General features: G+C 41.8%; 1 protein-coding gene across 4 annotated transcripts; it reads right to left on the bottom strand.

Annotated features, from left to right (window-relative positions):
- Window positions 1-141625: 141625 nt before the first annotated feature.
- LOC126262602 (uncharacterized) lies at window positions 141626-274562 on the bottom strand. 4 transcript variants are annotated; one of them, XM_049959350.1, is made up of 5 exons: window positions 274355-274562; window positions 243010-243276; window positions 227428-227674; window positions 166145-166299; window positions 141626-144955 (listed from the first exon to the last, which is right to left on the bottom strand). In XM_049959350.1, the coding sequence occupies exons 3-5, from the start codon at window positions 227662-227664 to the stop codon at window positions 144784-144786; spliced, it is 564 nt and encodes a 187-aa protein (XP_049815307.1). In that variant the 5' UTR covers window positions 227665-227674; window positions 243010-243276; window positions 274355-274562; the 3' UTR covers window positions 141626-144783. The 4 variants fall into 4 exon arrangements, with proteins under 4 accessions (XP_049815307.1, XP_049815306.1, XP_049815308.1 ...); XM_049959349.1 differs by lacking the exon at window positions 243010-243276 and having other exon boundaries at window positions 274355-274561; XM_049959351.1 differs by lacking the exons at window positions 243010-243276; window positions 274355-274562 and adding an exon at window positions 273969-274199.
- Window positions 274563-288358: the final 13796 nt, after the last annotated feature.

Genomic DNA, 288358 nt, shown 5'->3' with positions numbered 1-288358 from the left:
GTAGATACATACTCCGCAAATTTGAAATGGGCATGATTCCTCGGGGAGCCTCTGTAAGGATATTTTTAAACGAGAAAGTTCAGCTCGTTGTGCACACGCAATGCAATTACGAATGTACTGCGCAACATTCTGCTTTCTGGTTTGCCACCAAAATCGCTCTGCTACGCGTCTTTCGGTTGTCCGCTGTCCACCATGTCCTGCAAGGATATGATCGTCGGCCTCTGCCATTATTTCTTGTCTAAGGTGTTGGGAACAATGCGCGGTCCAAGTTTTGTATTACGGCATAATACACCATCTTCAAAGCAAAATTGTTTTCGAGTTGCGTATTTTTTGCATTCTGTATCCTTATCTTGTGCCTTTCTCCCGTCCTCAGTATCTCGGCCTATTGCTTCCAAAAGTGCTATTTTCCGACTTAGGCAGTCTGCATTCGTGTGTTTTTTACCTGGTTTATGGATAACTTCGAAATCCATTTCGGAAAGACATAGGGCCCAACCGGTGAGACGACTAGATGGATCCTTTAACCCAAGCAACCATTTTAAAGCTGCTTGGTCTGTAATAACCTTGAATTTCCTACCATACAAGTAGCATTTGAAGTATTTGATGCCATAAATAACACTTAACAATTCTTTCTCCATTGTGGAACAATTTCTTTCTGCCATTGTTAGTTGTCTCGAAGCATAGGCTGTGGAGTGTCCCGCACCATCAATATTCTGACGCAAAACAACTCCTTCTGAATGACCATTTGCGCCACAGGATAAAATAAATTCTTTATTATAATCTGGGTAGGCTAATACTGGATTGATTCACAATCTTCAGACCAAAGAAATTGTGCACCCTTTTTCAATAATTGGGTTAAGGGTCGGGCAGTTTCAGTAAAATTTTGAACATATTTTCGGTAATACGATGCGAGACCAATGAAACTTTGTACTTTCTTAACGCGTTGTGGTGTTGGGAAGTCCTTAACTGCCGAAATTAATCGAGGATCTGTTTTAATTCCTTTTTCACTTATGACATGCCCTAGGTATGTAACCTCTGTCAATGCAAAACTACATTTTTCCATATTTAATGTTAATTTAGCTTCTCTAAGTCTCTGAAAAACGTTACGCAGATGCACAGCATGTTCATTAATGTCTTTGGAGAATACAATAATATCGTCTAGATATACACAACATTGCTGAGTTTTGAGTCCTCGCAATACTCCATCGAGTGGTCTTTGAAAAGTTGCTGGTGCGTTTTTCAAACCGAAAGGCATTCTTTTAAATTGCCAGTGGCCTCCAGAGGTATAAAATGCCTCAGGTGCAACTTCCAATTGATGATATCCGCTACGTAAATCGATTGTTGAAAAGTATTTACTGTTACCCAAACTGTCAATGATATCTGTAATGTTTGGAAGAAGATAAACATCTGAGATAGTTTGTTTGTTAAGGTGTCTGTAGTCACAACAAAGTCTATGTCGTTTCGTACCGTCGGGAGACTTCTTTGGAATAATTACAATATTTGAATTATAAGGCGAATCAGAATATTCTATAATTCCATCTTTTAGATGCTGTTCTAAAAATTCATCCAGTACTGGCTGTAAGTGATGTGGAACTCTATAAGGCTTCCTATAAACTGGGGGGGGGGGGGGGGGGGGGCGCTATTTCCTGTTGGGGTCCTATGCTGTGTGATATCTGTTGCTGGCAGTGGACCTTCTCCATTAAATAAATCTTGGAACTCAACTAAAACTGCTTCTATCGTGTCTCTATCATTTCCTTTCAAATGCTCGGTCTTCTGGCGTAATGCGGTTTTACAGGCGTCTGGTTTCTGACCATCAGTAATGTCTGACCAAATGAAATCTTCTTGTTCAAAAGTATTGACTGTAGCTACTAATATTCCCTTATGCAACTCTTTGTCCTCCACTCCGAAATTGTCAATATGTACCAGTACTTCTCTTTCTCCCTCAATGTCTTGAACCCGTACAACACTTCTACGTACAAAACAATGTGATGCATCTAATTCCTCATTGTCCTCTAATGGCTCTATTAGACACATTGTATCTGTAGGTACCTCGGGGTCAACGGTCATCCAGAAAAGTTTTCCTGAGACAAATGGTATCTTATCCCACGAATCAACCTTCAAGGACGTTGCACGCAGTGTAGTTGATTTCGCCTTCTGGTTGGGGAAATCTTGCAGCAGCGGGCCCTTTGCAGCGGTGTCACCTAGCTGAAACACTATTGCGCTAAGTTCTACAGTTCGCAGGCTGAGGTCGATTTTAGCGTGATGTTTATTCAGGAAATCCAGCCCTAGGATCGCATCGTACCCGTCAGTTACCTTTGTTACCACTTCTACATCTTCTTGAAATTGTACACCGTGAATATAGAAAATCAATGATGTACATCCTAATGACTTCACTGTAACTCCTCCTACCCCACTCAGTCTATACCTTGGAGGGTCATATGTCTTTTGTACAATGCATTCATTACTTACTATTTATACGTTTGCGCCTGTATCCACCAGTATCCTTGCCTCTTTATCCTGTGTGGTAGCAGATAACCAGCATTCCGCCATTCCGCCTTCACATTCGCCTTAGTGGCATGAAATTTTATTGGGAACGCCTGGCGGCGGCTCCGACATTCCCGTTTGAGTTTAACTGATTTCTATTTCCAAAAACTTTCTTAGACCTGCATTCCTTGAATGTGTGACATATTCTTTGACAATTAGTACATTGAGGTTGTCTGCAGTTTTTTGCTATATGTCCCTGTCGATCGCACCTAAAACATTGTACTCCTGCTGAAAATACATTTCACTTCTCATCATATCTGGTGGCAATGTCTATTTCTTCGAAAGCCGTCGCCACAGATACAGCTTCCGCTAAATTTTTAGGGAACTCTGCCCTGACACGACACGACGGGACGTTTCAGGAGGTAACCCACGTAAAAATGTGGCCAGAGCTCTATCTTCTGCTTCTTGTAAAATAACTTTACTTGCTTCATCACTAGTTGTCAACTGATAGGTGTTAATATTAACTTTTCTAATCCTATCTACAAAGCTTTCTAACGACTCGTTTTGCCTTTGAGTGATAGTGTTTAATTTTTCCCTATAAAATCTACAGCTGTTCTGTTTATGAAAACGTTTAAGTAATCCTTTCTTCAGTTCCTCAAATATGGGAGCATTCCGTAATTCTTCATGATATAATTCGTGTGCTTTAGCCTCTCCTATCAATCTTAACCTTGTCATTTGTAAGAGGTGTTCATCTGACCATGATCCTTACTTTGCAGCTACTACTAAATCATCAAAAAAGCCTGTTATGTCCTCGCCAGGTTTACCTGAAAAAGGAGTTACCAAGGCTGCTGCTGAGGAATCTAGGGTAGGAGGGATTGAACCGGTTTGCCTAACCTCACATAACTGTTTAAATAATGCATTATTATCATTTGTAAGCTGTGCTATTTGATTAACTAAGATCTGAATAGCTTCCTCAGTAGAAACCGCTTGTGGAGCTGACTCTGACTTTGTACGATTTCGTGTCATCATTTTACAAACTATTAGTTACACAATCTTACTACACTGAATTTAAAAGATGTTTAAATATTTTCGACAAACTCTTAAAATTATGAGAGAGAATACACTTCTAAATAGAGAAAATGTTACGATTGCTATGCAAACCTCTATCCTCCCACACATTAAACAATACTAACTGTGGACCTTTAGTGACTGTCATTCACACCTCATATTGAGCCAAGGGTTTTTTCTCTGACACCAAATGTAACTGGGTGACCTCTGTTGATGTTAGTCATTTCTCAGGATGAGCATTACTGCGAAGGGAATTTGATTCTAAAGCATTATGTCAGGGTGAAAAACACTAAATAAATTACTTTTTCTCTCTTAACAACATGTGGGCAGGGTGGGTTCTTCCTTGGCTTGGGTATGAGGTAGAACGAAACAGCATTTTTACATAAGATAACTTTTATTGAAAGATTTGTACAATGGTTTCCTTACTGGATTGTTCTGGCTGGGAGAGTGGCAGCTGTGTCGTTTGCGAAGCCTTCTGCTTGCTTGAGCGGCGGCGTCTGATTACACGTGGCGGTGTGTATCTCGTGTCGCTGTTTCGCCCAGTTGACTGGAGACTCGCATCGTGAGGTGGCCCGTTTAATTATTGAGAACGAAGTCGTGAATCGGAAGGTGATATCTTGGATGTGGCGTCCCAGTGTTTCTCTTCTTTATGCGGCCGCGTGTGTTGTGCATCGGTCAGCGGAGTGGCGCGGCGGGGGAAGGCCAGTGTCCCGGACTCGAACAAGGGACTCCAGCTTGCCAGTCTTCGGGTGTCAGATCTTCATCACCAGCTCACAGGTGACTGCTGATGTGAGGCCGTCTCCTTCCCATCCTCACGAGTCACCCGGGTACGTAAAAATCAGTCTTCAAATACCTTCTAACTTCTGTCTTCTGGCAGCGAGGCTGCTGCTTGCTATTCCATTACAGCGGCGGACTTGGTGCTTCTGTGTACGATGTAGTCTCTTCCTGCATGACGGTCTTCAGCACCGACTGAACTGTACTAGAACTCAACTCGAACCGAAATTGAACTGAACTACTACTGTCGGGCCCACTGCGTCTCGCGTATTTATTTACTTCAGTTCACTGGAGGTGAACGACTTCACGGTCATTGCCTCTTCTGTCACGTTGAAAAGCTTCTCAAAGAATCTTCTTAACGTCGGTCATTGGCTCTTGGAATGTAGGCGAGGGCCTTTGATCACATGTAACAATTGAGAAACACGTTAGCCGGCCATTGCCTCTTCTGTCACGTTGAAAAGCTACTCAAAGAATCTTCTTAACGTCGGTCATTGGCTCTTGAAATATGATACGACATATTGTTCACAATCGGACGAACCAGACTTCCATCTTTGTGTATCTTAACTTGTGATGTAAGCCGGGAAAGTTTGACAGTCATCATTTTAAGCGATTTCTTTTCATAATCGTTAAGAAGAAACTGGGAGCTGTCAATCTTTCGCAGCAAATTAGTCTGAAACTTATCAGTTGGGTCTTTGTGAATTTCTATAATATCGTTTTCTGCAAAAAAATTCTTCTGTTTTTCTAATGTATTATCACTCCACCAGCGGTCTTGTCGAAAGAGTGCAGAAGAGCGGATACAGTTTTGGGGTATCATCTTATGCTCGGGATGGGAAACTGCCACGGATATTGTCAACATCAGTAATGATCAACGATAAGAGGATCCTGAAGACAGTAAAAATCACAGCATTACAGACGTACACAGCATATCCACAGCGGACGCTGTCTTCTAAAATAACATTGTGACCACTTCATTTGCAAGAACAATAAAAATTGGGCAAGCGCGAGTTGGACACGTGTACTGAGGGTATCGTACAGACTTAACTATGTACTTGGATAACTCGTGCATGCCGAGAATCGAGAATCTCGATGATTTTTGCCTGTTACCGATATCGATACTGGCAAGGTATCGGTCCTAGTAATTACAAGACTGTACAAAAATCTCTACAGCAGTTCCTAAGTCTAGCCCGTACAAAAAGAAGTGTACAGGGGAGTCCGGGCGAGGTGGCGCAGCAGTGAGCACACTGGACTCGCATTCGGGAGGACGACGGTTCAAAGCCGCGTCCGGCCATCCTGATTTAGGTTTTCCGTGATGTCCCTAAATCGTTTCAGGCAAATGCCGGGATGGTTCCTTTGGAAGGGCACGGGCGATTTCCTTCCCCATCCTTCCCTAATCCGAGCTTGTGCTCCGTCTCCTATGACCCGCCGGCCGCGGTGGCCGTGCGGTTCTGGCGCTGCAGTCCGGAACCGCGGGACTGCTACGGTCGCAGGTTTGAATCCTGCCTCGGGCATGGGTGTGTGTGATGTCCTTAGGTTAGTTAGGTTTAAGTAGTTCTAAGTTCTAGGGGACTTATGACCTAAGATGTTGAGTCCCATAGTGCTCAGAGCCATTTGAACCATTTTTTTCCTATGACCCCGTTGTCGACGGGACGTTAAACTCTAATCTCCTCCCTCCCTTCACGAGCATAGGAGAGAAGATTTAATGAAATACATTTATTTATTTACTAAAACATGTCTTCAATTTAAATCTGATGTTTGCGTGCAGTAATATTTTTCTGTTATGCATTTGACGTATGATGAATGCAATGTGAACTTCACTGGCAAAAAATTATTTTTTATTTGGTATAACTATTTCCGGTTTTTTGTCCTTTAATTGTACTGTGGATCTATTTCTCTTCAAATTTCATGTTTCTAGTTCAACAGAACCACTCTACACGTTTTGATGAGTGAGTTTGCGAGTATCAAAATGTGTCATACAAATGGTCATATCTGTTGATTGATTTCACTTAGATGTTTAATTCGCACAGATAAGGCAGACAGACACAGAGACGTACAACAAAACGATCCTATAAGAGCTCCGTTTTTACCAGCTGAGGTACGGAATCCTGCAAAGTAGCACATCTTGAATTATTTCAGTGTTTACAACGGTGTGTGTGCTTTCAGAATAGGTCTACGAAACATATCCCGTCCCCCTCTACGATACAACGTTTTCGTTCTTTGACCATGCATAAATGGCAACCTAGAACGAGTATGAACTCTAGGGCTACCAATCAGATGAGGGCCCAATACCTATTAGTCATTAGACTTTGCAGGGACTCCCAAATGGGAAATGGTTTCCAACTAACAGAACAAGGTTCTCTGGACACATACGCTAGTAAGGCTATGTCCATTGTAATAGCATCACGAAGTCACGACCGAATCACAAACGCAGAAAACACCCATAACTCCAAATGAAAATTCGCAGGTGAACCGACCATAACTGCTAAGTGGCCGGACATACCTACTACACATTTGCAAAGTACAGGAACTCCCGATGAAGTACCCACGAAAAAACGCAGACCATGCAAGTACGGACGACAAGTCACTCGAAGTAGTAGCGTCGAATACGCCTCTGGGCGCACATAATTTTGAAGAAATTGGGCCCCTTGTGGAATTCCGTGTACGCTCGCCAGACGAAATATGTATCACTCCCTCAAATGAACACAGTGACTGCTTTGAAGCGCTGTGGAAGATGTACAAGTGCTAGCAGGTAGGTCTCTGCCGCTGACTTAAATTATGGCAGTGATGTGATGCGTACTGTGCCAATCGCTTGTATAGAACAAGGCAGTAAGACGGCTCGATGTGTAGACGCGACAGAAATCGTCCAAAATCGTTCTGAATGCGTTCTCAGAAAATTATTTTGTAGAACTAGTTCAGGAGACCACTCGAAGTGAAAATGGTTGCGAAAACATACTTGATCTCTTAGCATTAAATAATCCTGAGCAAATAAGGAGCACCATGACGGACACAGGGATTAGTGACCAGAAGGTTGTTGTAGCGAGACTGAACACGGTAATATCCAAATCCACCAAAAATAAATGCAAAGTACATATATTTAAAAAAGCAGAAAAAATTCGCTTGATGACTTGGTAACAGACGGTCTCCACTCTTTCCAATCGGAATATGTGAGCATAGATCAGCTGTGGTTTAAATTAAAACAAGTAGTATCGACGGTGTTGTGTTGGCTTCTGTAAAAGTCTACTCGCAGAACGCAGGCTATCGTCTTCCTATTACTCACAAGGGATACTCCTCATAGCAACCCCCCCCCCCCCACACCCCTCTCGGATTTAGTGGTAAGAGGGCCTAGCGGACAGCTCGTCGAAAACTGAACGCAGACAAGCACGACAATAGAAATAAAGTGCGCCGGACTGTGAAAGAAAAGCAAAATAGAAACAGTGAATGGTTGAACAACAAGAAGTGAAAGACACTTAGAAGTAGCGTCGTGGATACGCCCTTAGACTTTCACGCCGGCGAACCGTGTTCAAACCTCTCTCGTGCCATTATTTTCGCTGTTCGCTTTATTCAAATTTGTCTCTGTGCCACGGTGTCCGCAGCTCGTGGTCGTGCGGTAGCGTTCTCGCTTCCCACGCCCGGGTTCCCGGGTTCCCGGGTTCGATTCCCTGCGGGGTCAGGGATTTTCTCTGCCTCGTGATGACTGGGTGTCGTGTGATGTCCTTAGGTTAGTTAGGTTTAAGTAGTTCTAAGTTGTAGGGGACTGATGACCATAGATGTTAAGTCCCATAGTGCTCAGAGCCATTTATTTTGTGTCACGGTGTAACGTCCGTTTGCAACAGCGAGGTGTGAGGAAGGGACCTATAATGACAGTTGATTCTGCACAACTACTCTATTAGCAGCCGAAAGGAAATGGCTTTCGAATGGGAACCGCAAACGTTTGATCACAAAGCGACAGTTCAACCGAATCCTCCATCGAAAAACACGTCTGGTGTGTTACACACGACATTAGTGACAGTACGTGTGTCACATGATAGGAATGTCTTATCGACGCTCCTAATTTGTACGACTAGTGAGTGAGTGAGTTATGCCTCCTTGCGCGATGTAGGTGTCCGTAGAAATGTGAATGTGATCACTCCCAAGGAAATGATGAAAACATAATAGTTTGTCACATAAGCTGCAACAAATGAACGCAACAGTTTCACATTCACACTGTTTCTCTGCGCTCTGTCTCTATATATGTTTTCAACATTTTTGAAGTTGCGTTCCGTTTTTGAAATCTTCACTCTTGAATTCCTTTTGTGCAACATAGTTCATACCCATTCATTTGTCACAAGTGGTTCAAATGGCTCTGAGCATTATGGGACTTAACTTCTGAGGTCATCAGTCCCCTAGAACTTAGAACTACTTAAACATAACTAACCTAAGGACATCACACACACCCATGCCCGAGGCAGGATTCGAACCTGCGACCGTAGCAGTCGCGCGGTTCCAGACTGTAACGCCTAGAACCGCTCGGCCACCCCGGCCGGCATTTATTTGTCGTTTTCATTTCTGTGAGACGAATATATCTCGCCTGCTCTCACTACTCATCACGTTTACTTGCTACGGTAACGTATTCTTACCACAAGACACATGTTCCATAATCAATGTCTGGTATGACAACCGCCAAGACTACAGAAAAAGAACAAACATTTCAATAACTGATGAGCAGTTGTGAAACGAAAATGAGACACGAGGGAGTTTCGAAACGAGCTCGTACACCTTATTGTCCAACAAACGTGACCACTTAACCACGACTACACGGCCGTTCATCGGCCCTCAATATTACACTTTCTAAGTTTGGACTGTTCAACCTTTTTATTTTGCTTTTTTTTTCACTGTTCAGTACACCTTCTCCCTGTTTTCATCTGTGTTCAGTTTTTTACGGCTGTCCACTGGGCCATCTAACCACTCAATCTGAGAGGGGTGCGATGGGGAGTTTCCCTTGTCAGTATTGATGTTCTCGAAGACTGCGACCGAAATGGGGCCGACCGCCGGCCGGGGTGGCCAGGCGGTTCTAGGCGCTATATAGTCTGGAACCGCGCGACCGCTACTGTCGCAGGTTCGAATCCTGCCTCGGGCATGGATGTGTGTGATGTCCTTCGGTTAGTTAGGTTTCAGTAGTTGTAAGTCTAGGGGACTGATGACCTCATAAGTTAAGTCCCATAGTGCTCAGAGCCATTTGAACCATTTTGGGGCCGAGCAACGATGGGCGGCTGGCTAAGTCAGCGTTCACAGGGGCGCTGAATAGTAACAGTATTACCTTGAACTCATTATTGGTTTTAAGCCACAACCCTTAAATCGTCATATTTACATTGCTACAAACCTTCACTACATCAACTTCGCATATTTTGTGCTTCTGCTATTACTTCACATGAAATCCCTGGGGACATACACAGTAAGTTAACTGTCATTATTGCTTACCAAAACAGCTTAAAATCCTTCAGCTATTCCTATCTTTTTCATTATTATGTTTTTGAGACAGAATTACTGTGTCAATTTTTTCTCGGGTTGTAGTTACTTGTACAGCCATGAACACTATGAAGTACTCCAGATGGTGACAAAATCCTAGCCTCTAGATCAGAGGTGTTCAAACTGGGGGGCGCGCCCCCCTGGGGGGGGGGGGGCGTGATGATGTTGCAAGGGGGGCGCGGGTGGAGTTAGCGGTATAAACCTAATATTTCTTTTTAATATCGATATTTCAATAAAAATGAATGTGCAGGTATTAATGATAGATTATGGTGCTAAATGCAATCGTTTGGCGTCCCACTTCCCGCAATCCTATCTCAATAACCTATCCTAGAACATACAGCTTTTGAAGATCACGTTTAGAATGTCACGTATAGAATGACACACACAGAAATTCTCAAAATTACGAAGGCGATATGCGTTAATTCTAATATATCAGATTTGTAAACAACTTACTTCTGACAACTGGAAAAAAGAAAAGTCAGGTATTAACTATTCCGTACATTTGTACACATGAACTGAACGTAATCATGTCATAACTTTTAGCCGTAGTAGGCTATGTTCATCAGAGTAATAATCACTTATACTGCGTAACTGCAAAAGTGCCGTTTTATTACCCTGTCAACCCGCGGATACCCATGTGATGCGATTACAGTGACTTTAATAGACTGTATACGCTTCAAATGAACGGGCGGGTTCGTAATTTGGACGCCAGGGTTATGCCCTTTGTCACCAGAAAAATGTGCACGACGTGAATGCGAAACTAGTACAAGTGTTTGTTCTGAGCAGAGTACTTCATACAGAAGTACGCTGGCTCTCAAAAGGAAATATGCAAGGAAGATTATTTGAACTTCGAGACGAAGTGATGCAGTTTTTTGGAAAACAACAAACAAACTGAATTGTATGTCGAATTTAGAAAGCCCGGTGCTCATGTTGCATTGGCTTATCTGTCAGATATTTTCGAATCTTTAAACACATTGAATTTGAAATTACAAGGTGGAGAGTCAAACATAATTTTTCATCGGGATGCCATCAAAGCGTAAAATTTTAGCCTGCAATTATTCCTGCTTTCCCAGATTGTTTGGAATCCTGGAAGAAGCCCGATTTCAAAACGATTTTAAGGATACTGATACTAAGAGTAAAATATCAAAGCATTTGCAGCACCTCACTGACGAATTAGAACGATACTTCCCTAACAGTTGTGATGATAAAATTTATTATAGGTTAGCGGCGGATCCATTTCACGTTGACGTGGATGTGTTGCCAGACAGACTACAGGGGGAAGTCTTAGAAATTAAAAATGATTCTGCTGCGAAGTATGACTTTGAGAAGATGGATAAGCCTTTATTTTGGGTGAAATATCTTACGGTGTATCCCAGCACAGCAGAACAAGCACTGAAACTGTATTTACCATTTTCAAGCACTTATTTGTGCGAAAGAGCATTTTCAGCGGTAGTGGCGATAAAAAATAAGCTTAGAAGCAAACTCAGTATTGCCAATGATTTACGTTGCGCAGTTTGTACTACTCAGCCAAGAATTCAAAATCTTGTAAAAAATATGCAAGCTCATCCTTCACATTGATTTATTTGTTTGTTTCTTGCCATATGTGTGTGGAAATAATATTTTTATAATAAATACGTCACATTATAAGAGAACTTGTTATTTTCCTACTAACTATCCTTACATGTAGGTAATACTGTAAAATTATAAAAAATTATTTCGAAGAAACAATATAAAAGAAACCTAGTGAATCTGATTTAAATATAAATACTGCGTGTGATCCTTATGGATTCTGATGTTACGTGTGGTATGTTATTTCAACTAATAATAGTATTTCTTCTGCATGAAGACACAGCGAAAGTTTATCCTAGATATGGCAAGCGAAGAGTAGTCCTAAGATCGTATACGGGTGAAGAAATGGTGTGCATCAAGGGAATGTAATCAAGGTAAAGAAGTTGTTTTATTCATATTTTTTAAAGTTCTGTGTAGTCTGCAAAATTATTTCGTAAAACTTATTTTTTATTTATTGTCTGGTTCTGGGAACTGGGCCTTTGTCGCCGTTCGGTAACTGTCGTCGTTGACATAAATGCCAACCTATGCGCAATGACAATGGGGAGCGCTATAGGCGTACAAATCAGTGATGTTCGTTAACACCGTGACTGAGTGACTATTTTTGATAATGAGTGAAAGTAATAAGCTACACTCAACTTAAAATAATGGCCCGCATCCACTAATCTGCAAACGTCGCAAATATTTTTCCTTGTTTACAAAGGACTTTCTTTACTTTCGGAGTGGCTTATAATCACAAGACTAGACTGATGACGTAATAACTGCGACTCGATACATTAACAGCCCACCATGTTACATGACGTCACCATCACAAATTTTTCAATAGTTTCTTGATAATTAATAAAAATCTCTATTTTTTTTTGGGGGGGGGGGGCACGGAAGTTTTCTTTTCGGCAGAAGGGGGGCGTGCCAAACAAAAGTTTGGGAACCTCTGCTCTAGATGATCCAGATGAACATGCTACGCAGTCTGACTCATATCATACTCCCCATAAATCTACCAAATAACTATTACTTTTGGTGAAATAGGTATTATTACACTTGGCCATTATCGGAAACACGCGGCAACGTTGCATGAAGCAAGTACAGTGGTGGCTGAGGAAAACTCATCACACTGTCAATGCCTCCAGGTCAATTGTGCATATACTGTCAATACTGACTGACCTCTGACTCACGACAATCCGACCAAAAGGCAAATTTTTTTGGGTGGCTGGACTTCCTGGGTGGGCTCGGAGAGGTCCACGAGTCCCTTTGAGGTGGAGATCGAGGCAATGTGAGCTGTGGGTTGATTTCATTTTACTTTATTTAATGTTTTGTTGTGGCGCTTCCATGGTGGATCGAGGTACCTGAATGCGGTGCCAGTGTGCAGGGCGACTGCCCCAATGTAGTCCAACTGTCTTGTTGAAGGCCTCAGTGCGTCTACTTTGCTCATAAGTTGGCGTGTGTGGTAGATGATAAATACCGGGACAGTCAGCATGTGGAGTTCCTGCTACAAATCGTGGACGCTGTCCCACCTGGGTGCCCAAAGGCTGAGCCAAAGGCATCGATTTCGTAAAACCTGCAGTAGTTTTATATTGGATGCTCAGGCTGCCCCCAGTCGGAGCAACCATACAACATGGCTAGAATAACTGTGGCTTTAAAGAGGCTGAGTTTTGTAGAAACGTCCATATGGATGCTGGCCAAGAGTGGAAAAAGTTGGTTGGTCAATCCAAGGATTTCGTTCTCTTCTCACTCAGGTGGAGTTTGCAGAGGAACTTGTTGTCGAAATGAACACCGAGGTACTTGAGGTAGTGTGTCCAGGCGATTTCCGTTCTGCTCAACCCTAGCCAGTCCCGAAGGTCGGGTCTGCCTTACGTAAACATTACGGCCTTCGTTTTTTTCGGCGTTGAGTTGAATGAGGTGGCCATCCGCCCGGTAGGCCAAGAGGTCGAGTTGGCTCTGTATTCTGTTGATGGTGGCGGTAGTTTGACTATACTGGTGAGCAGGCCTTCATCGTCAGCGAACTGTGCAAGCCAAAGCGCCCTTCTTCCCAGATGTAATAATATTGTGGTCGGCTAATAACTCGTGTGAACTACGATGTTTGTAAACTTGCTGTTTGTTCCCAGTATATCGTGATTTACGAAGGGTGTGGTTAGGGTGGAACATGAGAGCACAGCTCAGATGTTAGAGAAACTAATAGTATTATATCTACTTTCCTGTTCTAAAAAATATTTGGCTGTTCCTTTCCGTATTTCGCACAATTTCCGAGGGTAACATTAGGTAGGAATTTTAAGAGCACAGTTTAAATTGCTGAGAGTGAGACGGTTAGCGATCATGACTATAATGTTGTGTCATCATCATCATCATCATTTAAGACTGATTATGCCTTTCAGCGTTCAGTCTGGAGCATAGCCCCCCTTATTAAATTCCTCCATGATCCCCTATTCAGTGCTAACATTGGTGCCTCTTCTGATGTTAAACCTATTACTTCAAAATCATTCTTAACCGAATCCTTGGTCTGCCCCGACTCCTCCTACCCTCTACTGCTGAACCCATGAGTCTCTTGAGTAACCTTGCTTCTCCCATGCGTGTAACATGACCCCACCATCTAAGCCTGTTCGCCCTGACGGCTACATCTAGAGTGTTCATTCCCAGTTTTTCTTTGATTTCCTCATTGTGGACACCCTCCTGCCATTGTTCCCATCTACTAGTACCTGCAATCATCCTAGCTACTTTCATATCCGTAACCTCACCCTTGTTGATAAGGTGACCTGAATCCACCCAGCTTTCGCTCCCATACAACAAAGTTGGTCGAAAGATTGAACGGTGCACAGATAACTTAGTCTTGGTACTGACTTCCTTCTTGCAGAAGAGAGTAGATCGTAGCTGAGCGCTCACTGCATTAGCTTTGCTACACCTCACTTCCAGTTGTTTCACTATGTTGCCATCCTGTGAGAATATGCATCCTAAGTACTTGAAACCGTCCACCTGTTCTAACTTTGTCCCTCCTATTTGGCACTCAATCCGTTTATATTTCTTTCCCACTGACATTACTTTCGTTTTGGAGATGCTAATCTTCATACCATAGTCCTTACATTTCTGATCTAGCTCTGAAATGTTACTTTGCAAACTTTCAATCGAATCTGCCATCACAACTAAGTCATCCGCATATGCAAGACTGCTTATTTTGTGTTCACATATCTTAATCTCACCCAGCCAATCTATTGTTTTCAACATATGATCCATAAATAATATGAACAACAGTGGAGACATGTTGCAGCCTTGTCTTACCCCTGAAACTACTCTGAACCATGAACTCAATTTACTGTCAACTCTAACTGCTGCCTGACTATCCATGTAAAGACCTTTAATTGCTTGCAAAAGTTTGCCTCCTATTCCATAATCTCGTAGAACAGACAATATCTTCCTCCTAGGAACCCGGTCATATGCCTTTTCTAGATCTATAAAGCATAGATACAATTCCCTGTTCCACTCATAACACTTCTCCATTATTTGCCGTAAGCTAAAGATCTGGTCCTGACAACCTCTAAGAGGCCTAAACCCACACTGATTTTCATCCAGTTGGTCCTCAACTAATACTCGCACTTTCCTTTCAACAATACCTGAGAAGATTTTACCCACAACGTTGATTAAAGAGATACCTTTGTAGTTGTTACAATCTTTTCTGTTTCCATGTTTAAAGATTGGTGTGATTACTGCTTTTGTCCAGTCTGATGGAACCTGTCCCGACTCCCAGGCCATTTCAGTTATCCTGTGTAGCCATTTAAGACCTGACATTCCACTGTATTTGATGAGTTCTGACTTAATTTCATCCACCCCAGCTGCTTTATTGCACTGCAGTCTATTGACCATTTTCTCCACTTCCTCAAATGTGATCCTATTTCCATCATCATTCCTATTCCTATCCCATTCTACCTCGAAATCTGAAACATTACTGATCGCATTTTCACCTACATTGAGCAACTCTTCAAAATATTCCCTCCATCTGCTCAAGGCATCCACAGGATTCACCAGCAGTTTTCCTGACCTGTCCAAAGTACTTGTCATTTCCTTCTTACCTCCCTTTCGAAGACTGCTAATTACACTCCAGAATGGTTTTCCAGCAGTTTGACCCATAGTCTCCAACCTGTTTCCAAAGTCTTCCCAAGATTTCTTCTTGGATGCTGCAATTATCTGTTTGGCTTTGTTTCTTTCTTCAACATAACTTTCTCTGTCTACCTGAGTTCTAGTATGTAGCCATTTTTTATAGGCCTTCTTTTTCCTTTTACAGGCTGCCTTGACTGTGTCATTCCACCAAGCTGATTGCTTCATCCTACTTTTACACACTACTGTTCCAAGACATTCTTTAGCTACTTCTAGTACTGTGTCGCTGTACCTTGTCCATTCCTTTTCCAATGACTGTAATTGACTACATTCAACTAACTGGTACCTTTCTGGGATCGCTGTTATGTACTTGTGTCTGATTTCCTTATCCTGAAGTTTCTCCACTCTTATCCTCCTACATATGGACCTGACCTCCTGCACTTTCGGCCTCACAATCCCAATTTCACTGCAGATTAAATAATGATCAGTGTCATCAAAGAATCCCCTGAATACACGTGTGTCCCTCACAGCCTTGCTGAATTCCTGATCTGTTATTATATAGTCAATGACAGATCTGGTTCCCCTGCCTTCCCAAGTATACCGGTGAATGTTCTTATGTTTAAAAAAGGAGTTTGTGATTACTAAGCCCATACTGGCACAGAAATCCATTAGTTGTTTCCCGTTCCTGTTGGCCTCCATATCCTCTCCAAATTTACCCATAACCTTTTCATACCCTTCTGTTCGATTTCCAATCCTGGCGTTAAAATCACCCATGAGCAGAACACTGTCCTTTTCCTTTACTGTAACAACTACATCACTGAGTGCCTCATAAAAACTAACCATCTTATCTTGATCTGTCCCTTCACAATTCGAATATACTGAAACAATCCTAATTTTCTTGCTAGACACTGTCAAATCTATCCACATCAGTCGTTCGTTTACATACCTTATTGCAACTACGCTGGGTTCCATTTCTTTCCTGATGTAAAGCCCTACACCCCATGGTGCTATTCCTGCTTTGACTCCTGACAGGTAGACCTTGTATTCTCCCACTTCCTCTTCTTTCTCACCCCTTACCCGAATGTCACTAACAGCTAAAACGTCCAGCCCCATCTTACTTGCAGCCTCTGCCAGCTCTACCTTCTTCCCAGAGTAGCCCCCATTGATATTAATAGCTCCCCATCTCATTACCATTTGTTTGCCAAGTCGTATCTTAGGAGTCCCTGGTTTGTCAGTTAGAGGTGGGACTCCGTCACCTCCAAAGATCCGAGGCATTTTGCTCTGATTGTTGCCAGCATCATATTTAAAGTACCAGGGAAGCAGGTTGCTAGCCTTACTTGCCCCGAGTCCCATTGGGTTTTACTCCTAACGGCTGAGGGACTAACCGGTGGATTTGGTAGTCTTTGCCGTATGAGCACAAAGGTGACCACGCCTCACAATATGTCCGGGATGCCCAGCCTTGTTCCAAAGTAACTGGTATCCCGACTGTCGGGACCACTTACTTGTGTCTTACAATTATTTGGCTGATTTTGTAATGTGGCACGTTTATTGAGGAATAGGCCAGGCAGGAACCTAAGTGCATTGTTCAAATGGCTGCGTGTGAAACTAGTGGTTATTACGCGACATTCACAGTAACTCTCATTTCAAAATTACGACACCGGCTGACTTAAGTTTTTAACACTTTAACAGAGCGGTTACAGATCGCTTCCTTTGTGCTATGTAGGTAGAGCGTAAGGTGTGACTCCTACCTGGCTTCGACTCGTGCTGTAAATGTTCTGTTTTGTAAGGTCATACATGCTCATCGTGTTTGAAATTTGCATTGTAAAGTATGCGGGAATGTACTGCTATGGTGGAATATTTTTTTACTTCTTTTGGAGAGAGATTTATTTCAGTTGATAGTTTTCAGTTTTGTTTTGTTACTTTTATTTGGAGGGGTATGTTCTTGTCTGTTTATTCTGGGTGAATTGGCGAGTTCCATTTATCGATCTTTTGGTTGCTGTGGATTGATCGTAGGTTTATTAACCTTTTTTAAAAATTCTATCCCCTCTAGAAATCCTCTTATCCCCGCGGATATCCCGCAAATATTTTTGAATGTTTTTTTAAGTTTGTTTATGAGCAAACAATCTACGTTGTCGTCGCCATCTTAAAGAAAGTAATCGGTCTGTTATTAAATGTTATGTGCTTCTCTTGGCAACTAAGATAAAGGATCGCCTTGACGCGTAATACGACGTCATTGGTCAAAGCAGACGGGCGGAATCGGATGTTACTGTACTCCCTGAGCAAAAGTGGTAATTAATGAGTTAAGACTCATCGAGTGCCATGAGCACTGTATACTAGAGGGCGTCAAATGTCGATTACGGCTTAGCTCCTGTGTAGTTTACGGTTATATTACACTGAGCTAATGAGTAAGTGTCGAGCTTACTGGGACTACTTTGTTATCCTTGGATGCAGATAATTGTGTAACCTCTCTACTCTTGTAAGTGGTTATCGATAGCGTCAATGATTTTGCAGTTAAACTTACTTCGCAAATTTTGGAAAAATGATCATGTGGGTTCGAAGTGCTTGTGTTCGCATACCATTAGGACAATAGTTTCCTTTTTTAATTTTTCTCAAATCAAATTCTTACTCAAATAAAGAAAAGAAGTAGGAAATGTTTGGGACTGACGTCCATCGATGGAGAGGTAATGACACAAGGAGCTCGCACTGGGGAGGAAAAACGCAAGAGTTTTATTGCGAAGGAACCATCCATGCGTTGTCCTTGATCTGTCTATAGAAATCATCGAAAACCTACATCTTGATGGTCGAAAAGCAACTCTAACTACCGTCAACTATAATGCGAGTTCCGTGTGTTACCACAACGCCTCCTTGTTCCAAAATGATACCCTTAGTCCGAATACTTATTGAATCGGCAACTGCGGTTTCAGGTGGCACTGGCCACGGTATCGCAGTCACAGTGTTTGGAAGCCAAACGGTCCTCTCCAGAGGTCACGTTCACAGCGGTGCCCCCACACATGCAGCGTCTGTCGTGGCGGCTCTGAAGAGCTGCACGGGCTGAAGTGCGGACCCTCCGTGGTGTGCGGGAAGGCGATTGGGGTGACCTGCGGCAAATTTAAATCTCAAATTTAGAAACGTCATTTGTTGTGGTCGGTTAATATGGCACATGTAAAGTAAACCTCGAAATTATCGTAAGACCCCAGGGTAATATAGGGTCGATTGCTATATCGATTTTGTTCAGACTGTATAATAGACGCAAAGCACAGTTATTAGTTTAGAGCTATTGTAAGAATTATAAGATGCTTCGTAGTAATGGTCCAGTAAATGTACGGCGCAATGTGAGGGAGATTCAACAGTGACAGCAGAGGTGAAAGCTTCCCAGTCTGCCTTCTTTAAAGCCTATCTTGGTAGACGTCCGGGAGATTGGCGCTGGGGGTGTGACAGGAAGATGGGAAAGTGGCCACTACCACACAAGTCATCTGTCCACTGTCTCTAGTGAACAGATGGGAGAAGTCTTGGGCTGCAGAGGGATAAATCAATGGCCGAGTAAGTGCAATGAGCCACAGTGAAATGTGTGGGAGCCCCAGTATTTAAGAGACAAAGGTCGAGTTGAGAGAAAAAAGTTTCGACATCTGTAAATATCCCAAAAGTATGAAAGGTTTAGGGAGTTGATGAATCCGTGCAGCCCATGTGTTCAGGGGTACTGCACCACATGGAGGAAGATATACGTTACAGACAGTTATTTCCTGACAGCCACAGCTTCAAGAGGAGTTTGAAGGGGCACAGGTTCATTGCATACTGAGTTAAGTACATAGATACAAACGCCACCTGACACTATTATAATCACTATAGTTCTTGTAATATCCCTTATAGCTGTAGAGGGCAGGGGTCCTAATTGCCAGAACCAGGTTTCCTGGGGGGCAATGCAGAAAGCAGGTGTAAAGCTTAACAACTGCTGTAGCCAGCCAGGTGGTTGAAAAAACCACAGCAATTCCACTGGAGGATGATGTTATCGTGAGGGGGAAGGCATGAAGAACGCAAGGAGGCCAGTTACCCCTCAGGGTCACCTGCTGCCACCGATTGAGTATTTGTATCCATTCCTATTGTGTATGAGGCATCAGTGAGATCCAGGTCCTCAGGGGACACTAAGATCTCCACCTCATCTTCAGGTGCAGAATTGGTGGGGAGCGGTGTGGTTGGGGGCACCGGAGGGTCCTTTATTTTATTTTAGCAGACTTCTTTGTTTGCTTGCCCTCTCGCTTCTCTTTAGGGGCTTGCTGGGAGGGCTTCTCCAAGGTAGCTTCAGGCATGGAGGAAGACCGTGAAGCTCTTCGTCCAGCAGCTTTTGGCTCCTTTAGCCACTGGCGAGTGTCTGCTGTGGCATTAGTGGAGACCTTGGGAGAGAGAGTCCCAAGGGACCCCTTCCGCATGAGAGGAGCTGGAGGAATGTGTTGCTTCTCCAGCTGATGGGAGGGGACTGATGTCCCCTGCATTTGGGAGCAACGGAACGAGATTTTCCCCCTACCACCAAGGGGGCAGATGTATTCTGGAAGCCTGGAGAGCCCACTGTTCGTGGCACAGAGTGTGGTATGACTGGTACTTGTGACGGCGATGGTAATGTAGCTGCAACATACGTGGATGTCAATGGAAGTGGGTGTAATTGTTCAAATTTACATTTAGCCTCTTGGTAAGTCAATCGGTCCAGGGTCTTGTACTCCATGATTTTCCGCTCCTTTTTGAATACTGTGCAGTCTGGCGAGCAGGAGTGCTGCTCTCCACAGTTGATACAAGTGGGAGGAGGCGCACATGGAGTATCTGGATGCAGTGCACGTCCGCAGTATCGACATGTGGCGATGGAAGCGCAGCGGGATGATATGTGCCTGAATTTCCAGCACTTAAAGGGCCAAATAGGGGGAGGGACGTATGGTTTAACGTCACAGTGGTAAACCATCACCTAGACCTTTTAAGCCTTTTCAGGCAAATGAATCACCCTCAAAGACCAAGATGAGGGCACCGGTAGCAGCCCTGTTGTCTTTGGGTCCCCTGTAAACGCGCCAGATGAAATGAACACCCCGCCATTCTAGATTGGCGCGGAGATCGTCGTCAGACTGCAAGAGAAGGTCACGATGGAAAATAATCCCCTGGACCATGTTGAGGCTTTTATGGGGAGTGACGGAAACAGGAATATCACCCAGCCAGTCACAAGCGAGTAACGCCCAGGATTGGGCTGGGGATGCTGTTTGAATCAAGACTGCACCGCTTCTCACCTTGGACAGCACTGTCACTTCCCCAAACTTATCCTCAAGATGTTCAACAAAAAACTGGAGCTTCATAGGCAGTAAGGAGTTCCCATTCATTCTGCTAAAGACTAAATACTGAGGCGAATATGGATCTCTTCTTTCTGTAGCCCTATGTTCCTCCCTTGGTGTAGCGAGGGAGGGAAACGATTTAGGGTCATATCTGTCAGCATTGTACTCGATCTTGCCCTTCTTAGAGACTGCTGGCGCCGTACAGTCACCAGCAAGGGATGACTTCGTCCGCTTCATTGCGGGTCATCCGCCCTGATGCCATCCACTCCAATCTGGGGCTCTTCCCATGGGCGCCACCAAGCCACAACAAAGGCCACCTGGCATGATGGCCGTTGCCGGGATTCCTGATGCCCCAGGAAGACAGGCATCTACTCCTTGGCATACATGGGGAGTTTACAGCTCAGACATCAGCAGTGCGATCCCTGTGATGTCAGGGGACTACCACCAAATAGTTACATGACGGCCGCACAACGGACTGGCTACCGTGCGGGATATTGGACGCTGAGAAATCCAATATTGTCATGGGGCGAAATAGGACAGGAGACAACGGAAGAAGATAACATACCCCGGAAAGTGTCCTCGCCCAAATAGTTGAATTGCAGGTGGAGATGCAAAACCATGACAAGAGGTTCGGGAGATTAGTAGATACGTCACTGTCCTGAAGTTGGTTCTACGCATAAGGAAACTGAGAGAGTTGTGAGTATTGGTATTCGTTCCCATACTAGAAGCGTAGAATTTCTTAAAACACATTTTGCTAATGTTCAGTTGAAATTCGGAGGGCTTTCTGGATAATTATATGACAGCAAAATAGACATTGATAGGGCATCAGAGAACGGAACCAAATGACAAAAAATAAAAGTGTTGGACGCTGAACGTGCAACTGTACGAAAAACTCGATAACTGTTTTATCAGCAGGAGGAGATAAGGGAAAACGTTTTCTGAAACGCACTCGGTACTGCGAAAGTGTACACAACATATTGTACTGCTGATACTCGAGTTGAAGTAGACTCTACCAATAACAGAGCAAAAAACTGTACTCTTGCAACAGGAATAAGTAGATTTGCTCACACATTCACAACTGTTATAGAAGAAGAGCAGAATAGCGATTTAGACAGAGATCCCTCTAACTCACTATGTTCCACACACTGTCCCCAATTAGGTGTTGTGTTCATCAGAAACTCAAAACCATATTGCATGTTTTTCAAGCCTTAAATTATCGTATAAAACTTGTGCACAGCGTTTCGTATTCTGATTACTATCCGTGATTCAGTATAAAAAAATTTAGAGTTCGACCATAGAAATTCGTAGGCTTGGCGATACACCCAGACTGATAGCATTTAAGTGATACTGAAAACGCACAGTTGTAGTTTCGGACAAGTAACTCCTCCTGTTCTATAGGGAGTCATGACGTGGTCATGAAACGATAAATTCACTTTGATGGATAAAATTATTCTTTTCTGCACTGAACGAATTTATACTCACCATAGCAATATACGAGGGTAAGTCAATTGTTATCCGCAATTTAGTTTTATTTTAGTTTATTTTGGTAGTACTGTCGTTTTACATTGATGACGCATGCTTTGTTCATTTGTTGTTATATCTTTGCAATTTTCAAGCTGCTAGGTTAGTTTCGTTATCGCTGCCGTGCTGTTAATCGTGGCTGCTCCGCTGTCTATTTGCACCAAAGAAGAGCAACGTTCAGTGATCCGTTTTTTGTGGTCGGAAGGCGTATCAGGGGCCGAAATTCATCGAAAACTTTCGGTACAGTGTGGGAACAGTGTTCTGCCACAACGGAGAGTCCACGAATGGACGGAAAAATTCCGAAATGGTCGCACAAGTGTTACGCACGATGAAGGAGCCGGACGACTGTTTACCGCCACAAATGAAGAAACCATCGAGCCTTCACGTGAAACGATTCTCTTAGACAGACGATTAACTATTGACAAATTGGCACGTCGTCTTCAAATTAGTCACGGTTCTGCCTAGAAAAGCATCCACAACAGACGTGGGTTTCATAAAGTTTGTGCAGTATGGGTCCAAAACAACTCACACAGTTGCATAAACAAACGCGCTTAGGCGTCTGCAAAAACATTTGGATCGCTATGATAACGAAGGGGACAACTTCTTACAAGGGAACCTTCCCACCGCACCCCCCTCAGATTTAGTTATAAGTTGGCACAGTGGGTAGGCCTTGAAACACTGAACACAGATCAATCGAGAAAACAGGAAGAAGTTGTGTGGAACTATGAAAAAAATAAGCAAAATATGCAAACCGAGTAGTCCATGCGCAAGATAAGCAACATCAAGGGTAGTGCGACTGCAGTAGTGCCGTGGTCTCGTGGTTAGCGTGAGCAGCTCTGGAACGAGAGGTCCTTGGTTCAAGTCTTCCCACGAGTGATAAGTTTAATTTTTTATTTTCAGACAATTATCAAAGTTCAGGCACACACACATAATCAACTTCGCTCTCCAAAATTCCAGGACATGTTCAGATTTGCTTGGACATATGCGGGATTTGACGGTCTATACACGGAAAAATTTGAAAACGTTAAAAACATGTTTTGACAGAGCACAGGAAAAACTGTGCGGCTGTGAAACTGTTGCATTCATTTGCTGCTGTTTATGTGACAAACTCTTATGTTTTCATCACTTTTTTGGGAGTGATTATCACATCCACAAGAAAACCTAAATCGGGCAAGGTAGAAGAATCTTTTTACCCATTCGCCAAGTGTACAAGTTAGGTGGGTCGACAACATATTCCTGTCACGTGACGCACATGCCGTCACCAGTGTTGTATAGAATATATCAGACTGTTTTCATGTGGAGGAATCGGTTGACCTATGACCTTGCGATCTGATGTTTTCGGTTCCCATTGGAGAGGCACGTCCTTTCGTCTACTAATCGCACGGTTTTGCGGTGCGGTCGCAAAACATAGACACTAAACTTATTACAGTGAACAGAGACTTCAATGAACGAACGGACAGATCATAACTTTGGGAAAATAAAGAAAGTAAAATTTTCAGTCGAGGGCTGACTTGAACCAAGGACCTTTCGTTTCACAGCTGCTCACGCTAACCACGGGACCACGGCGCTTCTGAGCACACACTTTCCTTTATATTGAGTATCTTGCGCATGGACTACTCAGTTTGTATATTTTGTTTATTTTTTTCATAGTTCCACACAACTTCTTCCTGTTTTCTCGATTGATCTGTGTTCAGTTTTTCAAGGCCTATCCACTGTGCCAACTTATATCTAAATCTGAGGGGGGTGCGATGGGGAGGTTCCCTTGTTAGAGAGGATTATTGCTGGTTACGAAACATGGATCCATCATTACGAGCCGGAGAGTAAACGGCAGAGTATGGAATGGAAATATCCAAATTTGCCGAGCAAGGAAAAGTTCAAGACCTAAGCGTCCGCAGGAAAACTGATGCTTACGGTTTTTTGGGACCTACAAGGTCCAGTACTGGAACATTATGGGGAAAGTGGCACAACAATAAACAGTGTGCGTTACAGTGTGAGATGCTTACTGCCAGGCAATTCGAAACAAACGCCGAGGATTGCTGTCAAACGACGTTGTGTTGTTGCACGACAATGCCCGTCCGCATACCGCTGCCCACACTGCTGAAACGCTCCAGAAACTCAAATCATCCTCCATATAGTCCCGATCTAGCCCCTTCTGACTAACACTTGTTTGGTCCACTCAAACAGGCATTAAGGGGCCGTCGATTTGCCTCGGACGAAGCAGTGAAAGAAGCGGTGCATTACTGGCTCGCAGCTCAACCGAGAATCTTCTTTTATGAGGGCATCAAGAAGTTTGTACAACGGTGGACCAAGTGCGTTGAAACGCAAGGAGAGTATGTCGAAAGATAATGTTCTTGCAAGTTACCTATTTGATTACAATAACATTTTATAGCTACTTTGCGGATAATAATTGACTTACCCTCGTAGTATTTCTCCTCTCCTTGCAGCGTCGAGAGTGAACTGAGTCTCCTGTTAAAAAAGAAGTTATTAGTTTTATGATATCTAACATGTGGAATAATTCGAAATCTGTACTATCTTGATAAGTACATCTGTACGAAGTGCTACATTTATCACGAATTTTGCATGATACAGTTATCGATATTAAGTGTACAGTTAATTATTTTAATATTCAAGTAACATTACTGGTCAGTCCAAGTCTCGTCAACCAGTAATAGTAACAAATAACTAACATACCATGAAGTCTAAAGCTGTCTCGGTGAGATTACTTAATGATGTGCTTCCGGGGGTTTCGTCGAATTGTTGCTATTTTATGCAAACTATTTTAACGCTCAACTGAGCTATCTTTTTCAGATGGTGCGACGTTTGCTGACTGGTTGGAGTCCAAGAAATGAGTGCACATAACAGCAAACTTGTATCACTTGAAGGAGAAAGCTGGGATGGTCGACGAAGATTTGTGCATAGAATGGAGACAAACAATCCTGAAAAACATTCGGAAGCATTAATGAGTATCTCTTTCTGAAGTGAGTGATAACATGGCCACAAAACGAGAAATACCATTTTGGAACCAAATTCTATTTTTCTTTACAGTGATCGAATTTACACTCATACTTACTCTACCTCTCACTGCAGCCCTTTGTGTACTAACTCCATAGGGATCGCGTCGAGGTTGAACAAACTCTCCTGTTGGAAAAGAACTTATTAGTTTTATGACACCCAACAGGGAGAGTACTTCAAAAGTTGTGTTAGTCCTACAATTTGCAAGTGTTATGAAGTGTTACATTTATCATAAATTTTGCAGAGTACAGAATCGGTACTAAGTATATTGCCCATGTTTCTAATCTCCAGGTAACAACGCAAGGCAGTCCATGTCTCAGCAACTAGTAATACTAACAAATAACTAATATCCCATGAACTCTCACATTTTCGTTTCACAGCTGGTTAATGGTTTGTTTCCGAGATTTATACCGAGCTTTTGTTATTATTTTATGCATAATGCTTCAATGACAGACAAAGTCAACTTCTTCAGGTTCTGCGACGTTTCCTGACTATTTGTGGAATCCACGCAAAAGCAGAACTGGCAGTACTTGAAGAAGATGGTTGGGACGGTCGTCGAAGTATTATGCACAGAATGGAAACAACAACCGTGCAAAACACCCGGAAGCAGAACAATAAGTAGTATCATCTTCTGAGGTGAGTCATAATGTGATCACAGAACGAGAAACACTCTTTCAAACCAAAATCTATTGTTCTCTACAGTGACCGAATTTTCACTCAACGAGGCAACAAGGCTTTATTGCTCTTCCTGCAGACGTCTGCGCAGTAACTCGACAAAAAACGCGTCAAGGGTGAACTGACGCTCCTGTTGAAAAATAAGTTATTACTTCAATTACATCCGTCATGTGGAGTAATTCAGAAGGTGTGTCTAGTTCCTAAAATGTAGAAGTGTTATGAAGTGTTACACATATCGCGAGCTTTGAATGCTGGATATAACGATAATTAGAAGACACTGAGTAACTGTAATATCCAAGTAGCACCACTGTTCTGGCCACGTTTGAAAACATCTCAATGATTTTAGGTATGCCAACGTCTGATCATGTGAGAGAGGACAAGTTACTCTCTCACCTCTTTTTCGCATGCCAAAATTATTAAACATTTCGTTACAACCTGACACACCTCGAGCGAGACTCTAGAAAGTTAACAGCCTGAGCAGACATTGATGGAGCTAGGTAGGGCGCTAAAAGCATAAGGTATTTTTATGATTCTTAGCTTGTAGAAATGGCATGTTGGGAGTTGAAAGCAACTGGCGGCGAGCCCATCCTATAGTAAATCTTCACAGACAGGTCCACAGCCGTACAGGGCAGACAGGGCAGCCCCTCGTCGAGACAGGTCTCCAGCAGAACAATGCCACACTACCTGCCGTGGCGCCAGTGGAAGCCTGGGCTGGGGCGACGGTCTAAAGGAACGTGTCTACATAGTGTAGTCGTAAGCCGGGCACTGTGTGCAGAGCCATGCATAGTAAAAATTCACCTGTTTTTGCGTTCACTGATAGTGCAAATAGGCCAGTAAACCACTTCCATCGGTCGCCTTGGTTGTGTATGAAACCCCAGCATCTGAGAAAGGTTTAGCCGGCCGTTGTAGCCGAGCGGTTCTGGGGGCTTCAGTCTGGAACCGCGTGACTGCTACGGTTGCAGGTTCGAATCCTGCCTCGGGCATGGATGTGTTTGATGTCCTTATGTTAGTTAGGTTTAAGTAGTTCTAAGTTCTAGGAGAGTGATGACCTCAGATATTAAGTAACATAGTGCTCAGAGCCATTTGAACCATTTGAGAAACGTTTAGAAATAGAATCTTTATTACACTCATAGCTAGGACTAACAAGCTCCAAGCCACAGGCGACTTGGATAAAAATCAGTGAGATTGTAACTGTTCGCTTTTTGCTGTGGAAAGAGACATGAGCCGGCCGAAGTGGCAGTGCGGTTAAAGGCGCTGCAGTCTGGAACCGCAAGACCGCTACGGTCGCAGGTTCGAATCCTGCCTCGGGCATGGATGTTTGTGATGTCCCTAGGTTAGTTAGGTTTAACTAGTTCTAAGTTCTAGGGGACTAATGACCTCAGCAGTTGAGTCCCATAGTGCTCAGAGCCATTTGAACCAAAGAGACATGACTTTGGAAAAAAATCATTCCTTCCCCCTCTGCAAAAACTTAAAAAAGGCCAGTAATTGGCTGTTTCTTTTTTTCAGAGATGGAGATTTATTAACTCTTGTCCTTGTTCGACATGAGTTTGTGCTGTCGTGTGGGAGGGGAGATTTAGCGCCTCTGGAGCCCTGTGATGGACTCAAGATGGGGTGAAGACGGTGTCGTTTGTGCATTTTGTGGGGAAACGGATTTTTTTTTTCCTGGAGAGGTGCATAGCTCTCGGGTGCAGGACTTCGGTCTGGTAAGCACTTCTGGTCGAAGCTCTGGCCTGTGTGGTTGGTACTTGGGACCTGTCCTGAGACTTACTTCACTTGCGAGTAGTTTAGACTGGGGAGCCTGTGGTGAAGTTCTTACCGTACCGACAGTGTGACTTCAAACGTCTCGGACTACTGGTTTGCTGAGGGCACACTTATTAGTTTTTGGGTTACCAGTCTTGACGTTTGCTATCCTTGTGCGCTCTGACATATAAGTTAGCCAAATTGTTCCTTGGTACGGCCAGCAAACGCGTGTGTCACACACTGAAATCTACTGTGATTTCAGGGCTCTGGTAGAGAGTAAATTGCAATCCGTCTGCCTGATCGCTAGACCGTGGGATTTTTGCATTTCTTTCGTGGCCACGATCGATTCACAGGTACTGCCTCCACGTCTCACCTCCCCTGCACACATTTCGCCAGCTGCAAGTTACATCGCCACACGAAGCAAACGGGGTAGCGTACTGCCACTCCGGCATTGTCAGGGCGTACAGATCTCAATCGCCATTTGCTCTCAGCTGCACCTATGTAGAGAAACTTACAGTTGATTTGATCAAAGTCTGCTCAGCATCAGATCAATTCAGATTACGTAATCCGCATTTTTTATGGCCAGAGTACTTGACTCACTCCACTAGTTAAACTGTCTCTGCCACCCAGGATCCTTGTCCAGCGTAGTCTTAAATCACCTATTAGTTGTTTACGGTATTCAATCAATAACTTGTTTAGTGCAATTTATGTCTGTTTTGGGAAAATAAATATTGTTAGTACACTAAATTTTGCCTACATTCTCAACCATTTAAACAGTCCTTACCAGGGTACCTTTCACATATCTCAATTCACAATCTACATTTTACAGTTTTAAGTTTTGATAGGTTACTACCATCATCAGCCGAACAAAGCATTCACCTGGAAGGAGAGAGGACTACAGTCGAACTACTTGAGGCACCGCACCGCTACCACCGTGTGTCTGCGTGTATTTTCTATGGAAAGGATAGTGAGTGGGTCTATAACATATCTAACAGTTCCAATTTCTTTGTTATCTGCCTCTGAAGCAAAACAATAGAGCTTCGGACTCTTAAATTCAAGTATACAGATCCTTTGGACATCACATATTCGCCCCGAGCAGCTGATACCTGGTAGATGGTCTAGAATGTCGTCTTCAATCAGTCGCTCGTGTTGCTCACATATTAAGTGAAGCTCTGCTGTTACAAAATGTTTCAGGGGAAGCCTCTACACTTTAAATGGGACATTTCCATTTTCAAGTCTCCTCCGTATCATTATTATAGTTCGGGCACTCTCTTAACTAATGCCACATACAACTTCCCGGCATGATAAAACTCTACGTCTTAGGTCGGTGTTAAATTTAAAGCCCCTCAGTGGCGTTGAAACAACCATTTAATCGGCATTCGGGCTAGACTGTCAACATTATCTGGTGCGACAAGTATGGATATAATTTGTTAATAATATGGTGGAGTGGAACTAGGGCCTGTGGGATCTGTGGAAAAGAGCAAGCAGATCATGCAGCCAAGGAGACTTGTGGAGAACACAACGTGACACAATGTGCCATTATCCTGCAGGTCAGGCAGACATACGACTGCAGGAGAAGTTGTGACTGGCCAACCATCCGGCCAAGTCCTACCTCATATCGGTCACTATGACGCAATCAAGTCACCCTGGCTCCCATATGAATAGGACACAGTTCTAACTAGTGGTTTCATACTATGGTAAGACAACCACTAGATCTGCTATGCCTGTGGAATACAAATACTGATATGCCATGTTTTACGTCCACTTTATGTTTTGATCAGAAGGCATAAAGTCGAATGTGTTTGTGTTTTTGTGTGCGTGCGTGTGTGTTTGTGTGCGTGCGTGTGTGTTTGTGTGCGTGCGTGTGTGTTTGTGTGCGTGCGTGTGCGTTTGTGTGCGTGCGTGTGCGTTTGTGTGCGTGCGTGTGTTTGTGTGTGCGAGTGTAATAAGGGTTTTAGAGACTTTAAAAAAAAAATTGTCGAATTTCTATTGTTTAACTCTTCTAACCACACTCGTTTCATAAACGTAATGCCTTTCTTGCAACGAAACAAACATATAGCTGTCATAATCATCACTTGAGGAGAGGTTTGACTTGTCACATAGGATGTTCATAACGAACCAGATATGCATTTACAGTAAAACGTGGCCGTGTCTAATATGCTATGTACAATCAGGTAGCTCTCAAACCTGTTTCGTATATTACGTCATCAGTAATGCAACATGGCGTGGCTCACCTGCAAAATACCTCGAACAGCGACGAAGCTCTTCTCCAGTCGCTGATCTTCATCCTTCTACCCTCCCATATACTGGCAGAATAACTTCCTCATGCGTCGGAACATTGCTACAACGATAACGAGAAGCGTGTTGGATTATGAGCAGGCCATCTCCATGAGTAAATCCTGCAGCGAAGTCTCCCAAGTTGATAGCAATAAGAACCTCGAACTGTGACGCCATGTATGTAAACTTAGTTTTTGTAGTAAAAATAGCTGTCAGTGTTATGAACGACCTGTAAAATCCGGCTCGATGAAATGTCGTTCTTTACTTGAATAAGGTTATCCATTTGTGATTAGTGAAGAATTCATTATTTCAATTCTTTGTTAATAATTCCTAATAGATGAGTCATAATAAGAGCAGTTCTTCGAGGTCAGGCAAAGGCATTTCACTACGTGGTACATTTATTCTGCAAAAAATAATTTCGTTTTGACAGCAATTATTTGAAGCCTTCACTGTTACCCTGAAAATTAATAAGAGATACATTACAACACTACAATAGTTTGACACATACACCGAGTTCAGTTGATACAACTTCACATTTGGTACATCACAGCATGATTTTCTGACTGATTGCGGTTCGCTTGATATGGTGTTCTGAGGCAGAAGCGATAATTTGATCTGTGTGCACTTATGTCAACGTGCTGGTGGGGGCATAAAGGAAAGTAATATACGCCATAATGTGGTGCCTTAAATTCAAAATCTCTACTCAGTGTCTGACGAGATTACGATTTTTACTGCTACCCATTGTCTGAGTCCGTGTATTCTCTCTGGGCTGCACTGTCTCTTCTTTGTGTGAGTCATCACCAACGTTAAGTAAACCTAGAAGTACACATTACCGCCATCTGAGCTAAACAATAGCACGCACAATGTAATAGACACCATATTTTTCGACTGAAAAATACCCAATGATATCTAAATGAAGAAAACATCCGAATAGTTTATAAACACCCAACGAATTTACATGCTCCAAGATACTAATTCAATTTCCTTACACAACAGGAAAAGAAAACACTTTTGCTACGGTGCTATGTCGACTCAATTCGACTCTACACAGTTGGAACCAATTTCCAACGTATCTTGCTCTTCACAGGCAGCAAAATATTACAGCAGCACGACCCAACGATGACACAGACTGTATGTAAGGGTAATCTAAGGCGAGAGAGATGGGAGACGCCGTTGTCTTCGTGAGACTAAGGAGAAGAGATGATTCTAGAACATGAACACTGTCTAAACCTCAGAAAAGAGGTCTGTCTTTACATGTCAATCACTTAACTTTGAAACTGCATGGCAGATTGAAACAGTGGGTTGCAATGTGAATGAACTCTGTATTTTCCTTTTCATATGTAATCCTACTACAAATTATGTTTTGCGAAGTCACATCACACTCCGTTGCAACGCTTAAATTTCCTAGTACATCTCCATTACACACAGTCATTTAAAAGCTTTTACGATATTTTAACTCCAAATGATAAATAAATCGGTGACAATTAAATCAATGGCTAATACTTCTTATGGGTACAGTGCATCTTGTCTCTGAAACTGGGCGTTCGCTTCTTTCAAAGCTTTTAAAATTCCCTAGGACTTTAAACTGTTTCATTATCTGTCTCGAAACACAAAATCCAACACTATAATACTGGAATCAAAGCTGAAGCTTCTTTTACTGAATAAGACAGAGAACGTATTCGTATCGATGCCTCAAGTACTCGAAAGAATACGGAAGTAATTGCTAGGAAACAGAAAACTACGCTTCGGGCAAAATGGTGTTATTGTTGACATTGCCCAAGATCTACAATACACAGCAAAGCCAGTAGGTACTAATCAACCACGACGTTATTGCATCTGTTCGTTAGCGAAAACACATGGTGATGTTGCAGTAAACAAGTACAGTGTTGGCTTATCACACTGTCAATGCTTTCACGTCAGCTGGGCAAATTTAATCAACCCCGATTACGCGCTGAATCATCATCCGACCGAAGCATTCTCATCCCCAGGTGCAATAATGTTGTGGTTGACTAATACAGAGCTCTTCACTGTTTAGAAACGTCGATAGCAATGGTTAAACGAACACTACAATGAAACTGTAATTAATTTAAGTGAATGTACGACGAAATAACCATGTCTTGCAAATGGACGATATCCTACAGTATCTAAATGATGAAAACACCCGAATAACTAATAAACTCCTAATGGATTTAACAGCTAACGATACTCCAAAATATTAATTCAGTTTCCTTAAGCATACGAGAATACACTATGTGATTACAATGCCAGCTTGTTCAACATGATCCTACACAGATAGCGAAACCCTTGTCATTGTGAAACCCCGCTTTTAATTTGAAAGCTCAAACGTTATTCTAACTGCAAATGATTGTATATGAAAAATAAATAGATAACAGTTGGGTCAATGGCTCATACCTCCTGCTGGTGATTTCACCTCCACCTCGTATCTGAATCTGGGCGTTCGGTTCGTTCAGAACTTTTAAAGCTCTCCAGGAACTTTAAAATGTTTCGTTAGTTGTACACTACAATACTTAAATCAAGACTGGCGCTTCTTTTACTCAATAAAACCGAAAACGTATTAGTATCGATACTTGATGCACTCGAGAGAATACGGAAGTAATTGCTAGGCAACGGAGCACGACGCTTCAGGCAACATAGCATTGTTGTTGGCATGGCCTTAGGTCGACTTTAAGCAACAGAGCTGGTAACTAAAGAAAGACCTCTTCACTGTCTAGCAACGTCGATGGCAATGCTTAAACGAACACTCCAGTAAAATTGTAAATGATTTAAATGTATGAACGACGAAGAAATTATGTTTTGGGATTGAAAGATGTCCCGTAGCATCTAAATGATGAAAACACTTGAACCTATATAAATAAAAATGCAGTTGTTCATTTGTTCAAAACCGTGTATATTCGAAAGTTCGTGACCGACTGCGTTGAAATACTGAATTCTAATATAGACATGGTTTATGTACCTACACATATGTACCTATTCCAGTCCAATGTTGTGACAAAATTTTAAAGAATTCGGTCAAAAACTTCCGCAGATTTGCGACTAGGGACATTTAGATAAGTACAGATATAGATCTTCGCATCCTCAGAATCTCAAATCTGCGGAAGATCTTCACGGCCTGCTTTGAAATTTTGACACAAAATTGCATTCGATTACTCATGTGGATTTATACAGTACACCTACTGAAACGCCATCTAATATGCACGTAATATACAGATGTAGTAAAAGTAGATACGATATAAAAATGTAAATGTTGGTTTGTTCAAAAACGTTAATCTACAAAAGCTCTAGACCAATTACTTTGAAATTTTGACACAACGTTGGATTCTAATACAGTCGTGTTTTAATACACAATATACAATATGTAATATATGTGCATGTATCTTCCTGAGATTTTTTGTAACAACGTTTCCCTAGTATCAAATTTAAATAAATGTATGTATTACCTATATTTAAACAACAGGCAAATAAAAATACGCGTGTGTACCGATGGAACGTTGAGTCTAAATTTCTAGGCAATCGGTCAACAACTTTCGGAGATTTGCTAGTAGGAACATCTACATTTTCTATAAAAATACAAACTTCTTCACGGACTGCTTTGAAACTTTGGCACAACGTTGCATTCGAGTACTCAGGTGTTTTTATATATCTACTGGAGCTCCATCTGGTGTATACGTAATATACACTCCTGGAAACTGAAATAAGAACAACGTGAATTCATTGTCCCAGGAAGGGGAAACTTTATTGACACATTCCTGGGGTCAGATACATCACATGATCACACTGACAGAACCACAGGCACATAGACACAGGCAACAGAGCATGCACAATGTCGGCACTAGTACAGTGTATATCCACCTTTCGCAGCAATGCAGGCTGCTATTCTCCCATGGAGACGATCGTAGAGATGCTGGATGTAGTCCTGTGGAACGGCTTGCCATGCCATTTCCACCTGGCGCCTCAGTTGGACCAGCGTTCGTGCCGGACGTGCAGACCGCGTGAGACGACGCTTCATCCAGTCCCAAACATGCTCAATGGGGGACAGATCCGGAGATCTTGCTGGCCAGGGTAGTTGACTTACACCTTCTAGAGCACGTTGGGTGGCACGGGATACATGCGGACGTGCATTGTCCTGTTGGAACAGCAAGTTCCCTTGCCGGTCTAGGAATGGTAGAACGATGGGTTCGATGACGGTTTGGATGTACCGTGCACTATTCAGTGTCCCCTCGACGATCACCAGTGGTGTACGGCCAGTGTAGGAGATCGCTCCCCACACCATGATGCCGGGTGTTGGCCCTGTGTGCCTCGGTCGTATGCAGTCCTGATTGTGGCGCTCACCTGCACGGCGCCAAACACGCATACGACCATCATTGGCACCAAGGCAGAAGCGACTCTCATCGCTGAAGACGACACGTCTCCATTCGTCCCTCCATTCACGCCTGTCGCGACACCACTGGAGGCGGGCTGCACGATGTTGGGGCGTGAGCGGAAGACGGCCTAACGGTGTGCGGGACCGTAGCCCAGCTTCATGGAGACGGTTGCGAATGGTCCTCGCTGATACCCCAGGAGCAACAGTGTCCCTAATTTGCTGGGAAGTGGCGGTGCGGTCCCCTACGGCACTGCGTAGGATCCTACGGTCTTGGCGTGCATCCGTGCGTCGCTGCGGTCCGGTCCCAGGTCGACGGGCACGTGCACCTTCCGCCGACCACTGGCGACAACATCGATGTACTGTGGAGACCTCACGCCCCACGTGTTGAGCAATTCGGCGGTACGTCCACCCGGCCTCCCGCATGCCCACTATACGCCCTCGCTCAAAGTCCGTCAACTGCACATACGGTTCACGTCCACGCTGTCGCGGCATGCTACCAGTGTTAAAGACTGCGATGGAGCTCCGTATGCCACGGCAAACTGGCTGACACTGACGGCGTCGGTGCACAAATGCTGCGCAGCTAGCGCCATTCGACGGCCAACACCGCGGTTCCTCGTGTGTCCGCTGTGCCGTGCGTGTGATCATTGCTTGTACAGCCCTCTCGCAGTGTCCGGAGCAAGTATGGTGGGTCTGACACACCGGTGTCAATGTGTTCTTTTTTCCATTTCCAGGAGTGTATATGTGATAAAATGGGAAACGTCATAAACACGTAAATATTGGTTTGTTCAGAATCGTTAATATTCGAAAATTCTTTGGTTCAAAAAATGGTTCAAATGGCTCTGAGCACTATGCGACTCAACTTCTGAGGTCATCAGTCGCCTAGAACTTAGAACTAATTAAACCTAACTAACCTAAGGACATCACACACATCCATGCCCGAGGCAGGATTCGAACCTGCGACCGTAGCGGTCACGCGGTTCCAGACTGAAGCGCCTTTAACCGCACGGCCACACCGGCCGGCGAAAATTCTTTATCGAATTCTTTGAAATTTTGACACAAGGTTCCACGAGTATACATACATGTTTTTATTTATCTACTTTTTAAATGTATTTAATACGCAAATTTTCACAAATGTAGTAGTAGAGAAACGTTACAAAGTATATAGCAGTGAAACGTTGTTAGCAAACAACAAAGTTGTATTTATGGGTTAATGGTTTATGATTAGAATACTACCACAGAATCTAAATTTGCAATTACAATAAAAAAGGGCTGAAGGTCAGAGTGAGGTGTGAAGAAGATGCAGGGGGGAGGAAATGGACATAGAAAAAGAGAAGGAAGAGGTGGACAGAAGCAGGGGAGAGAAGGAGATTAGGTCGTCTATCCAATCCCTATACGCACTACAAACGTGTGCTTCCTCTTTTCTTTCTTTTGCATTTTAGCGTACTGAGCCACAACAAAGCGTGGCTGAGTATTGGTAATAGCTAATTAACTCTCAACGCATTTAACAGCCAATGATACTCAAAAATATTAATTCAGTTTCCTTAAGCAGCCTCCTCGGCTCAAAATGATGCTGCGCAGCTGGCACCGGTTTCCAAAGTGTGTTCTTCTACACAGATGGAAGAAAATTTCATCGGCACAAACCTACAGTGAACACAGACGGTATGCATGTGTAACAGAAACATGAAAAAGACAGGCAACACCGTTGTGATTGTGAAACTATGCAATTAATTTACAATCTCATACGATGTTCTAATTGCAAATGATTACATATGATAAATATATAGGTGACAGTTAAGTCAATGCCTCATACTCCTTGCGGGTACAATGCACCTCGTCTCTGAAGTTGGGCGTTTGCTTCCTTCAAAGCTTTTGAACTTGAATCAAAGCTGGAGCTGCTTTAACTCAGTAACACGAAGAACGTATTGGTATCGATAAATCAGGTACTCGGAAGAATACGGAAGTAATTTCTAGGCAACGGATCATGAAGCTTCAGGCAACATAGTATTGTTGTTAGGACGTCCTGAGACCGACTTTAACAGCAAAGCTAGTAACTGAAGAGCACTTCACTGTTTAGCAACGTCAATAGCAATGCTTAAACGAACACTTCAGTAAAATTGTAAATAATTTAAATGTATGTACGAGGAAATAAACATGATTTGCGACTGAAAAATATCCAGCAATATTTAAATAATGAAAACTCAGACAGTATGTAAGTGTAACCGACAAGCAGCAAAGCTCGGCAACACCGTTGTCATTGTGAAATCAAGCCATTAAAAAACGGCATCATAAATTAAAGCAATGTCTTCTTTAGCGTGGAGTACTGTTATAACTACACGTTCTGAAGGTCAAGTGAATTATCAGATTCCAATTTTGTATTTTCTCTATATTTTCGTTCCGTTTATACCAGATGAATTTGAGCGTCCAAGTTTTCGATCTCTTCATTGCTCTGGAATGATCTCATCTTCATTAACCCTTTCAGATTCGAAGTATTAAAAATCAAATAATTTGAATTTTATTGTTTTATTAGGTTATTAGAGATACATTAAGACATAACAATGTGAAAAACAAGTGTACATTCATTAACTGAACACATGTGGGGTGATTTCAAGCAGAGCCAATAAGCATGAGATGTCATTACGTTTGGTGGTGAGGTAAAATGCAGTTCTTTTCTGCTGTTACGCATAGCGCTACTGGACAGAAAGCACACTTCCATCCGCTTCTGTGAGGTTCCTTTTTTGTATGTTTTCCAACTGGAACAACAGATTTACATTTTTTTGCTAATGGTTCTTTGCTCTCACTCTTTGAAATAATGCAAGACAACACAAATTTTTTCGTTCGATAATCAAGATTACCGTCTTCAGCTGTCACGTCATATCCACTTTCAGTGCTACAGTCGGCATCAGAAAAAATCCCTTCCAAAAGGCACGCCAGGATTTCCTCTTCCTTTTCCTGCGAGAGGACGTCGTGTGAAAATGGAAATACCGCAACCTGTCCCAGGTACTCATGTTGCTCTTTGAGCCGTAGTGGTTTCGAAAGGAAATACATAACTTTAATTATTATCGCAATACACAGAGTATAAATTTAAAAAAAAGTGTTGTGTACCTAATCCAAGGCCAAAACATGCCTTATAGACAACAGTGCACCGTATACAAAAATGGCTCCTACGTTTGCTAACTGCTAAGATTCGAAACATGTGAAGTAGTTCAAAGCTGCAGCCGCTCAAGGGCAGCATGTATTGGGAACATAAAGGGTGGCTGCATATGTAGTTACTGTGCGTATTCCACGAAATGACAAGATACAAGGTGGCTTCAAAAGGAACTACATCGTCTGAAAGGGTTAACTTCTTTTGTCCCCGCCGCAAACCCCCTCATATCCGCGATTGCCCTTTAATTTTCTGTGCTCACTGAAAAACTTTTCGTGGTTTTCACGTTTGTTTATGAACATATGTGTTGTCATCGACATCTTGAAGAATGTCATCGGTCTGAACGCTATTGTCTTGACGTGTAATATGACACCATTGGTCAAAGCAGACAGCTGGAATCACACCTTACTCTGTTCCCAATTTCGGAACGGGCTCAGACGAAGTCTGCGATACCACACCACAAAAAAGAAATAAAAAAAAGAAATTACAGACACAAATATGTCTACAATAAGCCAAAAATAAAAATAGAGAAATAGCATAACTGGAATAGAAATTTTTCCCTTGACCGACATAGCACAAACGAAAGCAGAGATACCAGAGACAGCTTCATAAAGCAACGACATAATTCATCACAAACGAATTCTTCCAAAATGAAGCAATCGAATGCGTAAAAAAAAAAAACACACATGGTTAATCGCAACGTATGCTGAACCTATGTAAGTCAAACTAAAAAAACAATAACACATACCTCACCTCCATTCCTCGAACAATAAAAGCAGAGAAAAAGGAAAATTACACAAACAAATACCTTTAAAATAAAATTTCTTGGCAGATTAAAACTATGTGCCGGACCGAGACTCGAACTCGGGACCTTTGCCTTTCGCGGGCAAGTGCTCTACCATCTGAGCTACCCAAGTACGACTCACGCAAGCTCTTCTGCGAACCTTGCAGGAGCTTCTGTAAAGTTTGGAAGGTAGGAGACGAGGTACTGGCGGAAGTAAAGCTGTGAGGACTGGGCGTGAGTCGTGCTTGGGTAGCTCAGATGGTAGAGCACTTGCCCGCGAAAGGCAAAGGTCCCGAGTTCGAGTCTCGGTCCGGCACACAGTTTTAATCTGCCAGGAAGTTTCATATCAGCGCACACTCCGCTGCAGAGTGAAAATCCCATTCTGGACCTTTAAAATAAACCGAGAAATAATCTCACAAATGGGATAATTCGCTTGTCCCTGTAAGTCAAACTGAGACAATAATACCAGAAGTTCCAACGGAGATGAATGTCGTGTAACCGAAAAAAAAGACTAAACAGGTAACAATGCAATACACAAGCAATTAGAATCGAATATTTCGCTTGACCTATATAGCTCAAATGAATACAGAGCTACCGGACACACCTCCACAAAGCAACAAAAAAAATCGAATAATACGAGGGTGGTTTGCAAAAGTTCTCGGAACGGAATAGAAAAATAGTACTTACATAATCGAAACTTTTTTATTTTTCCAATGTAGTCTCCTTGTAGATTAATGCACTTGGTCCATTGATGTTATAGTGCCTTTACCCCATCTCGAAAAAATGAGTTTCCTCCATGCCTGAAAAATAGTTGTCAACTACGGCTATCAATTCTTCGTTTGAAGTGAATCTTCGTCCACCAATAAATTTTCAGTTTTGGGAAGAGATGGAAGTCTGACGGAGCCATATCAGTTGAATAAGGTGGATGTGACAACAGTTCACACCGTAGTTCGTGTAGTTCTGTCATGGCGGCGGCACATGTGTGCGGGCGCGCGTTAAGAGTTGCGGCACCCATTTTGCAGCTAATTTTTTCATTTCTAATTTTTCAAAAAAAATGGCTCTGAGCACTATGGGACTCAACTGCTGAGGTCATTAGTCCCCTAGAACTTAGAACTAGTTAAACCTAACCAACCTAAGGACATAACAAACATCCATGCCCGAGGCAGGATTCGAACCTGCGACCGTAGCGGTCTTGCGGTTCCAGACTGCAGCGCCTTTAACCGCACGGCCACTTCGGCCGGCTCTAATTTTTCAGTTAAAATGAGACATACCTTTCCAGTTGACATTTGGTTAGCGTGAGCAATTTCGCGCACCTTCAATCGGCGATCCCCCCATGACCATTATGTGCACTTTTGCAATGATTTCTGGAGTAGTGCCGGCCGCAGTGGCCGAGCGGTTAAAGGCGCTACAGTCTGGAACCGCACCACCGCTACGGTCGCAGGTTCGAATCCTGCCTCGGGCATGGATGTGTGTGCTGTCCTTAGGTTAGTTAGGTTTAAGTAGTTCTAACTTCTAGGGGACTTACGACCACAGCAGTTGCGTCCCATAGTGCTCAGAGCCATTTGAACCATTTTTTCTGGAGTAGTGACACATCTTAGCCGACCATTGCGCGGATCATCATCTAAGCTCTCCCGACCAAATTTAAATTCATTTGTCCACTTTGATATAGTTGAAAATGAAGGAGCAGAGTCCCCCAGTGTATTCTGGAAGTCGGCTTGAATGTCCTTTGCTTTCATACCTTTCTTTACAAAGTACTCAGTCACTGCTCGAATCTCGATTTTTTCCATCTTCGCAAATCACTACGCGTGAACAACAACAGAGCCACGTCACCACCACAGATCTTTTCCAAGAGCACTGACGTGACCGTTTACAGGCAAGAGTCCAATGAATATCCCGTGAACAACTCGTTGCGCTAGCGCTGACCTCTCGTGGTGATCCCGAGAACTTTTTAAACTACCCTCGTAATATTCTCAAATTCATCCAAACAAAAGAAAATGAAGATATAAAAAATAACTCAGAAAGATAATCGCAACGTACGCTAGACCTATATATTTCATTCGAAGACAGAGACGAGAGGTACCTCCCTCCCGCTACAACAACGAAAATGCCACATATAACAGAAATTGCACGAAGGAGTATCTCTAAAATAAACAGAAGAAAAAGTGCACAATTGCAGTCGCATTCTTCATTTGCATATATAGCTCGGACGAAAATACGGATACCATACACCTCCCAAATTAACAAATTAATCGGAAAAACACAGATTCCTTCATATAAACAAAGAAATGCATATAAAAATTAACAACTGAGTATTCATTAAGACAAAAGTAAGCGGTATATACCAAAGACTCTGTCCCACTTAACTAAATCATTATTACAAACCTTATCTCGAAAGAAACACATCCACTACAAAAAGCGACTAACCACTAACAACAACTTGGCGTGTAATATTTCATATACGCATCGCCTCAACGAAAACATATTTGAAAAAGAAAATGGAAGAAAAACAAAATTATGAATAGCATTACAATTCATTTCATTCACGCCCATTCGAGCAATGCACTTACGTTTTTATCTAAGCTTGCGAGGTGCCGGGGCTAGTAGTGTATTTATCACTAAATTCTACTAGAATCCACATGTGTAAATCATGCTCTAAGCCCCCCCTATTCTAACTCCGACTTTTGCTGTTGCACAAGGATAAAACAAATACGCGAACTGACTCTAATCAACCCTGCTAGTGGAGTAGAAGAGAGTTTGGCACCTGCAATAATTTAATTTGATAAATAAGTTAAATAAACAAAGGTTTCATTAGCATAGTGAGGAATGATAGGGTTGCTCTATTGATTAACAGAAAGAAAGTTCTGTCCAAAATAACAATATGATTTATTAAGATTAAACGCAGAATAGTAAAAGAGACACAGGAAATATAAAACATCAAATTGGCTAAAATTGGAGATTCATACAAACACAGTAAAGGTGAAGTTGTCCCTAACTTAGATCGTGAGGTTTAAGACGAAGTGGTATGTGGAGCCAATTCCTTTCCACTCAAATCTCAAGAGAGACACACAGCTAACCCAATAGTAATTGCTGCTACTCGAAACTGAACAAAGTTAGAAAAAAGGATGAACAGGCGCGCTCTGCTGAGCTCTGATTATCACCTAGGAAAATCCCTATCTGCCGGTGCTGCGGACGTACATTACCAACAGTCTTCTTATCTCCCAGAACACGATCTGGCGTACCGCAGGCGAGGGCTGATTGCTCCGACGTCCTCGACCGAAAGGCGACTGCCGACTACTCAGAGCACCCGTACAGGCCGAACACCGAACATTCCCGCCCCCACGACAGTGGCCGTGGTTACGTTCCAATCAGCAACTCGAAAACCGGCGGAAATTCCACTCCATTGCCGGAGCACTACCTTTCCACCAATGGAGATACTTGGCGCCAATTTCTGTGCTGATTTTGCAGAAAGTGCGGGAATTTTCCCGCCGCAACTGCGTGGGTACACAAGTCATTCCCACGCCTCGCTGGTAGCCCGCCAGAAAGTGTTTTCGCAAAGTTTCTCTGAAGTAACGGAACCTCTAGCCCAGCCGCTACTTCACACCCCAGCGGGCGTGTCTCTTGACAATGTCGGCGTCTGAAAAGCATTCACTCGACTGCCTCACACACGTCGGCTTAACTCTCTCCCGTTCCACAGAGCCCGCCTGTCACCGGCCCACCCGGGTGACGAGAGACGCTGCGTGGGAAGTACGCGTGTTAAGGAAAAGCAAACCTTCCACCGCATGCAACTAGAGAGGAGAATCGTAAGATAGAAATATGAGAGGGGGCTCATGCCACCTCTCATTGCCCCTACGCCATTTTAGATTGTAATTGGTGAGCGGTTGGCTCACTTAGGAGCAAGGTAGTGAGTCAATCGCCCAAGAACAATCTTACAAAGTGACTCCACATACCGCACTCTATAAAAAAGATCATTGCAACTGAAAAATGCAACTCATAGAGGGAGGATTATTTATGATGTAGCCAACTTCACCTTCTTAATATGTAACACTAACACTCACATCACACATCCATACCCAGGGAGCCCCTTCCAAACACCGATTCACGCAGACATTCACGCTCTAAACATGGCCCGGGCATCTGAGCCAAATATGGAGCAGTTTATTCTTTACAATCAGAGTTGGAGTGCTCCGCAATTAAATGCCCAAGATGTTACAACAATTTTAATCATTAAACTAACCTGACCTCACTCACACATGATAATATTTAAGTTAACAATCTCTTTGTGAGTTTTCAGAATCTAGTTACAACCTCCGATTCATTCTGTCTCCCTGCAGCAAGAATAGCCTTTACAAAATGTTCCCTGAACTGATGGTCCATTCACAATGACAGTGGTGGTATCTGCTTCAGTTTATGGGGACTTCAGGCACACTGTTAGCATACACACAACAATAAACACAAAATACAAAAAAACATGATGTGGAGAACAATACAGTAATCTGTAATAAGAATTACAGTGTAAAACACAAACGCATACAAGGTATAACATACATTACAGAAACAACATAAGAGAAAGAAATTTAAGAAGAAACAAAAAAAAACAAGGTTCATGGGGCATCAAATTGTGCGTGCACATTGCACAAAGTTCACGACTGTGCTGAGAATGAGGCACTAAATCACATTGTTAGAAATATCCGTGGCACTTCACTGATTCCACTGTACTGACATCACCTAAGGCTAAACGTCGGTTGTAGTTGCTACGTTGTGGCAACAGCAATAGGGAGTTCTGGAGTGTCTGCAGTACGCTGTTGAGATTGTAGTCAGACCCACGCATATGATCACGGCCGTATGGTAGGAAGACACAGTGATAGGCTCTCCTCACGTCGATTAATTGTCTCTGAGGTCTACTCGTTGGGATACATCACTAGTCTAGGTCTCTTCTCTCGCTGGACAGAACTTTATGTTTCCCAATATTGCAGTTCGACGAGGGATGATGGCACGTGGAGTGACTCCACAAGTGTGTGAGGTCATCCATACAGGATCGAACTAGGAGCGACTATTGTTAAAAACTGCTCTCTAATAGAGAGGAGAAGTAAGACATGAGACCATACATTTGTTAGTGTGGCACGATACTGCTTTGTGTATGCAGATCGGCCAATGCTAGTGAGTTGTAAAAACCCAAACAGGTGAGTATAGAGCGTCCCTTTCTGTCCTGAGGCACATGAGGCGCAGGTTCTGACACGATATGTGATGTTCTTCGTGTACTCACGACAACGTGGTCTGCCGCAGGGAATCCCTCCAAGCGGCTGCCGCGTCCGGAGAGCTAGCAGGCTGTCGCGTGTCAGGGTCAACGGCCAGCCCCACTTTCGCTTGTGGCGGGGCAAGGGTCCCGTGTAATCCCTCAGGTAGGCAGCCGGGTGACTGTCAGCGTGTAGGACGGGACGCTCGCCCTCTAGCAGGTAGCCGAAGACCTCTTGTTTTTGCGCTGGCTGGCCTCTGCATTGCCACGTTCCTCGTCATCTGTACAATTCTTACAAAAGTCTTATGCCTAACTTTTTCCCATGACCTTCTATGTTATAATAAATTTACATAATGAAACATTGATGGTCTGTCATTTCAGACACTCTTATTTTACTTTTATAGTTATTAATCTATGGCAATCATTATAACATCTAATCTAGACATGGAAATAATTTATTTTGATATATGTGTAGAGACCGATCTCAGTATGTACATGGTGTGTGATAACTGATGCTTTGTAATGGATGAACAACTAAATGTGCGGGCCCGCACTAATATTACTATTAATTATATAGATCGACAGTAGACATGCTTCAAGAATTAACTACCATATCCCAACGATCTACATTCTACGTCTTTTAATTAAATTATGTTGTTATGCAGGTCTAAGTTTTACTGTGCTATAAAGAACATGCAACTACGCTACTTTCGCTCGCCCGTCGTCCCTCCATCTCGGGTCTGTGGTTTGGTGACCTGAAAAATAGCAACTCAACAGGCGCGCGCCACACTTGTGGTAGAAAACCCCCACAATATTAATCTAGTTATTGTTAAATCCTACAGTTTAACTTATCCTAGTATCGTACTTTCCCTTTTATTTATTTATTTATTTATTTTATTTTATTTATTTATTTATTTATTTATTTATTTTTTTATTTACCTTATACAATACCCTTACATAGTTCCTGTTACGCTGAGATGTCTTGCTGCTCGCCGCTATTGACGACAGTGATGTGCGCGCCGTACGACATGACCTCCGAGTTTTCATTACGCCTCACTGAAACTCCAGAGACTGGGTTAGCCATGGCTATACACGACAATAAATTTATAGTTGCAACTTCCTTCTCTATGTGAAGCGGTTTTCGCGATCGAAGTACACCTTTCCAGAAGCAATGTAATATGACCAAGCCAGGACTGGTTCCTGTTGAGGATTCAGACACCCAACACACGCCAGCTACACAGTATGTCACGAATATCCAAGTACAATTCCTTGGTGATTCATCTGTGACAAAAACGAGCAGCACGCTAAATCCCCAACCAGCACATTAGCATGGTAGGCTTTTATGCCCTCATTTCTCTCGTCTAGGGCACCATTAGAGTCAAATGCTCACAGGTTCACCCCGACTTGCAAGACAACGATACCGGCGCAGCTCTGCAAAAACTATACTGCCCATATTCACCCTCGAAATCACGCAATATACCACAATCGTGCAGTGCACTGACGCGTGCCTGCAAGCATTGGTATGAACGTCTCACGAACTGGTTGTGGCCGCTATGGAGCGTATCACGACCTCTCAGAACGCTTCTAAGAGCACGTTCTTGTATGCGCCCGTTTGTGCGACGTCTCGTCACTCATCCTTATCCCTTAACATGGACACCAGATAGGAAAGGACAAAAACATTGCTCATGAAAAGGTAGTGTCTCCTACTCCATCGACATTGGAGATCGCAAACATAAACAAAAAGAGGATAGCAGCAGTAAATTCTTATGCAAGACAACGCAGCGTGTTAATACTTTAGCAGTCTTAATCTATTAATGTAACGATTATTGTTCCCCGAACAAAGGTTCATATATTTGCCTATTCTACTATGTACATTTCTTACACTACTACTATTCTACGAACTCCTTTATGTGAGATATGTGGTGGAGTCCTATGGACTTCTTTCCTTTCAGCGTCTCCAATTCATAAGCATTGTGGTGAGCTTCTCTCCTTATACGGTACGGGCCGTTGTAAACAGAATAGAATTTTTGGCATTTCATTTTTTGTTTGTTCGAAAGTCGGAAAGACTTAACGAGCACCTTTTGTCCAACTTGGAAGTGTCGTAGACGAGCTCCCCTGTCGGCACGTCTCTTCCTGACCTCTGCTGCAGCCCGTATCCTCTTGAGAGCCAAATCCACTATGGCTTGGTGCTGCGTTCGCGCCCTTGGTGGGAAGTTTACGACCTTGGTTATCAAGTCCTTAGGAATCCAGTTTTTTTAGTACTGTAATGGGTGCCAATTTTGTTATCCCATGGGGTGCCTCATTGATCACCTCCTGGAAGTCTTTAAGGAAAACGTCCCATGTCGTGTGCTGTTTGTTACAGTACAACCGGCACAAGTTTCCGAGTTCTTTAATAACCCGTTCTGCAGCATTCGAGCTCGGATGGTGTGAAGATATAAAAATGGGATCAATTTTACATCGACGCAACGTCTCCTTCCATGTTTTTGACTTAAACTGTGGCCCGTTATCAGAAATGATTCTACTCACATGACCAACCTGTGGTAGGAAATCCCGGATGAGGGCTCGTGATACAGTTCGTCCTGTCGCCCTCTTCAGTGGCGTAAAGGTAACGTATTTGGACGTTAGTTCAACAAACACTAATACGTAAGTATATCCTCTTCTTGTTCTTGGCAAAGGTCCCATCAAATCTGTTGCTGCTAATTGTCTTAATTTGGTCGGTACGATTGGGTATAATGGTGCCTGCATGCTCACAGTGGTGTGCTTAGCCTTTTGGCAGTCTTTACACACCGACAGTACCCTCCGAATTCGACGCTCCATGTTTCGAAAGTAACACATGGTCCTTAGCTTGAGATTGCACTTGCGTGGTCCGAAGTGTCCATAGCTAAGGTGAGTATGCCATATAACCTTGTTTATTAGGTGTTCAGGGATGCATACCCCCCATTCAGTGTCATTGGTATAATTTCGGTGGAAAATTATGCCTTTACGCAAGAGGTAGAACTGCCTGATGGTGGCGTGTCTTCTGTCTATCCATTTCTGCTTCAATAACACTAGGGCAGGGTCCTTGTCTTGCTCCTTCTTGATGTCCTGCATACTACAGGTAATAAAATTCTCAAAGGCTACTTTCTGCATATAGTAAAGGCAGTAGTGATTTTCCTCTAGATCTTCTTCCATGTTGTGCTCAAATCCGATCGGTGACCGTGATAAGGCGTCTGCAATAATGTTCTGACTGCCGGGGATATATTCTATCGAAAAGTTGTACTGCTGTAGATATGATGCCCACCTAATGAGCCGCCTGTGATTAAGCTTTGCAGTCATCAAGAACTCGAGTGCCTTGTGGTCTGTGTAGACTTTCGTCTGGCGACCAAACAGAAGGTATCTGAATTTTTCAAACGCCCATACAATAGCCAGCGCCTCTAACTCGGTTACTGAGTAATTCCTCTCGCTCTTGGCTAGTACTCTGCTAGCAAACGCAATTGTCTTCCACACCCTGTTTCCTTCATGTACATAGTCTTGGAACACCATGACACCCAGACCGGAGTATGAACTGTCCGTTACTATGCAAAGCTCTTCAGCTAAATTAGGGTGTGATAGGATGGGTGCTTGTAATAATGCGAATTTTAATGTTTTCCATTCGGATTCGGCCGCCTCATCCCATTCCCAAGGAATCTTCTTTCCTGTAAGTTGATGCAACCGAGGACTGCTCTGAGTTTTGACATGTATAAAGCGGTTGTAAAAATTTATGATCCCCAAGAACCCCCTTAACTGCTTCTTTGTCGTAGGAATGGGAAACTTTTCAATCGCTTCGATCTTTTCGGGATTTGGCGCAATGCCCTCACCCGTGATGATATGTCCTAGAAATTTCACAGAGGACGTCCCAAAATTCGATTTTTCGATATTGATAGTCACACCGTATTCCTTGAATGTCGCTAGGAGTTCACCGAGGACCGCATTGTGCTCTCCCCAAGATTTCTCCGCGATCAGCAAATCGTCCACATAGCTGGTGACATGACGTTTCAAATTATCGCTTAGTATGCCATCCAGCCCCCGAATGAATGCGGCAGATGAAACGTTCAAACCAAATGGTAGACGACGAAACCGGTAACATCTTCCAAATGCTAAAAAGGCTGTGTACTGTCTGCAATTTGGATGGAGCTCGATCTGCCAGAAACTCGATTTTAGATCAACTGATGAGAAGATTGATATTCCATGGAAGTTTTGTAAGAGTTCCTCTAATCGTTCCGGTCTGTCTGTTTCGGGTTCTATTATGGTATTAATTTGTCGCGAGTCCAAGACTAAACGAATACTACCATCTGCCTTCTCGACTACTCTTAACGGGTTATTATAGGCTGAAGCCGTAGGTTCTATTATTCCTTCACTCAGCATTCGCGTAATTTCAGCTGCTACTTTCTGTCGATATGCCAAGGGGATTGGATAGGGTGGCACACGAAACTGGTTGTGCGGACGTACACGAAATTCATATTGGAAGTTCTTTATTGATCCTGTCTTGGGAAGGAAGACCTCCGCATGTTCTACTAGTAATTTATGAAGTTCTTTGCGGTGTTCGCCCCTTATATTCTTTATTGCTTCCACTTTTTCTCCTATTTTCTCCTTTATTTCTCCCATTATTCCGACTTCATTCTCATCCGTGTCCTCTCCCCTATCCGCAACGTCGTCCTGTTCTTCCTTTCTGTCTTTCAGACACGCATAGTTTATCCGAACACAGTTAGACGGTAGTTGAGCTGGGATCAGCTGATCGTCGAACTTAATGTGGACGGGATTCCCTTTCCTCAAAACCACTTCACCTCGTCCTAGATCAACTATCGCTTCATGTTCATTTAGGAAGTCCGTTCCTATTATCATGTCGATCGCCAGATTTGGCACGATCCAGAAGTTAGACTCTATTTTGTGTCCTTGGCAGGAGAATTCCAGTCTTGTTTGTTGGGTGACCTCCGTACATTTACCCGCTAATGCCCCTTTTATTTTGGTTTTCTTAACCGATAGGACAGGCCAGTCCATCTCCTGAGAGCACCTCTTGTATGCTGCCTCAGATATTGCTGTTATGTAGCTTCCACTATCTATTATCGCATTCAGACTCTTTTCAGCTATTGCTACTGTGATAAGAGGCTGCCGATCATGTCGAGGAGTTGCTTTATGTTCCTCGAGCAGGATTTCTGATAAATCTTCGTAATGTATCATCCGTAGTTGGCCAGGTCCGAGATTACGTGCGAAATTCCGGCGGCCTGTGTTCGCACTAGTCTGGCGTCAATCCCTAGTTAGGCTCCCCCTCCTCTGACGTGCATTAGGATTTGCGGGTCTGGTTTCAATCTCCTGGTTCCACCGTTGTCCTTGGTTTCGCTCTCTCCAATTACGGTCGCTTTGCCGTTCGTTATTCCTTCTATCCCAGATTCCTTGTCTAGATTGACCCTGCTCCCTGACGTTCTGGTTTCCGTGTCTTTGGTTTCCATAACCTTGAATAGCGTAACCTTGACTTCCGTAACCCTGGTTTCCTAACTGACCAGTGCGATTATGCAATCTGCTGTCGTCTTCTGTTCCTGGCCGGTGGTATTTGTTACTTTGCCCCTTCTTCCTGTCCTTTGCGTCTTGTTTATCAAAGACTACTTCGAGTTCGCGCAATAGAATCTTGAATGCTTCTATGTCAGCTCCACACTTGCCGACAAGTGTCTGTTGGTACCTAACTGGCAATTTGGAAAAGCAAAATTTAATGATTTCTCCGTTACTATATGGACTATCTAAAAATTGATTCTTCTTGAGTAAATCATCAAGAAATTTGGTTGCGCTCCTATGCCCGGACACTTCCAGTTCAGGACAAAATATTATTTCCTCTTTAATCCTATCTTGCGTTTCCTTTGACCAGTAGGTCCGCAGGAATGCACCAACAAATTCCTGATAAGTCCGACACGTCACTGCCACACCCCGCATCTTTTCCGCGGCTTGGCCTTCGATGTGTCCACACATGAATTCTAATTTTGCCTGGGTTGGCCATGATGCCGGTAATGAATTTGTAAACTGCATCACCCAGCTCTTCGGATGCATCGACCCTCCATTTTCTTTGAACTTCTGGAATTTCAGTATCGACAGGAAGTGATTGTGATCAAAATCCTGTCTGATCCTCGCACTGGTGTTGTCATTCGTTTCCGATACTTGCACGTCTGCTGAGTGTCCTGTTCTATCTTGCTGATAACTGTGATGTGCAACCTCTGTATCACAGTGGAAGTGGCACTCAGAATTCACTCTCCTAAGTGGGCTATAATTATTGGAGCTATTACTTGCTGTTTCTGCGTGTGCATTGTTAGTTCCGCACTCTGTCACTGGGCTAGAGCACGGCGGGCTTTTCCTCGGAGACACAATTCTGTGTACTCCATCATGGGTATCCGAACGCGCAGTGCTCGTGTGCCCGTTTTGCTCTAGTTTTGCTATCCGACTCTCTACTTCTTCCATTCGTTTCGTGGAGTTCGCAACCGCGATATTACCTTGAGTTTTTAAGAATGCTAGGGATTTTGAGTGGGATTGTGTTGTACGTCGCAAGCGCCCTGCGAGTTTAGAAGTTGCTTCCGCGACTTTCATTGCCCCTGTTGCTGCAGTTTTGGCAAGGCCTGCTACTTTTTGTGCTACCGTTGACATTTGTTTTGCTTCTCCACATTCTTTCTTTATTGTTAATAATTCCCCACGAATTTCCCCTATATGCGAAATTATTGCCTCCGTGTCCTTCTTACGCTGTTCGTCAGCTTCTTCCTTCTCCTTCTTACGTTGTTTCTCCTCTTCTTCCTTCTCCCTCTTACGCTGTTCGTCAGCTTCTTCCTGCTTCTTACGCTGTTCGTCAGCTTCTTCTTTCATTGATCGTAGGAAGCTCAGTATTGGGTTTACGTCATCTTCTTGATCCTCTTCAAACATGGGCGATGTAACTCTGGACACCTGGGCGCTAGAGCTCTGACGTGACCGAGCTGGCCTCTGTCTGCACTCGTTCGTTTGACTATAAACTTCTGCTACCGTCTCGACCTGTGTGCCTGTCTCTGTTTCATCCTCTACTTCACTATCATAATCACGGCCGCAACGCTGCTCTGAGATCGCGTCCAAATCACCTTCCTCATCAATGCCCCTGGCGTCCTGTCCTGCTAAAAATGTGCCCATCTCATCTCCGAACCTATTCCCGTCAGTAAACTGCCCCTTATCCATTATGCTATCCTCTTTTGTTTTAGCTTCGCCCGATAATAGTCGTGCCTTACTTCTCGTTATCATTCATAAAAACAAATTCATCTAAAATGCACAATAAAATTAATCTACTCCATATATTTTTTTACACATAAACATAAAATTTCAACAACGCTGTTCCAACGCTGTAATCACAAACACAATTTGATGTGGTACAGAAACCGCACACAAATCCGACAAAGTGCGATGCGGTACAGACACCACATCAGCGAAACACAAAAAAAACAATGAACAAAAAATATATACACTGAAAACAAAAACTGTAGTCATGCGCCGCTACTTAAAACTAAACGCGGAACTACCAAAAAAAACTTGGGTATTAATCATTAAAAAAAATAGAGAGAAAAAAAATTGAATGTTCCTACTAAGAATCCTGTTTGTTTATCAGAGATTCACAGGAAAGATCCGAGGCCAAGGGTCGCCATATTATGCGAGGTGCCGGGGCTAGTAGTGTATTTATCACTAAATTCTACTAGAATCCACATGTGTAAATCATGCTCTAAGCCCCCCCTATTCTAACTCCGACTTTTGCTGTTGCACAAGGATAAAACAAATACGCGAACTGACTCTAATCAACCCTGCTAGTGGAGTAGAAGAGAGTTTGGCACCTGCAATAATTTAATTTGATAAATAAGTTAAATAAACAAAGGTTTCATTAGCATAGTGAGGAATGATAGGGTTGCTCTATTGATTAACAGAAAGAAAGTTCTGTCCAAAATAACAATATGATTTATTAAGATTAAACGCAGAATAGTAAAAGAGACACAGGAAATATAAAACATCAAATTGGCTAAAATTGGAGATTCATACAAACACAGTAAAGGTGAAGTTGTCCCTAACTTAGATCGTGAGGTTTAAGACGAAGTGGTATGTGGAGCCAATTCCTTTCCACTCAAATCTCAAGAGAGACACACAGCTAACCCAATAGTAATTGCTGCTACTCGAAACTGAACAAAGTTAGAAAAAAGGATGAACAGGCGCGCTCTGCTGAGCTCTGATTATCACCTAGGAAAATCCCTATCTGCCGGTGCTGCGGACGTACATTACCAACAGTCTTCTTATCTCCCAGAACACGATCTGGCGTACCGCAGGCGAGGGCTGATTGCTCCGACGTCCTCGACCGAAAGGCGACTGCCGACTACTCAGAGCACCCGTACAGGCCGAACACCGAACATTCCCGCCCCCACGACAGTGGCCGTGGTTACGTTCCAATCAGCAACTCGAAAACCGGCGGAAATTCCACTCCATTGCCGGAGCACTACCTTTCCACCAATGGAGATACTTGGCGCCAATTTCTGTGCTGATTTTGCAGAAAGTGCGGGAATTTTCCCGCCGCAACTGCGTGGGTACACAAGTCATTCCCACGCCTCGCTGGTAGCCCGCCAGAAAGTGTTTTCGCAAAGTTTCTCTGAAGTAACGGAACCTCTAGCCCAGCCGCTACTTCACACCCCAGCGGGCGTGTCTCTTGACAATGTCGGCGTCTGAAAAGCATTCACTCGACTGCCTCACACACGTCGGCTTAACTCTCTCCCGTTCCACAGAGCCCGCCTGTCACCGGCCCACCCGGGTGACGAGAGACGCTGCGTGGGAAGTACGCGTGTTAAGGAAAAGCAAACCTTCCACCGCATGCAACTAGAGAGGAGAATCGTAAGATAGAAATATGAGAGGGGGCTCATGCCACCTCTCAAGCTCACCCTGAAAAACCTGCCACATTAAAAAAATATCCAAATAATTGTAAAAAACGTTATATTTTTAATTACTAATCGTTTCACTCGCAGCAAAAAGTCATAAATCACACGAGAAAATAAGATAAGCACAGATAACATATACTAACAGTCCTCGTTCGGCTCTCCTGGAGATGACTGGCAGTTGTCCACCGGAAATATCGTGCAATGAAGTTTACGACGACCGGCTGCAAGTCCGAAAACCTTTTGAACAGGTGATTCGCCGGGGAAATTACAAATTTGACATATACTAACAGTCGCTTACATATTTCGCCACGTAAGTAATGACGTCATGCAGCACGTCGTTGGTCAAAGCGCATCGGTGAAATCGGACGTTGCTCTTAAATCCCGAAATCACATCACACTCCACTGTACGCATCAGTTTGTCAATACTTCTCCGCTACATAAAGTTATTTAACATGTTGACTGCCAAATAGCCGGCGGCGCCAACGGCAGAGACAGATTCGTCTCATCACTAAGGGGCGGCAGTCAACATGTTAAAAGCTTATATGATATTTTAACTCCAAATGATTGTATATGACAAATAAACAGGTGACCGTTAAGTCAATGACTCATACCTCTTCCGGGTACAGTGCACCTCGGCTCTGAAGCTGGACTTTCGCTTCAATCAAAGTTGTTAAAGCTCCCCAGTAACTTAAAACGTTTCGTTACTTGTACTCGAAACACAAAAATCAACATTACTGTACTTCAATTAAACTGTAGCTTCTTTTATTGAGTTACAACAGAGAACGTAGTCATATCGATACCTGATGTACTCGAGAGAATACGGAAGTAATTGCTAGGTAACGGAACGTGACGCTTGAGGCACGATAGTATTGTTGTTAGCATGGCCTTAGATCGACGTTAAACATCAAAGTCAGTTAACGACGAGCTTTTCACTGTTTAGCAACGTCGATAACTATGGTTAAACGAGAAATGCAATAAAATTTGAAATAAGCTAAATAAATGTTGCAGCTTTTCGGAATAGGACATCGAAGCGTAACGATGTTAACAGTTCTGCTTATCGCACGCTCCTTCCTTCGGCATATCCTCTTTTATGGAACATAATTACGTCACTTTGGCAATTACTAATAATTCCTTACCATCACTGCTGTTGTAATCACACTACTTCCTCTCTGTTTTCCGTGTATTACGACGCTGATATCTTCGTCTCTACAAACTGGCACTGTCATGCAGTCACGCAGGAATGTTGAGGAACCATATCTCATAATAATGACATCCATTTTTTAAGCTTTGCTTTTTGAAAGTCCTAACATGAACAATAGGGCTGACGACTTCATATTAAGGGTATATTTCAGTTGAGGCCGGGTTATGGGTGAGTAGAATCTGGTAGTGACCACCTAAATTTTAGAACACAACTTCCACATCTACGTCTACATATCTATACGTTATAGTAGAGTAGCATCACTTTAATATTTGTTTTGTCATTTTACGGCATTTATAGCAATGGAGTTTGGCGTTAGGGGTATTTTTTTGATGGCTCATTGTGCTTGCAAAGCGTAAGAAATCGAATTTCGTAGCGATTGCGATAAACACGTACTTTTATGAGCTATACGGACTATTTAGGTGCGGCAATACTGAATTTGTGCTTGCAAAGTGTGAGCATCTCAGAATATGGTAAGTCCTTTTATTTATTTCCCGGGATATCGACTCTGTCATGTGTTTGGAAATGTAACATTTCTCACTGGTTATCATCTTTGATCGCGTATTTACAATCAGTCCATGTCCATCTGCAGTTTAAGTGATATGTGGTAATAAAAGCACCTTACTCCTTCCTTCCCTTAGAATAAAGTTGTCTTGTGCATGTGTCTGTAGTGCATGTGTCTAGTTGTTTATAGATTTTATTTTTGCAAGCCATAATATCCGGAAAGCAACTGCACAGATTGAATACACGCTTTACGTATTTAGATACAACTGCAAAATGAACATCGGACTTTTCGCGCTGCTGATGTATTTTTAGAATACTGTGAGCAATATCATAGAAAAAATAAAGTTTATAGCCGGCCGAAGTGGCCGTGCGGTTAAAGGCGCTGCAGTCTGGAACCGCAAGACCGCTACGGTCGCAGGTTCGAATCCTGCCTCGGGCATGGATGTTTGTGATGTCCTTAGGTTAGTTAGGTTTAACTAGTTCTAAGTTCTAGGGGACTAATGACCTCAGCAGTTGAGTCCCATAGTGCTCAGAGCCATTTTTTTTTAAAGTTTATAAATCTTTTAGGGAGCCTTTTGACACCAAACTGCTGTTACTTATATAGCCTTCGGTGACCAGAGTCATTTCCAATATTTCTACACGCATCACAAAAAGTTTTGCATCACGTCGGTTCCGAGAGTTCCAGAACCTGTACAGAAGACTGGAATAGAGATCATCATAAACATCATTTCCGCCCTTTTTATTGCTCATGCAAACCACACACTGCATGTTGTACAACCATACAGTGAGACCTTCAGAGGTATTCACAAGATGTGCATGATGGGAGCGCGAATTGTCCTCCAAAGACGAATGCCTCGCCAATATTCTGCCGATATGGTTGCACTATCGGTCGGAAGATGGCTTTCACGTATCGTACAGCCGTTACGGGGCCTTCCATGATCACCAGCGGCGTACGTCGCCCCCACATTTTGCCACCAGAAAACAGCAGGGAACCTCCTCCTTGCTGCACTCGCTGGACAGTGTGTCTAAGGCGTTCAGCCTGACCGGGTTGCCTCCAAACACTTCTCCGAAGATTGTCTGGTTGAAGGCATATGCGACACATCGGTGAAGAGAACGTGATGCCAATCCTGAGCGGTTCATTCGGCATGTTGTTGGGCCCATCTGTACTGTGCTGCATGGTATCGTGGTGGCAAAGATGGACATCAAAAGAATCGTGCAGCCTATTGCGCACAGTTTGAGTTGTAACACGGCGTCCTGTGGCTGCACGAAAAGCATCATTCAACATGGCGGCGTTGCTGCCAGGGTTCCTCCGAGCCATAATCCGTAGGTAGCGGTCATCCACTGCAGTAGTAACCCTTGGACGGCCAAAATGAAGCATGTCATTGACAGTTCCTGTCTCTCTGTATCTCCTCCATCTCCGAACAACATCGCTTTGGTTCACTCCGAGATGTCTGGACACTTCCCTTGTTGAGAACTCTTCCTGGCACAAAGTGACAATGCGGACGCGATCGATCCGCGGTATTGACCGTCGTAACTCCTTCCTGGTGAAATGACTGGAACTGATCGGCTGTCGGACCCCTCCGTCTAATAGGCGCTGTTCATTTATGGTTGTTTACATCTTTGGGCGGGCTTAGGGACATCTCTGAACAGTCAAAGGGACTGTGTCTGTGATACAATATTCACAGTCAACGTCTATCTACAGGAGTTCTGGCAACTGGGGTGATGCAAAACATTTTTTTGCTGTTTGTATAACTGAAAGTCAGTAGGGCGGTTTATCTTTTTTCTAGTGAATAACATGATGCCCTAACTTTGTCCTTTCTAAATGGTGGGTGACAATAATTTAGATACGGAAATATTCGACAGTGTGTTGAAACTTATCTCAAAAGTAGGCCCAATTAGTTACATTCAGTCGGTTTATTTGGCTGCCCAGCGCAATATTTTTAGCTAACGAATGCTTTCCTGCAGTTATAAGCCTGGTCAGGTTATTTCTACGAGGTCGAATTATTAGTCCCACAGACTCAAGTGTCAGTTGTTATTAGGTATTGAAATATAGCGTTTGGGTACATGCTTTAGAAATCTGGGCACTAATTTGATTAATATTTGTACATGTGGAAATTAACTCGCACATTCTTTTAAACTGCAGACGTATTTTTGCAATATTGTGACGTCACATTAATTTATGTGAGCCCTGCAGCGTTTTTTCATGTATTAACCTCAACGAGCAATGTAGACAGCGCACTTTTCGTATTGCTGACGTATCTTGCAGACTTTTAGAATTTCTTCAACATCTTAGATGAAGAAAATAATTAATTTACGACTTTATTGCGTTTTTTTTTAACTGTGCGGCATTCTACCGGTGGCAAAAGAAGTTGCAGTACAAAGGTTTGGCACTGCTCGATTTTATAGTGCTGCCATCAGCTGGTGGCAGTAAGACAGGAGCAAACAGGATGTGAAACAGGAATTTCTTTACACTACTGGCCATTAAAATTGCTACACCAAGAAGAAATGCAGATGATAAAGGGGTATTCATTGGACAAATATACACTCCTGGAAATTGAAATAAGAACACCGTGAATTCATTGTCAAAGGAAGGGGAAACTTTATTGACACATTCCTGGGATCAGATACATCACATGATCACACTGACAGAACCACAGGCACATAGACACAGGCAACAGAGCATGCACAATGTCGGCACTAGTACAGTGTATATCCACCTTTCGCAGCAATGCAGGCTGCTATTCTCCCATGGAGACGATCGTAGAGATGCTGGATGTAGTCCTGTGGAACGGCTTGCCATGCCATTTCCACCTGGCGCCTCAGTTGGACCAGCGTTCGTGCCGGACGTGCAGACCGCGTGAGACGACGCTTCATCCAGTCCCAAACATGCTCAATGGGGGACAGATCCGGAGATCTTGCTGGCCAGGGTAGTTGACTTACACCTTCTAGAGCACGTTGGGTGGCACGGGATACATGCGGACGTGCATTGTCCTGTTGGAACAGCAAGTTCCCTTGCCGGTCTAGGAATGGTAGAACGATGGGTTCGATGACGGTTTGGATGTACCGTGCACTATTCAGTGTCCCCTCGACGATCACCAGTGGTGTACGGCCAGTGTAGGAGATCGCTCCCCACACCATGATGCCGGGTGTTGGCCCTGTGTGCCTCGGTCGTATGCAGTCCTGATTGTGGCGCTCACCTGCACGGTGCCAAACACGCATACGACCATCATTGGCACCAAGGCAGAAGCGACTCTCATCGCTGAAGACGACACGTCTCCATTCGTCCCTCCATTCACGCCTGTCGCGACACCACTGGAGGCGGGCTGCACGATGTTGGGGCGTGAGCGGAAGACGGCCTAACGGTGGTCGGGACCGTAGCCCAGCTTCATGGAGACGGTTGCGAATGGTCCTCGCCGATACCCCAGGAGCAACAGTGTCCCTAATTTGCTGGGAAGTGGCGGTGCGGTCCCCTACGGCACTGCGTAGGATCCTACGGTCTTGGCGTGCATCCGTGCGTCGCTGCGGTCCGGTCCCAGGTCGACGGGCACGTGCACCTTCCGCCGACCACTGGCGACAACATCGATGTACTGTGGAGACCTCACGCCCCACGTGTTGAGCAATTCGGCGGTACGTCCACCCGGCCTCCCGCATGCCCACTATACGCCCTCGCTCAAAGTCCGTCAACTGCACATACGGTTCACGTCCACGCTGTTGCGGCATGCTACCAGTGTTAAAGACTGCGATGGAGCTCCGTATGCCACGGCAAACTGGCTGACACTGACGGCGGCGGTGCACAAATGCTGCGCAGCTAGCGCCATTCGACGGCCAACACCGCGGTTCCTGGTGTGTCCGCTGTGCCGTGCGTGTGATCATTGCTTGTACAGCCCTCTCGCAGTGTCCGGAGCAAGTATGGTGGGTCTGACACACCGGTGTCAATGTGTTCTTTTTTCCATTTCCAGGAGTGTATTATACTAGAATTGACATGACATTACATTTTCACGCAATTTGGGTACATATATCCAGAGAAATCAGTACCCACAACAACCACCTCTGGCCGTAATAACGGCCTTGATACGCCTGGGCATTGAGTCAAACAGAGCTTGTAGGGCGTGTACAGGTACAGCTGCCCATGCAGCTTCAACACTATACCATAGTTCAGCAAGAGTGGTGACTGGTGTACCGTGACGAGCCAGTTGCTCGGCCACCATTGACCAGACGTTTTCAATTGGTGAGAGATCTGGAGAATGTGCTTGCCAGGGCAGCAGTCGAACATTTTCTGTATCCAGAAAGGCCCATACAGGACCTGCAACATGCGGTCGTGCATTATTCTGCTGAAATGTAGGGTTTCGAAGGGATCGAATGGAGGGTAGAGCCACGGGTCGTAACACATCTGAAATGTGACGTCCACTGTTCAAAGTGCCGTCAATGCGAACAAGAGATGACCGAGACGTGTAACCAATGGCACCCCATACCATCACGCCGGCTGAGGCGATACGCCAGTATTGCGATAACGAATACACGCTTCCAATGAGCGTTCACCGCGATGTCGCCAAACACGGATGCGAACATCATGATGCTGTAAACAAAACCTGGATTCATCCGAATAAATGACGTTTTGCCATTCGTGCACCCAGGTTCGTCGTTGAGTACACCATCGCAGGCGCTCCTGTCTGTGATGCAGCGTCAGAGGTACCCGCAGCCATGGTCTCCGAGCTGATAGTCCATGATGCTGCAAACGTCGTCGAACTGTTCGTGCAGATGGTTGTTGTCTTGCAAACGTCCCCATCTCTTGACTCAGAGATCGAGACGTGGCTGCACGATCCGTTACAGCCATGCTGATAAGACGCCTGACATCTCGACTGCTAGTGATACGAGGTCGTTGGGATCCAGCACGGCGTTCCGTATTACCCACCTGAACCCACCGCTTCCATATTCTACTAACAGTCATTGGATCTCGACCATGCAAGCAGCAATGTCGCGATACGGTAAACCGCAATCGCGATAGCCTACAATCCGACCTTTATCAAAGTGGGAAACGTGATGGTACGAATTTCTCTTCCTTGCACGAGGCATCACAACAAAGTTTCACCAGGCAACGCCGGTCAACTGCTGCTTGTGCGCGAGAAATCGGTTGGAAACTTTCCTCATGTCAGCACGTTGTAGGTGTCGCCACCGGCGCCAACCTTGTGTGGCTGCTCTTGAAAGCTAATTATTTGCATATCACAACATCTTCTTCCTGTCGGTTAAATTTCGCGTCTTTAGCACGTCATCTTCCTGGTGTAGCAATTTTAATGGCCAGTAATGTATTTACGTTTCAGAGTTTGTGGTATAGTACTTAAGGTAAAGCTCATTTTCAACAAATATGAATTCCTAATTCGTTATCTATATTTTATAAGGAAATGTTCGTTTTAAATTATTTATAGAGCGATATACTATCTACCCATTCCAGTATTCCATGGGGAATGATATATCCAGTGATTAAAAAAGTATGAACAGATTTCAGTTTTTTATTACAAACTATAAAAAACAGAAATGCATTGGACATGTCATTGCGTAGAGGAAGATTCAAAGCTTTGACACAGATGCACAGTCGTTTGTTTGTAGCAACATGGTGACTACACCACAAGAAAAATCATGTTGTGTGTTGGAATATGCGCAAAGTCAATCCATTGTTCAAGTACAACGTGCATTCCGTCATCGATTCAGCAAGAGGCTGCATCTGAACAAGCAGGTTTATGACTGGCGTACAAAATCCGTGGACACTGATTAGCATTGGTCAGCCATGCAAGTCTGATAAAAATGTTATGCATATTCAAGGTGCGCTCGCAAGAAGCCATCAGAAGCCCACAAGAAGACAAGCCAGAAATTTTAACTTCCTCAAACGACAATGTGGCACGTGCTGATATGACGCCTACAGACGTATGAAGCCTTTGCAGTTACTGCCGGAATTGCATCTCGGCAACCGTAACAGAACGTACGAATTTTGAATTCAAATTCTCCACCATATGGCAGAGGACATTTTTCTGAACGACTCATGTTTCCTCACGAATGGATGTTGCATCTATCGGGTAAGATAAACCGCTATAATGTGAGAATTTGGGGGTCACAAAATCCTGGCATCGTTGTCAAACATGAGACGCGCCGAAACCGAATGTGTTTCTTGCTGTTCCTGTTCGCAAAGTTTATGGGCTTTTCTTTTTTGAGGAGGAAATTGTGACAGGAATGACATAACTGGACATGTTGTAAAATTGGTTTTTTCCTCAATTTCACAAATAGTTCAGTGATTTCATTAACATGGATGAAGGCGCCATGTCTCACTTTCACCTTGAGGTGAGGTGTTATCTTACCAGCACCATCCCACAATTTTTGATTAGCAGAGGTGGACAGCAACATCTTTGTCACTAATTTTGGGCTCCCACGCCACCAGATCTCACACATTGCGATTTTTTTATGTAAGGATACGTAATACACTCTTTGTCCTACCTATGGCAGCTACTGTTCAAGAGCTGACAAATCGGATTGTTGAAGCTGTCGATTCAATGAACAGGAACCTGTTGATTCGTGTGTGTAATGAAATGGACTACCATTTCGATGTTTATCGAGCAAGCCATGGTGCTCATTGTGAGTTTATTGTATGGTGTTTATTGTATGGGCCGGCCGGATGGCCGAGCGGTTCTAGGCGATACAGTCTGGAACCGCGCGACCGCTATGGTCGCAGGTTCGAATCCTGCCTCGGGCATGGATGTGTGTGTTGTCCTTAGGTTAGTTAGGTTTAAGTAGTTTTAAGTTCTAGGGGACTGATGACCTTAGAAGTTAAGTCCCATAGTGCTCAGAGCGATTTGAACCATTTTTATTGTATGGTGTGTTTGAACTTTCCCCTAACCAGTGACATGCAAAATGCAATTATGTATTTTATAGTTTGTCTGCAATAAAAAATTAAAACCATTTCGTTCTTTTTGAATCACACTAAATAGCCTCAAATGAAATTTACCAACGTGACTAGTGAGCCAGCCATTAAACAAATTTTTGGGAGTGAGTAATGTAAACGTAGCGGAAATAATTTTCGAAAATTCAAATATTTTATCGTTTTTGGCCTCCGAGCAGGAACGCGGGAGTGCGTGTGTTGTGTGGTGGGTAGTGGGGGGGGGGGGGGGGGGGGGGCGGGTTCCATGCTGGGCAGCACATGCAAACTTACACGCTATTGGCTGCAGATCAGGGGCGGTCTTGGGGGTGGGAGGACCTCCCCTCCCCTCCTGCACTATACTTCGTTTCGCAAGAATTCGCACTTGTTCACTTGCAAGTTTAAATTGTGGATTCTGTCTCTGTCAGCAGGACATTGTGTTCCTCTAAGGAGAAGGCAAATATTACGACGTCATCCAAGTACAGGAACAATTAATTAGTCGCCTTGTAACCCTGTGAAAACGCAATTCATCAATCTCTGAAACGTACTTGGAGCTGTTTTAAGACCCATGGGCAACCCTGAGCTTTCTCTGGAAGAGTCTTCTCTTTCCTGTGCCGTGCAACTGTGGTAGCAAGTCCCTAACTTCTAATACCTAACTGCATTGTGCGGAGCTCACATTATGGCTCCATCTTCATTCCGATCCATTCATCGTGGATCCATAGCCTTCCAGTGGCGTAAGAGTTTACAACTCCATTTTCCCTGGAAAAGTCTCGGCCCAGACAAATAGATGATCCACATGTTCCTCAATTTCGTGGAAGCAATGCCTCACATGGTTCAAATGGCTCTGAGCACTATGGGACCTACATCTGAGGTCATTAGTCCCCTAGAACTTAGAACTACTTAAACCTAACTAACCTAAGAACATCACACACATCCATGCCCGAGACAGGATTCGAACCTGCGACCGTAGCAGTCACGCGGTTCCAGACTGAAGCGCCTAGAACCGCTCGGCCACTGCGGCCAGCTGCCTCACCTGCATTCTGCTTCCTGTTCATAATATGAGGGTTACAGCTCTCCAAATTTAAATACGTTTGGCTGGAATATACTTTCCGCCATTTCTCAAACTAGGTCTCTGAACTAGGTTTTATCTGTGCTCTACTATCCATAGGAAACATCAGGCGACTGTTAGTGTCTTCCTGACACTACGATTCTACATGCTCATTTTTGTTTTCCCTGTCGACTTAATATCTTTTCAGGCAAGGCATAAGGCGGCTGCTTTCTTACGCCCTTACTTAGTTTTCCTAGCTTTTACTTTTACTATGCGCTAATTCTAAGCATGGCGAGTGCTCTCTGGGCAGTCTTTTTCTTCTTCTTCTTGCGTTACGGCCTCTGTAGGACCACGGGTAGCCTCTTCGTCATTCTGTCCATACTCATCCTAAGTACATGTCCAGAAAACCCTGCCCTTTTGAGTCTCATTTCCCCGGATATTGTTCTCATGTTCCAGTACAATTCTTCCCTAGGTCTTCGCATTCACCTCTATCCACCTCTTTTGGGACCTAGTATTTTTCTCTCTTCTTTCTCTAGTTGTTCTGCCCCATTTCTTCCTAGTGTCAGCTGCATATAATATTGCATTCCTCACAGTTGCCTTGTAGTGGCTTATCTTTGCCTCTGTGGATATATCCTTTTTATTGTATATCTCTCTCGTCATGCAGAAGGCTGATCTCATCTTCTTTATCCTCTCTGTTATTCCCTCCTTGCTCCTATTCCTTCCTGTTATAAATTCTCGCAGGTATTTAAATTGTCCACCATTTGCACAGTACCTTCCGCTGTCTCCCAGTCTGCAGTGGTATTTAATGTCTTTGTCTTGTTATAGGCGATCCTCAGTCTCACCTTTCTGGCTACGTTACGTAAGTTGTCGAGTTGTGTCTTTGCGTCTTCTTCCGTCTCACTATTGCTATGCCGTCTGCAAAGGCTGGGCAGTCCACCTGAGCCTTGTTGTCCTTTTTGTCCCCCACATGGGTCTTTGGTCTTCCCATTTCCTCGTTTATTGCTCTCCACTGCCCGATCACTTCGTCCAGTGCTATACTGAACAACAATGGTGACAATCCATCTCTCTGTTTAACACCAGTCTTGATCTCAAATTCTTCCTACAGTGCTCCTCTGAATCTCACCCTTACTTTTGTGTCTGTCAGAATTTCTTTTATGAGTTCTTGTGTAGTTCCATCAAGTCCTCTGTTCTTCAGGGTCCTAACAAGAGTCTGTCTGTCGATGGAGTCATATGCCTTTGTGAAGTCCACGAAGGTTATTACTGTTTTTTTGTTTTTTAAGGCCCGATGTTCTATCAGTTGCTTCAGGATAAGTATCTGTTTAGACAACCTTTTACCTTCCTGAATCCCGCTTGGTAGTCGCCAACTGTACTTTCTACCTGTTCTTCTACTCTCTTGAGCATTCTCTTTCATTATGATCAGTTCCTTTGCATTTACAGCATGTTATGAACTTCAGCTGCACACATGGGTCTATGTGACATGGAAAATTACATTGTGAGCACCTCACTGCTCATGATCAGTCTGATTCCCTGCTGTTTAATCATAAACCGACCCTACCTTTCATATTCTTTTATCAGTGCGACAATCTCGCGTGACATTGCCTGTCTTCCCATGCATATAGCACTTTGTGGTCTTCTTTTCATTCTGCAGCATCCGTCCACTACCTCAGGCGATCATCTTTTTGCCTGAGGCTATAGCGCTCTACTCTGTTAAGAGCGATCTCTTTAGCCTCAGCTAATATTACCTGCTCACCATGCATTCATACTGTGGTCCTTATCCTGTCGTCATAAATGGCTTGTAATTACACAGCTTGGCATAATTTCCAAATGAGTGTAAGATGCCTCTCAACTTTGATTCTCATATGCTGATAGTTTCCATGAAGTGGTGCTGGACTGTGTCCAATCTTCAGCTCCACTGTGCTTCACTTTCCCAACATTGCTACTGACTTGCAAACATCTGACAAGCATAGTAATCGAGTGCCCTTTTGTTGGAACAGTTTTCTAATAATATCGCGCACATGTCCCAGCAAGTAGTGCTTAGGTCTCTAACCAACAACGTGCTATGTGCTGAGCACACTGTCTTAGTTTTAATAGAATTTCAAAAGGATATTATGCTATCTTGGGTCAGTAAGTTCAAATACGATATCACAGTTGTCAAAAAACACATTTACAGTGCTCTTAGTACCATCAGACGATTGCAGTATTAATTTCAGAATATCTGACAAACTAATGAATTGCCTAGTGAATGGCTCATGCATGTCAATACCAGCACTTGAAACATTCTCTCTGACATGTGATATGACAGCCGTATTTTTAAATTACCACAGGAACTCTTACTGCTGCTGCTGTTGCTGTGCGCTGTTGGCTACGAAGCATTGCCCTCGCGCTGTCGTCCATAGTTGCCGCTGCTGCTGCTACTATGTGTGCCTTCCAGTGCCTCACGCCATTGTCCGTGACACTGTGCCTCATTCGTGCCGCCACCACTGCTACCTACTCTCGCACCACGTGCGACCCGTGCCACTGTCTGTTGCCACTGGTGCCGCTGCACTGCCTCTGCGCCATCTGTGGCTGCACGCTGCTGGCCGTGGCGCCTGCACCATTGTCTTTGACTTCGCACCACTTTCAACAACTGTTGATCACTCTGCACAGCTTCTGCACCCCGTGACCTCGTGCTGCTGTTGCAGACACTGGCCACCATCTGAAATTTCTGCCTCAACACTGGGCACGGTCTCCCTCTGCTGTTGTGGCTTCACCACCTCTGGCCGCCTTCTGCGTTGATTGCGCTATCCCCAGGTGCTGTCTGCCTCCTGCGCTGGTCCCAGTCTCTCCATCTGTCTTCTCCAGGTGCCGTCTACTCCTTGGCACTAAATAGGGATTGTTTTCTTTTCCTCAAGAGACCTTTTGCTTTCTCTTCATCGCTCTGCTGCTCTCCTGCATATGGTTATTCAAGTAATGCAAAATGGATATCAAAGCTGCTCCATCGTTTTACGTGATGTCAGGTTGAGCAGGTTCGACATTCCAAGATGGGTGGTTTATTCCTATGACTCATGGCCACACAACTGCATGCTATTCCATGCCCAACTAAACAACCCCACAACTGGCTCCACAAAATGTGTAATGTCACGTCCAGCAAGCGCTCTGGACGCCTAATGATATAGGAGATTAAAGAGGGTCTATCCATTTAGCTAATGTTGACATGTATAAGTAATATATTGAAGGACTTATGGAACTCGCTAAGGAAATGTACAGACAAAAGGTAAGCTTTAAATAACTATAATAATGGTTTACAGGTTGGCCAGAAATGTTACATATACTAAAAAGGTATCATGTGAGCTCACATGGGGAAGCCATGAGATGCAGCAGTGAATTGACAATGACCATATATGGTCACACACAAGACACCACTCATTGGTGGCCAGGAGTGCCAATGTGGAAGGGGCAGCATAGCCTGCCATACAACGTAAATGCAGAGGCGGTAGCACCTGAAAGAGAGTTCAGCTCAGACATCTGTGTAAGTCAGGCCTGGGGTCTGGACTTGTAGTATTCGCTCTCACTTTGATCGGATTACTTAGCTCTTAGCTGTGTACCTCCCTCCAAGGAAAATTGACAATGGGGAATAGCGTGCTTACATTTGTCATTCATTCACTTTTCGCTCATGTGAGCATTAAAGATTATGGTATAGGCATGTTGTTACTCGTCGCGACTCTGTAGTACCAGAGGAATACGCGCATATTGTGGGGACTACCTTCACCATAGCAAAAATGTATGCCAACTGCTAGTCGAAACTACCTAATGCATAGAACGAGTCAAATAGATGTTGCTCGTGTACAGGTGAAAAATGTTGACCACATTCCTTCTGAAACGTGCATGTTTCGAGGGTGGGACATTTCTTTGGCACTACGTTTCCCTTCACGTTAATGTATTCTTCGCCTTTCGGTCGCTTTTCTTTTCGAATGTTGCGTGCCCACAGGTGTGCATTCCTGACCCGTTTTCTTCCTCGTTGCGGTGCAATTACGGTACCAGTACTACGATCCCCCTCCGATACGTCCATGGTTGACGTAGTGGGTGTGGTATCCTTCGATGTACCGGGTAGATTGGGGTCTGCTAACACGACCAGTAACTCATCCGCTGTACCACTTACAGGATGGCTCAATCGGCCAGGTGCACTTTCCACGTCTGAGGCATCAGTAGTAGTGTCCAATCCAAATAGGTCTGAAATGGAAATGTTCCTTATTTGCACGAGTGTCCATATCAAATCATATGAGTCCAACAAGAGAACATAACACCATCCTTACCTCGCAATGCGGCTTCGACATCGTCACCAGGACTACTGCACATGTCGTTCTGTAGTACACGCACGCTATTGACCGTTCAGCGGTGTCGACCACAATACTGTGAGTCTATACTGCAGCTGTGTCCTCCGCCGGCCGTCATATACTGTATGACGTACGGTACGCTGACCCACCGACCTACTCGCTATGCATACATGGAGCAATAGTGGCCTATGTGGCATAGGCCACTATTGCGCCCCGTTTCGGATGGCACTGCACGGCACATAAACACATCTAACGCTGCCACATTGTCCATGGTGTTCGAATACATGTCCAGCGATTGTAGGACGTAATGGTAGGGCATAAAGTGATGTTCTGTGTATCTCATTTTCTCCAAAAATGTAGGTTAGGCCAATACTGCGTTGATAGCCTCATATCATTATTATAAAATTACGGTAAAAAGCCCTCAAATACGAAAATGAGTGCAAAAGATTGGTTTTTCCCAGCGTACAAATGATTTGACTTCAAATAATGCACTGTGTAAAGAATGATTTTGCCTATTGACATGGTCATATTGTTGAGTAACCTAACAAAACAAGATTCGAGACAAAAATGCTGCATCATGATTGTTGCTTGTTCCTTGACATGACTAGTTATGAATTCACTGCCTGCAAGACCTGGCCAAATGTCTTGCATGACGAAGAATTCAATGCTTTGTAATATGAAGACATGACTAATTATGAAGCATATTCTTGTTCCATCTGGTAGTGACACACTTCTACTTTTAATTAGTCACTCATTTTCGAATTTTTTTTTACTTGACCAGTGTTATACTAGATGCCTCATTTATGGAATATTTATAATTTCATTAATAACTTGTGCATTTTCTTCCAGTGCAGTCTAGGCAATTTCAGTTCGTAAATTTACCCACTGAAATTTACTAAATTTAATAAAACTAGTTCTCCACAACTCTAAGTATTGGATACTAGAGTGATAAAAATTGTCCTCTGTTGAGAAGAATTTTTGTTCCTGAACATCATTAGCGTTTAGCAGCACATTCCAGATCACTGTTATTTACACATTTTACTTTTTTAAAAAAAGTCCCACACTTGCTGAACCAGTAGCATTGGTAGCACTCCTATGATTAGCTGTTTTCACATACTCTGTAATATCACCATTTCCTTTACTTGAAACAGAAAGTTCTCCAGTGCACAGTGAGCATTAAACACTTTAGTTGTTATTGTCATTAAATAATTTCAAATATTTGTATCCTCTTGCAGATTAGCATTAAACAGACATTGCTAAACAAAGAGACAAGTTAGCGAATAGAGATCAGTTACTTCACACACGAAAATAATAAACACGTTGCGTCTGTTGTGTTGCCAAATGGCCACCAGTAATTGAAAAGTTGTGGCGGAACTGGTAGTCACGCCTCCCTCTCAAGTCAGCACTTGTTCTAAGGGCGGTTGAGAGGCGCGGCCATTAGAGAATGTTTAAGAATGCGACGTGGAACATATAGTTCTAAAATTGAAAGAAATCCTCGCCATTTATAGAATTCTCAGACCCCAAAATTTAATGGATTCCTTTTAGTACTCATGTGAATGACCTCATGCTTTTCTTTATTTAGCGTCAATTGCCACTTTTCGCACCATGCAGCTATCTTCTCTAAATCATTTTGCTGTTGGTTTCGATCTTCTGATGACTTTACTAGATGGTAAATGATGATATCATCTGCAAACAATCTAAGATGGCTGCCCAGATGATCTCCTAAGTCGTTTATAGAGATTAGGAACAGAAGAGGGCCTATAATACTTCTTTGGGGAACTTCTGATGTCACTTCTGTTTTATTCAATAACTTTCCATCACTTACTACAAACTGTGATCTTTACAACTTTACGATCAAGCCCCTGTCTAATTAGACTCCGTTTCCACCCAAGGCCTACGTTAACAAGAAACAATACTACCTCAGCACGTTACACATTCCAATTTACTGTACACTCGTACAGGAGGTTTTCCACATACCATCCTCACATTTAGAGGCAATACTGCACCCGTGTCTGCAGTGAGTTAGAAATTCTTTCAAAACATCCCTGCATCTTCTCGTAAATCTTGGCGAGGCAGTACAGTTAGCTGCCTCAGTTCTTCAACTGTAACAACGAAAATGCTGCACAATTCACTTTGAAGACGATGTCAGGCAGAATGATCCAGAAAATCAAGGTTAGGTGACCTCAGAGACCAAGATATAGGCAGTCCATCTTGGATCATTTTGGCAAGTTAGATGTCTTTTCACATTAGCAGTACAAAATGTCTGAGCCCCATCAAGCGTATACTACATCCCCAATTCGCCGGCGAGATTACGGCACTGGCAGAACCAATTAAGTTTTGTAATGTAAAGACCACAGAGAATTAAGTGGTACCAAGAACCAAGAGGCAAGTACGTGCCTTTTGGGCCTAGTTAACTTCTCAGCAGTTTCATAAAAGAGACAGTCACGACTGTGACTTGTGTTGAACGACAGGCAAGAGCATGGCATTGAGTTGGACGAATATCGAGCAGGAAGAGTTTGAACACGTTAAAGAAGTGTTGTGAGGGCTCCAATTCTGTTCCGTCCAGATCTGAGCAAAGAATTCTGCATGTCCACAGACACATTTCGTAAAGGTCTCTCTTCAAAGAGGTGGAAGAAGACGGTGTAATGCATAAACAGACAATAGTGTTTGGTTGTCGCGTCTTCAATAAAGCCGAGAGAAACTACTAAGTGACCAAATTAGAGTCTCTGGCAGTTGTCTGGGGGTTCACCAAATTTAAATATCTTTTAGCGGGAAGAATGATCAAGCTATTCAGTGACCATAAAGCTTTTGAATTTCTTAAGAGTGCAAAATTGACATATGGACGACTCCATCATAGGGCTCTACACCGCCAAGAATTTAGATTTAGATGCGTTGCCCAGAGTACCCCCTGGATTAACCCGAAAGAGGACAATAATCAGTTGAAGGAGGCAAGTTTCGATATTCTGCACATGAAAAAGCTTAGCATTTGATAGGTTTGTAAGGGTCACTATTGCTGATGTCAGGAAAGAACAAGATAACGATCCCATCATGCACGATGTCAAATTGAAATTATGTGAAGGTGATGCAGCCAACATCAGACAGTGTAACCTGCTTAGAAGTAACGTACTGTTCAGTTGGATCAATCACGACGAAAACAATTGGTTGGTGTACGTGCGCAAGACGAGTTTGTTAACAAGTTCGTGTGGTACAGCCACTTCAGTAAGGCACATTTTGGACCATGCAAGTGTTTCCACAAACTTAAGAGTCCATGTGTTTTAACAATATGCTAAGATGGATTAGGAAGGTGTTGAACACATGTGTACCCTGTGAAATGGCAAAATCCACGACCGTAGCTCACGTATCCGATATTGCCAAATGATTTGCGTGGCACCGCTGCCTTGGATCTTTTCAGCCATGTCCCATGTTCGTGTAGAGGTCATCAATATACGAGGGTTGCCCAGAAAGTTAAGTTCCGATCGGTCGCGAAATAGAAACCACTGGGAAAATCTGGTAAAGCTTTGCACAGATGTATTGGGTAGTGTCTCTAGTATGCCCGTCGATCGTCTTGCGTCGCTCTTTTCAGTTTTGAGTGAACAGTGAACACGTAAAGATGTGCGGTGAATAGCGTCTCCCGCCAAGTATGAGGGCCTGGTTAGAGACTTCGCCTGTGTCATGCAGCCCACATAACACAACTGTCGAGCAGTTCCTTCTTCATGGCAATTCTCAGTTGGACACTGCAGGGGCAATGAAGACGCTCCTGCAGCGTTTCGAATGAGAAGTGTTTGATCGCCCACAATACAGTCTGTAATTGGCTCCCCCTGAGTCTTATCTCTGCTCACAAGAACCGCTGGCTATGAAGACAACATTTTTCCACAGACAACGAGCTGTAGACCATTTCAAATAACTGGCCAAAAGCACAGGCGGCTGCTTTCTACGACGAGGATATTGGAAAGTTGATACAACACTACAACAACACTCGAAGTTGCAGCAGCGACTATGTAGAGAAGTAGATGGAAGGTGTACTTAACTGTTTCAAATAAAACGTTTTTGGTTTTCATTGTGGTTTCCATTTCGCGACCGATCGGAACTTACTTTCGGGACAATCCTCGTATTTTGGTTACTATCGAGCAAACTTCAAAGTTTGTGACTCTCAACCCGCAGAGATATACCACTGGAAGAACAATGAACAGGGCTGTTGAGAGGCATTTTCTGCATTTAGTTGGATGAGTAAAAAGAATTCTAACTGACAATGGATCCTAGGTCTGCTCTCGAATCTGGAGCGGTTTCATGATGTGCAAGAGGGTATGAACAACTTGCATCTAATGCCATCACTCAGCATTGAACCACATTGAGAAGATTATGAGGGTAATTGTGAAATCATGTCGTTTCTATTACCACAACTGATTTCCAAGATATTAATAATCTGCCTCATGAAGTGACAGGTTAGTACCGAAACTTGGACCGGCTGAAATCTGCAGTCCACCGCCACCAACTAAATAATGGAGATAGTAGGTTACCCACCTGTTCGAAGTAAATGTCATCATGAAATACTGAAGTTGGCTCTGGATTGAATCACAGAAAAGGCTAGGAAATGCAAAGAAAATCAGAAAGGCAGCATAATAGAAATCCAACTCTTAGTAGAGAATAAAGTTCTACTGAAGATGAGAAAGAGATCGCACAAGTGCAAGTTTGTAAGCCATTAATTCCTTTACATCTAGTGTAGGTTGTACAGAGTGAACAAAGTAATACATTACAACACTGCAGAGATAAAGACCCTCAGGAGTCGTAAATCAAAAGGTCGGCGACATATCTTGCACCTCAAAACATTAATTGAATAGGCAGCATTAAAGACCTGATAACCAGTCTCACAACTATAGGCGACTGTAAAATAGAGAATCAGGGAGATTGATATGGATGAATTCCTGTGGTGAATTTCGTATGGATGAGTTCCCGGTAAGTATTGGAAGATGACAATGATGAAAGCATCGGACAAAACATTGGATAAGTTCACCCTAAAAGAATTATTTGCATTCTGTTGTTTGATGTTAGATGCAGGTGCAGGAAGCACTGAGTAGTAATTGCCAGTAGGAATGGATCGCCGAGACTTTTACATTTTGCCGGACAAGATGGAGAGCCGAGCCTATGAAGATTTTTGTTTATTGTGTTTAAACAAGACACTAGCATGACGCACTGGGCAATGATGAAGGGAAAGAACGATTACTGATAAATAAGGGTTCTCGAGTCTGACCATCTGAAGGTGTTGGATATGCTTGTGTATTTTGTTTATATTGTTTGATGGGAATGTGACTGTCATCTAGACAAAATTCATTATTATAAAACTGAATATCTTAGAGTAGGATAAATACCACACAAGGATGCAATGAATTGGTAAATGGTAACGTAACAGAAGAATAGAGGCGAAATGTGGTCACACACTCAGCTACAGAAACTGAAAAGTGAATGTATTACTGTTGTAATGAGTGCTATAATAGAGTGCTTCGTGTTTTCATGTGTTGCCAGCCATGTGTTATGCTTATGGGTCTTGTGTCTGTTTCTGAATATTCGCCCAAGAAATAGAATTACCAATTGTTTTCAGGATTCCAAACATGTGACGACAACAAAGTATTTGTGTGGGAGAGTAAAACCTATGATCAAAATAATGGAGTATGTTTACGCATGTTGCTAGGGCAATAGCTAGCTGTAGGGTGTGCTAGTAATTACAGAAATGTGCATGGTCAGCCAAGGTGAGAGTATTCTGTTAAGCATCTGCAGATACGTCAAGAATTATGACATTTGTGTGTGATGTATAGAGACTGGATTATATGTATCTACATGTTGCATGTTGGTCTCCTTTTCACTGGTTATTGCATATTTTAACTAAAAACTAGTGACGATGCATATTTTTGCTCTAGTTTTGATGTCTCATTGATTAACTGTGACTTAGAACTGCGTGCAATCGCTAACCGAGAAGCCAATGCCTATCAAAATCATTGCAGAAAAGGAACAGAAACAGTCAGACAGAGTAAATGGCCCTTAATCAAAATATCCACGGGTGTACTGCCGGTCTACAGTGTCCAATGGGCACAATATTTCGGCGATCATACATGTCGCCATCATCAGGTGAACTGGTGAACTGACGGATTGAGCTCCTGTGAACGTGCCGGCACGGAGATCCGTACACTATGGCTGCTCAGGGGGAACTGGGTTCGGTCGCGGCGGCGGCCGATTTAAATACCCTCCGCCCGCGGCGCGCTCACTCCGCCGTCCGCGCCCCGCGCCACGGTCGCACGGTGAAACAGATTGCGACGGCGTCTGAGATGACGTCGGTGTGATGGCTCTGTCCGCCGTGGTCGTCACAAGTATACATTTGCTCGATTTACTCTTGATTAACCCAATCGCTGGTTCCCAAGCCTTGCGTCCCAGTATCTCGACGTCTGTACCAGAATCCTCGTGCGTTCATACTCCATAGCGTGATTTTCCGACAAACAATGTTCAGCGACCGCCGACTTGCTCCGATACATCAGTCGAGTGTGCCTCTGGTGTTCACGGCATCGATCCTCGACGGTACGCATCGTCTGACCAATATACGACTTGCCACATTGACACGGAATCTGGTACACGCCGGCCTTCCTCAAACCGAGGTCATCTTTGGCGCTCCCCACCAGTGCACGAGTTTTATTCGGAGGACAAAACACAGTTCCGACCCGGTGTTTCTTCAAAATGCGGGCGATTTTCCCCGAGAGTGCGCACTGGTGGGGAGCGCCAAAGATGACCTCGGTTTGAGGAAGGCCGGCGTGTACCAGATTCCGTGTCAATGTGGCAAGTCGTATATTGGTCAGACGATGCGTACCGTCGAGGATCGATGCCGTGAACACCAGAGGCACTCTCGACTGATGTATCCGAGCAAGTCGGCGGTCGCTGAACATTGTTTGTCGGAAAATCACGCTATGGAGTATGAACGCACGAGGATTCTGGTACAGACGTCGAGATACTGGGACAGCGTTGTTAGAGAGGCCATCGAAATTCGCACCAATGACGACCTCATAAACCGTGACTGTGGCTATAATCTTAGCAAGGCTTGAGAACCAGCGATTGGGTTAATCAAGAGTAAATCGAGCAAATGTATAGTTGTGACGACCACGGCGGACAGAGCCATCACACCGACGTCATCTCAGACGCCGTCGCAATCTGTTTCACCACGCGACCGTGGCGCGAGGCGCGGACGGCGGAGTGAGCGCGCCGCGGGCGGAGGGTATTTAAATCGGCCGCCGCCGCGACCGAACCCAGTTCCCCCTGAGCAGCCATAGTGTACGGATCTCCGTGCCGGCACGTTCACAGGAGCTCAGTCCGTCAGTTCACCCGATGATGGCGACATGTATTATCGCCGAAATATTGTGCCCGTTGGACACTGTAGACCGGCAGTACACCCGTGGATATTTTGATTATTAAATACGCCGGGAGAAACTCAAGAATTAAATGGCCCTTAATAACCATAAGCATTAATTATCTGGGATCCAAAACAGCATTTGTTAAGACTGCATACAAGAATGAAGCAGCACTTCAGTATTTGTGTAACAAGTTTCCACAACTCAGCACAGAGAAGATCACGAAGGGGATATTCATTGGTCCACAGATATGCAAGTTGTTGGAGGACACACGCTTGAGTCCACTCTAACCCCTATCAGCCGCATGCATAGAACTGTTTTCGTAATGTGACAACATTATTCTCGGGAAACAGGAGGATCGAAAATTACAGGGACCTTGTGGATAATCTCATTCATGCTCCTATGGTCATTTGCTGCAACAATACCAGAAGAGGCATTGCCGTTGCTTCCACCTTGACATGTTCCTAGAGAAATGTGGTGCATTCAGTGATGAGCACAGTGAGTGTTTCCATCAGAAAATTTCTCTCTTTGGACAGCGGTACACAAGATGGTGGACTAGGTTGGCAGATTTCTACTGGATGCTACAGAAAGATGGTCCAGACACCACCCAGATGTGGACGCCAAAGAGAAAGCAGGAATAAGCTACATAAAGTGATACCAGTATATGTGAAAACCCATATTACTTGCAATCCTGCATTAGGAGACAATTTTAATCGCGATATTTGTGTTCAGCACATCAGAATCTATAAAGACCATTATTTAGTATATGTACTGACAGTTTTTCCTTTGGATGAAAAATGTATTGAAATTATTCTAACCTTTAACTCAGTAAAATCACAGAAAATACAATCAGAATCAATTGACTCCAGGTTATTGCTTTGAAGGTATAAAGCTGACAGACTGTACAATCAGTCTCTAGAAAGTGTTGACCTAAGGAATGTCCATGAATTTCAGTTTTGCAAAAACTCCTTTGACTATTAACTGCAGATACAGATAACAGATATAGATAGGTGTCTGCATATATAAGTAAAGTCAGGATTAGTAAGCTTACAGAAATCTTGGAAAAAATGACAATAAAATTGCTTTTTTAGATAAAAGGTAAAGAGCTTTGTGGTGAAATACCAGCAGAAAGAATGGGAGTTAAAATCTAAATTTCATCGTTAACTTCATTTCCACAGATATCACATTCATCACCATTACTTAAAACAGTCACAAAATCCTCAACAATTTTCCATGTACACAGTTTTAATTTCCCACCATCCTACATCTGTGCATCATGAATACCGTATAGGAAGAATAAGCTGTTGCTATGATTGTCCGTGATCTCAAATCCATCTTTTAACGAACTGATAGGTGTATCGACAATAATGTAAAAAAAAATTACCTTAAAGGAGCGTCCTGCATCAACTTCATCGTTAAAATCGCAGGTAAATTACTTCTTCACTCTTATGGGACAAATTTTTTATTCTTTTCCAAAATCTGAATGAGATACACATTTGAGAAGCTCAGGTGTAGAACATGGTAACTGACATTTTAGTGATTTGGAGATATTACAATATGAAGTTTCTTAAAAATATAACAATACATTTTACTACGTTTTATCTTTTCTTCAAGTTTTAACTAAGTATTTGAACATTAAGGAATGCACTGGTAACGTTGCAAAATGGAAATAAATTTTTTGATAGGAAAAATGAAGCAATGCATTACACTTTGACACAAATTATATAGTGGATACCATGTTATTCGTGAACGTAAAATGTAGATACCATGTTATTCATTGCATTCATTTCCCACAGGAAAATTTGACATTATGAAGTTAGTTGATAATAATTTAAGTCAACATATTAATGACACAATATAATTTAACCGTTTTAATAACTGAAAACACTAATAGTTGTATTCAAATTTCACTGTTACTGCTCTCGTCGTTTGCCTTGGATTGCTCAGCTGTTTTTTATGTCTTGTAATAAACATGATGTACTTCTGGTATGTATGGTAAACAAGATAGAACAGCATTCAATTTGGCTGAATCAATGGGTTTTGGACCGCTGTGTCGGATTGATAGAGAACATTAATTTTGAAGTCTTCGAGGAACTGTACTGGGCGACCTCTTCGCCTTAGTGATACAGTATCTATTTCACCATGGTACGAATTACATTCCTTCATTTTTTCAGGTTACTGCCTTGATAACTCCATCTTCACAACATTTTGGTTTCCAAACTTTTCACCAGAACCTGTTTTACAAACCTGGTTGAAGTTGTCTCGCAAGTTTGAAATCTTTACAGAATCACCGGTGGTCATATGGTACACAATCATTGGTTTTTTCTTCTGACACTTCTTCAAGACCTCTATCCAATCCTTACACAAGAATACATACTGACAATGATTCTGCAGGTATTTCTCGACAATGCCAAAATCATGATCAAAAGGCAATACTGTATGCCCTACTGGAAGAAATGTGTGTGTGACAGTTTTGAATCCTCCCTCTGCTCTAAGTTTCAACCATACTGCAACAATGGTCCAGTTTTTGTTTTGGCCTCAACAGTTGCCAGATATGGCTATCAACTTCTTCCCGCGAATGTCTTGTCCCTCAAATTGCTTCAGTAAACGACTGACAATCTCATCTGCTCCTGTACCAGCAGTTACTTCATCCCACACATAGAAATATCCTTGTTTTTCTGAACAAGAGTGGACACTGTGATTGTAACAGAAGATTTCTTTTTGTAGAATGCAGGACCAGTTGAAAGTTTAAGAGTTGGTAAGGCCTGCTGCAAATCAAACATGATGACATAAATACCTTTATCTTTCTCTGACTCTTTTGTAGCTAGTGTAATAACATCATATCCTGCTTTCGCTTCGTGCTGATGTAACTCAAGTTCAGCAGATAAGGCTTTTCATAAGTTTTGGTCTTTCTACATTTTTGCATTTTCTGTTTTCATATGTAGGCAATGGCATGTGCTATAAGTGTCTGATTTTTAAAGTATATGTTGTGCTCTCTTACAAAAATCCGTTGAAATTTATCACTGGATATAGAACATTTCTGTAGTAATAATAATAATGTCTTGTGACTAGGGCCTCCCGTCGGGTAGACCTTTCGGTGGGTGCAAGTCTTTCGAGTTGACGCCACTTCGGCGGACTTGCGCGTCGATGGGGATGAAATGATCTACACCTACATTTATACTCCGCAAGCCACCCAACGGTGTGTGGCGGTGGGCACTTTACGTGCCACTGTCATTACCTCCCTTTCCTGTTCCAGACGCGTATGGTTCGCGGGAAGAACGACTGCCACAAAGCCTCCTTGCGCGCTCAAATCTCTCTAATTTTACATTCGTGATTTCCTCGGGAGGTATAATTAGGGGGAGCAATATATTCGATACCTCATCCAGAAACGTACCCTCTCAAAACCTGGACAGCAAGCTACACCACGACGCAGAGCACCTCTCTTGCAGAGTCTGCCACTTGAGTTTACTGAACATCTCCGTAACACTATCACGCTTACCAAATAACCCTGTGACGAAACGCGCCGCTCTTCTTTGGATCTTCTCTATCTCCTTCCGACAACCCGACCTGGTACGGATCCCACACTGATGAGCAATACTCAAGTATAGGTCGAACGAGTGTTTTGTAAGCCACCTCCTTTGTTGATGGACTACATTTTCTAAGGACTCCCCCAATGAATCTCAACCTGGTACCCGCCTTACCAACAATTAATTTTATATGATCATTCTACTTCAAATCGTTCCACACGCATACTCCCAAATATTTTACAGAAGTAACTGCTACCAGTGTTTGTTCCGCTATCATATAATCTTACAATAAAGGATCCTTCTTTCTATGTATTCGCAATACATTACATTTGTCTATGTTGAGGGTCAGTTGCCACTCCCTGCACCAAGTGCCTATCCGCTGCAGATCTTCCTGCATTTCGCTGCAATTTTCTAATGCTGTAACTTCTCCGTATACTACAGCATCATCCGCGAAAAGCCCCATGGAACTTCCGACACTATCTACTAGGTCATTTATATATATTGTGAAAAGCAATGGTCCCATAACACTCCCCTGTGTCACGCCAGAGGTTACTTTAACGCCTGTAGACGTCTCTCCATTGAGAACAATATGCTGTGTTCTGTTTGCTAAAAACTCTTCAATCCAGCCACACAGCTGATCTGATATTCCGTAGGTTATTACTTTGTTTATCAGGCGACAGTGCGGAACTGTGTCGAATGCCTTCCGGAAGTCAAGGAAAATGGCGTCTACCTGGGAGCCTGTATCTAATATTTTCTGGGTCTCATGCACACAAAGAGCGAGTTGGGTCTCACACGATCGCTGTTTCTGGAATCCATGTTGATTCCTACAGAGTAGATTCTGGGTTTCCAGAAACGACACGATACATGAGCAAAAAACATGTTCTAAAATTCTACAACAGATCGACGTCAGAGATATAGGTCTATAGTTTTGCGCATCTGCTCGACGACCCTTCTTGAAGACTGGCACTACCTGTGCTCTTTTCCAATCATTTGGAACCTTCCGTTCCTCTAGAGACTTGCGGTTTACGGCTGTTAGAAGGAGGCAAGTTCTTTCGCATACTCTGTGTAGAATCGAAATGGTATCCCGTCAGGTCCAGTGGACTTTCCTCTGTTGAGTGATTTCAGTTGCTTTTCTATTCCTTGGACACTTATTTCGATGTCAGCCATTTTTTTGTTTGTGCGAGGATTTAGAGAAGGAACTGCAATGTAGTCTTCCTCTGTGAAACAGCTTTGGAAAAAGGTGTTTAGTATTTCAGCTTTACGCTGGTCATCCTCTGTTTCAATGCCATCTTCATCCCGGAGTGTCTGGATATGCTGTTTCGAGCCACTTGCTGATTTAACGTAAGACCAGAACTTCCTAGGATTTTCTGTCAAGTCGGTACACAGAATTTTACTTTCGAATTCACTGAACACTTCACGCACAGCCCTCCTTACGCTAACTTTCACGTCGTTTAGGTTCTGTTTGTCTGAGAGGTTTTGGCTGCATTTAAAGTTGCAGTGAAGCTCTCTTTGCTTTCGCAGTAGTTTCCTAACTTTGTTGTTGAACCACGGTGGGTTTTTCACGTCCCTCAGTTTTACTCGGCACGTACCAGTCTAAAACGCATATCACGATTGCCTTGAACTTTTTCCATGAACATTCAACATTGTCAGTGTCGGAATAGAAATTTTCGTTTTGAGCTGTTAGGTAGTATGAAATCTGCCTTCTATTACTCTTGCTAAACAGATAAACCTTCCTCCCTTTTTTACACTCCTGGAAATTGAAATAAGAACACCGTGAATTCATTGTCCCAGGAAGGGGAAACTTTATTGACACATTCCTGGGGTCAGATACATCACATGATCACACTGACAGAACCATAAGCACATAGACACAGGCAACAGAGCATGCACAATGTCGGCACTAGTACGGTGTATATCCACCTTTCACAGCAATGCAGGCTGCTATTCTCCCATGGAGACGATCGTAGAGATGCTGGATGTAGTCCTGTGGAACGGCTTGCCATGCCATTTCCACCTGGCGCCTCAGATGGACCAGCGTTCGTGCTGGACGTGCAGACCGCGTGAGACGACGCTTCATCCAGTCCCAAACATGCTCAATGGGGGACAGATCCGGAGATCTTGCTGGCCAGGGTAGTTGACTTACACCTTCTAGAGCACGTTGGGTGGCACGGGATACATGCGGACGTGCATTGTCCTGTTGGAACAGCAAGTTCCCTTGCCGGTCTAGGAATGGTAGAACGATGGGTTCGATGACGGTTTGGATGTACCATGCACTATTCAGTGTCCCCTCGACGATCACCACTGGTGTACGGCCAGTGTAGGAGATCGCTCCCCACACCATGATGCCGGATGTTGGCCCTGTTGCCTCGGTCGTATGCAGTCCTGATTGTGGCGCTCACCTGCACGGCGCCAAACACGCATACGACCATCATTGGCACCAAGGCAGAAGCGACTCTCATCGCTGAAGACGACACGTCTCCATTCGTCCCTCCATTCACGCCTGTCGCGACACCACTGGAGGCGGGCTGCACGATGTTGGGGCGTGAGCGGAAGACGGCCTAACGGTGTGCGGGACCGTAGCCCAGCTTCATGGAGACGGTTGCGAATGGTCCTCGCCGATACCCCAGGAGCAACAGTGTGCCTAATTTGCTGGGAAGTGGCGGTGCGGTCCCCTACGGCACTGCGTAGGATCCTACGGTCTTGGCGTGCATCCGTGCGTCGCTGCAGTCCGGTCCCAGGTCGACGGGCACGTGCACCTTCCGCCGACCACTGGCGACAACATCGATGTACTGTGGAGACCTCACGCCCCACGTGTTGAGCAATTCGGCGGTACGTCCACCCGGCCTCCCGCATGCCCACTATACGCCCTCGCTCAAAGTCCGTCAACTGCACATACGGTTCACGTCCACGCTGTCGCGGCATGCGACCAGTGTTAAAGACTGCGATGGAGCTCCGTATGCCACGGCAAACTGGCTGACACTGACGGCGTCGGTGCACAAATGCTGCGCAGCTAGCGCCATTTGACGGCCAACACCGCGGTTCCTGGTGTGTCCGCTGTGCCGTGCGTGTGAACATTGTTTGTACAGCCCTCTCGCAGTGTCCGGAGCAAGTATGGTGGGTCTGACACACCGGTGTCAATGTGTTCTTTTTTCCATTTCCAGGAGTGTATATTCCTTTTTACTTCCATATTCAGGGATGCTGCAACGGCCTTATGATCACTGATTCCCTGTTCTGCGCTTACTGAGTCGAAAAGTTCAGGTCTGTTTGTTATCAGTAGGCCCAAGATGTTATCTCCACGAGTTGGTTCTCTGTTTAATTGCTCAAGGTAATTTTCGGATAGTGCACTCAGTATAATGTCACTCGATGCGCTGTCCCTACCACCCGTCCTAAACATCTGAGTGTCCCAGTCTATACCTGGTAAATTGAAATCTCCACCTAAGACTATAACATGCTGAGGAAATTTATGTGAACTGTATTCCAGATTTTCTCTCAGTTGTTCTGCCACTACTGCTGCTGAGTCAGGAGGTCGGTAAAAGGAGCCAATTATTAACCTAGCTCGGTTGTTGAGTGTAACCTGCACCCATAGTAATTCACAGGAACTATCCACTCCTACTTCACTACAGGATAAACTACTACTAATAGTGACAAACACGCCACCACCAGTTGCATGCAATCTATCCTTTCTAAACACCGTCTGTGCCTTTGTAAAAATTTCGGCAGAATTTATCTCTGGCTTCAGCCAGCTTTCCGTACCTATAACGATTTCAGCTTCGGTGCTTTCTATCAGCACTTGAAGTTCCGGTACTTTACGAATACAGCTTCGACAGTTTACAGTTACAATACCGATTGCTGCTTGGTCCCCGCATGTCCTGGCTTTGCCCCGCACCCTTTGAGGCTGTTGCCCTTTCTGTATTTGCCCGAGGCCATCTAACCTAAAAAAAAAAAAAACGCCTAGTCCACGCCACACACCTACTACCCGTATAGCCACCTGCTGTGCGTAGTGGACTCCTGACCGAGCCAGTGGAACCCGAAACCCCACCACCCTATGGTGCAAGTCGAGGAATCTGCAGCCCACATGGTCGCAGAACGGTCTCAGCCTCAGATTCAGACCCTCCACTTGGCTCTGTACCAAAGGTCCGCAGTCAGTCCTGTCGACAATGCTGCAGATCGTGAGCTCTGCTTTCATCCTACTAGCAAAACTGGCAGTCTTCACCAAAGCAGATAGCCGCCGGAAGCCAGAGAGGATTTCCTCCAATCCATAGCAACACACATCATTGGTGCCGACATGAGCAACCACCTGCAGATGGGTGCACCCTGTACCCTTCATGGCACCTGGAAGGACCCTTTCCACATCTGGAATGACTCCCCCCGGTATACACACGGAGTGCACATTGGTTTTCTTCCCCTCTCTTGCTGCTGCCATATCCCTAAGGGGCCCCATTACGCGCCTGACGTTGGAGCTCCCAACTTCCAGTAAGCCCACCCTCTGCGACCGCTCACGTCTTGCAGACTGAGGGGCAACCTCTGGAACAGGACAAGCAGCCATGTCTGGCCAAAGATCAGTATGAGCTGGAGACAGCCTGAAACCGGTTCGTCAGACAAACTGGAGAGGCCTTCCGTTCAGCCCTCCGGAATGTCAGGACAACTCAACACCCAGTCTCTGAGTGGAGAAAATCTCCGACTCAGCCAGGAGTTGAACCTGGGCCCTTAGGATGGGCATTCTGTTGCGCTGACCACTCAGCTACCAGGGGAGGACATTTCTGTAGTTATTCACATTCTTCTTTGTATTGGTCATAACAGCTTTCTGCTGTGTACTCCATGCTCATGAATGTCCTATTTGGACTATCAGCTCTTTTGTAATGACTGGTAAATGTTAGCAGTCTATTTATGAAAGTATTGACAAACTAAATGTCTGCACTCTAGTACTTTTTAGGCTGATGCTGGTGTTTTCCCCTTCCATCTCCTGAGGGGGTTTTACAACCTTCCTTTACTTTGAATGTTAAGTATTCTAAACAACCCCTACTTCTTTGTAGTCCATGAATATTCAAGAGAGCAGTCTTACAAACTTCAATGTGTTTTCCACTAGATGACATCACAGAATACCTTATAGTTGTATGTCTTGACGGACTGTCAGTTTTCTTTGTTTTTCTCCTTGTTCCGGTTGCTTATATGCAACCATGAAGGAAGACATTCTGCAAGTCGTAATTTCCCATATTCCAAAACTTCTTGGAGGTATAGATTCTCTCTCCCTCGTTGAATAATTGAAAACACCTTTTTCTGCAGTTACAGCTAGGACCAGGTTTGCAGCTATGACTCTCAATCCCTTTTCCTTGTTTTTGATTAGAAGCTAAACCTCTATTGCGAGCTTCTTGGAATTTATGTTGTTGGTTCATATCCCTCTTCCTTTTTCTGTCACAACTCTGTTCGCCTTTCTTAGGATCTGCTTTATTCTAAAAGGAAAAAAGAAAGAAATCGGTAGACTAATGTAATTTAAATACGAAAAGATTTGCTTCGAAAAACACACTGAAATTCGTTTACAATTTTAATTCTACTACAGTTCTTATTAACAAACCTTAATCAAACATACATTGAAAATTATTTTGTAGATACATTGCATTACCTAACCAAGCAAGCTACATGCTTTAAAACATAATATTCACACAAATATTTGCACAGGAGAATGTTACAGTACATAACCATCAGTTGTAGTTCTCTGTATTAATCCATAACATGTATAACGTGGTGTTGTTGTTGTGGTCTTCAGTCCTGAGACTGGTTTGATGCAGCTCTCCATGCTACTCTATCCTGTGCAAGCTTCTTCATCTCCCACTACCTACTGCAACCTACATCCTTCTGAATCTGCTTAGTGTATTCATCTCTTGGTCTCCCTCTACGATGTTTACCCTCCACGGTGCCCTCCAATGCTAAATTTGTGATCCCTTGATGCCTCAAAACATGTCCTACCAATGTGGTAGCTACAGCAAATAGCATCTGCATTTCTCCATAGCTCGTATAGCATGTTAACTACAGTAAATACCATTGTTTACATGCAAAGGCAAATACGAAGTTAGTGACACTACTTACCTTATTTTCTTCATTATTACTGCTGACATTACTTTCATGACCTGTGTCGTGGTAATCTAGATCTTTGTCACTGTCATCACACTGAAAATCACTGTTTAATAGCTCTTGTAACATCGCAAAATCGTCCACATTAATTGTGCCTCCAAACTCCAACTTCCTCACAGTAACCATTTTCACACAGATAACATGTTATACATGCAGATGTAGCTACTTACCAGGGAAAAACGACCTGTATTCTGCCATCTGTGGAGATTTTTTGAAACTAACTCATGTATTTATGTCAGCAAGGAAGATACTATATCATAAGTGGCGTAAGTCATTTTTGGCCAAAATGTCAGCTACTATGTTTTATGACCGAGTTCCTCATTTGTCAACAACCATTTTTGTATTCATTGTCACATTTTAAAAACCTCATCCATTTTCATCTTCTTTAAAAAACTGTCAACACTTTCGACTAGATCAGTGGTGCTTTGTATGTTTATGCCAACTCTCTGGAGAGCTTTGCTGACCTGGTTGATTGTAAATTTAATTTCATACCAGATCACTGTGTGACAAAAAGGTTTCATTTCTTGTAGCTTTCTTGCAATATCAATATCACTGTTTCTTACAAAAGAATCTACTTCAGAATCTTCACTAGCTTCATAATCATCATCACACACTTATTCAATGTAGCGTCGAAGTGTCTTCAAGGAACCTGCTCAATTTTCCAATGGGTCCTGTGGACAGGTTTGTTTCTCCAAAATACCTCACTGATAGTTGTATCTGGAAACAAAATTGAAAACCTTGTGAACTGTCCTGAAAATGTTGACAGCAACAAAACACGATCGTGCTACATCATAAGGATTATCAATGAGCCCCACATAGAACAGAAAATGCTCCTTGTTTTTTGGAGTCCTATATTTTTATCCTTCATAATTCGAACTCACTCATCCCTGGCTTTCAATATTTTTCAAAATAATTTGCCATCTCAGCAACTCGTTCAAGAGTAAATTGGTTAGACATTAACCAGCAGTGGAATAAACCCAAGGAAATGTTCCTTGATAATTATTTCTTCGCTGGGTTGTGTCTGAAGAAAGCGAACAGCCACTGACATTTGTGCTGTGTGACCCACGTCAGAGGCACTGTCAAAATTACTGAGTAGTATGTTACTTTTTTTTAAGTTCACTGGAAGGACAATTGATTGAAATCAATGGGGAAACTTGAAAATTGGTACCTTACAACAATTCGAACATGGTTGTCCTGCTTACTACGGAGATGCTCTGACTACCAAGTCATCTGAACACAGTGGTCATTGCAACTGCACGTACTACCCTACCATGTCTCCTGTCAGATCCAATTCCCAACTCATCCACACACTATGAATGTTGTGCCCCTCACCTATTATACTCGTTACTTGTGACATTTCGCCGATTTCAATACGATTTTGAGCCTGATGTGCATCTGCACTGAAGGGATCACTGGCTGACTCGCCTTAATTATGAGGGTGGTTTGCAAAGTTCTCGGAACAGAAGAGAAAAAAAAAGTACTTACACCACCGAAACTTTTTTATTTTTCAATGTAGTCTCCTTGTAGATTAATTCACCTGGTCCATTGATGTTCCAGTGCCTTGATCCCATCTCAAAAATGAGTTTCCTCCAAGCCTGCAAAAAGTTGTCAACTCCGGCTATCAATTCTTCGTCCACCAAGAAAAATTTTCAGTTTTGGAAAGAGATCGAAGTCTGATGGAGCCATATCAGGTGAATACTGCGGGTCTGGCAACAATTTATACCTTAGTTTGTGTAATTTTGCCATGGTGATGGCATGTTTTTGATCCAGCATCAAGAGTCATGGCGCCGAACTTGCAGGTACTTTTTTCATTTCTAATTCTTCAGCTGAAATGATGGTTTTGTTTTGCTTTGCTTTTGGGCACAAAAGCAACTGGGGTCATAGGTGCCCAAGTCAAAACTATAGAACCTGAAGACACAGAGGAGTTAAAAAATGACTATACATCACTCTCAAATGACATAAGACCGCTAAAAAAAAGGGACCTGGGTAAAGGGCTTCAAAAGACACCATGCAGAAATGGAGGTCCAAAAATAGAAATTAAATGGCCTTCACCATATTGCTTTGGCAGATAAAAAGTAAAACACGGTCGTCAGCCCGCGCGTCATTTGCTAAAACAGCCAAAAACTCAGATGACAAACCCAGGTGGGAACATGAACGGTTAAAAAATGGACATTCCGTCAGGAAGTGGCGGACAGTTAAAACTTGGGCGCTATCAGTACAAGGTGGTGGGTCAGTGCCACTTATCAAATGACGATGGCTAAAATGGCAGTTCTCAATACACAGTCTAATTAAAATGACCTCCTCCTGGTGGGAGGGCCAAGAGGTGGTCTTCCAACCCGCTGGGAGAGGCTTAATAAGCCAGAGCTTATTCCCATAAAGGAAGGACCATCGGTGATGCCAAAGGGACACCATCTCCTGACAGATGGCAACACAGAGATCATCGGAGGGAATATAGGAGCTAGCAGGCCGAGGTACGAGGACTGAAGCCTTGGCAGCAGCATCAGCAGCCTCATTTCCTGGCAGACCGACGTGACCAAGAACCCACAGACACATGACACTGACTCCACCAAGAGTGAGCAAGTGACAGTTTTCCTGGACCCAATGCACTAAGGGATGGGCAGTGTACAGCGCACGTAGACTCTGAAGGGTGATGAGTGAGTCTGAACAGAGGACACAATTGAAAAGTCTGTGTGGCCGGATGTACTCCGTGGCCTGATACAGGGTGAAGAGCTTGGCCGTAAATACTGAGCAGTGTGCCAGAAGCCGAAGCTTAATGTGAAGGTCATGAAACTGAAGGTGATAGAGTGAGGCTGAAGTAGTGTCCTTAGTAAAAGGATGAAGGCCAAGGTTAACATGGTCTGCTTCACAAAGCCGAAGTAGTGAAGGGTAAACACCCACCAGGAGAATTGCAGGTAGTGGGGAGTCAAGCCGCTGCAGCAAGTGCCGAAAGTGGACTCAATGAGGTAACAGAGAAGAGGTACGCACCCCGTACTGACAATCAAATGAATCATTGAAGGAGGAGGCATAGGATGGGTGGCCACGCAAAGCAGACAAACGGCATGCATATCTGCTGAGGAGAAAGTCACAGCGGTAGGACATAGTTCAGCAGCTTCAACATACAGACTCTCAACTGGGGTAGTGTAAAAGACACCAGTGACCAAACGGATGCCACGATGGTGGACAGTGTTGAGATGGCGTAAGAGGGATGGATGTGCAGATGGATAAACAAAGCACCCATACCAGAGTTTCGAACAGACAAGGGACTGGTACAAATATGTGGTCCAATCGGCACCCCAGGAAGTACCATTAAGGACATGTAGCACACTGACAAACAGCGGGCTGCCAGGTAAGACACATGGGAGGACCAAGGAAGTTTCCTACCGAGCATGGTCCCCAAGAATTTTGTAGTTTAAACAAATGGAAGGGCAACAGGCCCAAGATGTAAAGATGATGAGAGGAACCAATTGCATTGCAAGAAATTTATACAGACTGTTTCGTCAGTGCAAAAGCAAAATCCAGTGTCGATGCTCCAGAAGTAACGACGATCAAGACATTGCTGAAGATGCCACTCAGTGAGACAGGTCCGTGGAGAACTGCAATAGATGGCAAAATCATCAACAAAAAGGGAGCCAGAGATGCCCGGCACGAGACAGGCCATAATACGGGAAGGAAACTGGGCAGGCAGCCACGGAAGCCCCACGTATAAAGAGTGCGGAGGATACCAGTTCTCCAGCAGGTGTCGTAGACCTTCTCCACACTGAAAAACAAGGCCGCAGTCGGGGATTTCCGCAGAAAACAATTCATGACATGGGTGGACAAAGTGATGAGATGGTCAACTGCAGAACGCCGCACTCGAAATCCACACTATGCATTCGTCAGTAAATTGAGACACTTGAACCACCATACCAGCCGGGCATGAATCATATGTTCCATCACATTGCAAACGCAGATGGTGAGAGAGATGGGGCAGTAGCTAGAAGGAAGATTTTTGTCCTTACCAGAATGGCATCTGGCCCTGGGGTGGAGGATCAGGATGAACTGAGAGAATGCTCTAGCTCCCTCATAGTAAAGGCAGCATTGTAGCATTCACGATTCGCAGAAAGGTACGCGCGAGCCTCCTCCACTCGTTTCCGATGGAGGAAGACAGGGTGATAGTAGGAAGAACTCGAAATGTCCACAAAATGGCGGCCCCAGGGTTTGGAGATAGCAATAGGGAATAGGGACCGCGATGACATTGTCTGCTGATGTCAGGCTGGAAATTGTGGAATGGATCTTTGTCCCAGAGAGCTGTCAGAGGTTGGCCCACACAACAGAGGAAGGGGTGGAACTGTTAAAAGAATCAGTGAATGAAATCCAGCTGGATCTTTTGTTATCCAGAAGAACACGGCGACACTTTTGCACGCATCTGTTTACAAAGAACGCAGTTTGCCATTGTAGGATGATGGTTAAAGACGCAGAGATCACCTCGCCTTGCGGGAACTGCATGATGTGGTAAAGAAGAAGTGCAAGGAATGGAACGTTCTGCAGCAATAAGAATAATGTTTGTGAGATATTACACCTGGTCATCACAGCTGGGGAAAACTTGGTCTTTGAAGGTCGCCAGGGAGGAGTAAAGCTGCCAGTCAGCCTTAGTAAGCTGCCATTTGGGTGTGCACGCAGATGGGGTAGGGGTAAGCAAACAGATAGCACACGGGAAATGCTCATTTGAGTAGGTGTCAGAAAGAACGGACCACTCAAGACGACAGGCAAGCTGGGCAGTGCAGAAGAATAGGTCAAAATGGGGATAGGTGTGCAAGGAGCTGGAAAGGAGAGTGGGTGCCTCAGTGTTAAGGCAGAAGAAGTTGGTTAAGAAGGTCAGCCAGAGGGGACCTCTCTGACAGGGCCTTGGAGAACGCCAATGGGGATGACGCACATTAAAGTCACTGAGTAGCAAAAATGAGGGAGGTAGGTGCCCAGTAAGCTGAAGGTAGCCTGCTCTGGTGACATCAAATGACAGAGGGACATAAATGATACAGAGGGAAAAAGTCAGGTGGGGAAGGAAAAGGCGAACCGCAACAGCTAGAAGATGGGTAGTCAAGGAGATGGGTTGACTATGAATGTCATCCAGTATGAGCAGCATGACGCTCCCATGAGGTGGAATGCAAATCTCAGGGGGAAGGTCAAAACGAACCAGTAAGAAACGTGAAAGCTCAAAGCGGACGTGAGGGCACAATTTTGTTTCCTAAAGGCAGAGTACAAGGGGACGCTGCAATGCTAAAAGCAGCCATAAATCCTCTTTGTCTGGGCCCGAATGTCACCAACATTGCACTGGAGGAGGGTCATGGTGAGGAAGACATGTACATGTGTCACTGCGGCGGCTGCCGAGTAACAACCTGTAAAGAGTCGCTACCATGGGGCACAGAAGCAAGAGGATCCTGCTCCATGGGGTCCACTGAAGCATCGGCTTGCTTGTGCGATCGGTCTGTGGAGTCCAACACTGAAAAACGGTTGGTGGTGCACACCAGCGACACAGAGGAGAGCTGGGCTAAGGTATCACATGGCGACACTGTCGAAGAGATTCTTTGAGTCAGCACAGGAGAAGACTCTTTGCCTTTGGTGGACTTCTTTGAGCTTTTCTGGTTAATGGAAGACACAGGTGCTGTTTGACTGGAGGGATGTAGGAAGTCTTCAAGGGAATGCTCCTTCTGTCCCTTTCTGGCCTACCGGTTGTGTAGCTGGTAGCTTCACCCCTTGAGGTGAGATTTTGATGGCTCGTTGCACAGCTGGACGGGGGAATGGCGATGCTACCTTGACACTGCTACCTTCACAACCTCAGAGCTGAACTGGAGGTCGCATGTCTGCATGGCCATGTCCTTCATGGAGCAAGAGGTAGCAAGAACAGGACTGAGGGTGCCAGATGGGAGAACGCAGGGTTTGCGACTAGCCAATAACTTGCATGCGATTGGGTAAGGTACTTATCCTTTACCCAGATGTCCTGGACATCCCACTCATCATGGCCGCCATTGCAGTTGATACAGCAGGTAGGAGGCGGACAATTGCCCTTGTGCCCATCACTATCACAAGTTACAAATTTGGCTGGGTGTCGACAAGACATTCTAGTGTGGTTGAAATGATGACACTGGTAGCAGTGCATCAGCTTCTGAATGTACAACTGGACTGTGATAATTTCATAGCCTGCTTTGATCTTGGATCGAAGCTCCACTCTATCGAAGGTGAGAAAAAGAGTGCGGGTGGGCACTAAGGAGGAATCTACCACTTTCATTACCCTATGGACGGCAATGGCGCCGTGATCAGAGAGGTAAGACTGGATTTCGGGCTTGGTTAGACTGTCGAGGAGCCTAGTGTAAATAACACCATGGGAAGAATTCAAAGTTCTAGGGCCTCATCATGAATAGGGTAGCCATAGAGGAGTGAGGAAGCAAGCAGTTGTTGTACTTGAGAATCAAAAGTAGTCTCTAAAAACAAAATGTCATTCTGTAAAAGAAAGCAGGATCTCAAGGGCCAGCAATTGCATCAACACCTTTCTGAATAATAAATGGATTTACCGTGGTGAAGGACTTACCATCTTCAGTACGTAAGACCACGAGGAACCGTGATGCAGTGGGAAGGGTCTTTGAATCATTAGCCTCATTATGTTTATGTTTCGTAGCTGTCGTTTGGGAAGATGATTGACTCACTGCAAGAAAAATCCCCCAAGATTGCCACACATCTCCGATGGCATGCTCCTTCCAACTGGGGGGCCCCTTCACAAGGCAGCACACCCGCCTTATGTGATTGTTTACACCTCAGGTCACACCGCCTGAACACCTGACAGAGGGACCAACTGGCAATTGGGAAGCTTGCAGCTCAGGCAATCACCCCTCCCTGGGCCTGGTCTATACCATGGGGTACATGCAAACCCTACCTGTCGACCCGGGCCTGGGAATTACACGTTACCCAGTCACCTATTACGCGTGAGACATGTGGGGTGGCCTTCAGGAGCACACAGGGAGGAAGAAGAAAAAGAGGAACCTCAAACACCGAAGCGGAGGAACAAGAGGAGAAGGGAAACAAAGAAAGGAAAAATAGTGACTGTTCTTATGTTAGTGACAGAAAATGCAGATCATTCCCAATAACGATCCAAACATGTTCCTCAAGGGAGAGGAAAAAGAATAGCAAGAGGATAGACATTCAGCACGGAAGGGAAAAAATGTTGCAAAGGCTGGGGCCTCATGCTAGCCAAGCACAAACCCGCCGAAGAGTGGCAAGACACCTGGGGGGGGGCGGGGGCAGTTGAAATGTGATATACCCTTTCAGATGACATCTGGCAAGCATGAGCAATTTCACACACTTTCAATTCGTGATCCTCCATGACCATTTTGTGCACTTTTGCAATGATCATCTAAACTCTCCCGACCAAATTTAAATTCATTTGCCCACTTGGCAACAGTTGAATATGAAGGAGCAGAGTCCCCCAGTGTATTCTGGAAATCGGCATGAATGTCCTTTGCTTTCATAGCTTTCTTTACGAAGTACTTAATCACTGCTCGAATCTCAATTTTTTTCATCTTCGCAAACCACTACGTGGGAACAACAACAGAGACATGTCACCACCACAGCCCTCTTCCAAGAGCACTGACTTGGCACATGTTTACAGGCAACAGTCCAATGAATATCACGTGAACAACTCGTTGCGCTAGCACTGACCTCTCATGGTGATTCCGAGAACTTTTCAAACCACCCTCGTATGCAGGGTGAACATTAATAAAAACAATAAACTGCAGGGATGGATTCCTGACTGGGAATGGAGGAAAAGAGATACAATATACATGCATCCAGAAACACATAGGTTGGCACAGTAGATGGCACTGACGAATGAAAGTTCCTCTGACCACATGCCAGGTATTCCTTGTGTGTTGCAGGCTGGGAGATTGACGCAACATACTGTAAGGAGAGGGATGGTCAGGTATTCATGTTGGGAATAAGCCGAGACAGTGTTTGTTTGGGTACAGCCAATCAGTTGAAAACAGTCAAGAGGCAGCATGGCTTTACCAAAACGAGTACCATCATAGACACCAGCCACATCACACAACATTTCACCCTTTTTGTGCATTCGTGTGATCATGGATAATTTCAGACAGACGAATGTGCAGGAAGGCAGCGGACTGTGCGTACACTAGATCTGGAGGATTGGGTTCTTTAAGATACTGAGACGAACCCTAGAACAGGTTCCAGGCAAGTGGCCCACCATCATGATGTAAGCCACAGTACGATTATGTTAATCCTTCATGACAACCACTACTATCCCTATTGCCTGCAGCAAGTGCAAGGATTATCAGCACTGGCTTTCACTCTATGGGAAGGATTTCACCAATTGTTTTTCACCAGACCATCACAATTATGGGATTTGTGTCATCAGTCCTCTTTACTGACAAAGCAACCTTTACCGGAATGGCCATTACCAATCTGCATAGTCATCATTTGAAGGCCACAAAAAATCTTCAAGGAATGGTTAAGGTGTCTGATCAGCATTCGTTCAGCATCAGTGAGTGAGCAGGGATTCTTGGTGACCACATATTGGACTGGTTATTACTCCACAACACCTTGATGGAGGAGTGTATCTGGACTTTCCACAGAGCCTGGGCTGCCTGAGAATATGCCTCTGGCAATATGATAGGTTTTGTGATTTCTGCACAACAGAGTACCACCCCACTTATGCATTACAGTGCACTGACACTTCAACGAAGGCTTCCCTGGACATTAGATAGGACACAGAGACCCTGTACAATGGTCTGCAACATTACCAGACTTAAACCCCCAGAAGTTTTATCTCAGGCATGATCTGAAGAGCATTGTGTAAGCTGAACAAGTTCCTTCAACAGCATGTTCACGATGCCTGTGATACTATTCTGAGAGAGACCAGAACCTGCAAAAGTGTGTGGAAATCCATGATGTGATATGTGAATGCATGCACTGTATCCCATGGAGGCCACTTTGAACACCTGTTGTGACGTGGATGGGATGCAGCTCTGTACTATGTTCAGAGACGATTTGTTGTCATTGCCCACATACTGTCAATTTCCAGGCAAATGTTCATAGGACCTTTTTTCCTCCATTTCCAGTCAGGAATCCGTCCCTGCAGTTTTTAGTTTTTCACACACGTGTGTGTGTGTGTGTGTTCTCTCTCAGACATGTACGAAAGAACAGAGTTTTTGATTCTGAAACTATTATGAATTAAAACACGAAGGACTTCCAGACATCAGATGCAAGTGGACATTGATTAAGTCAATGAGGAAAGTTGAAAATTGTGCCAGACTGGGATTCGAATCCAGGTCTCCAGTTTACTAGGCAGATGCTCTGACCATCTATAACTAGGGCAAGATGCACACCGGACTCAATCTCTTATGGGAATTGGTGAAATACCGCGAGTAATGAGGATAATCAGCAATGGGCACTACATTCGTAGTGTGTGGTTAACTTGATAATTTGGATCTGATGGGAGGTGTGCTACGGCAGTCTGTGCAGTTGCAATAATCACTACATCTGGATGGCTCAGTGGTCAGAGCATTTGCCTAGTAAGCAGGAGACCCAGGTTTGAATCGTGGTCCAGCACAAATTTTCAACTTTTCCCATTGATTTCAATCAATGCCCGCTAGCGCCAATGTCCGTAATTCCTTTGCGTCTTCTCTAACTCTTTGGTATTTTGGTAGAATAATGTTAAGCACAGTTACTGTTAAGGTTAATTTAAGCTACTTATGTTCAGCACTTACCTGCCTTATTTTATCCATTATTGTTTCGTATTTTATTATAATAGTGTCCAACACACCCAGTGCTTGCCAAACTTGCTTTATTCATGGATGTTTGCGTTTTAGTAGCATAGTGTTTAATTCTGTTCATATGAGCATGTGCATGTTGTAGGCTTTCCATTATTTAATACCTTATTTACTGAATCCAGGGGCAAACCCAGAAAGGGCATCACTGTATACCTCAGGTGGCCTTGTGACAGTCACCAAACTACTTTGTAAATTTGTCATACCCCTACAGAAAAGATATCTGTTCGGGTAAGACAGCTGGGCTGCTGATTCTAGTATATCCACATTACTTTTTAGTAGTTTTCCAAACCAACCACCTGTGTAATAACCGTCTTATGATTTGTTTATTTGCTGTTTCTGTCCTGCAGGCTTAGCTCATTCTGCCCACATATTTGGTCGGCTACTGCAATTGTTTGTTTATCTGTTGCCCCTGAGATTAAGCATCTTCCTTGCTCTGTATTTCCACTGTACATGATTTCTTTTAAACTCCATTTAAGTAAATAGAAGCAGAGGCACCCTTATTGTACATTGAGCCTCATGTTCTGACTGGCCATTGTGGTGTATAGCTAACACTGTTTATAAGCCTAATAACCTGTCTACATGTTGAGGCTTGTTCAGGGGTAAGCTCAACTTTAGAAGTACCACACTTTGCTGTACGTGGATCATTTTTGAACCACAGTAGGAAACCATCGTTCTATTGATATCTGGGTGGTGTTTTGGGTGTCGACATGTTAACAATATGTTAAGGTAGACTCTAAAGTGTAATCAAAGGATAATTTGGCCTCTAAAATGACTAGTACACAGTCAAAAATAAATTTTCAGATTTTTTTTATTATTTTCAGTTTTACTGAGGAAATTCCTTCGTCTTTCATCAAACATCATTAAAACAAGTTTGTAAAACAGTGTTACAAGGACTTTTTAAAAAGAAGATTGAAACACAGTCAAAACATACTGTTTGTATGTTTACTAACAATATTTTTACTTTTACAGACAAATAATGTAAGTACCGAGTATTTGTAAAAGATTCTAATATTCAGTATGTAACTAAAATGCTCTGTATGTGTTTACTTGCTTATTACATCAAATAACAAAAATGTAAGAACAAACAATTTCACTGCAGAATTACAAACATTTGGAAATATTTAGGTACAAAGAAGTGGGCAGAATTGTCAAAGCAGGGATGGGCACACAGTTCAGAAATTTGAGAAGAGTGTTGGCTTGGCAGCTTTTGCACACATACTTGTTCTACTTGAAATAGATGCATGATGTCTTATTCCCTTTTTGTTCTTTGCAGGGAATCTGAGTTTGATGACAATATCTATTTCCAGGTTGGCCAGTGCCAGTACCAAGTGTGTGCAAGGGGAGTTTGGCTCCTCAGTGCAGTTTGTAGGGGCCAGCAAGTTCATCGGCTTCTCTGAGGATAAAGTCTCACCATGAGATCTTCTTAGAGGTAAGTAACTTAAAAACTGTGCGGGAATTGATCATGGCAAGGTCAATAATGTTATAAAACCCATGCACAGGCCATCAGTGGGTGCCAGCTCTGGCACTGTACAGTCCAGTCATTCGGTCAACTATACCCACTCCACCCTTAAAAACTTCACAGTTTCTGGAAGTTTCTTCTCAATATTCTCACTGACCTGACATCCAATGTTCACGTTACCTGGGTATATCCTCGGTACACTGTGAGAATATTGTCACCCAACTTGTACAAGTGTGTTGCATACAATGCATCGTCTTAACTTTGCGCCATAGGAGGGACCTCTCCTCGTGATTTCTTGAGTGCCGACTAAACATGTTCCTTTTTGTTTCAGCTCAGGTGCCAGTTTCATGGAGGTGAAGAAGTTGTCACTTATGATGTTATGACCATGGCTGAGGAATGGTTGTGCCAACTACATAATCATATGGCGACCAAGACCCTTGCTTGGATCATAGTTTCATGTTTGCCACGGAAAGGGAATCCATTCAGGAATTAGCACTTGAAGCTTCACACAAAAGGCAGTATTTTATCAGGTTTACTGAGTATGTACTTGCAAGGATACAGCTGCTTGTCGACAGTCATGTTCTCACCTGGCTTGTAGCAGGCAATACAATTGTCTCTAAATACATTTCGTATTTCTGAAGAGAGGCAAAATTTATCATTTTCCTTGTGTTGTCTCCATCCCCTCTGCATATGTTACTCTGTGGCTTCCCCACATCACTTCATCGATATGCCTGTCACCAGTCTTGATGATATAAAACATTGTCTAACCTCCAAATTGTTCATAATTCAGATTATTTTTGTACTAAACTGTCACAATATACTCTAACATCTTGTGGATAATGTCGAGGCATGCCTGGAAACTATATAGTCTGAAAACTAGTGTTATTGATATCAAATTGTGTTAAATTGCATATGGGTCAAAAAGGACTCACATGACACTTCTAGTGTTAAGATCCCTCAAAATAGTTTCTAATGGATTTCTTGTATCGAGAAGGTGTATACCTTCACCAGTTGCAAAGCTTGGTTGCATGACTGCCAGCTGGTAATTCATTTATCTTGTATCTGTCTTAAATGTTATTAAAGTTTCTTGTAGTGAAATTCTGTGCACTTAAGACTGGTTAGTCTTGACAAAAACTGATCATGGCCAAGGCATCATTTTCCTTAATGGAATTTGTATGTAAAATTATATTACTTTAAATAGCTGTGCCATGGTAGAAATTTATCATTAGGCCTTAAGCCCTTTGTGCAGTTGTTAAGTATAGTAATTTCCTTGATATGTTGATGTTCTTGACCTGTAACTATTTGTTAATGAGCAACACCACAAGGCAATTAATCATTTGGTTGCACCTACTTACTATTTTGCTGATCTATTTTGGCCTGCCAATGTGGCGCGATCTTAGTTTTTTTTTTCTTTAATTATCATCTTGCTCCACTTAAAGGATTATATTTATTCATGTATTTCCTTGTTGTAAGGGCAACGGCCTTGCCACAGTGGATACACCGGTTCCCGTGAGATCACCGAAGTTAAGCGCTGTCGGGCGTGGCCGGCGCTTGGATGGGTCACCATCCCGCCGCCACGTGCTGTTGCCATTTTTCGGGGTGCACTCAGCCTCGTGATGCCAATTGAGGAGCTACTCGACCGAATAGTAGCGGCTCCGGTCACAGAAAACCGTCATAACGACCGGGAGAGCGGTGTGCTGACCCCATGCCCCTCCTATCCGCATCCTCACCTGAGGATGATACGGCGGTCGGATGGTCCCGATGGGTCGCTTGCGGCCTGTAGACGGAGTTAGTATTTCCTTGTTGTAAAGAGTTTGTAGCTGATAATAACATGCTGTTCGCATACACTTTATTTGCCCACCTGGTTAGCCGTGCCGTCTAGCGCACTGCTTTCTGAGTGGGAAGGCATGCCAGTCCCCAGCACGAATCTACCCGGCAGATGAGCATTGAGGTCTGGTGTGGCGGCCAGTCTGTGGATGGTTTTTAAGGCGATTTTCCATCTGCCTCGGAGAATACAGACTGGTTCCTCTTATTCCGCCTCAGTTACACTATGTCAGCAATTGCTGTGCAAACACTGTCCCACATACACCATAATTACTCTACCACACAAACATTTGGGGTTACACTCATCTGGTGTGAGATGTTCCTGTGGTTGGGTGGGGATCGAACAACACAATAACTCTGTGTTTGGCATGGGGCGGCGGTGGGGTGACTGGACTGCTGTAGCCTGTTATGGGGTTGTGAACCACTGAGGGGTACGGCGGGGACAAAGCCTCTCCATTGTTTCTAGGTCCCCAGTTCAATACAATACAATACTATACTTTATTCTGTGGTCCCAGTATCTTACTACTCCCCAACCAGCTCCTTAACACATCAGTGGTAGTAGAGGAAGGTTATGCTTGAGTGGTGTGATTCTGAAACTGTGTAGTGGTAGAACAGAATAATTTTGCTACGTTTTTTGATTTAGGTGTTTCATAATACGATCAACAGGTCATGGATCGAAGAGGGGTGCTGGGCATTTCCTATGTTACTAAGACCCAACTCCAATATGAGTTGGTTATCCACAGCACTTAAACATAGGGCAGTGTTGGAGAGATGAGACAATGTTTGCAGGGTGCACTTAGCTGTTGTCTTATTATTACACCGAACTCTGTGGGTGTGGTAAGTGAAGCATGTTGAGTTTGTGGCAGCCTCCTTGCTGGCCTGCAAGCCAACACTGAGTAGTTGCACAGTACTGTCCCCAACCATGCTCGGGTGTTCAGAATCAAGGTTCAGTTCAGTGCAAAATCTCACCGTAATAAATACTGATCCTAAGCAGAAGGCCGCAATTGAAGAATTTTGCAATGAAGTTGCCCATTTGGAGCTCTAGAGTAGTTTGCTCAAGTGGCACGACAGTGTGGGCCAGGATGAGGGTTCTGTTCATGGGCAGAATGATCAGCAACAGCAGAAGGGTGGAAATTATTGCACAAATTACCCAACCCCCAGGTCTGTGGTGAAGTGAATCATTGACACTAATGAACAAGTGGTGGACTTATTGTGGTTAACTGTGCACTTGTAAGACTTAGTGGCCATCTAGCACATGGCCAAGTCAATAATTTTGCAAGTTATCTACCTCCTGACTAATGGGAAGCTAAGTAGAACTGTTTTCAGAGGGGTCTTGGTGTTGGGCCGGCCGCGGTGGTCTAGCGGTTCTAGGCGCGCACTCCGGAACCGTGCGACTGCTACGGTCGCAGCCGGCCGAAGTGGCCGTGCGGTTAAAGGCGCTGCAGTCTGGAACCGCAAGACCGCTACGGTCGCAGGTTCGAATCCTGCCTCGGGCATGGATGTTTGTGATGTCCTTAGGTTAGTTAGGTTTAACTAGTTCTAAGTTCTAGGGGACTAATGACCTCAGCAGTTGAGTCCCATAGTGCTCAGAGCCAGCCAGCTACGGTCGCAGGTTCGAATCCTGCCTCGGGCATGGATGTGTGATGTCCTTAGGTTAGTTAGGTTTAAGTAGTTCTAAGTTCTAGGGGACTTATGACCACAGCAGTTGAGTCCCATAGTGCTCAGAGCCATTTGAACCATTTTGCCATCTTGGTGTTGGTGCAGAGTGTATACGGGGACAAGGAAAAAAAATTCCCGGATTTCTCCTGGATATCCCGTTTAAAAAATATGCCTTTTCCCCGGGCGAAAATACACTTTTTCTGTGCTAAGTGGCAGTAGGTTATCAGTAGATTTTCCCTCAAAACTGTAAAACTTATCAATCCTTTGAATGGTTAACATTTTATACAATCGCATAGAACTTCCCGGGAGAAAAAGAAAAGATGGGGGAGAGAAGTTTTGGAGAGACTTTTAATAAAAAAAGGAGAGAAGTTTTGGAAAGACTTTTCATTTGCAGCAACATATATGCTGCATATTTTCGTATTACGAAAGTATAAATTCGAATTGCACCAAACACAGCACGTTAGTTTCCGGAGCATTGAAACCGAGGTTGCGATGTCCTTTCGTAAGCCAGTCATATCTCAAGCCGCGAGATCTGGTCAGCCGATCACAGCAGCTATTCAGAGCATAGGACACGTGTTATAGTCAGCCAATAGCGAGATCACTGGTTACGTAGCGCGAACACACGAAGAGGAAAAGTTAACGGTTTACATTAATGTACACAGTACTGTATATCTACAAGAAAAGCTAAGCTTTCACATATAATATTGGTCTCTTAAGATTAACACGCTACAACAGAAGCTAAGCTTTCACATGTAATATTGATCTTTTTTTGCGTGTGTTATATTTTAAGATACATCACACAAATGTGCGAGTAAATTTAAAATTATGACATAAATGTCTGGGATCGAAATTCTTGCAAGTGGCTGGTCCTCAAACTGTTCAGTTGCGAATGCTCTGTGATTTAGAAATCCATCCCACTTTCTCACACATAACATAATTCATCTTGCGTAAAAAGAAATTTACTTTGAAAGTACCGCTTTTCTAACGACCGTTCGCAATACTATCCGGAGACTATTAGAAATGGGTTCGATTTACCAGTTGCCAGAGGGCGCCAGAAAACAGGCATTATTGTGCGTGTGCAACTGCAGTGGTGTAGGAAGCCCGCACGTTTGTGTGTATAAAGCACGAAGAGAGCTTACATTACACCATAAAAGAAACAGGGCATGAGAGGGTACTCCAAAGAGCATTGGAGCTTCGTAAACCACACTAAAATGCATAATTCGGCTTGAAGTGCAAATTGGCTTTTTCCAGATTCACAATAAAGTAGGTCCCATCTGATATTAAGCTTTTCAGTGTGGTTTTTGGGATGTAAATTGTCTTGGAGTACCAGTACTCTAAGATTTCATTTTTGGTTTTTTATTATGGCATAATGCCATACATGGCAGAAGGTGATGACGTGCACTTGAAATTGCACTTGAAATTCAGCGAACAGTTGGGACTAGCCAATACTGTAGAATGAAACACTTCGTTTCAAATAAAATGACTGCCTCAGCGGAAAGATTAATGAAGCCAAATTTCTGTAGCAAACTTGCAAAAATAACTCCATTGTTCTGCAAAGCAATTAATGCTTGAATGCTACTAACTTGGAAATAAAATAAAATCAGATAACTGAAACTAATAATATATTTTTGCCTTCCGTAATTATGTGAATGTATTTTAATTCACTTGATAGCTCCCGGCCACAGAAATCCATTTTGTTTTCATTTGACGTGGGAGCTGTACACGAAGAGAAACAGCGTAATCACTTAACGTAAACATGGGTCACGTGGAGACTATTTCCCCCCCCCCCCCCCCCCCACTACAACTCAGACAACTCTGTGCGTGCGCGAATCTGTCAGCTAGGGCGCGTGAGAAAAATTTTTCTCGTTTGCATCTGGCTGCTTGCTGCTACTGCCGATTAGGCTAACAGCCAAACTTCAAGTAGCGGGAAAAGGTACTGCTTATACGCGAGTCAACTGCGCATGCGCAACAGCCCGCTGGCAACTGGTCAAAACGAACCTAATGTGAACTAGAGTTGGGCAACACGATTCTTTTTCCCGATTCGATTCCTACGATTCAATCTCACATTGCGAATCGATTCCTACGATTCGTTCACGATTCATCTAGTCTGCGATGGCACGATTCTTATGGAATGCAAAAAGTTCTACATCTTACTCATAGATGGCAGGACATGTCTGAAATTGTCAATGGGGTTAGAATCGAACTGTGTCATAAGATATGCCAGAAGTAGTTTATTTATGAGTAAACATGCACATGACGTTACAAGTGTGATTCTCGATTTATACGTGTAATGCCTTAATTGATGAAAGGTCACGTTTGATTTGATTGCATCTATTGTTTTATTTCAATATGACAGGAAAGAGGAGTCGATTTGTGCAAAAGGTGGTGCAAAATTACGTGGTATGCCAGTTTGGTTGTGTGGCTTGAACGTATGTAACTACAGATGTCTGTTTTATAGTAACAAAATCTAGCAGTGAGGCAGACGTGGTTTGGCTCATATCATCCTATGTTTTTCTGTGCTAAGATGTCTTTCCAAGTCCACATCATCCTTGTAATTCATAACGCAGCTGACAGCCCTCCCACACAGCAAATTTAGCTTAACTTTCATTTCTTCTAAATACAAAGCACAGGTATTTTGCTTTTAATTTGTCTGAGAACTTGCCGCTGTCACTACTGTTTACGTGAGAAGACGACATACTTCTAAACAGTAGGATTCAATCGTATACAGCGACATTACTTCACTAAAATTTAATATGAATCTGAGCACGATAACATTCGAAAACTCGCCGGCCGCGGTGTCTCGCGGTTCTAGGCGTGCAGTCCGGAACCGTGCGACTGCTACGGTCGCAGGTTCGAATCCTGCCTCGGGCATGGATGTGTGTGATGTCCTTAGGTTAGTTAGGTTTAAGTAGTTCTAAGTTCTAGGGGACTAATGACCACAGCAGTTGAGTCCCATAGTGCTCAGAGCCATTCGAAAACTCGAACTTGAAATTGCTAAATCAAAAGCTTTTGTTTAAACTTAAAAATCAAAATCCGTATCTAAATATAAAAATTTATCCGAACTTTTAAAGCCGTTCCCAAGAAACACGAAATTCGCGTTTTTATTTAAAAAATTCTTTTGTGTAAAATCGCGTGCTGTAAGGAAAGACACATAAAGACAGATAAACATAAAAACCAAAACCTTAACTACATTCAATACGTACCAACAAAGTTTTACGAGATGGCGTTATAAAAACATGTGAAATAGCGTTTTTATAATATAAAATTGCGTTTTTACGAATGGAACTATGTAGGTGAAATTAAAAAGCAAAAACCAGTCTAAATACAAAATTTCATGCAAATCGTTAGGGCCGTTTTCGAGATACGCGAAATATAATACATAATCTTGTGTATAGAAGGTGTGTGTGTTTTGCATTGCATCTGCAACAAATAAGAGGTACGTATTTATTCATCATACTTGGATTTCTTGATTTTAATCGTCTGTCTTGGGAGCTGTGTACTCGCTGTATATCGTTTCTGTCATCACTAGTTCGTGTATTACTCGCGCAAACTAAGCTGACGCCGGCGAGGTGGCTGATGGTAGCGATAGTAAATGGGAAATGCCTTTACGCTCGTTCCCGTTAGCCACCGCCAACTGTCAGCTTGGTTTTCACGAGTAATATTACGGCCCAAGTGTCCGCTTGGTTTTCACGAGTGTCGAGTAATATTACGGCTCACGAACTGCGTTTGTTCGTTCCGAGCTTCCTTTGTTCACACGCATGCTCCACTTGACTGCCATCTGGCGGTCATAATCATTCGGCACGACTCGGCATGATTCGGAAGTTGCCTTCGAAAAATAGCGTACTAAGAATCGATGAATCGTTGGAACTTGGAATTGTCAGGACTCGGAAACACGCAGTCGTTCTTACGATTCTTTTGAACGACGATTCGTCCGTATCACGATTCAATTCTTACGATTCTTTATTTAGAGTCGTTCAAATGAACGACTCATTCACGAATCGCCACAACTCTAATGTGAACAGTTGTGACATCATGCTCATAGCAAGCAGTTTATGTTATGAAGAATTACATAGTCTTCGCCCTACAGCCTTTGACATATGTTTGCTATTTGCAAACGCTTGCGCGTGCATGGTGTTTTGTTGTTGTAAATTGCGCATTTCCTTTGCCACTAAAGTTTTATTTTTTTTTCCTTTCGTTTATATTTTATTGCTGCAGTATCATTCTCCGTAGCAGGATACAGTAACATTCTTTGCTAGAGAACCAATTCTTAAAAGTCAAAATTACAAAAATTTAACTGAAAGCTAAACAACGAAAAATTCCCGGGTTTTTCCTGGATGAAAAAGTTCCCGGGTTTTTCCTGGTTGTCCCGGGTTATATACACCCTGTGGTGAAACATTGAGTGCATTATGACAGGAAAATTTGTCTACTTTTCATCGTAATGACCTATTGAGTTGATACTATTATTGGATGCGAGGACACAATGAAATTTTGGTGTGGTATATCCAAGATATTCACACCATGATGACGGCTTTGTGCAGCTGAATTAGCTGCTGTTAATAACATTTTGGAAGGGACGAATCCAGATGACAGGTCACAGTCTTTATTTTCTAATAAGCCCCAAACCTTCGAGTTTGATAGGTTGGTGTCTGTCTTCAATAATCCCCACTTGACTGATGAAAGGCATGCTCTGGTACCGACTATGCATCTCTAGAATGCAGGAGCAAAGATCAGCCATTCGGTATGAACAACCTAATGTTAAATCTAATGAGGGGGTATGTTTTTCGTGCAACTGAGTTGGACACTTGGTGCGGGGCGACCCAGTAGTATGAGAAAATTAGAGTTGATGCTATTCAGGCACAGGCCATAGTTTGACTCTACATGCATTGATAAAATGTTGTGAGGTCACGTCTCTCACACAGTCTGACTTGCCACTTGTGTGTACTATTGTGAATTATGAGCTGGTTTCAATGCTGTTAGATTCTGGTCATAAAGTGTCACTGGTGAACAGGCTATGATACATCAATGTATCTCATATTTGTAAGTTAGCCAGTACACAAAAATTGGGTGTTTTGTGAATGGGACGGCATTATCGGTGATGGGCAAAGTGAAACTGCATCTCCAAACTCAAGGGTGCTCTTGACTTGTTGAATTCAACATTATTGATGAATAGAACACTGATGTGCTCCTACTGTGCTATTTCCTTGAGAATACTGGGTGCAAATTAAATTATGTTGAAAAGGCCATTATGTCAAGATTTTGTGCAGTCAGCAGCACAAGAGCAGGGTCTCTTCTGTACAGAGAGAGCAGTCACTGTTTGACACATTGCACTTGAGTAAAAAGCAGGTACGTGCCTTGTTAGAGGTCTTGGAACTGTACCCAGAAGTACTCATCTATAGGCTGAGAGTTACCATCTCATTGATGGATCAGACGTCATTTCGGCAGTCGCCACTGAAGATGAGAGGATTAAGAAAAACTGTTGATCAGCTTTTGGCCGATGGTGTAATCAGATTGTTGGTATCGCCTTACACTTCTCCAGTCTCTTTGGTTGCCAAACCCAATGGGGAATGGTACTAGATGGTCATGGATCATTGGGACCTGAATCAAAAGGGGATCCAAGAATCTGTACCACTGTCCAACCTTCATAATTGTTTTACTCTGTTTCCAGGTGCTCAGTATTTTACCATTCTTGACCTGAATCAGCAACACCACCAGGTGCCTCTCATGCAGGTTTCCAAGCCTCTTACTGCTTTTGCACAGATTGGAACCTCTTAATATAACTGAGTTTCATTCATAATGGCTACCAGAGCAACCATCTTGCCATACATAGCATATTATTTTTCTGTCTTTTTATTTAATTTAGACATTTTTCCCACTGTTTCAGTACTTAAATGACTATCATCTACAGTTTTTTGTATAGTCTATAGTTGTTCAGAGGCCTGTATCTGACTGGAGGTTTCTGGAATTAATGCTATTTTTTAAATATTATTACTGTATTTTAAATACTGTTTACTCTTTCACCTGTATTTTTAAGCTAGCCTTCATCCCTTTATTAAGTTCTGTAATTTAGTTAGATATTTTGTTTTTAAAGAATCATCATTTGTTTTCTTTGCAAATTATATTTCCTTATTCTTGAACTTAAATGTTCACTATTGGATTTCATTGAAGTCTCTGATTCTCCCCGTTTCCCCTAATATGTCATTTTGATCTGGCTTTCTGTCCACTTCTACATCACTTAACTCATCAAAAATATCTTGGCTTGCACATGCCATCCCTCCCACTGCTCCACTTCTTGTTTCACTCATTTTAATACAATTTTAAAGTACTTCTCTCCAAAGAAAGCTCAGTTTAGTAAGGTTTAACCAGTTACCTTGTCTTTTTCTCCACACAGTCTTGTGCGAAGGTCAGCAGATTTATTTTTGTTTACTTTCATTTACTTGTGGTCTGTTTAGGCATTAAGTTCCTTTGTGGCTTCTAAACCCATATCAATGTTCCTTAAGCGTTCAGATTCCACATGTCTTTGCAGCCTATTGCATACATAACATTCATAAATGTAAGTCTGGTTTTTTTGTGGCATTTCTCTGTAATAGAAAACCTATTTATACTACAGTCAAAGCAGTCTGTAATCGTGGCAGAGATCCTCACATACGATGCCCCTCCCGTGCTTTAGCAGTAAGAAATACGTGATTATAGTTCAAGTTAACACAGCATAAAAAATTCACTGTTTGGCAAACAATGTATATTCAAGTGCAAGAAGAGTGACATCAAACAACTGTAAAAAGTTAACTCACCTTTTTAAGATGGCATCAGTGCCCAGGGGAGTTGAAATACTGCGTAATGTCATGTTTGAAGTCCAGGGTGTTAAATGACATGCCATGAAGGTAATAGTCATACTCTCAGAAAATGTGGTCTATTTATTATTTCGCATCAAATTTCAAACACAGTTTCACATTTCCACATGAACATCTCAGCACATAAGACACAGAGCTCTTTTCATTGTATGCTGCACACATCACAAAGAGCTTTCCAGGTTTTGACTTAATTCATACCAAAAACAGTCTGTGTCTGAACTGAATGTCATCCAAACTGAACTGATGCAGTTGGCGCCAAACATAATACAAAACAAGTTAATTATTCTAGAACCTTCCGGAAAAATTCACAAGTCAAAGTAATATAAACATGATCTCAGTACATCAGAGTTAGTCTAATGAATGTCTCCTGAATATATACATTTATGTGAAGATTTTTCGTAATGATAGCTTGTAACGTGCGCGTGGGGCACACAATACTCGTTCAAGCCTGTGCTATGGTAATCGAGCGGGGTTCACCTTATGAGAAAGGATTTCCTTACAGATATCGACCGCGTGTACCTGAATGGTGGCAAATCAGACTTACACCCACTCTGTAATAACAATGATCAGTCAAGTAAGTTCGAAATGCAATTACACGTCAGAATGGACAAAAAGCAACACTGAAGATGCTACCAATTTAATAATAATACGGTTGCCAGCCTAATTAGGCATTAACTGAGTTTCTTCCCTGTAAAAGCTGGTGTATATTCATGCAAAACAACACGTAGTAACTGTGGTGTCACCGCCAGACACCACACTTGCTAGGTGGTAGCTTAAATCGGCCACGGTCCATTAGTACATGTTGGACCCGCGTGTCGCCACTGTCAGGATCACAGACCGAGTGCCACCACAAGGCAGGTCTCGAGAGGCTTACTAGCACTCGCCCCAGTTGTACGACGACTTTGCTAGCGACTACACTGACGAAGCCTTTCTCTCATTTGCCGAGAGACAGTTAGAATAGCCTTCAGCTAAGTACATGGCTACGACCTAGCAAGGCGCCATTAGTTACTTCATGAATCTAAAGAGTCTCACTTGTATCATCAAGAATGCTGTATACCAAAGGACGATATAAAAGTTAAGTGTTCTAGTAGCTACGTTCTTTTCTTTATCACATTCATCACGTATCCTGTTCCAGACTTCGCGCCAGTCGGCGTGTGTGTACGTGTGCCCTTTCGGCTATCCGTCACTGTGGACTGGCTGCCTTGTCAGTCCACTACAGTAACACTGCAAAATATAGTAGAATTTTAGAACCAAAAAATCTATTGAACTGATAGTTTCACGTTCTGTACTGATATGGAAAAACCATGAATACATAACACTACACTACAATGTATACTGCTAAACTTTATACTGTCTATTAATCTGATTAAAATCGGGCATAGGTTACCCTAGAAATAGCACTTTCGAGCCACACACAAAATGTCAATTTTGATAAAGATAAAACACTGATAAATTTTGGCTTTTATATTGACTTTAACTTTTGCTGGTCAAACCAATTTGGGACACTTCAGAATTCAAATGAATAAAAAGGGGGAGGGGGGGGGGAGAGGACCCTGAAACTGTTATGATCACTATATTAAAAAAATTGATTACTGAAATTATTATGCGTTCAGGATTTCCAGTATGTGAGTTACTACTCTTTTTATCTTATTTACTGCTCATTTAAATACCTTTATATCTGTCTCGAAATAATTAAACTTCATTACTATATCAATATTAAAGTTATCTTTCAACTTTGTTAGACCTTCGTTATTCATTTACTGGTTCATTAACAAAACAGTTCTTTAAACACCATTCTAACATAGCTAGGTCTGCAAGTAATTATTATTAACACAAAATTTAATTTTTCATTTCGGGACACTCGGATTGCACAACATTTGGAAAGGACCCTGTCTAGGTTAGTTGTGAGGATAATTAAATGATGGGAAAGTTCTGGTAAAATTTAGGTTATTATTGAACAGTTCACTCCATGGTCCGTGCGAATACAGTACTAAAAGTTTCAACCTGCTTGTATCGATGCGGTGATTGGCGGGCGGCGAGATGGCGAGGCACAGAGCACACATACAACCACAGCTATGGCTCTTGACATATCGGCACTTTAATTATTCTTTGCATCACAATACTTTTCCATTTAGTACCTATGGAATTTTGCCATGCTGTGTGGGCGTTGGTACGGCATACCCGAGGCTCTGTGAAGCTACGTCTTCCAAGAGAGCCTCCTCGCTCCAGAAGGTGTTGCTCAAACCAGTGCCAAACTACAACTAACTTCTGAGCCCGTTGTGCCGTGCAGTGCCCGCATGCATTTTCCCGCGCTCGCCTGCCATCCACCTTAGGTTTTGCATTCTACATATCCTAACACATTGCCTACGTATGGACCAGACGCACAATTACAATTTTAAACATCTTACAACAGTTCCAAAATTTGTTACATTTCAATTCTGTTACAATATTGCTTGACATTTGACATAAACATTAATATTCACATTGAAACTTGTTTACAGTTTTCTTAACACAATGACATGAAACAAAAAAGAAATGAAATCAGAACATCAATTACACTAGTTTATTGAAAAATCAGATGGAAAAAAAAAATATTTATATGTACAATAGTACAACATCGTCGTCGTTACGAATTGATAACAAAGGCTACAAAATTTACAAATATAAAAACTGGAAACGTTCTGTCATGTTGCAATATTCATAGTATAACAAAATAAAAGTATAAATAGAAACATATGCTTTGCATTTCAAATTGAATGGTTAAAAAATGTATTTTTGGTTTTAGAACATTTGCTGTTCATTATCTGCCAACTAATTTTCAAGCATAAGATTTAAATATGAGAACATTAAGCACAATCTTGCTTGTCACTTCCATAACAGAAATTCGTAAATTCTTTTACCATTATTACATAAACCCTTCCTTCTATTTTTCTTCTTCTTCACTTACTACGTGTCCGTCCCAAGCCACACATGAAACATCTTAAGTGTTTACTTTCCCTTGGTCTCTTCACAGTACCCATTCCACAGTTAAATTTTACTCTCATTGATAACAACAAACTTTCTTCCTGTAATGCTAACTCAGCCACTGCAGTTAACCCAATTCCGTCTCCTCACCTTCTCACTATAGTCTGACAGTTGTTTAATCATTGAATAAAACACTCTCTCCGAAAAGTATGCCAGCTCTGTAGCACCCTTTTCTTTCTCTCTACTCATAGGCCTGTTTAGAGCTTCCCAAAAACCTCACTGCATTTCATCAGTTTTATTAGCCCACAATGAAATTGATTGCCCTTTGTCTTCCTTGGCTGAAACACTTTACAGGCATAAAAACTATTGTACTGTTAGTCACGTAGTTCACTTTCCTTCTTTCCATGTACCACTTCTCTCATGAACTTGCAATCTAGATCTTACTTCACATATTATTTTGAATTTAACAAAATTTCATGTCTCTCTGGCTTCACTAAATCAGACATGGCATTTACTTTCTCAAAGTTCTTACTTATGGCCATCAAATATCTTAGTATTAATACAAAAAGCTTGCTTAACCAAAAGTCCATCAGTAATGTTTGATGAAGACATTCCACCTAGAGACTTTTTAACACTTTACAGATACCCACTTTAAAGATACAGTTAACAGTTACTACAACATTACTAGTGGAAATGTGTCACTTTCTTGTGGTGTGTCAAGATAAGTCATGCTGTGCTGCATTGCTTTGTGCATACGCACTGCCTGTAATCTGCTACACGTCAGCCACTGATGTGCATAGTTGTCCCTCCATTACTTGCTCTGGTTGTCGCTGTTATTGAGACAGGACCCCCAGACTTGAACCTGTGGACCTCTGGGCAATCTGCTGGCTCTGCACCTGCTATGACTCTGCTCCAGATTCTTCTGTCATGGGTCAAAATTTCTACTTATGCTGGAAGCTGCAAGTCTCTGTAGCAAACCTACTGACTCAACAAAGGAATTTATTCCTACATCCAAAGGGCCTTAGTGTAACCCCACACCCAGTACCAAAAGTTTTATTTATGTCACATTCCAAACATGAGTATTGGTGCAAGAATGGGTGATATGGTTTGTAGTAAAGTGATTGGCTGGTCGACTATTGTGAGAGGTAATCTGATCTGGCTGTGATGTTGTTATCCCTCGTGCAAAAGGCAAGGAATGGGAGGTGACTTGGCAAATAACCCTGTTAGAAGTGATTAATTCCTTCTAAAGTTTATTCAAAACAATTACAATGCCACACTAAGTGCCCCAGCTGAGGTGTACCAACGAAGAGGACAGGTCTTAATACAGAGACAATGACTTACTACCGCTGTTTTGTCTTTTCTGAAGTGAACTTGTTAGTGACACTAGCCCTGCAGCGACCTCTGACTAGCTCTTCCAGCTGCCTCCCAGCAGCTTCTCACTTCAGTCTATGACTCTTAACTTCCTTCCAACTATTACTGCCATAACTGCATCTGAATATTATGCCCCCAAGATTTGTTCATCTTTCTCCTTTGGCCCCATCTGTCCATGACAGGTTTCTTGCCACTTAACTGGTTCTTTTTGTGTATTGTTCTCCAGGGGTTGGGTGGAGGGACAGAGGTGCTTCCATCTATACAGTCACACGCTGCATCCTAACATTCATTGACTTCTCATGATGTAGCATCATCTGCACCAAAAGGCTCTCTCTTTCTACCCCTAATCCCAAGCTCTCAGTCTGACCAGAAAAGCCTGCCTGGCATCTCGCCGGGAGCAGACACAGGCCAGAAAGTGCGGAGAGTGACATACCCCCATTCACTCACCACAGGCAACTCACTGAAAAGTATCCAGAAAAGACTAGTGAAATGGACAGAGCCAGAGAAGCACAGGAAAACAGAGGAGGAACAGTAAGTCAAACAGAACATACAAGTAGGGAGAAGAAGAGCAAAAGAGCCAGTAGGATGAGGGCTGAGTAGACCAACAAGCCCAGACAGCTGCTGCCCATTCAGGGCAGAGGTGGCAACAGGACAGGGCTAAACCCTCTATGGGTCAACGAGGCTGAAGCACCATCCCTGAGAGAGAATTGTAGAAACCTCCTTCATCAATAAACTATAAAGCTAGGTCAGCTGCTGGGGCATCATCCTCTAACAGCAGGGGTAATTAGTCAGGAAGATTAAGAGCCCACTGCAGGGTGGCTAGGTTAGGAAAGTCCAGCAAAAAGTGGATCACCATCAAGTGAGCATCAAAACGATAGTGGAGCGGATTGTTCTGATAGAGGAGATGACCAAGAGTAAGCCAAGTGTGACCAATGCAGAGCCAGCTAAGGTCGATGGAGTACTCGTGAGAGACTCGCCTGGAGGACTTCCCAAATTCATGATGTCTTTATTGCTTGTAGTTTATTCAGCAAAATCATATTAGGCCATTTGGTGTTCCAGATCCTTAGAACTGAAAGCCAGTCTGTCAGCAAGTTCATTCCCCAGGATCATGTTGTGATCCTGGGTCCAGACAAAGACCACTGTGCATCCACATTGTTTGAGGGCAAAATGGGAATCCTGGCTAGTCAGGACCAAGGGATGGCAAGTATATCACTGATGAAGAGTTTGTAAACTGTTCAAAGAGTTGGTACAAATTAGGAAGGACTCACCAGTGCAGGAATGGATATGTTCAAGAGCACAAAAGATGGCTACCAACTAAACAGTGAAACACAGCAACCATCTGGTAAGGAGCAGAGTTCATTACATCCTACACAAACATAATCAAAGGCAGCATGATTGGCAACCATCCAGCCAACAGTATAGACTCCTTCTGAACCCTGAAACGTGCCAAGGATGGAGAAGAATTGGCAACAGAGGGCCTCAGGATAAGCAGAGTCTTTCAGACCTTTGATAGGTCAAGTCGGAGCTGTGGACAAGAGATACACAATGGAGATTTACATGAGTGGCACTAGGGAAGAGGTGGAAGCTGGAGATTGAGGGGGGAGGGGGGGGGTGAAGGAGCTTGTCTCTTCACCTTTGGAGGGCAAGAGGAGATGTGGTCAGGAACAGAGCAAATCACAGCAATATAAAGATCCGAAAGAGAACGAGTGGCCTTGAGAACATGTGTCATGCATCTGACTAAGTAACACACTTCATGTACTGGAGACGCCAGGGAGAGGGATCCCCAACCCCAGTGGGTGTCAGAGAAGATGGTTTCTTCTCCAGCTGAGGAGGACAAATGGTTCCATGGGGGGGGAATGGGAACTGCCATGGAGGAGGAAAGGGAAGGCGGCAGCACAGAGGTAAGGAGGAAGGAGAAGGACAGAGTGCAATAGAAGCAAAGGTAGACATTAAAAATAGGAGGTGGAGACCATCGAGTTTCTCAATGTAGGATAGACATTCGCAGGTTTTTAATTCCTGAATCTTCCTTTCATTATTATAGATCAGGTAATTTGGCGAGTGAGAAGGATATGGGCCACAACAGTTCACCCATTTGGGCAGTAGGGTACAAGGTCTCCCCATAAGGAGAAGGTGCCCACAAAGCACCGCAAATAGGATTCACGTCACATCGCAAAGATCTGTGACCAAAATGGAGACACGAGAAACAGCGCGTGGGACGTGGGCTATAGGGCTTCACGCCACAATGGTAAACCATAACTTTGACTTCCTGGAACCAGTGACATAAACAGAATTCATAAAAATAATTTATAAATTAAAATCCAAGAAGTTTGCAGAAGACAATGAAATGTCAAATATCTAATAAAGCATTTGCATGAAGAAATAAATGAACCTCTTCTGGAGATAGCAAATTGTAGTATTCTCCTAAACATTAAAAGTAAGCAAACCAGTACCAAAATAAGAAAGGTGACAAACATGATCTGAATAAATACAGATAAAAAATTTTTCTCTCTGGGGTTTCAAGGATACTAGAGATGTTCATGCGTAGCATGATGACCAAATTCCTAGATGAAGATAGTATTCCAATTCTGGCACAACACGATTTTCAAAATGGAAAACCTACAGAAAGTGCTACCTCAGGCCTAACAGAATCTTTCATAGATGCATTAGACAAAAGAAATTCAGTATCTGATAAGTTTCCGGATTTGTCTGAAGCTCTTGACACAATCACCCACATAGAACTGATCAACAGAAGACCGTCTCTTCGTTTCAGGGTCATAATGGTAGACCCACGTTTCATCACCTGTGATGATATTGTAGGTGTCTTGGGACTTCCCTCCATTGAATTTTTCGAGCATGAAACGACACCAGTCCACTCTCGCCTCCTTTTGGCTTTCTGTCAGGGAATGTGGCACCCAACGGGCACATCTCTTAATAAGGCCTAAGTGACTATGAATGATGGTCTGTGCTGCTGCTGTTCCAATATTTAGGGTCCCTTCAATGTCGCAAAATGTAAGATGTGGATCTTCTTTGATCATTTTCCTCACAGCATCAATGTTTTCAGGAGTCACAGCTGTTGCTGGCCGACCGGGACGAGGTCCATCTTCAATTGACTGCCGACACCTCGAAAACTCGCGAAACTAATTTCCAACTGTGGTCCTAGAAGGGGAAGCTTCACCAAAAACACGCAACAAAGAAGAATGGCATTCTTCGGCACTTAAACCCTTTTTATAATCGTAAAAAATCATGGCGCGAAAGTTGCGGTGTTACACCTCCATCCTGCACCCTCGCTGACTCAGCACTGCCTGTGCTTTCTTACTGCACTGTGGGGGGATCACCACTAGCCAGGGGCTGTGCGCACATGTCCCAAGGTCGAAAAACATCATTGAACTGTCATGGAATGACCCCAGTGGCATACAAAATTAACGGGCATGACTAGGAAGTGGAAATTTAAGTGTAATTGTGGGAACTTTTACAGTGACATCATGATTCGAGATCCTATAACATTCAATGTCCCCAATAGTAGACTAAGAGAACAGACCCTACAGTACTGTGATCCTTCACTTCCTCTAGTGTTGCAAATCTTAAGCAATATGATTTGGATGCCATAGTGGCTGGTAAGTTTGACCAGGCCCCAATTTGTCGGGTCGAGTCTCCCCTTGCTTGCAACCTCTCCAAGCAGCCACAACAGCGAGCGTGCACACAGCTGTGTGAACAGCCTCGTAAACATGTAAACAGACGTGTGAACTTCGTGCAGCCTTGCCCTAGATGATTTGCTCACTATAAAAGACAAGATTGCCCATCACTTAACACAACGAGTTACACGTGTGGAAAAATGGCCACGTCCAAGCAGTTTGTTTGCAAGGCCCAAACATGCCAATTTTGCCTGCTCCCAGAAAAAACAGGTTCATGCACTTACAGTGGACACTGTGTTTTACAAACCTACAACAGGTTCTGACAAACCTAAGATTAAGGTTGTGCCTCATTCTCACCCTAGTGCTGACCAATGACATTCTAACAAACTATTTGTCTCATTGTGCATTGCTGGCCATTGTGTGAACTTTCAGTTAGACACAGGTGCCTCAGTAATCTTGCTTAATCGTGCACCTTTCTAAATCTGGCAAGCACCTCACTGCTTACAACGGACAGGAAATTCCAGTGCTTGGACAGTGTAGTTTGCCTGCCATGTACAAATCTCACACCATAACAGTGAATTTTATGGTGCTGAAATCAAGAGACAGTGAGAACATTTTCGGTTTAGGTGCCTTTGATTTGTTTGGCCTTGGCATCCAAGACAATGCACTTTCCAAGCAGCTTTTGATCCAAAAGAATTCCCTGAACTATTTTCAGAAGGCATGGGAAAAGCTAATAACTTTGTAGTGCATGTTACACTGAAAGACAATGCACAACCTAAGTTTTTCCGGGCCCACCCAGCTCCAATTGCTTTAAGAGACAAAGTAGCCATTGGACTGAAAGAATTGCAAGATAGTTGTGTAATTGCTCCCATTCAAGCTAGTCAATGGGCAAGTTCACTAGTTTTGTTGCCTAAGCCTTCTGGTCGCATCTGCATTTGTGCTGACGTCAAGTCTACAGTCAACCCACAGACAGTAGTTGACACTTACCTGTGACCTCGCCCTGAGGAACTCGTGCACAGGCTTGGTGCAGGAAGTTACTTTTCTGCTACAATAGATTTGCATGATGCCTTGATGATATTATTGTCTGAGGTCGTACACCAGAGGATTAGTTGGTTGGTTGGTTGGTTGGTTTAAAAGAGGGGGAAAGGGACCAAACTATGAGGTCATCGGTCCCTTGTCCTTAATAATACAATGCCACAAGTGTGAGAATAAAACGGACGAGATATATAACACAAAACAGAAAGAAAGGAAAAACGACAAAAACGAAGGAAAGGCAACAAACCCTAAAAGGAACACAAGACGACAAGAAAACAACAGAGAGACACTAGAAACAGAAGAGGGTAAAACAAGAAAGCAGATTACAGTGCCTGGATGACCACGAGAATAAAAAGGAAAAGCCATCCACTCTGCAACACATTCAAACTTCCACCCTAAAAGCACTAGGGTGTAGGACACAGAGGGACAAACAACATGCGCTAAAACCTATATAGAAGTTAAAACACACTCTCACAGATAAAAACGTAAAACTAAAACTGCTGCTGAGGCATTGTCGCCCAACACCAAAGGTAGGGAGCTGGGAAAGTTAAAAGTCTGCCGAAGAGTGGCTAAAAGCGGGCAGTCCAGCAAGAGGTGGACGACTGTCATTTGGGAGCCACAGCGACACAGAGGCCATGCGTTAAGCCATGTATGGCCAATGTGGAGCCGGCAGAGGACAACTGATTCCCTGCGAGAGGACCGCATGGAAGACTTCCACACATTCATAGTCTCCTTAATAATATGCGGCTTGTTGTGCATACTGTTATGCAATTCCGCCTCCCAAAGCCTGAAAACACTGCGGCATAAGACAGAATGCAGGTCAGCTTCAAAGATGCCCATCTCCAGAAGTGGTTTCCATGATGCTTGTTTGGCCAGCCTGTCGGCAAGTTCGTTGCCTGGGATTCCAACGTGTCCTGGGATCCACACAAAACACCACTGAATGACAGGACCGTTCCAGGGTATAGATGGACTCTTAGATGGAGGCTACCAGAGGATGGCGCGGGTAGTACTGGTCAATATTTTGTAGGATGCTCAATGAGTCAATACATGGGAGAAATGACACGACAGGGCATGAGCGGATGTGCTCAAGAGCACGAGATATGGCCACCAGCTCTCCAGTGGAAACACTGCAGCCATCTGGCAAGGAGTGCTGCTCAATATGACCTCCACGAACATATGCAAAGCCTACATGACCATCAGCCATTGAGCCGTTGGTGTAAACTACATCAGAGCCCCGGTACACATCAAAAATTGAGAGGAAGTGACAGCGGAGAGCGGCGGGGTTAACAGAGTCCTTAGGGCCATACAAAAGGTCCAGACGAAGCTGCAGCCGAGGTGTACACCATGGAAGCATACGTGAATGGGCCACACGTAGCGCTGATAAAGAGTAGGACTCCAGTTCACAGAGAAGGGGCCGCACGCGAGCCAGAATCGTTAGCCCCAACCTGGGCCGCTGATGCGGGAGATGGACTGCCGTGAGCAGGTAAAGGAGATAGTAATTTGGATGCTCAGGAAAACTATGAATGTGTAACTGGCAAGCAGTTGTGCACGTCTGATCTGCAATGGAGGGACACCAGCCTCCAGCAATATGTTGGTCACCGGACTCGTCCTAAAAGCTCCTGTCGCTATTCGAACGCCACAGCGGTGCACAGGGTCGAGTAAATGCAATGCTGAGGACTGCTGAACCATAAACCACACTCCCATAGTCAATTTGGGATTGGACAAGGGCTCTTTAGAGCGATCTGCACCCCAATTGGTGTTACTCAGGCAACGGAGGGCATTGAGGTGCTGCCAGCACTTCCGCTGACGAAGATGAGGAAGCCACGTCAATCGAGCATCGAAAACCAGTCCTAAGAATCGATACATCTCCACTACAGTGCGTGGATCACCATTAAGGTAAAGTTCTGGGTCCGGATGACCAGTACGATGCCAACAGAAATGCATGACACACAACTTTGCAGCTGAAAACTGGAAGCTAGAGCCCATGACTGTGCCTTGCAGATGGCGCCCTGTAGGTGCCACTCAGCAACATCAGTACTGGAGCAGCAGTATGAAATGCAGAAGTCGTCTGCATACAGAGAAGGTGAGATAGAGGGCCCAACAGCTACTGCTAGACTGTCCACTAAAAATAAAGAGACAATCAATACAGAGGACTCCATTCTCCTGGATATGGATGTAACTATGGGAGGCACCAACTTGAACATGGACAGTATGGAGCGACAGGAAGTTGTGGATAAAAATCGGGAGCGAGCCCCGGTAACCCCACTCATACAATGGGGCAAGGATATGATGTCGCCAGGTCAATGACGTATGCTTTACGTAAGTCAAAAAAGATGGAGACCAGGTGTTGGTGTCTGGAAAAGGCTGTTCGGATGGCAGACTCGAGGGACACAAGATTATCAGTGGTAGAACGGCCCTGGCGGAAGCCGCCCTGACACGGAGCCAGTAGGCCACGTAACTCCAGGACCCCACCAACTGCCGACACACCATACGTTCCAGCAGCTTACAAACAACGTTGGTGAGGCTGATGGGCCAATAGCTATCCACATCAAGCGGGTTTTTACTAGGTTTGAGTGCTCTCCCACCACTGCGATGGAATGATGCCATCACACGAGATCCAGTTCAAGATGACGAGTATTAATCATCTGGCTGTGGATCCGATCAGGCCCAGGAGCTCTGTTGGGGCAATGTGCAAGGGCACAGAGGAGCTCCCACTCTGTAAATGGGGCATTATAGGATTCAATGTGGCGTGTAGTGAATGAAAGGACTTTCCCTTCACATCGATCATACTGTGTGCGGGAAATTCAATGGTGACAGCAGAGGTGAAAGATTCCCAGTTCGCCTTGTTTAAAGCCCATCTGCGCAGGCGTCCGTGGGTCTGACGCATGGGCAGTAACAGGAAGACGGGGATATGGTCAATACACAGGTCGTCATGTGCTCTCCAGTGGATAGATGGGAGAAGTCCTGGGCTGCAAATTGATAAATCAATGGTCGAGTAACTACCAGGAGCCACAATGAAATGTGTGGCGGCCCCAGTATTTAAGAGACAGAGGTCGAATTGAGACAGTAAATTTTCGACACCTCTGCCTCGGCCAGTCAGCACGGTGCCGCCCCACAACGGGTTATGGGTGTTAAAATCTCCCAAAAGTAGGAAAAGTTTAGGGAGTTGATCAATCAGTGCAGCTAATACATTCAGGGATACTGCACCATATAGAGGAAGATATACATTGCAGATAGTTATTTCCTGTGTCATTCTCATTCTGACAGCCACAACTTCAAGAGGGGTTTGAAGGGACACAGTTTCACTACAGACTGAATTTAGGACATAAACACCAACTCCACTTGACACTTGATTATAGTCGCTATGGTTTCTGTAATATCCCTCATAGCCGTGGAGAGCAGGAGACCGCATTGCCGGGAACCAGGTTTCCTGGAGGGCAATGCAGATAGCAGGTGAAAAGCTTAACAGTTGCCGTAACTTAGCCAGGCGGGGGAAAAAACTGCCGCAATTCCACTGGAGGATGATATCATGAGAATGGGAAGGCATGGAACATTCAATGAGGCCGTTTACACCTCCCGGTCACCTGCTGCCACCGACTTACAGCCTGAGCAGTCTATCTATATCCGTTGTGTCTGAGGGACTGGTGAGATCTAGGTCCTCAGCAGACGCCAGAATCTCCACCCATCCTCAGACGTAGAGCTTGTAGGTAGCAGTGGTGTGGGTACCACCGCAATTTTCTTGGTCTTAAGGGCCTTCTTTTTGGATTTCTCTCGCTGCTTCTTGGCTTTTGCTGGCTGGGAGGCCTGGCTCAGTCTCCGGGACTGAGGATGAGCATGAAGCCCTATGACCAGCTGCTTTTGGGCTCTTCAGCCACTGATGGGTGTCAACTTTCCCACTAGCAGAAACCTGGGAACGGAGTGACCCAAGGGACCCCATCCAAGCAAGAGAAGCCGAAGAAGACTTACGCTTCTGTGGCTTAGAAGTGGGGACAGACGTTCCCGATGGTTGGAGGGGGGGGGGGGGGGGGGGAGCTGATGGTGCCCAAACTGTTGTAGCGATGGCGTAAGACAATGTCATACGCACAGGATGCTGGCGTTCAAACAGATGGGAGGCAGGGCACATGGAGTATTGGGATATGATGAGCGTCTGTAATCTCGACATGTGGCCCAATTGGCTCGCTCTTCAGGAAAAGTTTGAAGAATGGTGGTCAAATCCTACAGGGACCCATCACATAAAGGCCGAAACATGTGAGACTCCTTTTAGTCGCCTCTTACGACAGGCAGGAATACCTCTGGCCTATTCTCACCCCCGGATCTGCAGGTGGCTACACCAGCAGAACACATTGTTCCAATTTGCGTACTCTTTTGAGTGTTGTCAGAAGCGGGACTCAAGTGTCATCTCTAAAGGTGTACCTTTTTTCAAACTGAACTACAGTATGTAGGTCATGTGATGAACAGTCAGGCTGCGCACCTGCTCCAGTATCCGTGAGCTGCCTGTTCCTGGCAATGTGTCTGAACAATTGGTTCATACCGAATGCCGCTGAGATTGCGGCTCTGTTGCATCGCTTGCTTTGCAAAAAAAAAGTACCTTTTGTGTGGACTAAAGACTGTCAAGACACATTTCTGAAACTCTAAAATGCTTTACTTATTGACAGATGTGTAGGGTATTTTGACCCTGCCAAGCTAGTAGTTCTGCAAGTCGACACTTCTTGCTATGGAATCGGCTCTGTGCTTTCGCCCAGAATTGGTGCACAGACAGACCTATTGTTTTAGCCTCAAAGTTGCTCACTCAAACTCAGTGTAATTATTCTCAAACAGAAAAAGAAACTCTTGCTATTGTGTATGATGTGACAAAATTCCATTCCGATTTTTATGGTCAAAAGTTCTGTTTATTGACAGATCACAAGCCTTTGCAGCCCTTGTTTCATCCATCAAAGCTGGTTCCTACATGCACTGCTCAAAAATTGCAACACTGGGCTTTCTTGCTATCGCAGTATCAGATTGTGTACAGCCCTACAGCAAAGCATGGCAACGCACACACCCTATCTCACCTTCCGACTGTCCCAGATTCTGATGCATCTTATTGGCAGATCAATGTGCAGAACATTGAATTGCTCGAATCCTTCCTCTTGCACAACAGAAAACTTGCACAGGCCCTGGACAGACCCAGATCTCAAGGTTTCGTTGCACTTATTCCTTAAGTGTTGCAAAAGGACGTGTTGCGAATGCACCACCAAGGACATTGGGGTGTTGTTCGCACTGGAAACACACCGCCAACGCCCTCTCAGCTGCCAGTACTTAGGATTGTTGCCATGGACTGTAGGGCCAGTGAGTTAGTTAAGCAGTTAGTTCGAGTTAAGCTACATAGTTTAGCCAGTTAGTTCCAGCCTATTATGCCAGTTAGTTCAAGTCTGTATGCCATGGAGTTCCGAGATGGAGCTGCAGACTTAGCCTATAGCACAGAGACAGGCAGCACATAGTAATCTTATAGTGAACATAGCAGATTTCTACTTCCAACAGTATTGAGGCTACGTAGACTATACAGAAGAGAGCTTGTACCACAGCATATGGAAACTTAAGTAGCTCTTTCTTTATGAGTAAAGGACCAGTTATTAATTGCGTGCAGCTTGTGTTATAGAATGAGGATACCAGCCACCAACCAACATCCTCTACTTGCTTCCCATGGTACAGCTCTACAGAGGCAACGAGATGACATAAAAGCAGCTAAAGAGAATACAACACTTAATACTGCTGCTCCTGCTGATTTCATGCTATCAGTGGTGTGTGTTAATGCCACGTTGATTAGTCTGGAATGTGGCAATGACACATCTGTGGTCATCAGACTGCAACACTCAATGCTGGCTGGCAAGGTGTCAGCACATGCTGCCTGTCACCACAAAGGTGTAATCAAGCTACTGACTGTGCTTTCCTCTGGTGATCACAGACCAATTTTGGGTGTCGCCTGACTTTCGTCCTAGCATACTACTTCCTCCAACCCTCATTTACATCTTTATCCTTGACATACTGAAAGTTATAGGATAGTACAAAGCAAAACTCCTAGGCCACTTAATGAGACAGTATACTGTTTTGTGCTCAGTACAATAAATACACTGTCTGAGGTGTGGCAATGATTTCCCTTGACCTGCAGGAGTTCTGCAATTGCAGTCTTGGCCTGGTGTGCATTGTGCTGTCTTTACAGCCCTAATGAGTGGTCGGCATGCTGGCAAAAAAAGGTCCCGTATGCTGCCTTCCTCTGCTGGGGTTAAGCTGCTAGTTTCTGAGACAATTCCCAAGAAACAATTGTGGCATTACAATACACTTTTAAATGTCCAATACCAAGTGGTCCACTTTCTCACTATTTTGGTTTGGTCTGCATTAATGTACTTCCTTTGTGTTAATTAATTTCAATAAAAATATAGCCACATTTAAATAATCCTCTCTTTCATTGCAACTAAAATGAAAGAGCAAACTTCATATACATCCCCAATAACTTTGGACTTATCTCCATTGGACAAAGCAGAGAATTTATTCACTTGGTTTTAGACCCAGAAGAAGGCTGCTGCAACCGTGGCCGAAACGTCGGTCTCTCTCTAGCAGCAGTAGTTTTTTCTTTTACATTATGATGCGGTACCATACCCAGAAAACTTTTATGTCAACTGACTCTGGCCGCGGAAACCTACGCAGTTATATTAATTTTAGTACTCTCTTTGTGTCATCCAAGAAATCTTATCTTACCCTAACAATGTAAAACACATTTGGACACACATGAATAGCTCTAGATATATAGTGATATTATATATTCACTCTTTTTCAGTGCTGTTTGTAACCACATTCAATGCATCTGGGGAAAAAAATCATTTATGATGTATATAAATAGCTTCACCACCACCACTACTTCTCCATTCCTGTTGAATGGGTGCAAAGAATGAACACCCTTACCTACCTTATCTAGTGATGGTTTCTATTTTTACTCAGACATCATTGGACTTGTAATTTCACACAATACAACACAGTGACCACTTCATACAGCCACCATGCCTTCAGTGTTCTTGCCAATGGCGACTTTCATCAAATGAAAAATGCATCCAATAATTTAATTATTCTGTTTGAGCAAAGTTGCAACATATGTAGGACAAAATAAGAGGAATGGGGTTTAGTACAGGTGGCACCTGAACTACTACTTATCCCGTACTCAACACATACTGGACAGGATCAGTGAACTCCACATCAACTGACAGTGGTACTATCATCTCTAGAAATGGGTACATCTCTGGACCATGCAAGAAATGACAGTTAAATGTGTGAATGTTATGTATTATCCCTGGGACAAAAACGGATGTTATCATTTCCAGGTTGAGGATAATGTCAAAGTCAAGAGTGTAAGCATAGAGGTCTCTCATAGTAAAGTTATTAGGATGTATTATGGGAAAACCATTAAAATTTCTCTGTTTGGTTTCAAATGTCAACTGCCCATATGTTTTCTTGAGCTTGATGCAACAAAATAGACACTACAGTGTGCAATAAATTCAAAATACCCTGGAAGACTGTTAAACCATATTTCTACATGCCAGCATCTCATTGCATATTTCTAAATTGGTGATATATTTTTAAATTTTTTACAATACAGTTCCACTGCTTTGCATCTTGAGAGAACGGCTGTCCTACAATGAATTAGGATGTGTGTAACTTTTTTCTTTAATGATAAAAAAGTGTCTTGAAGGATGCTAACCATTTTGCCTTCGACTGAGGTATCTGTCTTACTAGTTATGTAATTTATCTTTGTAATGCTTTATTCAGCTTACCTGCTGTTTGTTTGGTCTCACACATGTTTTCTCAGTTATTTGAAAGTATAACTCAACCCAGTACAACAGAATGTATCATTGTATGGCAACTTCAAATATATGTACCAACATATTAATGTTTTATATTAATGACAGAAAGAGTTCCAGTTCACAACAAATTAGGTGCATTCCTTCCTTCCTGCTGCTACGTTTTTCTTACCCTCAAAATTATCATCATCGTCATCATCATCATCATCATTATTTCATGATATCTTCAACAAAGTCATTTATATGGCATGTGCACAATGCCTAAAAATTGCAAATACAGGATGTCCAGAAAGTAAGTATCTATTTTATAGAAATAGTGATCATACTTGCGATGTTTGCTATGGTATCAGTTTATTAGTAATTACTTTCAGCATGTTCACCATCAATATCGTGACTCATTTCTCTTTTTTCAGCAGTGGCGTGAAACACATTCTGATGCATTACTGGTGTTATGGCAGCAGCAGCAGCTTGTGTGAAAAAGTTCCTACAATGTGTTACTGCATTGTTTGAACACACATCCTTCGATAAATCCCCACAAAAAAAGTACATCGGCGTGAAGTCTGGAGAACATGCTGCCCGCATGCAAGACAGATTTGGCCAATGGGAAGTGCAGAACTGCATGACATTGTTAGCGCAAGCTCCATCTTAGACAGCAGTCTACCAGCATGTGTGTACATGTTTGGCAGCAGAAGTTCAGCCAACTTCAGATAATGCATCACAACAGTCGATGGGATGTAAACAACAAGGAGATCTGAGCCGATGTGAAAATTATGAGTTATGGAGTAGATGACATATTTCAACCACAGCAGCTGCAGTTGATGCAGGAAATCATAAACGTAAATTGACATTGTAATTATTCGTGAAAATGTGACAGTGAGATCAAGGACAGTGTGTTAGGCGGTGATGGACAGGGAGTAAACACTGTGAATGGACATGAAGAAAGTAACGTTATTAGAGACAGAATTGAGAAATTTCACTTGATAGATGAACATAAAGTAGCAATTAAAGCTGAACCTGAAGGTGACAGCGGATTTAGATCAAGGTTGATTTATTTTTATATGACAAACTTGATGACAGCTGAATTGTGAAGGAAATTTCTAGAGATATACCAACTGCTCACTGTACTGGTCATGATGAATCTAACAAGTTTCAAACTGGACGACCACTCAGAAAAATATGTGGAGCAAGGAATTAGTGATAGTAATTAGGCTTGCTTTGAATTTCTGAAAGAAATTAAATATGATATTAGTAGATTAAATTCAAAATTAGACACAAGTAGTGATTGCATTAAAAATAATTTAAAAAGTAAACAGCTAGCACAAAGACTGATATAAAAGAAACTAAGAAAGAAATTGGTGTAATTATTTGTTATTGTTGTTGTTATTGTGGTCTTCAGTCCTGAGACTGGTTTGATGCAGCTCTCCATGCTACTCTATCCTGTGCAAGCTTCATCATCTCCCAGTACCTACTGCAACCTACATCCTTCTGAATCTGCTTAGTGTATTCATCTCTAGGTCTCCCTCTACGATTTTTACCCTCCACCCTGCCATCCAATACTAAATTGGTGATCCCTTGATGCCTCAGAACATGTCCTACCAACCAATCCCTTCTTCTAGTCACGTTGTCCAACAAACTCCTCTTCTCCCCAATTCTATTCAATACTTCCTCATGAGTTATGTGATCTCCCACCTAACTTCAGCATTCTTCTGTGGCACCACATTGCAAAAGCTTCTATTCTCTTCTTGTCCAAATTATTCACCGTCCATGTTTCACTTCCATACATGGCTACACTCCATACAAATACTTTCAGAAACGACTTCCTGACACTTAAATCTATACTCGATGTTAACAAATTTCTCTTCTTCAGAAACGCTTTCCTTGCCATTGCCAGTCTACATTTTATATCCTCTCTACTTCGACCATCATCAGTTATTTTGCTCCCCAAATAGCAAAACTCCTTTACTACTTTAAGTGTCGCATTTCCTAATCTAATTCCCTCAGCATCACCCAACTTAATTCGACTACATTCCATTATTCTTGTTTTGCTTTTGTTGATGTTCATCTTATATCCTCCTTTCACGACACTGTCCATTCCGTTCAACTGCTCTTCCAAGTCCTTTGCTGTCTCCTACAGAATTACAATGTCATCGGTGAACCTTAAAGTTTTTATTTCTTCCCCATGGATTTTAATACCTACTCCCAATTTTCTTTTGTTTCCTTTACTGCTTGCTCAATATACAGATTGAATAACATCGGGGATAGGCTACAACGCTGTCTCACTCCCTTGCCAACCAATGCTTCCCTTTCGTGCCCCTCAACTCTTATAACTGCCACCTGGTTTCTGTACAAATTGTAAATAGCCTTTCGCTCCCTGTATTTTTCCCCTGCCATCATCAGAATTTGAAAGAAAGTATTCCAGTCAACATTGTCAAAAGCTTTCTCTAAGTCTACAAATGCTATGAACGTAGGTTTGCCTTTTCTTAATCTAGCTTCTAAGTTAAGTTGTAGCATCAGTATAGCCTCACATGTTGCAATATTTCTACAGAATCCAAACTTATCTTCCCCAAGGTCGGCTTCTACCAGTTTTTCCATTTGTCTGTAAAGAATTCGCGTTAGTATTTTGCAGCCATGACTTATTAAACTGATAGTTCGGTAATTTTCACATCTGTCAACACCTGCTTTCTTTGGGATTAGAATTATTATATTCTTCTTGAAGTCTGAGGGTATTTCGCCTGTCATACATTCTGCTCACCAGATGATAGAGTTGTCAGGACTGGATCTCCCAAGGCTATCAGTAGTTCTAATGGAATGTTGTCTACTCCCGGGGCCTTGTTTCGACTTAGGTCTTTCAGTGCTCTGTCAAGCTCTTCACACAGTATCATATCTCCCATTTCATCTTCATCTACATCCTCTTCCATTTCCATAACACTGCCCTGAAGTATATCGCCCTTGTACAGACACACTATATACTCCTTCCACCTTTCTGCTCACCCTTCTTTGGTTAGAACTGGGTTTCCATCTGAGCTCTTGATATTTATGCAAGTGGTTCTCTTTTCTCCAAGGGTCTCTTTAATTTTCCCGTAGGCAGTATCTATCTTACCCCTAGTGAGATAAGTCTCTACATCCTTACGTTTGTCCTCTAACCACAACTGCTTAGCCATTTTGCACTTCCTGTCGATCTCATTTTTGAGACGTTTGTATTCCTTTTTGCCTGCTTCGTTTACTGCATTTTTATACTTTCTTCTTTCATCAATTAAATTCAATATTTCTTCTGTCACCCAAGGATTTCTACTAGCCCTCGTCATTTTACCTACTTGATCCTCAGCTGGCTTCGCTACTTCATCCCTCAAAGCTACCCATTGTTCTTCTACTGTATTTCTTTCCCCCATTCTTGTCAATTGTTCCCTTATGCTCTCCCTGAAACTCTGTACACCCTCTCGTTTTAATCAGTTTATCCAGGTCCCATCTCCTTAAATTCCCACCTTTTTCAGTTTCTTCAGTTTTAATCGACAGTTGATAACCAATAGATTGTGGTCAGCGTCCACATCTGCCCCTGGAAATGTCTTACAATTTAAAACCTGGTTCCTGAAACTCTGTCTTACCATTATATGATCTATCTGAGACCTTACAGTATCTCCAGGCTTCTTCCATGTATACAACCTTCTTTTATGATTCTTGAACCAAGTGTTAGCTATGATTAAGTTATGCTCTGTGGGAAACTCTACCAGGCGGCTTCCTCTTTCATTTCTTACCCCCAATCCATATTCACCTACTATGTTTCCTTCTCTCCCTTTTCCTACTACCGAATTCCAGTCACCCATGACTATTAAATTTTCGTCTCCCTTCACTATCTGAATAATTTCTTTTATTTCATGATACATTTCTTCGTCATCTGCAGAGCTAGTTGGCATATAAACTTATACTACTGTATTAGGTGTGGGCTTTGTGTCTATCTTGGCCACAATAATGCGTTCACTATGCTGTTTGTAGTAGCTTACCCGCATTCATATTTTTTATTCATTATTAAACCTACTCCTGCATTACCCCTATTTGACTTTGTATTTATAACCTTGTATTCGCCAGACCAAAAGTCTTGTTCCTCCTGCCACCGAACTTCGCTAATTCCCACTATATCTAACTTTAACCTATCCATTTCCCTTTTTAAATTGTCTAACCTACCTGCTCGATTAAGTGATCTGACATTCCATGCTTTGATCCGTAGAACGCCAGTCCGAATGGGGGACTACTTTACCTCCAGAATATTTTACCCAAGAGGACGCCATCATGTGCAGTAAAGCTGCATGCCCTCGGGAAAAATTACGGCTGCAGTTTCCCCTTGCTTTCAGCCGTTCACAGTACCAGCACAGCAAGGCCGTTTTGGTTAGTGTTACAAGGCCGGATCAGTCAATCATCCAGACTATTGCCTCTGCAACTACTAAAATGCCTGCTGCCCCTCTTCAGGAACAACACGTTTGTCTGGCCTCTCAACAGATACCCTCCCCTCCATTGTGGTTGCACCTATGGTACGGCTATCTGTATCACTGAGGCACGCATGCCTCCCCACCAACGGCAAGGTCTATGGTTCATGGGGGGGAATTAATACTTATCTTACCAAATTAAATAAGAAACTATAGGATGTGGAAATTGATTTTGAAAGCAAATGAAAGGTAGCAGTACAAGATACACAAGCGAAACTGAATAATGCTAACAATGCCATATGGTCAACAAAAATAATTTCGAAACTGCGTGAGAAAAGTATTAAATCTGTTGCAAATTTATGTAAATGTAATTTGCAAGTAGCAAAGAATTTTTGGTTTGATGTTTGGTTTGTGGGGCACTCAACTGCGCAGTTATCAGAGCCCATACAAATTCCCAATCTTTACTGAGTCCAGTCTTGCCACTTTCATGAATGATGATGAAATAATGAGGACAACACAAACACCCAGTCCCCGGGCGGAGAAAATCCCCAACCCAGCCAGGAATCGAGGCCGGGACCCCGTGATCCATAGGCAACAATGCTAGCCACTAGATCACGAGCTGCGGACAGATAGATTAGAAACTGAAGTAGAAAATAAATGTACATTGGTTATTGATAAGAAAATGGAGAAGGTACGGGAAAATGTAGGTCGTAAGCTTGTCGAGATTGAAAGGAAAATCAGCAATGTTCAAAGTGTTAAGCATTTAGTGTGTTATGTCTCCAGCAGAGCTTCTTTGTTAGTTATAAGTACATCCTCCTGACTTTATTAAAGAATTTAATGATTTGCCTGAAAATTGGAGCAATAAAGATAAAATGTCTTTTGTAAGAGCATTTTTCTTTTGTAAGAGTACCTTTGAAGTTTGTTACGGCTGGGCAGCTGAAGTTGCAGAATCTTGCAGTTCATGGGAAGAGTTAAGAAATTGTTTTTAAATGAATATTGGTCTAACTATGAACAAAACAATTTCGAGTGAATTTTGGGAAAGTGACAGGTATGATCCTAGTACAGGCACTATTAAAGGTTTTTGTCAGTTCTGGATTAACAAATTAAAAGTATTTAGATAAACTGGGAGTGAGTTAATAGCTATGAGATTGGAAAACAAACTTCCATAGTGAATTAGAGAGTTGCTTTTACCTGCTCCTAGAAATAATATTAATGATTTCCTGAACTGTGTAGGGGAAGTGGAAAGAGTCAGGCCCACAGTGGGTGATATTTGGAGGAATTTTGAAGATAGGAAGCATTCAACAAGGGATTATCATTTATAGGATGAATAGACCAGATTCAGGAAGGAATAACGGAGGCCGTTGGAATAAGTGGACAATGGTCCAAGTGGAAGTAGAAATGATAGAAGGAATTCTAGAGACAGAAATGTGGGAAATAATGGTAACTTTGGATCAGATCATTTAAACTATGATTTACTCCAGTTGGGGCTCGCACTTGCGCAAGACACAGGAAAGAGCCATTTGTAAATAATTTTAGTGTAATTTCTGAGAATGTTGATCAAATAGCAGTAATAAGGTAAGTGAAGAACGACAGATCCAATTATTGATGTAGGAAGTGTTTCAACTCTGCAGTGTACAGAAGATTACAGGAAGGGACATCAGGACACCAAGAAAAAATACAAACTGAAGAAAACAAAGCAAATTGAGTATCTTTCTTTGTTGTCAAAACTGATATTAGAAGTAAAACAAATCAATGCTGTTGATACTGAAAAGGTTCAGGTTGTTACAAAGAACTTAGATGTAAATATTAATACAGGCAAGGATACTGAAATAAAATGTGTGCAGGTAATGGATGAAACTGTTGTAAAAATAAATGATACAATGCAGTAACCTGATGTCACAGAAGATGAGTCATTTGTAATTAGCAGTAATGAAAATGTTAAACTGTGAATAAATACAACACTAGTGTGAGTAGTTTTGTTGGATAGTAAGTTGTTGATGTGAAGAATAGAACTTTCGTAGTGGACAGCAATGTAGATGATTTGCAAATTACTAGACCTAAAGTAATTAAGACTTAATCAGAATGTGTCTTTATGGTAAATAAAGATGTGATACTAGTACTTGTAGTGAAAATGATCGTCTTGATAAGGGAAAGGTCGATGGTGGTGAAAATAGTAGTTGGATGATGATGATGATGATAAAAAGTATGGCTTGTTAGAGGAAGAGGAGAGGAGAGTGCTTTTCATTCAGTTAATGGAAGTAAATAAGAATGCACATGAGGTATCCAAATCTAGCTTCATTACTAAATTAAATAATGTTCATAATTTGGTTACTGATGGTATTCAAGGCAAAGCTCTTTATGAATTATGTAATAATAGTTTTCTATGCACAGGATGGATAGGTGTTGGAGATGAACTATTTACGGATTCACTGTTGGAATAAAATGGCAGTTTTATGCAAAAGCGTTTATTCTGACTGGTGGAAGAAAAATTGCAGTGAAATGTATGATTTATGTAAGAGACAAGGTAGAATGAATACAAATTTGACTGTATTTTTCAGTAAATTATGCATTGATGATACTAAAACTGTAAAAGAAACGATACCACAGAATATATGACCCGAAAGAATTTTTGTAGTTGACAGTACAGTAAGTAATTTTCAAAAAGCAACAGTCACTATAAATGCACAGACAGTAATTTTTAGTATGTTGGTTATGCTCATTACTTTTGTGTTTGCTGGATTCAAAATGATTAGTGCATTTGTCTTAACTGGTGGTAGAATGTACAGGAATTCTGTTGTGTTTTGCATTGATCTGGAAAACGCTGTGAAAGATGACGTTTCACTTTCAACCAATAATACAAAATTAGATGGAAACGTTAGGGTAAAATTAATGTAAACGACAATAAGTAGGAGATTCAACGCTCTGTATTGAATTCATAATATTGTAATAATGCTTTCCTGAGGTGGGTGATCTTATCCTTCCTTTTCCATGAGTCAGTCAATCTCTTCTATTATCCTGTCAGTAGTTTGTAAGTTGATCTGTAATTGCCCCCAACTTCTGTATGACTTTCATTATGGTAATATGTTCCAGTGGAGTTTCTTCTGTGCTATTAGTTTATATTGGAGTGATGATTATGCAAACTGAAACTATAAGGGTGTGGAAGCAAGAACAATACACAATACATACAGGGCTATTACAAATGATTGAAGCGATTTCATAAATTCACTGTAGCTCCATTCATTGACATATGGTCACGACACACTACAGATACGTAGAAAAACTCATAAAGTTTTGTTCGGCTGAAGCCGCACTTCAGGTTTCTGCCGCCAGAGCGCTCGAGAGCGCAGTGAGACAAAATGGCGACAGGAGCCGAGAAAGCGTATGTCGTGCTTGAAATGCACTCACATCAGTCAGTCATAACAGTGCAACGACACTTCAGGACGAAGTTCAACAAAGATCCACCAACTGCTAACTCCATTCGGCGATGGTATGCACAGTTTAAAGCTTCTGGATGCCTCTGTAAGGGGAAATCAACGGGTCGGTCTGCAGTGAGCGAAGAAACGGTTGAAAGCGTGCGGGCAAGTTTCACGCGTAGCCCGCGGAAGTCGACGAATAAAGCAAGCAGTGAGCTAAACGTACCACACCCGACGGTTTGGAAAATCTTACGGAAAAGGCTAAAGCAGAAGCCTTACCGTTTACAATTGCTACATGCCCTGACACCCGATAACAAAGTCAAATGCGTTGAATTTTCGGCGCGGTTGCAACAGCTCATGGAAGAGGATGCGTTCAGTGCGAAACTTGTTTTCAGTGATGAAGCAACATTGTTTCTTAATGGTGAAGTGAACAGACACAATGTGCGAATATGGGTGGTAGAGAATCCTCACACATTCGTGCAGCAAATTCGCAATTCACCAAAAGTGAACGTGTTTTGTGCAATCTCACGGTTTAAAGTTTACGGCCCCTTTTTCTTCTGCGAAAAAAAGTTACAGGACACGTGTATCTGGACATGCTGGAAAATTGGCTCATGCCACAACTGGAGACCGACAGCGCCGACTTCATCTTTCAACAGGATGGTGCTCCACCGCACTTCCATCATGATGTTCGGCATTTCTTAAACAGGAGATTGGAAAACCGATGGATCGGGCGTGGTGGAGATCATGATCAGCAATTCATGTCATGGCCTCCACGCTCTCCCAACTTAACCCCATGCGATTTCTTTCTGTGGGTTTATGTGAAAGATTCAGTGTTTAAACCTCTTCTACCAAGAAACGTGCCAGAACTGCGAGCTCACATCAACGATGCTTTCGGACTCATTGATGGGGACATGCTGCGCTGAGTGTGGGAGGAACTTTATTATCGGCTTGATGTCTGCCGAATCACTAAAGGGGCACATATCGAACATTTGTGAACGCCTAAAAAAACTTTTTTAGTTTTTGTATGTGTGTGCAAAGCATTGTGAAAATATTTCAAATAATAAAGTTATCGTAGAGCTGTGAAATCGCTTCAATCATTTGTAATAATCCTGTATATAGTATTTGGTAACAGTGATGAGGTGTTGTCTTTATTTTGGTTTTGGAGGTCATAATGAGAGTAATTTTAATTCAGCACTAATAAATTTGTTTCGGCACAAAAGGTAAGGTGGAAGGAATATGAAAAATGTGTAGAATTAGTAGGAAATCATGCAGCAGCAAAAGTAGAGAAAGACAGAACATCTTGGAGACATCATTTACTTCTCTTTTGAGGTGACATAGAAAAGTTCTGTGCTGAGTGCAATTATTTATGGAGAGGTTTGATGATGACGATGATGATGATGTTTGATTTGTGGGGCACTCAACTGCGCGGTTATCAACGCCCGTACAATTTCCCAACCTTTTCTCAGTCCAATTTCGCCACTTTCCTGGATGATGATGAAGTGATGAAGACAACACAAACACCCAGTCATCTCGAGGCAGGTGAAAATCCCTGACCCTGGCGGTAATCGAACCCGGGACCCCGTGCTCGGGAAGCGAGAACGCAACCGCGAGACCACGAGCTACGAACTATGGAGAGGTTTGTCCATCTGCATAAAATGTGTCATTCTATAGCCACTGGCATCAATAAAATAGAATAAAGGTAAGGCACAGTTGCCTATAATAATAAATACAGTAATAAAGGAAGTTTTGTATCTATATTGCTATTCAGGCCACAGTTTAAAGTAATATTATGGAATACAGTGAAGTTATGAAATCAGTACGTAGGTATCCTGTCTGTTATGGACAAGAGGAAGTTCGCATATAATACTAGGTTTTTTAACTGTGGAATGTAGTTCTGCAGATTTATTTTTTGTATAGGAGCAAAGTAGGTGATTATTTCTTAGATAATGGAGTAATAAAAAAAATAATGGAGCAACAATACAAAGTATGATGATGAGTCAATGAAATAATGAAGTAATAATGAGAAGTAATGAGAAATGTATTAGTAAGGAACTAATGATTAGGGATCCTTACTTTGCAGAAGAGTATTTGTTGTGAATGCACTTTCCTAGTTGTCTATTTATAGAAAAAGTATATGATGGAAGTAGAAGGTGTAAGTAAGTACATGTTAACTGTGTACAGATGCATATAAATTGTGTGTAATGAAACATCTTAGTTAGTTAGGTGAAAAGAAATTAATTTATATGTAATGTATGATGCTGGATATGGAAAATTAAATAACAGGGTAATGTTTTGATGAAGTATCAATAAAGTTCTGCTACACGTCAAATTTTCTTGTGATTAATAGTTGCCATTTGTGTTTCCACTAAGAAGGTTGATAAAAGAGAAATAAGATGATGTTAATTGAGTAGTTAAGTACAATGATTAGACAGTAATTTGAGTCCACTGACTAGATTTGACATAGATGAAACAGAAATTATGGGCAATACTAAGCAGCATTTTGCAAATTTAACTTGACTTTAGCAATCAATGACATGAGATAGTGATTTGAGTTAAAGTCCAAGATGACAAACATATTCCATCCTCTTTACATTTTTGAAGTAAATTATTGCGACAATTTGAGACATATACATGTATATATATTTCTGTGTAATGAATATGTCTAAAAATGAAACATTTTCTTACAGGTTGTTATGGTAATTACTTGTATACTAAAGTGGAATGCTTCGTTTCCCTGCTCATGTACACTGACTGATGGTAACCTGCTCCAAGAACACTGGTGAAATTAGAGGACAGGGGACAATCATTTGCACATGAAAAATGTGTGGACCCTCTCAGCTAAGCGCTAGAGCGAAAAGCAAATCTGTGGTAAATAAGTAGTGATGCGGCTGGTAGATGGGAAACTACTTTCTTTTGTGAAAAGTAAAGAGAGTGTAGTCTTTTTGTTTTCTTTTGCTATGTAATTTCTGATTTTCAGGACAAACATTTGAAAATGGAATACGTTTCTCTTCTGCAATTTTGTATTTGAGTTTGTTCTGAACAGTGCACATATCTTTGTATTGTAGGTTTATGGCCAGCTTTGATAGTCAAAATAATGTTTAATCTGAATATTTATTTGTTTGATGTAAAAACTTTGTAGTTAGTTATCTGGACATTGGATTATATAGTAAACTATTTGGCAATATCTGCCTATATAACCCAGTGTGGGAGAGAAGGGGGTGGGGGGTGGGGGGTGGGGGGGGGGAAGGCAACTTGTTGGAAGCCATTTAAACCAGTCTGCAGTGAGTTTCAAAATAACAAGGCCTATGTCAACCAATAAAGGGAAATGTGCTGCAAATGATGTATAAATTACAAGTCAGAAAATGTACTGGAACTTATATGGATTTTGCATCCAGTTTATTCAGTGGTTTTATCAATTAATTGGACTTTTGAGAATGAAAACATGGTCCAACTAGACTGTAATCTGTTTATTATCTTCTCAATTAGCCCATTTCAACCAATGTATGTAACTCAGGTTATGAAGTTATGTATATGACAGATTGTCGAAATGTGTAAAGCAATGTCACAATTTTACGAATGTATTACAGGTGCTTAAAAATGACCCACAGAGGAAATTACTTGGACCACGTTTTCATTTTCAGAATTAAAATAAAATATTTAAGTTTGCCAAGATGCAGTGATCCCAAGGTATGTTGCAGTTATTCCAAGGAATGTTAACATCAGATGCTGCCATGGTATGAAGGCCCACAGTGAACGTCTTTGGATTAGATACGAACTGCAAGAGATACACAAACAGACAGCTGAATTTAACTGGAAGTTAAATTTAGACGTCCAGAAGCGAGTAAATCTGCGACACCATCCCAGTTTGATAAACTCTTATGGTGCTGTTCAGGATTATATTAGTGACCATTCTGGATTCAGACAAGATAATAAGTTGGGAAAAGAATTTTAGACAAGGGATTTAAATTCAACATCAAACCAAGGTTGCAGGGAAAGGCAATTAAAAACATAATCGTTAACACTATGGTGGCACTAGATGAGGTGCAATTGTCTGTGCAAGAATACAATAGCATCACATCCAAAGCAGTAAATGCTAATCGAAAAACACATTACACATGACAAATATGAAAGGTGTAAGAATACACCAGAGGTTAAGATCATGCAACAAATTAATCAAAAATTAAGGGATAATCAGTCTATTCCAGTGAAAGGAGTTACAAGTAATACATTAGTATTTTAAAAGAATAAAATTATAGAGGAATTTTTTTTAGAGATAATGGCATTATAAAATTGACTCATGGCCCAACCAACAAATTCAATGCATTAATTAAAAAGACCATCAAAGGTCATGATTTTATTCCTTCCAATACAGACAGTAAAGAGTGCATTATTATGAACCCCCAAAGTCCAAAATTACAGGCCCAACCAAAGCTGCATTAAGAAAATCTTCCAATCCATCCAATTATTAACTGCATTGACAGCCCAGCTTACAAACTTAGTAAAAAGTTTGATTCTCTTGTTAAAAAACATAGAACATTTGAGGATAAATACAATGTTAAGAATTCAGCTGAGGTTGTGATGGATCAAATGGCTCTGAGCACTATGGGACTTAACATCAATGGTCATCAGTCCCCTAGAACTTAGAACTACTTAAACCTAACTAACCTAAGGACATCACACAACACCCAGTCATCACGAGGCAGAGAAAATCCCTGACCCCGCCGGGAATCGAACCCGGGAACCCGGGCGTGGCAAGCGAGAACGCTACCGCATGACCACTAACTGCGGACAGGTTGTGATGGAAATTAAGGATTAAAAAAATACCAGAATATGGATATTTGTATCCTTTCAGATATCCAGCCTGTATCGTAATGTAGCAGTCAAGGAAACTATTGAATTAATTCATTGTAATTTACTAAAATATAAGGAGGGTTCAAATAGTAAAATTCAGCACATGATCTATCAGTTCAGTAGTCTATATCCTACAATTGACTTCATCACGGAACTGGAAAACGAAAACAAAAAGACTCTTGCTCCAGAATTATAGAAAGGTTCGATGCTAACCATCAGAGAGGTTTTGTGTATGACTTTCCTTTTATCACCACTAATATAGACGTCTCAAAAATGAGATTGACAGGAAGTGCAAAATGGCTAAGCAGGGATGGCTAGAGGACAAATGTAAGGATGTAGAGGCTTATCTCACTACGGGTAAGATAGATAATGCCTACAGGAAAATTAAAGAGACCTTCGGAGAAAAGAGAACCACTTGTATGAATATCAAGAGCTCAGATGGAAATCCAGTTCTAAGCAAAGAAGGGAAAGCAGAAAGGTGGAATGAGTATATAGAGGGTCTATACAAGGGCGACGTACTTGAGGACAATATTTTGGAAATGGAAGAGAATGTAGATGAAGACGAAATGGGAAATACAATACTGCGTGAAGAGTTTGACAGAGCACTGAAAGACCTGAGTCGAAACAAGGCCCCGAGAATAGACAACATTCCATTAGAACTGCTGACGGCCTTGGGAGAGCCAGTCCTGACAAAACTCTACCATCTGGTGAGCAAGCTGTATGAGACAGGCGAAATACCCTCAGACTTCAAGAAGAATATAATAATTCCAATCCCAAAGAAAGCAGGTGTTGACAGATGTGAAAACTACCGAACAATCAGTTTAATAAGCCACAGCTGCAAAATACTAACGCGAATTCTTTACAGACGAATGGAAAAACTGGTAGAAGCCGACCTTGGGGAAGATCAGTTTGGATTCCGTAGAAATATTGGAACATGTGAGGCAATACTGACCTTACGACTTATCTTAGAAGAAAGATTAGGGAAGGGCAAACCTACATTTCTAGCATTTGTAGACTTAGAGAAAGCTTTTGACAATGTTGACTGGAATACTCTCTTTCAAAGTCTGAAGGTGGCAGGGGTAAAATACAGGGAGCGAAAGGCTATTTACAATTTGTACAGAAACCAGATGGCAGTTTTACGAGTGATACTGAGCAAGCAGTAAAGGAAACAAAAGAAAAATTCGGAGTTGGTATTAAAATCCATGGAGAAGAAATAAAAACTTTGAGGTTCGCTGATGACATTGTAATTCTGTAGGAGACAGCAAAGGACTTGGAAGAGCAGTTGTACGGAATGGACAGTGTCTTGAAAGGAGGATATAAGATTAACATCAACAAAAGCAGAACGAGGATAATGGAATGTAGTCGAATTAAGTCGGGTGATGCTGAAGGAATTAGATTAGGAAATGAGACACTTAAAGTAGTAAAGGAGTTTTGCTATTTGGGGAGCAAAATAACTGATGATGGTCAAAGTAGAGAGGATATAAAATGTAGACTGGCAATGGCAAGGAAAGCATTTCTGAAGAAGAGAAATTTGTTAACATCGAGTATAGATTTAAGTGTCAGGAAGTCGTTTCTGAAAGTATTTGTATGGAGTGTAGCCTTGTATGGAAGTGAAACATGGACGATAAATAGTTTGGACAAGAAGAGAATAGAAGCTTTTGAAATGTGGTGCTACAGAAGAATGCTGACGATTAGATGGGTAGATCACATAACTAATGAGGAGGTATTGAATAGAATTGGGGAGGAGTTTATGGCACAACCTGACAAGAAGAAGGGATCAGTTGGTAGGACATGTTCTGAGGCATCAAGGGATCACAAATTTAGCATTGGAGGGCAGCATGGAGGGTACAAATCGTAGAGGGAGACCAAGAGACGAATACACTAAGCAGATTCAGAAGGATGTAGGTTACAGTAAGTACTGGGAGATGATGAAGCTTGCACAGGATAGAGTAGCTCTCCATGGACTGGACTGAAGAGCACAACAACAACAACAACAACAATATAGACTTCAACAACTGCTGTTTATATTAATACTGAACAGGTTACTACCACAATTCCAATAAAAGCAGGCTCCCATAAAGGTTGTATAATATCGTAACTAGTCAGTTATCTGAGTGAAACATAAAAGTTTATTCAATTACTATTATGGGACACTTAAAAATAATCACCCATGCTACTAATATATGCTATTTGCACATCTGGGATGATGACAAATTACATTTATGTTAACATGTAGCCAGCTATTATTAAGTTGTTAGAATACATTACAGCATAGTCAAGATGCAATGCACCAATGCTGTAATAGCTATGGTTCTCTCTCTGTCTCTCTTTCTTTTAGTGGGTGAGTGAGAGGGGGTGGCAGTAGGGGGCGGGGGGAGTGTTTCACAAGCAGGACTAAAAGTAATAAAAATGTGTTCATTAATGTATACATATCCTGTAAACTGACTCATTCCACATCATTTCAGTACATGTAACTAACTAGTGATATGAAGGTATTACGTACTGCGGCACCTTGCTTTTATCCTTAGTTAATAATGCTATATTTTACAAATACTTTAATCATAAATAGGTATCATTGTGGCTACTAATTTTTGGAAAAAAAAATCCCTGAGAATTCCTTGTGTGAAGAGGAAGATAGTCTCAAGAAGCTCCTGACAAATTAGTGGTGACGGGGAGGAAAGCAAACCACAGTAATGTCTTTTCTTTTCTCTCAGTTAAGCTATATCCCAGCCTTAAGTAGTCATTTAACCACAGTTTTTAAACATCAATAATTTATACTGAATAATATTAATACAATTACCACACTTAGACATATTAAGTATTTTAAAATACTTCTGTGCGTCTGTACTTTTACTTTTATTAACACTATAATCTTTATTAACTGGGATAGTTCTGCCTAGAATCATACCACATCCATCAGTATTTTCTACATTATACATCTGATAGAACTGTCTTGTACTTATACAAAATTTACAGTTATTTATCCTTTCTGGAACCCCCCTTAAGGGTGCTCCCAATCCCACTCTTAGCCAATTTGTTTCAGTGTATTTTCTTTTCATTGTTGATAATTTAGCAACTTACCTACCCTAAACACATCTTGCACTAGAAGGACTTATGCGTTGGTTATCTTACAGCACCATACAAGAGATATATGGAGTCTGGATATTTTCTGTGTGTAAAATGTGCTACTATTTTAACTTGGAGAATTACATATGAACTTTAATGTTTGTTTCAAACATTCTGTTCATCATCTTAATTATTTACCAATGGAGATTTCAGTTTATAGTGTCACTAATATCCTCCATGTGGAAGTCCAGCATATCATTAGTTGTTTTAACATGACAATGAATATTATAATTGTATGTGTAACTTGACACAATATGAAAGAGTTGTAAATCTAGTAGTACTCTAAGACTTAAAAAGTATGAGCTTTGAATGAGGCTATTTTTCTAAAAACTGTAGCTGCTACTTCCTCTCCCTCACGTAACACCTATAGGTTCTAACATCTTTACAGTAATGTCTGTTGAAATAATTGTGCTGACTTGGCATAATCCCACATTATTTTCCAAGTTTATTGTGCCACTGAATGAAAGATGAAGTGAAACCGCACTAGTATACACTACGTGATCAAAAGTACCTGGACACCTGGCTGAAAAGGACTTACAAGTTCGTGGTGCCCTCCATCGGTAATGCTGGAATTCAATATGGTGTTGGCCCACCCCTTAGCCTTGATGACAGCTTCCACTCTCGCAGGAATATGTTCAATCACGTGCTAGAAGGTTTCTTCAGGAATGGCAGCCTGTTCTTGACAGAGTGCTGCACTGAGGAGAGGTATTGATGTCGATTGGTGAAGCCTGGCACAAAGTCAGCGTTCCAAAAAATCCCAGCGGTGTTCTACTGGATTCAGGTCACAACTCTGTACAGGCCAGTCCATTAGAGGGATGTTATTGTCGTGTAACCACTATGCCACAGGCCATGCATCATGAACAGGGCTCAGGCCATGCATCATGAACAGGGCTCAATCGTGTTGAAAGATGCAATCGCCATCCCCGAATTGCTCTTCAATGGTGGGAAGAAAGAAGGTGCTTAAAACATCAATGCCGGGCTGTGATGTGATAGTGCCATGCGAAGCAAGAGGTGCAAGCACCCTACATTAAAAACAAGACCACACCATAAAACCACCGCTTCCAAATTTTAGTGTTGGCACTACACACACTGGCAGACAATGTTCACTGGGCATTTGCCATACCCCCACCCTGCCATTGGATCGTCACATTGTGTACCGTGATTTGTCACTCCACATAATGTTTTTCCACTGTTCAATTGTCCAATGTTTACGCTCCTTACACAGAGCGAGGCATTATTTGGCATTTACCGGCGTGGTATGACATGAGCAGCCACTCGACCAGGAAATCCACGTTTTCTCACCGCCCGCCTAACCGTCATAGTACTTGCAGTGGATCCTGATGCAGTTTGGAATTCCTGTGTGATGGTCTGGATAGATGTCTGCCTATTACACATTACGACCCTCTTCAACTTTCGGCGGTCTCTGTCAGTCAACAGAGGAGGTCGGCCTGTACGTTTTTGTGCTCTATGTGCCCCTTCACATTTCCACTTCACTACCACATCGGAAACAGTGGACTTGGCAATGTTTAGGAGTGTGGAAATCTCTCGTACAGACATATGACACAAGTGACACCTAATCACCTGACCACGTTCGAAATCAGTGAATTCTGTGGAGCGCCCCATTCTGCTCTCTCACGGTGTCTAATGACTACTGAGGTCACTGATATGGAGTACCTGGCAGTAGGTGGCAGCAGAATGCACCTAATATGAAAAATGTATGTTTTTGGGGGTGTCCGGATACTTTTGATCTCACAGTGTGTATATAATGTATTAATGGTTCTAATGCACCACGCGATGTACGAACCTTCAAATTTGTTAACAGCTGGAAGCATTTGTTACTATATCACTGATGATCCATTTTATAGATTGACTGTCATGCCTCATTAAATTAGTGAGCTTTATAAAGGCAATTTCCTGATTTTTTTCCATCATCTTATTGGTACACATATCCTTGATGTATATTTGCATTTTCAGCTGTTTTGAATATTTAGTTAATTGTTAACGGTCGGAAAGGTTACATATGTTTTTGAGCGCCTCACAAGTTTATGCTTATGAAAAATGATGGATCAAAAATTTTGCATTAAATCTGCCTTGACAAATGGAATAAAGTGCAGCACCACATTTAAAATGTTGATTGTGGCTTTTGATGAATCCAATACGAGTAAGGCAAGAGTTTATGAGTGGTGTAAACATTTCAAAGAGGGTCAAGATGACAACCGCACTGGACGCCCTAGCACGTCAACTACTGATGACAAAGAGGAAGAAATAAAGAAAGCAGTTTGGGAAAATCACTGAATCACCATCAGAGTAGTTGACTGATGATGTTGGCATATTATTTGGCTGACGCCAAGCAATCTCTTCATATGTTTTGGGCAGGAAATGTATAGCAGCAAAGCTTTTCTGAAATTGTTGAATTTTGACAAAAAACAATGTCACTTAGACCTTGCTCAGGAATTGCTGAATCAAGCTGATAATGATCCAGAACTTCTAACAAAGGTTTGACATTGAAATCAAGGCCACTTGTCCCAACGGAAACTGCCTAAAGAACCAAGGTTGAAAAATATTTGGCAAGTTCATCAATGTGAATATTCTTATCACTGTTTTCTTTTCTTTTTTTCCCAATTATAATGGGATAGTGCATCAAGTATTCCTACTTTATGGTTGTATGGTCAATAACGAATACCACGGGGAAGCTATGTGCCATTTGCCATAAGCAATCCAAAGGAAATGGTCAAAATTGTGGCAAAACTACAAAAATTACATCACAGTAATGCTCACGCTCATGCCTCAATGCTTGTTCATGTTTTTTTTTGGGCAAAAGATAAGTCTGTTATGTTGCCTCAGCCACTGTATTCACCAAACGTGGCCCTCTCAGACTTCTTTCTATTTCCAAGGCTGAAGAGAACCAAGAAAGAACCACTGATGAGATAAAAACACAATGGCTTAAGGAGCTTAACACAGTAACTAACAGTGAATTCCAGAAGTGCTTCCAAGAGTGGAAAAAGTGTTGGCACATTTGTATTATATCTGAGGGGGTTGCTTAGAATGGGACAAAGTTGATGTTGAAAAAATACAGACACTTTACGAAAAACATCTCATAAAATGTATGAGTTTTGATCCCCTACTTTCAACAAGGCAACACATGCATGAATAAGGAACATAATATACCAGTGAATACTGCACAAGCAGCTTATTTAAGGTAATCAATCATCCTAGAGAGCATTCTAAACATCTTTGGTCATACAATAATATCTGTGCCTCTACTACAATATGGCAGCTTTCTGTATGTGTCAGCTACTGGACGTAATGATATACACTACTGCATTGTTTTGTGCCGCATATGCACAGAAATACAATATAAACCTGTCCACGTGTACCAACAATGTAGTAAAATGTGAAATGAAACAATCAGCAAACAATATGTAAATAATTTGGTTTATAAAGTTACTTATGTGAGAAAAATTGTAGAAAATTAATTTATAAACCAATGTCATCATTTTATGAATGTATTACAGATGGCTGAAAGTGACACCTGCTTCAAACTGGCTAATTGCACAGATAATGAACAGATTACTGTCTACTTAGACCATGTTTTCATTCTTAAAGCACAATGAGGTTGTGCACTCCCATGAAAAACAAAATTTTAAAATGATTAATTGGATAGTGAATGTGTAATTATCTTGAACAACAATAATAGTTCTTGCAAACTGTGACAATAGAATTTGACTATGAAATGTATTATTTCCATATGCTAATTACAGTGTAAATTGTGTTTGTACTGATTTGATTATCAGCTCTGAAAGACAGTATTGTAAGAGTATAATTCTGTGACACACTTCGTTACTTGTTTGCCAAATGTGAACTTCTGTGAGTAGTTATGTCTATGTTAGGTTACTACACTGTAATAATAATGCAGGACTGCACTGGCAGTATGTGGCTAGCCATTTATCTGTGCATAATACAAGTAGATGAAATTCGAACTGACCATAAACAGTCAGTGGTTCATTCAGCAGTTCAATTACAGTTTGTGAACTGCAAATCTGGTGTCAACTACATTACTGACAATAGCCTACTTTCAACACCTATTTCTCAGTCAGTTTCAACAAAGGTGCATCTACCTAGAGCACATTTGTACGAGTAATGGCTGGGTGACAAGAAGTTCCATATGTGTTTCCTGTTATCCTTGTCAAATTAGACTTCCACTGTGACAGCAACCTCATGTTACTATCCTTACATGAATAAAAATTCATGAAAAATCGCATGTTAACTATGTTACAGAGTTTCTATCACCAATCACAACAAATTATACTACTGAAAAACACAGTAAGTCTATGAGCTTGTACAAGGTGAATAACAACACCTCTGTATGTTATACTGGAAACACTACCATGCAGCAAACACACGAACACTTTTTCTACTACCATATTTATAAGTTTTATATTTATTTTTAGAAAAATATAATTGCACGTTTTTATTTGACTACATAATTACTTTAAGAGAGTGAATATAAAAAGACATAGGAAAATGATCTCCTTCGATCGTCAAAGTGTATTTTCCATAGAAAAAATCAATATAAAGATGTTTTTTCTAGGCCTAGACTGACCGTTCCTTTTTACACTTGACTGTTTAGCATAACCCGACAGAACACAACAGCATCTGCATTTTTACACAAAGAGGTTAAAAAAGGCTAAAAACATTTTTTTTAAAATTGACTATGGCATGTTAGCTGCTCACCCTAGAACTGACAAACTGGGTCTCTCAGACAATGAAGATAATAACATTCCTGTCATAAATATGAGTACATTCATTAACATTAATTGAGATTCTCTATAAACTAGGATGATTAGTTGCAATCCCTCTTCCAGTGAATCACTATCTTACAGTTTGTTTAGAAAGGTACAAATTAAATCCCTGAAAAATGTTCCCAACCAAAATGTTCGCTCCAAATCTTACAATATAGTTACACATTTGCTTGGTATCAGTGACTGAGCCAGAAAAGCTAACATCATTGTCGAGGCCTGAAAACTGTTCATTTGATTAGAGAGGACAAATACATAAGTAGGTCACATAAAATCTCTTTACAAAAGTGACCCACATATTCCAAGAAACTTAAAAAAAGAGGAGTTTAAAGTATTTTTGAGTCTTTTGTACATTTGTTTATGGCGTAAAACAAATATGGACAAATTTTGGGACTCTTGTGGCATAGGAACAAATCATTCCTCCAAGTATATCACTGAAAAGATTTTTTTTTTCTTTTGAGAAGTGTCAGATTGGACAATATAAGCTAAGAACATAAAGAAAGTGAGAAGTTAGACCCTATAAGTGATGTTATGAAGGGAGTCACAAAAATCTGCAGAACACATTATACAACAAGTGAATACCTTACAGTGTGTGAAATGTTACTATCTTTTTGGAATGTTGTTCTTTCAGAACGTTTATTGCTTCATAGCATGGAAACTAGGGATCAAAATATTTATCTTGGCAGATGAAAAAAATTTGGAAGTACATGTGGAATAGTAACTTGCAGGTTTTTAAAGTGAGTAACGCAGCTGACAAGGTTGTGTTCAGGCTTGTAGAGCCAATGAAGGGAACAGGGAGGAATATTAGCCTTAACAATTCATTCAAAAGCAACAATCTTGCTAGAAAACTTCGCCGATTTCAACCTTACACAGCATCAATGATGGAAAAATTCTTGCCTCACAATAATGGAAAACTACATTTATCCATATTCGTATTTAGCAATGATTTCATATTGGTGTCATATGTACAAAAGAAAAATAGATGCGTAACCCTGCTGATGCATACAAACAATAAAATCAATGAAGAAACAGACTATTTAAAGAAGGCAAGACATAGTCACGCTCTATAATTCAGCAAAGAGTGGAGTGGACGAAGTTGATGCCAGGTGCTCAGAATATAATGTTAGAAGGCAAACAAGACTCAGGCCTTTGTGTATGTTTTATGCTATTTTGAACATTACTGGTATAAATTCGTTTGTTGTACACAAAGAAAAGACGGGACTTGGTATTTCAAGAAAGCTATTTCTCAAGCAACTGGATTTGGTATGGATAAAACAGACATGGCATAGACAGCTAACCAGAAGAATCTCCCAAGAAACAGTCATCAGTTGGCAGCACAACTATATGCGATTACCGCTGAGAAGAAAGTGTTTCCAAAAGGGAATGAGGTCATTGTCATAAATGCAAAGAGAATCAAACAAAAAGTTGTAAACGTTGTAAAAGTTGTGGAAAATGTCTGGGTCTGTCCTAATCTGTAATGTGCAAAGATAGTGTAGACAGTACAGATCAGTAACACATATGTCTTAAAAAGTGAATCATTTTTTATCAGCTCATACTATGCACTATAATGTGTAAATGTTTAAGAAGGTTTCTAAATAATGAATAATTTAATTTTCAGATTTTTGGTGGAGCCAACCTTATTTTTAAGGCAACATATGGTACATTTAAAAACTAATAAACAGTAAAAGAAGTATTTTTGGCACTGCTGCTCAATATTTATGTATTTTTTGGATTATAAATAAAATGTGGGACTGTCAGACCCAGCTTGTCTACTATGCACTATAATGTGTAAATGTTTAAGAAGGTTTCTAAATAATGAATAATTTAATTTTCAGATTTTTGGTGGAGCCAACCTTATTTTTAAGGCAACATATGGTACATTTAAAAACTAATAAACAGTGAAACAAGTATTTTTGGCACTGCTGCTCAATATTTATGTATTTTTTGGATTATAAATAAAATGTGGGACTGTCAGACCCAGCTTGTCTGTGTTTCACCAGTTTCACCAGTCTAGGCTAAGAAAATCACAATATGTTTGTATTTACTACAGATGGCTTCTATATAAAATTAATCTGTTGACTTTTAAATTATTATAAAACTTAACACCATTAGATTACTTTCATAAATGACAACTGAAAATGGTAAATGTACAGAAACCACTTTCCAAAGTCAATTATGGCACTTAACCATTACAATAGTATCCATGAACCAGGATGCTGTCATACATTAAAAGAAAATTACAACAGAACAAATGTATCCAATGGACAGACATATATTATTAATTCGTCCCAAAGACACGAGTTCCCGTCAGCCTGAGAACAAGATGAATATCACGAGAGAACAATGTTACTCGCTTTGCATGTACTGCACAGAGCATGCCATCTTCAAATAACTGTACAATAACCATTTCCGCTGCTTCCTGCAAAGCTTCCACAGCAGATCTTTCAATTCTGGAGGGGGAAAAAGAACAAAGAAAATAAGTTCAAATTCTAGTTGCATATACAATGTTTAAATGTGCCAGTAACTACCAATGTTATACTCTTATGGTATTATCATTAACACTATTAAAGTTTGTTTCAAAATTTAGATAAATGCACTACCTCGTGATTTTTAATATTAATCACAATACTGATGTGAGAGGAAAGAAACTTTATCATTACGTTTATTCCATTTCCTTGTTGTTACACATATATTGCTATCTCTTGGCTTTATAATAATGAAGAGTATGTTGAAAAGGTATTGAAAAGGCAAAGATAAAAGAAGTCCCACTAACCGTCATTATTTGTGAGATTAATAAAAGTTGTCACAAACTTAAACCATGAGTGCAAGGGAAAGGGTAGGAGTTGCGAGCAGCCAGAATTCAAACTATTATGTTTTGGTTGTTCTCTTCCCATATCTAATACAAGAATTTACTATTTGCTGCTGGTTTTTTACATCTCACTTATAAATATATTTAAATAACTGTGTATCATACTGGTATCTATTTTTCAAACAGATTGGAATTTTTGTACTTATTTTTGATACATATGATACCATTGTGAAATTGTTGTAAACATCAGATTTAATAGACTGTGGCATCACCACAATTTTCTTGGTGCTGCTGAGCAAAATAGTGATGCTGCACAGCTGTTGCAAAAGGCCACAAGAGCAGGTGAGTGCGCAGAGCCAACAAAATACCATTGTCAGATGCAGCAACACCACCAGCCGATTACCATACTATATGCCAGGCAAGAAGGGGCCAGCAGTGCAGTAACGACACAGCAAAACGGTAGGGCAACCAGGCATCAGCAGACCAGTTACTACACATCACAGGTGTGGACCTGTTATAGGCTACATGGTTGGAAGTGACGCTCTGGCAAAACAGGTACGCAGCTTACCATTATAAAATCTGTCCTTTCTAGCCAAAGCAATCTCTGCCTGGCAGCCACCATCTACAATGGAGGGTTACACTGGTTAATCAGGCAATATTATTCTATAATGAGCCAGCATGAGACCGGCCTCCACCAGCTGCAGTCCTACTTCTGACATATGCCCAATTCACACAGAAATGGCGTGGTATAGGTGCCTGGCGGTGGTGAGGCAGGAATGTGGTGCTTGAGAGACATGAGCAATGCACACTGAAGGGGCACTGTCAGAGAGATGCAGGACGAGTGGATCAGAATATGTTGAAGATAGAAATCATCAGACGACAATAGTGATGCACTGATCCTTTGCAATTTGTATATGTTCAGCAGAGAAGAACATATTGGATACATCCATTATGGTTGAAATAAGAAAATAAATGTGACACATTTGATGTAGTGAAGTAGCTGAACACGTATCTGGACCATTTCCAGAATTTCTCGAAAGTGTTTCTATGTTGTGTTAGACAAAGTGAAGGACAGCATTCAGAGAAAAGAAACTGGAAAGTTTTGATGATAACTCCTATTTCTCATATGTTTTCATTTCCACCTAAGCCTAAATACTGCAGATTTTGTGAGAGGTGTTCAAAATACTAGGGCATTTTATGAAAATCTGATCATCCACAACCATTTAACTTCTGCAGACCAGAAATTCCTTGTTACAGGACATAATTTCCCATTATGTGATACAGATTTTGCGGTGGTGGTGGTTAGTGTTTAACGTCCCGTCGACAACAAGGTCATTAGAGACGGAGCGCAAGCTCGGTTTAGGGAAGGATTGGGAAGGAAATCGGCCGTGCCCTTTCAAAGGAACCATCCCAGCATTTGCCTGAAACGATTTAGGGAAATCACGGAAAACCTAAATCAGGATGGCTGGAGACGGGATTGAACCGTCGTCCTCCCGAATGCGAGTCCAGTGTGCTAACCACTGCGCCACCTCGCTCGGTACAGATTTTGCCAATTTTGGGAAGGGATGAAATATCCTTTTACCTAAATGTTTCAATTCCAGCCATTCACAGTGCCAAGAACAAAGGATGTCTTGTCTGCAAGATGAAACCAAGGATTTCATGAATCTGTGCTAACTAAACCGAGGATTGCACAGAGACTCATTCAAAATAACTAAGTGTTTGGCTGCAAATTTCATCTGAGAACCCTACCACACTAAGGGGAAGAAAAACTCTGAACAGCCAGCAACTATGGATTTGTCACAGTATGGTGAAGAAGCCAAGAGGTACTAGGAAAAGAAATCTGCTGTTGGGTAACATTCCAGTTTTCCCTATTTTGTGTGACACTCTTCTGCCAATAGAAAGTGTCAAGAAGAAAGCCTTACTTAACATGTGTCAGCATATTCCAGCTGAAAAATGGAATTTCTATAACCAGGTACCAAGTGAGTGGGGGATTTGCATTTCTATCTGGCAAAACCCATTGTTCGTGGACAAAAAATGTAATGCACACCACTGTAGGTGTGCAGATTGAACTTTTTCGTCCAAGGGGAAGAAAGTGCTATTTTTCACAGATAACATAAGTAAGTGTGCAGTAACTGTTATAAACATATGCAAAATTGCATTTTACCAGCCTGCATTAAGAAAGCCCAAATAGGTAAGTATAAAATAGACGAGCATGAAACTCGCAGAACGCAGCACACTTTAGTTATATTAACAGGAAAATCCAATTTCATATTTGTTGCTCTGTGGAAAACATGTCATTTTTTCAACAATATGTCAACTAAGCAATTATTGAATGTTTCATGAATGAAACTGCTAGTGTAAATAATAACAATTTATGTATACACTAATAGCCAACTCTGCCGCTGGATCTGCAATTTCTGTCTCCTATTTTAATCTTGTGGCAGGCGTGCCTAAAGTCATCACATGTGCAAGCTTGCTTTGTAAGATTTAAAACATGGACATTTTTAAGTAAAAGCAAGCCTGCGCCCAATACCTCAACATTAAGGCACCAATAAGGCATAAAAACCACTGCTGTCGTATTTTTTACTGGCGCGCGCGCACGCCCCCACCCACCCATAGCCGAGGCTTAATGCACTGATAAGGCATAAAAATCATCGCTGTACTTTTTACAATAGTGCACCCGCTTGAGGGTTAAAATGAAAATAGCTCTTAATGCAATGTTAACTGAAAATGTTATTGTAACAGGCTTTGTAAACCACATACGAAAGAGAAACATGAGACACAAATTCCCATAGTGTGTGGCCATAACACTGAGTGTTTCACTTCGTAGCTCATTGCAGCCAAATGTCAAAATATATTATTTATTCACGAAAGGAAAGAGGAATCGCTTTCCTTCTACTGTTAAAATAAATTTCATTATATTAGCTGTATTTTGTAAGCAGTATATCTATGTCCTAAAACCCGTCGCACGTAAACTGGGCAGTGACTACATTCTTCAAAGCGTCTACATTTTTTCAAAGTATGCCCAGTGGTTTACTTATTTGTGTAGCATCACAATAACTATGGGCACTAACAAAAATAAAACCAGTTCACTATCAATCTGTGATGTCAACTATAAGATGTGGCATTATTATTATTATTATTATTATTATTGTTATCATTATTATTTTATATACAAGGTATGACAATAAAGTAATGAGACTGATTTTCTTTGCAAGACGTGGCAACCCTACAGGCTTGCGTAGGCACAATATCTTTGACCTTAGTCTATAAGCTGCTTCTAGTCCAAGCGGCACATCGATGCAACTGCTCAGTCGTGAGTTGTGCTGTAGTAAGTTAACACGTGTTTGTGTCTCTTGTCACGGAAATGGAACCGCATAATATTGCGCAAAGGTATGCCATTTCTTTTTGCATTGAACTGGGTGAAAACATGACAACTTACGGTAAGCTTCAGAAGGCTTTTGGAGAGGAGGTTATGTCAAGAGCTCAAATTTTTCATTGGCATAAAATGTTTAGTGAAGGCAGAACGAATGTTGAAGATGAAGACCGCAGTGGACAACCATCAACCTCACGGATGGATGTCAACTTGGCCAGGGTGCGTGAACTCATAGTTTGATAGAAGATTACCCGTGAAAATGATTGCAAAAGAACTGAACATCAATCGAGAAATGGTTCGTCTAATAGTAACTGAAGATCTTTCTATGAGAAAGATTTGTGCAAAAATGGTCCCCAAAAATCTCACACCACAACAGCGAGAAACACGGCAAATGTGGCAGCTGATCTGTTAGAGCAAACGGAAATCAATCCAGAATTGTTGAGCTGTGTCATCACTGGTGATGAAAGTTGTGCCCCCCCCCCCCCCCCCCAAGTATGATCCTGAGACAAAATGCCAAAGTCCGCAATGGTGTTCAAAGGGATCACCCAGGACAAAAAAAAGAGAGAAGCTCGCATGTCAAAGTCAAAAGTGAAATGCATGCATGTGTGCTGCTTTGATTCCAAGGGAATTGTTCATAAAGAGTGGGTGCCTCCTGGACAAACAGTTAACCTATATTACTACAAAGAAATTTTAGAAAGACTTCATAAAAAGAGTTCTTTATGTCCATGCCAACATTGCTGATAATTGGATTCTGCATCTCGACAATGCACCATCCCATACTGCTCTGTCAATACAGCAATTTTTAACATCAAAACAAATTTCAGTACTACTACAGCCACCTTATTCACCAGATATCGCTCCATGTGACTTTCTTCTATTTCCAAAAGTCAAAACAGCAATCAAGGGACACCATTTTCAACCAACACAAGATGTCCAAAAAAACTGTGACGAGGGTCTTGGAGGATATTACAGAAGATGAGTTCCAGAAATGTTACCATCAATGGCATAAGCACTAGAAAAAGTGTGTGCAATCAGAAGGGAACTAATTTGAAGGAGAGACCCCTAAACCTGACTAAAACGGTAAGCAACTCCCCCCCCCCCCAGCTTCCAATCAGTCTCATTGTCACACCTCTTGTACACACACACACACACACACACACACACACACACACACAAACACACACAGAGAGAGAGAGAGAGAGAGAGAGAGAGAGAGATGCAGCTCTAAATCCTCTCACGTTCTGACTCTTCAAAATTAATGAAAATAGCAGCACGCCACAGGTGGCTACAATTGGATGTGGCGCAGACCACAAAGTGACAAAGTTTCCACCGTGCCACCCTTGTGTAAATAGCTTTATTTGTTAACATGGACATAGCTTGAAATAGCACCACATCCTTGACATGACATACGGCTTTACGCACATGAAACCTCACTTAACAGTGTGTAGCACCAATCGTAGGTGAATGGGGCAGTGCACCTTGTTCACAACCCCAGCAACAGCTGCCGTCAGCCTTCCATTGATGCAGAGCAAAGAGAATCATGATAGGATTAAACGAGAGCCACACAGTTTCAAGTATGTGCTAGTTTTGTGACAGTTTTGCTGTGAAACCAAATAGAGAGAGAGAAATGATACTGATAAACATCACTGTTAAACTATTTTCTGTTTATGTTCTAAAGGTAGTGTTTTTGCTCGAATGTGGATATCTAAAACTTGCAATAACACTAAGCAGCATATGCTGATCTCTGGAGACAGCCCTTTCATCTGAATGAACAAATCTTCAGTCAAGCAAACATCAGTTTAAATTAATTTCTGTTACCTCAGCCTGAACACTGTAATCAATGCTTTATTGTACTGCAGCCACAAAATTGCACACACTTTAATAGCAGTATAAATTGAATAGTCTTTCACATTTGGGGATAAACTGATTCAGTGTTCACTAAGACTGTTACCAACCATTCATCTTGCCATGGTACTTTGCCAGCATTGTCTATAAAGTAACCAGTGAAAATATTTCTTCAACCACTGAGTTACATTCCCCTTTGGGATGATGGGATTCCATTGACCAGGTCATATAGCATGGTTCTCAAATTCCCTGGCATCTTTCAGCCACCTTTCTTCTGTGAATTACAGTATGCTCTCATTGTGCAGGACTTTCCATGCATTTTTACAAACTTTCCTTACTATTTTACAAAGCATTGTGTGACCGTTTCTATATTGATAATGCAGCTCATTTAAACTGCAGCCATTACACAGATACCCGGAAAAGATGAACAGCCGACATTACAGCTGTTGTTTCAGTCTTCATTAATCACACGACTGTACATTAATCAAAAAATTAAGAATTTATTTTCATCTTCTCTTCGATCTGTAGTGTCTTGAACGCTCCTTTCAGCAACCTTGAACTAACTATTCGGTGAGTCCAACACTTTTTGTTGCCTTTCTCAATGTACACAAAAATGAAATAATTGAATACTGCCTGCTTTCTTCTGCCTACGTCCATACTGGTTGGCTCCCAATCTACTACTGCTGCACCATTATTGCTGCGATACTGCACACTGAAATGATTTTCGACAATGCGATGTGCAGCTGTTATTCACTCGTGTGCCTCGAGTCTTTAAGTGAGAATTGGACCATAGTCACTGCTGTGGACTTCCAGCCAGTGCACCACTTCCACGCTTACTTCAGCTTTCTGCCCTGGAGGGCAGCTGTTTTGAGTCTAGGACAGCGCAGCTGCTCAACCATCAACGCCTTATTGGGTATACTAATTCTGCACACCTCTGCTGCACCACTACTGCTGCTGCTGCTGAGAGATGTCTTCTTTTTCAAAAATCACAGCTGGTTTCCATGCCTTCTGGTACACTTTGCCTTAAGCTGTACAGTTGTGCCAAAACAGGACACGTGTGCCACATACTCCATGTCAACTTGCACACAGCGGGCTGCTGGTTGCCTGCTTGTATCAGCACCTACTCATTCACTGTCTTTACAACACACTCAGTGAGAACATCAGCAGACAGCATCCCTATGAGTGTCGTAGTTTGTTCTGTACACTAATAGTGACATTTCTTTTAGCAACCATCAATCATCTAACTCGCAAAAATCTATCGCCACAGTTCAGTCCAGCCACTGTTGAGGTCGTCCATTCCACACCTCTACATTTTGATGTCAAGACACGGAACTCACATCTGCAACCAGACCGAGCATAATACCGCACCTGCATCTGTTAACACTGAACACATGCAGTAGAGTGTGTGCAGAGATTTCTTTACCTGTCCCCCACCCCCTCCCACTGCAAATACCGTGTCATCTTCCACCAGGCTGTCAATTCTGTTTTCATGTGTTAAATGTGGTAAGTAAATTCAGATGGTGTTCTGACGATGTGTAAATACGAATGTTAGTTGTTGCCTGGTTACTATGTGCAAGAGGTGTGGCTTATTGCGTAGAAGTGTACAAGGCATTAAACATGTGTAGCGATTCAGGGGCTGAAGTTGAGTTTCATCAAGAAGCATTATGACAGTGCTACAATTAAGTGTTCTTCTTGTCACTTGGTTTTGTTATTCCAGTTACTAATGTTTTCTTGAACTTAGTGGACAGAATTTCCACAACATAAGAGTCTGATAATTGTAGGGGACATCTGCTAGTTTGTGACATTTGGAACAGGTAACATCTTATTATACGGTGTGATCGAAAAGAATCATCTGATTTGGCATGTCTATATTCTTGAAACTAATAAATATATACAATGAATTTTGTTTTTTGATGAATGGGAAACCTCAAAAAGTTTTTTTTCCTCTCTTTTTTCTTTTTTCCCATACCTTTGCATAGGTGTTCAATATGCCCCCCATGAGATGCATGGCATAAGTCAATACGGTATTTGAATTGTTCCCACACTGCAGTGAGCATGTCTCGAGTTACAGCTTCCACAGCTGCTGTTATGCAATGTCTCAGTCCATTCATTGTTGTTGGTAATGAAGGCATATAAACAGAGTTTTTTATAAACCTCCCACAAGAAATAATCACACAGAGTCAGGTCCAGTGACCTTGGCAGCTAGTACTTTGGTCCAGTGAGACCGATTCATTGTTCAGTAATCCATTGACTTAAAAATTCCCACACTTCCAGATGCAAGTGTGGCAATGCCCCATCCTGTTGGTGAATGAAGTCGTTCGAATTGAGTCTCCAACTGTGGGAAAAGAAAGTTCTCAAGCATATCGAGATAGGTCTGCTTGTGTCTGTGTGGTTGGATATGGGTGTGTGTGCGAGTGTATACCTGTCCTTTTTTCCCCCTAAGGTAAGTCTTTCCGCTCCCGGGATTGGAATGACTCCTTACCTTCTCCCTTAAAACCCACATCCTTTCGGTCTTTCCCTCTCCTTCCCTCTTTCCTGATGAAGCAACCGTTGGTTGCGAAAGCTAGAATTTTGTGTGTATGATTGTGTGTGTTTGTGTGTCTATCGACCTGCCAGCGCTTTCGTATAGTAAGTCACATCATCTTTGTTTTTAGATATATTTTAACACAAGACCTACACAAAAACGATGGCAAATACAAAATTTTAAAATGTGATACAAAGAGAGCGCGCGCACACACACACACACACACACACACACACACACACACACACACACACAGGGGGGGAGGGGGGGGGGACACCAACATATGAAGTAGTAAACCCACCGTCGCAGCTCACCTCATACAAAACATCATTCCATGGTGCACAGTGTCAAAAACAATCTCGTAATCCACCATATTATGAAGAAGGGATATTTTATGGACATATATGAAGAAACAGAAATTTACCTTAAAAAAAAAAAAAAAAAAAAAAAAAAAAAAAAAAAAAAAACCAAAGAAAAGACGGTCGATGAGCTATGCCCACCAAGAAACACCAGTAAATATGCTTTTATTAGCAGTTCACAATGTGTCCAAGCTATGCTACTACCCTCTACTGTTTCCTGTGCTTTAACTTTTGAATGCTATAGGATGTAACTTTACACTCGACTGCAGCTGTTCTACACTTTATTGGTAAAGCACAAATTTGGAATTTCTAACATGTTTGAATATAACTCCTCTAAAAACTAAAGTATGTACATCCTCTTGAAAACAATGGCCTGATCTAAGGCTGGAACCAGTCGTGAACTTAAAATAAAGTTCTTACTAGCAACTAGAGTGGCTTTTCTTTAATGGAACATACAGTTATAAACTCAGCACCTGTTGTGGTTTGATACTTGTAATAATAGACACCCTGACAATGTTTATTACCCATGACCTACACAATTTCAATAATTAACAACTTACTTCATGCTGCAGAAAACAAGAGACGATGTTGGACTTCATCATCACAAGGTAAGTCCATGCCAACATAATACGATGGCATGATTTGCTTGCTTCCAAACAATGTCCAAGGCACATCTGAAACTTTCACCCTGAACACCTGATTTGTAAACAAAAGTTTCATTCATATTTTGCTTACAAATATACTCTCTGTCATACATATAACAATTCACAAAGTGCACTCATAAACAATTTTGCTGTAGCTGTCTTCAGCAAGACATATGGCTGGAAGACTTAGAACAGCAGTTAGTAGACCTTTTTTTTAAAAAAAAAAAAAAAGAGACAGACAAGCTATGGAGACGACCAAAAAAAGGCCTGTTTGACAATTCTGAACACTATAGGGAAAGTTTTCAAGACACTTTACAGAAGCTCATTTCATAGCATGATGCCATGTACAATTTTGTCCCTGATGTTGAATGCGATCAAGATATGTCGAGCTGTGAGCAATATACAGACAAAATTAAATGCGAAATACAGACAATCTGAACCAAACAGTGACAAAGAACCCCATGAAGTAAGAGTGATTTCAGGCGTGCCGCAGGGTAGTGTCATAGGACCGTTGCTATTCACAATATACATAAATGACCTTGTGGATGACATCGGAAGTTCACTGAGGCTTTTTGCAGATGATGCTGTGGTGTATCGAGAGGTTGTAACAATGGAAAATTGTACTGAAATGCAGGAGGATCTGCAGCGAATTGACACATGGTGCAGGGAATGGCAGTTCAATCTCAATGTAGACAAGTGTAATGTGCTGCGAATACATAGAAAGATAGATCCCTTATCATTTAGCTACAAAATAGCAGGTCAGCAACTGGAAGCAGTTAATTCCATAACTTATCTGGGAGAACACATTAGGAGTGATTTAAAATGGAATGATCATATAAAGTTGATCGTCGGTAAAGCAGGTGCCAGACTGAGATTCATTGGAAGAATCCTAAGGAAATGCAATCCGAAAACAAAGGACAACAGTACGCTTGTTCGCCCACTGCTTGAATACTGCTCAGCAGCGTGGGATCCGTACCAGATAGGGTTGATAGAAGAGATAGAGAATATCCAACAGAGAGCAGCGAGCTTCATTACAGGATCATTTAGTAATCGCAAAAGCGTTACGGAGATTATAGATAAACTCCAGTGGAAGACTCGGCGGGAGAGACGCTCAGTAAGCTCGGTACGGGCTTTTGTTAAAGTTTCGAGGACATACCTTCACCGAAGAGTCAAGCAGTATATTGCTCCCTCCTACGTATATCTCGCGAAGAGACCATGAGGATAAAATCAGAGAGATTAGAGCCCACACAGAAGCATACCGACAATCCTTCTTTCCACGAACGATACGAGACTGGAATAGAAGGGAGAACCGATAGAGGTACTCAGGGTACCCTCCGCCACACACCGTCAGGTGGCTTGTGGAGTATGGATGTAGATGTAGATGTAGATGTTTTCCTATGAGGTCATCTGTCAGGCGAAATGAAGTAGTAAGTAGTTGTTCGATGGAATACCAAGAACAGCTAACATGTATGTGGAAACAAAGAAAATTCACTCAATCAGTGTGGAAACAGCAACCACAAATACAGAGGCGCATCTCAATTAATTTGATGCATCAAGACCTGTACTGTCAGCGACTCCTACAAGACTGAACTTGACATCCCTGAAGGCAATGAGCGCCCTAGAAGAAGACATCATACCATACAGTATAGTTGTCATTATGAAAACTCTGTGGGCTGAAATGTGTCAGAAATGGGTTATTCATGCTAGAAGAACCAAAATATTATATGGAGATGTAGTGAAATTACTTAACTTTTTAGTACAAGCAGTTCATGGTGCTCTTACTGCACAAAAGATTCACTGATAACATCTGTTATCCTCTAACTTCACACCCACTGCAGACACAACTCGAAAACTCATAGAGAGCTAAAAACTCACAAAAACCTAGACAAGAAGAACAACCATACTGTATATTTCACAGAACTTGCATTCACAGGGCCCACGACTGCAACAAAGGAACTTATAGTCAACAAGTATTGATAAGTTAAAGCACTTTAAGAAAGTCAGGCCTAATGTTCTAGGTACAAGAAACATCCTCACGAAGCTATCTGTACTTATACTGATACTGGTAGTGCTACCTCCATTTCATCTTCTCGACAAGTTACCAATATTCTGTTGGAAAAGTCGATATTAAGTTCAACAAATTTTACTTATCTTCAGACAGCTCCAGTTGAGGTCAGTGAACCAGACAATTAACCACACTTTCTGTGTTCTGGATGGCAGTAGTCAGTTGAGCTTCATTTCCAAGTCCCCCACTGATAAGCTAGGTTTACAAACAACAGATCATCATGACCTCTCTCTCATTGCTGCTGAAATGTCATCCACAACATTAAAGCCCCATAGTACTCACTTTGAAGGGGATCTGGACAAATTACAAAAAGTCTGTGACTGCATTTGAAAGCATATACTCATTTGCCACACACGTAATTGTAAATGCCAATATAAGGAAACTACTGCACACCTAGAGACTTCAGTTAGCTGTTTTTTTTTTTTTTTTTTTTTTTTTTTTTTTTTTTTTTTTTTTTTTTTTTTTTTTTTTTTGGTTTAAGGGCGCTCAACTGCTGAGGTCATTAGTGCCCAGTCACTGTTGTGAGAGCACATGGAATCTGGTAAAACTCAAGGGGATGGGGGGACACCAGAAGGACCTGACAAATATGCAGATAAAAGAAGTAAAAAGGTTAAATGTCTTTGGACAAGCCAGTTAAAGTTATAAAAACGCAGAATACGAGCAGCTGCTCGAGCGTCATCAGCTAAAACATCCGGTAAAGTAGATGACAGGGACAGGACAACACGAAATTGACTAAAACGGGGACACGACAATAAAACATGGCGCACTGTTAATGCCTGACCACAAGGGCACTGCGGGGCTGGGTCACCGGAGAGCAGGTAGCGGTGGCTAAACCGGCAATGCCCAATCCGCAACCTGGTCAGAAGGACCTCCTCGCACCGAGATGGTCGGGAGGATGTTGTCCAAGCAGTTGGGAGCGGTTTTACTGCCCGGAGCTTGTTTCCTTGGAGGGATGACCAAGCATCCCACCACAACGACACAAGCCTCTTACATACATCCCCACGAATGTCAGATGACGGGACACAATGGGAGGCTGGCCGAGGCAGGAGGACTGCAGCCTTGGCTGCAGCATCCGCAGCCTCATTCCCAGGCACTCCTACATGTCCGGGAACCCACAGAAAGCTGACAGAACCACCATTATCAGCGAAAGAATGGAGGGACTGCTGTATCCGTTGAATCAAGGGATGGACCGGATAGGGAGCTCCAAGGCTCTGAAGAGCACTGAGTGAGTCAGAGCAGAGTACATACAATGAATGGCGGTGGCGGCGGGCATATTGAACGGCCTGATGGAGAGCAAAAAGCTCGGCCGTAAAGCTGGAACATTGGTCGAGGAGCCGGTATTTAAAGGTGGCGGCCCCGACGACAAAGGCACAGCCGACACCATCGTCAGTTTTGGAGCCATCGGTGTAAATAAAGGTGTGACCGGCAAGTCGAGCACGAAGTTCGACAAACCATGAGCAATACACTGCAGCCGGAGTACCCTCCTTCGGGAGTGAGCTGAGGTCGAGATAAATACGAACCGGAGCCTGGAGCCAAGGTGGTGTCGGGCTCTCACCCTCTCTGAAGGTGGTAGGGAGGGCAAAATCCAATTGTCGAAGCAGGCGACGGAAGCGGACTCCGGGGGGCAGCAGGGCAGACACATACAACCCGTACTGATGGTCGAGAGAATCAGCGAAGAAGGACTTGTAAGAGGGGTGGTCGGGCATAGACAACAGCTGGCAGGCATACCGACACAGCAGTACGTCGCGCCGGTAGGTCAATGGTAACTCGGCAGCTTCAGCATAAAGACTCTCGACAGGACTAGTGTAGAAGGCTCCGGTCGCAAGACGTATCCCCCGATGGTGGATGGAGTTGAGCCGGCGTAAGAGGGATGGCCGAGCGGACGAGTAGACGAAGCTCCCATAATCCAGCTTCAATCGGACTATGGACCGATACAAGCGAAGCAGGACAGTGCGATCCTGCTCCCCAAGATGAACCGCTAAGAACTCTGAGGACATTAAGGAAACGTGTACAACGGGCCGCCAAATAAGAGACATGTGGAGACCAACACAGTTTCCTGTCCAACGTGAGCCCTAGAAACTTAGTTGTGTCCACGAATGGGAGAACAACGGGACCGAGATGTAAGGATGGCGGAAGGAACGCTTTATATCGCCAAAAGTTGATACAAACCGTCTTCTCTTCAGAGAACCGGAAGCCATTTGCCACGCTCCATGAGTAGAGGCTGTCTAGACAACGCTGAAGGCAGCGCTCCAGGAGGCATGTTCTCTGAGCACTGCAGTAGATCGCGAAGTCATCGACAAAGAGAGAGCCTGAGATATTAGGTGAAATGCAATCCATAATTGGATTGATCGCGATGGCAAAAAGGGCTACGCTCAAGACGGAGCCCTGAGGCACTCCGTTCTCCTGGAGGAAGACGTCAGACAATACGGAACCCACACGTACCCTAAACTTTCGATCCGTTAAAAAGGAATCAATAAAAAGGGGCAGGCGACCGCGTAGGCCCCACCTGTGCATAGTGCGGAGGATACCTCCTCTCCAACAGGTATCATAAGCCTTCTCCAAGTCGAAGAACACGGCTACCGTTTGGCGCCTTCGCAAAAAGTTGTTCATGATGAATGTCGACAAGGTCACAAGGTGGTCAACAGCGGAGCGGCGGCGACGAAAGCCGCATTGGACATTAGTAAGTAGCTGTCGAGATTCAAGAATCCAGACTAACCGAGCATTAACCATGCGCTCCATCACCTTACAGACACAGCTTGTAAGAGAAATGGGGCGGTAACTAGAAGGAAGGTGTCTATCCTTCCCGGGTTTGGGTATAGGAACAACAACGGCGTCACGCCAACGCATGGGGACTTGACCTTCGGTCCAGACGCGATTGTAGGTACGAAGAAGGAAGCTTTTGCCCGCCGGAGAAAGGTGTGCCAGCATCTGAACGTGAATGGCATCTGGCCCTGGAGCAGAGGACCGGGACAGTGCAAGCGCACGTTCGAGTTCCCGCATAGTAAAGGGGGCATTATAAGTTTCCAGATTCAGCGAGTGGAAGGAAGGTCGCCGAGCCTCTTCTGCCTCTTTCCTGGGAAGGAAGGCAGGATGGTAATGGGCGGAGCTTGAAACCTCCGCGAAAAAGCGGCCAAAGGCGTTGGAGACAGCCACAGGATCAACAAGGACCTGAGGCCAGGTACTGAGGAGTGGGCCTTAATGCCCGACAGCCGGCGCAGGCTACCCCAAACGACGGAAGAGGGAGTAAAACTGTTTAAAGGAGCTGGTGAAAGAGGCCCAACAAGCTTTTTTGCTGTCTTTGATGACTCTACGGCATTGCGCTCGGAGTCGTTTATATTCAATACAATTCGCCAACGTAGGATGGCGGCGAAAGGTGCGTAAAGCACGTCGTCGAGCACGGATAGCGTCCCTACAAGCCTCGTTCCACCAGGGGACGGAAACGCGACGTGAAGAAGAAGTAGTACGAGGAATGGAACGTTCGGCAGCATTGACGATAACAGCCATGAGGTATTCGACCTGACTGTCACAACTGGGAAAATCGTGGTCCGGAAAGGTCGCCAGGGAGGAGTAAAGTCCCCAGTCAGCTTTCAGTATGTTCCAGCTCGAAGGACGTGGGGATGGGGTGTGGTGCAGGAGACGAACGACACAGGGGAAGTGGTCGCTCGAATAGGTGTCAGAAAGTACATACCACTCGAACCGACGGGCAAGAATGGTAGAACAGATCGAGAGGTCCAAGTGGGAGTAGGTATGAGTAGAGTCCGAGAGGAAAGTCGGGGCGCCAGTATTGAGGCAGACAAGATTGAGATGGTTGAAGACATCCGCCAAGAGTGAGCCTCTTTGACAGGATGCAGGAGAGCCCCAAAGGGGATGATGGGCATTGAAGTCGCCAAACAATAAAAACGGCGGGGGAAGCTGAACGATCAGGTGCATCATGTCAGCCCGACTAACAGCAGATGACGGTGGAGTGTAGATGGTACAAACTGAAAAAGTAAAAGCAGAAAGAGTAATGCGGACAGCTATTGCTTGGAGTGGGGTGGTCAATGGGATGGGATGGTAATAGACATCGTCCCGAATGAGCAACATGACCCCACCATGAGCTGGGACACCGTCCACAGGGGTGAGGTCATACCGCTCCGAGGTATAGTGGGTAAAGGCAATACGGTCAGTCGGGCGCAACTTGGTTTCCTGGAGACCAAGGACGAGCGGACAGTGCAGGCGGAGGAGCAGTTGTAATTCCTCCCGATTAGATCGAATACCTCTTATGTTCCAATGAAACAACGCCATCGCTAGTCAAAAAGTCGGGGGAACGAGACGGGGGAAGAGCTGGTCACCTCGACGGCCGGGGAGGGCCAGGTTGCGAGGGAACAATGCTACAACCGACGGGAGGCGGATCCGGTTCCATCGACTCGTCGCCAGCTGCGGCCGCTGTCCCTGGTTGTGTAGGAGGGGCAGCATCGTTTGCCGACGAAAGGCCAGCTGAGCGCCTGGCAGCAGAGCGTCCCGGCGAAACTGAGGACGGCCGGGAGCAGCAACTCACGGATGGAGCGTCAGACGAAACGCGCCGGGGTGGAGAGGGGGATAGAGACTTCTTCTTGGAGGCCTTCTTGGAAGGCCGAGGAGGCACAGGGATGGTGGGCTGGACCCGAAGAAGGTCCTCACGCGCAGGATCCATTTTGGAACGCCGGACCTCTGAAGCTGGGGTCCGCAACATTTCCCCGATGTACGCCTGAGAAGAGGATCGCTTCTCAGGTGGCGTGGGGGCAGGAGGTGGAGGAAGGGTGGCCCATGGGGCAGAGGGGGTGGGGGCCACGGGGGAGGAGGATTTGGGAGGCGGAGGCAGAGCCCCCTGATGGGCGGAGGAGGCGGAGGGGGGACAGGATAGGGGTGAGGATACCGCGGAAGGAGTGGACACAACGGAGGCAAACGAAGTGGTCAATGGCACGGGATGGAGGCGGTCATACTTCTTCCTGGCCTCAGAATAAGAGAGGCAATCCAAAGTTTTGATTTCTTGTATCTTCTTCTCCTTCTGATATGCGGGGCAGTCTGAGGATCTAGGCGAGTGGACGCCAGGACAATTAATGCACCGAGGTGGTGGGGTGCATGTATGTTCCTCACGAAGATGACGTCCACAATCGCCACAAAGGGGCTCAGCCTCACACTGTGACGACATGTGCCCAAAGCGGAAACACCTAAAACAGCGCATAGGAGGCGGGACGTAAGGTCGCACGTCACACCGGTAGCACATCACCTTTACCTTCTCCGGGAGAACGTCCCCCTCGAAGGCGAGGATAAAGGCCCCGGTGTCGATGCGACGGTCTTTGGGGCCGCGCTGGACTCGCCGGACGAAATGCACGCCTCGGCGCTCCAGGTTGGCCCTGAGCTCCTCATCAGATTGTAGCAGGAGGTCACGATGAAAAATAACCCCCTGCGTTCTATTTAGTGCCAGATGTGGGACAATTGATACTGGGATGTCCCCTAGGCGGTCGCACGCCTGGAGCGCCGCCGACTGTGTGGCGGAGGTGATCTTGATAAGAACAGACCCTGAACGCATCTTGCTGAGAGCCTCGATTTCACCGAAGATGTCCTCAATGTGCTGAACAAAGAACATGGGCTTGGAGGTGGCGAATGTCCCCCCATCGGTTCGAGAACAGACCAAATAGCGGGGGAAGTACTTCGCCCCAAGCCGGCGGGCCTGTCCCTCCTCCCATGGAGTGGCCAAGGGGGAAAGGGGAGGAGAACCAGAACTAGAAACGGTACCTTTTCTTTTGAAAGACTCGGCCGCAGAGCGACCTGATACGTGTTGACGTTTCATCTGCGAAACATCCGCCCCGATTTCTGGTGCCATGGAAAGTCCATCATGATCGCTGGTGCAGATGGAGATGCACTATGGGCGTAACTTGGACAACCCATCAGGCGTATAGGCCCAATTTGAGGAATAGTGGGTATGGTTGCAACGCCGGTGCAATGCTGAGTGCCAAGGTCTTAGTGCACTTAGGACCAGTGGTACACCACGTAAGGTGCCCTTCCCCAAAAGGCTCGTACTTCTGTAGAATTTTGAAAAATGGAGGTCAAACCCCAAGGGGGACCATCACATGGAAGGCCGAAACGGTTGAAACTCCTTTTAGTCGCCTCTTACGACAGGCAGGAATACCTCGGGCCTATTCTTACCCCGGACCCGCAGGGGGGACTTCAATTAGCAGACCCCCCAAGGATAATGAAGAATGTCTTCCCATGAAGATCCTTATAGGACCAGATTACTAATGGAAAATCATTACAGATTCCCTTTCGATTCAACTATCATCATCCATTGCACTGATATCTTCCATTCTATGTTGGATTCTTACTGGGAGTAAGTCAAGCACCATGGCAAACCTTGTGATAGCAAACTACAACAGCTTATAGACACAGCAACACCCACAGATGATGTCCTAGAATGTTTCTTGAATTTAGAAACTGGGGATCACAGTTAACCAAAAATAACCCGGATCCAAAGGAATTGGTCTTACTGCAATATTTATTAAAATCGTACTGCACTGAAGATAATAGAAGAGTGGTTTCTTTCTGCTGAAAACACAATGTTATGGTTCCTAATAATCTTCAGAAAGCAGGGAAAAAAGATTTATTTCAGTGGAGAAGCAATTCATGAAGTCAGAAATCTGAAACACATTTACGAAGACATGAATGACAGTCCCCATAAAAAGAGATGTGGAGGTCACCATCCTTGGACAGACATCAAGTAACACATTTTACTTGTCACATTTTGCAGTAAAGAAACAAAAGTTAGGGCTCATCAAAATGAGGATTGCATTTGATGGTTTGTCACATGAGGAGGTACTTGTACATTCACTGAAAGACTCTTTAAAATAGGTCCTCAATTTAATTCCCAGTATTGTTTTGGTATTATTGAGATTTTGTCTATATCTGGTAACCTTAATTGCCCATATCAAACAAGCATTTCTACAGAAAAGTCTCACAGGGAATTTGTTTGGTTTAAAGTAATCATATATCAATAAGGAAATTATACTACAATTTACCAACCCATTTCTCCTTGCAGTAACACTGAAGGAACTTGTTACAACGCACAAAACGAATTTTTCTCAAGCCTCTTTACTTGTTGAATATAACACGTTTATGTACGATTTTGTAGCTGGTGCTGAAGATACCAATGCCGGAATTTCTATTGTGGGCTTACAGCAAACATGAGACACATCAGTCTAACATGGCGAAGTGGGCCACAAACTCGAGCCAAATGACTGAAATACGGTAATCAGAATTTGTTGTAAACATTACAGATATGGAGGTGCTAGGATTCCACTGGAACACGCAGACTGTCTCGTTCAGTACTGTTCGCAACACTGTAATCAAAATATCACAGAACATCCTGCCACTAAGTGAAAAGTACTCCACAGCACTATCTGATTCTATGATCCACTGGGTCTGTCGTCATCCGGATCCCTCACTGCAAAAATAATTTTCCAGGAAATTTGGCCAAGAAGAATTGAACTATATAAGCTCTTACCTCTTGATCTTGACAAACGCTGGCAAAGGTGGGTATCAACTTTGCCATCATGTTCGCACACACGCACATGCCCAAATGGGTTGGTGTTTCTGAAGAAACTGAATCAGAAATCTATGATTTTTCTGATGCATCACAAAAGGCCTGCAGAGCGGACCTTTACGCATGTCACATAGATGCATAGTCTGCAGCAAAAACATACTAGCTCCCATCAAGAGAATAACTCTTCTGTGATTGGAACTTCTATCAATATTTCTTGAATCAAGATTACTGCATTATTTCTGTGAGACCACGAGCTAAAATGCAAGTCGTACAACACTGTGAACTGACTCAGCTGTAGCCTTAGCATGGATACGACATGACCCTAACTGATGAGAGACTGTGTGCCAAATTGTACTACGGAAATGCAAGAACTAATGAAGCTATCACAGTGGGGATACTTACCTGGCAAGGAAAGCCCAGCAGACAAACGTCAGCATGCTATTATATGGGTCCATTGGCCTGCTTGATTAACAAATAACCAAACAAAATGGCCATAATTTATACAGACAAAAGACCGTTCCTTGGAAGTAAAGAAGAAATTAACATATAAAGTCTTCGTGGTAAAAACAATACTATCTATTTTAACAGCTGTACAATATCGTAATTACTACAAGCTGCTATGAGTCACAGCAAGAATACTTCACTTTAAACAGCAGTTAATGAAAGGAAATTGCACATCCAGATACCTGACAGCATCAGACTTACACGAAGCATGTACTTACTGGATTCAGGTTGCTAAACATTTCTCAGCTCAACTGCAAACTCTGCACAAGAACTTGCCTCTGCCACAAAATTCTAAGATATCTCATTTCAATCCATTCTTGAATAATGGTCTGATTCATTTCAGTGGACATCTGCAGTTTGCAGAATCACCACCCAATTATTCTCGATGGACACCATTAATTCACCAGCTTACTGATCCAGCAGGCTCATATTCGCCTGCATCATCTTAAACAGAGTGTTATCTGAACTGAGAAGAGAATGCTGGATTCTTTGAGCTCAACAGGGAATTAAAAATGTTCTAAACTGCTACCTACTTTGCAGACTGTGAAGGATCACTTTGTTCAACAAACAGAAACTCCATTATCAGCTGAAAGAGTACCATCACTGAAACCATGTGAAGTCACACGCACCAACTTTGAAGGGCCCGCTATAGGTCGGACAACTGCTATAGTAGTGCGCACAACATGCGCACTGCACTGGGAACTATGCTCAGATATGTCAACTGCAAGCCCTACAGAGCTTGTGGGAAGACATGGAGTGCCCAGCATGATTTACACTGACAGCACTACTACCTTCCATTCCACACACAAAGAGTAGAAGGAACTCTGGCAGTCTTTCATGGTAAGCGAGACATACAAGTACCTCAACCAGCAAGCTGTCATATGGACATTCATTGTCAAACATGCCTTGATGGGGATGATTATGGGAACAGATGGTAGGATATGTGAAATTCTGCCTCACAAATGTTTTACGGCAGTAGCAGTTGGATGAAAAATGTCAGTTGGAAAGGATTTCTCCAACGAGTTTCAATGACAACAGAACACTTCTAGAACAGGTGGAACAGAAGAGTACCTAATCCTAAGCTAACACTTTCCCATTCATCTTTGACTCCCCCGTCCTCTGCGGGTAGGCTCTCGCAATGTGGTATATATTTAGATGGATACACAGGCCTCTACATTTATTTACATGAAACTGTGACTACACAACCCTACAAGTATGACATGCTCAATGCTTACGTGTTCCCTCAGGCTGGTGCAAAACATCTCGATTTCATCCAAAGAGGATGCATTTCATGGACAAATACATTCAACAGCAAATGGTACAGGGTATGGAGAGGCAATTGCCAGACCTCAATTAGAATTCCATATATCACATTTGGGAGGCCAATACAAATTTACAAGGAAAATTAAACAACCTTCCTATGCAGCACTGGCCTCTAAGAGCAAAATTCAAATGTGTGACACCTGAAGAAAGTAAGTCTAAACATTTTCATAATGTCCTAGCAAGGAATGTTTTAAGAATTTTGTAACATTTGTGTGTGAAGGGGTAAAAAGTTATAAGACCAAGACTGATACAGAGACAAAACTTCAAACATTATGAGGTCAGCAGTATACAAAAGCTGTTTTTCTTGTGACTAATGGTAACCATCATTAACAAGGATTTTCATAAAACAAGAGCTTGAAATAATGATTTTGAGGAAAGTAAGGTGCTATACAGTCTTAATGGCAAAGGTTTCTTCAACTGTGGCATTAAACCTATAAAGTACAATTGATATATGCAGAAAATCGTTCTTTAAAACTGTTAATCAAAAACAGAAATTCTATCAACAACATTAAATGCACTATATAATTATGGTGTTATGTTATGCTTGTAACTCATGAGTTATCTCACTATAAGAATGATTTACAAGTTAACGATTCTATTCGTAGTTACTTAGTTCAGTTTTGAAACTATACCTGCTAACATTGGTTTCTCTTGAAACAGTCATCAGAATCTCTTTAATCAACCGGACAAATGGTATCTTTGGTATTACTAGTTGAGTTGATCTCTGATATTTCCTTATCTCTTTAAGTGCTTTGTAGCCAGGTTTTGTTGCTCTCTTCCTTTTCACCTGCAAACAGAAGATAAGATAATTACTATTCTGAAAGCAGCCCATAATATTACAAACTTAGGTGGTAATAAATAAAAGTGAAGTGAAAACTTTTAAATGGAAATATAAGTATCTGCAATAATTTGCACATCAAAAAATTTTAATGCACTCTCCTGTTTCTTGCCTTTTATTCTAAAAGTGTGTGTATGCCATTTCTTAGTGTCACAGCACCAATCCAACTTGAGTGTGGACATGTTTAAACTTATTTAGAGCACTTCACACTAGCACTTAGCGCGCCATGAGTTGTTATTCACTTTCAGTTACGTTACACTCATTTTTCACATCATTTCCGGAACATTATGTTGGAGGAAAAGTGTAAATAGAAGCTGTTTAACACCAAATGACCTCAATTTAATAAGTTGTAGCTGTCTTGTCCTATAACATATAGAACATGACACTATCAGTAATTATGTGAATCTCACAATTTGTGAGTGCATTTATTTATTTATTTATTTTTTGGGGGGGGTGGGGGTGGGGGGAGCAACAACTCCTCCGAGACCCCTTCCTTATTGTTCAAAGAAACTCACCTGGAATGGAGGCAATTATAGAGGAACATGAAAAACCTATCCATCTTTTAGATGCCATGAAAGTGTTTTCAAACAATTTGAATTGTTGTTTATTTCATATCACACATGACAATGCTCTGCAAACTACACTGCTGGCCCCACCGTAAATGCAACACCAAGAAAGACAAGAGGTAGCACAACAAAATTTATTTTGTAGATAACATGTTGACCAAGTATCAAATGATTACGTTTACAGACGTCTGTGACATGTGGTTCCTGCCAGAATCAGTAGCCAGAGTAGCCGCCATTGTTGGAGATCACCGCTGCCACACGTCTCAGCATTGAGTCAAAGAGACGTTGGATGTGTTCCTGGGGTACAGCAGCCCAAGCAGCTTCCACACGTTGCCAAAGATCATCTGGTGTGGCAGCTGGGGATGTAATCTGGGTCACTCGTTGAGCAACCATGGACCACATGTTTTCTATCGGCGAAAGATCCGGAGAGCGAGCCGGCCAGGGAAGCAATTCAATCTGGTTATTGACGAAGAACCTTTGGACAATGCGTGCCACGTGTGGTCGCGCATTATCCTGTTGAAATATGGCTGTGGCCGAGCCCTGAAGGTAAGGAAGGACAACTGGCTCCAGCACCTCGGATATGTAGCGCCGGCTATTTAAAGTACCGGCAATGTGTACTAGAGGCGTGCGAGAGTAATATCCAATACCGCCCCATACCGTAATACCTGGTGCACGACCAGTGTGGCGGTGCATAATGCAGCTGTCCAGCATCCTCTCTCCACGGTGTCTCCACACTCGAATCCGACCACCGTGGTGCTGCAGACAGAAGCGTGCCTCGTCAGTAAAGACGTCATTCCATTCTGCCGTCCACATACGTCTGTCATCACACCATTGGCGACGGAGAAGTCTGTGGTTCTGCGTCAATGGTAGATGAAGCAATGGATGTCTTGCGGACAGACCACTCTGCTGTAAACGGCGTCGAATGGTACGCACAGACACTGGATGATGCGTTACAGACGTAATGTGCTGTGCTATGGTTCGGGATGTCACTGAGCGATCCGTCACTGCCATGCGCACAATTTGCCTATCAGCAAGTGCAGTGGTGCACCGAGGTGAATGCGATCGACCACGTCGGTCCGTCGTACCCTCCTGCATCCAACGGCCACATATCCGCATTACAGTTGTTTGGTTTCGTCCAACACGACTAGCGATTTCTCTGTATGATAATCCACAATATCGGTAAGCCACTATCCTTCCTCTGTCGAACTCAGATACTTGATCAAACGATGTTCGCTTTTGTCTACAAGGCATAACTGATCGTCTTGTGAAACAACCACAAGGTAAACACACGTGCCGAACGTACACTCGTCGAAATCACCAAGCCTTAAATTGCGCTATGAGGTGGCGCCACAGGCGCGCGTGATGTGCGTCTGCGCTGAAATTCTAATCAGTTGCATATCTCATCGCTGCAAACCTATGGTGTAAATTTCACTTGATTCGGATGCTTCCTTCAGGGTGTTGCATTTACGGCGGCCAGCAGTGTATTTCAGGGGAAGAGGACACAGTCATCTTACTGTGACAAATAGAATTGGGAAGATTTCGCTATAATCTATAAGTAGACAGAAGGCTCATAATGAAGGAAGGAAGAACAAGGAACACATAGGACACAAATTATTGCAAGCACCCACTTTTCAGCTGCATTCCATGATCCACTTTCTGACTATTCTGGTAACGAACTTTTGAATTCTGATGAAAGAAGCAAGGGAAAGATGCTATTTCAATTTATTATTACTGCAAATAATGGCACTAGGAGACAAGGTACCATACATTATATGAAAGAAGCAAGATGCCACAGCTTTTATAATGATGACAAAAAAACTAGTGTTTGCTTTAGATATATGTCAGCTAGGTATCGGATACTGTTTCTATTCTGCAGGCTGCAGCAGAAGACCTGACAATCTCCTACTAATAAATTTAAAATTTATCTAATCCCCAAGAATAAAAGAAAGAAACTATGACATCATTGGGATGGAAAATTATTGCCCACCTTAAATGTTAGGGACTTACAGGCAGAAAGGTTTCCAGTGGTACCTTTGCTTTGAGACAAAGAGGAACTTGTTAGTTTTCAAAAACTAACTTTTTTTTTTTTAAATAAATAAGAGGAAATGCAAGCTGTCTAGATTGTATTGGCAAAGTGGGGCTAGAAGACAATGTAAAAATTCTCTGTAGCAAAACTACTGCTTTAATGAAGCATACTGTAACAGTCCAACTATTTTGGCTGTACATACACATTTTTATTTTCCTCTTTACAGTAGTTAATGCTAGGTCCATATTTTAAGATGCTTGTGGAGTGACAAAATTAGGGCCACAAGCAGAAGATGATAATTTTATTAACTGTTTCAGAAACCTGATTCTTGCCAGTAAGAAACCACCAAACAGTATTTCACCCATGAGGAGAAACACTGCAACATGATAATGGCTCAAGTAGCACAGAAATTACAGAATTTGCCACCGAACAAAACAAAGATTTTTTTGTAATAATTTGTTTATGCTACTCTCAGCATTGTATTCGCACATGACTGACACAAAGCTTTTGGTTGCACCAGGCCAGAATAATTGATACTTAACAATATCCGATTTATCTTAAGGGGAGCTGTGTTTGTAATTGCAATATCAAAATATAGGCCAGATATATTTGTTTATCAGATGACTGTTTTCCATTTTGTGGCATGAGGCTCAAGTGACAGTGTTACGAACAACTATAGAAATTAAATAATGGAAACTCCAGGTAGGTATATCAACAATTTAGGAAAACACACACACACACACACGAGACTGTCAAATCCAGCATCTCAGGCCAGAATGCAACTATCACATGGGATGCAAGCAGCAATCTGGAGGTAGCAGGGAAGGGGAAGGGATAGTAATGTTTGGATGGAGAGAGAGAGACGAGTGTTGTGTGGTGGTGTGTGCAGGGACTAGACTGCCAACCGGTGCAGCATCAGGAGGTTGTGGCGCAGGGAAGTGCAGAAAAATGGTACAAAAAAGGAGACGAGCAGGGAACGACAGGCGGATGCATTGTCAAGAGGGCTGAAAATAAATAGGGTGGAGATGAGAATGGTGAGGAGACAATAAGACAAAGGGGCCGGAAAATGATGTGTGGCAGGTGTGGGGACAGTACGTTACCACAGATCGAGCCCAGAATAATTACGGCAGCGGAGTATGTGTAGTAAGGATAACTCACATCAGTGTAGTTCAGAAAAGCTGATGGTGGAGGGAAGGATCCAGATGGCACAGTAGCCATTAAAATCAAGTGTCTGATGTTCAGCTGCATGTTGTTGCTGAGGGTGGTCTACTTTGCTCCTGGCCAGTTTGGTGGTGGCAGTTCATCCTGGTGGACAGTTGGTTAGTACCGTTCATCCTGGTTGACAGTTGGTTGGTAATCATAACATAAAATGCTGTGCAATTATTGCAGCAGAGCTGGCAAATGACATGGCTGCTTCCACAGGTGGCCTGGCCCCTGGTGAGGTAAGATAAACCTGTCACAGGACTGGAATAAGAAGTGCTGGGTTAGTGGATTGGGCAGTTTTTGCACCTGTGTCTTCCACAGGAATATGGTTCTTGTGGCACAGGGTTGGGATTGGGAGTGGCGTAGGGAAGGACTAGAAGGTTGGGTGGGCGACGGAACACCATTTTAGGAGGGTTGGGAAGTATCTTGGGTAGGATGTCCCTCATATCAGCGCATGATGCAAGGTAATCCAAGCCTTGGCGAAGGATGTGGTTCAGCTGTTCCAGTCTGGGGTGGTACCAGGTGATGAATGAGACACTCCGACGGTCTTTTGTGGCTGGTTCTTGGGGGTGGTGGGTGGACAGGGGGTGTGATGGGAAATGGTACAAGAGATCTGTTTGCGGACTACGTCTGGGGGATAGTGGCTGTCTGTGAAGTCCTTTGTGAGACCCACAGCACACTGACTAAAGGAGTTTTTGTCACTGCAGATATGCTAACTTCGGGTGGGATTTTTTTGTGAAAGAGGTGGCAGCTGTCAAAATGCAAGTGCTGTTGATGATTAGTAGGTTTAACATGAACAGAGGTGCAGACAAAGCCATCAGAGAGGAGAAGGTCAGCATCTAGGCCGGGTTGAGGAGGACCACGTGAAACGGATGGGAGAGAAGTTGTTGAGGTTGTGAAGGAACAAAGATAGGGTGTCTTGGCCCTGAGTCCAGATCATGAAGATATCATCAATGAACCTAAAGCAGATTATGGTTTGATGTTCCGGGAGGCTAGGAAGGACTCCTCTGATGGTTGGGATAGGAGGGTGCCATGCAGGTGCCCATGGCTGTGCCACCAATTTGTTTATATACCTTCCCTTCAAATGAGAAGTCCTTTTGGGTTAGGATAAAGTTAGTAAAGCGCATAAGAAATGAGGTTGTGGGTTTGGAGTCTAAAGGACATTGGGAAAGGTAGTGTTCAATAGCGGTAAGACCGTGGGAATTAAGGATGTTGGTGTATAGGAAGGTGGTGTCAATGGTGACAAGTAAAGACCCGGGAGGTAAAGAAGTGGGGATGGTGGATTCAGTGAAGGAAGTGATTGGTTGGTTGGTTGGTTGTTTGGGGAATGAGACCAGACAGCGTGGTCATCGGTCTCATCGGATTAGGGAAGGATGGGGAAGGAAGTCGGCCGTGCCCTTTCAGAGGAACCATCCCGGCATTTGCCTGGAGTGATTTGGGGAAATCACGAAAAACCGAAATCAGGATGGCCGCACGCGGGATTGAACCGTCGTCCTCCCGAATGCGAGTCCAGTGTTTAACCACTGCGCCACCTCGCTCGGTGAAGTGATTGGTGTCGATGACGTGGGAGGCTAAATTACGAGCAACTGATTGTGGCTGTTGGTAAACGAGGGCAAAAATTCTTTCATTTGCAGCACAATAACCAGCCGCAATGGGGCGTACAGGATTATTGTGTTTGTGGATTTTGGGAAGAATGTACAAAGTGGGCATGCAGGGGTGTCATAGGGGTGAGGAGGGAAATGGACTTAGGGGAGATGTTCTGGAAAGGACCTAAGGCTTTAAGAAGGGACTTGAGATTAGTGTTGGACGTCTGGGATGGGATCATCCCGGCAGACTTTATAGGTGGAATAATCAGATAATTGGCAGAGGTCTTCTGCCAGCTAGTCAATGTGATTCATGACAACAGTGATGGAAACTTTGTCTGCAGGTACAATGATTAGGTCAGCATCTGTTTTGATGTTGTTTATGGCTTTTCTTTCTTCTATTACAAGGTTGGTGTCCTGAGGAAGGGATGTGGGGAAGGATGGTGAGGCAAAGTTGGAGGTAAGAAATTCCTGGAAGGTGACGAGTAGGTGGTTAGGTGGTAGGTTGGGGAGGATCACGGTTGGATGATGGTATGAACTGGAAGAGGCAGGGTTCAATCTTGGAATTAGGGTGGTTTTGGTTGAAGATTTGGCAGCAAAGGAGTGCAGGAGTAGGGAGAAGAGTAGGTCTTTGAAAGGTCTAGCATTGTGCATTAAACAATTAATTAAGCATGGAAAAAATGTAGTCTCTTCAGGGGGGTGACAAAGGCTGCCCAAGGAACTGTTTGATTTCAAGGTGTCGATGGAGATGTACAAAGCCGATTTACTATTTTGATAAGCACAATATTTGGAATGCCTACACATGGTAGGAATACTTTTCGTTCTTTCAACTGTCATTAACTAAAATGCAATATGTATTGTCATTTTCTGGAAACTTTGAAGTTACTTCAGAATTCTTAGTGAAATTATGTCTGCATCCACACAAAATTGCAAAGCATTATTTTTGTTATTTTTCGATGTGCGTGAATGTTTTGTTAAACATTTTTGTCATTTCTTAAAACTTGTAAATTCTCAGTGTCAATGATTGTTGTAAATCATTGAAATACCAGTGATTAGCGCAGAGGAGGAGAGCAGTTTGTTACCAACCATCAACAGCACAGCATAGAGAACTTACTTTACATATTTTCACTACCAAACATCTAGTGTGCGAATAAAGCAATTTTGTGGAAAATTTATACTTGTAATTTATTTCGCACATTACATAGTGAGATTTGTACAGAAACATAGAAGAAGAGCTCGGGAGTATTTGGAGTGAAGCTAACATCTCAAGAATGAAGATTTTTAAAAAGTAAATTTCCTTTACTTTATGTCTATGGTCATAATTTTTTTTTTCCCATCAGATTACAAGTTTCGGTCTTTAATGATCTTTTCAGATTTGCAGCTTAAAGAAATACAATAGCCCATAATGAAAAGTACTATTGACATACAGGTACATTTGTGCACTTTAAGTATGAAGAGGCATATCTGTTTTATAGAAACATGTCTTAACGTACTGCAGCCATAGTGGCATTGTCAAATGTTAAACACAAAATTAGTACCAGCGTCATCAAATATACATAAATAACAGCATATGCAAGAATTATCTTGTCAGCAGCACTACTGTTCAAAACAAACTGCTGTAGAATAGCCACAAGATGTTTGTGTTGCAAGTTCACCAGATGGCGCTACTGTAGGCACGCACTTATTCTTCGATGATTAATTGAACATCTTAAAATAAAGGGGGTTATAACTGGTAAAGTCTGTAACGGGCTTATAAGGTATAAGAGGCATTACAGTAATAAAAAGCAATGGAACAGAACATGACAAAAGTTAGATTGTTAAAAAGAGGAAGAGTTAAGAGACAGTAATTGACATTTGCTCAAGTGCCAATATTATAGATAATGACATAAATAATAGCGATGAAACTATTTTGCTAACTAAAGGCTTACAACATATCACTCCACATGTTAGGCAAATATTAAGTTCGTAATAGTTTAAACTAAAATGGCATGCTAACTGGCTGGTATGACGAAATTAGAAATTGCAGACACAGCTTTTAAGGTCAATAATGCTTTGTCTGTTCAAAATGGTTCAATTTTTTGAATCACGAGAGTGGTATTTTCAAGGGTCTCAATACCAAGTTAGAGAAGGAGAAACCAATGATCATTCAACCTAACAAGGGGAACACGACAGTTCTTATATATGAAGATGACAACATTAGGAAAATGTATTTTTCTTTTTGCATTAAACGATATTACAAAGATTCACTAAGACCCAACAGAGAAGTTTCACACCAGTTTCCGGAGAAAGATTGACAGCTCCCACTTTCTTCTTAATCAATACGAGAAGAGATCACTTGAAATGATGAATGTCAAACTTCTCCAGTTTAGATCTAAAGTTAAGATTCACAAAGATGGAAATCCAGTTTATCCAATTGTGAACAATATATCATCACCATGTTATAAATTAAATAAGTTTCTTAATAATAAACTTAAACTGGTTTACATGTTCGATAATTATTTGAGGTCAAAAAAAGTTCGGAGTTAGCAAATGCAATCAATATACACCAAATAATGAAACATTAGCCTCCTTGGATGTAAAAATACTCTACAGCGATGTCCTAGTAAAAGAGACTACTGACATTATTAGCTGTACTCTCCTATCCTATAACAAGATGCAGGGTTGTGAATTTCTACAACTTGTCTTAGCTTACAATTTTTTTACCTTCAATGACATAATATATAATCAGAGAGATGCGCTTGGGATGGGTAATAGTCTAGCTGGTACTTTAGCAGATATTTTTGTGAACAATTCAGAATGTAAATTTTTTTTGCCAAGTTTCCACAGCTAAAAGATAAAACGATTTATTATAAACGGTATGATGATGACTTTTATTACTGATAGAAGGTGACACCAGTGAGGTCAACGCATGTGCCCAAAAATAATTTTTACTACTGAAGTTAAAAAGAGGACTCAATTAACTACCTTGACCTTACTATTAGGAAAGTTGACAACACATGTAAATTTTCGATTTTTAGAAAACCTACTTGTACAATGACAGTTCATGCCACCTTCCCCGATACCAAAAGGCCTTCTTCACCTCCATGATTCACCGGCTCCTTCGCCTACCTTTGGACAAAAGTGAAATACAAGGGTGAGTCAAATGAAAACCTTAAATATTTTTTTTAAATATTATTTATTGTGCAGAAGTGGTACAAAGCTGTATCACTTTTCAACATAATCTCCCCCACGCTCAATGCAAGTCCTCCAGCACATACAAAGTGCATAAATTCCTTTAGAAAAAAATTCTTTTGGTAGTCCATACAACCACTCATGCACCGCGTGGCATATCTCATTAGAACACAACTTTTTTCCTCCCATTGCATCTTTGACTCGTCCAAACATACGGAAATCACTTGGGGCAAGGTCTGGTGAGTATGGTAGATGAGGAAGACACTCAAAATGCAGGTCTGTGATTGTTGCAACTGTTGTACGGGCAGTGTGGGGCCTTGCACTGTCTGTTGCAAAAGGACACCTGCTGACAGCAATCCATGTCGTTTTGATTTGATTGCAGGCTGCAGATGATTTTTTAGATCTGTGTGTGATGCACTGGTCACAGTGGTCCCTCCAGGCATGTTGTTGTTTTTGTTGGTGTTGTCTTCAGTCCTGAGACTGGTTTGATGCAGCTATCCAAGCTACTCTATCCTGTGCAAGCTGCTTCATCTCCCAGACATTCATCATTTCAAGTGATCTCTTTTCGTATTCATTAAGAAGAAAGTGGGAGCTGTCAGTCTTTCTCCGGAAACTGGTCTGAAACTTCTCTGTTGGGTCTTAGTGAATCTTTGTAATATCGTTCAATGCAAAAAGAAAAATACATTTTCCTAATGTAGTCATCTTCATATATAAGAACTGTCGTGTTCCCCTTTTTAGGTTGAATGATCATTGGTTTCTCCTTCTCTAACTTGGTATTGAGACCCTTGAAAATACCACTCTCGTGATTCAAAAAATTGAACCATTTTGAACAGACAAAGCATTATTGACCTTAAAAGCTGTGTCTGCAATTTCTAATTTCGTCATACCAGCCAGTTAGCATGCCATTTTAGTTTAAACTATTACGAACTTAATATTTGCCTAACATGTGGAGTGATATGTTGTAAGCCTTTAGTTAGCAAAATAGTTTCATCGCTATTATTTATGTCATTCTATAATATTGGCACTTGAGCAAATGTCAATTACTGTCTCTTAACTCTTCCTCTTTTTAACAATCTACTGCACCCTACATCCTTCTGAATCTGCTTAGTGTATTCATCTCTTGGTCTCCCTCTAGATTTTTACCCTCCACGCTGCCCTCCAATGCTAAATTTGTGATCCCTTGATGCCTCAGAACATGTCCTACCAACCGGTCACTTCTTCTTGTCAAGTTGTACCACAAACTCCTCTTCTCCCCAATTCTGTTCAATACCTCCTCATTAGTTATGTGATCTACCCATGAATTCTTCAGCATTCTTCTGTAGCACCACATTTCAAAAGCTTCTATTCTCTTCTTGTCCAAACTATTTATCGTCCATGTTTCACTTCCATACATGGCTACACTCCATACAAATACTTTCAGAAACTACTTCCTGACACTTAAATCTATACTCGATGTTAACAAATTTCTCTTCTTCAGAACTAGGCATGTAATGCTCCAAAATGATGCATTTTTCGTACCAAAAGAGAGTCAGCATAACCTTCCCTGCTGATGGTTCTGTTCGAAACTTCTTTGGTTTTGGTGATGAGGAATGGCGCCATTCCTTGCTCACTTTCTTCGTTTCCAGTTGGTGGAAATGAACCCACGTTTCGTACCCAGTAACGATTCTTGCAAGGAAGCCATCACCTTCTCGTTCAAAGAGCCAAAGAAGTTCTTCACAAGCATCAACAAGTCGTTCTCTCATTTCAGGAGTCAGCTGCCGTGGCAACCATCTTGCAGACACTTTGTGAAACTGGAGCACATCATGCACAATGTGGTGTGTTGACCCACGACTAATCTGTAAACATGTTGCAATGTCATTCAGTGTCACTCGGCAGTTTTCCTTCACTATGGCTTCAACTGCTGCAATGTTCTGTGGAGTCACAACTCGTTGTGCCTGACCTGGACGAGGAGCATCTTCCACTGAAGTCACACCATTTGCAAAGTTCCTACTCCATTCGTGGACTTGCTGCTGTGACAAATATGCATCACCATACTGAACCTTCATTCGTCGATGAATTTCAATAGATTTCACACCTTCACTACGCAAAATCTGAATAACAGAATGCTGTTCTTCCCTGGTGCAAGTCGCAAGTGGGGTGGCCATCTTTATACTGACACTGCGACGGTATGTGTGCATCTGCACTATGCTGCCACCTACAGGCCATTCTGCACGCTGTTTGTAGCACGCTTACAAACTTACAGGATAACGGTGCGAAATTTCCATTTGTTATTACAAATTTAAGGTTTTCATTTGACTCACCCTCGTCCATAAAGAACTCAGCATTTTAAAACAGAATGCGGTAGCTAACGGCTTTTTTGTAAATGATGTCACGCGCACTTAGTGTGCTAAAAAACATTCACAGCCACGGAACAAAACTGCGTTGTGTCTGCTTTTGTCTGAAACTGGTCATTCTATCGGGAACACTTAGAATAGTATGGGTATTCTCCAATGGGTGGAAAAGGCCTTTATCTTAATTTGTTAGAGGTGCTTGAAATTTATAAAGCAAAAAAAGAAAGAACCAACAAAACTGCTTAACTGGCAGTGATTTCGTGCCCAATGCCTACCTTGTTTTGTTTGACAATGTTTTACTTTAATCACTGAATGCCTCTTGTTACTAGTTCGTTGATAGTTTCACCTAGTATAGAATGCCTTACATATTTACTTCATTTTCTTACGTTGTGCGCTTGCTAGTTATTTCTAGTTCCTTCGCTGTTTATATAATATACTTCATTAACTAGATAATATTATTCGTGCACTGGTATGGAGTTTTATCATTCTTTTCTTGAGGTGGCATGCTGCAGAGTATGAGGTGCCCTCTGGCGGTCACGTTCCAATTAACCACTGCTCGCCTATGCGGAATTCTGAATTTCCTCTTTCTGACAATCTAACTTCGGTCGTGTTTTATTTCATTGCTTTTTATTACTGTAACGCCTCTTATACCTTAGATGCAGAAGTAGGTTTAATAATGAATAAAAAAAATAGGCGTACGGGTAAGCTACTACAAACAGCATAGTGAACGCATTATTGTGGCCAAGATAGACACAAAGCCCACGCCTACTGCAGTAGTACAAGTTTATATGCCAACTAGCTCTGCAGATGATGAAGAAATTGATGAAGTGTATGATGAGATGAAATAAATTATTCAAGTAGTGAAGGGAGACGAAAATTTAATAGTCATGGGTGACTGGAATTCGAGAGTAGGAAAAGGGAGAGAAGGAAACATAGTAGGTGAATATGGATTGGGGCTAAGAAATAAAAGAGGAAGCCGCCTGGTAGAATTTTGTGCAGAGCATAACTTAATCATAGCTAACATTTGGTTCAAGAATCATGAAAGAAAGTTGTATACATGGAAGAACCCTCGAGATACTAAAAGGTATCAGATAGATTATATAACGGTAAGAGAGAGATTTAGGAACCAGGTTTTAAATTGTAAGACATTTCCAGGGGCAGATGTGAACTCTGACCACAATCTATTGGTTATGAACTGTAGATTAAAACTGAAGAAACTGCAAAAAGGTGGGAATTTAAGGAGATGGGACCTGGATAAACTGACTAAACCAGAGGTTGTACAGAGTTTCAGGGAGAGCATAAGGGAGCAACTCACAGGAATGGGGGAAAGAAATACAGTAGAAGAAGAATGGGTAGCATTGAGGGATGAAATAGTGAAGGCAGCAGAGGATCAAATAGGTAAAAAGACAAGGGCTAGTAGAAACCCTTGGGTAACAGAAGAAATATTGAATTTAATTGATGAAAGGAGGAAATATAAAAATGCAGTAAATGAAGCAGGCAAAAAGGAGTACAAACGTCTCAAAAATGAGATCGACAGGAAGTGCAAAATGGCTAAGCAGGGATGGCTAGAGGACAAATGTAAGGATGTATAGGCTTATCTCACCAGGGGTAAGATAGACACTGCCTACAGGAAAATTAAAGACACCTTTGGAGAAAAGAGAACCACTGCATGAATATCAAGAGCTCAGATGGAAACCCAGTTCTAAACAAAGAAGGGAAAGCATAAAGGTGGAAGGAGTATATAGAGGGTCTATACAAGGGCGATGTATTTGAGGACAATATTATGGAAATGGAAGAGGATGTAGATGAAGATGAAATGGGAGATATGATACTGCGTGAAGAGTTTGACAGAGCACTGAAAGACCTGAGTCGAAACAAGGCCCCCAGAATAGACAACATTCCATTAGAACTACTGACAGCCTTGGGAGAGCCAGTCCTGACAAAGCTCTACCATCTGGTGAGCGAGATGTATGAGACAGGCGAAATACCCTCAGACTTCAAGAAGAATATAATAACTCCAATCCTAAAGAAAGCAGGTGTTGACAGATGTGAAAATTACCGAACTATCAGTTTAATAAGTCACAGCTGCAAAATACTAACACGAATTCTTTACAGACGAATGGAAAAACTGGTAGAAGCCGACCTCAGGGAAGATCAGTTTGGATTCCATAGAAATGTTGGAACACGTGAGGCAATACTGACCTTATGACTTATCTCAGAAGAAAGATTAAGGAAAGGCAAACCTACGTTTCTAGCATTTGTAGACTTAGAGAAAGCTTTTGACAATGTTGACTGGAATACTCTCTTTCAAATTCTGAAGGTGGCAGGGGTAAAATACAGGGAGCGAAAGGCTATTTACAATTTGTACAGAAAGCAGGTGGCAGCTATAAGAGTCGAGGGGTATGAAAGGGAATCAGTGGTTGGGAAGGGAGTGAGACAGGTTTGTAGCCTATCCCCAATGTTATTCAATCTGTATATTGAGCAAGCAATAAAGGAAACAAAAGAAAAGTTCGGCATAGGTATTAAAATCCATAGAGAAGAAATTTAAACTTTGAGGTTCGCTGATGACATTGTAATTCTGTCAGAGACAGCAAGGGACTTGGAAGAGCAGTTGAACGGAATGGACAGTGTCTTGAAAGGAGGATATAAGATGAACATCAACAACAGCAAAACGAGGATAATGGAATGTAGTCCAATTAAGTCGGGTGATGCTGAGGGAATTAGATTAGGAAATGAGACACTTGAAGTAGTAAAGGAGTTTTGCTATTTGGGGAGCAAAATAACTGATGATGGTCGAAGTAGAGAGGATATAAAATGTAGACTGGCAATGGCAAGGAAAGCGTTTCTGAAGAAGAGAAATTTGTTAACATCGAGTATAGATTTAAATGCCAGGAAGTCGTTTCTTAAAGTATTTGTATGGAGTGAAGCCATGTATGGAAGTGAAACGTGGACGATAAATAGTTTAGACAAGAAGAGAATAGAAGCTTTCTAAATGTGGTGCTACAGAATAATGCTGAAGATTATATGGGTAGATCACATAACTAATGAGGAGGTATTGAATAGAACTGGGGAGAAGAGCAGCTTGTGGCACAACGTGACTAGAAGAAGGGATCGGTTGGTAGGACATGTTCTGAGACATCGAGGGATCACCAATTTAGTATTGGAGGACAGTGTGGAAGGTAAAAATCGTAGAGGGAGACCAAGATATGAATACACTAAGCAGATTCAGAAGGATGTAGGCTGCAGTAGGTACTGGTAGATGAAGAAGCTTGCACAGGATAGAGTAGCATGGAGAGCTACATCAAGCCAGTCTCTGGACTGAAGACCACAAGAACAACCACTTTAGAAGCCCATTGTGGCTTTACCGATTGTATCCCCCTTTATTTTAAGTTGTTCAATTAATCATTGAAGAATGTGTGTATGCCTACAGTGGTGACATCTGGTGAACTTGCAACACAAACATCTTTTGGCTACTGTACAGCAATTTGTTTTGAACAGTAGTGCTGCTGACAGGATGACTCTTACATATTCTATTGTTTATACATATTTGATGATGCTGCTATGGCTGCAGTACATTAGGACACGTTTTCATAAAACAAGTATGCCTCTTCATACTTAAAGCGCACAAATGTACATGTATGTCAGTTGTAGTTTTCATTATGGACTAGTGTATTGTTTTAGGCTGTAGGCAATCGGCTACTGCAGATCTGAAGATGGTCATTATAGACCGAAACCAGTAGTCTAATGACTAAAATTGTGACTATGGACATAAAGTAAAGGAAATTTATTGTATATTCGCGTGACTGTTTTATTCACAACCATGTCACAGCTTGTGAAGATCTACAAGTTATGTAAATTTCACGAACATTTTTGGAAACAACATTTCATCTTTAAATTAATGAACATGTCTAAATCTCTCAGTTCAGTCTTTCTTTCTTTCTTTTTTTTTTACGATAGTTGCATCTAAGCTGGTGGAGGCCTATTTTTTAAATTCTTACAGTTCACATTGTTATTGTGGCTGCAAAACTCTTGCCATAAAATTTCAGTTTCTGTAAGTCTGCAAATATTTTAATTACCAGCAATCCACATTATACACAACTCACACCACCTTGATTTCTTCACCATCAACAGTTTCATTTTAATCTTCTCCCTTCCTTTGTCTCCCCCTCCCGTACTCACTGTCACTGTCCATCTCCTCCTCCCACTGTCACTGTCCATCTCCTCTCCCACCCTCTTCCATATTCTTTCCCACCTGTACAAAATTCCTGTCCATTATCCAACTAAGTCCCACACTTCCTGCCCTCTGTGCGCCCCCCCCCCCCCCCCCCCCCCGCACCAATCTCATCCTCTGCCTCCACTTCTCTCTGTACATTTCTCCCTCCATTCTATATTTCTACCTCTCTTTGTTTATCTTGTGCTCCCCAAATCTGTGTGCATTCCCTCCACCCCCTTCTTGCTGCACATCTCATCCTACTCCTCTCTACTGTGGTATCCTTTACTGGTGTCTCACAGTTAGCAATGGAAACATGCTGATAGTGGTCACTTGGGGACAAAACAGATCCAGTGATGTGCACCCGCTGGGTCACGCCTTCAACAGCTCCAACTATTGAGTGCCCTCTGCTGCTGCAATATAGGGTGACCTGAAGCAGTTGCATTTCCCAGTCTCAGTTACAGTCTTAGTCAGCCTCCAACAATTCGCTAATGCATTAATTGCGGGAGCCTCACACTGCATGGCACTCAGTATTTTGCTTTCTGTAATAGCTGGATGTTTTGTTGTTTGTTCTTTTGTAGAGTTTCTTTGCAATACTTGGAGAAAGCTACAAGTAAAACTGTTTACTGCATTTGTGTGTTCACTAATCATGTCTGCTCCTGTCCAACTTCCCTACAACGATAACACAGGCCATCAAAAAGAAATTTATGAAAAACTTTTTTTTTTTACTTTGATAGCTGATCTTTACAGATTTTTATAAGCTGGATCCAAATCTAACCTTAGTTTTTTTTGTATCACCCACAGTTTTTGAGCAATATGCTTTTTATCATATAGTATAAAAATCCTATGCTATATGGTAAATGGGGAAATTAATGAAACCCTTTGTTACAATATAAGCATGGTTTGTATTTACAGTAAGCCACTTAAAACAATGATGTGTGTTAATAGAGGTTTCACTTGTCAGCTGGAATTGGTTTGTATTTTCTTTCTCTTTTTTTCTTTGAAGCTTCTTGTGGAGCTTTTTCTACGAGGAGTCACTTGCTGAACTTCTCAGTGAAGTGACCAACAGTAGTACCCATCATGTTGGTGTTCCAGCCGCCCTGGTAGTGTTTTTCCATCACTTTAATGTCCTGGTGAAAATGCTCTCCTTGATCCTCGCTAACATCTTCCATACTGTCCGGAAAGTAATCAAGGTGACTGCTCAAAAAGTGAGTTTTCAGACTCATTAAACATCGTAAAGTTTTAAACTTCTTTAACATTGTAGCTATAATAGAAACATATTCTGAGTCTTTTTCATGTCCTAAGAAGTTTGTAATGACTTGCTTGAATGATACCAATGTTTCTTTCTCATTTAAGGTAATTGTGGATTCAAAGTTAACATCAAACATCGATTTTCTAATGTCAGGTCCTACAAAGACGCCTTCTTTTAGTTTACCTTCTGAAAGGTGTGGAAACTTTTGTCAGAGATACTTAAAACAGGGTCCATCTTTAGGCAAAGCCTTTACGAACTGTTTCATTAGGCCTAACTTTATATGTAGGTAGGAGAACGTTTTTTGGATCTACAATGCTTTTGCGTAGAATGTTCTTCTCACCAGGTTTTAAAGACTCCCTCACAGGCCAGTTATTTCTGCACCAGCCCTACTGTCCCATTCACACAAGAAACATGGAAATTTGGTAAAGCTACCTTGCTGACCAAGGAGCATGCATGTTATTTTAGATCGCCACATATAATCCAACCATAAGCAGAATAACCTATTTTATTTAGCACTATTTCTAGGTTTATGTAGATTTCTTTCATATATACAGAATGTCCAACAAGGATAGATGCATACACGTTACCATTGTGTAATAAAACAGCCTTTAAACCTGTTTTGGATGAATCAATAAACAGCCTCCAGTCTTCCTTTTTGTATTCAACACCAAACTCATTCATCAGACCGGAAATGTCTGAGCAGTACACTAAATCACCTTCTTGTTGAAAAAAAACTTCGAAAATTTGAAACACGTATGTATTCAGTAGCAGTGATGGCGAGGCATGATAAAATCTTTGACCAGAGAGTTGCTAGTCTGCGCTTGACCGCGCGAGAGTGCAGTTCAGTTGCGGTCGAGTTGCGAGTGAGTTCAGTTGCGAGTTGTAGTCGGTTGCACCATAAACCCACCCAGACACACAAGAAAACAAAACACGACAACACACACGCACAAGGCCTGGGCTAAACCAAGGCCGGACACACCGAGGGCGACATATGCGGAAGTGGTTTCTCCTCCGAGGAACCATGAAAGCGTGGCCCAATCATCACAACACCAGACACTATCACGAGAACAACAGCGGGAAATACAAAGCAACAACGACCAGGTCTACCATGACGGAGGAAGCTCTAGGGAACCCCACACACACTCCCCCCCCCCCCATGGATCAGTTGTTAGGCGTAATGGTGCAGACCATGAACCTCGTCATGGAAATGATGAAGGAATTCAGGGAAGCCCAGAAGCAGAACACACAGATCCTCGTCGCCCTTCAGGCAACAGTCCAGCAGTCGCTCCCCTCTGCAACTTCCTCAGTAGTACCAAAACCCCATCATGAGTAGACGACCGAATATTCAAGGCCTGACAATGTGCGTCTTCAATGCAGACGGCATTGTTAATCAAGAGGTCGAGTTCAGAGAACTCATGAAGGAGTTCTCCATCGACATATGCATGATGGGGGAAACCCACCTAAAACCGGGAATAAAAGCGACAGTCCCCAACTACGTTACCTACCGTAAAGACAGGCCAACCCAAGGCGGAGGAGTGGCCATATATGTAAAAAGAGGGATCCCCCACCACCAGGTATTCTTACCAGCTACCAACAAAATCGAAGCAGTGGCGGTGGAAGTAACCACTGACACTGGACCCCTAACAATTGTTGCAGTCTACCGACCCCCACATGACCAGATAGATGAAGGAGACATAGCTGCTCTAGGGCAAATTGAAGGCAAATTCATAATAGGGGGAGACTTCAATGCCAAACATCCTGATTGGAATTTTAGAGTAACCTCCAGAGCAGGTGCCAAACTGCAACAACTAGCACACACCCACCACTTCGAAACATGGGGTCCAGTCGAGCCCACACATTTTCCGAAAAACGGAAGCAGGCTCGATGTGTTAGACATAGCTCTCACTAGGAGGATCGCAGGATTTGTGACCGCAAGGACAATCAACAGAATGTCCTCCGACCACAACCCAGTGATTCTGGAGGTCGATGTGGGAGAATGGGTAGCGCTCCCACGGTACCAGACGTCGTACAAACGTACAGACTGGGAGCGATACCAAGAAACTGTCGCCTTTGATATCGCTTGCGCTCCGCCACCTACTGCTGAAACAGTAGAACAAGCGCTACAAGACCTAACAGGCACCATCTTGCAGGCAGCGGAAGAAGCCACCCCTCCACAAAGGGATGGCCCACCGCCGCAAATACAGCTCCCGGAACACTTGCTAGCTCAAATTCGACATAAGAACAGAGTGGCAAAAGAGTGGAAGATCACCAGAAATCAGGCCACCAGGAGGCTGCTCAATCGTCTACAGAGAGAACTGAAGGTAGCGCTCAATGAGCACAGAAACCAGCAATGGCAAAACCGCCTCACAGCTCTCAAAGTAGACGATCATACACTATGGGAAGCGACCAAACAGTTTACAAAACGACGCGCTAGGATGCCGCCACTGCATGGCGAGCGGGGACTGGTCTACAGCCATGCTGGAAAGGCCAACGCCCTCGCCGACTCCTTCGAGAAGCAGTTCCAAGCGGCAGAACCCCAGGATGATGAGCATGAAAGAGTGGTCCGTCGCCAACTGGCCGTCTTCCTCAATGCTGAGGAGGACCCAGAAGACGAACCCACAGTTTTTGCCCCCGAGGACGTGGCAAGAGTAATCAGGTCCCTCCCTACAAAAAAGGCACCAGGGCACGACAGAGTCACTAATCAGTTAGTCAAAAATCTCCCACCCACAGCAATCACACACCTCGCGAACGTCCTCAACGAGATTACTCGATCCCGTGTTTTCCCAGCTTGCTGGAAACATGCGGAAGTGGTCGCGATACACAAACCAGGGAAAGACCCTCTATTCCCGCAGCACTACAGGCCGATTAGCCTCTTGCCAACTCTCAGCAAGATCTATGAGCGCCTCCTGCTAAGACCCATACAAGAACATATTACCAGAGAGCAAATTCTGCCGGATTTCCAATTTGAGTTCCGGCAGAACCACTCTGCCCCACAACAGGTCATGAGAATGGTTGAAGCAGCCACAGAGGGCTTCAACCACAGAGGCTACTGCGGGATAGTGCTACTAGACGTAGCCAAAGCCTTTGATTCAGTATGGCATAGAGGGCTACTCTACAAGTTGTATACACAAGGGTTTCCCGGGAGCATAGTTCAGCTGATCAAGAGCTATCTCACGAATAGGACTTTCTCCGTCAAAGTAGAAACTGCCACCTCCACCAGAAGGCGTATTCGTGCTGGGGTGCCACAGGGATCGGTCCTGGGGCCCGTACTGTACAGTTTGTACACTGCGGACACACCAACGGCCCCCCTGGTGCACACTGCACAGTACGCCGACGATACAGCCTTCTACACGAGAAACGCGAATAAGGACCTGGTCATCCGTAGGCTACAAAAGGTTTTAGATGACACGGAAACATGGGCCCATCGCTGGCGCATCACCATCAACTCTGAGAAGACGCAGGCAATGCTGATTACCCGCAGGCTCGGAAGGCGCGAACCTCCTCAACGTCCCCCCCCCTCCACCTTCACCTAAATGGAATCCAACTCCCCTGGCGCAGAACCGCCAAGTACCTTGGTGTAACCTTGGACTCTCGTCTTACATGGAAACCCCACATAGACGAGGTCCACAGGAAGGCCTGCGCCAGAATGTCCATCCTATACCCTATCCTGAACACAACCAGCTCCCTTCCCTGCCCAGTAGCAGTAAATGTTTACCAGGCCCTGATCCGGCCAGTAATGGAGTATGCGTGCCCTGTCTGGGGATACGTGGCAAAGCAGCACCTGGACAAACTCCAGAGGCTGCAGAACCGCGCCCTCAGAAGGGCACTGCACCTACCTCTCGGATTCCCCACAGACGACTTGCACGCCGCAGCCGAAATCCCACTCCTGAGAGAGAGTTTCCAGGATCTGGCAAGGGCCTTCTATGAGGGTTCTTCCAGATCCGGAAACGCACTCATCCACTCCCTAGGTCGGTATGACATGTCCCGCGATAAGCATAAGCGCCCTATGACGATCTTCGACGATTAAGTCGAAGAGAAAATCCCAATACCCAATCACTATTCCAGTTCCTTCCCATATAACACCAATCTCTTCGCCTACCTCAGGCAAGTACCAGACTCACTCACAACAAACATCACAAGTCACAGACACCAAAAAACTATAGAAAAATCACACACACACGTTCACAGGGGAGTAAAAGCCGAAAGGCTACAAACTCCCCCTCACACTTTCCCAAAGAGTGGAAAGTAATAGATGTGAGCAGCAGTCGGTAGTAGCAGTTGCATGTAGGCAGTTCGAGAGTAGTAGCGCATACGAGATGACATAGTCTGTGCTAGTAGCGCGCGAGAGACAGGCGGAGTTGTGTGAGGAGTCGGCAGGCGTCGACATGGCCCTCTGGTCAAGATTCGGGACAAGGTATATTTTTAAATAAGGTAATGAAGCAGCATTGCGCACATTTGATAATGTAATGTAAATTAACTGTAAGTAATTTGTTCAAGAATTGCCCGAATAATAATCTTGTTTTCGAACCAAGCATTTTAACAAAACAAACATTTTATTGAAAGAAAATTTCCCATGCATTTCCTTAAAGAAAAAAATTTACTTAAATTCAAAGAATAATTGCGATGCATTTCCTCCAAGCTATGGCGAAAAATAAGAGCAAATGCAGTTTTACTGAGGTAAGAATTTGAGTTTAATCAGGGCCTAAGATCGACATTTCGGTCTATTTGCGTTTTCATTGTCACTGAGATTTCATTATCATTGAATTGTCTTTAATTTTTGTGGGGAGCTTACATTTGGGTCAGATTCCTATTTTTCATTTAATTGTCATTGTCGATAAATTATTTATACTGCGGGGAGGTTACACTTAGCGACATCCAGTCCAGGATCGTATTTCGTTGTGAATCTTCTGAAACGTAGCCAGATATCTGCTCTTATTTGTTTAAATATAATTAGCATTTGGCGCAACGCTTTTACTAATTTTGTGACTTTCTTTCCTCAGATCATCGGCAATTCGTTGCTCTGTTGTATTTGTGTGTTGCTTTCTGCATTGTGCTTATTTCATGTGTGAACAATTGTGACTACTGTAAAAATGCCGCGAAAGGCTGTGAATAGTGTATCGCGAGGTATAATGAGTGAAATTACCGACTTAAACAACGTGACCGATAGTAATTGTGACACGCAGTGTAATGATGACAATCCTGCGTTCACCGACAATCAGTGCGTTCCAACCTCTAATGATTATTATCTTACTGATGAACAAACGAACTCAATTGTCTCCTCTGTTAATTTGACGACAATTGATGACGCGGGGCGTTCTGTTGGAATGAGCGCTGCCCAGCTTAATACACCCGGTTTGGAAAATTCAAATAATGTACAGACAAATTTTTCTAATGAAAATGGACAATGTACTGAAGGTACGACGGATCCATTTAATTCCGAAATAATGTCTGACAGTGTACATCCGACTGACAAACCTTTTTGTGAATCTCAGAATAACCAAATGGTTACGGAAAGCGAGACAATTCCAGGTACACCACTAAACAACACGAAGAATAGAAATGATAATTTTGTGTCGAATCCAATTATGGCATTTTTGCTACAAATGAATAAACAACTTAATGAAAAACTAGACAACACTTCCAAACAGTTGAATGAAAAAATAGACAGCAATTCAATACGGTCGGATGAAAGAGAAGACAACAATTCCAGACAGCTTAGTGAACAGATCAAACAGCTTAATGAAAAACATGACAGCCTTAATGAAAAATTAGACAACAATTCCAAACAGTTAAATGAAAAATTAGACAATTCCACCTTAATGAAAAATTAGACAACAATTCCAAACAGTTAAATGAAAAATTAGACAACAATTCCAGACAGCTTAGTGAACAGATTAGAGCCGTTGCCGCACAATGTCATGATACTAAGGAACAGCTGCGCGAGGAAATTGAGGGTTGTTCAAAGAAACGTAGCGAAGAAATTAGATCTGTTGCGCAAGAATTAAGGGATATGCAAACAGCTGCAACAGAAACACTTAGAGAAGAAATTAGCGCAGTCGGTAAACAATGCTCTGAAAAGGCTACACAATTACGCGACGAGTTTAAAGCAATGACAGCAAAACTTTCGCGGACAATGTATGCTAAGATAGACGCGAAATTCGACCAACAGAACACTCAGATTGACGAACGTTTTAATCTTCACATACAAAACAGTGATACGCGTTTCCGCAAATTTATTCAGGATCAAAATAAAGTAAAACGTCAAGTAATGGAAACAATCACTGCACAGAGACAAGAAGACAAACGTAAAATGTTTGCGAAAGCAAAAACATACGTAGACAACAATATTGCTACAGTGCGACAAAATTAATACCATCGAACAGTTGAACGCGGAATTACGTGATGAAATTTCTGATCTTAAATCAAAAACAGATACACACACAGCAGATATTCAGACAGTGACAGACAGATTTGAACAATTAGAACTAACACAGGATTCCGATGTCGTCAAAGCTGATGTTAAAAAACTGAACGAAACTACACGTAAGTTGCAAAAACAGATTAATGCGTCTGATTCTAAAACCGATGATCAGGTAAAAATACTGACTGAAAAATGTGATGAACTGGCCAGTCGTATTGACGCTATTGAAAGTAATAATTACAGCAAATCAGACGATACTTCACCGGTTTCATTTAACCAAACACCTGAATTTCAAAATCTACAGGACAATTAATGAGATCGATTCGTCTAATAACACGTTGCGTAGAAAATTGTCAAATTTACAGCAAGAAGTAACAGAGATGAAAAATATTTCAGTTAATAATACATCACAGCAGACGCCACTTTGTGAACATTTGTCAGACTCACGCAGCGCGTATAATTTGGGTAATGTATAATTTGGGTAATCTACAGAGAGTACGGGACTTAGATTCCGAACAGACACAGACAAATAGATTCTCTTACAATACTGAACCTGTTCCGTCATACAGAGACGATAATTTTGATTACAAACATTTTCTATCCGTAAGAAAATCTAAGGAATTTATTAATGACAGAGCACAGATACACGATTTGCACCGTATACGACAATTTATTTTTGTAGTTTCACCGCTATTACCTATATTTCAGAAACTAGCTTTGAACTCGATACGACTATTTGCCATTGTACTTTCAATAGCATTGCCTGTAATACAGAAACTACAATTAGCATAGATACAGCAATTTATTTTTGAATTTTTACCGCCATTGCCTGTAACGCAAAACTTAAGATTTATTTGCAGCGCGTAATAGACCTCAGGGGATTCATTACGCTTTAATGAATATGTGCCGTAGCGAGCATAGGGCCCCGAGCTGTAGTAGTGCTGTTTCATCTTTAGTTTTCTGCACTGCTGCCTTCTCTTCTACTATCCTTTATATCTATGAAAATAGCTCTTTAACTTTTGCTCTATCTACGATTAAGAATATGTAATGAAAACCCGATGTGACAAATTTTTACCGAAAGTGACAATTTTCATTAGGCACTCCAGAATCACGAGAACTTTAATTACAGATAAAATCGTAATCATCAGTATGTACAAAATTTTCAGCAGTCGCAACCACATTTTTGTAACAATAGATGTTTTTCACTACAATAGCATGAAAGTCAGCCGCTTAGCATACCTAACCAACAATGCGGTCTACAAGGCCAACCAAACTTTAATGTTTCGCCGCGTGCACGTGTGGTCTCGGCTCCAACAAGTAGTAGCGCGCGACAGCAAGGAAATAACTACGTATAGAAACATACTATTTCAATTCCTATCGCAAGGCACCGTATGGAAATGACTATTACGACAGACGTAAAATTAATGAGTATAATTTTCAGCGTACATTTAATAACGGTCGATCTTTTCAGCAGCAAGAACATCAGCAACAACATATTATCATGAATGAACCAGACAATAGGTGTCATCCATAGCGTAAGACGTCAGGAAGTAATAACAGAACTGTTCAAATAATTGAAATGCCACAGCATCCTCCCGAAAATAATAACACGTACGATAGAATTTAACCAGATACAGCACCGATTGCATATTCCAGTAACGTAAGCAATAATTTTGACACGCAGAATCTTGTTCACGAAAATGTTATTAATTTTGACGCCATCCGACACACGTTTGCATGAAAGACAGAATTACGACGTACGAAGAAGACATTCTTATCGCAGAAGCTAACTGGACTGAACACAATCTGATTCTTGAACGCCTGTTACAAACTTTTCGTGCACAAGGACTCACAGTTAATCTTAGTAAATCGCACTTTGGCAAAACTTCTATAAAATTTCTTGGACACGTAATTTCAGCAGAAGGCATTGCGCCTGATCCGGAAAAACTTCAAGCTCTACGTGACATTACTGTTCCTACGACAAAGAAACAATTACGCAGTTTTTTGGGCTTAATTAACTTTTTTCGCAAATTTATTCATCACTCTGCTTTAGACACGCCTAGATTATGCCAATTAACAGGTAAAAACAGTATTTGGTCATGGGATAAGCAAGCACATTCTGAATTTATGAACCTGAAACATGCTTTGTTGAATGCTCCACTTTTATCGCACCCAGATCTTACCAGAAATTTTTCCATTGCCACCGACAGTTCCAACACCGCTTTAGGCGTACATATTTTCCAGGAAATTGAAGAAGATGGCTCAACAGTAATTAAAAACATCGCATTTGCAAGCCGCATTCTGTCACCTGCTGAACGAAATTATTCTGTTACAGAACTGGAAACGTTGTGTGTTGTTTGGGCTTTTACGAGATTTCGGCATTTTCTTTATGGCAGACATACCACCGTTTACACAGATCACAGAGCGATACAATTTTTACTTTCAGCTAAATTCACTCACGACAGATTAAGCAGATGGAAGCTATATTTACAGGAATTTAATTTTACAATAGTTCACATTCCCGGCACACAAAATATTATAGCAGACGCACTATCTCGCTCTCTCAGCAACAATCAGCAAGACATCGCAACCAACTTCTGCAAAGCAAATTTCAGCGTTATGTACATTCAGCAAGTTGCATCTGAAAATTTTATTTCATCGTCATTACAGGACATAGCAAAAGAGCAAAATAAAGACTACGTGTGGCAAGAAATTAAACACCTTTGGCAAGATAAGAATAATGTTACGATTAGGAACCACTACACTGTACGCAATGACATTCTGTTTCGCCGCTCTCATCCAGACAGCAACAATTGGTTATTATGCTGCATTCCTGACGAACTGGTTAACAAATTAATATGATATACTCATTTAAGTTATGCACATTACGGAGCCAGAAAATGTTTTCTTATACTGAGACAGAACTGTTATTTTTGCCAATATGGAAAAACGTATACGACGAGTTTTAGCGTCATGTAAAATTTGCCAGAAAGCTAAGTCAGACACCACTTCACACATTCCTCCATTATATCCCATTATACCTGTTAAATTAAGACATATGGCCGCAGTAGACATTTTTGGTCCAATTCCGAGAACTAACAGAGGTTTTTGCTACATCTTTGTCGCTGTTGAACTCACTTCAAAATTTGTTACTTTCACTCCGTTACGCAAAGCTACTGCTAAAACTGTTTCGAAAGAATTTGTAAAACATTTTCTATTTCATGTAGGGCATGTGATGAGAGTAATTTCCGATAATGGATCACAATTTCGTTCTGCTATATGGACACGCATGTTACGAGCTAGAAACATTTCTCCGATCTATATATCCAGGTACCATGCTTCTTCGAACCCTTGTGAACGATTAATGAAAGAAATTGGTAAACTGTGTAGAATATACTGCCACAAAAGACATATTAATTGGGATACACACATACTCTCATTCCAGGATGTAATTCATTCCATTCCAAATGACTCCACTATGCTATCTCCGTCTGTTATACCGAAAAACGTTGAACCACCAAACAAAATTAAAGAATTAGTAACATTTCCTACATCTCGTCGATTACGACACCACGAAATAATTGACATTGCGCTGAACATCAAACGTGCCGCAGAGCGCCGGAGAAGACAGCAAAAACAGGTTTGTACACGCCGAAACTTTCACGTGGGACAGAAGATATTTATCCAGCAAAATAAAAGGTAAGTGCAGTAAATTTGAACTTCTATACGCAGGTCCATATCGGATTCGCTGCATTCCTCACCCCAATGTTGTACACGTCGAAACTCTGAGAACCAGAAAATCGAAAGGAAACCACCACTTATGCAACATAAAACCCTTTGTTGAGTGAACATGCTTTATGATTTATCACACTGTAATGCTATTTACTAATTTTTATGATCATTTCTGCAATTATATTCACATGACTAATTACTGATAATTATCATATCTTTTCTTGGCAAGTGCCCGGCAAGGTAAGGTTAGCAGGTCGCTTTTCTTGTCGTTACACATCAGACCGTGCACATTTTCCATTTTTTTTTATGTATGTACGATTGTTTTTCATGTTTTGTTTGTATGCACTGAGAAATAGTTAAGGTGTAATACACACCCGTTGACTTTGACATTTTTTGCCCTATGATATCTCAACATCTTTGAACACTGTCTATGCTGTTGACATATTACGTTTTCTGTCATGTTATGCTGTATGCTTAATTATGTCACCATAAACCAGTCATTATTTAGTGGGTATATGATTTAAATGCAAGACATTAATCTTTGTTCATCAACTTAAGAAAGAAATGATGCGTAAAGGAAATAAATTAAACAGAAATGGGAATTTCAACTACGGAATAGACGAAAGAAGATACAAAAACCTTATGAGGAAGAGTAAATGGATCAGAATTAACAAGCATTAACAAGAATATACTATACACATCGTAGAATAGCAGTTTTTTCTTTCAGAATACAAGGCGATTGATACAGGCTGTCAGACAGAACTACACATCTTAGTTTTAATGATGAAATATGCTAGAGATAAGGATGCTTTGTGTAATGAGTAATGAAGTGATTTTTTGCAGATGATAATGAATGCTGATGAAGAGTAATGATAAAGAATATGCTACTATGAATAATGAAGTTTTTCTTTACAGGTGATGATAATAATGAAGTTATGATAATATGGATAATGAAGTTTTTCTTTACAGATGAGGATGATGTTGAAGTTTATGTATTTATGCTATGTAGTTATTTAAGTATTTGTTGCAGTTTGTTTTGACAGTATGTTTTATATCGTATGGTATGATGACTGAAGGTTTTGGAAAGGACAGCTATGGAACACATTTTTTATACACATTTCACTACCTGTTAATTCGAAGTTCACTGCTTTTCAGCATAGTCTGCGTTTCTTCTTTCTGCTCAATAATCCATCTTGTATTTTTTTCAGGAGAAGCTTTTCATGATACTTACTAAACCTGTTACTTATTAAACCTATACTAGTACTTGCATTTTTTTTACCCAGTTGTGTCACAACCTTGCTACAGCTGACTCATGACGAATGACGTTACACATTTTTCATTTGCAGGAACAACCCAGAAGCAATTTTTTTTTCTTTTTCTCTTCTTGCTTTCCCTTATAATTGCCCAAAGCAATGCATTGCTAAAAAAGAAAAAAAAGTATCACCAGTTCCAAATAATGCTACCCATTTAAGAGAGTTCTGAATAATACTGAATGATGAACAATGTTTTGTTCTATTCAATACTTGCTGGCCACTGAGTGCCAATAATTAGTGTAACTAAATGAATTATGTTAATACTATACCATTCATTAGCTCCTGTTTTCAATGATGACTTTTGATGTTTTGTAACTGGCCACCGAGTGCCAATAATTAGTGTAACTAATGAATTATGGTAATACTATACCATTCATTAGCTCCTATTTTCAATGATGACTTTTGATGTTTTGGTAACTGGCCAATGAGTGCCAATAATTAGTATAACTCAATGAATTTGTTAATGCTATGCCAATAATTGACTCTCCTTTTCAATGATGACTTCTGATGAACATTATTCTGTCATACTAAATATGCTTTGTAACTGGCCAAGGACTGCCACTGTTTATTGTAATACGATTACCCATGATGCCAATAATTTAATTTTATTAACATTATTCTGTAATACTAAATACATGGTACAGAAATGTTCAATAACTGGGCTATGAATGCCGCAAACTACTACTGTAATTCTCAATGAAGACTACTATGTGACTTAATGTCCTTCACCTTCTGACCTAACTACCTGGAATTACTGTAATATCCATTTGTCCTGTCCATCCTCATGATCATGGAGCACTATATTTGGTTTTTGCACTAATTGTACGTTGGTGTGCCTTGTAAGAGCGTGGTGTTGACATGACATGCTGTCCACCACCGTGAGCGATGAAGACGTTATTATGGTCCCACTGTTTGGTGTACCTGATGTACTGCCAAAATGATAACAGGGAATATTACTACGACATTTCAGTGTCTTGGATACGCTGATAAATACTTCTGGGAAAAGAACTGCAAATTGTCTCACTTGGTGTTGTATTTCTGCGGAAAGATATGGACTTTCAGTGCAGCTGCGTGCAACCTAAGTGCTACAACCATGACGCAATCCTTTCTATTCCTTCCCTATTTCTTGTAAAATGAAAAAGTCATATACAGTGTGTGTGCACTTCCTTTCTTTTGTTAATAAGATCAGTTATCCTGAAATTACTAAAGACTTGTATAGTGCATGTGCACTTTATTACACTCCTTGATTGTTTGTTTGCTGTAGAAAAATACTAGAGAGTACTACAGTCCGTGTGCACTTTTGTCATTTGTCAATATGATTTGTACTCATTAGGTTTATTTGTCGTAAAAATATTAGAGAGTTTTTCAGTGCGTGTGCACTTTATGCCATTTGTACTCATTACGTATATATTTTGTGGTTTTCTGATATGTTCTGTACTACAGTGCGTGTGTATTTTTGCCGTTTATTAATACATTTTGTGATTTGCTGATATATTCTCAACTGCACTGCATGTGCACTTATGTCACTTGTCAAAATGATTTTTTACCTTTGCGTTTATTTGTTATGAAAATGCTAAAGAGTTTTTCAGTGCATGTGCACTTATGTCATGTGTTACTCATTGTATATACATTTCGTCATTTGCTGATATGTTCTGAACTGCAGTGCATGTGCACTCATGTCACTTGTCAACATGATTTTTTGCCATTCTGTTTATTTGTTCTGAAAATGCTAAAGAATTTTTCAGTGCGTGTGCACTTTCTTATCTATCAAATAATTTGTATATACATTTTTCTGACTTGCTAATATGTTTTGTACTCATTGTCATTGTCTGAAATGTTTTGTACTCGGTGCATGTGCACCACATTTAATTCATGTACTACATCTGAATATTCTGTAAATTGTAAAAGTTAATTAGTTAAGAAAAAATTTTGCCGCACTTGGCAAGTCCAAATGACTCACCATCGCTGCCAAATTTTTGCCCCCCCCCCCTCCCAGTGGAGGGTTATGAAACGCGTATGTACTCAGTAGCAGCGATGGCGAGGCATGATAAAATCTTTGACCAGAGAGTTGCTAGTCTGCGCTTGACCGCGCGAGAGTGCAGTTAAGTTGCGGTCGAGTTGTGAGTGAGTTCAATTGCGAGTTGTAGTCGGTTGCAGTCGCATGTAGGCAGTCGGTAGTAGCAGTTGCATGTAGGCAGTTCGAGAGTAGTAGCGCATACGAGATGACATAGTCTGTGCTAGTAGCGCGCGAGAGACAGGCGGAGTTGTGTGAGGAGTCGGCAGGCGTCGACATGGCCCTCTGGTCAAGATTCGGGACAAGGTATATTTTTAAATAAGGTATTGAAGCAGCATTGCGCACATTTGATAATGTAATGTAAATTAACTGTAAGTAATTTGTTCAAGAATTGCCCGAATAATAATCTTGTTTTCGAACCAAGCATTTTAACAAAACAAACATTTTATTGAAAGAAAATTTCCCATGCATTTCCTTAAAGAAAAAAATTTACTTAAATTCAAAGAATAATTGTGATGCATTTCCTCCAAGCTATGGCGAAAAATAAGAGCAAATGCAGTTTTACTGAGGTAAGAATTTGAGTTTAATCAGGGCCTAAGATCGACATTTCGGTCTATTTGCGTTTTCATTGTCACTGAGATTTCATTATCATTGAATTGTCTTTCATTTTTGTGGGGAGCTTACATTTGGGTCAGATTCCTATTTTTCATTTAATTGTCATTGTCGATAAATTATTTATACTGCGGGGAGGTTACAAATTGCTGCTCTCTCTTTCTATACATGTATATGCTGGTTCCAACTACCAATAAGTTCATTTCTTTTAATCTAGAGCCAAGCAATTCAGCTTTTTCTTTCTTCAAGCCCAGATCCCTAACCAAACCGTTAAGCTCGGTCTGAGGAAACGATTTGGGCTCTAGATTTTCTGTATTACAATGGAATTCATCATCATCTGGTTAATCTAAATCACATTGTAAATCAGAAAGGAACAGAATTTCAATCATCTGGTGGTTCAGGAACCAACAAATCTACACCATGTCCTACTAGTCGGATGGCGGACGGAAGGTTAGGGAAGCTTATTACCTTCCTGTTTTTCGAATTATGACCAGTAATATCAACACTGTAAAAGCAGCAATCATCTGAATGATTACTTGGATCCCTCCATATCATAGGAAAAGCAAATCTAAAGGCTTTTTTCTCCTTTTTGGACTGTTTTCTCAGATCTTCAACACACACATAACATACCTTATGTGGCACCCACAATTTAACTTGATCACCAAGTTTGGATCCAAAGTATGATAGATAATTCTTTTTCACAAAGTCTGTAATGTTTCTTTGGTGTTTTTTAATCACAAATTCACCACAAACATAACAAAAACTGTCAGCAGAGTTTTTACAACCACGATTAGACATTGTAATGAGCACATGTACAGGAAAAGGGAAAGTGAGGTTAGGTTGACAGTAAAGAAAACACCATCTCTTAACACAAAAATAGAATCGACCTTTTTTTTGCCAGCAAATGTTTTTCGGCAGTGCTGCCAATGTCATCTACATTCATTAACCTCCTTTTTAAATTATTTTAACTATTAACTATGTTAAATTCTTTAAAAAATCGCTTAATTTAATAAATTTAACTGCAAAATGTGAACAAATGGTGGGTGATAGAGTTTTTTAAGTATCATATTTGGATTTCCCACCCTATAAAACATAACAATAAGGTATTTTCAGCAAAAAGTTTCTCCGTCATTGGCCTATGTAATGGCTGCACCACTCTACAGCCCACCTCTCCTTACTACTGTGTATGAAGTAGTACACAACACCTATATGTATCCCTCTTCCTCCTGCCTCTGCCTGTGCATCTCATCCTCACTACTACCTTACCCCACTTCCTCTTCCCCTCACCCCCCTTCTCAAACCGTCTAATCCTCCACCCCCTCTTTGCCCATCTCATCCTTCAACTGCCTCTGTCCATCTCCTTCAGCCCTCTCTCCAACCACCTCCTCTGGCCCATCTTTCTCTGACCCCCCCCCCCCCTCCTTCCACCATCCCTCTCTTTGTCAATCCCTTCCTCTATTCTTCTCAAAGCTGTGCATATCTGTACATCTAGCCTCAGCATCAAAATGGATTGAGCATATCACACGTCAAGGATGGGAAAATCATTTCTTGTTCCTAAATTGTAAGGTGCCCTTCTCTCTCTCTCTCTCTCTCTCTCTCTCTCTCTCTCTCTCTCTCTCTCTCTCTCTCTCCCCTCACACACACACACACACACACACACACACACCTTGTCCCCATAACTTCTCTCAACATACCTGTTCAAAACATAACCCTGTCTGTATTCACCTCCTCCTCTCTCCATCCACCTCACATTCCCCTTATTTGTCGAACTCTGCGTCACTCTGCTACTTGCTCTATCTCTTCCTCTTCCCCTCTCTGTCCATCTCCTTCAGCCCCTCCCTGTGACCAATTTTCCTCCCCTTCCCCTTACCATAACATCCCCTCATCTACTTATCTTGTCCTCTCCTTCTTCCTATTCCACCTACCCACTCCCTCTGTCCTTCCTCATCCTAGCCCACTCTCTCTGTCCATTACCTCCTCCCTCTTTTTCTGTACAGCCCCTCCTTGCCCTCTCTTACTACCCATGTGCTCCCACCCCCTCTGCTCTGCTGTGCCCATTTGCATGTGTAGCCCCTGCAATACATACTAATAGTACCAGCACAACACACCTTCTCCCCCCTCTCTCTATCCACCACATCACTAATCCATCTCAACCCTATCCTCAGCTGTGCCCATCCGCTTATGGACTGGTAAATGTCTCTTGTCCCTGAGATGTCATCTGCCCATAAAGCAGGTCAATAAGGCAGTGAGACACTACTCCAACATAACACGACTTGTGCAGGGCAGCCTATATGCAGGGACTGCCAGTATCTTGGCTCCTATAGGAGCTTCGATGTTATAAACCTCACAGTGCTAATATCTGCAAAGTTTTCTATTTGCATGCCAAATCTGGTTGAAATTGATCTAAGGTTTTGGGAAGAGATTCCGGCCTTTCCTTCACAGCTTTGCCCGAGTACATGTTTGACATATATTGCATACATGTTTGACATATATTGCACACATCTTCTCCTTCCCCATCTCTGGGTCAATACCCTTCTCCTCCTCCATCCTCCTCCTCCTTCCCTACATCTCGGTCAATATCCTTCTTCTCCTCCTCCATACATCTCCTAATTGTCCCCCCCCCCCCGACTCATCTCCTCCTCAACCTCTCTGCCCATCTCCTCCTCTCTTCCCCCTCCATTTTCCTCTCCACTTCTCCTGTCCATGTCCTCCTCCACCCAATCGCACTTATCTCCACTTGCCCCTGCCCTCTGACCATCCCCTTGTACTCTCCTCTCTGTCCATGGTCTTCTCCCCCTTTTTGTCCATCTAGTACTCCTACCCATCTCTCGTAAGTCCATCTACTATTCGTACCCCTTCTCTCTCAGTCAACCTACTCCTCCCTCTCTGTGACTATTTCCTCTTTCCCTCACTTTGTGCATCTCCTCCCCCTCATTCTCTTTCTCCGTCTCTTCCACCTCCTGTCTCTGTTCTCCTTTCCTGCCCTATCTGTCAATCCAACCCCCCCCCCCCCCCCAGCATCCCCTCCTGCCCGCACACTATATCCATTCTCTACTGCCTCATCTCTGTTCAACCCCTCATGTATCCATTGCAACCTTCCCCCAGGTGTGCCCAGATCCACGTGTGGCCACTGTAACATAGGTCAAGTCAATAGGATAACGCAGGCTGATACTACTCCAACACTTGTGAAGGGCAGTCAAAAAACTGTTTTTTTGCCCATATCTTCACTCCTACCAGAGCTAGGAGCTTCTAACACACACACACACACACACACACACACACACACACACACACAGCTTTATATACATACTTATAATTATATTATATTGTGAAGATCAAATGCTGATAAGACTAAACTATGAACACACACACACACACACACAGCTTTATATACATACTTATAATTATATTCTATTGTGAAGATCAAATGCTGATAAGACTAAACTATGAATTTCTGCACACTTCTCCATCTACTGCTTTTAATTTGTTAAAGAATATATTTACTTCATTCAATACTTTAGTTACAGTTACACCCTATTTTTTTAGTAAACATGCTGTTAAAGGAGATACCTAACTAGGGTTCAGGAAAAGGTAGCACATCTCAAGGAATTGGAAGTAAACTACTAGAGCCTGAAAAGCATTGATGACTAATAACTGATAACAAATATAGCCATATGGTTTAACTGTATTCTACACAGACAGTACAGTTAATATTTTCACGTATCCCTTTAATCAACAGGAAGTCTTGCAATAGTTTACTGTTTATTTCATACATCCTCGTGCCTAACAAGAGCGATAATAATGATAACCTTTCAAAATGAAAGCTTTAAAAACTGGAAATAGTTAGCAAGCCTCTACAAACAACAAAACATATATAAAAAATAATATTGCAGCATCAACGGAACACCAGTGTCTGAACACATCACATTGTTGACACAACTGTGGTGCCTACAAGTTCTCAAAAACCTTACTGACATATAATGAACTATATGGATGAGAGAATTTTTCAAGGACATGCCTCTAGTTCAGGATTTAAATGAAATAATGCATGGAAAATTCGTCAACTATCTTGAAAGAAAGCATATTACAAACTACACAACATGAAAGTCCAAAAAGTGTTTTGTGACAGCACAACAATTTTTTTTACAAATAGGAATGAACATGCAACAAAACTTTTCTTGATTGAGAGCCCTACTCATGGCATATCCAAACTGACAAACTGACATCACAAATGAAATTTTCCATTATACTGAGTTCAATGTTGATTTCAGTATGCAATACACATGAAGAATGAAAGTAACATTCTTATGATGTGTCACTGCCAAGTAACACAGCTCGATGAAACTTGGGCCAAACATAGAAAGAGCTGCAACAGTATGCCACAGAAGGTAACAGCGAAATAGACAATGAGACATACAGAAATGATATGTATTCAAAGACAATAATTTCACTGACGTTACTGCAATTTATGATAGTCCCTTGGACATTACAAAAGACACGACATGGTTCTTAACAGGATGTGTGATTACCACGGACAGTAATGCATGATCTACAATGTGTTTCCATATTGGCCACAAGGGTAAGTTCTTGTGGTAGGGTATCCCACTCCACCCTGCAGCCGACAACTGATGGAGAGTTGTTGGCACATGTGGAGATGCTGCAATACATCTCCCCAACGCATCTCACATGTGCTTAATGGGTTTTATATTGGGAGGAGGGAATGGCACGTCAGTTCATTCACCAAATACCCTCTCATTACAAGACAGCCTCCTTCTGCGGTGTTCTATGTGGTTACAAACTGTCGCTCATAAAAATGAAGTCAGTAGTGAGTGCACCCCTGAAAAGGTGCACATGATGCAGAAGTGCAGAGTCACAATAGTGTTGACAGGTGAGTGTAGCATATTCAAAGATTTGGAGGTCAGTATGCCCATGCAACATTATGTCCCACCACACCTTAACACCAGGACCACCAAAATTATCATATTTGACAATTCTGAACATATCCTCACGAGGCGAGTGGTAGGACTGCTTCCAAGACATCTATATCCACTGATTAGTCTGGCGGAAGCAGAATAGGTATGCTTTTGATGTAAGGAAGTATAGAGCTTTTATTTGTAATCAGTTCCCTCTTAGGCCACATATCAACTGAGCATGGCTGCTACGTGTAACAGTTCGTGTGTACCAGAAACAATATGAAGCTGACATGACACGTGTTGATGGTTGAGAGAAATTGATCACCAAAGGATGTAGTACGGAAAGAGCGAAGATATGTATTCCAAAGTGGCGGAAGGTGCAATTAAATTTTTTACCTGATTGTCATTACATGATTTCCAACAATTACACTTGAAGACCAAGCCAAAAATAAGAAATATAGACACAAAGTTTTGAGACTGATTACTGAGAAGCAGAGGTTCTTCTCTGTAGAAAGCCAGTGACAATGTAATTTTCTTTTTCAGTTCTTGAACCGGGCATCTTCATTTTGCTGCATATGTCCTTCCGTGTGTTCTCTTGCCTATTTTTGTAGTGATTGTCTTTGTTCTTTATGTTACACAACACCTCTTGTTTTGTAGAACTCTATCAAGGCAAGATGTGTCCAGCTGTTTATTTTTGTCGCACTTGAACAGCATAACCACAGTTCATCTGTATGAGTAGAGCAGTCTGAAGTCTCTTTTCCCTGAGACAATAGCCTGCTCTGCTTCGGATCAAGGCACACCAAGCTCGACTGCAGCAGCCATGGGTTGCAACATGGTATCGACTGCACGAAACACAGTTCTAAACGCTGCTTAGCTCTGTGGATACATGGCTTTAGGATGACTTTTTGAAGAAAGCACTAAGAAAGAATTAAAGGAAGAGCATATCAAAGTGCTACAGTGGAATGCAGGTGATATGCTTCAGTTGAAACACATCCCTTAACACAGAATAAAACAGAATAAGAAAGTATGGGATATGAAAGGCCAGAACAACGCTGAAGAACAACAAAAATAATAATCATACAGTATAAGAATTTAATTCAATTCGTAAATCTTAAATAATGGGCAAGGAAAGGTGATTGTGTCAACCATGGCCTATTAGTATGGTCCATTGCAGCAAACACATAGAATAATACAGAAAAACCCAAATTAAGCCTGTGCCTTCTTTCCAGGAATATCTTTGTTATCTACCAATCCTTTTACCAATTCGTACTGCAAGCCCAAAATACTCTATCCTGTTTCAGTCTTTTCAATTAATTATATCCTTTGATACAATCAAGTGGGCCTAAAGTATAAAACCAAGCAATGTAGAGTGTTTCCAAGGAGAAAAGCTTGAACATGAGTTAGAAAATCTATGGAATACCACCACTAGATTTCAGCTCTTGTAGATTGTGCACACCATACATACATTTCTCCCCAATGTTGACTGAATGGCTGCCTCTATTCCTTATGAAGAAGATGTGTTGTCCAAAGAGCGAGGTGCCAAGACAAAGTTGGTACCTCATGACATAAGCACAATCACTGCCAGACACAGCAAAGAATGAATGGAGTCAGTGCAGACATACCCAGAAGACATTGCCTCTTACCCCAGTCAGCAATCATTGCCGGAGGCGACAATATTGTCTTTCTACCAAGCCAGCAGTGTGATAGTTTTATTAGATACAACTCTGCATAAATGTTTATAATCAATTGTACTTTGTGAGAAGAAATTATCATCTTGTTCTGAATCAAGAGGTATTTTAACTTCTAATTACAATAATGAATGCTCATGATCTTCTGTACTGATGAGTGTTATTTAGTCTGATACAACAGATGGTGTGATTCTGATGTTTATATTAACTTTAATGACCTGATTACAAAGTTAGTGTTGAGTGCACATTGTTCCCCTTCATTGTCCGTCCTGGGTTTGCCTTGTTTATTTTGATTTTTCTGTGTATCGCATAAAGTATAGCCGCCCTATGTTTAAAACTGTGCCTCGATTTTTCGCCCAGGAACTGTAGGTTACAACAAACTTGTTCAGCTGCTCAATGAACATTATGATGCTCAGGTGCATATTGCTTCAGTGAAGTTTAAATTTTTCTGTCTCAAGAGGCACCTTGTACAAAGTTTAAAAAATGGATCACCGAAATTAAGAGAGCTTAGAAGATATAGCAGGTTTAAGTGTTCTTGTGGACTTCTAATGATGTCACGTTACATTACGTGAGCACACAAAACTTTTCAGAAGCACATAGTCGCACTGCCATTCTCAAACTGTCAGATACCAGTCAAAAAACAGTTCTGCTTATTGCACAATTTCAAACTAGGCTTCATGTATTTCTATTGTTAAAAATGTGCAAGAGACAGTCTAAAGTTCATGCTAATGTTAAAGTGAATGAAAACAGGGCTCAGACTAACATTAAATGCACAGGTAAAACCTTTCAGTTTCGTGGTATGTCCCATGGGATGTACTACATAACATTGTGAGGAAGTCTTGTCCTCAGTGCTTTTCAAATCACAACAGAAAAGCTCAGTCTTGTCATGACTCAAACGTTTCCAGTGTCGTAGGCAAGGTCATACTCAAACTGTTTGTGTATAAGGCAGCCAGGGCTCGAAACAGGTTAGGCGCCAATCAACAAATGCATGTTCTGCGGGCACTACCATTAGAGCCAGTAGAACAGAAGGATGTGTTTACACATCGTGAAAATCTTCTGCTACTGTACAGAGACAGAAGAACATACTTTTTGTACAATTAAGAGTAGCTCAAAAGACAACTAAATTTCAGTTAAACAGAGGTGCTTCTGTTACCCTAATCAATAAACACACATATGAAAAGATCTGTAGCCCACAGCTACAGAGGCATCAAATACCAGTACTAGCCATGCAATTTACAAGCAACTTTTTGTGCAGTCACAAAAGTTATTGTGTTTTGTGCACTCAGTTCTAGGAACAGTGCAGACATTTTTATTTAAACAGGTTTGATTTCTTCAACCTGTACATACAAGAGAATGTATTACAAATCAGTGTCTCAGTGCCTCACACAAATGTTTCTGACTTGTGTAATAAGTACAGTGGACTGTTTGAATCAGGTTCACGAAGGGCTAACTATTTTGAAATGCAAATTAGTGTTGACAACAATTGCAGCTATGAGGTTTTTTACACATGGTCTGTCCCCCATACAATACGTGAGCAAGTTGCTCACAAATTGCAGTGATGGAGAGACACTGGTGTTATCCAACCCATTTCTGTATGTCAGTGGGCGTTACCAATCCTTATATGTAAATTGAAGGTGGAGAGCGAAAGAAAGGAAACGAAAGGGAGGGGAGGGGGGATCACTGCTGCCAGCTATATGCGGAATCAGCAGCGACGAGTGAAAATGTGTGCATTTATGATCATACATTGCTGCATATAAAATGCAGCTAACATACTGAAATTGTTTTGAACGCTGAAAGTGGTGCCGTATCTCTTCCCAGTCCTGAGTCAGCAAATGATGCTTTTTTAAGGTTGTCTGTGAAGAGCTATGACCAGACACACTCAACGCTATGGTCGAACTATCCCATATTTCTCTTTTTTGTATGCTGCCGATAGAAGCTGAAGCATTCACCTGCACATGTCTTTTAAACTGGAAAGACAGCTTAGCCTGTGCATTATTTTCTGTGCTGCTTATAGCAGGACTGTTTGAATGTGATCTGTTTTGTGCATGTAGTTGAAAACTTGTATTCAAGGGCACATATTGTCCTGTCCTGAGTTTGGGTTTTGCCACAGTTTGGGTGACAGATTCGTGTTACAGGGAATTCATTCAGTTGACAGCATTGAGGATATTGATTGTCTGATGCAAATTTCCTGATGTGAATGTAGGAGATGAGGATGGTAAAGAAAGCGAGCACTCAAATATAAATAACCGTTAAGTTGATTCTGAATCTTTAGTACAAATTGACCTTTTTTGGCTGAGGTGCCTTCCTGCTGAGGTCCATGCACAGACACTGAGACTATCTATCACTGATCTGTCTGCCAACAGAAATCCTTGCCTGAATCTTAAGATCAACAGAGCCTTGCAACTATTTAATTCTGCCTAGCAACATCAGCCCAACACTCTTAATGCCAATGCTGACGACCGCTTCTCATGTTTATCTCCACTGAAGCTGTCTACTTCTGTTCATTACTCTACTGTCTGCCCGAATCTCTTGTTGGACCCAAGTCCTAACACTTTGTTTGTCTTTCCCCTTAGACCCCACTAATCCCTGACATGATATAGCGTCTAAGGCCACACTTCGCCTACTGGCTATATTATTTTGTTATTTCTTCAGTTATCTTTCAGAGGCTATGTAAAGGGGTTAAGAAGTCTTTTGCTATAAGGCCACTGTATTTAGCCTAAGCCTATTTTTGGCTTCATATGACATATTGTAAATGGTTTAAATGGCGCTGAGCACTATGGGACTACTAAAACCTAACTAACCTAAGGACATCACACAACACCCAGTCATCACAGACATATTGTAACCCCACCCCAATCCAAGCTCTCTTTCTCTGTCACAGCTTTGTCCTCTGTCTCACAGTTATTGTCTAAGGACCTCACTCCATTAATTCTGTCACCTAAATTATCTTAAATGTCTAAGGCCTTTCCCTCATTAATTCTGTCAAGTAACTTGCCCCTAATCTCTATAGGCCTTGTGAGTTGCTCCCCTGCTTTCATGTAGCTCAGGCATGTGGCTTATCTCAACAGGCTGCCAAAGTTTGCTCCTGTTGTCCACCACGTGTGGCTCTTGTGGCTTCTTCTGCCACAGCCAAAGTTTCATCTTTAATTCTCAGCATTGTCGACAGGACTTGTTTTTAAGCTAAGGACATGATAATGTGACCAGCTTGTCACAGAGGAAGATAGCAATGGGAATGCGAAAAAGAGGTAAGAACTTGTGTGGACTCTGTGCTGTTGTTTTTAACTAGTTATTTTCATTGTTGCAGTTTCTAATTAAGATAACAAAACTACAGCTTGTAAAATGGTACTTTTACTCTAAAATTACTTCATTCAAAAATTAAATGGAGGAGCTCCCTGTTTAAGATTGTGAAAACATTAATTGCACCTATACAAATTGAGCAAGCCCCAGTTTCAGTACATTTATACATGCAGCTTCAGCAAATTTGTTTATAGCTGCGTCTGCAAACAGACGAGGCTACAGTTCAAGATTAAACATTGGATGCCATGATGGTGTAAAAATTATGATAAAGTTCTGTAGTAAAACCAGAGAGAATATGGGTCAGACAGGCTATCTCCCTATCACTATTGGAACTACACTTGTTTAGAGAACTCACGGGGAACCTCATCTGAGGTATGTTTGATATTTATAGCTTTGTACAAATGCACCCAGTACTTCTAATAATTTCCGGGTATGCAGCCGGATCCCGTCGACATTCTGCCACGATATTTCGGCCCAGAGACGTCCGGCCATCATCAGGTGAGTACACAACTACTGAAGAGCCCAGGTGCAGTCGCGGTATTTATGCTGAGTCTCGCGCATGCGAAATGTACTGGCATCCTACAGCGCCGGGAAAATTTCAGAAGTAGCACCCAGTACTCTTTTTCATTTTCTTTTTCTGAGCTTTAAATAATGATAAGCCACAATAACGTCCTCCTCAGAAAAACTTGTGACTGTTATGGAGGTAGAGACACTATTTTTGTTGTCTTGTTGCTTTCCATTTCTCATCAGCTGGAATGTGAGTGTTGCACGACTGTCATATCACACATCATGACTAAGTGTCACATCACACATCATTTATTGTAATGTGTTGTATCGCATATTGTATCATTTCGGTGGGAACCCCAGCTAAATTTCACTCAGACATTTTTTTAGTGAAGTGGTGTCAGTGCTCTACAGCAATTGTTGAATTGAGCACTGTCAAATCTTGACAATGATTACAGATTCCTCCACAACTATAATTTGAGGATCTTTCTAAGCAAATATGTGACATATATCAACTACTTAAAAGACTGGAATAGTTCTATGGGTGGACTGAAGTACTGATTTTATGAGGCATTCTACAATGATGTGGAAGGGGGGTGGGTGAAGATTTGCTTCTTCATTTAACAACACAGCAGTAAGTAATATTTTCTTGGAATATAAGTAGTAGATAGTTAGTATGGAAACCGTTACGAACAAATCATCAGCTTATAAATACAGGCCGTAGATTGCATTCGCACTGGGTCAATCCATATAAACTGGTCAAGTGATGGTTGCTTGACCATTTTTAAATATTTTAACTTTTTTTTATATGTGATTGCCCTATATTTGAGAAGTTCAAACCAGTTTTTTAAAATAATTTACATTTCTATTATTTGAAACATTCTAGAAAAAATAAATATAGTAAATAATCGTATTTTATGATGTTTGATATATTACCACATACATGGCACGGCGTACACAAAGACTGCACCGCTCTATACTACATCACTCGGACAACTTAACACTAAAACACAGTACAATATAGAGCACTCTTAAGTTTTTTTGCTATGATTATTTCTTACACTTTTTAATGTAAGGTCGAGTCCCCACTTACAGCCACATTAATGATATGTTTTTAGGTTTTATCATGCTTAACTTGTAGAAAATGAAAATGTAATACTTAATCTTACCTCTCAATAAATTAAGTTTCTTCTGATGCTTTGTAAAAAAAAAAAAAAAAAAAAAAAAAAAAACAGATTGTGTGTTGCTTAAAGAAAAACACTACATAGCTCAACTTCTGCAACACAGATCTTTTCATTAAATGGTGACTTCAAACAAGACCAAACAAAGAAAGGTTTCTATACACAATTGAATAGCACATTTCATATTGCTTATTATAATCTATGGTAGGACTGGCTGGTATTCCAAAGGGGCTTAAAATTGCACCTGTTACATCAAGGTAACCATAAGTGGGGTAGTGGTCAAAATTAAAGCCTTGACCCTATATGAAAATCTCATGCTTTTTTTATAATAGAAAGTGAATGTCATATAAAATCGTAAGATTCTTAGTTATTATTTTTTAAATATATTTTATTCTTGCATTAAAATATCATATAATGAATTAACAAACAATAAGAGGGTAATGTTGCATAAAAAGGCTATCATAATAATTTAAGTTTGTTAGAATTACATAGGCCTACCTTAGTATTCATAGCCTAGAAATAGTCTGCTTTTCACCTCACTAGTGTGTATTGCGGTAGTAAAATATTATTTTATACAAGAACCCATTGAGATTCTGTCTTCAAATTTTGCATGCATGTTGTCAGTCAGACTGGACAATACATACAATTTTTATAACAAAAATCAAAAAATCAGAGAGTACATATTTTGGAAATTAAAAAAAAATTTTTTTTTAATAGTTTAAAATTTTCAGATTTAGGCAGCATAGTCATGTTACATATCAAATTGAAGGGATTTTTTAGAGGAAAACAATGGTGCAAGTTTGAGCTTTCTAGGTTGTATCGTTTTTCAAATACAGCATTTTAAAACAATCACTGATTGATCAAAACCGGAGGTTTTTTTATTTTTAAGTCCTTGAAACTCAAAAACCAAAGGTCAGAAAAATTTGAAATTTCAAATTTAAACTGGTGTTTGTGGGTACATTAACTTGGGGAGGGTTGGGGGGAGGGGGGGGGGGGGCGGGAGAAAGAAATCCAAATCTGAGATATCAAGGTTCAGACTGTTAGTTGATTTGAGATGGAATGACCTGGGTATAGATGGACCCTGGATGGTTGCTACCAAAGTATGACGAGGATAGCACTGGTTGGTAGCTTGTAGGCTGCTCAAGAAGTCAGTACACAGAAGAAACAACTCCCCAGGGCATGAACGATGTGCTCAAGAGCACGAGAAATAGCCACCAGCAAGGCAGTGAAAACACTGCAGCCATCGGGCAAGGAATGCTGATCAATATGTCCTCCATGGACATACGCGAAGCCAACGTGATAATCAGCCATCAAGCCGTCAGTGTAAACCACTTCAAGGCCTCGATACATGTCAAGAATCGAGAGGAAGTGGCAGCAGAGAGCCGCAGGGTTAACTGAATCCTTAGGGCCATGTGAAAGGTCCAGGTGAAGCCGTGGCCTAGGGGTACACCATGGAGGTGTACGTCAATGGACCTCAAGTACAGGTGGTAAAGGCGAGGACTACAATTTGTAAAGAAGGGATCAGACACTAACTGCAATTGGAAGTCCTGACCCAGCCCGCCAATGCGAGAGATGAACTGCCGTGGGTGGGAAAATGAGACGGTAATTCGGATGCGCAGGAGAACTACGAATGTGTGCAATGTAACTGGCCAGCAGTTGCGCACGCCTGACCTGCAATGGAAGGGCTCCGACCTCCACTAGGACACAGGTCATTGGACTCGTCCTAAAAGCTCCGGTAACTTGTTGAACGCCACAGTGGTGCACTGGGTCAAGTAAACGCAATGCTGAGGGTCCCGCCGAACCATACACCAGACTTCCATAGTGAAAAGGCGGGATTGAACAAGGGCACTGTAGAGCTGCAGCAGCATAGAGCGATCTGCACCCCAGTTGGTGTTGCTTAGGCAGTGGAGGGCATTGAGGCGTTGCCAGCACTTCCACTTAAGCTGACGAAGGTGAGGAAGAAAAGTCAATCGGGCATTGAAAACCAGTACTAAGAATCAATATGTCCCCACTATAATGAGTGGATCGACATTAAAGTAAAGATCTGGTTCCGGATGAATGGTACGATGCCTACAGAAGTGCATAACACATGACTTGGCGGCCAAAAACTGGAAACCGTGGGCTAGAGCCCATGACTGCGCCTTGTGGATGGCTCCCTGGAGGTGCTGCTCAGCAACACCAGTACTTGTGGGGCTGTACGAAATGCAGTTGCCTGCATATAGAGAAGGTGAGACTACAGCTGCTGACAGACCATTAATGGCCACTAAAAATAGAGATACACTCAATACAGAACCCTGTAGGATGCCATTCTCCTGGATATTGGAGGGTGGTGGAATGGGGGGGGGGGGGGGGGGGGGGACTATGGCAGGCACCAACTTGGACATGGGAAAGTACTAAGCAACAGGAAATTTTGGACAAAAATCGGGAGCGGGCCTCAGAGACCCCACTCGTATAATGTGGCAAGGATATGATGCCATCAGGTCATGTCATACACTTTTTGTAAATCAAAAAAGACAGCAATCAGGTGCTGGCATCAGGAAAAGGCTGTTTGGATGGCAGACCCGAGGGACCCTGGTGGAAGGCGCCCTGACATGGAGCCAGTAGGCCACGTGACTCCACGACCCAAACCAACCGCCAACACACCATATGTTCCAGCAGCTTACGAAGAACGTTGGTGAGGCTGATGGGCCGACAGCTATCCACATCAAGCGGAGTTTTACTGGGTTTGAGCACCGGAATGAAGGTGCTCTCCCGTCATTGTGATGGAAAGATGCCATCGCACCAGATCTGGTTGAAGATAAGAAGTTGTGCCTTGCAGTCAGATGAGAGATGTTTAATCATCTGACTGTGGATCCGATCTGGCCCAGGTGCAGTGTCGGGCCAATGTGCAGGGGCACTGAGGAGCTCCCACTCTGTAAATGGGGCATTATAGGATTCAATGTGGTGTGTAGTGAATGAGAGGACTTTCCCTTCCAGCCGCCATTTGAGAGAGCGAAACGCTGGGGGGTAATCCTCTGACACTGAGGCCTAAGCACAGTGTTCAGCAAAGTGCTCGGCAATTGCGACTGCTTTGGTAGATAACATGCCATTTATGTTAACACCAGGAAAATCTATTGAGGTCTGCTGCCCGAAAACACGTTTGATCCTTGCCCAGACTTGGGAAGGTGATGTATGGTACCCAATAATCGAGAAGTATCTCTCCAAACACCTCTGCTTCCATTGTTTGATAAGGTGGTGAACATGGGCACAGAGCTGTTCAAAAGGCTATGAGGTGCTCCAGGGAAGGGTGCCGCTCATGCCATTGTAGAGCTCGCCGATGCTCCTTAATAGCCTCAGCGACTTCCGGCGACCACCAATGGACTGCCTTTCGCCGGGGCACCATAATGAGCAAGGGATCGCATTTTCTGCCGCAGAAAGGATTGTTGTAGTCACCTGCTCAACCATCACATCGAAGTTCCTGTGTGGGGAAGATTCAATAGTGACAGCAGAGTTGAAAGTTTCCCAGACCGCCTTGTTTAAAGCCCGTCTGGGCAGGTGTCCATGTGCCTGATGCCGGGGCAGTGACAGGAAGATGGGGAAGTGGTCATTACCACACAGGTTGTCATGTGCTCTCCAGTGCATAGATTGGAGAAGTCCTGGGCTTCAAATTGATAAATCAATGGCTGAGTAACTACCATGAGCCACACTGAAATGTGTGGCGGCCTCAGTATTTAAGAGGCAGAGGTCGAACTGAGACAGTAAATTTTCGACATCTCTGCCTCGGCCAATAAGCACAGTGCCACTCCACAACGGGTTATGGGTGTTAAAATCTCCCAAAAGTAGGAAAAGTTTAGGGAGTTGATCAATCAGTGCAGTTAATATATTTATTCCTGTAGCAGGGTGTATACGTGGACAAGGAAAAAAAATTCTCGGATTTCTCCCGGATTTCCCGGTTAAAAATACACTTTCTCCCAGGTGGAAACATAGTTTTTCCCTGTTAATTGACAGTATATTTTCTCTCGGAGCTGTATAACTTATCAATCCTTTGAATGGTTATGGTTTTATACATGAGAGTAGAATTGCCCGGTGCTTTAGAAAACTAAACACCTTTTGGAAAGATGTTTGATGTGCAGTAACATGTACGTTGCACATTTTCGTATTACGAAATATAAATTTGAATTCCACCAAACACCGCATGTTACTTTCCGAAGCATTGAAATCGAGATTGCGTATTTGTAAGCCAGTCATAGCTCATGTCACGTGATCTCGCCAGCCGATGACAGCAGATATTCAGAGCTTCGGACACGTGGTGTAGTCAGCCAATAGCAACATCACTGTTAAGTAGCGCGAACACACGAACAGGAAAAGTTAATGGTTTAAATTAATATCTATAATGTTGCTACAAGAAAAACAAAGCTTTCACATATCATATTGGTCTCTAAGGCCAATACGCTGCAAGACAAGCTAAGCTTTCACATATAATGTTGGTCTTTTATGAACGTATTACATTTTAAGATATATCACACAAATACGCCAGTAAATTTTTTAATAATGACATAAAAGTGTGATCTTCTGGGCTATAAATTCTTCTACATGGCTTGTCATCAAAGAGCGACCTACGATCGCAGGTTCAAATCCTGCCTCGGGCATGGATCTGTGTGATGTCCTTAGGTTAGTTAGGTTTAATTAGTTCTAAGTTCTAGGTGACTGATGACCTCAGAAGTTAAGTCGCATAGTGCTCAGAGCCATTTTTAAATGAGTCCTGGATTCCCAGTGAATTAGGCATCGACCTGATATTTAACTTTTCAATGTGGTTTCGGGACGTAAATTTCCTTGGGTACCAGTACTTTGTTATCTCATGTCTGGTTCTTTGTTATGGCATAATGCCATACGTGCCAGAAGATGAAAACGTACACTTGAAATGCAGTGAACGGTTGAAACTAGCCACAAGTTTGAAATTAAACCCTTTGTTTCAAATATATTGACTGCCTCAGAGGAAAAGATTAATAAAAGAAAATTTCTTCAGAAAACTGACAAAAATAACTTCTTTGTTCTGCATGGCAATTAATGCTTGACTGTCAGAAACGTGGAAATAAAATAAAATCTGAAACTAATAATATATTTTAGCCTTCTGTAATTATGTGAATGTATTTTAATTCACATGATAGCTCCCAGCCACAGAAATCAATTTGGTTTTCATTTGACGTGAGTGCAGTAGACAAAAAGGGAACAGCAAAATCACTAAATGTAAACACGGGTCACGTGGAGACTACCCGCTTCCCTATTGTAACTCAGACTGCTCTGCGCATCAGACCCGTATCTACGATATTTCTGAACCGGGGCAATAGTAGATAGTGGCATCCCTCGAGCGTTTTGAGATAGGGCGTCAAAAATTTTTTAAAAAATCGAATTTTGAAGAATACGTTCATTTTGTAACGCACATTTTTCTGAAGACTCTGATACATAAAACATATGTGTCCGAGGAACTGTAAGACGTGTTATTTGATCTTAAGTGTGCCAAAGTGCAGCACCACACCTCTTCACACAGCATTCTTCTATCGCACGTCACTGTATTTCGGTCTGTGGAATTGAAACGTGTATATTTTGTACTGGAAGCCATCAAACTACATTCAGGACAGTGGAAATTAAAATGAACACATTCACAAATAAACTTATGATTCATTCAGAAATCAACTTAGAATGTGTTCAACAATGTTCAAAAACCGACAGGGACACATTTCAAAGTCATACGTATAATCGCTAGACCAACGTGCGCTGGATGCTAGGCGCTTTGTGAAACAAGGTTTTTTTCCTCAAGAATATGAATTGCCCCCCCCCCCCCCCCCCCCACACACACACACTCCTAGATCCAGGGCTGCTGCACAATCTGGCAGCTTGGGCGCGCCAGTAAAATTTTTGTTGCGAATGCTTACACAGCCAACAGCCACGTTTCTTTAGCCGTAAGTGGAAGAAGGTATTACGCAACTGCGCATGCACATGATCCCACTTGTAACTGGTAAAACAAATCTGCTGCTCGGGAGTGGAATGGTAGAGAGATAGTATGATTATGGTTCGATGAACCCTCTGCCAAGCACTTAAATGTGAATTGCAGAGTAAACATGCAGATGTAGATGTAATGTTAACAGTTGTAACGTCATGCTCGTCGGAGGCAATTTGTTGTTATGAAGCATTGCATAGTCTTCCTAAAGCCATTGACACATTTTGCTGTTGGCAGACGCTTGTATGAGCGCTGTGTTTAGTTGCTGTAAATGGCGCATTTCCTTTGCAATTTAAGTTTTATTTCAGTTTTTTTCTCTCGTTCATGTTTTATTGCCGTAGGATTATTCTGCAGTAGCAGGATACAGTAATATCCTTTGTCAGAGTATTGGTTCTTACCAGTCAAAATTACAAAAATTTAACTAAGAACAAAAACAAAGAAAAATTCCCAGGTTTTTCCCGGTTTTCTCCCAGATGAAAAAATTCCCAGGTTTTTCCCGGATCTCCCGGTTGTCCCGGGCCATAGACACCCTGTGTGTCATCCTCATTCTGACAGCCACAGCTTCAAGAGGGGTTTGAAGGGACACAGTTTCACTACAGACTGAGTTTAGGACATAAACACAAACTCCACCTGACATTCAATTACAGTCATTATGGTTCCTGTAATATCCCTTATAGCCACGGAGGGCAGGGGTCCGCATTGCCGGGAACCATGTTTCATGGAGGGCAATAAGGCAAGCAAGTGTAAAGCTTAACAGTTGCCATAGCTCAGCCAGGCGGTGGAAAAAACCGCCGCAATTCCACTGGAGGATGACATCGTGAGACTGGGAAGGCATGGAACAATCAATGAGGCAGTTTACGCCTCAGGGTCACCTGCTGCCATCAACTTACAGCCTGAGCAGTCTATATCCACTTTGAGAGTCCAGCAAAATCTAGGTCCTCTGTGGATGCCAGAATCTCCACCTCATCCACAGACGCAGAGCTTGTAGGTAGCGGTGGCTTGGTTGCCACTGCAATTCCCTTGGTCTTGGGGATCTTCGTTTTGGATTTCTCTCGCTTCTCCTTGGGTTTCCCTGGCTGGGAGTACTTCACTGATTCAGTCTTCTGGACTGAGAATGAGCGTGAAGCCCTATGACCAGTTGCTTTTGGGCTCATCAACCACTGGTGGGTGTCATCTTTCCCACTAGCAGAAACCTGGGAAGGGAGTGACCCAAGCGGCCCCTTCCTAACCAAAGAAGACTTACGCTTCTCCAGCGCAGAAGTGGGGACTGATATCACCAATGTCTGGGGGGCGAGGGGGGGGGGGGGGGGTGTGTGTGCTCCTGAGGTAAATGATGCAGAAGCAACAGGGAGGGAAGTGCCCCCCCCCCCCATCAAGGGGCAGGTGTAGATTTCCGGCTCTGAGAAGTGACTTGGGTTAGCGGAGCTGATGGGGCTACAACTTGTAGCAGCGGCGTAAGATGATGTCATAAGTACAGGATGTAGGTGTCCAAATTTCCTCTTAGCCTCTCAGTGTAGGTCAGTCAGTTCAGTTCAGGGTCTTGCACTCCATGATTTTCCTTTCTTTCTGGAGAATCCTGCAATCAGACAAGCAAGGCGAATGGTGCTCTCCGCAGTTGACACCGATGGGAGGCACGGCACGGCACATGGAGTATTGGGATGTGATGGGCGTCCACAATCTCGACATGTGACACTCAAAGTACAGCAGGAAGACATATGGCCCAACTTCCAGCACTTAAAGCACCACATCGGGGGAGGGATATGTGGCTTTACATCACAGACCATCACCTTACCTTGACCTTCTCGCGAAATGTATCACCCTTGAAGGCCAATATGAAGGCACCGGTGGCAACCTGATTATACCTCGGACCCCGTTGGACATGCCGAACGAAATTTACACCACGCGACTCTAAATTGGTATGCAGCTAATCAGACTGCAAAAGAAGGGCCCTGTGAAATATGATACCCTGGACCATATTTAAGCTCTTATGGGGTGTGATGGTTACAGAAACATCCCCCAGCTTGTCACAAGTGAGTAATGCCCATGACTGGGCAGAGGATGCTGTTTAGATCAATACTAAGCCAGATCTCATTTTGGACAAGCCCTCCACCTCCCCAAACTTGTCTTCTAAATGCTCAACAAAGAACTGAGGCTTCATCGTCATGAAAGATTCCCCATCAGCTCTCGAACATACAAGGTACCGGAGCGAATAAGAGCCGCTGCCATTCTTAGCCTGACGTTCCTCCCATGGTGCGGCACGGGAGGGCAACGATTTGGGGTCGTACTTCTGTGCATTGAATTGAGCCCGTGAACGCTTAGAGACTGCTAGTGTTTGACTACCAGCAAGAAATGATGTACTACGCTTCATCACATGTCATCCACCCTGATGCCAACTCTGACCAGGGGCCCTCCCCACGGGCACCACCAAGCCACAGCAAAGGCCACTTGGCAGGATGGCCGCCATTGCTGGGAGTCCCGATGCCCCAGGGTGACAGGCATCTACCCATCGGCATACGTGGGGAGCTAACGGTGTAAGCATCAGCAGAGTGAACCGTGTGTAGTCAGGAGGCTACAACCAACAGGATGTATGGTGGCCCCACCACAACGGACTGGCTACTGTGCTGGATATCAGGTGCAACCAAGCAAACAAGTCCATTATCATTGTCAGCGTAGGAAACGATACTGCACACCTGATGGAAAAATACACACCCAGGAGGGTAACCTCACCCAACAGTTGGAGGGTGAGCAGAAGTGCAGATCCACCACGTAAGGGCACCCTTCCCCAGTTGGCTCGCTCTTCGGGAAAATTTTGAAAAATGTAGGTCAAACCCTACAGGGGACCATCACATAAAGGCCAAAATGTGTGAGACTCCTTTTAATCACCTCTTATGACAGGCAGGAATACCTCTGCCCCATTCTAACCCCTGGACCCACAGAGGGTTTTTCGACAGTGTAAAGAATTTTTCAGGAAATTTTCAGATAGCATAATTTTTGATACTTCTCTCTCATTTCATGTTTATCAGTGGAACAGTATTCTTAAGGTCCAGTCACTCGTGTATTACCAGTTTTCTTGCCACGTTTTACGAATTTGATCAAGTATGCGTGGTATGCAGCACAATATGCAGAACAACAGCCGGGACCATTTCTGACTCCATCCAAGTTCTGTCTAAATAGAACTAGGGGTTACTGCAAAGTGCCTGACTGCACCAATTTTTCCTTTGTCCCATGTGCCTGGTGCAAGAAAAATGTTTGGTTTTGTCCTTCGAAAGACACTTAGCATTTCTGTGACAACTACAGAGAATAAACAAAGACCTGTCTCATTGACAGTCAAATGTACAACATTCAAACATTATTATACGGAGTGGCTTACAGCAATTGTTACAAAGTGTAATACTGCAAGACATATTTCATTTCAACTGCTATGGCAAAAAGTCAAGCGCTGACACATCCGTTGGGAACAACAGAGAAGAGATGGCTGTGAGATGATGCCAGCCAATCACACGCTGACTCACCACTCCCCAGGACGACAACATGGCAGAAGCAGCCCCTGTGCAAAGAGGACATAAGCACCACGCCCAACTGGTCGCGTCGCAGTTCAGTAGTAGTTTCAACACTAGGCACTTGTATAGAAGCGTCAACACTGCTTACTTTGCTTGTACGTTCTATGTAGCTCAGAATTGTGATTGTTTATACTAAAGAAGATTCATTATTTCATATGTTACCCTTTACTTGTGACATTTGTGTAATTCTCGAAGTTAAGTATTCTCTCTTATGATTTTTTAATAAAACCCATTAATACAATTTGTTTGAATGTTTTATTCATGCTTCCTAGACACCCCATATTTGACGGACGACAAGGCCTGACACAATAATAGGCGATGAGAGGTCAACGAACACTAACTCAACAACCCATAGCCTGGCTGCCACAAGTTTTTCTTTGTCATGGGCTTCTGTATTTTGCTGGTGCCTGAATTCTACCTTGTCTTTTCTTTGCGACACTTAAATTCTTCCTTCCCTGCACCATTTGTCATACTCCAGAGCAGTGCGCTTGCCACGCAAAATAATACTCACTGAATAGCAAAGTTTCACATTGTCGCTCTAACAAGATAGAACTGTATCCTGTGTGCCAAATATTAGCTCCAAAAACTAAAAACTAATAACAAAGCATTCATAGGCAATGTTCACTACTCCGTGTTCTCTTGTTCTCTTCCATTCCCTCTAGAATAAATGATTCTACCCATACACAAGAGGACGGTAGTGAATTTTCTGAAAATGCTCATTCGCATGTGTTCGCTTCCATTCGCTCCATTGTAAAACAGGCTTTAGATGCTTAAAATTGGTGTCTGTGAACTCCGGATAATTCCGCTATGCGGTGTTGCGTTAGCGTGTCACTGAGTCGCACGCTAGGTGGGCATGGCTGTACAAACTGCTGTTATAAGCTGTTCTTTGTGCGGTAAAAATGTGTGACTTCAACATTTTTTACAAAATACTTGCAGTGCAGCTAAAATTTTGAAATGTCTTATTGGACCATTCCCTTGCTAGAAAGTTTCTAACACCAACCTCAAGTGGCAAATATAGCAATATACTGCAATCCCTTACATATCATATCACACACATAGGTATCACGATTAGACTAGTTACAGCATACAAAGGGCTGTTTAAGAAATCATTCTTGCCACATTTCATTTGCGAAAGGAACAGGAAAAAGTCCTAACAAATGGTACAATGAGACGTACCCTCTCCGTTGCCTTCACAATGGTTTCCAGAAGGTAGATGTAGATTTTTTTTATTCCTTTTCAAAGGAACTAAGTATACCCTGAATCTGTCTCACCGAAAAATCTTTAGTTGCATCGCAATATACAGTAGCCTTAAACAAACCAGTCAACTCCTGATAAGCTAGAGTCTTCATATTTCTGTAATATTAGTTTTATCCCTCTACACAGACGGGTAATGTCTATATAATTCTATATTTTATTTTATTCTTTTCAAATTATACCTTATCCAAATCATTTAAACCTCTGCATCACTCCAGAGCATTACAAGGTATCAACTACTTCAACGTCAGATGTGCGAGTCTGTCGATAGTGTACTGCGAGCGTTTGTTACATCACATATTTACACAGATGGAATTGGTGTGTGCACTTGGAGTGTATGTTTCAAAAGCATAGATAAATTCATTTGTGTAATATGAGCTAATGTCTCTGTCTAGTAGGAGCCAGTAAACAAAATTGCATACCTGATATTTCATATGAGACATCCCAAAACAGCATCCTATGGATACTGTGGCAGAGTTTGGGAGGGATGACGAGCTAACATTCTTCCTCCTCAGTAACTGGCAGAACTCCCTTGGTAGCAATCAGTCAGTGAGGTAAGGAGAAGAATAAGTATGTGTCTTAGGTGCTGGATCACTTCCTTATTAAATTGCCCCCCCCCCCTCCCCCCCAAGCCTGTAAAGCCAATACTACTTGGTGAAGTAATGGGCCCCGCATTGTGACTGCAGCTACTTCACAAGCAGTTACGGCAAATTCATCAAGAGTACTTTCCACAAAAGCCACATCCAGAAAAAAACACACTACGTGGTTATAATAACACTTTCGCTACTTGAGCAATTGAGGACAAAAAACTGTTCACCGTGCAGGAACCCAACTTTTTATAGGAATGACGTTCAGATACTGCACTGCAGGATTTGCGTTGTTAATAGTGCTAGTGTCATGACTTGCTGTTAGGTGCTGCTACTGGTATGGCAATGAAAGGGTTTAAACACATGCATCAGAGTGCATTGCAGTTGCTGTCAGTCAACATGGGTGCGGACAAGATAAACAAGGCTTTACCCATAAAACTGTTTTATCAAAATAACAGCAACAGTACTGCTGCTCTTCACTAGTATGAAAGCATTAAAGGAATTCAGACAGGTCCTCTTTTCACAACGAGATTGAAGAACACGCCATTCGTGAGTGGAACAGGGAAGAGGGGTATCAGTCAGTGATACTGGAAGTATCCTCTGCCACACACCATCAGGTGGCTGGCAGAGTATTAATGTAGATGAAGAAGTTCAAATTAACTGGTGATTGTTCCTGAAAGAGACCAACAGCCAACTGCGCCAAAAATTGCTGAACTTACCATTACCTTGGCTGAGAATGCTGGACGCAATATACAATGCCCAAGCAATACATGACCTGTGTCATGACAGCTGAACATTCATGGACCATTGTTTTGGACAACAGTAATCTCTTAAGTGTGGTTCCAGGCTGCTGCAGATGCAGATGGTCAATATTATGACCACATTAACCTGGAATGTAATCAGTGTACGCAACTAACAAATATTACCCTCCCTTGTGGAAATTAAAATGTGTTTCTCTCAAATGGTTTGTTAATTCCTTCTCTTCTGCATGTCATTACAAATGTTTCTACAAAGCTCATTGTCCTACAATCAACCTTTTTTCATGGGATCCTCTCAAATAGTGAAAGTTCAATTATAAAAATCCTGTATATCAAAGTCAGCATCTGGCCATTTAGGCAGACAGGATAGAGCACCAGTATTTGTACGATGGGTAGTGGGACAATAATGTATTTCATAAATATGGATGTTTAGAAATAGTATGTAGTCAGGGGTCAGAGTGTATTACAGAGTTGTAGACAGTCAACACGGGGACGGACATAAGCAGGGATCAAAGAGGGAGATCAACAGCTTATGTGGCATTAGCAGATGGGATTTTGTACCATCTGTGACTAGTTCATGTCAGTGATTCAGATGCAAATATGATGGGATGTTCTGTGCCAGTGGACAGAAAGGCACTAACACCATACTGAAACATGCATGACGTGCAGCTTACCAGGCAGAGTGTTCTTATTTCAGTTCAAGAAAACCACACTGGCAAGTGTCAGATCATTCAAATGTTATGCTATTTTTGTGAAGTATGTTTCAGTTTGAGTTGCTTTAGATGTAAATTCACCGTAATACTTTATTTGTTCATAAAATACAGCAACTCTTTTGCATTTTTAGGCAAAAGTAATTTGATTATAACTTCCAAGTGGTTCAAGATGGCTTGAGACCACTGTTGCTAAAAATATGATTTATTGGCTAAAACAGCACTTTTATAGGGCACACCATGTACAGTTTTTCTGTAAATGAGACAATAGTATTTAATGATATTCATTTGCAGTTCCCATGTGGTCTTATTTACATTAATGTCGTCCACATAACTTGCAGTTACGAATACCTCTATTAACTGTGCTAAGTAATACTAGAATATGGCTGGCACACTATCAATGGCAGAAGTTGGGCAATAAGAGTACATACATGTACTGAGCACCAACATCTGTTGCATTTGCTGTAAGTATGCATATTCAAGATCAATCTTATCGAATAAGCACTCCAGTCACTTTTGACCTTAGTCTCCCGAGTGCAGAACAGTATATAGGTTCATTTGCAGTTTGCATTAAAGGTTGTCTTAGAATCACCTAAAATTCTGATACTACCAATAGGTTCTTTTAATTAAATCTATGGGCACTGCCCACAGGCTAGCTGATAAAGACATGCCGTATTTACTCGAATCTAAGCCGCACTTTTTTCTGGTTTTCGTAATCCAAAAAACTGCCTGCGGCTTAGAATCGAGTGCAAAGTAAGCGGAAGTTCTGAAAAATGTTGGTAGGTGCCACCACAACTAACTTCTGCCGTCGAATATATGTAGCACTACACAGGCATGCTTTGCAGGCACAAAGATAAATACTGGCGCCGAAACCTCTGCGTCAAAAAAAAAAAAAAAGGGGGGGTGGAAGACGAGCTTTTTTTCTCCGCCCCGAGTTTCGACCACTGCATTTTCATACATTATCCAACGAAGTAAATACAAATTCAGCATTTCAATGTACTACGAAAATCCGACTGGCAAGACTGGGATGGTTGTCACAAGACCACCTACAATACATCTTGTAGATGGTCTTGGTTTGTCAATATGGCCAAATCTAGGTTCTGAATTTTTTCCTACCTGTGAGAAGAGGTGGTTGCTAACAGGAACTTTTATGAATTGTGAATCACACGCAGTATTCTCTTCACCATAAGAATAATACGAATATAAACATTTTGCCATGTATTCTTTCGTGTTTGCTGCTATCTCATTTAAATCCTGTCTGCCTAATAAACTATGAAACTAGAGTGAGACAACAGCAAACGTGGAAGAATATACATATCATGTCACATTTATATACGTAATACTCTTATGCCTAATAGTGATACAGTCAGAAATGAAGCACGGCAATTGACTAGATTTTTAAATCTAAGATGACTAATTTCTGTGCAGAATGTAATGTACTAAAGAGGCGTCTACAAAGATTTTCAAACGGAGAAAACTTTTCGCTAAACTCTCATTTAGAACATCTTCTATCATACGCAGTCTATTATTTGGTTCTTGTTGATCATTATCAAAGAAAGCAGCAGTGTAAGTAACAACAAATAGCAGTCTCTTGCCATTGTTTCGCCAATGAGACGATTCTCCTCTCTTTTTTTTCCCTTAATTATAAGCGGCGGTAGCACGCACAAAAGCAAGCCATGCCAAGAGTGGCGACAAGCCGTGAACACTCACTATCAGAATGCGACAAACAATGCATGACACAGTACAGTATGCATTTTCAGCTTAGAGTGACGTAAACACCAATAACAAAGAGAACGGCACTTATCAGATCAAAGAAAAATAAGCAATCAATTCAAACCAGACGAAGCATGTGAAAAAGGAAGGGTACAAATACGGACGGAGCACCTGACGCATAGCAATGGCTACCTGGCAAAGCTTTTAACTGCTAAGCTTACGACCCGAACCAAACTACTGTTGCAGCATCATCATTCATTTGACCTATATTGTGTCTCATATTACAATGTACCAACTTTGTTTTGATTTGGAGGTGCGGCCTAAAACTTTTCTCTCCCCCTTGAATTTCGAGTCTCAAATTTCAGGTGCGGCTTAGATTCGAGTGCGACTCAGATTCGACTAAATACAGCAATGACATCTAATTCACTTAGTCTATCTACTCTTGCATCACTTGGGGTATCTCGCTAATGAACTCGCAGAGCTCAACAGAAATTAATTTTTTTTAATGATATATGTGCCTCAGATTTTGTGGCACAATGGAGTGACAGTTCAAATAATTCCTCATATTATACTGTTTATACAACTTATCCACATTGAATGGTGGAGTATAACAGATTGATTTGGACATTAACTCTAAAACCAAATGCGGTGGCAGTACTTAATCCAAAAATGTTAATAGGTACTGCCATCTTTATAACCAGAAACATTAGTCTATGCTCTATATTCAATACTTTACTTGCATATTTTGTTGGCCTCTTCACACAGTGTTATGGCCACTGTAAGATGCCACTTCTTTTTGTGGCCACTGAAATGGCTGTGAGCCAGTACTATATTGTGTGTCCACATTTATCATCAGCAACAAGTCAGCTCAAGTACCAACTTGAAACTCCACTTGCTCAATGTTGATGGTTAATAGGATCATCACTTTGTTTGGAGTTCTGTCAGCTGCAGGAACCAGTGTGACAATGTTCTGAAGTAAGTAATGTAATCAAGCCAATGGCACATAAGGAATCTTGTGATACTACCAGCTATTGGTATTTTCGTTTACATAAAGAAATGTTCATATAAATCCATGTTAATAAAAATTAATTATTTCGCATTTAAATATTTATATGTTATGTATTTAAACAAAGTTATGTAAAATCAATTCTATTAATTTTGGTACATATGTACTAGAGATTGTCTTTGACAAGGCTGTGAAATCTTTGCTTGGTACAGTACCTCCACTCTTCTTAATTATGGAGGTTGTAAGTGGAAGTCTAATAGCGTGTAAGGTTGCAGAAAGCAGATACATTATTTGTTGTATTTGTTCAAAATTGTGCCTTCATTATATGGGAAACGTTGCAGTATACAAATGTTTGAAAGTTCAGCTGCTTTACTTCATTTAGTTCTCATTTAATACTTCAAGAATTACCTAATTTCCACAATACTATCACCAGCTAATTTTCTCCATACTAGAAGAGGACCTACAGATGTTATCATGCCTCTAAAGAAGACAACAAAGTCAACATAAGGATAACTAGCTAAGTAAGACATCACATTTTCATATGTGGATGCATTCTTCAATGCAGTTCACTTCAAAATAAAGACTAACATCCAGTCTTAGGACAAGTCATTGTTATAAACAACAAGGAATAGGAACATTAAGGATGTCACATGCCTTGATGTTGACACTTATAACACATAGAAGATAGGTGTCCAGGGTTTTTGCAGGCAACACACATGGCATCACTGCATGGACAGCAATTACGTTAGTGTTTATCATAGTAATTCCCGACATGACTTATGTAAATGAGATGCATTATAGCATGTTGGTAATGTCATGGCAGACACGAGACCTATAAGGTCTAATCACTTGCACTGGAAGTCGACAGTGGCTTTGAATATCAGGTTTGGAAACACTATCAAACAAAGTGGAGGAATACCTGCCTTAAAAAGCCATGCAGCACAAAAATACCATGCGACACTGGGCTCTGAGAAAAGGGAGGTGTAGTTTGTTCACCTATTGACTGTTGGTTACAACGTCTACTACCAGACTTGGTAGCTACCACAACATCGGTTTCAAAAACTAGTTGTGGAAACAGCTTCAAATGATTTAGTTAACTGGAACACTTCGAAGAAAGGATCAGGTGATTAAAATGCATTGGGCACTACTTCTCAATTGGGAGCTAAGAGAACAAACAGTCACATCCTTAACAAGCAATTAGCGTACGATTCATTGCAAATGCACCGATGAGATAAACCTCGTAAATCTGTGACCCTGGCCGTGTGTGAAGTCGTTGATAGTGATATCCCGATCATAGTTATACAAAAACTGAAAAATCATTCATGGTTCCTGTTCCTTGTTCTGTCTCCTTCATCCGCTGAATCATACGTGGAAACTACACTGAATCGAGAAGCACAACCAACAAATGAAAATATAAAAGGATTGAAATAGGTACTGATCGAAACCCAGTAATTATAAATGAAATGATAAAATGATGGTGTCTTTAAACTGGTTTGATTTGAGTGAAAAGTCCCTTATGCTATATTCTTCTGAGCGTCATGAAAATGAGTATGTCAATGTTCTACACCTAGTTACTAAACCAAAAATCCTAAATTATCTGGCTGAGATAGGTGTCAACATAAATACTGTTTTATGCAATTCTAACATTCTTTAAATGGGGAGACAGATAGCTCTTTCCATTTTATTACCGAGCCGAAATCACTCACAACTCATTTTTTGTGCAATGAAACCAAAATAGGGAGGGGGTGGGGGAAACAGCCAAACTTGGTAAATAAGAGGGTCCCGAAGTGTCACATTTTATTTTTGGGAGGAATGTGAAAATCACAGGTTTTATGTAAGCTTTCTTCCACTAAAATTTAAAAATTGTGTTAACAGATTTCTCTGTTTGTTCCACAAAAAAAAAAATATGTACGACATACAACTTAATTTTATATGAGTTACATAATTATAAAAAGTTATAAATAACTGGTCATGGGCACTGAATAGAATACATATAAAATCAGAGGTCACCATTTTGAACACAGTCTGAAACAGAACAATAACAGACGGACACAGTGAAAAAAATTACGACAACTCAGTACTGATCTAGGAGCAATGGAACTGGAAAGAGGAAAAAGAATGAGACCAGCCAAATGAGACTGAGGCAGTATCAAGGAACGGAGGAAATATAATGAAGAACAAGACTGGCCATAGTGAATGACTATACCAGGGAATGAGACAGACTGTGACCAAAGAGAACCGTGACTGACTATTCCTTAGAAATAATTCCTTGGTCCCCCCCTTTCACTCTGCAAATCACCAGGTACAAAGAAAACTGTTCGCCAAACCACCCACATTTAGTTTTCATAGTGCTAGTCATACGGCGTGATGTGAATAGGTTCATATGACAACAGCAATAAGATTGTTGTTCCATATCCAAGATGGTCATGCCATATGCTTTCGGTGAAGTTTCCAGACTGGTAGAATATTGTATCTCTCTTGACAGTAGATTGGTCTCCGACCCACTGTTACGGTCAACATATTGGGATACTAGAATTTCTTTTTAGTAAGTTCTCAAAAAGCTAGGGAAGGAAAAGCCTGCTTTGGACAACCCCCCCCCCCCCCAAACATAACTTAGTGCAGCAGAAGCTCCAAAAGTTTCTCACTAATGATAGTTTTGTCAGTCACTCTTTACAATCCAGATACCCAAATATTGTCTCATATTGTCTCCTTTTCCTCATGCCAAGTCAGACCACCTTGAGAATTTTTCTGAAGCAGCAGTTACTGTTCAAGGAGGACAAATCTCAAATACATGTCTGTAGATGGATTCCAGGACTGCTGATGATGCATTTTGTGTGTGTGTGTGTGTGTGTGTGTGTGTGTGTGTGGTGGGAAGGGGGGGGATGCATTTGTTTTAGTGGGTGAGGGACAGAAACCTTCATACAATGTCTCGAGTGTACGTAACTTTAAGTAAATTAATTTCAAATATACCTTATTAATCATGGACCACGACCTAGCCCAGATTACTTCCTGAGTAAATATTTCATGTTCATCCTTTATTGGATCATTCTCAAATGTCTGAAAATGAATGCACAACGGACAGAGCAAAATAAATCCATTTGTTTCAGTAGGCTACAATGTTACAGGATTGGGAAAAGTAATATTTATCAATGTCAAATAAGGGATTTAGTTCGCACTTCATGCATATTCTTTGAATTGTTAGACTTCCTCTAACATACCAGCATCTGATAGCACAGAGCTGTTGTAGGTAGCACAAAAATCTTTACTATAAAAATTGCTCATTTAAGAAGTCATTGCAGTAGCACCAATGATACTAAAGTCCACAACCCGCATCAGATTACGGGTCTACTGCTTGCTTTAAAAATTAATAGTCTACGAACACACATTCTTCCCAGAGAATGTTATAAGTTGCACTTCTAAGAAGAGTCAAGTCTGACATTGCAGCCTTAACGTACACACAACTATTTTACAAAACAAAAACGTAAGTTATACTTACATGAGTTGAACTTTCTCCACCCTGCAGCAAGAGGCTGCTTCTGGAGAACCGTTTTTCAGGTGTTTGTACTTCATTCTCAGGATCACTGTGGGGCTGGCTGTGTGCCTCTACTTCTCTTTGAGGAATGTATTGGTGCCGGCTACGTGTTATTACTCCTCTTTTAAGGGTACTCTGTAGTGAACTGGTGCTAGCGCCATATGGACCACCTCTACTTGGTTCAGATTTCCTTCTTACCATCTTTGTAGGCCTGAAAACATATGATCCGGTAAATGAAATGTGTAACATGCAATAAACTAACTAAAAATAATGATCATCAGATTTCTGCTTGTGGAATTTTATTCTGCAGCAGCTGAGTAAATGCTCCCTAGATCTGTTTTCCAATATTACAGAGCCCTTCAACTGTATCACTGCTAAACTGCTGGTTCCCCACGAACAGGATCCTCACAAGCCTGGTCCTTGAAAACCATGAGACAGGAAGACCTCTATGGTCTACTACTGAAGTTTTTCTTTATTGCAGGACTGTACACGTCATTTACAGCACTGCATTTCTTATGATTTAGCTAAACTGTTTAAAAAATCAGGATTTGCATCTTGTTTACACTACTAGTAATAAACTTCAATATAATTATATTCACAATGAATGCCCCCAGTGAGATAGGTATAGATGATCAGACGTATATAACTTGGACTGTAGCAATTGTGGAAAGTCATATATAGGCCAGAGTGGCAGAAGGTTCAAGACCAGGTTCAGGGATCACTTGGTAACCAAGGAAAGTCAGATTAAACAAAATTTTGCATTTAGTGAGCATCTAAAGTACAGAGAGCACCAGTTCTCCACACTAGAAAACCTGAGGATACTACACCTCACTCAGAAGGGGAAGAAATTGACTCTACTAGAGGAGCTGGAAATCGCTAAACCTCTCGGACGTTGGCAAAGATAGATTGCTGAACGATATATATATATATTGTTTTAATGACTAAGAATATTTCTGTCTCTTTCTTTGCAATGCTAAACACTGCCCCTGTTCCCGGTATCTTGAAGTTTTATTGATTTAGAATACTTACACTATGACTGTACCCCAAAATTTAGCTGTTTTACTCTGAGTGACTGAGTTCTAATGACATATTGTGATTCATTGTTCTTTATGTAATCATTTTATCTATTTTTTATATGGGGGTACCTTTACTTCATCTGAGGGTTTTATGTGTCTGCACTGGTTTGCTTATATTACTAGTTTTATGGACTTTTGTTTTTCGAAATATGCCTTAAGTTGGTCATGCATGCCACCTGGGTACTTCTTGCCGCACTAGACACAGCACCTGTATCTCAATTTTTCATAGTAATGTTTGTGTGCGCATCAGTACAAACATTTTGCCATGTGTAGTTCGTACCGTAGTTCTGTAAGCTTGGCTCTATCTTGTACTGCCACGGGAGGGCTGGCATGTGTGCTCAAGGCAACATACAATAACCTATCTATCCTATTGTATGGATGCATAAATCTTTAGCCGAGAAACCGTTGGCTACTGCAATTTGCCTTAATATACTAAGTTCTTGGCATATTTCATCGTCGGCCAATGGTAATCCAAGAAGTCGGTGGATCATAGAAGTGAAAAAGGCCCTTTTATGAGAGAAGGGTTGCGCTCTCGACTTGTTGGAGATTTACAAAGCCAAAAAGCATGAGCCCACTAGGGTCCTCAATGGACAAAGCGATTTTGTGCCCAACGCCTACTTTGCTTAGTTTGATAACGTACTACAATAACCAAATAATGCCTCACGTATTTATACCTAGCCTTACTTGATGATTCAAGTTGAGACCAGTACGCATTTGCCTTACTTCCATACACTAGTCGCTCTAATCCTGTTACTGATTATGTCCTACCTATTCATGGAATGTATAGCCAGGCTAAATAATTTTATTTATTGACTGTTAATGTGTTGTCTAAAAATTTTCTGTGGGAGACATATCACATTGTATGTAAAGCCCTCTAGTGGTTAAGTTCGTAAGATCGGTGCACGCCTATATAACAGCCTGGTGGCCGACCCAACAGAGGACACTGATCATTGATCTGCCCTTTTTTCAGCTGTCATATAGACATTTTAGCTTTCATATAGGCAATTTATAGGTTGCTAAGGCAATGTATTATGTATATTAATTGTTGACCATATATTCACCACAAAAAAAGGATCAGTCCTGTTCTCTTCATATATTTCCGTTTAATAATTTTATGTGGGTAACTGGATGACTACATCTAAGCCCACAGTAGCGACATCTAGGGAGAATGTAGGCAAACAGATTTCTGGTAGCTACTGTACTTCAGTAGCCAGTTGCAATAATGACTGTGTAGACGATGTGGCCTATTCTACACCTTATTTTAGATATATGTGACGATGCTATGCTGATTATATTTATATGTTTTGACAATGCCATTACGGCCTTATCACTTTAGGACATGGATTAAAAAAAGTACGTTTTACCGTATTTTATCTATGCATTTCCCTGACTGTATAATACTATATTGTGATATGTATTGCTGTATTATGACACACTGCTCACTAGGTGTATGTATTTGTATATTGTAGACCTAAGGATGGTCACCTCGGACTGAAACCGGTCATCATCTAAAGAATTGATATTGTGATCAAAGACTGGAAAAATAAAAAACATAGGATGAAAGTGCAAAGACTGGTTTTACGAACTATTGGTGCATTTGTGTTGTGTGACAAGCAGTGCAATAAATCACTTTTGCTACACCAACAGCAGAAATTACATTGGCGAAGAGGACTAACTTGGTGCACACGGCTGAGCAGAATACCAAGCTTTAGGTAACATGAATCTGGAATTCCTGAAACTGTGGCAGCAACAGCTGCAGCTTCAAACACCGCAGTGAGCACAGCAGTATGCTTCAACTATGAGCCACCCTGGAACACCAAGTGAAGCATGCTACACAACAGCTGCCCATTGTACAGAGGCTCATCACGTCAGCACAGCAACTGCCTACACCATTCAAACTATTTCATCTGAAAAATTAGGATTGGGTCTCATACTGAAAATGCCTGCAGCTTCACTTTCAGGCTAGTAATATCATCAATGTTGCTCAGCATATATGTTTCAAAGGCAGCTGATATCAAAGGTCTGATGTGTGAATGTCTATTCAAGTGCAAAAATGTGACTTTTAAACAATTCTTTGATAAATGAGTGTGACATTTAATAAATACAATAAGGTAGAATGTGCAGACACAAACTAGTAAATACTGCTCTTGAGGAAGTGTTAGAAACTGTCAAGAATTTTGAAATCACGGCTGCAGCATAGCAATTTTTTGATGGACCTATCATGTTGCTAACACTTAGTTTAAGAATCATGAAAGAAGGTTATATATGTGGAAGAGACCTGGTGACAATGGAAGGTTGCAGATTGTTTATAAAATGACAAGGCAGAGATTTAAAACAAACATTTTAAACTGAAAGTCTTTTCCAAGGGCCGATGTGGACTCTGACCATAATTTATTGTTAACTTAAAAACAGCAAAATATAGGGAATTAACTCGATGGAACCTAGATAAGTTGAAAGAACCAGAGATTATTGAGAGGTTCAGAGGGAGCATTAGGCAACAATTGATTGAAACACTGGAAGTGAATACAGAAAAAGATGAACTGGTAGCTCTAAGAGATGATATTGTGAAGACAGCAGAGGATCTAATAAGTAAAATGACAAGACCTAGTAGAAATTGCTGGCTAACACAGGAGATGCTGAATTTAACCGATAAAAGAAAAAATATATAAAAATGTGGCAAATGAATCAAGGGAAGGTACAAGGCGATGTACTTCCCCACAGGTGGTGGTGCACGTTGAAATCCCCAATTACAAAGAAACAGACAGGCTGGGAGGAGAGCAGAGTAGTTGTTTGATTAAAGTGGACATCTCAAGTAAGGAATTGCCCAGTCTGGGGATAAACAAGCATTACAAATGGTGATCACTGGGGTTGTTCATACTTGCGCAGCTATTGCTATGTGGTATGGAGAGGAATCCACTCATTGACGACATCTGTACAGATCAGTGTCTAGACCCTTCCACATGCTCTCTCAGGACCACTATGGTTCTGAAAGAAAGATTCAAAGTAACCTTGAAGAGTTGGAGAATGGTCATCAGTGAAATGTGTATCTTGTGGAGCAACACAGGCAGCAGACAGGAGAAAATTAGTTGCAGTTCTGGAAGATGACAGTAATATCCAGTGCAGATCAATTAAATTATTCTTTTAAAGGAGTCCTGGTTAGGTATGAACGGGCTGTGAGGGCAGGTCAGACCCCAGGATCACTGCCACTGAAGCGGAATTAACATCAGCGAATGTCAGTCCAGAGTCTGATGGTATGGGGAGACCTAGTGCTTCAGGAGTCAATAGAATAGCCTTCTCCAAAGATTTCTTCTTTTCCCCTGTCACTGGTTTTAGTGGTTGAGGAGTGCACAGCCCTGTGTCCCTCAGTCAGCCACTGCTTCAGCCACTGTTTGGCATCAAATCTCGGGTGGCTGGTCTGTAGGTTTCCAAGAAGAGGCTTCCCAAAAGGGAGCATTATGTTATTATATGGTGGAGGAGGGTGCTGTTTCTACAGCCAGGTGGGGGGAGGGGAGGAGTGGTTCCCGAAGATAGCGCTGTAGGAACCACAAGAGAAGAGGCCCTATCACCCTCCTGGTCTAATTTATTCTTGCAACTACCAGAGGTCAATGTAGAGGAGTAAATACACCAGGTACTGTTGATAATTTGATCACAAAAGTGGCAGAACCCAATTCCATGGAAACAGGATATAAGTGATTGTATTTTTTCCAATGTTCAAAATATGAGGTGATCAGAGACTTTCAGTCACTGCATTTTGTGTTTTTTAATTATAGTAGCACAATCTGGGAATCACAGTAAGTGGTCATTCTTGCATTTGACAAAGACAGGTGGTAGTGCAGATGGTGAACTTTCACAAAGTGACCAGCCAGTCTCCACAAAATGGATCATATGTATGCCAGGGAGACATATGTCTAAAATGCTGACATTTAAAAGCATTGCATCACAGAAATATAGTTTTACACCACTGTGGCAAATCTGGAAGTGAATTTGCCTCATAAGTGAGAATGAATACCCTGGTGTCAAGCTCATTATCTGGCAGGCCTTGATGCAGGCAACATATGAAGGGGATCCAGCTAAATACCAACATTTTCAACAGGGCACATGAATAAATACATAAAAAATGGGGTTCCTTGCTTCTCCAATTGTGTGTGTTGTTGTTATGTATGCAGTGTTAGGTCCCAATGAAAAATTAAGCCCTGCAGCATATTTAGGTCCTTGTGGGATGTTACAGTAACTGGTACATCAAAAATCTGTTTGCAAGAGAGCGACACCCTGAAATGGTTTGGAGTTGCTGCCCTTGTCATTCACTAAATGGAAATATGTTTTCAATATCCTCCACACACAACACTGGCTTAGCAGAAAGGACAAACCAGCTTTCCTCCCACAATGAAACCCAGGAGGGTAAGTTCCTAGGATTATAACAATCTGTATTGAATTGAGGTCAGTCTGAAGGGACTGTCAAAGCCTGGTGGCCACTAACTGATAACATCAGTCTTTTCATAATGCCAGATATCCACCACGATGCCACCTACTCCAAATGAGGGCCCCACTCATAGAAACTGCCCACCATGAGCAAAAGCCAGTGCCCAGAGCCCCCAAACCGACAAGCACCCACTCCTCAGCATGCACAGGAAGGTGACAGCTCGGGCATCAATAGTGCTATAGCTGCTTTGACAGGAGGCTACCACCACCACCACCACCACCATAGGGGTACCTGACACCACACACACACACACTCTCTAACTTTTTCCCAAAAGTAAGATATTCATTGCCAATAGTTCACACTATTCTGTTTACACCATTCATTCAAAACAAGAAAGTAGCACATCAGTTGCATCACTAGGTCGCACTTTCAAACAGTCTGATTCACAACAAAACAACAGTACCAGTACTACAATCGCAACGCTACTCACATACTTCACCTACTTAAAATGGACACCACCCCCCCCCCCCCTACGCAGTTGTAACATCACCACACTGCCCTCCACCCTACTCCCAATACCCTAACCCTTCTCCAAATGTCTATTGTCCACCTTTAAACTGCTGGGACGGTTTGCTGAGAATTCAAGTCAACCCATTCTAAAAAACATTGATCATACACTTACACTAGCTGGTAGTCGACTCATTCTAAAAACACTTATCTTTGGCACGTAAGGGCTGGTCGTACAAGAAAGTAAAATGAGTCCATTTTTGATTCACGATGCATGCATACTGCAACCTTTCCCATAAATAATATTAATGGGGGAGGGAGGGAGGGGGGGCGCTTCGCCGTCCAGAAGTCCTAAAGGAATAGCCACCACTGGCTAGAAGGAATCCTGTTTGGTGAGAAAGGATCTCAAATCCAGTGAAAAACTCGAGCTTAAGACCATGGTACCAGCCACTGGTTGCAGCCGCACCACACAGGAATGTTCGTTATACCTGAGAACGGGGGTCTGTTATTTGTTCCAGTACTTATTTCAGTAGAAGGCACATTTTCCCAGGTGTCACATTTTCCCTGATGTCTGTATGTGCAAGGTAGTTTGTTGGCTGGGGTTCAAAATCTGTCATGTAGTGGGAATGATTCTCTGCTTGCTGTCCTGTGCCATATCATTATTGGCCGACTATGAGAAATCTGTGAGAGTAGGAATTTGCTAAACTTTGTTATAAAATTACTACTGCTCAGAATTCACAAGATCTGCTGCAACTGGCGAAATTCTTATACTGGCAGAACCAGCTGAGTTTTGTACAGTAAAGTCAGAAAATAATTGCTTGCTACAGGGACATCAGAGGGTATGCTTGCTTTCGGGACACTGAAGAATTATTTGCGGGAGATACAGATGTCTCCAACTTAGAGCCAAGTACAGCTGGACTCAGAATTTAAAGCCACTATCAGAGCCATCTCCTGCACTTGCACCGTTTAAGAGTGGTTACAATGAGCCATTAATGTAATCACCAAGACACGGGGGACTCAAGACTAGTAATTTGCATGAGGGCTTAATTGCACATTTTTAACATTCACAGCCAGCTAGCTACAACATATCATGTGCTTTGACAAATCTATTGGTGTTCGTGTTTACTTTTTCAGGGTTCTTGTTTTAAATTGCCAACCATTTATGGCCGTATCCATGATATAGTTTCATATTATGCTTTCATGTGTCCACCATCTGTCACAAGGCTATGGTTTATAACTGCAACCTTTTGTCCACTTATTAAAAGTTTATAAGCTTCATTCAGTGGAAAAAATCATTTGATACCTTATGGCAACAAACCAAATTGTTATAGTGACTCTACCGTCACTTGTAGTTCGACGAGTCCCATCATTAATATATCCATTAGAGGTGTGGTACCCTAACTTTCATGCTTAATTAGGGCACTACTAGTAATTTTCATTTAATAAGAAGTTAATCATTGCACAACATTGTTTCTTTTAAATCTGTATGATGTTAATGGGAGCTTCCCTTCACTGCAAGTCACTGGGGATCAGTCTTGTAGCATCTTAGGGGTGTGCTGAACAGCTTGCCAACACCTCAAACACATTCGTACGATGACTGAAAGGAAGGACCATACTTACAGCCTTCTGTCATGAAACAATTTCAGAAGACCAAATTTGGTATTGCAGCCTTCTCTCCATCATCATACCTTTAAGCGCCAAGAGTGGCACCCAAGTGACTGAATAGACGATTTCGATCTGCTTACAGATTTTAAGTAAGACCAAAAGCTCTTAGGGTTTTTAGTCACACCAGTTGGCAAAATTTCGCTTTCGGAGTCAGTGAATACTTCTCTCATTGCTCTCCTCAAACTTATTTTCACTTTGTTCAGCTTTTGTTTGTTGGCAATGTTTTGGCTTCTTTTGAACTTGTGATGAACCTCTCTTTATGTAGTAGTTTTCTGATATGGTTATCACACCATGATGGGTATTTCCCATCCCTTAAGGCCTTGCTCACAATGAACCCTTTGAGTACGAGGTCGCAAGTTCAATCTTTAGTAAGGCTCATTTGAAAGTGTTGTGTTAACAATTATAACAGCAAAAATATCTGCTAAGGACTCACCAAGTGCATCAGGGAGGAGACAGAAAATGTGTCCTGGAGGTGCAGAGATCAACCTTCTAAGGGATTGTATGTATTACAGTTAGCAAAATGGATATCATAGACATTCAAGAAATGTTTAAAAACATAATAATATTAATAATCATTAACTTGCACCATGAACACCAAATGAACAATAGCATGCCACAGTGAGAACAACTGTTCACACCATCAACACTGAAGGTGAACTTCTTGGAAGTTACAAACCGTGCAGGACAATCAGCTAGGTATATACTCTTAATGAATGCTTATAGAATCATACAGGTGTAACGGGGTAGTGAAAAGTGACAGAATCTGATGGCATACAACTGAATGTGAAACAGTTTGTCATGGATCTTATCATGAAATTGGCTATCCTTTAAGGCTTTGCTGCAGATACTGTGATAATATGTTTTATAGGCACAGAAGATACAAACATCCATTGCTGGATTTGTCCAGTGACTCCAGTTGGTATGAACTGCAATGTCACACACTTTTCAGAAAGGCTAGTTTGCTCTAAAGTAGTATAATTTTTACATGAACACCAGGAATCAGGCAAAAGCTGGTCAAAACCAGTGCTCATACTATAGTTGAAGATCTCTTATGCCCATTTTCCCACTCCTGCTTGCTGTGATGTCAATATTTCCTAATGTCCTTGCAAAATCATACACATGAGAAAGAATCAGAGGGCAGAGCACCTCCCACTTCTCGCAGCTGAATAAATAACTTAACAGCCAGCATAATGCAAAATGCCTTAAGGCACTGATGTTAGTTGATATTGATGCAACTCTCTTGGTGCCTTAATTTCCAGGGTTCCTTTCATGCTGGTAGTACAAGAGTGTTAATGCTCGACTTCATTCCATTGGGAAAATTTTGGGAAAGTGTAGCTCATCCATAAAGGAGACACGTACAGAGCACGAGAGCAATCCACTCTTGAGTACTATTCAAGTGTTTGGGACCCCCAGCAGTTCAGATAGTTAAGACAGCTGCTAGATTTATTACTGGTAACTTTGATCAGCCCACAAGTATTATGGAAATACTTTGTGAACTCAATTGGGAATCATTCTTTCCACAAGGTGCTATTGCGCAAATTTAAAGAACCAGCATTTGAGGCCAACTGCAAAATGGTTCTACTGCCACCAAGATACATTTCGCATAAAGACCATGAAGATGATAAGTGAGAAATTATGGCTCGTAAGGAGGCTTCTACAGAGTCTTTTTTCCCCTCACTCTGTTTGCGAGTGGAACAGGTTGGTTGGTTGGTTTAAATGGGGGGGAGGACCAAACTGCGAGGTTATTGGACCCTTGTTCCCAGTAAAAAATTAGCCAAGGGAAAGGAGAAAACAAACATGATGTACGGCACAATAACAGGAGAAAGGAAGAACCAGAAGAACGACAGAAAGACAACAAACACTACAATAGACAAAGCAGGACAAGAAAACCACAAAGAGATGCAAGAAACAGGAAGAAAATATTAAAAGCAAGAAAGCAGATTACCATATCTGGCTCACCATGAGAACAAAAAAGCAGAAGCCAGCCACTCTGCAACATATTAAAACCTCCACCCTAAAAGCCCTAGGGTGGAGGACACAGAGGGACAAAGTACATGTGCTAAACCTCAGATAAATCGATAAAACACACCCTTAAGAATAAAACGTAAAACTAAAGCTGCTGTTGAGGCACTGTCACCCAACACCAAGTGTAGGGCGCTGGGAAAGTTAAAAGTCCACCACAGAGCGTCTAAAAGTGGGCAGTCCAGCAAGACGACTGAGCCACAGCGACACTGAGGTGGGTCCTCGCGACAGAGGAGGAAACCATGTGTGAGCCAAATATGAGCAATGCAGAGCCGACAAAGGACAACTGATTCCTTGCAAGAAGCCTGCAGGGAAGACTTCCACATATTCACAGTCTTCTTAATGACATGCAATTTGTTGTGCATACTGTTATGCCACGCCGTCTCCCAAAGCCGAAAAACCTTGTGGCCTAAGACAGAACGCAGGTCAGTTTCGGAGATGTCCATCTCCAGGAGTGGTTTCTGCATAGCCTGTTTGGCCAGCCTGTCAGCAAGTTCACTGTCTGGGATTCCGGCCTGTCCTAGGGTCCACACAAACACCACTGAACAACTGGACCATTCCATGGCATAGATGGACTCTCTGATGCTCACTAGCAAAGGATGGCACTGGTTGATAGCTTGTAAGCTGCTCAGGTAGTCAGAAGAGAGAAGAAACGACTCACCAGAACAGGAATGGATGTACTGGAGTGCACGAGATACGGCCACAAGCTCTGCAGTGAATACACTGAAGTCAGCGGGCAAGGAATGCTGTTCCATGTGGCCTCTGAGCCACCATTACCATCAGCCATTGAGCCGTCAGTGTAAACAACTTCAGAGCCCCCGAAGACATCAAAAATCGAGGGGAAGTGACAGCGGAGAGCGGCGGGGTTAATGGAATCTTTAGTGCGACGTGAAAGGTCCAGACGAAGCTTCGGGCCAAGGCGTATACCATGAAGGTGTACATGAATGGACCTCAAGTAGAGGTGGTAAAGGGAAGGACTCCAGTTCAGAGAGAAGAGATCGCATGCAAACTGCAATCATGAGCCCTGGCCTGGGCCGCCAATGCGGGAGATGAATTGCCGCAGGTGAGAAAAGGAGATGGTAATATGAATGCTCAGGAGAACTACGAATGTGTGCAACATAAATGACCAGCAGTTGTGCATGTCAGATCCACAATGGAGGGACTCTGGCCTCCACCAGGACACTGGTCGCTGGACTCGTTCTAAAAGCTCCTGTCGTTAGGCGAATGCCACAGTGGTGCACTGTGTCTACTAAATGCAACGCTGAGGGCGCCGCCGAAACGTAAACCCGACTTCCATATTCAAGGTGGGATTGAACAAGGGCTCTGAAGAGCTGGAGCAACGTAGAGTGGTCTGCACCCCAGCTGGTGTTGCTCAGGCAGCATTAAGCTGATGAAGGTTAGGTAGCCAAGTCAATCGGGCGTGAAAACCAGTCCTAAGAATTGATATGTCTCCACTACATTGAGTGGATCATCATTAAGGTAAAGTTCAGGTTCCGGATGAACGGTACAACGCCGACAGAAGCGCATGACACATGACGTCGCAGCTGAAAACTGGAAGCCATGGGCTAGAGCCCATGATTGCACCTTGTGAATGGCTCCCTGTAGGCACCATTCAGCAACACCAGTACTGGAGGAGCAATACGAAATTCAGAAGTCATCCGCATACAGAGAAGGGGAGACCGATGGCCCTACAGCTGCTGCTAGGCCGTTAATGGCTACTAAAAATAGAAAGACACTCAACACAGAGCCCTGCAGAACACCATTCTCCTGAAACTGTGGGGAATCTATGGGAGGCACCGACTTGGACACAGAAAGTATGGAGCGACAGGAAGTTTGGGATAAAAATCAGGAGTGGGCACTGGAAATCCCACTCATACAATGTGGCAAGAATATGATGACGCCATATTGTGTCGCATGTTTTACGTAAGTCAAAAAAGATGACAACCAAATGTTGGCGTCTGGAAAAGGCTGTTTGGATGGCAGACTTGAGGGACACAAGATTATCAGTGGTAGAGTGAACCTGGGGGAAGCTGCCCTCACATGGAGCGAGTAAGCCACGTGACTCCAGGACCCAACCCACCGCCAACACACCATACATTCCAGCAGCTTACAGAGAACGTTTGTGAGGCCGATGGCCGGTAGCTATGCAAATCAAGTGGATTTAGCACTGGTATTATGGTGCTCTGCAGCCACTGTGATGGAAAGACGCCATCGCACCAGATCCGTTTGAAGATGACAACGAGATATCGCTTGTAGTCAGTCGAGAGATCTGACCCAGCAGCAGTGTCGGGGCGATGTGCAAGGGCACTGAGGAGCTCCCGCTCTGTATATGGGGCATTATAGGGTTCACTGTGGCGTGTAGTGAACAAGAGGACTTTCCTTTCCATCCACCGTTTGAGGGTGCTAAAGGCTGGGGGATAGTTCTCCAGTTCAGAGGCTCGAGCATAGTGCTCAGCTAAGTGCTCGGCTATTGTGTTTGCCTAGGTAGAGAGCACGCCACTGACATTAACACCAGGGTCACCTGTTGGGGTCTGGTACCCAAAAAGATGTTAGATCTTCATCCAGATGAAGGCAAACACAACTGCCGAGCACTTTGCTGAGCACTATGCTCGAGCCTCTGAGCTGGAGAACTACCCCCCAGCCTTTTGTACCATCAAACGGTGGATGGAAGTCCTCTTGGGAAGGTGACATATGGCACCCAATGGTCGACACCTACCTCTCCCAACACTCCTGTTTCCGTAGTTTTATAAGCAGGCGATCACAGCAAAGGAGATGCTTAAAGGCTATTACATGCTCTAAAGAAGGGCCCCACTTGTGTCACTGTAGAGCTCGCTGACGCTCTTTAATTGCCTCAGCGACTTCCAGCGACCACCAAGGGACTGTCTTTCGCTGGGGGCACCCTAGAGAATGAGGGATCGCATTTTCTGCCGCATAAATTATTGTTGTAGTGACCTGCTCAATCACACAACATCGATGGCACCACATGGCAGAGATTCAATGGTTACAACAGAGGTGAAGGATACCCAGTCTGCCTTGTTTAAAACCCATCTGGGTAGATGTCTGTGGGCATGACACTGGGGGAGTGACAGGAATATGGGGAATTGGTCACTACCGCACATATCGTCACACGCTCTCCAGTGGGTAGATGGGAGAACTCATGGGCTGCAAATTGATAAATCAATGGCTGAGTAACTACCATGAGCCACAATAAAATGTATGATGGCACCAGTATTAAGAGGCAGAGGTCGAGTTGGAACAGTAAATTTTCGACATCTCTGTCACGTCCAGTAACCATGGTGCTACCCCACAAGGGGGCTATGGGCACTAAAATCTCCCAAAAGTAGGAAAGGTTTAGGGAGTTGATCAATCAGTGCAGCCAATACATTCAGGAGTATCGCACCATCTGGAGGGAGATATACATTGCAGACAATTATTTCCAGCACCATCCGTATCCTGACAGCCACAGCTTCAAGAGGAGTTTGAAGGGACACAGTTTCACTACATACCGAGTCCAGGACATAAACGCAAACTCTACCCGACACACTATTATATTTGATACGGTTCTTGTAATATCCCCTGTAGTCACGACGGGCAGGGATCCACATTGCTGGGAACCAGATTTCCTGGAGGACAATACAGAAAGCAGGCGTAAAGCTTAACAGTTGCACGATTGTGAGACTAGGAAGGCATGAGTCCTCAGCAGACGCCAGAATCTTCACCTCATTCTCGGACGCAGAGCTTATAGGTAGAGGTGGTGTGGGTGCCACCGCAATTCCGTTGGTCTTGGGGATCTTCTTTCTGGATTTCTCTCGCTGATCCTTGGGTTTCTCTGGCTGGGAGGGCTTCAATAATTCAGTCTTCGAAACTGTGCTTGTGAAGCCCTATGACTAGCTGCTTTTGCACACTTTAGCCACTGGCGGGTGTTATCTTTCCCACTAGCAGAAACCTGGGAAGGGAGTGACCTGAGGGACCCCTTCCTAGCGAGAGGAGCCGAAGAAGAATTATGCTTCTACAGCTGAGAAATGGAACTGGTGTCTTCAATTATTGGGGGGGGGGGGGGGACAGTGGTCCGAAAGTAGGTGGTGCGGGAGCAACAGGGAGGGAAGTGTCCCCACCATCAAGGGGGCAGGTGTAGTCTTCCAGCTCTGAGAGCCAACTGGGACTCTTGGAACTGATGGGGCTACAACAGTTCTTGTAGAGGCAGTGTAAGAGGAGATCATAGCCACAGGATTTCCTCTTGGCCTCAGTGTAGATCAGTCGGTCCAGGGTCTTGTATTCCATGATTTTCCTTTCTCACTGTAAAATCCTGCAGTCTGGCAAGCAAGGGGAATGATGCTCTCCACAGTTGACACGTTTAGGAGACGGGGCACATGCAGTATTGGGATGGGATGGATGTCCACAATCTCGACATGTGATACTGGAAGTGCAGCGGGAAGAAATATGGCCAAACTTCTAGCACTTAAAGCACCACATTGGGGGAGGGATATATGGCTTGATATCACAGCAGTAGACCATCACCTTGACCTTCTCAGCAAGGGGGGGAGGGGAGGGGGGGAGAGTGAGTGGAAATAACTAGTAGTGGTACAAGGTACCCTCCGCCATGCATTGTAGAGGTTTATGGAGTATGCATTCAGATGTAGCTGCAGTGGAAAGATAAGTGAATTCACTCTGCCCACTGCTTGAGGGAATGAAATATAAGCTGTTACACTCAGATGCAGAGGCTCGAGCACAATGCGGATGTTCAGCGACAGCATCTATGTCAGGGTAGACAACACTATTCAGGGAGACACCAGTTACAACTGTGGGGGACTAGCATTCATAGAGGTGTCCACTTACAGTAACATTCCGTTCCCAGCTTTCTTGTTTCTGTGGGTTTTTTTAGGTGGTGGATCTAGGCACGGAGCCATTTAAAGGCAATGACGTGCTATATCGATGGATGGCGCCTGTCTGATCTCTAGTAGCCACAGTGATTTTCGAAGCCCACCAAGATACTATCTTTCAAAAAAGGAATCCTGAGGATTAGGGGATCGCTAAGTCTGCTGCCAACAGAATGGCTGAGGTTGTGCTCTGGGCAGCTGCATTGATACCTTCATGTGGTGGTGTGCTTAAGGCAATGGAAGAGGCAAAGGCATTCTGGTAAGCATTGTTGAGAGCCCATCTGGCAGGATGCCCAGGCGAGTGATGCTGTGGAAGGGACAGGTCAATCAGAAAATGATAATGTCACACATAACATACTGGACTCTCGAATGGTGGGAAAGAGGACCCAGGCTGCAAACAGAAATTAGGTACACACGGCACACTGAAGCAAGTGTGGCGACAACGATATTCAAGAGATCAGTGATCGTTGTTTCACCCCACAAAGGGTTCTGAGCATTCAAGTCACTCAAAATGAGGATGGGTGAGGGGAGCTGATAAATCAGTGCAGACAATGCACACTGAGACACTTCACCGTCACGAGGAAGATACACATTACAGATGGTAAAATCTAGAGAGGAGAAACAGTCCCAGCCCCCCAAAGCCATATCTAGTGGCAAATGTTCACTGTAGAGTGTCCAGAATGTATATGTAAATCTATCCAACTATCGTAATCAGCTGAATCCTCAAAATCTTAAAATAGTTGTGGAGAGTAGGTTTCCAATGTTGGGAACCAACTTCCTGGAAGACAATGCAGAAAGCAGGAGAAACATATAAGGGATGTTGCAACTCAGCCAGGTGGTGGAAAAACCACAACAGTTCCACTGCACTGAAAGATCACACTATCGGTATCCTGTGGGGATGCAAAGGGACCAAGGAGGCAGGTAATCCCCCAGATTTGCCTGCTGCCACCAGTCATGAGGATATGGCATCAATACTCACTGATTCTGAAGCAGGTTGTGTGGGATGATCCAGTGCCATAGGAGCCATCAGAAACTCCATCTCCAGTACAGAGCCTAAGCATGATGGCTATGGTGGCACTGGAACTCCAGAACCACATCCGTTTTGGAGATCTTATTTTTGTCCCTCTTCTCATCAAATGGTTTCAGTGTCCATGAGGGCTTGTCTGCCCGTTTCAGGAGCACAGGAGAAACGCGAAGCCCTACAACCAGCAACCTGTGGCTTCTTCAGTTGCACATCAGCAGAATCCTGGAAAAGGAGCATCCCACAGGATCATTTCCTGTTGATGGAGTTGGGAGGGGATGGTGATTTGTGTGTGTGTGTGTGGGGGGGGGGGGGGGAGAGACAGTAAGAGGAGGGCCCCAACTGTGAGGGTAGTGGGTGTAGTCTAGTGGCTCTGACATGAAATGCACCAAGGGTGAAGATACTATTGCCAGAGAGAATGGCATCATCATATCCATAGCAAAACATATCATACATGCAAGATGCAAATGATCACATTTCTTCTTGGTGTCCTGTTAAGTTAGTCAGTCAAGAGTCTTGTGTTCTTCGATTTTCTTCTCTCTTTCGAAGACAGTGTAGGTCCGTGAGGACAAAATGATGTTTCACGCAATTGAGACAGACAGGGGGAGAGGCACACTGAGCTTTTTATGCAACTGATATCCACAATCCCAACAAATGTGTCTGGCATTACAACACTAAAGGTTGTGATCGAATCTCATGTATTTCAAGCACTACATGGAAGGAAGGACATACAGTTTCACATAGTTCCAATTCACCATCATGTTGACCTTTTCCCATAATGAGTTACCTCCAAAGACCAAGATGAAACCCAGTATCCATCCTACAGTCTTTTGGTCCTAATTGGGCATGACAAAACAAACAAATACACTCCACCACTCCAAAATGGCATGTAACTTATCAATAGTCTGTAAAAGGATGTCGGGCTGGAAGGTGTCCCCCCCCAGGCAGAAATCCAATCTCTTTTATTAAATTAATGCTTTTCAAAAACCTTAAATGCAAGCCGCAGCTCACACATCATCTGCTAAAATATCCGGCAAAGTGGGCGGCAGCCTGACCCTGAGACATAAGTGGCTAAAATAGGGGCAGAGGATCAGGAAATGTCTGACCATTAATGGCTGGCTACAGAAAGAACAGCTGGGTGCAGGGTCGCCATTCAACAAGTGGCGGTGACTAAAGCAGCAGTGCCCTATTTGCAACCGAGCTAACATTACTTCCTCACAGCGAGATGGCTGGGAGGAAGTTGACCAGGCTGTTGGGACAGGTTTGACTGCTCTGAGTTTGTTCCCATGAAGGGAGCACCAATGGTCATGCCAAAGTGACATAATACGCCGATGTATCTTGCGAGGGAACAGAGTAAGAGGCGGGCCGACCGAGATGGACAGTGGCCTTGGCTGCAGCATCAGCAGCGTCATTCCCAGGATAACTAATATGGCCAGGAACCCATATGAACATCACTTGGGCTCCCCCATCTGGGAACAAATGAAGATGATACAATGTAGAATATGAAGTGTGTCAGTTACATGAATAACACACAGGTTATCGCAGATGAGCAGCACCCACAATTGAGCAGGGATGTTATTTTGACCATAACTGAACCACCTTTCAAACTGTCTGCTACTTCCCCAAACCTATCCTCTCGGTGTTCAACAAAACTGATATCTTTGTGGCCATATAGGAATCCCTGTCAGTCCTAGAGCAAATTAAGTATTGTGGGGAGTATTTCTCTCCTTGACTCTTAGCTCTATGTCCCTCCCACGGACTGCCAAGGAAGGAAACATTTTATGTTCATATGTCTCCGCATTATAAGAATCTTTTCCTACAGAAGAGACTGCTGGGGCCCTGCAGCCACCAGCAGAAGAAGAAAGTTTATGCTGTCTCATTTGTGAGTCATACGCCTTGGAGCCACCACTTCCTAAAGCGGGCTCTCCCCATGGGCACCATCACCCACAGCGATGGCAACAAGTTTCCGTGCCCCAGCCATGACGGACATATGTAGGGAGTTTCCAGCTCAGGCACAAACAGTGCAATCCCTGTGTGGTCAGGGGGCTACCACCATGCAGGTACTTAATGATCCCCACCCCACCCCTCCCACACAAAGGGACGGCTAGCATGTTGGGTTTAGGGAGTGTTAGTTTTGCTAGAAAAGAAGAGTAAGAAAGGTGGAAAGATAGAAAAGCACAAAAGGTGGAAATTACACCACACTAGGTGACCTTCCCTGCACAATCCACACTTCTGTAAACATTGGAAGATGAATGGTATGTCAAACCCAACAATGGGGAATAAGTTTTGAGGTACAAAAGTTGTACAAAGTGCTGGAAGAGAAAAAAAAGTGTCCAAAATAACAGTCCAAATCCAAGTATGGTCAGCACCAAGAAGACCATCCAGTGGAAAGGCAGAGGGGAAAATAAACAGTAGAATGAGGGACTTGCAGCATGTAAAGGGAAGTAGTGCTACTAGGATCAGAGCTCTGTCAGCCAAGCATTGTACTCACAAAGGAAATGTAAGCACTTGACTAAGGGGTACTGAATGATGCTTTTGATTTTTTCTCATTTGTGCTCTACATCTTCATCCTCAGCAGTGAATATATGAAGCTGACTGTTCAGATACTAACAATCTGTATCCTGTCACTCTCGCTGAGCAAAAATATTCTCCTACTTTTCTCAACATTCCTTGTGGCACCCATAGTAATTGATGCTACCACTGCTTTATGATCACTGATACCCTCTCCTCTGAATTAAGCAATTAAGAATGTTCAGGTCTGTTTGGTGCTAGAAGGTCTAAGATGTTACCTTCGTCACTTTGTTCTGCTCAAAGTAACTTTCTGACAAGATATGTCGGAATAATGTCACAAGAATCACTATCTCTGCTACCATGACTCTGCTATTCTGTACCTGGCAAGTTGAAGTCATCCAGTATTACCTACTACAATAGTATGACCAGGTAACTTATTCACAAAATTCTGCAAGTTCTCTCTGAAGGTAGCCTGAGGTTTATCAACGACGCTCCTACATTTTGTCACCTGGGATTCATGAAGACAAAAAACAGAAGCAGACACAGGTATCACTGGAAAGGTCTCTAGCGATCCAGTAGTTACTGTGTCAGCCACCGTAAAGAGTACCAGCGATGGAAACACATGCCCCAATTACCTCCAGGGACATGTGATAGCAGCAATTCCCCGCGAGGCAGCAGCTATCCACCTATCAGTAATTTATCTCTTAGGGACATTCCCGTAACTGACAAACAGAAATCTAAATATAACAGTCTCCACTTACACATCTCAACTGCTACACTGTCACTAAAGCTGTGCCAACAGCTGAATCTCTCGAAATTGCAAGATATCTTGCAGAAGATATCATTTGGAAGCTCACGGAGCACCCCAAGTTATAACCTCCAATCATAGAAAAGTTTTCCTTTCGATACCAGTGTCACAGACAATTTGAGGTAGGAAATACACCTATAACCTGCCACCCACAGACAAATGGCCTCACTGACTGCTTTAATAAGAAGTTGACAGATATGCTCTCGATGTACATGGATATCAAACAGAGGCTGGGACATAATACTGCCTGTTGTGCAATTGACATATAGTACAGTGAAGCAAGAAACTAAAGGCTTCACATTGTTCTTTCCACTCCACAGTTGTGATGGCAAAATATCAATGGATACACTGTTTTCATTTCAGTCACACAATGCTCCTGATGACTGCATGAAACACTTGATTATAGGACCACAGAAGCAAGACAGCTGGCTTGCATATGCACTCTGGATGCCCAATGCCCAGGAGAAGGACTGAGAGTGCTATAATACCAAGCACGGACCAGTGAGATTCAGTCCAGGAGACTTAGCATGGATTCTTACACCTGTACGGAAAGTAAGACAATCTGAGAATTTGCTAAAGTGCTACCTTGGGCCATACTGTATCCTTCAACACTTACTGGACATCACATATGTTGAGAATTATGACCCTTCTTCAAGACGACTAAAGTGCAGAGACATTGCCGGCATTCTCTGTATGGGTCCTTACTACAGTTCTGAGGCGCTGACAATGAGGGCTTCTTATTCAAGGAAACTAAAAACTCACTTTATTACCATAAATTTTCGAAGGGAGGTGGCTACCATCGATGCTCGTCACAGTGAAGAGGATATGACAACACTATCACAGTGTGAAGATCCATCAGTGCTGGCCTAAAGGGGACAAGATCTAGAACCAGACTGCTGTAGTCAACTCCAATGAGAAATTAAAACTGCAGATCATGATTTCTTCAGGAGGGGGTGCAATGCCTCGAGCTGAGCTGTATGCAGGGTCCTTCCATGTCAAGTTTAGAAGATGATCCCAGCTCGACCATCTTCAATTTTGATGAAATTTGTACAGGATGTACCTGAGAGAGTTTCAGGCTCACCTGTAACTTGGTTGAAGTGCTAGAGCCATTTTTGTGAAGACTATTTTTACAGAGACCGAAAAGTTGTGAAGAAATCGTCACGTTTGGCATTCCACTGTTCCTAATGTAAAAGAGCTAGACTCTTGCTTCTGGGTACAGTGGTACAACTTTGTGTGCTCTAAACACAAATGTTGCAAGTAGAGTTGAGAAAGCAAGTAGAGTTGAGAAGTTGGCATAATCTCAGTTCAAAGTGGGCAACAAATCATGTCACGAGAAATTTGCCCCATAGTTTAACGAGGCATAAGTAGTGGAGAAAGTGCATTATGGACCTGGTCTTTTGCCAAACTACTGTTTGTCTGGGTGTTTAGTATATCACAAATTTTGGCCTGGCTTGTGTGTTTAATTACTGTGCTACCATCCTGTAAATTTGCTAAAAAACATGTATCAAAATATACCCGTGTTCAAAGTCATGTATCTCAAAACCTACGACATTACATTCATTAACACCATTCAACAGAGCACATTTCATTCTATTAGAAATAGTTATTTTCATTTTGATGTCTCTTTGGGTTAGGTGCTAAAAATTCGCCTAAACTATTGACTTTTTTTGGTAATTCCGAAAATCCTTGCGTTGGGCCATGGTGGCTATGCCACTACCAATCTCAAGACTGGTAACCCCATCATGCAAGTTTCTTTACTGCAGATTCCCAAGCCCGAAAGTGGGTGTCTAGCAGGCTCCCAAGCCAGAATGCAAATATCTAGCAGGTTCCCAAGCCTTTTTTGGGTCTCTCTGTGGTTCCCAAGCCGTAATACAGAATTCTTCAATTGTTAATTGTTTTAAATTTTTTGCTGATGTCCAAAACTATTGCTTCCGGCAAACTGCACTGCCGCCCCATCATTGAAGCAGCTGGAACTGCTATGACTGCAATTATCTGTTGTTCTGGGATCCAGCATGTGTCTCTTCTAGTAGGCCAATGAAATGATTGAGCAGCTCCATGAGGATACATGAAATTAATCAAGGCATCTTTTTCTTCACATGAAACTTCACAGATATTTCCTATCCACCATTTTCCATCATAAACGCAAGCAACATACTGGCCAGACTGTAGTTCATTAATGGCAACATGTTTAGTAGCAATTTTAGCATGTCAGTTAACATTTGCTGTAAAGGACAATGTATCATTTGATACTCGTTTTTCATCAACTGGCACAAAATGGTGATGGTCTCTTGTACCAGACATTGTACATTCATCTTCAAAACGTTTCTCTTGATCAAACAGATTGGTTGGTGTTAAAATTTGGTTGCCAATTGGGCATTGAAGGCTAGCTCTTGCTGCTAGAAGCTTAACTGTGCCCCCAATTCCGTCACATGGTGATTTACCATGGCTTGTTCCGAAAAACTTCCATTCTGCAGAAATGCCAAAATCTTTTTGATGATGGTAAAGATTTAGGAAGCTCTTAAAATTTTTGTACTGTTCTGCAGGACCATCGCTAAAATAATGAATATGCTTAATTTCTTTAAAAATGCACTTGATCAAGTACATTAAAAACACATGCACTGCAACTGAATCATGTTGGAGGCAATCACTGATTATGCAGTAACTGACACTCTTTAGGTCTTCGTTACCTTTGTAGTAAATTACAAATGGATGTATTGTAGCTTGATTATTTTCCCAGTGGGAATCCCTGCACTGCGACTTGGACGATAAAGGAGTAATTTTCTGCAAAATCCATTAATATAATCAATTCTCCTGGTTTGAGACCTTCTTTAGTGAACTGCAAATGCTTGCTCTGATGCTTTGCAATGTAGTGGTGAGTAGAAAGGGCCAACAGTTTTGTAACTAATAGTTCAATGAATTCTTCAACTGTCATTTCTCTGGTTTCAAGTGTATCTCTATCAGTGTGAGTCCATTGTTTGAACTGAATTGTACCCTCAAGATCAATATCTGCAAAAGCGCTTACCAAATATTCATTTAGAGCTTCTGTTCCTGGACATACTTCACAGCGATAGAGCATGCAATCCTTTGTTTCAAAATTACAGACAATTTTGCTCAGTAAAATATTGTATTCTTCTTTTATCGGGCTATGTGCCAACATTAGTTTCACATTTTGATGTATTGTGCCAACACAAACTGAATATGAACCAGCTGTGCCTACAGTCACACACCACTTTGGCCTTAATTCACAAAATTTGGAAAATCCAATATCGGGTCCATTTTTATTGCGGTACGCAACAAACATTTCTTTTAAGTTGCTTAGTAATAAGTATTTATGTTTTTTAACCTTTTCTCCATCTATCTGAACAGTAATACAGTCCTTTTTTTCCTGGGCAAATCCGACTAAACTCTTCATCATAAAAATGATGTATGACTCTTGCCCCCACATCCTGAGAAAGCTTTTTCCCCACATTTACCTTTGGGCTGTGCCAATATTCCCTGTTCAGCTTTTTACTTTCTAGCCTTCCTTACCATTCTTTCTGAAACACAAAATTCTTTCATAGTCTTTTTGATAGACCAGCTTTGGGGAACTAAGGTCAAAATTTGAATTTTCTCGCTATTATCTGATATATGTAATTTTTCTTTCAATTCTTGGATCAGCTCAATGTAATCTGAACAAGTCAATCATTGCTTGCTAGTGGATGGTTGCTCCACAATTCACTGGGATCAAGTCCTCCTACTTCTGCAATTTTCTTAATAATTGCACCTTCAACTTGATGTATTTGGCACTTTGCATATCCTTTTGTATCCCTTGCACCAATTCGTTGAAATTTTAATGGTGATATTCCAACAGATGTTAAGGTTGTATTCAAATTGTGACCAACATTAGTCTCATCATCTTCATTTGACTGATATGTAACGTCTATTTGTGAATATTTCAGTCAGCTGTTTCTATGTTGATAGAGTGCAAGCTTTTTCATGCAGTAAGGTTTTTCGTGCCAAATGGGTTGCAGCATGACCTTTGCAAAAATTCAAATCGTTTTAGGAGTAAAGCTTCATGATAGAAGCTTAGTTGAGTATTATCAGTATAGTGTAAACCACTCCGTCTAGTAAGTAATTCTTGTTGTTCTAAGGAAAGTTGTTTTACAGCTTTCAGTTCTTTTAAGGCACTGTATGTCACTAAATAGCATTGGGAATCAGTATTTCCAAATCTGTATACACTAACTTGATCTTGTTCTTCCATTTTAGCAACAACTTGATATGCTTCAGACACTAAACTCAAATTGTTGAGTCCTAAAGAAAGAAATGAAATAAAATTAATAAGCATTCAGCTTCCCAAAAATTATGTAGCAGTCTCTAGTACAGTTAAATGGTTAAATTTAGCAATGAACCTGTCACAAACAGGTTTAAAATCACCGAATAAACAGCAAAATGAATATTTAAGCAATGAAGACATAATCAACAAAATTCCAAATTTTAGGTGACATTTTTGCACCTTACCCAAAGAGGCACCAAAATGAAAATAAGTTTTTCTAAAAGAATGTTGAATGGTGTTAATGAATGTAAGGTGGTAGGTGTCCATTTTGAGATACATGACTTTGAACACGGGTATATTTTGATACATTCATGTTTTATAGCAAATTTACAGGATGGTAGCACAGTAATTAAATACACAAGTCAGGCCAAAATTTGTGATATGTGATATACTAAACACACAGACAGACATGATTTGTTGCCCACTTTGAACTGAGATAATGTCAAATGCATTGCTTTCTGAACTCTACTTGCAACATTGAGCACACAAAAGTTGTACCACTATACCCAGAAGCAAGAGCAAGAACTCTTTTACATTACAGTGGAATGCAAAACTTGACAACTTTTCGGTCTCTGTAAAACTGGTCTTCACGAAAATGGCTCTACCACCTCAACCAAGAGCCTGAAACTTTGCATACGTTCATGTACGGCCCTCAGGTCGTGTACAAATTTCATCAAAATTGAAGATGGTCGAGCTGGGAGCCCTAGGACACGTGGAATGACCCTGCAGTGTAGTGTAGCAGTTAGCATTGCTGGTTGGAGTGCTGTGGCTCACCCGTTCAAACCTAACAACCAGCAATTATTTGTTATTTAGTATTTTTTCCTGGGAAGTTCTCAAAGTATCCGACATTTGTCATGTTTGAATATCTTGGGATATTCTATGCTTGCCTAAATAAAACCCCATTCTGCCCAAGAGTTCTTTTCTATTCTGCCTCAACGTCAGTGTTCATAATAAATGTGCTTTCAGTGCAAAGTCCTGATTTGGATTTGGGCTTGATTGAGGAATAATAAATTAATACTATACTATAGGATGAAAGCAAGAGGAAACTACAGCTGTAATTTTTCCCGAGGGCATGCAGATTCACTGTATGGTTAAATGATGATGGTGTCCTCTTGGGTAAAATATTCCGGAGGTAAAATAGTCCATCTCCGGGCGGGGACTACTCAAGAGGACGTCGTTATCAGGCAAAAGAAAACTGGCGTTCTACGGATCGGAGCGTGGAATGTCAGATCACTTTATCGAGCAGGTATGCTAGAAAATTTAAAAAGGGAAATGGATACATTAAAGTTAGATACAAGGGGAATTAGTGAAGTTCAGTGGCAGGAGGAACAAGACTTTTGGTCAGGTGAATACAGGGTTATAAATACAAAATCAAATAGGGGTAATGCAGGAGTAGGTTTAATAATGATTAAAAAAGTAGGAGTGCGGGTAACCTATTACGAAGAGCATAGTGAACGCATTATTGTGGCCAAGATAGACACAAAGCCCATGCCTACTACAGTAGTACAAGTTTATATGCCAACTAGCTCTGCAGATGATGAAGAAATTGATGAAATGTATGACGAGATAAAAGAAATTATTCAGGTAGTGAAGGGAGACGAAAATTTAATAGTCATGGGCGACTGGAATTCGTCAGTAGGAAAAGGGAGAGAAGGAAACATAGTAGGTGAATATGGATTGGGGGCAAGAAATGAAAGAGGAAGCTGCCTGGTAGAATTTTGCACAGAGCATAACTTAATCATAGCTAACACTTGGTTCAAGAATCATAAAAGAAGGTTGTATACATGGAAGAATCCCGGAGATACTAAAGGGTATCAGATAGATTACATAATGGTAACACAGAGATTTAGAAACCAGGTTTTAAATTGCAAGACATTTCCAGGGGCAGATATGGACTCTGACCACAATCTATTGGTTATGAACTGTAGATTAAAACTGAAGAAACTGCAAAAAGGTGGGAATTTAAGGAGATGGGACCTGGATAAACTGACTGAACTAGAGGTTGTACAGAGTTTCAGAGAGAGCATAACTGAACAATTAACAGCAATGGGGGAAAGAAGTACAGTAGAAGAAGAATGGGTAGCTCTGAGCGATGAAGTAGTGAAGGCAGCAGAGGATCAAATAGGTAAAAAGAAGAGGGCTAGTAGAAATCCTTGGGTAACAGAAGAAATATTGAATTTAATTCACGAAAGGAGAAAATATAAAAATGCAGTAAATGAAGCAGGCAAAAAGGAATACAAACGTCTCAAAAATGAGATCGACAGGAAGTGCAAAATGGCTAAGCAGGGATGGCTAGAGGACAAATGTAAGGATGTAGAGGCGTATCTCACTAGGGGTAAGATAGATACTGCCTACAGGAAAATTAACGAGACCCTTGGAGAAAAGAGAGCTCAGATGGAAACCCAGTTCTAACCAAAGAAGAGAAAGCAGAAAGGTGGAAGGAGTAAATAGAGGGTCTATACAAGGGCGATGTACCTGAGGACAATGTTATGCAAATGGAAGAGAATGTAGATGAAGATGAAATGGGAGATACGATACTGCGTGAAGAGTTTGACAGAGCACTGAAAGACCTGAGCCGAAACAAGGCCCTGGGAGTAGACAACTTTCCATTAGAACTACTGACAGCCTTGGGAGAGCCAGTCCTCACAAAACTCTAGCATCTGGTGAGCAAGATGTATGAGACAGGCGAAATACCCTCAGACTTCAAGAAGAATATAATAATTCCAATCCCAAAGAAAGCAGGTGTTGACTGTTGTGAAAATTACCGAACTATCAGTTTAATAAGTCACAGCTGCAAAATACTAATGCGAATTCTTTACAGACGAATGGAAAAACTGGTAGAAGCGGACCTCAGGGAAGATCAGTTTGGATTCCGTAGAAATATTGGAACACGTGGGGCAATACTGACCTTACGACTTATCTTAGAAGAAAGATTAAGGAAAGGTAAACCTACGTTTCTACCATTTGTAGACTTAGAGAAATGCTTTTGACAATGTGGACTGGAATATTCTCTTTCAAATTCTAAAAGTGGCAGGGGTAAAATAGAGGGAGCGAAAGGCTATTTACAATTTGTACAGAAAGCAGATGGCAGTTATAAGAGTCGAGGGGTATGAAAGGGAATCAGTGGTTGGGAAGGGAGTGAGACAGGGTTGTAGCCTCTCCCCAATGTTATTCAATCTGTATATTGAGCAAGCAGTAAAGGAAACAAAAGAAAAATTCGGAGTAGGTATTAAAATCCATGGAGAAGAAATAAAAACATTTTGAGGTTCGCCGATGACATTGTAATTCTGTCAGAGACAGCAAAGGACTTGGAAGAGCAGCTGAACGGAATGGACAGTGTCTTGAAAGGAGGATATAAGATGAACATCAACAAAAGCAAAACAAGGATAATGGAATGTAGTCGAATTACGTCGGGTGATGCTGAGGCAATTAGATTAGGAAATGAGACACTTAAAGTAGTAAAGGAGGTTTGCTATTTGGGGAGCAAAATAACTGATGATGGTCGAAGTAGAGAGTATATAAAATGTAGACTGGCAATGACAAGGAAAGTTTTCCTGAAGAAGAGAAATTTGTTAACATCGAGTATAGATTTAAGTGTCAGGAAGTCGTTTCTGAAAGTATTTGTATGGAGTGTAGCCATGTATGGAAGTAAAACATGGACGATAAATAGTTTGGACACGAAGAGAATAGAAGCTTTTGAAATATGGTGCTACAGAAAAATGCTGAAGATTAGGTGGGTAGATCACATAACTAATGAGGAGGTATTGAATAGAATTGGGGAGAAGAGGGGTTTGTAGCACAACTTGACTAGAAGAAGGGATCAGTTGGTAGGACATGTTCTGAGGCATCAAGGGATCACCAATTTAGTACTGGAGGGCAGCGTGGAGGGTAAAAATCGTAGAGGGAGACCAAGAGATGAATACACTAAGCAGATTCAGAAGGATGTAGGTTGCAGTAGGTACTGGGAGATGAAGAAGCTTGCACACGATAGAGTAGCATGGAGAGCTGCATCAAACCAGTCTCAGGACTGAAGACAACAACAACTACAACAACAACAACAACAACTATAGGATAGTCATTTTACTGTATTGCTTTTAATTAGAAGTGTACATGGGTCATTCCATGACAAGTGGTCTAATGGTACCCATCTTTCATTTTTAAATTCTGTTTAAATATAGTATGCAGAAGTTTATCTATGTTATACGCAATTTCACAAATTATTAGCCCTCAATATACAATAGTTGGTGTTTAAAAGGCTCTTATGTCAAAGCTTGACACTTGGTATGCTATAACTGGAACACTTTAGTTTAGGTCTGTTCTGTGCATCTACGTTACATATGCTCCAACAGCCAGTAGTGTTTTGAATGCTCTGATCTGAATGCTGCATCCAATGCAAGCATTAAACATGACAGTAGCAAGTTATTTAGTAAATTTTTATTTCTTTTGATGCCAGTTATCGGTGCTAATGGTGGTGGTAAGTAATAGATTCTGTATAAGCAAGCGAGAGACATAATTTGCAGGATACACACTTTCGTCAAGATCAAAGTATGTCTATGCGCACAATACAACTGTCACTTGAAATGGGCAACAATGTAATCCTCATCTGCATCTCTATCTGCGCGAACCACCATCATTCGTGAATTGGACTACAGTTCAGTGGTTTGGATGGTGTGATATGATATTCACGCACAAAGAGCCCTTAAAGATGTCAACAAACTTCATTTCCTGTAGTAACTGCCTGGAAAACTGCTTCTGATAATTTGAGGCAAAATTTGCTCCAGAAAATTTTCCTCGATATCTGGGTAATTTTGAACTTTCATACCTCTGACAGGCCACATAAATACAGTTCGTTTGGCACTAATTAAAAACAGCACATTTCTCTAAACAAGGCTGGATATTTTTGAATTAACTACCCACTGCACCATACTAAAACCAATTTCTTCAGCACAACTTTATAGCCACGTGAAAAGAGAACCTAAGTAGTACTATAACGGAAGTGTGTGAAAGTAAATTTTAGGTTAACATTGTTCTAACTCAAGAACATAGTAAGATTTTTGTTAATGTCTAGATCATTATATTTTCCCCTGAAATAAAGACCAATTCCTGTTCTCTACATTGATGCACTGAAAGAAAGCCTACTGTACAGTCATATTTATTTAGAGACACAAGAAATCTGTCCAACAGCTATGTTAGTTCGCTTCGCAGAGAACGTGATTTTGGCTGCATGACCACCAGAAAAGGTCAGATAGATGAGGTGGTTGTTATAAAATTCTATGTGCGAGCAGTTCACATTACAAGGTTCTGTTTTGGTGCAGGTTTGAATTTGTGCTGCATTTTAATTTGAATGAAGCCAAAAGTTTGAAGTGCTGTCTAAGTGCACTTATGGCAATGTAGGAAATTCCAACTGCAGCATTAAGTGAAGCACAAACCTGAAAATAATACGCTAATTTTCTGCTGAACAAAATGTAGCTTTGTCAAGTCACTCTGACCTGCAGCTCAGAAACGAAACAACAATTTGTCATCATTCTGAGACCTTGCTGATCTAAAGAGAAAACAGGGTTTCTATAGAGGGCACACTGCAATACTATTTCTACAAAGAACCACCTCATTTGAAAATGGGCAGTGGATACTGCCCTTGAGTGGTGAAAGTGTCACATGGATATTTTCACTCTGTGTGTCCTCTGTCATCGATTTGCATTCATTATATTTAATAATTCAGAAGTAATCACAGAGAAACACAACTGTTTTGTTTATACAGAAACACTCAGTATTACATAGGCTCTACACATTGAGGCTACTTCGAAAAAATAGTCATTTAAAAAACAATTATTATACAATTATGAAAATGTGACCGTTTACTTTGTTTCTTTTGGTCAGTTTTAACAGAAAGCCTCTAAAAGGCAAGGAAATGAATTTAGAGACTTTTTCCGACTTCAACCAGTCAGAATCAGGATGAAGACATTTTAAGCATCATATTTTCTTATACTGATCATGAAATTACAGATTTCACATCCTCTGCCTGCTGACACGGACCTGAGGTAAGAAGTTAACTGTTAGTGCAAGATTCTAGTGACACCTGCTGGAGGTCTTTCACCTGATTATCTGGGTCATTCCATGGTAACTCACGTTACTAAGTGATGTTTATATTATATAAGTTTTGGACAATTAACAGAAGGACATGTCACTATTACATATTTTTAAACCTCAAAACATATTTTATACAGAACGCTCTATAAACCAATATCACAGTAATTGTTACATTACTATATTTATAAAACCAAATCTTATAATTATTCTTGGTAACCCATGTTACATTTCCAGGAAATGGCTTTTGCATATGATAAAGAAAATACAAAAGTCTGCTCTGTTTTATGCAAACATTTCTTGTAAGTTTTACACACAATACCAGAAGATCTTATAAGAATTTTAACAAAGTTCCAAACATTTAATCCTTAATAAAATAAATATTAAACCATAATGAACACACAACTCACATTACAACATGCGGTAACTCATGTTACACTGTCACAGATCACAGTCAAACTTGAAAAAACCATGGGAATTTACACCACTTGGAGGGTTCACTTTTCCGACAATCTTGTCTTTAGTGTAGTATATCTCATCTTTAATTTCAGGCCACTTCTAAAACTTCCCATCTTTCATCATAACATCAACTTTAAACTGTCCATTTTCAATTTTAGTAACATTACCAGGAAAATATGAATTGTCATATTTTGCCACCACCCAGTCATCTACTTGTATATTTGGTGATTTTTCTGTTCTGTTAGTGTTTTCCCCGCAGCTGATAAAGTGGTGTGTCCTACAACTTCTTATTATAGTGTTCCAAGTGACGAATTTTAGATATGTTCATGAAAAGCTTGCAGTTCTTGATTAAGGCCGAGAGATGTAGTTTTTGCTTCTTTGGCTAAAGTCTTCTTCACCCATAAGAAATGCTGTCACATTAGAAGAAGAATTCAACAATGCTTTTACAAAATCTGTTGCACTGTTTACAACACATTTCCTGCTTTTAACACGAGACCAAACTTGGCGTTTGACATCCCCACCAATTCCATCCACTGGCCCCTTCCCATGAAAAGTTGCAAAGTACTTCCATGTAATTCTTTTGGCATGACTCTTACCTAGAACTTTTATAGCCTCTGCAATATATCTGTTATTAAACTGGGAAGCAGGACCATCTGACCAAATTGTAACTTACCTAACATGTTTTGGTAGTTCTTCAAGGAGTCTATCAACATAGGGAATGGCAGTGTTTTTTATGTGATCCAGATTATCAGCTACCAACACATAGGGGTAAGAAGTACCTGACTGCCAAATCATGGCAGTAAAAATACCAATGTGCACTTTGAATTTCATCTTGACTTACACATGTAAAATTTTCAGAAAAATAGATTTGCATCATGGCAGTTAGCATCGTAGAAGGCAGTGATTCCTTATCACTCTGATAGTTCTTTGATTGTTCTCTTTTAAAGTAGCAGTGCTCTAAAAATTTAGGTCCCATGCTAAGAATATGATCAATAAGCTTCTGTAATGTACCTTCTTCCTCTACTTTCAAAATTCTGCCAAGACACTCCTGCCACACATACCACTTTACGCCATCCTCTTGTACACCAGTACATAAATCAAGAAGTTTAGCTGCCAATAAATCTTTCAGGGCGTCTACGTGGACAAGGAAAAAAAATTCCCGGATTTTTCCCGGTTAAAAATACACTTTCTCCCGGGTGAAAATACACTTTTTCCGTGTTAAGTGACCGTATACTATTCCTTGGCACTGTAAAACTCATCAATCCTTTGATTGTTTATGGTTTTATATACCGACGTAGAATTTCCCGCCACTCTAGAAAACGAAACTCAAGGGGGCGGGGGGGGGGGGACGCTTGGAGGGGGGGGGGGGACGCTTTGAAACACCTTTGATGTGCAGCAATATGCAGCCTGCATATTTTCGTATTACATAGGTATAAATTAGAATTTCACCAAATACCGCATGTTACTTTTCAAAGCATAGAAAACGAGATTGCGATGCGCTTTTGTGAGCCACTTGTAACTCGTGTCACGTGATCTCATCAGCTGATGACAGCATAGGACACGTGATGTAGTCAGCCAATAGCAAGATCACTCTTAAGTAGCGCGAAAACACAAATAAGAAAAGTTAATGGTTTAAATTAATATACATAGCATTCACATATAATATTGGTCTCCAAGATTAATAAGCTGGAAGAGAAGCTAAGCTTCCACATATAATGTTGATCTTTTCTGCGCGATACACTTTAAAATACATCACACAGATGTGCCAGTAAAATTTTTAATAACGACGTAAATGTGTGATCTTCTGAGCTCGAAATTCTTCTAAATGGTCGTCCTCAAAGAATTGATTTTTAAATGAGAGTCAAAAGCTTTGTTATTTAAGAAATTCATCGTACATTCTTGCACATAGTTCATTTCGCGTAAAAGGAAATTTGCTTTTAATGTATGTAACCCTTTTCAAACCACCGTTCGCAATATTTTCCCGCTACCTGTTAGAAATAGGTTCGTTTCAGCAGTTGCAAGAGAGCGCCAGATAACAGTCGTCACCGCGCGATGTCGCAGGAAGGCCATATGTTCGTACGTGTAAAACATAAAAAGATCTTACATATTGTCATAAAAGAAACAGCTGGCCCGGTGACCGAGCGGTTCTAGGCGCTACAGTCTGGAGCCGCGCGACCGCTACGGTCGCAGGTTCGAATCCTGCCTCGGGCATGGATGTGTGTGATGCCCTTAGGTTAGTTAGGTTTAAGTAGTTCTAAGTTCTAGGGGACTGACGACCTCAGCAGTTAAGTCCCATAGTGCTCAGAGCCAACCATAAAAGAAACAAGACATCAAATGATACTTCAAGAGCATCGCAGTTTCGTGAACCATACTAAAATGCATAATTCGGCTTGAAGTGCACATTCCTATGTCCATATGCGGATGTAAATTTTCTTGGAGTACCAGTATTGTATTATCTCATGTTTGGTTCTTTACTATGGCATAATGTTATACGTGCACTTGAAATCAGCGAACAGTTGAAACCAGCCAAGAGTGGAAATTAAACAGTTCGTTTCAAATAAACTGACTACCTCAGCAGAAAAGATTAATAACAGCCAAATCTCTTTAGCAAACCGACAAAGATAATTTCATTGTTCTGCAAGGCGATTAATGCTTGACTGTCAGAAAGGTGCAAATAAAATTTGAAACTAATGACATATTTTGGCCATCCATAATTATGCGAACGTATTTTAATTCAGTTGATATACCCTGGTCACGAAAATCCGTTTTATCATTTAACGTGAGGGCAATAAACGAAGAGGAAACAACAAAATCACTGAACGTATAAACAGGTCACGTGGAGACGACCCACCTCCCCACCACAACTCAGACTGCTCTGTACATCAGGCCCGAATTTACTATATTTCTGAACCGGGGCAATATTAGGTAGTAACACTTCTGTAACAAGAAGCGGGAGAAGGTACTGCTCATACGCAACTCAACTACGCATGCACAAGAGCTCGCCCGCAACTGCTCAAAGGAATAATTTAAACAGTTGTCACGTCACGCTCATCGGGGGCAATTTGTTGTTAAGAAGCATTGCATGGTCTTCCAAAAGCCTTTGACACATTTTGCTGTTGGCAGGCGCTTGTATGAGCACTGAGTTTTATTGTCGTATACGGCGCATTTCCTTTGCAACTTAAGTTTTTTTTCCGTTCATGTTTCGTTGCTGCAGTGTTATTCTGCAGTAGCGGGGTACAGTAATATCCTTTGTTAAAGTATTGGTTCTTACCACTCAAAATCACAAAAATTTAACTGAAAACTAAAACAATGAAAAATTCCCAGAATTGTAACAATTCCCGGGTTTTTCCCGGTTTTCTCCCGGATGAAAAAACTCCCGGGTTTGTCCCGGATCTCCCGGTTGTCCCGGGTCGTATACACCCTGATCTTTACTGGCCAGTTACTTGTGTACTTAGGTATTTGAGGTACTATGCTATGAAGAGAGTTAATAGCATCGATGAAATTCTCGTGATATCTGCAGAGACATACGTTGTGTGGAAGTTTATAGGCAAGCATGACATGTTTGGGTCTTAATTCTGCGAATTTACTTTTACTAATCACTTTGCCATTTTCTTCACAAAACATTGCAGGGGTTCCTTTCAAAGGAAACATCAAGCGTCGTACTTTCAAATTACTCTTACCTTTCTCATCTTTTACAGTCACAACATCTATGAGTCCAGCAGCCTGTCTGCTAATGGCATCCCTTTCATAGAATTTGCTCACTGCACTTAGTATTTCATCACTTATTTTTTGTTTAGAGATTCCTTCTACATCTAAAGGTTCAACAAATGTATGATATAACCCTCCAGTAACACATTTTTGTTTTGTGGGTGATGCTGGAAGTACACGTTTCTCTTTCGATATGGCTTTTCCCAATGAAGACCTATTTTTATATGGTGGAGAGGCAGAACTACTTGGTCTAGCTGAAGATGCTTCCTTTCGCCCTGTACTTGGCAACTCTTTCTCTACCATTCCGTTTCCTGTCTGCAGCGATGCTTTCTTGTTCTCTTTTACTCAAACATTTTTCCTGTTCCTGCTTCTTTTTTCCATAGTTTCTTTGTGTTTGATTTTATACTCTTCATATCTGCCTTTATCTTTCAATTTCTGCCTCCTCCTCCTCTTTCTTCTTCTTCTTCTTCTTCCTCCCATCTCTTCAGATGCACTTAAAGGCATTATACAAAAATTGCAAATTGTTGTAAATAGCTATTCCCTACGGGATTTTATGTGGCCTATGGAGATAAATATACATTAAATATGTTGAAATATATTGTTAGTTGTGTTGTATGTAATTCAGAACCAATCTGACTGCTCAAAATTATAATTAATCCTACAAAAATTATGGTAACTCATGTTACATAAATAAGGGTAACTCACGTTACATAATTAAATATCCTATACCAGGAGAAGGCTTCCAGAAGGAAATTTATTTGAGACACCAAATTATCAGGTACACTTATGTGAAGGGCAACATGGCATACAAGTTTCTACACTTTAATGTATTTTGTGAAAATCATAAAAAATTGGCATTTGGTAACTCATGTTACACTCTTGGGTTAAGTTATATAATGTTTTTGTATTTATCATGCGTAAGTCGTTTGCTTCTAAAAATATACCAAAAAGAAGAAGTTATGCACTTTAAAGTGATATACAAACCATAAAAAATTATTACAAATTTCATGATTTTTTTCTTTCCTTGAAATTGATCAAATCTTCTGCATGTACAAACTCAACAATATAGTCTTCAAAACAATGGTTCCCACAAGTAAACAATAGGTTTTGGAGGGAAAAATCAATCTTGCAAACAAAATTCAATGCCCAACCTACATATGTAACAAGGGAAAATATTCCTACAGAAAAATTAATTTTTTGATAATGATTCCTCATTTACATGGAATGACCCATCTGCAATTGACAAGCACGAGGGAAATAATAACAGAAATAAACACACTAATGATCGCACAACCAAAGCAGAACATGGAGCAGACACTAGTTAGACAAGAATATGGATGTATTGCCACACTGCATCATGAAAACAGAACACAGAGGCTGCAGTGTATAATCACTAGCACGATTGATCTGGGGTATTTGTGCGATTCTGAACAACCATACAATGAGCAGCAGTTCTAGCAAGAAATTGAAGTAAACAAATGAAATTACTATCGTCTAAATATTGCTTATGTTGTTGGCAATTTCAGACCTGAAAATTTACCATTAAAATCTTCTCTTCTGCAAACTAACATATGAAATCTCTGACAATTTCATGAAAAAGTAAGCATAAACTATCTTTTGTCAATCATGTCACATTAATAATTCTTTATCATCTCACCAGGCTTATTTAATTTTTTTTCAAGTCCATGTCTAAAGTAGGATAATTTGGATGACTATAAATAGTTTATATTCACTCAAAAACAATTGAGGGCAGAAATGATGAAGATAATCACTGTTGTGCTGATGACTACAGCACAGCAAAGATCTAGAGTTGAGTTTAAAGATCACAGAGGAAAATTTGTCAGAAAATATCATTCTCCAGACTCCCACAATCTAAACGTGAATGATTTGTGATTTGTGTGTGTGTGTGTGTGTGTGTGTGTGTGAGAGAGAGAGAGAGAGAGAGAGAGAGAGAGACAGACGACAATGAGGTTTTTTTCATATGCTAACACATTGTCTCATTAGGCCTCCAACAACCATCACAATCATTCACTGTGAGTGACTGGCATCTACATAGCTCTACTCAATTAGCCTTGAGCATGTAATTTCAACTAAATTTGATTAAATGATACACTATGTGATCAAAAGTATCCCGACACCCCCAAGAACATACACTTTTCATATTAGGTGCATTGTGCTGCCACCTACTGACAGGTACTCCATATCAGCGACCTCAGTGGTCATTAGACATCGTGAGAGAGCAAAATGGGGCACTCCACGGAACTCACAGACTTCAAACGTAGTCAGGTGATTTGGTGTCACTTGTGTCATATATTATACGCAAGATTTCCACATTCCTAAACATCCCTAGGTCCACTGTTTCCGATGTGATAGTGAAGTGGAAACGTGAAGGGGCATGTACAGTACAAATGTGTACAGGCCGACCTTGTCTGTTGACTGACAGAGACCGCCGATAGTTGAAGAGGGTCGTAATGTGTAATAGGCAGACATCTATCCATGCCATCACACCAAATTGCATCAGGATCCACTGCAAGTACTACGGCAGTTAGACGGGAGGTGAGAAAACTTGGATTTCATGGTCGAGCGGCTGCTTATAAGCCACGCATCAAGCCAGTAAATGCCAAACGACACCTCGCTTAGTTTAAGGAGCAAATCACGGTACCAATGTGGCGACCCAATGGCAGGCTATGGGTATGGCAAATGCCCGGTGAACATCATTTGCCAGCATGTGTAGTGCCAACAGTAAAATTCGGAGGCGGTGGAATTATGGTGTGGTTGTGTTTTTCATGGAGGGGGCTTGCACCCCTTGTTGTTTTGCATGGCACTATCACAGCACAGGCCTACATTGGTGTTTTAAGCACCTTCTTGCTTTCCACTATTGAAGAGCAATTCAGGGATGGCGACTACAGCTTTCAACACAATCGAGAACCTGTTAATGCACGGCCTGTGGCATAGTGGCTACACGAACATAACATCCCTGTAATGGACTGGCCTGCATAGAATCCTGACCTTAATCCTATAGAACACCTCTGGGATGATTGGGAACGCCGACTTTGTGTCAGGCCTCACCGACCGACATCGATACCTCTCCTCAGTGCAGCACTCCATGAAGAATGGACTACCATTACCCAAGAAACCTTACAGCCCCTGACTGAATGTATGCCTGTGAGAATGGAAGCTGACATCAAGGCTAACGGTGGGTGTGCCAACACCATACTGAATTCCAGCATTACCCATGGAGGGCGCCGAAAACTTTTATGTCATTTTCAGCCAGGTGTCTGGATACTTTCGATCACATAGTGTAACAGCAAAAATTCTCAAAAATCCTCAGCAGTCATGATACTAACAAAGTTTACTATCTGCCTCCTATGACTTTTTCTTCCTGTTTTAGTGTTGTTGTTGTTGTGGTCTTCAGTCCTGAGACTGGTTTGATGCAGCTCTCCATGCTACTCTATCCTGTGCAAGCTTCTTCATCTCCCAGTACCTACTGCAACCTACATCCTTCCGAATCTGCTTAGTGTATTGATCTCTTGGTCTCCCTCTACGATTTTTACCCTCCACGCTGCCCTCCAATGCTAAATTTGTGATCCCTTGATGCCTCAATACATGTCCTACCAACCGATCCCTTCTTCTAGTCAAGTTGTGCCACAAACTTCTCTTCTCCCCAATCCTATTCAATACCTCCTCATTAGTTACGTGATCTACCCACCTTATCTTCAGCATTCTTCTGTAGCACCACATTTCAAAAGCTTCTATTCTCTTCTTGTCCACACTAGTTATCGTCCATGTTTCACTTCCATACATGGCTACACTCCATACAAATACTTTCAGAAACGACTTCCTGACACTTAAATCTATACTCGATGTTAACAAATTTCTCTTCTTCAGAAACGATTTCCTTGCCATTGCCAGTCTACATTTTATATCCTCTCTACTTCGACCATCATCAGTTATTTTACTCCCTAAATAGCAAAACTCCTTTACTACTTTAAGTGTCTCATTTCCTAATCTAATCCCCTCAGCATCACCCGATTTAATTTGACTACATTCCATTATCCTCATTTTGCTTTTGTTGATGTTCATCTTATATCCTCCTTTCAAGACACTGTCCATTCCGTTTAACTGCTCTTGCAAGTCTTTTGCTGTCTCTGACAGAATTACAATGTCATCGGCGAACCTCAAAGTTTTTATTTCTTCTCCATGAATTTTAATACCTACTCCGAATTTTTCTTTTGTTTCCTTTACTGCTTGCTCAATATACAGATTGAATAACATCGGGGAGATGCTACAACCCTGTCTCACTCCTTTCCCAACCACTGCTTCCCTTTCATGCCCCTCGACTCTTATAACTGCCATCTGGTTTCTGTACAAATTGTAAATAGCCTTTCGCTCCCTGTATTTTACCCCTGCCACTTTCAGAATTTGAAAGAGAGTATTCCAGTTAACGTTGTCAAAAGCTTTCTCTAATTCTACAAATGCTAGAAACGTAGGTTTGCCTTTTCTTAATCTTTCTTCTAAGATAAGTCGTAAGGTTAGTATTGCCTCACGTGTTCCAACATTTCTACGGAATCCAAACTGATCTTCCCCGAGGTCCGCTTCTACCAGTTTTTCCATTCGTCTGTAAAGAATTCGCGTTAGTATTTTGCAGCTGTGACTTATTAAACTGATAGTTCGGTAATTTTCACATCTGTCAACACCTGCTTTCTTTGGGATTGGAATTATTATATTCTTCTTGAAGTCTGTGGGTATTTCGCCTGTCTCATACATCTTGCTCACCAGATGGTAGAGTTTTGTCATGACTGGTTCTCCCAAGGCCATCAGTAGTTCTAATGGAATGTTGTCTACTCCTGGGGCCTTGTTTCGACTCAGGTCTTTCAGTGCTCTGTCAAACTCTTCACGCAGTATCTTATCTCCCATTTCATCTTCATCTACATCCTCTTCCATTTCCATAATATTGTCCTCAAGTACATCGCCCTTGTATAAACCCTCTATATAGTCCTTCCACATTTCTGCCTTCCCTTCTTTGCTTAGAACTGGGTTGCCATCTGAGCTCTTGATATTCATACAAGTGGTTCTCTTCTCTCCAAAGGTCTCTTTAATTTTCCTGTAAGCAGTATCTATCTTACCCCTAGTGAGACAAGCCTCTACATCCTTACATTTGTCCTCTAGCCATCCCTGCTTAGCCATTTTGCACTTTCTGTCGATCTCATTTTTGAGACGTTTGTATTCCCTTTTGCCTGCTTCATTTACTGCATTTTTATATTTTCTCCTTTCATCAATTAAATTCAATATTTCTTTTGTTACCCAAGGATTTCTATTAGCCCTCGTCTTTTTACCTACTTGATCCTCTGCTGCCTTCACTACTTCATCCCTCAGAGCTACCCATTCTTCTTCTACTGTATTTCTTTCCCCCATTCCTGTCAATTGTTCCCTTATGCTCTCCCTGAAACTCTCTACAACCTTTGGTTCTTTCAGTTTATCTAGGTCCCATCTCCTTAAATTCCCACCTTTTTGCAGTTTCTTCAGTTTCAATCTGCAGTTCATAACCAATAGATTGTGGTCAGAATCCACATCTGCCCCTGGAAATGTCTTACAATTTAAAACCTGGTTCCTAAATCTCTGTCTTACCATTATATAATCTATCTGATACCTATTAGTATCTCCAGGATTCTTCCAGGTATACAACCTTCTTTTATGATTCTTGAACCAAGTGTTAGCTATGATTAAGTTATGCTCTGTGCAAAATTCTACAAGGCGGCTTCCTCTTTCATTTCTTCCCCCCAATCCATATTCACCTACTATGTTTCCTTCTCTCCCTTTTCCTACTGACGAATTCCAGTCACCCATGACTATTAAATTTTCGTCTCCCTTCACTACCTGAATAATTTCTTTTATCTCGTCATACATTTCATCAATTTCTTCATCATCTGCAGAGCTAGTTGGCATATAAACTTGTACTACTGTAGTAGGCATGGGCTTTGTGTCTATCTTGGCCACAATAATGCGTTCACTATGCTGTTTGTAGTAGCTAACCCGCACACCTATTTTTTTATTCATTATTAAACCTACTCCTGCATTACCCCTATTTGATTTTGTATTTATAACCCTGTAATCACCTGACCAAAAGTCTTGTTCCTCCTGCCACCGAACTTCACTAATTCCCACTATATCTAACTTTAACCTATCCATTTCCCTTTTTAAATTTTCTAACCTACCTGCCCGATTAAGGGATCTGACATTCCACGCTCCGATCTGTAGAATGCCAGTTTTCTTTCTCCTGATAACGACGTCCTCTTGAGTAGTCCCCGCCCGGAGATCCGAATGGGGGACTATTTTACCTCCGGAATATTTTACCCAAGAGGACGCCATCATCATTTAATCATACAGTAAAGCTGCATGTCCTCGGGAAAAATTACGGCTGTAGTTTCCCCTTGCTTTCAGCCGTTCGCAGTACCAGCACAGCAAGGCCGTTTTGGTTAATGTTACAAGGCCAGATCAGTCAATCATCCAGACTGTTGCCCCTGCAACTACTGAAAAGGCTGCTGCCCCTCTTCAGGAACCACATGTTTGTCTGGCCTCTCAACAGATACCCCTCCGTTGTGGTTGCACCTACGGTACGGCCATCTGTATCGCTGAGGCACGCAAGCCTCCCCACCAACGGCAAGGTCCATGGTTCATGGGGGAAGCCTGTTTTAGTACACAACAGGAAATCAACTGAGGGCTCTGTGGCTGTTCCACTGTTGCTACTTTATAGATGACTGCAAAATACTACTATTATGGCTACAAGTAGTTGACTTCCCCTATCACGACTTAATATCAGAAATGCTGCCAGCATTATCAGCAAAAAATGGTCTACAGAACAAACATTATTAATTAAGCTTCCATTTCACATTGTAACCTAGCATTCATGAATCAAATCTGGCAACATCGCTCCAATCATTCAAAATGGCTACCAATAATGTTTTGACATGCAATTCTAGACACATTCTCAACAGTTTATGCTAATTTTTCTGTGTTGAAGCTGTAAAAAGTTCCTTCTGTATTGAGAACTTATAACATCATCAACTGAGTCTACTTAAACAATTCTCATCTAATTATGTTTGTTTCTGAAATGTGAAGGGTAAATTTCATTTTGTTGGGGATGTGACAAACCGATTCTTACTCTGTAATACTGGCTAAATCTAGGGACCATGTCTCACACTTCAAAGACAAATCTGATAACACTGTACATAGTGTCTGTGATGCGATTGAGGTTTTCTATATCCACAATACCAGATACAATCAATTCTCAGTCTAATATAGGCATAAATGATATCTCTGTTCTTACGTCAGATGTAGATGATGAGATGGAGGAGACTAATTTTATGAAAAACTAAACAACACCTTCGTGTGACTAGATGACAATCACAATATGTTCTATCCGACAGTATCGACAACAGTGTGTGTGTGTGTGTGTGTGTGTGTGTGTGTGTGTGTGTGTGTGTGTTACCTGAACCATCACTTGGCAGGAGGGATGAACTGATTTTTGTTGTTGGGTTTTCTGGGTACAATACATGTTAAGCAATTATAGTATAGTGTTACTTTAATTGATATTTAATGTGTTTATAAATGTGCCCTTATGTAAGCTGTTGTGTTATTTGATGTTTAATGTCTGTTTTATGAATGTGGCCTCATTCCCACATCTTTTTGTGAAGCATCGGTATCATAATGGATTTGCGCAATAAGTTCATGGAATAAATAAGCCTTCACTGTTGTTTTATAGCATTCTTGGGATATATTTCAATCATTTTTTAAGCTCTATGGCAATGAAGTTTCTCATGGAAAAAGTGTCACATGCTTAATGTGCACTAACATCTATAATAATATATAACAAGTAGCATAAATACAGAAATACAGCATCATAATGAAGCGTTCTGGCTACCAGGCAAATATTCTACACCAAACTGGTAAGAAAACTTGGAAGACTTTCTCAAATCAGCAAAACAGGTTTTTCCCATGTCTCTTCTCTGTCACATGTCTACCAAATGTATAACAATTTATTTTACATGGAAAAATAAATTTTAGTTTGTCATTTGTGGTTATGCTAACTGTACTAGTAAGGTCATTCCATGCCAAACTGAGCCTGAGGCTTATTTTTTGAAAAAATGCCAAATTTAACAATGTTATAGTTTTTCGAATCTACAAAAGTTGAATTTTACTGTCCTGAAAAAATTATAAAAATCACATAATTAGCTGAGGAAATATAGTTAAACAAAAATGGTGATTCTACAGATGAGGATGGAAAACAAAAGGTTTGCTTTTTGTGTTGGCAGCTGTTTAAATTTGGGTTGCAGCAATTGTTGATGTTTTAATTGTTTAATTTCAAGAGCAGAATCTTATCTTTCTGACAAACTTCAGTTTTTAAAGAAAGGTAAGTTATTAAGTATGCAGCTAACTCACAAAAGTTACTATGTATTTAGTGTCCCACCTGTGACAAAAAACATGAAAAAGTTTACCTTCTAACTCAGCAATTATAGTAATTCTATATATTTTAGGTTAGAAGTAAGGAAAACATATAAAAACATCCAATGAACCATAAGGGACCTTCTAAGTTGTAAATGATCATCTATAAATGTTAAAAGAAATTGTGTCCCACCTGTGACAGATTTTTGGATGTTACCCAAATCTAAACCATTTAACACTTCTGTTAAGTTAAATTGGTTGATATAACAAGTGCTTTGATGGTTTACACTAAATAAAAACTTACTGTTTATTCAGAAAATGGGGAAAACAACATCAGCAGAGCGTATGAGAAAACTTCGAGAAAAACTGAAGAAAGATACCAGCAAGTACAATGTCCATAAAGAAAAAGAAAGAGAGCGGGATGAAAGAAGAAGGGAAAATATGAAGATGAAGGTATCCTCCAGTGAAAAATCTTTATTGGAATATCGAAAGAAGGAAGCTGAAAGAAAAAGGAAGTACAGACTTAAACTAAAATCCGTATTAATTGAAGATCAGTCTGAGACCTGTATTTCCCAGTTAGGATCATATAAATGTCCTCAGTCCCTTGGCAAAGCTGTTTCTCGGGTAAAGAAGGTGCTTCCTTCAGGCCCCTCAAAAAAATCAGCAGTAATAAAAAAGCTTGTAAGTGAAAGCTTACCTAAAAAGGTAGTAAACCAGATTTTCCCAGTAGTGAAGAAGACATCTCGTAAACTTACAGGTGATAATCTGCTCACAATTTTTCACAAATGATGAAATCAGCAGGCAGACACCTGGCATAAAGGATGTAAAGTCTATTGTAGACCATGAAACTGGGAAAAAGAGTTAGCTTGCAGAAACGTCACATGAATATGACAGTTAAGGAAGCATTTTTTCTTTTTAAGCAAGACAATCCAGATATTGATATCAAGATTTCAAAATTCTACGAGTTGCGACCTAAAAATGTTGTTCTAACGTCTCAAATGCCTCACAATGTATGTGTGTGCAGATATCATGCTAACTTCAACTGTGTGTGCGAGTGTATACCTGTCCTTTTTTTCCTTTTTCCCCCCTAAGGTAAGTCTTTCCGCTCCTGGGATTGGAATGACTCCTTACCCTCTGCCTTAAAACCCACATCCTTTCGTCTTTCCCTCTCCTTTCCTCTTTCATGATGAGGCAACAGTTTGTTGCGAAAGCTTGAATTTTGTGTGTATGTTTGTGTTTGTTTGTGTGTCTATCGACCTGCCAGCACTTTCGTTCGGTGAGTCACATCATCTGTGTTTTTAGATATATTTTTCCCATGTGGAATGTTTCCCTCTATTATATTATATCATTAATAGATGGAAAGTTTGATTTGTGTGACATAATATCTTGGAGAAAATGGACGGAACATGAGTGTCACCCTAAACAGATTACTACCAGTGGAACACTTTGTGAAGCTCTTTCTGAACTTCAGTCTCAACTAAAAACATTCAAAGAGCACTTCTTTGTCAAAAGGATGCAATCTGGAGCTTTCAAGACTGTGAAAGCATCAGTTAGTGATGACGAAGTGATATTGCAAATAGATTTTGCAGAAAACTATGTAGCACTAGCACAAGATGAGATACAAAGTGCCCACTGGAGTCATACACAGATTACAGTGGTCACTATTTGCGTTTGGATGAAAAAAGGGCTACAGTCATTTGCAATTGTGAGCGATGAACTGTGCCACGACAAGTACTCAGTTTATGCATGTTTGAAGAGTATAATAAGTAAGCTGAAACAAGAGCTTCCCAATTTGACCTCGATACGAATTTTTTCTGATGGTTGCGCAGGTCAATTTAAGAACAAATTCACCATTTCTAACCTCTGCTACATGATGCAAGACTTTGGAGTGTCTGGAGAATGGTTTTTCTTTGCAACATCACATGGGAAAGGTGCAGTGGATGGCATTGGAGCTGTAACAAAAAGGGCTGTTTGGAATAAAGTTAAGCAAAGAAAAATCATCATCAGCAATGCACAGGAGTTTTTAGACTGTGCCAAATCATCTGTTTCTGGAATAAACTTTCTTCTTCTGACAAAAGATCATATTGATGAAAACAGAGACCTTCTGGATGGCCACTGGAAAGCTGTTAAAAAAATAAAAGATATTCGCAGCAAGCATTACTTCAACGGTTACAATACCTGTAACCTAGTATGTGGTAGAACGTTCCTAAAATCAGATTTAGAGAAAGTGGAGGTTTTCCCACTTTCACCCAACATATATTCACTAATTACACAGATTCTGAGATGAGTGATGTGGAATCATATCCTGATGTCCTGTTGACATCCAATTCCCAAGAAGTTACAGGTTCAGAACCAGCTGTGGAACAAATCATGCCAGGAACATTTATTTTAGTTGAGTTCCAAACTGCAAGAAAGAAATCCACTACATACAGATATGCTGCAATTGCACAGAGAAGTGTAGAAGACAATGGGGAAATACAGATTATGTGTATGCGATCTGTTGGGGACTCAGCAAAGGTATTTAAAGTTGACGAGGAGGATGTATCCTACATAGAGTTTAAACAAGTTCTTGCTATTCTCCCGAATCCAAATGTCAAACATGTTAGGGACACCTTATATTATGAGTTTCCTGGCAATTTAGACATTTTCGAAAGTGGGTGAGAGGCCAAGTGTATTTTTTCAAAGTGGTACATTCTTCAAGTGAAATTATTAAGTACTCAGAACTGTAAATTAATACTATACCAAAATTTATATTATTTATAAGCAACAAAAATGTTCTACAAAGTTATTAAAACTTAAAGTGTCCTCCAAGTGTATGTTACCTACTGATTCATAGCTGACAGTTTAAATAAAAAAAAAAAAAAAAAGATTGTACTTCACATGAGTCCCACCCGTGACAATTCCTTGTCCCACCCGTGACAGTCTTTGATTGCAATTATTGCAAGTAAGTATTACTAATCTAATATTTATTGATATTATGTCATGTAGAGAATTATTTTATTAATGTGAATTCAATATTTTCAAAAGAAAATAAGTGCATAAATCACAGAATTCTTCTAAAATGTTGGTGGTTATTCAATGCTACGTCTAATTGCTGTCCCACCCGTGACAAAGTTTTAAAGATGAATAACAGCTCAATTTGTAAACTTCTGACATTCAGATTTAAAGGTAAAGGTAAAGGTAAAACATTTATTTGTAAAGCAACCGGTCAATTTTTACTTTATTTCTATTTTTACTTCATGTTATATCAGCATCTGACTTGAAAAACGTAGTGCAACTGTCCCACCCGTGACAATGGAATCCCCCAGTAGTTATAATAATTCAGAAATTAAAAGATACATAACTGTTAAATGGCAAGAGCAATGGTAAGTTAACTATTAAATGTCACATGCATAATGAAAAATACATTGTGAAATGCCCCATTAATACAGGAATTACAGGCCAGACAGTAGTAACTGAAAAATGTATAATTCCTCACAAGAAATGTTCAGTTGCAGGAGTGGATCTTAGTTCTAAGATGGTCTAGCATAAATCCTGTACATCCACAAACTGCTGCTGATAAAAAGATACACAGAAAGGCAAACAGTTTCTTTCATGCAGAGGGCAAACAGATTCACTTGTGGCTAGCTCATGCTTCTAGCAAACTTCTGGAAAGACGGAAACAAAAGCCTTTTAAGTGTTTCAATTGGAAATTAAATATTTAACTGCAAGAGACAGCAACTGCCACTGGTATTTTGAGTGTGTGTGTGTGTGTGTGTGTGTGTGTGTGTGTGTGTGTGTGTGTGTGTGTGTGTGTGGGAGAGAGGGTGCAGATATAGCCTATCTGTAGTCTTTAGACAACATTATGAACTGTCACATGTTTTGTGGAACTTTTTCTTAAACTTCAAATATTTGCTGACTGTAGGCAAAGCTTTCCATGAACCTAATCAATAGTCTTAGCACAACACAGTGACTGATCCATAATTTATTCACTTAACAAAAACCCATTTGAGAAATTCTCTCCTCGTCTCCTTTTTTTTTTTAAAAAAAAAAAAAAAAGAGCTACTCATACAGGATCCATTTTAGTCTGTTTCACAAGGCCAGTTAATCTTAATCTATATAATATCAAGTAGCCTACAGCTACGTGCACGGACAGTAATTATTATAGTGCTAGTATCATTTACAATTGATTGTGGTACACAGGTCACTATAATTCATCACGACACATCTCCAAGTTTATGGAAACAGATTATTGGGGTTAACTGAACCTACCGAGACCAGATTGTGTTTCTTTCAGTGGCATAATGATGTGCCATCTGACGTGATACATTCACTAACAATAAGAGAACAAAACACCATATTTTTACAATTCAATCCAGAAAATTCTTCAGATCAACCTATCATGTTTTCTTCTAGGGTGTCACAAACTACACACCACTTCATTCACATAGTCAAAAAGTTCCTTTGCAACAGATCCTCCCCTTAATTCGACCATTTTCATATACCATCATTTAACAAGTTCGAGAAATAACCAATATTATTTCTTTCAAATCAGAATAGAGAAAAATGTTAATACGAGAAATATTTTCTATAGACATGATACGAATAACTTACTTTATTGGTCTTACATTTTCTTCTGGTTACAATTGTTACTTGGTTTATCACTGCTCTCAGGTATTTATAACTACCTCATTAGCTCCATGGTAAACTTCCACACGACCGAGTTAATACAGCTCATTAACTAACACACTCATCCCCTACATAATGTGACGTAATAGCATTTTGTTTCACAAATTAATTTCCAAACATTACGTGGAGCAGAACAATAATACAAGTAATGAAACACATCGAGATTTTAGACTCTAAGAATGATAATTACTGACGAACTAGAAGTCACAAATAATTTCAAAAGACCAATTATTTCATGATCCGTTCAAGAAGCGGACAATAAGTATAAAAGTCACAACACAAAAAATGAACTTTAAAAACAAACATCGTACCTTCATGCACAACACGTATACCGTGGTCATTCGTTGTTGCCAAAGTATCCATTCACTATCCAACAACATCCACAAATCCTCCAAAAACACACATCACAATGCCATATGCACTAAACAACACAGTTGTATCTTGTGAGTTGTCAAGTGTAGTAGCCAGTAGCCCAGTAGGTAACAATTGTAATTCAAATCGCAACCGCTGAATTTGTGCTTTAGACGATATATCGATATGGTAGAGTCAAAATATATCGAAGCGATTTTAGTATATCCATTATCCATTGTGGAAGAAGAACTGCGATTGTGATTTAAACTGGCGTTCATTTTGTAATATATTAGCAACCAGTCGCTTTTTTACGATTTATTCAACCATGAACATGTTTTCGAGCCATTGCAGGCTCATCTTCAGATGGAAGTGTTACAGAAGCATTATCTTGTGGACCAAGTGCACTGCCTTGAGGTATTCACAGTTTCACATCAGATTGCTTCTTATAACGTGCATCATTAAGCTATGTACACAAACACAGTATATAGCTACTATTGGTTTTTACACTGGCTCACAGACATACCCTAACAGGAATAAATCGTAAAAAGCGACTTGTTTCATATTTATGGCCAGATAAAACCCAATTTGTATCGAAGTGAATTGTTCAATTCCATATAGAAACGCGTCACGCCTGTCATTTTATGATATTTAGCTCCATACACAGAACACTGGATGGCAAAATAAGAAAGAAAAAAAAAACTAATATTTCACAAATAAATGCATACCCCTATTCTCACATACAGAAGCGAATCCTGGAAATTAACTAAGACACACAAAAGAATTATACAGTCGACTGAAATTCATTTTTACCGGAAGTTAAAGGTCACACACACACAAAACAGAAGAAAAGAAATTAATATAAAATGTATAAATGAATAAAAGTGTGAGGGCATATATAATGGGAACAATGTATGAACAGAATGTGTTGTTGTTGATATAAAATGTATAAATGAATAAAAGTGTGAGGGCATATATAATGGGAACAATGTATGAACAGAATGTGTTGTTGTTGTGGTCTTCAGTCCAGAGTCTAGTTTGATGCAGCTCTCCATGCTACCCTATCCTGTGCAAGGTTCTTCATCTCTGAGTAACTACTGCAACCTACATCCTTCTGAATCTGCTTAGTGTATTCATCCCTTGGTCTCCCTCTACGATTTTTACCCTCCATACTTCCCTCAAATTCTAAATTTGCGATCCCTTGATGCCTCAGCGTGTCATACCAACCGATCCCTTCTTCTAGTCAAGTTGTGCCACAAATTCCTCTTCTCCTCAATTCTATTCAGTACATCCTCATTAGTTAAGTGATCTACCCATCTAATCTTCAGCGTTCTTCTGTAGCACCACATTTCGAAAGCTTCTATTCTCTTCTTGTCTAAACTGTTTATCGTCCATGTTTCACTTCCATACATGGCTACACTCCATACATATTCTTTCAGAAACGACTTGCTGACACTTAAATCTATACTCGATGTTAACAAATTTCTCTTCTTCGGAAACTTTTTCCTTCCTATTGCCAGTCTACATTCTACATCTTCTCTACTTCGACCATCATCAGTTATTTTGCTCCCCAAATAGCAAAACTCCTTCACTACTTTATGTGTCTCATTTCCTAATCTAATTCCCTCAGCATCACCCGACTTAATTTGACTACATTCCATTATCCTCATTTTGCTTTCATTGATGATCATCTTATTTCCTCCTTTCAAGACACTGTCCATTCCGTTCAGCTGCTCTTTCAGGACCTTTGCTGTCTCTGACAGAATTAAAATGACATCGGCGAACCTCAAAGTTTTAATTTCTTTTCCATGGATTTTAATTCCTACTCCGAATTTTTCTTTTGTTTTCTTCACTGCTTGCTCAGTATCAGATTGAATAACATCGGGGATAGGCTTAAGCCATGTCTCAATCCCATTCCAACGACTGCTTCCCTCTCATTCCCTTCAACACTTATAACTACCATCTGATTTCTGTACAAATTGTAAAAAGCCTTTCACTCCTTGTATTTGACTCCTGCCACCTTCAGAATTTGAAAGAGTGTATTCCAGTCAACAATGTCAAAAGCTTTCTCTAAGTGTACAAATGCTAGAAAGGTAGGTTTGCCTTTCCATAATCTTCCAAGATAAGTTGTAGGGTCAGTATTGCCTAGCATGTTCCAACATTTCAACGGAATACAAAATGATCTTCTCCGGGGTCGGCTTCTACCAGTTTTACCATTCGTCTGTAAAGAAATCGTGTCAGTATTTTGTAGCTGTAACTTATTAAACTGATAGTTTGATAATTTTCACATCTGTCAACCCCTGCTTTCTTTGGGATTGGAATTTTATATTCTTCTTGAAGTCTTAGGGTATTTTGCCTGTCTCATACATCTTGCTCACCAAATGGTAGAGTTTTGTCTTGGCTGGCTCTCCCAAGGCTATCAGTAGTTATAATGGAATGTTGTCTACTCTCGGGGCCTTGTTTCGACTTAGGTCTTTCAATGCTCTGTCAAATCCTTCATGCAGTATCATATCTCCCATTTCATCTCCATCTATGTCCTCTTCCAATTCCATAATATTACCCTCAAGTACATTTCCCTTGTATAGACACACTATATACTTCTTCCACCTTTCTAGTTTCCCTTCTTTGCTTAGAACCGGTTTGCCACATGAGCTCTTTATATTCATAGAGGTAGTTCTCTTTTCATCAAAGGTCTCTTTATTTTTCCTGTGGGCTGTATCTATCTTACCCCTAGTGATATATCCTTCTACGTCCTTACTTTTGTCCTCTAGCCATCCCTGCATAGCCATTTTCCACTTCCTGTTGATCTCATTTTTGAGACGTTTTTATACCTTTGTGTCTGCTGCATTTACAGCAGTTTTATATTTTCTCCTTTCCTCAATTAAATTCAATGTCCCTTCTGTTAACAAAGTATTTCTATTGGTCCTTGTCTTTTTACCTAATTGATCCTCTGCTGCCTTCACTATTTCATCTCTCAAAGCTACCCATTCTTTTTCTACTGTATTTCTTTCCCCCATTCTTATCAATTGTTCCCTAATGCTCTCTCTCAAATTCTCTACAAACTCTGATTGTTTCAGTTTACCCATCTCCTCAAAATGCCAACTTTTTGCAGTTTTTAAGTTTTAATCTACAGCTCATAACCAGTAAATTGTGGTCAGTCCACATCTGCCCCTGGATACATCTTACAATTTAAAACCTAAATCACTGTCTAACCATTATATAATCTATCTGAAATCTTCCAGTGCCTCCAAGCCCCTTCCACGTATACAACCTTCCGGCAGGATTCTTAAACCAAATGTTAGCTATGATTAAATTATGCTCTGTGCAAAATTCTACCAGGTGGCTTCCTGTTTCTTTCCTTACCTCATTCCATATTCACCTACTACTTTTCATTTTCTTCCTTTTCCTACTATAAAACTGCAGTCCCTTAAACTATTACATTTTTGTCTCCCTTCACTATCTGAATAATTTCTTTTATCGTATCACAGATTTCTTCAATCTCTTTATCATCTTTGGAGCTAGTTGGCATATAAACTTGTACTACTGTGGTAGGCGTGGGCTTAGTACCTATCTTGATTTCAATAATTCATTCACTATGCTGTTCGTAGTAGCTTACCCATGCTCCAGATTTTTTTATTCATTATTACCCCTATTCGATTTTGTATTTATAACCCTGTATTCACCTGACCAAAAGTCTTGTTCCTCCTGCCACCGAAATTCACTAATTCCCACTATATCTAACTTTAACCTATCCATTTCCCTTTTTAAATTTTCTAACCTACTGCCCGATTAAGGGATCTGACATTCCACACTCCGATCTGTAGAATGCCAGTTTTGTTTTTCATGATTACGACGTTTTCCTAAGTAGTCCCCAGACGGAGATCCGAATGGGGGACTATTTTACCTCCAGAATATTTCACCCAAGAGGACGCCATCATCATTTAACCATACAGTAAAGCTGCATGCCTTCGCGAAAAATTACGGCTGTAGTTTCCCTTTGCTTTCAACCATCGCAGTACCAGAACAGAATACGGGAAGAAAAATTAGTAAAACGAGTATGGTAATCCACTCTAGCATTTTAAAATTGGAAGCACCATAACATGGGATGACTTGAGACACCAGGGTGACTGGAGACAAAATGACAAATTTATAGTTCTGCATCTTACCAGTTTTTAGTTTACATAACCAAAATTTTATCCTTTGTGTGGTTTGCACATAATATCAGCTTTCTGACTGAGGTACAGTTATTCTTAAAATAGAATGTTGGCAGCCACCAAGAATGATTTGTAAACAGGAAGTAAAATATCATCTTTGACAATTGTTCCGGAACTTGCTTTGTTTACTACATGAAATATAATTTTCAAGGAGTGAAACTTTGCGGTGAGTATCTTCAAGGCTCTGACACGAATATAAAATAACAAAAGTGACATTTTTGTTAAAGTGTAAATTATGAGGATTATTTATACTGATCAGGACCTTACCTGGGGTGACATGTTACAGTTGGTGTGCGGAGATAACCTCATTCCTACTAAAGATTTTTATTTTTACAGGAAATGCTACGTGTTTATGTTAAAAGAGCTGGTACATGCAAATATGCAAGTAGCAACTTTGAAAATTTGGATAAGGCTCTTGAAGATGTAAAAATGTGCTGCTATAACCTTTGTAAAACAGCCGAGAAATATTTTATAGAAAAGTCCAAGCTTCCTCATGCACTTAACGGAAAACATACTAATAAAATTGGACAAACTACTCTCTCTTCAACAGAAAAAGACACTTTAGTGAAAAATATGCTTACGGTAAGTGAATGGGGATTCCCACTTACTGCTTACAACATCAGACTGTTAGTTAAATACTATCTTGACAGGCAAGGGGAAAACCATCCCAAGATTCAGGAACAACATGTCTGATGATGAGTGGGTGCGATCATTCCTGAGTCGCCATACTACTGTGTTGTCTGTGATGTTTGCAGATAATATAAAGCATTGTTGAGCACAAGCTTTTCCGGAATTGATTAACATCTTTTCTGATGATTTGCAAGTTGAACTGCAGAATATTAAGCTGGCATGTCATCAACTCTGATGAAACAAATTTATCATATGATCCAGGCAGAAAGCATGTTGTGGTCAAAAGAGGTTGCAAGCACCCTGATTTTATTCTCAATTCTTCAAAGGCCTATACATCCCTCATGATGACATGTGCAGTAGATGGCACACTTCTTCCTCCTTTTGTCATTTATCGATCAAGTAATCTTTGGGACACTTCGTCATCAGGTGACCCGAGGGGAGTACGTTATAGGAATACAAAATCTGGGTGAATAGACCAAAAGACATTTGAAGAACGGTTTTTGACAATAGCCTACCCATATTTAAAGAAGTAACATTCACCACGGGCACTCATAGGTGACAATCTATCATCTCACATGCCTCAGACTCAAATAACAAAATGCAGAGAGGAAGATATAAAATTTATTTGCCTGCCAAGGAATTCTACACATCTTTGTCAGCCTCTTGATGTAGCTTTCTTCAGACCATTCAAGCGACACTGGTACGAGATTTTGATGGAGTGGAAGATGAAAGGATATAGAGGAGCAGTGCTTAAGGGCAGAGTCCCATCAATGTTAAAAATGTTGCTATCAAGAATTGAAGGCTCAGCAGGAGATATTATAAGGTCAGGATTTGAAAAATGTGGTATCATTCCTGTGAATCACTAGAAGATACTGGTTCAAACCCCCTCTAGGGGTGCAAACAATGGTAACACCAATGAAGACAGAAGTTCAGTTGAAGAAGAACTGGTGGGGAGTATGACTGACCTTTTGAAGAGGTTGTGCTATGGGGACGAAGAAAATGGTACTATGTCAAAACAGAAGAATAGAAGCTGAACCAGGCAAGAGTGTGTCAAATATTGAGCCTAATGAAGCATGACTGAATTTGAGTACCAATGATGGCAGTGCAGAATGTGATGAACCTGAGGACCCATTAATGAATGACATTAGCGGCAGTGACAGTAACCTTTCATTTCCAGGGTTGTTCAACAGAGCGTTTCCTATGAAAGCGTAGCTGAAGGAGATTATCTGCTCATTGAAATGACTGTAAAAAGTGCTTAAAAAGCACTAAAAAGTTTTTTTGTGGGAAAAGTGGTAACAATTTCTGAAAATTCTCGAGGTGGCCCTAGAAAAGTTAAGACGAAATTTATGAGACAGTATAAGAGCAGTTCCGACACCCTTGTATGGCCCCATATGGATGATATGAGTTTTGTGTATCCCTCATGCAATAAAGGCCCCCCTATTTCCACCTCAATAACTTAGGTATGGACTGATGAAATTTTCATTTAATATTATACTGTAATATGAGAACGAAGTCTTTCACGACAGCACTGATATGTAAAACATTCTCAGTTTTCTTGCCGCGTCAATTCAGGATAAAATCTCAAGCACCACAAAAAGGAAGAACCGCAATCGGTGTTCATCCTGTGAATGTGCAGCGTTTTCATGTTTCCTTTTCTTGGAGAACGCTGCCTTTATATTGCATGCACCATAGCCATTCTTTCGGAACACCTACTTCAGATAGTTAATTTCAGACTTCAAGTGGTCCTCATCAGAAACAGTTTTTGCTCTATATACCAATGTTTTCAAAATGGCTCTCTTCTGAACAGGATGATGGAAACTGTGTATAAATCAGTATGTGTCGGCTTACAGTACACAGAGCAGGTGCCCGTCTGCTTGTCATTGTACTAAAACATGTAAGAATGGCAGTCTTCCTTCCTTTTCCATCTCAACAGTGAACCAGATGTTCAAATGTATGCTGTTCATGTGTTTCATGAATTATTCTACAGCTTCTGCACCATGTGGCCAGACCATAAATATATCGTCAACATAATGATCAAATAAGGATGGACAGAGGGGAGCTGAATTTAATGCATGTTCCTCAAAATTCTCCATAAAAATAGTTAGCCAATGATGGAGACAACAGAGAGCCCATCGCCATACCGTCCATCATTTCATAAAATTTATTACCATACAAGAAGTAGGTGGTTGTCATCACAAGCCGGAACAACTTTATAGTTTCAGAAGGAAAAAGATCCGCCAGCATTTTCACAGTGTCCTCCACAGGAACTTTTGGGAACAGCGACATCACATCCAGGCTGACTAAAATGTCATTTGGACAAACTCCAATCTATTTGATTTTCTCAATGAACATCTGGGAGTGATGTTTACACCAGCCAGCGATAGGAGTCATTAACTTTGTTAGGTATTTGGCCATCTTGTAGGTGGGAGAACCAATTGCACTGACAATATGTCTCAACGGAACATTATCCTTGTAGATATTCGGTAGTCCATACAACCTGGGAGGTCAAGGAGCTCAGACTCTGAGATTTTTCATAACATCATCTGACAGACCAGAATTCTTCAATAGTGCCATGGTTTTTCTGCTGTATGTCTAAGTTGGGTCCCATTTAAGACATTTGTTCGAACTGTCCCCCAACAGTGATGTCATTTTGCTACGATATTCAGTAATATTAAGAATGATGATGGCATTTCCTTTGTCAGCTGGTAATATGACAAGATCTTCATCTCTACGAAGAAAATGGAGCCCCTCCTTCTCCTCTCTACTGATATTAGATCTGGGAGTCTTAGCTGAGGCCAAAAAGCAACTGGTAATAAGTCTCACTTCATCGGTGTCATCCTGTGCAAGATGCTGCACCGCCTGTTATACTCCACCGATAAGATCCATGATGGCTAAAGTAGCCTACGTGATGTAGGAGCAAAATTCAAACCTTTATTAAGGGCCGTGATGGCTCCTTTGTCCAGGTTCTTGTCTGACAGCTTGACAACAGTGCGTGCTGTTTCATACAATAACTCCAATCTTTGCATAGCTACAAGCTGCTCAAATTTCGAAATCTTGTTTAGCCAACGTATTGCAAAGATGAGCTCTTTGATGAGCACAGTCAAACGGGAGAGAACTGTGGATAACAAAAGATGGCAACTATATAGACTTCGAGTATTCAAATCCAGTTCACACTTTGTGTGTGGTAATCTTTCTTTGACGATCGCCCAGCTTGTCTTCCGTAATATATTCTTCATTCTAACCGACTTGATATGGTGTTTAACCACATCAAACTTAGGTGTAATCACTTTATTGTGATAGCATTGCAGAAATGCCAAATTACTGTGAAACTGTCCTTATTTGACATGCAGCTTCTCTAGTTGATGACCCTGGCATGCAGTATCCTCCCTGTAGAGGAAAGTAATATGAGAACGAAGTCTTTCGTGATGGCACTGATATGTGAAACATTCTCGGTTTTCCTGCTGCATAAATTCGGGATAAAATCTCAAGCTTTTGACTATAGCCTCCATCATCATCATCATCAGGAGCAACTGACTGTCTTCACTGCTGCTGTGGTGGCCTTATACAGCCCTTGGATGGCTTCTGATTGGTCGGCTTGTGACTTGTCGGCAATTACGTACTGCTATCGTAGACGGTGTCAGTGTCTGTGCTGGTGGCGCCACTGCTTCCGTGAGAACATAAACCCTGCAAGGAATGTCTCTGCTGCTTCTGTGCATCGAATGCTCATTTCCATGCACCACTCAGATAGTATCCGCTATCACTGTTTAACTTCTTCTTGCTCATTCTTATTTCAACAGCCTCCTTAATAACAGAGTCCCAGTATGTGGAGGCATGGGACACACTTTGTACCATAAGCCTACACAAACCGATTTATACCTTAATGCACAGAGTTTCCATCATCCTGTTTAGAAGAGAGCCGTTTTTAACACATTGGTACATAGAGAAAAAACTGTTTCTGACTAGGAGCACTTGAAGTCCGAAATTAACTATCTGAAGTACTTGTCCCGAAAGAATGGCAATGGTGCACGCTATGTAAAGGCAGCATTTTCCAAAAAAAGGAAACATGAAAATGCTGCACATTCACAGGATGAAACACTGATTGAGGTTCTTCCTCTTTGTGTTGCTATATCCAGCAAAATAGGAATAGTCCTGAGTAGACATGGTATAAGATCGATTTTTCATCCTCCTAAGAAAATTAAGAAGATGATGCACCCTGTTAAGGACAGTCTCAGCCTCAGGGTCCCTGGAATTTATAATACTCCCTGTGAGTGTGGGAGCAATTATATAGGTCAGACCATTCATACCATTTTAGACCACTGTGCAGAACACCAACAGCATATTAAAAATAGAGAACTGGAGAAATTGCAGAGCACAGCTTCACAAACAAACATAAAAAACTGTTTGAGAAAACAAAAATTTTGTCCCATGCCTTCACCCACTGGGATTCTGTAATTAAGGAGGCTGTTGAAATAAGAATGAGCGACAAGAACTTTAAGCATGATAGCGGGTACTATCTGAGTGGTGCATGGAAATGAGCGCTCAATGCCGGGAAGCAGCAGAGACGTTCCTTGCAGGATTTACGTTCTCACAGAAGTGGTGGTGCAACCAGTGCAGACATTGACACTGTCTGCGATCTCAGAACATAATCGCCAACCAATAAGAAGCCATCCACGGGCTATATAAGGCCACCACAGCAACAGTGAAGACAGTCAGTTGCTCCTGACGATGATGATGGAGGCTATCGTCGAAAGCTTGAGATTTTTTACCAAATTGACACAGCAAGAAAACCGAGAATGTTTTACTAATTATACTTTAAATTAAATTGTTCATTGTGCAGTGAAAAGAAATTCTGTTTTTTTAATTAACAATATTTTAATAAAAACATTTTTACTGGTAACTGTATGATTGTTTTAAAATGTTATTCATGAATTTTATGACAAAAAAGTATTTTAAAAAAATTATATACACTCTGATTTTATGGAAATGTGAATGTCAAGATCAATGTAAGTCATACTGTGTTTCTTATGTCACCCCACTGATATTCTAACATGATACACACATTAAACTTGAATGTTGTCTCGATGCACACCAGTGACAGAGTGACATGAGACAGCTAATTTTTGTAATGTTATCTGATAATGCATTATTTTATTCATAGTTTGAACATCAACTGGTAAAGTAACAGAAGTGACTAAACTTTTAGGGTACAAAAAAGCATATTTAATTGAAGTTATAGGTGAATACCACATACAATAAGTTAAAAAGTGTCTCAAGTCACCCCATTTTACGGTAACGCAATCTGTTATGCTCTCATGACTAAACTGCTGATCTGACTGCTATGAAATTGGGCATGGAGACAGCTTGAACACTGAGGAATAATATAGGCTGCTTTAGAAAGCAGACCTTAAATGGGTCAGATGTGCATTACAGAGCCTGCTACTCCGGTAGCTGACTGTGTTTGGGGTAAACAGAAGAGTTTTTTAGATTAGTCAACTCTCCATCCAATCCAGATAATATTAGCAGTGGGAAACCCAAAACTGTCACTGTAAGATCAAAAGACTCATGAAAAGCAGTGAAGCTCATATAATACTAGGTACAGGAAACTGGTTGAAACCTAAAATTAATAGCAGTGAGATTTCTGGGAAAAATTTAAGTGAATATTAAAAGGATATGCAAATGGGAAATGGAGGTGGTGTATTTGTCGCAGTATACAAGAAACTCAAATCCACTGACATAGAAATTGAAGCTGCATGTTTGGGCAAGACTCAGTATCAGGGGTGGGCATAAAATGATAATTGCCCACCAGACTCATCTCCTGATGTAACCGAAAGCTTTAGTGTAAATTTCAGTTCACTTATATGTAAGTTTCCCAGTCCTTCTGTAATCTATGGTGGGGCTTTAATCGTCCAACAATTAATTGGAAAAATTACAGTTTTATTAGTGGTGAATGTGATAAGACATCCTGTGAAACTGTACTAAATATCTTCTCAGAAAACTACCTTGTACAGATAGTCAGGAACCTCATTCATGATGGAAATATATTGGATCTTCTTTGAGGATGTCCACATCAAAACTGGTATCAGTGACCGTGATATGGTTGTGTCAACAATTATTACCAAAGTACAAAGATGATTAAAACAAGCAGAAATATGTTCAGTAAACTAGATAAAATATCAGTAGTTTCACATCTTAATAAGGAAACTGAAACTTTCAGCACAGGGCAGGAGCATTAGAGGAACTCTGGCTGAATTTTAAAAGAATTTACCAAGATTTGGATAGATGTGTACCCAGTAGAACAGTTCATAATGGTAGGGAACCTTCATGGTATACGGTCATTGTACAGAAACTTCTAAAGAAACAGAGATAACTGCTTAATAGGTGTAAAACAAAGATAGATAGTCAGATGCTGAATGAAACACATTTGGCTGTCAACAGAGCAATGCGTGATGCCTTCAGGATCTACCGTAGCAGAATATTGTCAAATGATATGTCACAAATTCCAAAGAAATTGTGGTCGTATGTAAATGCTGCTAGTGGCATCAAAGTTAACGTCCAGTCCCTAGCAAATGAGACAGGAACTGAAATTGAGAGTAGCAGAGCATAAGCTGAAATGCTAAATTCCATTGTCAAATGTTTGTTTACAAAGGAAAACCCAGGAGAATTTCCCCAGTTTAATCCTCGTACCACTGGAAAGGTGAATGAAATAGGTATTACTGTCAGTGGTGTTGAGTAACAGCTGGAATCGTTACAATTGAACATAGCTCCAGGGTCTGATAGAATGCCTGTCAGGTTATATACTGATTTGTGGCTGAGTTAGACCTCCTTAAATTATAATCTATTGTAGATTCCTCAAACAAAAAACTGTTCCCAGTTCTTAGAAAAAGGCACAGGTCACACCCATCTACAAGAACGGTAGTAGAAGTGATCCACAGAGCTACCGTCCAATGTCCTTGACATCAATTTGTTGTAGAATCTTAGAACATATTCTGAGCTCAAACATAATGAGGTATCTTGAACAGAAAGACCTCGTCAGTGCCAACCAGCATGGATTCTGAAGACATCGACCACGTGAAATCCAATTCGCACTTTTCTCACATGACATACTGAAAGCCTTGCTTCGAGGCAGTCAAGGAGATGAAGTATCTTTTGATTTCTGAAAAGCATTTGACTCAGTACCACACCTACACTTATTTTCAAAAGTAGGGTAGTATGGGGTACCAAGTGAAATTTGTGACTGGACTGAGGACTTTTTGGTACGGAGGATGCAGCATGGTATCTGGGATGGAGACTCATCATCAGAATGTAAAAGTAACTTCAGGTGAGCCCCACGGAAGTGTGTTGGAGCCCTTGCTGTCTATGTTGTTTATTAGTGACCCTGCATTCAGTATTAATTGTAACCTCAGACTTTTTACAGGTGCTGCAGTTACACAGAATGAAGTACTGTCTGAAAGAAGCTGCATAAATATTCAGTCACATCTTGATAAGATTTCAAAGTGGTGCAAAGATTGCCAATTTGCTTTAAATGATCAGAAATGTAAAATTCAGCTGTTAAAAAAATTAGCATCCTATGATTGCAATATCAGTGAGTCACTTTTAATCAGCCAGCTCACACAAATATCCCTTTGTAGGGATATGAAATGGAATTCTCACATAGGTTTTCAGTCACGGGTAAAGCAGGTGGTAGAATTTGGTTTATTAGTAGAATACTGGGAAGTGCAATCCATCTATAAAGGAAATTGCTTACACATCACTCATGCAACTGGTTCTAGAATATTACTCAAGTGTGTGAAACCTGTACCAAATAAGACTAACAGGGGATACTGAATGTGTACAGAGAAGGACAGCATGAATGATCACAGGTTTGTTTGATCTGTGGGAGAGGTCACAGAAATACTGAACTGAAAGACTATTGAAGACAGACATAAATTATCCCAAGAAAGTCTATTAAAAATTGCAAGAACTGGCTTTAAATGATGACTCTAGGAGTACACTACAAGTCCCTGCTTATTGCTCACATAGTGATCATTAGGATAAGGTTAGAATAATTACTTGCATGCACAGAGACATTCAGAAAATCATTATTCTCATGCTCCATAAGTGAATGGAATGGGAAGAAACTCTGATAACTGGTACAACGGGATGTGCCCTTTGCCATGTGTTTCGTCGTGGTTTGCAGAGTATAGATGTAGGTGTAGATGTAAGTAGTGTGTAGTGCAATATATTTACTAATTTGAAGAAAACAAGAAACATAATTACTCTTTTAAAAAGCTGTCAGCTCTTTTTCACCCAAACTTTATCATATTTATGAAAATGTTCTACATAATGTGACTCAAAGTAATGAGTACAATGATTATACACCAGTGTGTTTAGTCCATGCTTCCATACTAATACCAGTCACACGCTCATCATATTTTAGCTTTTGAGACACTTTAAGACTCACAAGGACTGCATCATTTAAATGCTGTATGATATTTACAGAGATGCCATGCCTTTACATGTAGAATATGGGAGGCTTCTAGTGTGGCTGCATTTCATTATGCCGTGGGAGTGTAGACGCAGATAACAGGCAGGCATGTGAGGGCAGCTGGCATTATTGCATGTACAAATATTTTAAATTTGCACTGCACAAGCTTTCTTCATTGGTTTATCACAGTAAAATAGCTTCAGAAACTCTTCATTTTATTTTAGTGCCATCTCCTCAATCATTATGACAAAACTATGGATACACATCAACAGCTTGCGGTCTTGTGTCCCAGTCGTCCTGTCTTTGCCAATATGCCTGATGCAGAACCCCCACTACCTTTTGTGCAGTCATGTTTCACTAAGGCAAGTTACATGGGGGAGGAATCCCTCCACCACTCCACAGCCTTCTTAAACCAAATGTTTTCGTACCCACTAGTAGTACATCTGCATTACAGGAGTTACCCATTGACTGACTGGAGCAGAGTTTGGTGAAATGTTCATCATGAATTCTTAACATTAGATGTCAGATCCACTTGGTTGGATGTAATCTACAGGAAGGTTCCAACTACACTGCAGTTGCACAACATCAATCTAACATCAAGTCCTCTCTGCAGAAAGTGTCAGTGACAGAATACCCTCACACATACGTTCATTTGTTCA

This window comes from Schistocerca nitens, chromosome 6 (assembly GCF_023898315.1).
Source record: "Schistocerca nitens isolate TAMUIC-IGC-003100 chromosome 6, iqSchNite1.1, whole genome shotgun sequence".
In the NCBI taxonomy this organism is placed as follows: domain Eukaryota; kingdom Metazoa; phylum Arthropoda; class Insecta; order Orthoptera; family Acrididae; genus Schistocerca; species Schistocerca nitens.
The sequence above is the reverse complement of the archived record's forward strand: the minus strand, read 5'-3'. Positions and strand labels throughout refer to the sequence as shown.

Excerpts from the sequence above, each read along its gene's own strand:
- LOC126262602 (XM_049959348.1), bottom strand. Across the intron at positions 166,300-227,427 it reads GTGGAGAAAGTTCAACTCAT|GTGAAAAGGAAGAGAGCAAC; the intron begins GTAAGTATAACT and ends TTCTGTTTGCAG. Across the intron at positions 144,956-166,144 it reads AGAGAAACCAATGTTAGCAG|AATTGAAAGATCTGCTGTGG; the intron begins GTATAGTTTCAA and ends TTCCCCCTCCAG.